Source organism: Cervus elaphus, chromosome 19 (genome assembly GCF_910594005.1).
Source record: "Cervus elaphus chromosome 19, mCerEla1.1, whole genome shotgun sequence".
Taxonomy (NCBI): Eukaryota; Metazoa; Chordata; class Mammalia; order Artiodactyla; family Cervidae; genus Cervus; species Cervus elaphus.
The window spans coordinates 12,473,865-12,762,222 of NC_057833.1; the positions used below are offsets into that span (position 1 = coordinate 12,473,865).

General features: G+C 41.6%; 6 protein-coding genes and 3 non-coding genes across 16 annotated transcripts in view; 7 read left to right on the forward strand and 2 right to left on the reverse strand.

Moving 5' to 3' along the window:
- RSRC1 (arginine and serine rich coiled-coil 1) overlaps positions 1–2,890 on the forward strand; it is a 403,298-nt gene extending 400,408 nt beyond the window's left edge. For 2 of the 4 annotated variants that reach the window (XM_043875500.1, XM_043875502.1), the window contains 2 exons: positions 1,420–1,587; positions 2,229–2,890. In XM_043875500.1, coding sequence (XP_043731435.1) covers positions 1,420–1,587; positions 2,229–2,321 — 261 coding nt within the window. In that variant the 3' untranslated portion in view covers positions 2,322–2,890. The remainder of the gene's footprint in view (positions 1–1,419; positions 1,588–2,228) is intronic. The other 2 variants (XM_043875501.1, XM_043875503.1) reach the window with 1 other exon arrangement.
- A 26,097-nt stretch (positions 2,891–28,987) lies between these two features.
- Positions 28,988–58,347, forward strand: MLF1 (myeloid leukemia factor 1). Of its 4 annotated transcripts, XR_006335319.1 has the most exons (9): positions 28,990–29,160; positions 37,935–38,082; positions 46,151–46,192; positions 51,263–51,346; positions 52,433–52,561; positions 54,627–54,786; positions 56,383–56,521; positions 57,274–57,334; positions 58,046–58,347. XR_006335319.1 is itself a non-coding variant. In XM_043874699.1 (8 exons), exons 1-8 carry the CDS (start codon positions 29,114–29,116, stop codon positions 58,149–58,151), a joined length of 855 nt encoding a protein of 284 aa, XP_043730634.1. In that variant the 5' UTR covers positions 28,990–29,113; the 3' UTR covers positions 58,152–58,347. The 4 variants fall into 4 exon arrangements, 3 of the variants coding, with proteins under 3 accessions (XP_043730636.1, XP_043730634.1, XP_043730635.1); XM_043874699.1 differs by lacking the exon at positions 57,274–57,334; XM_043874701.1 differs by lacking the exons at positions 46,151–46,192; positions 57,274–57,334 and having other exon boundaries at positions 28,988–29,160; positions 58,050–58,134.
- Positions 30,256–30,362, forward strand: LOC122676194. Its single transcript, XR_006335478.1, has one exon. It is a non-coding gene; the product is annotated as a U6 spliceosomal RNA (small nuclear RNA).
- LOC122676202 lies at positions 40,309–40,412 on the forward strand. Its single transcript, XR_006335486.1, has one exon. It is a non-coding gene; the product is annotated as a U6 spliceosomal RNA (small nuclear RNA).
- Positions 58,348–63,296: 4,949 nt separating the features above from the next.
- On the forward strand, positions 63,297–113,381 carry GFM1 (G elongation factor mitochondrial 1). The gene is made up of 18 exons (XM_043873936.1): positions 63,297–63,506; positions 65,739–65,891; positions 67,362–67,494; positions 67,950–68,154; positions 70,333–70,449; positions 73,223–73,373; positions 82,821–82,975; positions 83,518–83,602; positions 88,418–88,555; positions 89,979–90,080; positions 91,554–91,610; positions 94,172–94,309; positions 95,395–95,477; positions 105,099–105,261; positions 106,777–106,921; positions 111,900–112,060; positions 112,825–112,878; positions 113,039–113,381. Exons 1-18 carry the CDS (start codon positions 63,417–63,419, stop codon positions 113,168–113,170), a joined length of 2,262 nt encoding a protein of 753 aa, XP_043729871.1. The 5' UTR covers positions 63,297–63,416; the 3' UTR covers positions 113,171–113,381.
- Positions 78,923–79,029, forward strand: LOC122676185. The gene has a single exon (XR_006335470.1). It is a non-coding gene; the product is annotated as a U6 spliceosomal RNA (small nuclear RNA).
- LXN (latexin) lies at positions 95,507–101,262 on the reverse strand. The gene is made up of 6 exons (XM_043873939.1): positions 100,849–101,262; positions 99,530–99,592; positions 98,054–98,231; positions 97,620–97,756; positions 96,113–96,175; positions 95,507–95,849 (listed from the first exon to the last, which is right to left on the reverse strand). Exons 1-6 carry the CDS (start codon positions 100,975–100,977, stop codon positions 95,751–95,753), a joined length of 669 nt encoding a protein of 222 aa, XP_043729874.1. The 5' UTR covers positions 100,978–101,262; the 3' UTR covers positions 95,507–95,750.
- Positions 113,382–116,448: 3,067 nt separating the features above from the next.
- Positions 116,449–158,669, reverse strand: RARRES1 (retinoic acid receptor responder 1). Its single transcript, XM_043873937.1, has 6 exons — positions 158,097–158,669; positions 132,213–132,275; positions 129,681–129,864; positions 126,402–126,538; positions 116,838–116,900; positions 116,449–116,758 (listed from the first exon to the last, which is right to left on the reverse strand). The coding sequence occupies exons 1-6, from the start codon at positions 158,652–158,654 to the stop codon at positions 116,609–116,611; spliced, it is 1,155 nt and encodes a 384-aa protein (XP_043729872.1). The 5' UTR covers positions 158,655–158,669; the 3' UTR covers positions 116,449–116,608.
- A 56,819-nt stretch (positions 158,670–215,488) lies between these two features.
- On the forward strand, positions 215,489–241,059 carry MFSD1 (major facilitator superfamily domain containing 1). Of its 2 annotated transcripts, XM_043874894.1 has the most exons (16): positions 215,489–215,766; positions 218,110–218,162; positions 219,059–219,171; positions 220,752–220,794; positions 221,099–221,166; positions 223,406–223,514; positions 227,791–227,893; positions 229,943–230,041; positions 230,565–230,676; positions 232,012–232,068; positions 232,403–232,559; positions 233,752–233,849; positions 234,453–234,565; positions 236,944–236,991; positions 237,954–238,011; positions 240,460–241,059. In XM_043874894.1, the coding sequence occupies exons 1-16, from the start codon at positions 215,595–215,597 to the stop codon at positions 240,461–240,463; spliced, it is 1,407 nt and encodes a 468-aa protein (XP_043730829.1). In that variant the 5' UTR covers positions 215,489–215,594; the 3' UTR covers positions 240,464–241,059. The 2 variants fall into 2 exon arrangements, with proteins under 2 accessions (XP_043730829.1, XP_043730830.1); XM_043874895.1 differs by lacking the exon at positions 240,460–241,059 and having other exon boundaries at positions 237,954–238,015.
- Positions 241,060–288,358: the final 47,299 nt, after the last annotated feature.

Sequence of the window (288,358 nt, forward strand, 5' to 3'; positions counted from 1 at the left end):
GGAAAAATATATTGGCTGCAAAATAACAGAAAAAAACTTCCAAATCAAATTTACCGAATATTTCTTTAAACATCTCTATTGTAACTTGTTACAATTTGTGTTTATATATATATATTTTGGTATTTTTTTGTTAGAGATCTGTCACCCCATCAGCAAAATGTCATCTTCAGTTTGGACAGGGAACATGTCTTCCTATTCTTCTAGCACTCCCCTATCATCCTAGTGCTGGGTACACCCTAGCACTGGTGTGCCCAGTGCTAAGCAATTAGTTGTGCTTAGTAAGTACTAGTTAAATAGACGAATCTCCAACTCTGAGATAAATCATTCTAATAAAGGATTAACTAATTCATGCATATTTCATTTTCTAGATGTTTTCCCCAGTGACATCTGTTTTACACTTCATTCAGAAAAGTAGATGTTCAGAAGTAGGAAAGTCAACAAAACATGGAAATTGAAAAGCTATAGATTTAGAATGATGGGTGTAGAAAAAAAAGGCTAGTCAATCATCTAGAGTTTTTTAATTTTAACTTTTAATTCCAACTTCTTATCTAGTTTATCTCATCATTCGTTTCATATTATCCCTGCAGCCTTGCTGTTAATTAGGCACTTCCCTGACCTTCTCTTCCCTCAGGGAAGGAGATGTTGAAATTAACCTGAGTAGCACTACACTCTTGGTTCTTTCCAAGCAGGCACAATGATTTATTAGTCTTTTGTCCCTGGTACTGAGCACAGTATACCTGGCCTATAATATTTTATACAGTGGAATAGGATTCAACCACAAACAGGAATGAAATACTGATATTCATGTTGAATGAAAGAAGCCAGTCACACACACAAAAAAAAAAAACACATATTGTATGATTCTTTTTATATAAAATGTGCAGAATAGACAAATCCATAATGACAGAAAGTAAATGAGTGGTTGCCTAGGGATGTCAGAGTTGGGGAGAAATGGGGAGCAGTGACTGCTAATGGGTATGTGTTTTTTTAGGAGGATTATACAAATGTTCTTAAGTTGTTCGGAGTGATAGTTTCAGAATTCTGCTGATGTAATAAAAGCAACATGAATTGTGATATGGAATTGTATTTCAGTAAGGCAGTTATTTAAGGAATAGTAATAAAAATCTTTAGAATTGCTTTTTGTACCTAAAGAGACCAGCTCAATGGAGATTTGTTGCCCACTTGTTTCGATTAATAGAATTTACGTATGTGTAATGTATATATTTTTTCAATAGTATAGACTCATAAGTACAAATTTCTTAAGAAAAGATATTGATTGTAAGAATAACATTTTCACAATTTTTTTGTATTTGTTTGCTTGTTTGAGGAATAGTCTGTTATTCAGTATCCTAGGGCCATGTTGCAGTTAGTATCATCTCAAAGGACGCCAGTTGAGCAATTATTACTCAAAATCTCAAGTGTTTTATGTTTCAGTCAGTGGAAGCTAGTGAAGTGAAGCATGCAGCAGCCACGTCAGGGCCAGCATCAGTGGTGGCTGATCCGCCGAGTAATGAGAAGGAAATAGACCCAAGCAGCATCCCTACTGCCATCAAGTACCAAGATGACAATTCTCTGGCTCATCCAAATGTAAGACCCTTAAGCCTTAAGAACGTCAGCTTAAGTCTAGTTCACTGAAGTTAATTCAGACTGCTGTTCTTTTGGGCTGGTGACAAGAAGACCATTGGAGGAAATGGATTCACGTGTTCATATTTGCCAAAAATAAGACAGCTCACCCCCAGCCCTTAGAGCTGTTACCAGTATTTGAATCTGGTTTGGGCCACCCTATGTTACTTGATTTCGAAGATTCTTTATGTGGTTAAGAAAAATTGACAAAAAAGAAGAGTTTTGTTTCGTTTTTTCATCTGGCACTGAAAGATCTAATTCTGGCTCTGCTCCAGCTGGTATTGACTGTGGGCATGTCATTAATGTCATATTGTGCTGTCTTCTGTGAATTAGGGTCACACCAGTCTGTCTCTCAGAAAGTTTGTAGGAAATAAACTTTACAAAAAGAAATGTAAAATTGCTAATGATTTTTATATTGGTCCTTTTACTCACTTTCCAAGGGTTATTCCAAATAGATGATCTTCAGTTAAGAAGTCATCAAGAGTTAAGTAGTATCTAAATCTTGTGTTGAAGGATGTATTGTATAAAGATGATTTGTAAGATCAAATCCAAGTTATTTGGCAAACAATGATATTTTTCTTCTGTCTTTTTTTTTTTCATTTCAGTTATTTATTGAGAAAGCTGATGCTGAGGAAAAATGGTTCAAGAGATTAATCGCTCTCCGACAAGAAAGGCTAATGGGCAGTCCTGTGGCCTAAAGTAATATTCATGTGGTTGAATTAACAGTAACATTGGAAATTTAGGTTTTTAAGTCCTAGTATTAACTTTTTACTCTTAAAAATAATTTAGCTGATTATATAAAAAGGGTAATCTCATTTCATTCTTTTCTCATGTAGGCTCTACTAGTTGTTGATTTGAACTTAATCAAACATTGTGAATATTGAAACTAGTATGAAGTTTAAGAATGCATGAAAATGTCATACTGTTAATAAAGCTAATCCTAGAAGTATTAGTATTAAAATAAATGGTACACAATTGTGTTTCTGAGTACAATTTGAAAAATATCAGGTTGCTGTTTAAAGACACAATTTTGATTAGTCATGAATAAAAAGAATCAAACTATATGCTGTAAGTATGAGATTTCATCTTCCATGTATTTAAAAACCATTTGGAATGTTTTATTTCACCTTACTGCAAAATTTTAAGCACAATAACAAGCACTGTAAAACAATCTAAGCAGAATGAGCCATGCTAATCTTAGAGGAATAATACGTTTGGTGAAAAATCTACTTGAAAATTAAATAAATTGATGGTTTATTTGCTTTGAGATCAGTTTTTAATAGGTGCTTTTTTGGAACATGTTAGCAGTTCTCAGCTCCTTCTTTTGAAAATTACCCATTCACGCTAGACCTAACCAGTTGGCCAAATATTCATCATGGAGAATCATTTCTGACAAAACTGGTAAGAGCTCTCACTCAGCCTTACTTAACCAACTGCTGTATACTTCAGAAGAAGCCAGCTAATTGTAATTTTGATAAGGCTATCTGTCATTGTAGAATGCCTTTCTCTGGTGGCTGAATGAAAATCAGCTATGCATTCCATACTGAACATGCCAGAGATAAAGGCTTTTAGGCCTGTCTTACAAACTAGCTTTCAACAGCTAACATGAATATTTCCCTTTTCTATTCTGCTCAATTTTATATCTGTGAAGACTGTAGCTCAGAACACAAACTCTAAGCATGAAAAGTTCTTGGGCTCAGATTACCAATATATAGGACATTTTGATGCCATCTTTTTGTATTTCTGAAACTGCTAAAATTGTAATCCCTGTTAAAAATGAAACTCTAAATAACTTAAAATCAATTGCAAAAGGGTTGGAAACAGACTGCTTTCCATACAAACATGTTTCCATATTCTCAATATATACTAGTGGATATTTTTCCTTAGTTATAAGTAAAGTGCCCAGTATGAACTCAGGTTTGTGTGATTTTTTAACATACACAAATGTTTAGTGACTTTAAAAAGGGACCACAGTTACTGAATAATTTTATATTTCATTATTCAGTTCAGTTCAGTTCAGTCGCTCAGTCGTGTCCAACTCTTTGCGACCCCATGAATCGCAGCACGCCAGGCCTCCCTGTCCATCACAAACTCCCAGAGATTACTCAGACTCATGCCCATCGAGTCTGTGATGCCATCCAGCCATCTCATCCTCTGTCGTCCCCTTCTCCTCCTGCCCCCAATCCCTCCCAGCATCAGGGTCTTTTCCAACGAGTCAACTCTTCGCATGAGGTGGCCAAAGTATTGGAGTTTCAGCTTCAGCATCAGTCCGTCCAATGAACACCCAGGACTTGTCTCCTTCAGGATGGACTGGTTGGATCTCATTGCAGTCCAAGGGACTCTCAAGAGTCTTCAACACCACAGTTCAAAAGCATCAATTTTTCGGCACTCAGCTTTCTTCACAGTCCATCTCTCATATCCATACATGACCACTGGAAAAACCATAGCCTTGACCAGACAGGCCTTTGTTGGCAAAGTAATGTCTCTGCTTTTTAATATGCCTCCCTAGTTAGGAGGAAGCAAATATCCAAGGATATGAGAAGAGAGCACCTACTTCTCTTCAGCATCCCAGCGGGTGAAATGAGGATACTAATAGCAGGCCTGCCTACTTTGATTTTTCAGTAAAGTAACACAAAAGAAAGCTCTTGATAGAAAAAGTGTACTATTTATGCCAAGGGAGTGTTTTGGCATGGTGGCCCATCTTAATGAAATATGGAACAAATGGTTGCATGTGTAATTATTTGAGAAGCTACACCCCAGCTTCAGTGTACTCCTTGTGTCTGTGCTTGAACTGCCTTGGCCAGTAGACCCCAACTTTATCCCTGGATTTCCCTGACCTCCCTCTCTGCCAAGACCACAATAAGCACCAAATGCTCTGCAGTTAGTAACCTACTATCTGCTTACTCGAGGAATCTCAGGTCTTCTTCAGTCAGATTTACCCACTTACTCATTAACATTTTTCTAACAACTACCTAGTTTTTGCTGGACAGAGTAAGGGTGATTGGGTATACATGGCGACTCCAATGGGGATCCCGCCTTCAGGAGGTTTAGTTATGAAGCCTAGACATATGTATGACATAAAAGATACAGTATTTAGTGACAGGGTGAGGACATAGTTGCAAAGAAGAAAGTTAGAAAATGAAGGAAATTAATGTAAGTTAGTAAATTAAGGAAGACTTCATGGGTGAGATCACAGCTAAATGGAGACGTGAAGTGTGAAAAGACCCTGGAGCCACAGGATCTCTCAGCCATCCACTTCCATCTTCCTGATAGCTACTCAAGGAGGCTGGAAACTGTTGCACTTCCAACCCTGGGAAGAGTCCCTCATGTAAAAGACCCAAATGGCCTTTCCCTCTCCATCTTATTAAAAATGGAGGCAAAATCTTAGGTTCCTGGTTACCCTCTGGCTTTCTCTGATCGTTGCTTCCTTTTGGTGGAGAATCAGAGGAGTAAACCAATTTGGCCACTGTCTTATATCACCACCATGCTTGAATGAAACGTGCAATGGTAGCTGACAGAGACTTTCGATACTTCTGAGAATGAATTACATCTGCCAATAAGGCTTGCACAGCCATGGGGACCGCTGTGCGTTCCCTAATCCTGTTTGGTTTTCCAGCGTGTATTGTTATAGAGGACACTGTTTTGGAATGAAATGATACAATTCATTTGCATATGGTTAAACCCCTTGCCAAACTTCCCTTTGGTTTAGATATCAAGTGAAAGTCTTTAAGTGAGCAGCTAAGATAGTAACAAAAGCTAGAAATGAAGTGAGACACTGGACATTTTTGGTCACTAAACTATGGATGAATTGATCTGGAATTCTTATACCCATGTTACTCCTTCCTTCCCCCCACCCCACCCCACCACCCCAAAATTCTTTGGGAGTGTGACAAAAGAGGTTTTGAACCATCTCTTGGCCATTACTCAATAGATTCGGCACTTGTATTATTTAGAAAACTTTTAAATGCCATTCTTTAAATGTAACCCTACTTATTACTCTTTGGAACTTCCTTATGGAATAATGGAAAAGCAAGTCATCTTAATAAGAAGACATCTGAATCTTTACAGAAGAACAGAAATAAAAATCTTCACTTTTATCATAGAGATGAATGATCATCACACATGGATGATCAGTATTCTATTTGGTGGAGTTTTTTTTCCAAATCAAAGAAAATGCTCTGTCATCATGTATTTCCAAGTTATTTTTGCTATCATTGATCCTATGATCAAGAATCTAGCCCTTCCCTGACACAAAGAAAGCTCTCAATAAATATTTTTTCAATGAAGGAAAAATGAATTTGCCCATCTGAAATGAGCAGTCTGTTTAACAGTATGGCTATTTATGTTACTCAGCCTATTTGGAGCTGAAAATAAATTGGTGTCCAGGTATATACCCAAAAGAATTGAAAGCAGAGTCTTGAAGAGGTTTTTGTTATACCCATGGTCATAGCAGCATTATTCATAATAGCCAAAATATGGAAGCAACCCAAGTATCCAGGGATGGATGAAGTAAAACGTATATATGTATACATGGATATATATATATATATATATATATGTATATATGTATACATGGATATATATATTAGTAGTATATATGGATGTGTATATATATACAGTGGAATATTCCTCAACCTTAAAGGGGAAGAATAATATCTGTTGGCCTTTGAATGGACTAACTCCCGCTTGGGCCAGATGGAACAGTACACCTGGACAGTGTTACCCTAAGGGTTTGGGGACAGCCCACACTTGTTTGCCCAGGCCCTGGGAAAGGAACTAAGGGAAATATGCCTAAAAGAAAGGGCTACTCTACAGTATTTAGACATGTGAATGTGTAGTCCCTCCATGGAGGTCTCAGATCTTAATTTCCTTGGGACACAGGATTATTGGGTCTCCCAGAAAAAGACACAAAATCTCAAAGCAACAAGTTAAATACATGGGACACATTACAAATCCTGGAAATAGACAACTATGTCCAGATAAAAAATGAACTATATTAGGCCTGGGCACTCCAAAAACAAAAAGATATCTCTGTACCTTGGGCTTCCCAAGTGGCACTAGTGGTAAAGAACCCGCCTGCCAATGCAGGAGACATAAGAGATGCAGGTTCAATCCCTGGTTCGGGAAGATCCCCTGGAGGAGGACACGGCAACCCACTCCAGTATTCTTGCCTGGAGAATCCCATGGACAGAGGAGCCTGGCAGACTGCAGTACATAGGGTCGCAGAGTCAGATATGACTGAAATGACTTAGCACTTAGCATAAGAGGAAGAAAATTGTGCAATCTGCTACAACATTGATGAACCTTGAACACATTATGCTAAGAGAAATAATCCAGTCACAAAAAGACAAATACTATATGATTCTATTTATATGAGTAATTAAAGTCATAAGAGCAGAAAGCATAATGGTGGTTACCAGGGCCTAGCGGGGAGGGGAGATGGGGCTGTTCTTTAATGGGAATAGTTTCAGGTTTATACCATGAGAAGGGTTACAGGCATAGATGGATGCAGAGCAATGTGAATATGTTTAATAACATTGAACTGTACACTTAAAAATGGGTAAGAGAGTAATTGTGTGTACTTTTACAACACCAAAACTATTTAAAAAATTAAATTTAAAAAGACACAAATTTTGTTGCCAAATGAGTCTGGGTTTCTGTGATTTGTATCTCCGCATGTCTCTGAACTGACCCAGGCCTTTGGATATCATGAGAAAATACAGAGTACACAGGCCCTTCTCCGTTGCGTTAGAGATGAGCAGCAGTGGGGCCAGAGTTTAAGCCAAGGTCTCACTAGTCTTCACTTGCCCAGACTTTCTCTCTGGCCCAATTTTTAAATTTATAGAAATAATATTTTAAGTGATACACATGTGGTCATTCAGGGTCCACACATGGATGCTGTGAGTGCTCTCCTCGCAAACGATAGGTCCGTTTCAAGAAGTAGACTCTACCAGCATAGTAAGACAACACTTTAAACTCAACAATGTACCATTTTATTTTTAGGTCTTGAACAGCAAAATGATCCTGCAGCAGTGCTGAGAGAGAATGATGAACTGAGTTGACCCTTTCTTCTTCACATCTTGTAACATGGTACTCAGGCTTAAATCCCAGTGTAAAAAACCTAGTATAGTATATGCTCCCTTCATGATCTTTTAAATAATTAACTGCCAAAATCCCACGTCTTGGATAAAATCCATAGCTATAGATTATCTACCTATGCCTGTTCTATGAAAATATCATAAGCTTAAAATGGAACTGAAAACAAATAATTGAGAAGTAAATAAATATTTTCCACATACCAGTACAATGGATTGAATGACTATATTAAAGAACAGGTAGATTTTTTAACTGGATTATTTATTTAGCCCCATTGTCGCTTTTTTCTTTCCTCTTTCTGCTTCAGTAAATCTAGATAACCCACTTATTAATAGTTTTAAAAAATACTTTTTTGATAATGTTGTATATTTGAATCGGCTGCAGTTACCACATGCAGTGGAAACAAGAAGTCATCCAAAGTTATAATCTTCAATAAATATACTTTCTCCATGTTCAAAGTAGATCATTAAAAAGAAATTTTTTAAGTACCATAAAACATAATTAGCAGCCCAGTCCCTGTGTTATATAATAGCTGTTCCATCTAAAACACTTGAACCTTCAGGAAGTAAACCGTTTTCACATTAACATTTGTTCTCCAACAAGCACTCTTGTGTTTCCAAGGTCATGTGGGCCATTTTCAGCAAAGGTGCTCAGAGACTTTTAACTCACCTTCTTTACGGTTAACTTAATAAGAGAAGGTGACAAACGATTGGTAAATAGGTTAGTATTTGACACAGTCTAGAAAGTCCCAGAGACTCAGTTTGTGTTTGGGGTTCTTGAAGTTCCACTTTCTAAGCATGTTTATCTTGCCATAATAGTGCGATATAATTCCCAAAAGACAATGTTCAGTTAATTTCTAAATCCCTTTGAAAGGCATTTACACAGACTTTCAGAGAACTTTGAAAGGGTTACAAAACTCTTTCAAAGAATTATCTTATTTTTTGAGAAACCTATTTTAGAATTTATCACAATCCATGATAAAGATCTCTGTTCTTTTACTGACAAACACAGCATAGATTTGAAATGTATTTTTACTTTGGGAATTTAAAATATACTGTTTAAATGTCAATGGGAGATTTGAATATTGGATTCTTTTTTTTTAAGATTTTTTAGATGTGGATCATTTTCAAAGTCTATTGAATTTGATACAATGTTACTTTTAAGTTTTGGGTGGTGTTTTTTGTTTTTGTTTTCATTTTGACCAGGAGCATGTGGGATCTCATCTCCCCAACCTCTCCCTGGCCAGGGATCAAACCCACACCTCCTGCATTGGAAGTCAAAGTCTTAACCACTTGACTATCAGGGAAGTTCCTGAATGCTGGATTCTAGTTCAGATGTGGAATTTGTAAATTAAATATAAACGGCCACCATTTTACTAAACTAATTCTCTTTCTGCTAAGTACTTCAAAATTTTCTCAATATCATTTGTATCTTTTTCTACAAATTATATAATTTATGCCAGCTAGCAAATGATCACATATAATTTATTAAATTTGATCATTTACTAGAAAAAGAATACATAAAATGGAGATTTATATCAAGAATTAAGCTTTTTGTTAAGTGATATCTTCCACACTTTTGTGATTTGGATTTTTTTTTTTCATTGAAAAATACCAACAAAACACAAAAGGAAAGTCATCCATATAGAACCAGTTTTTGAATGTAAACATATCTGTCCCTCTTGGTCAGCTACATTGTCTCTCCCTACTTAGTGACCATTATTTTTTTTCTTTTTTTTTTTAATTTTTAAATTTATTTTTAATTAGAGGATAATTTCTTTACAATATTGTGCTGGTTTCTGCCATGTATCAACATGAATCAGCCATAGGTATACGTATGTCCCCACCCTCTTGAATGTCGCTCCCACCTCCCACGCAGTCCCTCCGCTCTAGGCTGTCACTGACCACCTGATGACCATTACAGCGGGAGAAAAAGTCCTCCCAGCCTAGCCCTGTGCTTGAACAAATGCATTTCTATTGAGATATTGACAAATGGGCTCTCTTTTTGGACCAGGAAAACGGATTTGTCTGTAATTTTTTTTCCATGATCATATGCCCTAGATAACTTTCCAGAGCAGTCCACCTACACCTCATTCCTTTTAACAGTTGTGTAGATTCCTAAAAGTGGAATTGCTGAGCCATAAACCAGTAAATAACAACAACAGTAAGTAAACTTTCAAAGTGGACAACTTTATGCAAATCATTATCTCAATCTGTTCTTCGAATCACTTAAGAATTAACAAGTCAGTTTATAATGAGGAGACATTGTATATAGCTCGTTCTCTCCATCGCTCATTCCGATTCATTCTTCACTTTTTTTTTTTTTTTTTCTCTGCAGTGTCCCAGCAGACTGAATCACCCGGTTTTCCTTGCCCTCTGGCTTCCGATCAGGTTCAGGCAATAGCAGGCTCTAACAGGAAGTCACAGGAAGGGGGAGAGAATTGGGTCTCCATGCCCTGCTGTTTCTGCCGTGGCTGCTTTCCTAAGGCCACAACTCCTGCAGGCTCGCCCCTCTCTCAAGGGTCCAGCTGTCACCTTGTTACAAGCTCAGCTTCCTCCCTGCCCCCTGTGACCTGGAGACTGCTGTCAGTCCCTGAATGACCCCTTTAACCCTATTCACATCTCTGTATATCATGCCTTCATTAAACTCTTTTCAGTATGTCCTTTGTTTGCTGCTGGGACCAAAGCTGATAAAATTATTTGAAAAGGCAGTGCATCAATTAGGATTAATTAAGTACACCAATTAGTTTTGCCTTCATACACAATGACAACAGTTAACAACAAACAGTGGCTTAAATAAAAAAAAAAAAAAACATTTATTTCCCTCTCAAGGGAGAGACATTGAAAGGCAGGTATGGTGGCTTCAAATGGGAAGAACCCTGGCTCTTGTTCTAACATCCTCCTCTCTGTCGGTGGCTTCCACAGTGTGGTTCAGGATAGCTCTAGCCATCATATTCACATCCCACGGCCCACATTCCAGGCAGTGTGAAGGATATACTTACTCCCTTTCTTTTAAGAAGACTCAGAAGTTGAAAATAAAGGAAACTTGGAAGCCTATACCTCATCCACTAGAACTTAATCAGCCGACAACTCCCCTGTCACAAGAGAGATTAAGAAATTTCCTTTAACAATATAGAAAATCCTAGAGAAATCCAGCTACACAGCACATCTACACACTCAAATTTCTGCTTATTCAGAAAATAGTTCCATCAGATGCTGCTGACTGGCATATACTCTTTTAATTGAAGGATAATTGCTTTATAATACTGTGCTGATATCTGCCATACAAGAACATGAATCCACCAGAAGTACACATATGTCCCCTCCCTCTTGAACCTTCCTCCCCGCTTCCATCCTACCCCACCCCTCTGGGTTGTCACAGAGCACAGGATTGAGCTCCCTGCATCAGGCAGCAAATTCCCACTGGTTATCTGTTTTATATAGGGTAATGTATATATTACAGGAGTACGTCAAGGCTGTATATTGTCACCCTGCTTATTTAACTTATATGCAGAGTACATCATGAGAAACGCTGGGCTGGAAGAAGCACAAGCTGAAATCAAGATTGCTGGGAGAAATATCAGTAACCTCAGTAACCTCAGATGACACCACCCTTATGGCAGAAAGTGAAGAGGAACTAAAAAGCCTCTTGATGAAAGTGAAAGAGGAGAGTGAAAAAGTTGGCTTAAAGCTCAATATTCAGAAAACTAAGATCATGGCATCTGGTCCCATCAGCTCATGGGAAATAGATGGGGAGCCAGTGGAAGCAGTGTCAGACTTTATTTTGGGGGGCTCCAAAATCACTGCAGATGGTGATTGCAGCCATGAAATTAAAAGACGCTTACTCCTCGGAAGAAACGTTATGACCAACCTAGATAGCATATTAAAAAGCAGAGACATTACTTTACCAACAAAGGTCCACCCGGTCAAGGCTATGGCTTTTCCAGTGGTCATGTATGGAGGTGAGAGTTGGACTGTGAAGAAAGCTGAGCGCCGAAAAATTGATGCTTTTGAACTGTGGTGTTGGAGAAGACTCTTGAGAGTCCCTTGGACTGCAATGAGATCCAACCAGTCCATCCTGAAGGAGATAAGTCCTGGGTGTTCATTGGAAGGACTGATGCTGAAGCTGAGACTCCAATATTTTGGCCACCTCATGCGAAGAGTTGACTCATTGGAAAAGACCCTGAAGCTGGGAGGGATTGGGGGCAGGAGGAGAAGGGGACGACAGAGGATGAGATGGCTGGATGGCATCACCGACTCGATGGGCATGAGTTTGAGTAATCTCTGGGAGTTGGTGATGGACAGGGAGGCCTGGCGTGCTGCGATTCATGGGGTTGCAAAGAGTAGGACATGACTGAGCGACTGAACTGAACTGAATATATATTTCAATGCTTCTTTCTCACTTCATCCCACCCTCCCTTCCCCCTACCGTGTCCACGAGTCTGTTCTCTATGTCTGCGTCTCTACTGCTGTCCTGCAAAAGATTCATCAGTACCATTTTTCTAGGTTCCATCTATATGTGCTAATATGTGATATTTGTTTTTCTCTTTCTGACTTAACTTCACTCTGTATAACATGCTCTAGGTGGATGAACCTAGGGCATACTCCTTTGTCCAGCTCTCCAAACGCTACTCAACAAGCAATCTTTTCATGAAGATACATTAAGCTGTGACAGTGGTAGCTTTATGTGCAAACACTTCAAACACGAAGTGAGTGGCATCTCAACTCTGAGATTCCTAATCACCATTGCTCCTCAGCTCTCTATGCCAGACCAACACTAGTCAGTGAAGAGTGGTTCTCTGAGCCCAAATGTATCTGATTTAGAGAGGTCTGGCATGAACGTTTCAGCTTGACCATGTCAAAATGGTATGATTATCTTGAGGTGAGGCCTCAGGGAAAAAGAGGCACCAAATTATCAATTTAACCCATGGTCATAATCACCTCCTTTCCCACTTAGGTAGTTTCCATGTCTATTCAACTTTTTCTCCTTTAAACGAAAAAAAAAGAACCTTTAGTTCATCTTTGGTTGTAAAGCACATGGAAAATGCTCAATTCAATTTCAGTTCTGCAGTTATCAGCCAACGTTTTGTTAATGATTTCTGTCTACCCCAGCAGGGTCTTCCTGTCAACAGATAATTTAATTTACTAAAAATTGAATTAACAAGGTACATGATCTCAGGTGAGTGAAACAATAAATTTGGATTTTTTTCAGCTCTAGCTCCTGAAAAGCCAAGCAAAACCATCTAAGATAAACTGGAGGCATAGTCTGGCTCACTCAGTCTTAGAAGAAAAGGTGGAGAAGGGGACTTCCAGTGCTTCAGCTCTTAATAGGTCAATGTATTAAGGCTGTAGATCAGCTAGAAATTAGGATCAGAAATCCCAACTAGGAATAGAGGTACATTTACCTGGAGCATGCCCTTGCTTATATGTCTGGGAGCCGAGTTAGCCAACAGGAAGGGGCAGAGAGATAGATAAGAATCTTAACTCCAACACATCAGCAACAGGTAACAATATGTAATAGAATATTTGTTACCTACTGTGATGGCTTTAAAGCATGTCTTCAAATTCTTTGACACTTCTCATTGAGGGGTGGGGGTCTATATCCCCTTTCTTGAATCTGGGTCAATCTTAGTGACTTGCTTTTAACCAACAGAATGTATCAGAAGTGACACGGCATAACTTGCAAGACTAATTCATGAAAGGCTTATGCCTAATTCACTTGGGGTACTCACCCCAGAGCCCTGAGATGCCATACAAGATGACCAATGACTCAGGGGTGGCCATGTCCCAAGAAAACCCAGGCCATAGGGAGGGTCTACATTGTTGGTGTTCTGGTGTTCAGTTCCAGCTGAAGTTCCAGCCAACAACCAGCATGTGAGTGTAGACTCCTCCAGCCACAGGCCCCCCTAGCTCAGGCTCTACAGACAAGCCATCTTCATTTCCCAGTCTATACTCCTTACCCATGGCATCTGTGAGCATAATAAAATGTCACCCCATACCACAAGGTTTGGGGGTGGTTTGTTACACACCTAGAGTAATCAGAACACCAACCCTATAGAGTCACTGAAAACTTGGTTAAACCATACACTGGACAAACACTAATGTTTATGTGGAGGTCTGCTGAAAGCTGGGTGATTGCCTCTGTTAGCAGAGAAGCTGTGTGGTGTATGAACATGAGCTATAGAGTTAAACCTCTTGTCTCCTAAGCATTTATTCCACATCTAATAAACAAATAATAATTCCTATTTTGCAGAGTCTATATGTGGTTTAGAGTTGATGTGTCTACAACACGCGGCACAGTGCCTAGCAAAGAACTAGAATCAATTAAATAGTTAAAAAATAGCAATGCCCTATTTTCTGATTTTATATTCCTTATCATTTCACTTAGATTGAATCTTTATGCTCTTGTGAGTGATCTGATTTTATAAAGTTGACTCATCATATACAGCTCAGTTGGACAGACAAATCTGTAAGAACATTTCGGTTAAATGGTAAATATAGTTAGAAAATGAGAGTGCCACATAAAAACAAATACTGGGTTATTTGTTCTAGCTAAATACTAGCACCTTTAGCTAGAAATAGCATGTCCTACAAGCTGACTGCCATAAGACTGAATAAGCGATAATCATCAAAATGACTGAGAATTAAGAAAGAAAATTAATTCCCAAAGGTAATCACTATAGATCTCATTAGTTCAAGAATAACCTACCTTAGGACTTTAATTAAAAGTAATATTTATCCCAGATAAATGAGTGCTGGCAGGTTTCTGCAGGATCCATAATCTTGGTTATGCTGAATCTTCTTATATTAAGGCAGACATCATTAATCTCATTTGCGATGCCCTCCAGTCTGACAGCTCTTATAGCACTGGGGCTATTTCTTACAGCAGCCTTTTTATCTTCACAAAAGAGTTATAACTCATGCAGATACCAAGTGTAAAAAGGTCTAGGCAATTAGAGACATCACTCTGAGATCTACACTGGCATTTTATCATGTCAGAAGGCTTCTCATAATGAGTTTGTTCTTAAATGGAGGCCAATATCTCAACACTACCATCAAATTAATGGTGGTTATGTTATTATTTTATTTATTTATCCCTATCATTCTTTGTTCCAGAGAAGCATCAAGTATTTTATAATTCAAAGGATATGACCAGATAAAAGAGAAATTATAACAAGTCAGTGAAGAAACTAGGGCCAAGGAGAGAATGAAAGTAGAGACAGCAGGAAGTTCGAAGGAATGAGGTTAATATCGTAAATGCATGCTGTAAAGTTCTGCAGAATTACACACCTGCAAACTTGTCAGCTGATTGTTGGCATATATTCCCAATCTTGGGCTCCTCCTGTGGCTCAGCGGTAAAGAATCTACCTGCAATGCAAGAGCCGCAGAAGACAGGTTTAACCCCTGGGTTGGGAAGATCCCCTGGAGGAGGAAATGGCAACCCACTCCAGAATTCTTGTCTAGAGAATCCCATAGACAAAAGAGCCTGGTGGGCTATAGTCCATGGGGTCACAAACCATCGGACACGACTAAAGCAACTTGGCATTTCCAGTCTTATGTCGTGATTAATCCTGAGAATTTTTCTATCTATTCTGATTATTTTTGTACAAGTTACTAATAATGCATGCACTGGGTTGAAGAGCATCCCCCCAAAATTCATGTCCGCCTGGAACCTGTGAGCATGACCTAATTTGGAATTAGGGTCCTTGCAGTTGTAATCAAGTCACACCGGATCAGGATGGGCCCCAAATCCAGTGCCTGGCATCCTTATAAGAAAAGGGGAATTTGGATTCAGAAACACACGGAGAGCAGGCGATGTGATGACTGAGGCAGAGACGAGAGAGATGGGGACAAGCCAAGGAGTGGCAAGAATTCTTGCCCAGAGCCTTCCAAGCCAGCATGGCCCTACCGACAGCTTGCCTGCCATCCTCCAGAACTGCGAGAACTAAACGCCTGTTGTTTCAGCACCTAGTTTGCAGCATAAGCTCTAAGAAACTAATACAACCCTTAAACGCTTTTTTTCCTAAGAACCTAGAGTACATGCCCAGTAGGAATATAAGGATTTGAAGGGGAGAAAATGAAGAAAACAAATTAAATTCCAAATATGTTGTCTGTTAAGCTTTTTTGTTTAAAACCTATGGCTCTCCTATACATGCTGGGCAGTGACAAGTAACAAATATGTGAACAATGTCAAGAGGGAAAAAACTCATGGAGGCATCCAGTCGCATTTAGCTTAACAGATTGTTTTCCTATGGGTAAATAGGCTTTTGATATTTTATTGCATACATTATGAGAGTCTGATTTTTCCACAGTCTTGAGCAAGACTGCTGTCCCACTCTGCACAGAGGAGACTGGCTCTTTCCTTACCTCCCATTGAGCGAGGGGCTTGCCGAGAGCTGGAGTCAAAACCCACAAGTTCTTCAGTTTGAAAAACTGGAATGTGAACTTTTTAGAGAACAGGCAAGATGATTTCAGATCTACTTTAAGACACAGAACTAGAAAGGTAATGTAATACCCCAAACTGATAATCAACTTGTGCTAAGCTTTTGCAAACCAGATGAAAACATTAGTTTATAATCTAAATACCTTGCAGAAATGAAACTACTGCTTCATGGTATCAATATTTTAAGATTTGGACAGCCAGTAATGTGGTGACTGGCGTCCACTCACAAAGGCCTTTGTCTGGGAGTCGGGGCGCTTCTCAGTTCTCACAGGACGGGCCTCGCTCTCAGTGTGGTCTTGAGCTACATTCAGAGGCCAGTGTACGCAGATGCTGCCAGGCTCAAGTACCCTTTCCTGCCATGACAGCTCACTTTCACAGTAACTAGATCACAGGCTTGGGCCAGATTCAGCCCACAGGCTTGTTTTGTTTGCCTTCTAAGGTATCTTGTTTTTAATGAGTTGCTCACTTTAAAAAAATTGGAAGATTCATATGAAATCCCATACTGCCAGTGGACGTGAATTTCTGCAGGGCAATCCGGTCTGCTAGGGACAAATCCATTCAGTGCCCCTCATGCAGGCCCCTCGAGGAGCCCATGGCCATTCAGCACAGATGCCCAGCAAGACTTGCCGGGTCCCACTTTGCACTATGTGACCTTGAGTACGTGATTTCTCTTCACTGACCCTTTGCTTCCTCTTATGTAAAATGGGTGTAATAATAGCACCTATCTCATTAGACTGTTTGAAAAATTAAGAGAGGTAAAACCTGTAAAGCACTTAAAGTGCCTGGTACACAGTGGAAGCTCCATACATGTTGTTATTCTTTTCACTGTCTTACCTATTTCACTTTTCCCACTTTGATTACTCACCTGGCCCTATTGGTCTTGTGTTTCCGACGTGGGCTCTAGGTAAAGCCCCATCCTCAGTTGGATGTAGAGACAGCTAGTCTCTTGTGTGCTAGACAGTGGGAGTTACAGCCAGTGCATGGAATAATAGCCCAGGTTCTAAAGCCAGACAGCCTGATGTCCAGTCCCATCTCTACTGCTTCTTAGCAATATGCTCTTGCACAAATTATAATATTTAATTTTCTAAAGCCTATGTCTACTTAATTCTATAAAACAGTAAAAGAACTGCTGCGAATTAATGTGCCTAGCACATAGTAGGTTTTAGCTTTTATTATTAAGAACATTCAGCAGATCACAGCATTCTGCCCACCAGCAAACCCAGGCCTGGCCCACCTCAGTTTCTCTCATCAGGGTCCAGGGGCTTCCAGGTCTGAGGGAGACATGAATTAGGAAGAAACCAGGTATAGCTTGGAGCTACTTATTATTAACTCCTTGTCACCCTTTTATCATGTTATCCCCAAATATTTATCCCAGGTAACATTAAAACTTGCATGGCTTTGAGATTAAAAACACTTCCTCTAAGATGGAAGCAAATTTTTTCCTACCATTTCAAATAGTAAAAGCATCTAAGCATATGACAAAGATGAAGGCATTCAAGTTTTTAAAGTTTTCCAAAATAATTCCCTCAAGCCCTGACAGTCTTCTCATATGATTGCCTTCACAGTGGGACATCCACCCACAGCTTGAATTCTCTCCAAATCTTATCAGAAGTTTAAAAATAACTTTTGAAATAATGCTTTAGACAGTCACATTAAAAAGTTCCTGAGAACAGATGACCTCAACAGTATTTCTTAAAGAATGCTACCTACTATTCAACTTGTTTTAGGCTTCATGATTCTAAAATTTTTCTTTTTTTTAAAAAAGCAGCAAAGTGTTTCTTCTATTCTAGACACAAAAGAAATAGACAGTTGCAAACATCAAAGAGTTGACTCAATAGAAAAGCCCTCCTTATGAAATTATCATCTGTAGAAAGTTTTCCAAATTTTAATGAAAATAAAGATTTAAAAAGAACTGACTGTTAAATTGATTTTAAAAATTAATCAAGTTCTGGGAATTCCCTGTAAGTCCAACAGTTAGGACTTGGCACTTTCACTGCTAGGGCCCAAGGTTCAATCCCTGGTTGAGGAACTAAGATCCCATTAGCTGTTCAGAAACCAGAAAATTTAAAAAATTAATCAAGTCATGTATAAGAAGGTCATGGCAGCGTTAGTCTTAAACATCAAAAAAAAAAAAAACTTTTTCAGCAGTAAATGGGTAAATTACTTATGGTAAATTCCTACAATAAAATACTACACAGCAATGAAAAAGAATAAACCACTGTTATATGCAACAATACAAGTGAATTTTTCAAACATGTTAAGCAAAAGAAGCAAATCTCAGAATGCTAGTTACGTTTGAGAGAGATGATCTGGTAGGGAACATGATATTTTTAAAACGCTTTGTATCTTCAGCTGGGTGGTGTTTACATAAGAGTTATTCATATGTAAAATCTTATTGAACTGTACATTTAAGCTTATTGGACTTTACCATATTTATACCTCAATTAAAAAGTAAATTAAAAGAAACTGTTAGTCTTTGGTTGTGGATTTTTGAAACTACATGAGGCTCCATTATAGACTCTGTGAAAGTTTGTCACAGAAAAAAAAGTTATTGTAACATATTTATATTTTACATTGTCACTCAGATTCTTTGGAGTAATAACCTTTGTTTTATTCATTAAATAGCACTTTTGTTATTGTTTGTTTTTCAGGAAAATTCAAAAATCTTTTGATATACTTAAACCAAACAACCTATATCAGTGTTCAGACAGCCCTAGGAGCTTCACATGTATGCCATTTCACAACACCAAGTTCTTTTTTCATTATGTGAACTGCCTAGGGGTGTAGTGAGTAGAAAATGACCTTGAAGTGGTCTGATCTGGATCAAAATCCCTATTCTACCAGTCACCAGCAAGAGGACCTGGCAAATCACTCCATCTCCCTGAATCCATCTCTTCTACAAAATGGAGGTGGTGCCTCCCTTGCACCATTAGTGAGAGTATTGGTTGGGATAAATTTTGTGAAACTTCTGGTAGACAATTTTTAGATGGAAACTGTCACTAAATGGAAGTGAGCCCTTATCTAAGTTTATATTTTAAAAATATAGATGTGCTTAAAAATGTAGACATGCTATATTTTAAAAATGGCACATGCTTCAAAATATCCAAGCCTCAAACATTTACATCTAAGAAATGTGGGAAAGGCCACAACTTGCCTGTATTTAGCAATAGTATAACCTTTGGTTCCGCCCTGACCCTACAGGGAGCCCTCATACCTCCCCAGTGTTTTCTAGCACCTCCATCCTCTGTCCTTCTAGAGCAGAACATTCCCCCACTCCTCTCCTACAGACTTCCTTCCTGCCACCTGAATGTTAGGACCCCACCCAGGGACTAATGGGCTTCCCCGGTGATGCTATTGGTAAAGAACCTGCTTGCCAATACAGAAGTAAAAGACCTGGGTTCGATCCCTGGGTCAGGAAGACCCCCTGGAGAAGGAAATGGCAACCCACTCCAGTGTTCTTGCCTGGGGAATCCTATGGACAGAAGAGCCTGGCGGGCTACAGTCCACGGGGTCGCAAAGAGTCGGACACGGCTGAAGGGACTTAGGATGGCACAGCAGGGACTAAAGCCTCTGTTTCTGCTCTCAAGAGCCAACTAAGACAACCTTGGCAAAGGCGTATCTCTTGTAACCAGTACCCCGAAGGTGATATTTTCTCAATATTTTTCCAAATAAAATACGACTCAGTTACAATCTGTGCACAATAAATAGCCAGCCCTGAATGTACGTCTCCACAGAGAAAGTGAGATACAAAGGTAAACACAACTCGGAAAGTGTGCTGCTTGTTCATGGTTTGGTGTGAACAAAACTCCTGGCTGTCACCTCAGTAGCAAGCATGGGAAAGGAGGATTTGACCTGGAAAGGTTTTCTCCGTGAAGTCACATTTGCTCTGTTACTTCACTGGAAGAAGAGCATGTTTCTCAAAGGGAGAAGAGTCCTGTTGGCATTGAGGACAAGACAGTTCTTCACTGTGCAGACTGAGAGGCTTAGTGTCCTGGCTCCATCCAGCGAGGGTATAAAGATGCCTTCAGGGATGCAGCATGGCTGGCAACCAACTCCACCTTGGCACTGCCTTCCTGGGAGAGGGAAGGGTCACCCCTGGTAGATGGGAGCACAGAACATAGACTAAGGTCAGCTACAGAAAAATAAAACTACATTTCTTACTCATGAGTTTGTGAATGAGCCGGGTACATTGACTTCCTATGAGTAGAAATCGGGCTTGGGACAGGGGCTTCCATTACTAAGTGTGTGACTCCTCAGGATGGGACTAGTCATATTGTACACATTGTAGACTTGTAAATTTACTAAGTGATTGTCTCCTTAATGGAAGTATCTTGAGAGAGAGCGATGCCTCTTCGTAATTTGAACAATGATGCCATATGGACCAGAGGTGGCCCCGCCAGGGATTTTGAAGACCTTGGACCTATGCTTTTATTTTATAGGTCATGTAGCACTATGTATGATTTCCCCATTTCTCATAAAGGCATAATGCAAACCTGTATGAGGGCTGGTAAGACAGCTGGTTGAAAAGAGGATGTACACTAAAAGGAAAATGAATCACACCTTTTAGTAAAATTGGATTTGTGATACAAAATTTGAAAGAAAAAAAAAACAACAACAAAGATCATGGGGTTAAGACAGATGTCCCCAGTTCACTTCAGTCACTCAGTTGTGTCTGACTCTTTGCGATACCATGAGCTGCAGCACACCAGGCTTCCCTGTCCATCACCAACTCCAGAGCTTGCTCAAACTCATGTCCATCTTACCCCAAATGATCTCAGTTCATGATCCCTTCCTGCCTCAATAATATTTACACTTTCCCCTAGATCTGAAAAAATACTGAGTAGTTGGTTCTGTTTATTACCAACAATTTAAGTATGTATGTCCTGAAAACTCAGTAGCCTTTTAAAAAATAAACTGAAAAAAAAATTATTTTTGTGTCATTCTTAAATAATCATACTGGCAGATGTGTACCTGTTTAGCAAGCTAAACATTTCAAACATTGGGAACAGACTGAGATTTGCCAACATCGCTTGTTTCATTTTTCAGAAGGTATTTCCTTATCATCATGGAAACATCTAAAAACCTAGCTTTCCAACGCTATGACATCCCCTAAAGGAATGTAGCACAATATTGAAAAAAGTATGTGAAATATCTCAAAATAGTAGTTTCACAGTGTCCACAGACATCATTTCAATTTCTGTCAACATTATAAAGTCCCAGAATCTCTGTGCACAATTTAAAGCAAATGAAACCCTAGACACGTTGAAATTAGCTATAGTACAGATGTTTATTATGGCCTAACAGCCATGGTTCTGGAGAACTAGAATTAAGTCTGAAATTACAGCAGTCAAGAGCCTGTTCACTTCTTGGGCACTTGAGATAAAGTCTTCAAAAACATCTTGAAAATTCTGAAGTGCTGTAACAATAGTAACTGCAGAATCAGCTGGTGAAAGAAACATCTGCTGGAGAGTAAGCTTTAAGAAGGCCAGGAGTTTTGATACTCATTGCCTAGAATAGTGCCAAGAATATAGTTGGTTTTTTATAGGTAGTTGATGCATGAACTCTTTATTGCCAAATTCAGACTTAACCTGAAGAAAGTAGGGAAAACCACTGGACCATTCCGGTATGACCTAAATCAAATCCCTTACGATTATACAGCAGAAATGAGAAATAGATTTAAGGGACTAGATCTGATAGACACAGTGCCTGATGAACTATGGACGGAGGTTTGTGATATTGTACAGGAGACAGGGATCAAGACCATCGCCAAGAAAAAGAAATGCAAAAAAGCAAAATGGCTGTCTGAGGAGGCCTTACAAATAGCTCTGAAAAGAAGAAAAGCAAAAAGCAAAGGAGAAAAGGAAAGATATACCCATTTGAATGCAGAGTTCCAAAGAATAGCAAGGAGAGATAAGAAAGCCTTCCTCAATGATCAGTGCAAAGAAACAGAGGAAAACAATAGAATGGGAAAGACTAGAGATCTCTTCAAGAAAATTAGAGATACCAAGGGAACATTTCATGCAAAAATGGGCTCAATAAAGGACAGAAATGGTACGGACCTAACAGAAGCAGAAGATATTAAAAGAGGTGGCAAGAATACACAGAGGAACTGCAAAAAAAAAAATCTTCACAACCCAGATAATCATGATGATGTGATCACTCACCTAGAGCCAGATATCCTGGAATGTGAAGTCAAGTGGGCCTTAGAAAGCATCACTACGAACAAAGCTAGTGGAGGTGATGGAATTCCAGTTGAGCTATTTCAAATCCTGAAAGATGATGCTGTGAAAGTGCTGCACTCAATATTCCAGCAAATTTGGAAAACTCAGCAGTGGCCACAGGACTGGAAAAGGTCAGTTTTCACTCCAATCCCAAAGAAAGGCAATGCCAAAGAATGCTCAAACTACCACACAATTGCACTCATCTCACATGCTAGTAAAGTAATGCTCAAAATTCTCCAAGCCAGGCTTCAACATGAACCGTGAACTACCAGATGTTCAAGCTAGTTTTAGAAAGGGCAGAGGAACCAAAGATCAAATTGCCAACATCCAATGGATCATCAAAAAAGCAAGAGAGTTCCAGAAAAACATCTATTTCTGCTTTATTGACTATGCCAAAGCCTTTGACTGTGTGGATCACAATAAACTGTGGAAAATTCTGAAAGAGATGGGAATAACAGACCACCTGACCTGCCTCTTGAGAAACCTGTATGCAGGTCAGGAAGCAACAGTTAGAACTGGACATGGAACAACAGACTGGTTCCAAATAGGAAAAGGAGTACGTCAAGGCTGTATATTGTCACCCTGCTTATTTAACTTCTATGCAGAGTACATCATGAGAAACACTGGGCTGGATTAAGCACAAACTGGAATCAAGATTGCCAGGAGAAATATCAATAACCTCAGATATGCAGATGACACCATCTTTATGGCAGAAAGTGAAGAAGAACTAAAGAACCTCTTGATGAAAGTAAAAGAGGAGAGTGAAAAAGTTGGCTTAAAGCTCAACATTCAGAAAACTAAGATTATGGCATCCAGTCCCATCACTTTATGGCAAATAGATGGGGAAACAGTGAAAACAGTGACAGACTCTATTTTTCTGGGCTCCAAAATCACTGCAGATGGTGACTGCAGCCATGAAATTAAAAGACACTTACTTCTTGGAAGGAAAGTTATGGCCAACCTAGACAGCATATTAAAAAGCACAGACATTAATTTGCCAACAAAAGTCCGTCTGGTCTAATGGTTTTTCCAGTGGTCATGTATGGATGTGAGAGTTGTACTATAAAGAAAGCTGAGCACCAAAGAATTGATGCTTCTGAACTGTGGTGTTGGAGAAGACTCTTGAGAGTCCCTTGAACTGCAAGGAGATCCAACCAGTCCATCCTAAAGGAAATCAGTCCTGAATATTCATTAGAAGGACTCATGCTAAAGCTGAAACTCCAATACTTTGGCCACTTGATGTGAAGAGCTGACTCATTTGAAAAGACCCTGATGCTGGGAAAGATTGAAGGTGGGAGGAGAAGGGGACGACAGAGGATGAGATGGTTGGATGGCATCACTGACTCAATGGATATGAGTTTGAGTAAACTCCGGGAATTGGTGATGGACAGGGAGGTCTGGCGTGCTGCAGTCCATGGGGTCGCAAAGAGTTAGACATGACTTACTGACTGAAAAACAACAATAACAAAGAGTTTTAAATTCACTGTGTCCTTTTTTCTTTTTATCCCTTAATTCATCAGTTCAGTGCAGTTGCTCAGTCATGTCCAACTCTTTGAGACCCCACGGACTGCAAGCACGCAAGTCCTCCCTGTCCATCACCAATTCCCGGAGTTTACTCAAACTCATATCCATTGAGTCAGTGATGCCATCCAACCATCTCATCCTCTGTCGTCCCCTTCTCCTCCCACCTTCAATCTTTCCCAGCATCAGGTTCTTTTCAAATGAGTCAGCTCTTCACATCAGGTGGCCAAAGTATTGGAATTTCAGCTTCAGCATGAGTCCTTCCAATGAATATTCAGGACTGATTTCCTTTCAGATGGACTGGTTGGATCTCCTTGCAGTTCAAGGGACTCTCAAGAGTCTTCTCCAACACCACAGTTCAAAAGCATCAATTCTTCGGCACTCAGCTTCCTTTACAGTGCAACTCTCACATCCATACATGACTACTGGAAAAACCATAGCTTTGACTAGATGGACCTTTGTTGGCAAATTAATGTCTCTGCTTTTTAATATGTTGTCTAGGTTGGTCATAGCTTTTCTTCCAAGGAGCATGTGTCTTTTAATTTCATGGCTGTAGTCACTGTCTCCAGTGATTTTAGAGCCCAAGAAAATAAAATCTGTCACTGCTTCCATTTTTTCTCCTTCTATTTGCCATAAAGTGATGGGACCAGATGCCATGATCTTAGATTTTTTAATGTTGAGTTTCAAGCCAACTTTTCACTATACTCTTTCACCCTCATCAAGAGGCTACTTAGTTCCTCTTCACTTTCTGCCCTTAGAGTGGTATCATCTCCATATCCAAGGTTGTTGATATTTCTCCCAGCAATCTTGATTCCAGCTTGTGTTTCATCCAGCTCATCATTTGTCATGATTTACTCTGCATAGTGACAATATACAGCTTGTTGTATTCCTCTCCCAATTTTGAACCAGTTATGTGTTTAATTTCTGGTTCTCACTGTTGCTTCTTGACCTGCGTACAGGTTTCTCGGGAGGCAGATAAGTTGGTCTGGTATTCTGATATCTTTAAGAATTTGCCACAGTTTGTTGTGATCCACACAGATACTTTAGTGTTGTACAGGAGGCAGTGATCAAAACCATCCTCAAGAAAAAGAAATGAAAGAAAGCAAAGTGGTTGTTTGAGGAGACTAAAAATAGCTGAGAAAAGAAGAGAAATGAATGGCAAAGGAGAAAGGGAAAATTTATCCAACTGAATATAGGGTTCCGGAGAACAGAAGGGAGAGATAAGAAAGCCTTCTTAAGTGAACAATGCAAAGAAATAGAGGAAAACAATAGAATGCAAAGGCTAGAAAGAAAACTGGAGATATAAAGGGAACATTTCATGCAAGAATGGGCATGAAAAAGGAAATAGTAACGACCTAACAGAAGCAGAAGACATTAAGAAGAGGTGGCAAGAATACACAAAAGAACTATACAAAATAGGTCTTAATGACCCTCATAACCAGATGGTGTGGCCACTCACTTAAAGCCAGACATCCTGGAGTGTGAAGTCAAGTGGGCCTTAGGAAGCATCACTACGAACAAAGTTAGTGAAGGTAATGGAATCCTGGCTTAGCTATTTCAAATCCTAAAAGATGATGCTATTATAGTGCTGTACACTCCATATGTCAGCAAATTTGGAAAACTCAGCTGTGGCCACAGGACTGGAAAAGGTCAGTTTTCATTCCAATCCCAAAGAAGTGCAATGCCAAAGAATGTTCAAACTTCCATACAATTGCACTCATTCTAAACTCTCAGTGTTCTTGAGAGTTATAGGGTTGGCTTGGGTCTCATGTCCTTCACTGTGTTCTTTGAACTTGGTCAGTGACCTTCCAAATGTTAAGTTGTAGTGAGGTTAGAGGTTATATACGTAAAAATGCCTAGTACATGCATGCATGCCAAATCTCTTCAGTCTTACCTTTTTGCTACCCTGTAGAGTCTTGCCTGCCAGGCTCCTCTGTCCATGGGATTCTCCAGGCATGAATACTGGAGCGGGTTCCCATGTCTTCTTCCAGGGGATCTCACCAACCTGGGGATCAAACCCATGTCTCCTCTGTTTCCTGCATTGGCATGCGGTTCTTTACCACTAGTGCCATGCCTACTACATAGAGGGGCTCAATAAATAATTAATTTTTATAGGTAGATATATTAGGGTGATGGCAAGAATATACACTTTGGAGTAGGACTAATTTGGATTTGAGTTGACTAGGCAATCACCAAATCTCTCTGGGTTTTCCATATGTAATATGGAGATAAACATCTCAGTATACGGAGTTGTTATAAGGATTAAGTAAGAAAATGTATGTGAAGCACTGAAGGCAATGCCTGGAACATAAGTACAGACAGGAGCTATTATCCTAATAGGTTATTTTCACTTTACTTGGCCCATCTTATTCCTCTGACCTATGAATGGATTGAGCATTATATACACCAGACACATGCTACCTCGCGGCCTTTGCATCGGCCTGGAATGCTCTTCTCATAGATGTCCACTTCCTTCCAGTGGGTCTGCTCAAACTCACCATCTCAGTGAGATCCACACAGATCTCCTTGTTTAAAACTGCATTCCTCCATTCCCCTTACCCTGCTCAGGCTTTGCTCCTAACACCTGTTACCTTTCAATGTACATACAACCTTCTGTGGTGGTGTTTGTCATTCTGCCCATTCACAAGATATAAACTCCAAGACAACAATTGTTGTCTGTTTTGTTCACCAACACCTCAGTGTCTAGATAAGTGTCTGACTAGGGTAGGCACTCAATAGATATTTGTAAAGTTATATCGATTTTTAATGTATCTCCACTGAATTTTACAATTTTTAGTATGAGTGCATTATTTAGTTTGTTCACATGATTTTGAGCTATAATAACTTGCTTTCATCTGCATCTCTGTGTGGCCCATCACCCACATTCCATGCAAATAGCTCCTACTAGCAAAAAACTCCAGGCACTCTGCCCAGTTCAATTTCTGGCTGTGTGAATTTTGGCAACTTTCTTAGCTTCTCTGTATCTTGGTTGCATTACCTATAAATGTAGTTAAAAACAATCACTACTCCGTAAAAATCATGAGGATTTAATGAGTTAATGTACATGAAGTGCCTACCATAGTACCTGGCACACGTTCAGTACATATGATCTATTGTGATTCTATTTACAAGATAGCCCAGGGCCCTCTCCCCACAGCCCTGCTTTGCAATTCTATTTTCCCCTGCTCCGGCTCCTGCCTGTTACCCACCTGATCTGAAACTGTGAGGTCACTATAGCATCCGCTATCCCCTTTCCTCTACTAACATTTTTTTAAGTGTTTGCATGAGGCCCAAACTGCTTTTAGAAGCTCCAGGTAACACCCTAAACTAACCGATGCTTGAAATAAACCTTAAATGTTTCAACCGTGCAATGCTAAGAAAAATTTCCCCATGGGTACAAAAGGGGAAAACTTCCCACAAACTGCTTTATTTGACCTTAATTCAAAACTATTTTAATACTATCATTTATCACCAATAACTTACCCCCTTTCATTTAAGTTTTTTTTTTTTAGCCTCATTAACATCCTGGGTTGTATTATTTTAAACAGAAAATAATTCCAGTTCTTCTAAAACAATTGTTTTGCCTTGAAACTAATTAAGAATATCCCTAATACGTATATGCTCTCTGAACTTTATTCTGAGGCTGGAGAAAAAAAATATCCTCTTCCTCGGAAGGGCCATGAGGTCTTAACCTGGGCTGTAAAGGTTGCCCAACCTCACGTCATCAGTCTCAGGATGGGGATAGGGGGTGGGAATCAAAGAACTTGGCTAAAGGTGGGGAGGTAAAAGGTCCAAAGGATTAAATTTCCTGCTCCCAAAATAACCCTGAGTATTCCTGCCACCTCCAAATCAGGCCCTGCACACTTCTTCATGCTGGCCGAGTGCCACTCTGCTGGCCCAGTCCCAGGAGGCCCTGTGCGGCTATGGATAACACTCTATCTCCATGTGACAGCCCTCTGCAGAGGCTGGGTAGCCCACTTAGTTAAGGATCCTTAGTTAAGGATGGACATGCAACATGCATTTCCTCTCTTCTTAGACCCCTAATCATTCTTCTCTTTCTCTAATATTCTTCCTTCTCCTCCACATTTTTATAGGCTCCTGCAACGCCTCAGGACCGTGTTTTCCAGGCTCAACAATGTGAGAACCACTGTCACGATACCACCCCCCTCCCACCACCCCCCAACATATCCACATCTCACCTGCGCTATTTCCTTAAATTAGCATATGGTTTCACTTACCTGTTGAAACTTTTAAACTTTCACTTAAAGTTACTGCTTTAAATTTAAGACCACTTTCCTTTCCATAAACAGAAGGCTCATATATAAATATAATTAAAACAAAAATATACACTAATGGAATTTTAGTTGGCTATGGCTGCTTGCTGCAGTCCTACTCTTAGGTTAAGGAATGCTGGAGAAGTGTTGAAGACACACCAGCACCAAAGTGAGACTTGCTCCTTGAAACAGACTGGAAAGAGGATGGAAGAGAGCAACATTCTCATTTTTAAATACCATGTATACGTAAAGCTTAAGCACTTCCCACTTGGGAAACACTGCTTTCAGGTTAGGCTCACAAAAGACAAATTTGTTGAAATCTAACAGGCCTCATCCCATTTCCCTAAAGTACTGAGTCACACTATTTACTAAATGTACTCAAAACCTTTTTGCACATCTTTCCTTATTGTTCACAGCGTTAGGTCAACCTCCACAGTGTGTTTCGGACAGGACTCTGCTGTGGATCACAAAATGAGGCCGGTAAAGGGGTCTTCGGTGTAGCCCAAATCTTGACCCATCTCCATTTTCCCGAAAAGAGCATTTTCGAGGCCAAGGGCGATTTACCCAAGGTCACACAGAGGGTAGACTAATTTCTGTGTTCCTGCAGCCCAGAGAACGAGCTATCTTGTCCCACGGGAGGCTTCATGTTGGGTTGCCCGGCTGGCTCTTGGACAAGCCTCTAGCCTGCACCGTGTTGCTCGTGGTTGCCATGGCAGCGGCACGCTGTTTCCCCGCCTCGTCTTGGTGACGTTATGGGATCTGCGCCCAATAGGAAAGCAGCTCCGCGTCAAGCACCGCCCTTCGCGACGGCCACGGCCTTTGCGGCACGGAGACAAGCGTTGACAGTGCTGGGCAGGCTGGCTCGGGTCGCGGCCGCGGCGAGTTACATCGTTTGCCAATCTGTCCGCGAACGCCGCTGCCCGAGACAGAGCCAGGATGTTCGGGATGCTGAGCAGCAGCTTTGAGGATGATCCCTTCTTCTCGTGAGTGTCGGGGGCGGGAGGCCGCGGTCGCGCAGGAACTCGGAGGTCTTGAGAGGAGCTATTTTAAGGGGAAAGTCAGTTAAAACGCCAAAGAAGGAGAGAGAGAATTCGAGTGACTCCAGGAGACAGTTTGAGGAAGAGTCGGGGGGCGTGAAAGGGAAGGGAGAAGAGGATATAGGGGCGTGTGAGGGAAAGGAGAGGAGGATTTGGAAAGGAAGAGAAATTTGGGGGCTGAGGTGAGGAGAGGTCTAGGCAGGCTTCCCCGCCCAACCGACCCCCGTGCGAGCTGCTCTCAACTCGGCCCGATTTCGGGTACCTGGCGCCCCCTAACCTCTGCCGCTGGCGCTCGGAGTCCCGCCTTCGCCGCTGCAGAGGCTTTGCAGGGGACGGTAACTGCCTCTCGGTGGAACTTCTGGAGAGAATTGTACTCACAGGGCCCTTTCTGCTTCTACTCCAAAAGAGAGGCAGGGAATATTTAATAAGATGGAAAGTCTTCGACAAGGGAAACGTTTTCTAAAAGAGTATTTTCCATAATATGTGTTTCTAAGAGCATTGCAGAGTTTTGCTGTCTCTCCCTGGAAGCGGTTGGAAGTTGCCAGGTGCAGTTTGTTTCCTTTCTTGCTTTGTTACAAAGGTAGCCGTGTTTGGAAAGGGACTCCTCTTCCTATTAAAAGTGCAAGTAGGACAGAAAAAACAGAGGGTGCATTTAACACCTCAGGTAAACAGGTGCCAAGCCCCGTGAACGGTTTCAAGTGAGATCCTGTGATGTCTAAAGAGGAAGCCATCCAGAAAACAGTTATTTAATTATGACCTAGCTTTCTAGGGTGTCCTGGGGTTTGTATTTTCTATAGTTCTTCCTTAGGTGATTATATAAACGTGTAACACAATCTAGTTGTCTCCGTAAAACAGGAAGGTTTGTGTTATTTTTTTACCCAAGTGTTTTGCCAGTTTGAATTTTGACTTGCTGTCCTAATTTGTTTTGATGACTCAAATTCTCTGTGCAACCTGGACACCATCTGTTTAAAAGGTTGAAATATTACCAGTTTGCTACATCGATTTGTTTTTAAAAGAAAATATTATTTTGGCTTAAATGTAGTGCTCGCTTCGGCAGCACATATACTAAAATTGGAGCGATACAGAGAAGATTAGCATGGCCCCTGCGCAAGGATGACACGCAAATTCGTGAAGCGTTCCATATTTAAAAAAAAAAAAAATGTAATAGTACTATATTAAAACCAAATAACATAAAGGTAACAACTGAGAGAAAATTAACAGTAGAAAAGATGAAATTATTAATATTTTAAAAACAGAATTATTTATATTTTATTCTAAAGGTTATTCATTATAATTAAGGGGTGTATAATGTTAGTCACTCAGTCATGTCCAACTCTTTGTGACCTCACAGACTATAGTCCACCAAGCTCCTCTGTCCATGGAATTCTCCAGGCAAGAATACTGGAGTGGGTTGCCATTCCCTTCTCTAGGGGATCTTCCCCACCCAGGGATCAAACCCAGGTCTCCTGCATTGCAGGCATGTTCTTTACCATCTAAGCCACCAGGGAAGCCAAGGAGTGTGTGGGCTCAGGTAAATTTATCACGTTGTTTTAGTTAATGTGTTTAGGAGCAGTTGTGACATTTATGAACAATGTCATTTTAACAAATTTCAAAGTTTGTATTATAATTTGCTCTTTTAAAAGCCTGTGAGAGTAGGGACTAAATATATCCATAGTTTAGTTGAGCTGTTGAAGTGGTTCTTATGTAATTGTGACCTCAGTACAATGGGCAGCAGTTAAGAAGATTATGACAACTTTTGAGTTGTATTGTCTTGATGATATCAAAAGAGCAATGGCCCTAACTAAACTAATGTATGATTAGTACTTTCTTTAAAACATCTAGCAAAAGTGTAATTTAAACTCTTGGATGCCTCTTTCTGAGCAAAGGCAGTGAACCCAAGAGGCAGGGTCAGAAATAGTAACAGAACACAAATAGTAGGCATACAGCAAAGAACACTCTTCCCCTGCACTTAGGATGGACAGGACCATCAGTTACATGGCTGCAGGTTTTTCAGTCGTCATTCTCTGTAGCCGTCTTCAAATCCAGGCAGCCATATCATAGAGATTTGGGATAAAATTAACTTTATAAAACTGACTTATTTCTTTGCTCCACAACTGGGAATATAGAGAGTAAAAATAATTAGGGGAGATAAGAAAGAGAATGTAAGTTTATATTTATTTCAAATAAAAAAGTAAATTTTATTTATTTTCAAGTAAATTTTCAAGTAAATTTCAAATATTTATTTCATTTGACTCACCCCTTTTACCCGAACCCCAAACAAAATGAGTATCCATTACTTAATATGTCAAGCATAAGGAATTGATAAAGGTGACAGAGTCATTATTAAATCATCCACTGACCTTAAGGAACACAGAGGGGGTTCCATGCCCTGTATCTTTTATATAATTATTATCCCTATTGCTCACATTATGCGTCTGGTCATTGGGTTGCCCGGTGGCTATTTTAATGTCTGACAGGTAGAAAATGTTCAAGAGATATTATTTAATGACAATCTAGTGTCTTTTACTCTCTGTCTTATAGTTAATATGGTATAGTTGATTGTTGGATCGCTGAAAGTGATTACGTCTGGTCCACAGTTTACAGTAGTTCCACTTAACATTTTTCAACTTGACGACAGTGTGAAAACAATACACATTAAATACAAACCATACTTTCAATTTTGAGTGTTAATCTTTTCCCTGGCTCGCGACATGTGATACAATACTTTCAAAAGGTACGCAGGAGCAGGGGTAGCAAGCCTCAGGTTCGTCAGCCACAAGATCATGACAGTGGACAACCCATACACTTACAGGCATTTGGTTTTTCACTTTTAGTACAGTATTCAATAAATTACATGAGGAATTCAATACTTTATTACAAAATAGGCTTTGTGTTGGATAGTTTTGCCCAACTGCAGGCGAATATAAGTGTTCTGAGCACATTTAAGGTTTAAGGTACACTAGACTAAGCTATGATGTTTCATAGCTCAGGTGTATTAAATGCATTTCGATAGGGTTGTTTTCAACTTCTGATGGATTTATGAGGATGTAGGCTTCCCAGGTGGCTCAGAGGTTAAAGCATCTACCTGCAATGTGGGAGACCTGGGTTCGATCCCTGGGTTGGGAAGATCCCCTGGAGAAGGAAATGGCAACCCACTCCAGTATTCTTGCCTGGAGAATCCCATGGACGGAGGAGCCTGGTGGGGTGGCCTCGTGGACGGGGACACAAAGAGTCGGACACGACTGAGCGACTTAACTAACTAACTAACTAACTAACCCCATTACAGCTTCCCAGGTGGCGCTAGTGGTGAGAAACTACCTACCAACACAGGAGACATCAGAGAGGAGGGTTGGATCCCTGGGTTGGAAATACACCCTGGAGAAGGAAATGGCAACCCACTCCAGTATTCTTGCCTGGAGAATCCCATGGACAGAGGAGCCTGGCAGGCTACAGTCCACGGGGTTACAAACAGTCTGACACGACTGATGCGACTTCCTACACACACAAGCCCATCATAAGTGGAGGATGATCTGTATTTGCATTCAGTAGGTGCCATTGTTGATGTTGGCACTTTCTAATTTAAACACTGTCCACGGGATATTCAGGCAAGAATCCTGGAGTGGGTTGCCATTTTCTTCTCCAGAGGACCTTCCTGACCCAGGAATCCAACCCACATTTCCTGCATTGTGGCAGATTCTTTTACCACTGAGCCACTGGGAAACCCAGTTTAAACACTACCATTTTCTAAATAATTCACTAATTCAGAATCAAGGCTATCAATCATAAGCACACTCTGCAAATTTACTTAATTAATCAAAAGTGGGCAGACAAAAAGTATATACTTCTTGAATATAAAATTAGAATTATTAAGTAAATTGAGGCTAGTAAAATATGGTATCAAATTGTCAAACACTTTAGAGCTTTGAGTAAAAAACAAAATCTAGTTTTGAATCCAAGTATATTCGTTTTTAATGTTTACCTTTCTATAACAGCATGTTAAATTCATGAGAAAATTAAAGAGAAATTTTAAAAGTGATAAAGTTTAGTGTTTTATTGTATGCTTGGGACTTTGGGGGGTTTCCTTATATGTTTCAGAGCTGAAGTTGTTTCAGTGAAAATTGCCTCACAGTATATATTCACATACACCTTTCCAAATAAATAATACTTGTAATTTGGTTAAAAACACAAAGGTTAAAAGCTAGCACTTCCTGGCATGCAGAGTTGGGTTTATTTGTTTGTTTTTAATCATCTTATCTTTACCTTTTTTTAAATGTAGACACACATATTTATTTATGGATTTTACAAGGGAACATGGAGCACAATTTATTTTCTAGCTCTCTACTGTGGTTTTCTTTGTGGACATGTTTGGTGCCAAATTTCATTCTGTTTGATTGTGGTTTGTGTCAGCAATCCTGAAAGAGGCCAGATAGTCATCATAGTAGTATAAGTAAATTTTTCCTTACTTAAATGAAAATTCATTCTCATGGAAAATCTGAATACTGAAAATTTCATTAAGGGACTTACGCAACCCAAAATTTTGGTTCAGTCAGTCAGTTCAGTCGCTCAGACATGTCCGACTGTTTGTGACCCCGTGGACTGCAGCACACCAGGCTTTCCTGTCCATCACCAACTCCCGGAGTTTACTCAAACTCATCTCCATTGAGTTGGTGATGCCATCCAACCATCTTATCCTCTGTCGTCCCCTTCTCCTCCCACCTTCAATCTTTCCCAGCATCAGGGTCTTTTCAAATGAGTCAGTTCTTTGCATCAGGTGGCCAAAGTATTGGAGTTTCAGCTTCAGCATCAGTCCTTCCAATGAATATTCAGGACTGATTTCCTTTAGGATGGACTAGTTTGATCTCCTTGCAGTCCAAGGGACCTCAAATGTCTTCTCCAACACCACAGTTCAAAAGCATCAATTCTTTAGCGCTCAGCTTTCTTTATAGTCCAGCTCTCACCTCCATACATGACTACTGGAAAAACCATACCCTTGACTAAACAGACCTTTGTTGGCAAAGTAATGTCTCTGCTTTTTAATATGCTGTCTAGGTTGGTCATAACTTTTCTTCCAAGGAGCAAGCGTTGTTTAAGTGTCTTTTAGATTTTGGTTACTATCATTATTTTGTTTCTATTTCCCATATATGGATTTTTTTTCTTCAAAATTAGAACCAAATTTTATGGTTATAAATAAATTATTTTCCTTAATATATACCATAAGCATTTTCCTAGTCTTTAGATATTCTTTCAAGCTTGAATTTAGTGTCTGCAAAATATTGCATCCTGTAAATATGCAAGGGCTTCCCTGGTGGCTCAGCTTATAAAGAATCTGCCTGCAATGCGGGAGACCTAGGTTTGATTCCTGGGTTGGGAAGATCCCCGAGAGAAGGGAATGGCTACCCACTCCAGTATTCTGGTCTGGAGAATTCCATGGACTGTACAGTCCATGGGGTTGCAAAGAATCAGACACAACTGAGCAACTTTCACACTTCACTAACTTAACAGGTATGCAAAGAATATTTTTCATATAAATATTTAATCATATTTCAAATTATTAATTTAGTTTGTATACATGATATGACCTGTTCCTATTAATAGCTTTGCAAAGTGTCATCATATTTCCAGTATATTTTCCTAGAAGAATGAAACTAATTTTCAAGAGAACAATATGAATAAGTAGAAAGAAGTAAAAACTCTTCTTACCTGAGAAAGAAAACTATACAAAGTTAATTTTTAAACTTTTAAAACAACTCCTTGCTTCCATTAGAGATTTACCCTTTGTTAAAAAAATTCAAGCTTGAGCAGGAGAAATCTTGAAAGTCTTATTTTTAAGCACCTGCTGTTTTGGGTGAACATAAGTTGAACTCACTTCAGGATCCAGCTAGATTTCTTCCCAAATGGTCCAGACAGGTGCAAAAACCAGACTGTGAACCCATTTTCTTAAGCAGCCTTTTTTTGTGTGTCAACAAAAAGAAAAAGATGTTTTTTGACATTTGTTCTATGTACAAATATACCTACTCCTACTCAAATAAAGAGAAACCTGGACACCATTTTTGTTTGTTTGTTTGTTTGAACACCATTTTTAATGAGTATATTTAGTGCTGAATTTTTAGCCCAATTAGAAAAATAAATCTTATTAAATGTTATGTTTCTATAGAAAAGTAATAGTTGTTTAATTCTCATCTATTTACTGACCAAAACTAGTATTCCCTGAAATATCTTTCCTTGTTGAACTTGAATCTCATCCACGTATCTAAAGGGAGCGCTGAGTGTTTTTCTAAGTATCTGCATTTTAATAAGAATGAATAGTTTAATACCTTGTACCCATAACCTAAACTCTGAATGTCCAGAGTATAGAGATCTCAGCAAAAGGAGACTCTTTTGAATCATCCATTTTGAAACATCAAGTGGTATAAAATTGTTTAATTCCACATAGTTCTATTTCTTTCTTATTCTTCAAAGATTTTTATCATGACACACTTTGAATGTATATTACAAAAGTGTAAGGGTATAGTACTGGGTGTACCCCTTAATCAGAATTTCAAAATATACACCTGCTTTACCCATCTCTATTGCTGCTGCTGTCTTTAAAGTGTTTTAAAACAAATACAAAGTTCTTGTATTTCACTCATATGTTTTTCCAAATACGTCTCTGAAAAATACTTTCATCACCACAATGCCATATTTACATCTAACAAGATTAACAATAATTCCAGTTTCTTGCTATCACTTGGCATTGAGTATCATCTGGATATGAAACACTTCGAAATAATCTGGTTTTGAGATTAAAAACTAGGAATTATTTCTTAGACAACTCACTTATTGGTCTCAGAACTACTTGAAGCTCTGTACCTTTAAGTAAAAACTGGGAAGGTAACATACACCAATTTCTGATTCCTTAATTGTAAACTAACTTTTGGACTTCAGGTCTTTATTTGGGAAAGCATAAAGCAATTCTCTTTCTGCCCACTAGTCTCACTGGGTGCCATTAATCTATTAAATTTTTAAATTGTCACAACTTCCTCATAATGCTAGTTGTCTATAATTCTGCTGAAATAGTGATTATCAAACTTTTTAACAGGTGGCAAATCTAAGAACAGTAATCTGTTACATTTCCCATGCCCATCACTCCCATCAGTAAAACAGATCCAAAACTTTATCCTATAAGAATTCATGGGAGGATAATCTTATGGCATTTTTCTGCATTGTATGTGTAATATTTTTCCTTGATCATTCCTAAATATATTAGAGTCTGCTTTTAGCTAGAAAGAATGAAATATGAGTAATCTCTAAATAAACCTAAATGCTCTAGTGTCTTCATTTTATTAGTTTTCCTAAGTGAATTTAGGGCAAGCGTATTTCTGTAGTTAAATACCGAACGTTACTAATTTGGTTGAGAGCAGCTTAATTTTTGGACTCCTGCTGAAATTTGTGTCTTCTGCTGCACTAAGAGCATGCTCAGCCTGCACACACTGGGGAGCCCTTTCCTTTGATGACTTTGTGTAAAATTTGTCAGCAGGAGGGAGGCTGAAAAGTAGGGGAATGTCCCCAAGTGGATGAGTATATAAAGGACAAGAGAAGGACAGCAAGAGAGCAAATGAAGAAATAAGATTACTGACCTGTTACAGATTTTTAGTACATGGTTCTATCATCCAGACTAGCACTGGTCCTACTGCAGAGGTGGTTAAAAGTTATTGTGTTGGTCGGGTATGCAGAGAAGCTGCTGTTTATCATTTGTAAATATATTTCTTTTTCTACTTAACCAGCTTCCTTTAGAACAATTGATACTGCACAGGAATAAACAGATTTGAAGAAACAAAATGGTCAGGAAATACTCTCATAAACAGCCCTCCTATTAGATTTATTTGTTGAGAATAGATTATAATTGCTGGAAATCCTTTAGACGAGTTAAAAACACTCACCTTTACACCATTTATAGTAAAATCGATATAATCATTTGAAACATTCTACATAACAGATTTCTACATTCAATTTTCAGAAATTATGTTCAAGTTGAATTAAGGCAGTAAGACTTCAGAACTACATATTTTTGGAGCAAAGTTCTGTCTTAGCATATAATTAAAACTGATACTTTACTGAAAACAGTTAGGAAATGTATTTATTGAAACAAAACTTAGTAACATCTTACCATGAATACCAAAATCTGACAAGCTTTAGGGTTTTCACAAAGATAAATTAGTACTCAGTCGTGTCCGACTCTTTGCAACACCATGGACTGGAGCCTACCAGGCTCCTCTGTCCATGGGATTTTCCAGCAAGAATACTGGAGTGCATTGCCATTTCCTTCTCCACACAGAAATATATTGGTGTACTTTATTTTACATTTGAGTGAGAGTTGCCAAAAAATAAGCTTTATTACTATTATGGAGAAAAAACACATTTATACAGTCTGAACTGAACATTTACATTGGATTTAATTGTAGAAGTTTTCCCCCATTTCAATTTTCCATATTTACACATGCACTATAAGACTTTGAAAAGTGAGAAAACTCTCATTTTAAGATGTAATAACATCCAATATCCAGCAATTATGACCTTACTTTATAAAGTATCAAAGTGCTTTGCATTTTCAAAAATGCTTTTTTAACTCCTTTTGTCTCTTTAACAAGCATATTAGCCCCAGATCATTCTTTGCAGTGTTAAGCTGCCTACCTATTAAATTCCAACATTTACACTTACATGATTGCATGTATTTTCAATAGTGATTCTTTCATCGCACACCGAGAAAGTATGCGACAGATGATGAGAAGTTTTTCTGAACCTTTTGGAAGAGACATGCTCAGCATCTCTGATAGGAGAGGAAGAGCTCGTAACCGTATGGGACGTGAGGATGAAGAAAATTCCTTGACTGTAAGTTCTTTATTTTAAAGATAGTGAAGAAAAGTACTACAGAAGAGTTTATCTCTGATAATAGGATAGGATTAATGTTATAGAAATAACCGTTATACACAGGGAAGGACCTGTTGAAAAGCAGAATTCTTTGACAATGAAGTGTTAACTGTATAGAATTGCACTGTGATACCAAAACTTTTAGCACCATAGGGTTATATGTTATAAGCCAAACTGAAGACATTGTTTTCCATGTGAACCATGGAAGGAAGAAAAACCATGATAAGGTTTTTCTCACCTTATCATTTACACCCATGTCTTAAATTAGGACAGGCATGGAAATATCCTTGCATGCAACACTTTTTCTTCTTGCTTTAAAATAGCATCCAAAACTGTAGTATAATGCTTTTTATCTACTGGACCAGGAAAACCCAATCTACTCCTTGGCTACCTTGGACCTTCAAAACTTAGATTAACTTTTAAAAGTTAATTTAAAAGTTATTCAAAAGACTTGTAGAACTACAGTAAATATTCAGAAGTCTTGTCTGAGAGCAAAATTAAAAGGTTACAAACAAACAAACAACAAAAAACTCAGGATATTTATGTACCTTAGCTGTTTTCTTTTCTGCTTATTTGTGTTACTTTTTCAGCCTCAAAAATGGCAGTTCTAGAACAACAAATCCACAGGAGTTTCTAAAAAATAAATCTCTGCAGTTCAAATGTAGAGCTTTGGACCTCAGTAAACATTTTTTAACGTATTTCTTTTTAATTGGAGGATAATTGCTTTATAATATTGTGTTGGTTTCTGCCATACATCAACATGAGTCAGCCATAGGTATACCTATGTCATCCCCTCCCTCGTGGCGCTGTCTCCCTCTCCCCACCCCATCCCACCCCATCCCACCCCTCTAGGTTGTCAGAGCCCCAGATTGAGTTCCCTGAGTCATAAGCAAATCCCCACTGGCTGTCTGTTTCACATATGGTAATGGATATGTTCGCATGCTACTCTCAATAAACATTTTGAAGTGGTCAATTGGGAAACTTCCAGGACTTCTATATTTTCTATTTGCAATAATCTTGTTGTTAAATAGAGCAAAATGTTTCAAATACTCCTAAGAAGTTTGATGGATAAAATTACATTTGCCATTTAAATGAAAGTAATCTTCATATTCTTTTTCACATACACATTATTCCAATATATATATTAGTTTCATTCCAATTATTTTTAAATTTGTTAATGTGGTCATTATGTTTATTTTTTAGTTTTAGGGCTATAAATTTCCATAAAAGTCTAAAATTAAGCCCAAAGGAAAGAACTGTCAAAGAGAGCAGAAAAATCAAATATGACATTCTGAAATTTTATCTTTCACATGAGCACTGAAGTATTTTATATATCTGTTATAACCATAGCAAAGAAGGAGTAGGGCTGTACATAGTGCTTTGTGTTAATATTTGCATGCATAAATGAGCTGCTTGTAGCCTTTGTGCAAAAAGTGGGAGGTGACGATTTTATTCCCTTGTTGGCACAGAAAGGACATCTGTTTATAATTCATCTGTAAAGTTCTTAGTGAGGAGGCCTAAGCTGTAACTCTGCTGGTTATCCATTAGAAGAAGAAATGTTTTTTCCCTGAGTATCTGTGCTTAAAAAATCTGAATGTTTAATGAGCTGGAACAAGAAATATATAACCAACAGAAAGATAAATTTATTTGAAACTGTAGTTTATCTGATTCATAATTTAGAACAATTTGTATTTTAGCTTGCCTCATATTTGTATTGCCAGTGCGGCTTGAAATCAAGTTTTGAGAAACCAAAAAGCCCACATAGCTGAATTAATATGGTTGCATAAATGTGATGATTAAATAAGGAAAGTTAAGTAAGAAGACAATTCTGAATACAAAGAAGGCCAAGACCAATATTTGAATGAAAAACTAAAATAGTTGCTACTGAGTCCAGTTTCTAGTGGCATAAATTAACTTTTGTCTAAGATGATGAAATCATCTCCCTTATTATTAATCAAATCCCTTACAATTATACAGTGCAAGTGACAAATAGATTCAAAGGATTAGATCTAATAGAGTGCCTAAAGAACTATGGACAGAGATTCGTGACATTGTACAGGAGGCAGTGATCAAGACCATCCCCAAGAAAAAGAAAGGCAAAATGGCTGTCTGAGGAGGTCTTACAAATAGCCGAGAAAAGAAAAGAAGCGAAAAGCAAAGGAGAAAAGAAAAGATATACCCATTGGAGTGCTCGCTTCGGCAGCACATATACTAAAATTGGAACGATACAGAGATTAGCATGGCCCCTGCGCAAGGATGACACGCAAATTCGTGAAGCGTTCCATATTTTTAAGCCACAGTCATCAAGACAGTATGGTACTGGCACAAAGACAGAAATATAGATCAATGGAACAGAATAGAAAGCCCAGAGATAAATCGACGAACCTATGGATACCTCATCTTCGACAAAGGAGGCAAGAATATACAATGGAAAAAAGACAACCTTTTTAACAAGTGGTGCTGGGAAGACTGGTCAACCACTTGTAAGAGAATGAAACTAGAATGCTTTCTAACACCATACACAAAAATAAACTCAAAATGGATTAAAGATCTAAATGTAAGACCAGAAACTATAAAACTCCTAGAGGAGAACATAGGCAAAACACTCTCCGACATAAGTCACAGCAGGATCCTCTATGACCCACCTCCCAGAATATTGGAAATAAAAGCAAAAATAAACAAATGGGACCTAATTAAACTTAAAAGCTTTTGCACAACAAAGGAAACTATAAGCAGGGTGAAAAGACAGCCCTCAGATTGGGAGAAAATAATAGCAAACAAAGCAACAGACAAAGGATTCATCTCAAAAATATACAAGCAACTCCTGCAGCTCAATTCCAGAAAAATAAATGACCCAATCAAAAAATGGACCAAAGAACTAAGCAGACATTTCTCCAAAGAAGACATACAGATGGCCAACAAAGACATGAAAAGATGCTCAACATCAGTCATCATCAGAGAAATGGAAATCAAAACCACAATGAGGTACCATTACACGCCAGTCAGGATGGCTGCTATCCAAAAGTCTACAAGCAATAAATGCTGGAGAGGGTGTGGAGAAAACGGAACCCTCTTACACTGTTGGTGGGAATGCAAGCTAGTACAGCCGCTATGGAGAACAGTGTGGAGATTTCTTAAAAAACTGGAAATAGAACTGATACATGACCCAGCAATCCCACTGCTGGGCATACACACCAAGGAAACCAGATTTGAAAGAGACACGTGTACCCCAATGTTCATCGCAACACTGTTTATAATAGCCAGGACATGGAAGCAACCTAGATGCCCATCAGCAGACGAATGGATAAGGAAGCTGTGGTACATATACACCATGGAATATTACTCAGCCATTAAAAAGAATTCATTTGAATCAGTTCTAATGAGATGGATGAAACTGGAGCCCATTATACAGAGTGAAGTAAGCCAGAAAGATAAAGACCAATACAGTATACTAAGACATATATATGGAATTTAGAAAGATGGTAATGATAACCCTATAGGCAAAACAGAAAAAGAGACACAGATGTACAGAACAGACTTTGGGACTCTGTGGGAGAAGGTGAGGGTGGGATGTTTCGAGAGAACAGCATCGAAACATGTATGTTATCTAGGGTGAAACAGATCACCAGCCCAGGTTGGATGCATGAGACAAGTGCTCGGGCCTGGTGCACTGGGAAGACCCAGAGGAATCGGGTGGAGAGGGAGGTGGGAGGGGGGATCGGGATGGGGAATACATGTAAATCCGTGGCTGATTCATGTCAATGTATGACAGAAACCACTACAGTATTGTAATTAGCCTCCAACTAGTAAAAATAAATGGAAAAAAAAAAACGATATACCCATTGGAATGCAGAGTTCCAAAGAAGAACACGGAGAGATAAGAAAGCCTTCCTCAATGATCAGTGCAAAGAAATAGAGGAAAACAATAGAATGAGAGACTAGAGATCTCTTCAAGAAAATCAGAGATACCAAGGGAACATTTCATGCAAAGATGGGCACAATAAAGGACAGAAATGGTATGTACCTAACAAGCTGAAGATATTAAGAAGAGGTGGCAAGAATACACAGAAGAACTATACAAAAAAGATCTTCATGACCCAGATAATCCCGATGGTGTGAGCACTCACCCAGAGCCAAACATCCTGGAGTGTGAAGTCAAGTGGGCCTTAGGAAGCATCACTAAGAACAAAGCTAGTGGAGGTGATGGAATTCCAGTTGAGCTATTTCAAATCCTAACAGATGATGCTGTGAAAGTGCTGCACTTAATAGTCCAGCAAATTTGGAAAACTCAGCAGTGGCCACAGGACTGGAAAAAATCAGTTTTCACTCCAGTCCCAAAGAAAGGCAATGCCAAAGAATGTTCAAAATACCGCACAGTTGCACTCATCTCACCCGCTAGCAAGTAATGCTCAAAATTCTCCAAGCCAGGCTTCAACAGTATGTGAACTGAGAACTTCCAGATGTTCAAGCTGGATTTAGAAAAGGCAGAGGAACCAGAGATCAAATTGCCAACATCCCTTGGATCATTGAAAAAGCAAGAGAGTTCCAGAAAAACATCTATTTCTGCTTTATGGACTACACCAAAACCTTTGTGTGGATCACAACAAACTGTGGAAAATTCTTAAAGAGATGGGAATACCAGATCACCTTACCTGCCTCCTGCGAAACCTGTATGCAAGTCAGGAAGCAACAGTTAGAACTGGACATGGAACAACAGACTGGTTCCATATAGGAAAAGGAGTAAGTCAAGGTTGTATATTGTCACCCTGCTTATTTAACTTAAATGCAGAGTATATCAAGCAAATGCCAAGCTGGATGAAGCATAAGCTGGAATCAAGAAATATCAATAACCTCCAATACTCAGATGTCACCACCCTTATGGCAGAAAGTGAAGAAGAACTAAAGAGCCTCTTGATGAAAGTGGAAGAGAAGAGTGAAAAAGTTGGCTTAAAACTCAACATTTAGAAAACTAAGATCATGGCATCTGGTCCCATCACTTCATGGCAAATAGATGGGGAAACAATGGAAACAGTGAGAGGCTTTGTTTTTTGGGGCTCCAAAGTCACTGAAGTCATGAAATTAAAAGACGCTTGCTCCTTGGAAGAAAAGCTGTGACCAACCCAGACAGCATATTAAAAAGCGGAGACATTACTTTGCCAGCAAAAGTCTGTTTAGTCAAAGCTGTGGTTTTTCCAGTAGTCATGTATGGATGTGAGAATTGGACTATAAAGAAAGCTGAGCATCAAAGAATTGATGCTTTTGAACTGTGGCGTTGGTGAAGACTTTTGAGGTCCCTTGGACTGCAAGGAGATCAAACCAGTCAATCCTAAAGGAAATCAACCCTGAATATTCATTGGAAGGACTGATGCTGAAACTGAAACTCCAATACTTTGGCCACTTGATGTGAAGGACTGACTTCATTGGAAAAGACCCTGATCCTGGTAAAGACTGAAGGCGGGAGGAGAAGAGGACGACAAAGGATGAGATGGTTGGATGGCTTCACCGACTCGATGGACATGAGTTTGAGCAAGCTCCAGGAGTTGGTGATGGACAGGGAAGCCTGGCATGCTGCAGTCCATGGGATTCCAGAGTTGAACATGACTGAGGGAATGAACTGAAGATGATGAACCATAGGTGTAGGCTAAAATCTGTGTGTAGCATTATCCAATAGAATGCTCTGGACGATTTAAATGTTCTGAATCCACCCTGTCCAGTATGGTTAGCTACATATGACTATCAAGACTTTGAAATGTGCCTAGTGCCACTGAGGAACTGAATTTTTAATTCTAATTATTTAAAATTAATTTTAAATAGCCACATGTAGCTTTTGGCTACCTTAGTGAAGGGTATGATAATATTCAAAGAGAGTGTAAAGCTTTTAGCTTTTTTAAAAAAATCAACACTGAGTAAAGGTCACTAATCACTTACAGGTGAACCTATCATCTTATTTTTTTTTAATTTAATAGTAATCTCTTTCAGCATTTTCCCAAGAGAAATGGCGGTCCTCACCTACCTATTAAATAGAAAGTAAATGGTGATTTTACTATATCAGATTTAGACCAAACCATTTCATAAAATGAGTTTCATGGTATTTTATATAGTAAATACTGCTAGGTAGTATTTACTTGCCTCTCCCATCTAAAATCAAGTGGTATATATAATATATTCAATTGCATTATATTGTATCACCTATCTTAGAAAGCTAACACCAGTGAGTTTTTTTTTTTCTTGTTCAAGCTATGAAAACTCTTTGCTAACCAAGAGTCCCGAGCACTGCCCTAGGGCAGTTGAAGGGCAGAAGTAATTTTTAAATATAGGAATTTCATCTGGTTACAGTAGGTTTTCCAAGGAACATTCAGCTTCTTTTTAACCAAAACTCTTCTTTTCCTCTGAATGAGTTATACTGCTGAGATATGACTCTCCTTTTTTCCCCTAGGGTGTGATACATTTGACATGTTTATGTCTCAGTATGAAAGACTTATGTCAAAGCAAAACTAAACACATTAATTAAAAGAAAACAAAAACAGACAAACAACAGTAACAACAAAAGACCTCTATCCCAACTTGACATTTCTAAGTCATATAAAAGTAGGAATAAAAATTAGAAGTTGACTATAGCAGATGGACAAATCAGCTGCCTAGTTTGAAAACAGCACAGCTAAGTAAAGAGCAGATGCTAGCTGTTCTGTTTGAACTTTTTAATACTAGTTTACACAAAGCTTTTTTTTCTCTTTGTGAAGTTATAAATTTTAAAATGAGTATTTTGATGAAGTAGTGAGCCATATGCTAACGCTTTTAAGCATAGTGGATGAAAATTTATATTTCAAATATACACTTGATAACCTTTTTCTTTATTTTTCACCCATTTCTTGGCATTTGTCATCGTTATCAGCCCTATTATGAGGGAAAATAGAGATTCCTACAAGAGTAGGAAAAGCATCAGCTATGCCATTTCTTTGTACTATTAGCTTTTTCTTCAGTTCATGATTTCTTTATTGGGATGTTTTCAAGCCAGTTGTCCATTTGGGGTCAGTTTTGTTTAAAACTAGATCATTTAATCTGTAAATTTATTTCATTAGGCAGTTTACAATTCAAGATATAACATATGACCATCTGACAGATTGAGAGATGGTGCCAGAGTCGATGTAAAATCTGTTTTTCCTTTCAGTTAAAAGAAACAGAATGAGGAATTTTCTTGATGTACAAATACACTTTGGAGATTACTGTTTTAATTTATTATAAAATTTAAACACAGTTTTCTCTAGTTTTTTGACATTACTTACACAGGGAGAAAATTATCACTGAATGATGGTATAATTTTGTATATACCTTTTACCAAGAAACTCAAAATTTATTTTCAGCATTTGAAATTTCCAAGTAATGAAAGGTTTTAATTTATACATGTATTTAAAAATTTATTTTTATTATTCCATCTATTATGCTTAACATTCTTTTTCCTATCAAAGACTAAATATTTTTAAACCTATATGCATGATCCTTTCTGAAGTCTGTATTTCTTATTCTATATTAGTTCTTAGGAAGTATCCATTAAATTTTTTGACTAATATCTCTTTGAAGCTTTTGAAGTGTTATAAATATAGATACTTTTGATTTTTAATTGGTTTCAGGCAAGATTAAATGATTTTTTAAAAATATGGAATCGTTGAACAAAAGTAAGATGATATAATCTTAATCATTATACCTTGTGTGTTAATTTTGGTGTGAATTTGCATTTTCTTTGAAAAATGTTTGTCTTAGTCCATAGCAATTACTTTCTCTTTAATAAATACTAGAGTAGTCTTATTTAAAAGAGATATGTGGTCTCCTTGTTTGTCTTCTAGGCTCATGTCAGGCTCTACAATGAATAATAAGCAGATAACTTTAAATATATATATTGAGCTCTTTTTGATTAAACGGTTTTGTAATTTGGTTAGCTCTGAACTATGTAATTATGTAGTGCATTACTTTCTTTTTCAGAGATTGTTGTATAATAAATATCATACCAAAATTAACCGGATTTTTTTTCTAGGCAATGAGTTCTCTCGTGCCTTTTGGCAGTTTTGGTGGTATGGTTCGTATCATAAGACAAAAGCCATTTTAGCAATATTTTCTGACAATATTTTATTTTTCATTAACTTAAGCATATTGAATCAGCATGCCATCTCACTTTCATAACAGCTTTTAGCATTTGTTACTGAAAACTTGTTTCGTGTGTTAAATTTGTCTTAGAATGTTTAGGCCTGTGTTTTGTGGCATACATCACGTCAACATAAAAAAATCAGTTTTCCAAAAGAAAAAGTACATTTTGGTTGATGACGATTCACTTTATTTACAAAAGGGATCCTCATAGTTGTGTTTAAAAGTTGGAGACTTCCACGTGCTTATACTGACTTTTCAAAAAGTGAAAAAACACCAAACTGAGGATAGACAAGCACATCCGGAACAGCTCAGACTGACGGCTTTCTCTAGGGCTCTGTTGTCAGCTCAGCCATGCTTTCCTTTCCCATGGCCAAGTACTCTGCAGCCGGCTTTTTTCTCCCACCCCTGTTTTTGCCTGAGTCTTTGGTCCTCTGGTTCTCTGCTGCTAATTTCTAATAGACTTAAATGCAGTCTGGGGAGTAGCAGAGAATAGCATCATCATCTTGGAGCACTTTCTATGCATGTATCTATACGCTCATGAAAAAGTTTTTTGAATTCTCTTGTGCTAGACTTTAGCCGTTTCTTACCTTAAAATTTGCATTATAACATTTGTTCTTCCTGATCAGTGTTTTTAGTGGGGCAAGCGATGAAGGGAAAAAAACAGCTGTAGCACAGAGTTACCAGTCGAGTAATCCAGGAAGTTCAGTGTGCTTTGGGCACACAGATAGAAAAAAGCCTGTACATCTAAAACAGAAAGGAAGAAACAAAATTGTCTTTGCTTGCTGATAATATGATCTTATACTGCTGCTACTGCTAAGTCACTTCAGTCGTGTTCGACTCTGTGCGACCCCATCCCTGGGATTCTCCAGGCAGGAGCGCTGGAGTGGGTTGCCATTTCCTTCTCCAATGCATAGAAGTGAAAAGTGAAAGTGAAGTCGTTCAGTCATGTCTGACTCTTCACGACCCCGTGGACTGCGGCCTACCGGGCTCCTCCGTCCATGGGATTCTCCAGGCAGGAGTGCTGGAGTGGGGTGCCATTGCCAATCCCAAAGAATCAGTATTAAAAAAAAGACAACAACTTTATTTTTACTCATGAACACACAAACTGTGTATCTCCTAACTGTAAACTGAATAACTCTATTCTTTATTAAAAAAAAGAAAAGAAAAAAGCCTGTAGCCCAGACCTTTGGGTTGGTGGAGTGGAGATCAGTTAGAGACTTCTTGAGCCTGAAGGATTAATAGGAATTAGCCAGGAAAAGCTGGCAAGGGAGAAGAGAGAGCAACACAGAGGAAACAGCATGTGTAAAGGAGGCTAGGGAGCCCAAAGATATTTGGGTATTTGGCCCTAGGGTGTGAGTTGGAGAACAGGTATAGAGAAGGATGATGAGGGTACCAGGGGGGACTTCTTTTGGCCCTGATAAGGACTGTGGACTTTAACAAAAGAGCAGGAGAAGCAACTGATGAATTTTTGTCAAAATAGTAGGAGAATCAGATTCTTATTTTTGAAAAAGCATTGTCTCTGCAGGGAAGAGAGATATTAGAAGGGGCCAGAGTGGAGGCAGAGAGGCTAGGAGGCTGACAAAGTGTTCTGAGAAGTATGAGTGATAGATAGCTTCTACTCAAGTAATAGCTATGGTGATAAAGAGAAATAACCTCTTTTGAGAGAGTTAAATAAGCAAGTGGATAGCACTTGGCGATTCATTGGGTTGTTGGATCAGTAGAGAAGGGGAAGAAAAGTTTTATGCTTATTTTTCTGGCCTGAGGAATTAGGTAGATGAAAATGCCACTGAGCTTAGGAACAGAGCATTGAGGCAGTGCCAGGACGAGGGCAGGCGTGTTCAGACGATCATTTCAGTTCTGGGTGTTTTGCAGTTGAGGCATCTGTGGGCTATTCAGGTTGATTTATCTAGTAAGCAGTTGGATATATGAGCTTGAACTGAGCTACAGATAGTTAGTTCATTCATTCAGCAAATATTTATTGAGCCCTCCTATGCACCAGGGGGCTTCCCTGGTGGCTCAGACAGTAAGGCATCTGCCTACAATGCGGGAGACCCAGGTTCAATCCCTGGGTCGGGAAGATCCTCTGGAGAAGGAAATGGCAGCCCCCTCCAGTACTCTTGCCTGGAAAATCCCATGGACAGAGGAGCGTGGTAGGCTACAGTCCATGGGGTCGCAAAGAGTCGGACACGACTGAGCGACTTTACTATTCATATGCACCAGGAGTTGTTTCTAAAGTACTGGGAATGTGGTGATGAGTAAGACAGAGACGATAGCCCTGCCTTCACAGAGGTTATCTGCACAGATTAGGAGGACAGACCATAAAGAACAAAATAATTCGGATAGTCTAAGTGCTTTGAAGGAGACGAAATGGGCAAATGATCCAGGGACAGGTTCAGGTGGAGCAGAGATTAGACAGGAACCCTTCTAAGGACGTGATGCTTGAATGATGAGAAGAAACTAACTATACTGAGTCAGGAGAGAACATTCCAGGCAGAGAGAAGAGCCACTGTACACAGTTCCTGAAGGCTTCCGAAGCCCACTGGAATCTCAGCTCTAATTTGTAACCCCCTTTTGTCAAGGTGTTGGGCCACCCCCATAGCAAGTACAGACACATCTTTTAATGGCTGACAGTGAATTGAGAAGAGACAAAATATACCCAAAACAAGTGATTTTTTTCCCCTCACTTTTCTTAGGCTAGCTTTTTAGTCTCTCTTGAATTATCTCTTAAACAGCGTTGATTCTCAATGTAACGCTGAAACAAACAGTTCACAATATTTCCGGAATTGTGTTGAATCTCTGAAATGCAGATTAATTCTGTTGCTGTCCTTTGCATCCTGAGTGTGAAAGTTGCTCAGTCGTGTCCGACTCCTTGTGACCCCATGGACTATACAGCTCATGGAATTCTCCAGGCCAGGACAGTGGAGTGGGTAGCCTTTCCCTTCTCCAGGGGATCTTCCCAACCCAGGGATCAAACCAGGGTCTCCTGCATTGCAGGTGGATTCTTTGCAAACTGAGCCACCAGGGAAGCCCAAGAATATGGGAGTGGGTAGCCTATCTCTTCTCCAGCGGGTCTTCCCAACCCAGGATGGGACCGGGGTCTCCTGCATTGCAGGCGGATTCTTTGTCAGCTGAGTTATCAGGGAAAGATGTATCATGTTTCCTAAATGTGTCTTTGTTGTTCTGTACTGTGGTTAGACGTGAAGTGACGTGACAGTCACTCGTGTGCGTCCAGCTCTTTGCAGTACCGCGGACTGTAGCCCACCAGGCTCCTCTGTCCACGGGACCCTCCAGGAGAGCCCTGGAGTGGGTTGCATTCCCTTCTCCAGGGCGTCTTCCTGAGCCAGGGGTTGAACCTGGGTCTCTGGCATTGCAGACAGAGTCTTTGTCCCTGAGCCATGGGGGAGGCCCACAATGGTCAGTGCAGACTCTGGAGAGGAACTTGGTTTTTCTATTTCCTGTTGTGTGTGAGTGTGTTAGTCACTCAGTTGTGTCCAGCTCTTTGCACCCCCATGGACTGTAGCCTCAGTCCATGGAATTCTCCAGGCAAGACTACTAGAGTGGGTTGCCATTAGCATTAAAAACCCAATAGAAGGCAGAGACGTAAACGGACCTTTGATAGTTCTTTACTGAGTCCCGGAAGGGCACAAGGCAAAAGAGCCTCCAGAAGGGCAGAAATACCCGCACTGCTTAACAACGCCTTACATGTAGGAGTCAAAGACTCTTCCTGCTTGAGCGGGGAGTCCTGGAACCAGAAGCTCCTTCTAACAGCAGACGATGCTTTGGCTCACACACGAGAATGTGTGCTTAACTTTTTGATTCCTGGTGATCGTTCCAGTGATAAAACCTAAAACCAATAGGAGATTTTTCTAGAGCAGTGTTTCTCTGCCTCGATGGTGCTACTTTCATGATGGGCCGGATAACTTGTTGTGGGGAGCTGTCCTACATTCTTGTGCTTTGTAGGATGTCTAACAGAATCCCTGCCCCTGTCACTGGATGCCAGGCATACACCCTCCTCAGCTGTGAGAAACAAAAATGAGTGTAATTATTGAAAAATGTCCCCCTGGGGTACAAACCACTCTTGGCTAAGAAACCACTGTTCCAGAGGAATTTTAACTGTTCTTGGAGAGGAGCACACCTCACGCTTCAAGGGTATGCCCTATCGAGCAATCAGTGATAGGCAGCAATTCCGAGATCTGCTAGTGGAATGAAATCAACCTCCATCACTTGGCGCCAACTCTGACGGAAAGGCTTCCCTGGTGGCTCAGACTATAAAGAGTCTGCCTGCAATGCGGAAGACCCGGGTGTGATCCCCGGGATGGGAGGATCCCCTGGAAAAGGAAAGGGCAACCCACTCCAGTACTTTTGCCTGGGAAATCCCATGGATGGAGGAGCCTGGCGGGCTACAGTCCATGGGGTTGCAGAGTTGGACACGACTGAGCAACTGACGCTAACGCTGATGGAAAGGAGGGCTGGCTTCTCCAGAGTCAGCTTCTGTCAGCCACGTGGTCCTGCTGGAGATGACACTGTTATCTTACACTCAGGTTTTATTTATTTGCCTGGTGGGATATACAGAGGTAAGAAGGAAAAATTTGAAGAGTAGTCTTTGCTAAAGCTGTGCCAGCCCAGAATATACCACTCAGTATTTAAATAACAACCAAATTATGTTTTGAGCAAGTTGAATGATGTGTATGTGTATATTTATCTGTTCTTGCATGGATATTCATGTGGGTATATACACATGTATGTCTGCATGTGTTTATAGTGTTACAGCTTCCTAACCATTCATATGCTGGCTGCCTAGGATTGTGTGTATGCTTCTAATATTTCTTTAACAAATCACTTCCATTGTGTAGTCCTTACGTTATCTTTGCTTGGTTGATCACTGCATGAGATCCCACAGCAAAAGTCAAGGAAAAAAAGAAATTCAGCTGTTTTGGGAAGGTGGATTTGCTTCTTTCATGTTGTATTTATAGTTAATAACATACTTCCTAATGTCCTGTAGCATACAGATGTCAACCCTTTTCAGGCAATGGACCGAATGATGTTAAATATGCGAAACAGTATGCAGGAATTACAAAGAAACTTTGTAAGTACTAAAAGATGGATGAGAATGTTGTTTTCCATTATTGGCACCCTGTGTTATAGTGGCTTTCAACCATTTTCTAACCATGGTCCCCAGAAACTAAAAAATATATCTTACATCATGACCCTACTTGTGTACTATATTATACTGTACACCTGAAATGAAAGTTTCATGAGAAAAGGATCATGCTGTTTACAGAGTCTATTGATATTTTCTATTTTATTTCATATTTTAAAAATCCTGATCACAACTTATCAAAATGATCTCATAATCTACAAGTTTGATAAATAGCATTATTTAAATTTCCAAAATAAAAAATTCAACCTCAAAAATATTTATTCTGGTGAAGGTCACTATTGTAAATGAACATTTTATATGAATTTAGATTTTTTTTATTATGTATAACTTGTCTACTTAAAAAATTATAGCATCTAAGTTATTAAGTTTTAGTGTTTAAAAATAATTCAAAATAGAAATTTTAAGAATGATATTTAGAAACTGGATTAGAGTCATATAGTCTGAATACTTATAAACTAGTACTAATCTTACTTTTCCACTCATGACATTAATCATAATCAAAATAATAACTTGATTCAATATGAAGACCAACCGTATTAATTTGGTCATCCAGTTTGAAATCTATGGATCATCTCATAATGTCCAAATCTTGGACATTAGAAGTGTAGCATTGGTACCCACAGAAGGTATAAAACTTCTTGGCATATGGTTAAATGGCTCAACATTGGCAAAATTGCTCACAAAAGTTAACCACTGACTATAAAAGTATCACATGCTTGAGGACATAACGTCTATAAACGTAAGCCTTGAAGTCTTTGACCTCAAAGATTTGAGGAATTCTAAGTGAATCACTTGTTATTCATTATTCCTTACGAGAGGAGTGTGAATTGGTACCTAAAATGGAAGGAGGTTAGGGCCTTCGTGAGGGTACCATTTGGATACATCATACTGATCATATACACTATCTTTACTAGAACTTACAGCTAGTGTTGTTGCTTATTTGAATCTTCTGACATTAGTTCTTCATATTTGACTGAACTCACTGGATATACAATCTATATTTATCTCCAGGGTCACCTTTCAATGGATCCAAATGGACATTCATTTAGTTCTTCCTCCGTGATGACTTATTCCAAAGTAGGAGATGAACCGCCAAAGGTTTTCCAGGCCTCAACACAAACCCGTCGGGCTCCAGGGGGAGTAAGTACTTTCTTGGAACTTTATAAAGTTACGGACAATAGATCACCTGTATCAAACTTTAACTATTAGAATTTGACTTGGTGCTGGTGCAGAAAAGAGAGGAGGAAGAAAACGCAAAGTGTGAAAAAGCAATAAAGTTGACTGTAGTTGTTTATTATTTATTTTGTTTGTAGTAGTTTATTTTAAGGCACTCTTTGTCTCCTCCACTGGTAGTGGGATCCATTCTGGACCTCTGCAGTGAAGGAACAGTGCAATAAAATGGGTCACATGAATTTCTGGTTTTCCAGTGCATATAAAAGTAACGTTTATTCTGTTCTGTTGTTAAGTTTGCAATAGCATTATGTCTGAAAAAGCAGTGTACTCACCATAATATAAAGGCTACCCACTCCAGTATTCTGGCCTGGAGAATTCTATGGACTATATAGTCCAGGGGGTCGCAAAGAGTCGGACACGACTGAGCGACTTTCACTTTCACTTTCCCTCACTTGCTCCCCCACCTACCTCCATATGTGCCCCCAGGTGCCTTTCTTATATTCAGTGTCTATTGATGTTTATTACCTTTACATGTTGACAAGGGAAGTAGACACTAAAGTCTTTATTTCATGAAATAAATGTCTACAGTTAGTTTATATTCAAAGTAAATGAATTTTTTAACTCATAAAATATTTCAAGTGTACAGACAGGACATAGAGAATAATATAAATACCCCATATTTCTTTAATCCAGTTTAGTGAACTCATAATGCTTTTCTCTATTTAAGTTGTCTTCTGTTTTCTTTTTAAGCAAAAATGCAGTTAAAATTTCCAATATGCTCCTCCCTCTTTGGTCCTTTTTCCCTTTCTCCCTCCCCAAAGAGAACCGTTTTCTTATACAGGCATACCTCATTTTACTGGTCTTCACTTTACTGCACTTCACAGATAAGTTGCATTTTTTGCAAACTGAAGGTTTGTGGTAATCCTGTGCTGTCAGGTGATAATTAGCGATTTTTAGCAATAAAGTGCTTTTATATTATGGTGTGTACATTGCCTTCTTAGACATAATGCCACTGCAAACTTAGTAACAACAGAATAGGATAAACATTACTTTTATATGCCCTGGAAAACCAGAAATTCGTGTGACATGTTTTATTGCACTATTTCCATCATTGCAGAGGTCCAGAATGGATCCTGCACTATCTCTGAGGTATGTCTGTGCCTGGAACTTACCATTTTTATGCATGCTTTTATGATTTCATTACTTATGTATGCTCCATATACAATATAGTGAATCATTTTACAGGTTTCTAAACTTTGTATAAATGGTTTCCTAGCATATGTGACTTTGCTCTGCAACTAGACTTTGCTCAGTAATTGCTTCTGAGATTTGTTCAAGTTAATATGTGTAGCTCTGGTTTCTTGATTTTATCTTCTATATAATGTCCAAAATATGAATATACCACAGTTTTAAAATCTCCTTTTCTAATGATAGATAGGTAGGTGTTTTTTTTTCCAGAAACGTTTTAATAAAACGTAGGTGTTTATAATTTTTCACTTATTGATCTTCATAGCTGTCTCCTTGTGCAAAAAGGGCTAGGAATACTATTATTGGATTGGAGGAGGTGTGTGTCTTCATCCTTACCTAGAAATTACCAACTTACTATCATGTAGGGATTGAAATAGTTGACTCCTACAGATTTTGGTTTGAGAGTTGCCACTTCTCCATTTATTCGTTAGTACTTATAGTAAAGAAAATTAGGGGTTGCCTGTCTAATGGATGACTTAAATGAAAACAATATTTAAGTCATTTCATGACTGCTGAATAATTAATTGCCCTTACATGTATTCTTTTTTTTTTTTAATAATTATACTGGTTCTGTGTGTCCTAGACATTTTAATTTTAAGCAGGTCAGGAAACATCAGAGAATTATTACCATAATTTTACTACCAGTTGGTAGTGGAACTAAGTATCCGTTATTTTTAGAGAAGTAGATTTATGTTCTTACCTGCATAGGTAAGTAGGTTCTGAGGAGTTTATATTCTATGTTTATATAAATAAAAACTAATTTTTATTTTCTTCATTTTTACAGGTAAAGGAAACCAGGAAAGCATTAAGAGACTCTGAGAGTGGACTAGAAAAAATGGCTGTTGGTCATCACCTCCATGACCGAGCTCATGTCATTAAAAAGTCAAAGAACAACAAGACTGGAGATGAAGAGGTCAATCAAGAGTTCATCAATATGAATGAATGTAAGTTATCAGAAAAAGTGGCATTCTTCCTCTCAAAGTTAAAATAGCAGCTGTGCCAGTAGGACTTGGTGAGAATTTTTTTAATAGAAACATTTTATATGATGTTCTTTAAGGCAGTTTATGAATTGTATATGTAGGCAATACGTTATCCACATAGTAATAAAATTGTAGTTTCATTGTAGATCTGTTTTTTCATAGTGATTTTTTAATGTTGAGTACCATTTATTTTTTGTTTTATACTTGGAAAATGGAATCTTTTGTTTTTTAGTAAAGCTGTCATTAGTAAAAATTAGTTTTTATATACTTGTGGTTATCAAAGAAGTATATTTGAAAAGCATGAAAAAGTACAAAGAAAGAAAATAAAATCACCCATAATTCCAACCCAAAACACTAGTATTAATGTTTTAGTATATATATTCCTAATAGTTTAATGTATATATAAACATATAAACACATACTTTTCTTTTTAAAAATTAGTAGTTTACCATCTATATAGTTTATATTGTGCTTATTTTAATTCCCAACTATAATTTTGAACAGCCACCTATGATGTTACTTTTTCAAAAACATTCTAAATGGTTACCTAAGACTTTTACCATAAATTGGCCATAATTTACTTAAACTATTCTGTATTGTTGGGCACTCAGGCCTTTGTATAGCTAAGATTTAGATATCTGATATTGTTAGATAATATATATGGATCAAGCTCATCTTTTCTATTTCCTATCTTTTCTACTCATTCTTTAATGCATTCAATTCTTTCTAGTGTCCTGACTCTTCTCATTATAGTTTTTAAGTTATATTCATTTCCTGTTTTTAGAAAATATTTTGAATAAAAATGTTTTATCATAGTAAAGAGTTTTAATTATTGTTTCATTTTAGAAAAAGAAATTCTCTTAAGGTTGGAATTGGAAAAAATTATTCTTATGCAATGAGATGAAAGCCACAACGTCTTCACCTTTCTTTAATTTTAACCTTTGCAATTTGGTCATATTTAAATATATACAGAATACTTCACAATAATTAACATATTGAAGAAAATTTTGGCAAAGTAACATTGTGGTACAGGCAGTCTGAAAGAACAAGTATTGTCATTTACTTATCGTTATTATAGAATTTAGATTACCTACTTCATAGCAACATAAATTGGCAGATGACTAACCTATCTTGGGAAACTGAAACAGAAACTTGTGAGGCCAGATTACCTAGTGAAATTGTGAGAGTAATAGAAAGTGCTAGCCCCAGGCGGAGTGTCCTCCAAGTACAGCGGAAAATGGGACCTCTGTGAGATGACCCAGGAAGAAAGAAAGACTGTAAGTCCGTGTCTCTGGGTCATGGGGTCCAGGGATAGAATAACGTGATATCCAGGCAGCTGTGTGAAAAAACAGCTCATCAGTAACCAAATTACCAGCAGAAATAGGAGAGGAACAAATACAAAAGGAAATATCTCTCTTGAGTCAAAGACCTTTATATTTGAAGCAGTTTCCTATCTCTAAGGTTAGGCCATTGGAAACACCAGGGAACGTGTAAGGAGCAAAGCAGTTACTGACAGTTGATACCTTAGTACTTACCCTTTTATTTTGATATTTAACGTAGGTGATGCTCATGCTTTTGATGATGAGTGGCAAAATGAGATTCTGAAGTACCAGCCAAGGGGACAATGGCGCAATCTAGATAACTCTAGGATGCGAAGTGTTGGTCATGAGAATTCAGGATCCCGAGAACTTGAAAGAAGGTAAAAGTTATTTCTAATTAAATTGCGTTTTTTAAAGACAAATTAGAAGGAAAGTTACGTAATTTTACCTCTGTTATCAGGAAGTTTTGATTGATGTCCAGGTGGTTTGTATCAATGTTTTGTGAAAGATGTAATAACTTTAAATTACATCTGAGTATTCCAACACAAATTAAAATTTGTACCTGAAACCCAATAATATTTTAGGATTGTATGACTAGTAACTCACTAGCAAATTATGCTTTAGACAGTGGGACTAAAATCCTCCTGAGGAAAAGTGATATACTATAATGCAGTTATTCTTACGCAACAGAGTCTCATCTGGAGAGAGTAGAAGCTGTACATTTTGTACTAGGTAAAGATACTGGCATTTAGGGATATGGTAAGGGGAGAGCTAAAAGGCTGAACAAAACTTCCCTAACAAGTCAAAATTGAGCATTTAATGGCAAACATGTTTTTAGATACTTATGTATTAAATAGTATGTTACAATAACTGTATTAGATATTTTGGAAGAATTTTGCAAAAACTTTAGCCTCATTTGGAATTACCTTTTGGAATAGATGTGAAGTACAAATTGCTAAAACCAACTTTAAAGATGAGACTTGGACACATTTAGTGTGTATTCTAGAGTTACAATTTAATTTGGTTCTCTGGGGGAAAATTGAAAACACTACCTAATTCCTGTTGACATTAGACTTGAGAGAGAGAGAGAGAGAGAGGCCTCCCCAGGCCTCAAAACAGAAATCTGTTCTAGGCTATAAGAGTGGAGGATCGCTGCAGAAGGTGGAAGGCTGCCCAGAACCAGCGAGCAACAAGTGGGTACCGAGGAAACGGAAGCCTTGTGCAGAACGTTGTGTACTAGCATCTTTTATTTTAAAATACTTGTCTAGGAATTTTGAGCCCTAATGTTCTCCATAGAAAACTTGCTCCCCTATTAATTGTAAACCATAATTGTCTCACTTTGAAAAGTTCATTGATAAAAACCTAACAGTGCTATAATCAAACCTAAGTTTGACTGTGAGATTCAGCTCCCAGCTAGAGAAAAGCATGCTCCTTAGAGATGGTTTAGAAATCTATAACTCTGTCAGTGGCATTTTCTGTAAACCAGCAGTGTCCAGCTGAACTTTCTGAAATGAGTTTTTGCAGTGATGAAAGTGTTATACATCTGTCTGGTAGCCACTATCTGCATGTGGCTGTTGAATCACACTTGAAATGTCACTGATACTGCCAAGGAACTGAATTTTGAAATTCCAGGTTATTTTAATTGATTTAAATGTAAATGATGTGGCTAGTGGCTACAATGTTGGATAGCATGGTTCAAAGGTAAACAGTTAAATCTGTCTCAGAGAAGCAGCTGTTGCTCTCTTAAATGTTGAGTGAAATTGTCTGCCATTATGTTTTTCAAAGCTATTATGGAACTCTTGAGATAAAACTCACCTTAAATTACAGTGGCCTTTATCAAGTTTGTGTTGATGTTTTAATGACCACTTAAAAATGATATTAATGTTCATATGTATATTTCCTAGGGAGAAACATCATCAAAGTCCAGCCATTGAACATGGAAGAAGATCAAATGTTTTTGTGGACAAACTCAACATCAAAGGATCACCTGTGAAAATCAACAAAAAATAAATAGCATTGCATTTGATTTCTTTAGTTTTGGTTGTTTTAACAGAGAAAGTAATGGTGCTGGGTGATATATGTAAGACCAATCTTTTGTTATTAAATCAGTACTGTTCTTAGCAACTTTCTTCTGAATGTTCTTGAAAGTGCTCGCTTTATATTGTCCCTACTTTAGGAATAAAACTTGAATCTTCAACAGTGCAAGCTGTTAAACATTCTATAACACTCTTTAAAACATAACACGTATTGATTTTGCTTTCATAATTATTTTTATATTGGTTATGTTTTCCCCTGTATACTCAAGATTGAACGTACAACTGTTCTAGCATATAAAATTAGTAAACTGCTCAAAAATAGTCCAAGTTTTTTTAGCAACACTATAATAGAGTGATGTTAATAAAGGCTAAAATTATTTAGGTCAAATTTTATAATGTGTTTATGTAGCCAGCCAGCTTAAAGAATTTTTTAAAATAAAGCAAAAACTATACTAGTACTCCTTTATAGAAAATTAGTTATTATTTTGATAAAGGACATAAAGAATAAGCAAATAGTTCATTTTTGAAGAGATTTTAAATTGCTAATATACCTGAATTTTCTCCTTATCATTTCTTTATTTTTCTTTTTTTTCCATTTATTTTTATTAGTTGGAGACTAATTACTTTACAATATTGTAGTGGTTTTTGCCATACTTTGACATGAATCAGCCATGGATTTACATGTGTTCCCCAACCCGATCCCCCCTCCCGCCTCCCTCCCCATCCCATCCCTCTGGGGCTTCCCAGTGCACCAGGCCCGAGCACTTGTCTCATGCTTATCATTTCTTTATACAGTGTATTATTTTTTGTTCTGTATTACATTTTTAACACTCATCAGACTTTCCATTGACCTTTCTCTTTACATCTTAAGGTAGCATATTTCTGTTCTCCTTTCTCACAGACAGCTTAATTTATCTCCATAGTTAAGATTCTAAAGTTGGATTGTCCTTGGAGAAACTCTGCTCAGTCTCTTTGTGACATTTAGAAAAATGCATTTGGTATTCTGCAAACCTTAATGATTGATTGTCTCAAAATTTCTTAGACAGGTGATGTGTGTGTTTGAGCAAGGTACTTAATAATTCAACTGTTCCCTTTTTAATTATACTATTTAAAAATTCAGCTCTTTAATTTTTTGTTCTAGAATTAGAGCATTGATCTGTTTATATAAATTTAAGCATAAAGCTTATGAGAATATAAAATCTTAACTTTTTAAGTTTTTGTTGTTTCAAAGGGAGAAAAAAGAACAAAGTCAACTAACTATAATCCTAATATCTTCCTTTTTAAACTTTGGAATTAGAATTGTGTAATTGGGCTTATACTCCTAATTTTCTATATCATATCCTGTTAATATTACTAGTTGTGTTTCATGCCTTTAGTCGCTAAAATAAAATGCATATGTGTCATCTCATTTTTAGAATGGAAAGTAATTGAGCATGTATCAGTTAAAGATGTTAAAATTTTCCTCTTATGAATAATGAGTATACTAATAACATACTATTACACATTGGGAACTTATCATAAAGCATAGGTTTTAAATAATATGTTTGTGTAAATTCACTGGATAAACCAAAGTCCAGTAGACACTGTAGTTATTCTTCTAAATTATTACACTGATTGCTAACTCAAATCATTGTATTCAAATATGAAACACACTTGAATAAATATTGTACTTACAAGAGTATAACTTCCATGCATCATATAACAGAATTCATAAATGCTTTTTTCACCCCAATTTGTTCACTGTGACAATCATGTTAAAATTGAATTAAATATGTATTTCCTCTTCTGCTACAGTGCTTCCTAGGGGGCTATTTATAAAATATGTGACATCCAGAGATTAAATGTCAATTCTTTACATTCACACACTACTGAAATTGACTTTTTCTGGAATTTATTTTTATCCTAATTCTGAAGTCAGTGAAAATCACTCAGTCGTGTCCAACTCTTTGCAACATCATGGACTATACAGTCCATGGAATTCTCCAGGCCAGTGGGTAGCCTTTCCCTTCTCCAGGGGATCTTCCCAACCCAGGGACTGAGCCCAGGTCTCCCGCATTGCAGGTGGATTCTTTACCAGTTGAACCGTAAGGTAAGCCCATTCTGAAGTCAACTAGTATAAAAAAGAAGGCTCGCCATAAATTGTAGTTCACATATTTTTTTTTATGGACAACCACTGATCTTCCTGGAAGTCTGTGTCTTTGGGGAATATAAGGATATTAACTATTTGGTGAATGTGGCCTTGACAGTAAGGCCAAGTTGAGTAGTTAGGTTCCTTGCTACTTTAGCGATTTTCCTGGTAACTCAGTCCCAGGGATACGTTTCCATTACTTACTTTTATGATTTCATTATCTATTACTATCACAGGGCAGAGGCAGAAGCACATTGGTGTCAAATGATGACTTGCTCATGGCCACGTGATGGTATTTGGATGTGGGCCCTTTGTAAGGTTATGAGGGTGGAGCCCTCAAGAACACAATTAAAGCCTTTGTAAAAGAGACCGACTCAGTGGGCTTGAATTTGATCAAACTCTGGGAGATAGTGGAGGACCGACTGGCATGCTGCAGTCCATGGGATCGCAAAGAGTGGGACACAACTTAGCAACTGAACAACAACAAAAAAGAGACCCTGGGTCTCCCTGGTGGTTTGGCGGTGAAGAATCTGCCTACCAACGCATGAGATACGGGTTTGATCCTTGGGTTGAGAAGATCCCCTGGAGGAGGAAATGTATTTTCCTGGAGTATTTCCCACTCCTGTATTTTTACTTGGGAAAATCCAGTGGACAGAGGAGACTGGTGGGCTACAGTCCATGGGGTTGCGAAGGGTCAGACACGACTGAGCAACTAAACAACAAAAGAGACCCTAGACGGCTCGCCTGATCTTCATACCTCGTGTGCACACAGTGAGGAGTTGGCTGCCTATGAACCAGGACATCCCAGACACTGCCACTGAATCTCCCGGAGCCTCAATCTCAGGCTGCCCACCCTGCAGAACTGTGTGAAATAAATTTCAGTTGTTTACAAGTCACCCAGTCTCGTACTTTTGCTATAGCAGACTAAATGGACTAAGACTGTGGTATTCGGCCAGTCAGGCTAGGATATTTTAGAGATTCTACTGAGGTTTGACTAGACCTTCCCTTCACTGCAGTGAATCAGGACCTTCATTGATCTTTATTCTTATATATTATAAAATGAGTATGAATTAGCAGAATGTGCATCTACTTTAATATAATGTATGTTTTGCCATTTTAAAACTTAACAGAAATAATTTATAAAGTGTACTCAGAAACCTAGTTGGACGGTTTTTGGTTTTTTGTCTTCCAGTTCTTTCTGTGGAGCAAACAAAAGTTTATTACTTTGGTTAAAAGTGGTGATTAACAAAAAAAATTAAGAACATACTTGGTGTAATAATTACAGAAAAATATGAATATAAATATACACACAGGAAGAGTATGAATTTTTACTCTAGGAAATTTAGTTTGTTAAAATGGTAATTTCAAAAAGCAATTTCAAAAGTAACACACTTTTTTACTTAAATTATATCTTAAAATTAAAACCTTAATTTTATTGCCATTTACATAACTATTATTTAATTTGTATATTTTAAACAAATACAAAGGTTTATGAAGACTCAATTTTTGAAAGCCCACAAATAAAGTTTGCTTAAAAGTATATTCAACATTAATGGATTTATTCATCAAAGTCAGTCCTTTACTACAAATTAACACATGGTTGATATATAAAAAATAAGTCCAAAATTCATCATCGAATCTATGGTTTTTCTTGCCTCTTGTAATTTACTCTGATTTCTATATATTTGCTCTTACTCATTTAACAAGTATTTATTGAGCACAGCAAGGAGTACAGCAATTAACAAAACCAAATCACTGTCCTTTTGGAGCAGTTCTCATTGGGAGAGTCAGACAATAGACTGTGTAAGGTGTGTCTGGATGTATCTAAGAAGAGCTCTGAAGGAAAATGAAGCAGTGCACAAACGTAGGGAAGAGCTTGCTGTTTTAGAAGAGCTGGTCAGGGAACACCTGATTGAGAGAGGATATGTGAACAGAGGAGAAAGGGAAAGAGCTTTGCCTGTATCAGGAGCAGAGCACCGGCTCTGGTTATGTGAGGGTCAGCCAGGAGGCGGGGAGGAGAAAGAGCAAGTGAAGCAGGGCTACGCTGGCCTGGCTGCTCAAGCAAGGCTTTGGAGGTGCTTATTCTGAAGGTTAATTTTAAAAAAATTTTAGTTATTTAAATTTTTAAGGTAATGAAAAGCTTTCAGATTAAAATTTTAGTTATAAAAAATTTCAAGCCGACGCTAAAGTAGAGACGACAGTAACAGTGCTCACTGGCTGGGTGTTTTCAGCAGAAAAGGAGACCCTCGGGCTTTAAGGATCCCTTTTAGTGGCTCTGAAGGGGCTAAGGCCGAGCAGCTGCGGGGCAGAAGCTCTAAGGTCAGATGGGCTGACAGTAATTCCGTCCAGACAGCGGTGCTTTGAGAGGTGGGGAGAAGGTGCAGATTCGGGATCCATTTTTTAACGCAGGGCCCATAGCACATGCCGACTGACTAGAGCAGGAAAGTCAAAGAGGGGTTCAAAGTCACATTTTTGGTCCCGGCAACTCGAGGAAAGGAGTTTCCGTTGAGACGAAGACTGCAGAAGAAGGTTTTGAGGGGAAGATCATTAGCTCCAATGTCTCCAAGAAATCGAAGTGGAATCTCAAAGATGCTATCTTCTATATAGACTAGACATATCATGTTTAACATCGAACAACGATAGAACGTCTTGAAACGAGAAAAACCACTTGTAGATTTTTTTTTTTATTTTCCCAAGTTTTTTACAGATCATATCCTGTAGACTATTTTTTCATATTTTTGTAGTCGCATTAATAACGATTTTGCATTTTTAAGTTAAATATAAACATTTCTCCACTTTGCTGTTACAGGCAAAGCAAATAAAGGCTGTATCTTTCTGGCAGCGTGCATTAAAAGCCTGATTAGCTACGCAAAGCGGCTGCACTTTCTCTTCCCAGTCGGTAGAGGGCAGCCGGGCAGCGGAGGATGCCGCTCTGCCCTGAGATCCGGAAGCTTCTCCCTCTCTCTTTTTTTCTCTCCTCTCTCGTACCCTTCGCCCCGGAAGTGCTCTTCGGCGCTGATTGCCGGCGTGACTTTGACCGTTTCCAATAGCAGTGCTGGTTGCTGGACAGAGCCGGAGTCGCCGGACCTTCTCGCCTGTGCTACGTTCGCCATGAGGTTGCTAGGAGCTGCCGCCGCCGCGGCTGTGGGCCGCGGGCCGCTCCCGCGGGTCCCCGCAGCCTTGGGCTGGCAGGGGAAGCAGGTAGTGGAGTCCGGCGGGGCGAGACCGCACCACGGTCTGTCCCCGGGACCTTGGGGTGCGTCCGGAGCAGGGGGGAAGCGACACCTCTCCCTCCCTGGCATCTCCTTAACTGACAACTCCAAATGGACCTCAGTGTGAAAAGCCCCCTGGGTGTCTGCACAGCTGCTGGTTATTCATGAGCAGCGTCTCGGTGCCCTGGGAGGTTGGGCGGCCTCCGGTTAAGCCTCGTATTTTTAGTATACCTTAAAAAGAGGTAACTGGAGTGAAGATCAAGACAACTGAAAAATTAGTGTGTTCAGGGCTCGAACCCAGGGCTTCTGGCACATTATCCAGTGCTCTTTTCAGTACAGAGTGTCGTTGGGCCGAGTGCTATCTCTTTTAACTGACCCGTGTTATTTGATTTGTAGCCTGACCTTCCCAGTACCTTTCTTTGGTTCTGTCTGCCTTTTGCGGGACGCGGGGAGAGGTCGCAGAGCATTCAGTTCAGTTCAGTCGCTCAGTCGTGTCCGACTCTTTGCGACTCCGTGGACTGCAGCACGCCAGGCTTTCCTGTCCATCACCAACTCCCGGAGCCTACTCAAACTCATGTCCATTGAGTCGGTGATGCCATCCAACCATCTCATTCTCTGTCGTCCCCTTCTTCTGCCCTCAATCTTTCCCATCATCAGGGTCTTTTCAAATGAGTCAGCTCTTCGCATGAGGTGGCTTAAGTATTGGAGTTTCAGCTTCAACATCAGTCCTTCCAATGAACACCCAGGACTGATCTCCTTTAGGATGGGCTGGTTGGATCTCCTTGGAGTCCAAGGGACTCTCAAGGGTCTTTCTCCAACACCACAGTTCAAAAGCATCAGTTTTTCACTGCTCAGCTTTCTTTGTAGTCCAACTCTCACATCCATACATTACTGGAAAAACCATAGCCTTGACTAGACGGGCCTTTGTTGGCAAAGTAATGTCTCTGCTTTTTAATATGCTGTCTAGGTTGGTCATAACTTTAGTTCCAAGGAGTAAGCGTCTTTTAATTTCATGGCTGCAGTCACCATCTGCAGTGATTTTGGAGCCCCCAAAAATAAAGTCAGCCACTGTTTCAACTGTTTCCCCATCTATTTGCCATGAAGTAATGGGACTGGATGCCATGATCTTAGTTTTCTGAATGTTGAGCTTTAAGCCAACTTTTCCACTTTATTCTTTCACTTTCATCAAGAGGCTCTTTAGTTCTTCTGCATAAGGGTGGTGTCATCTGCATATCTGAGGTTATTGATATTTCTCCCAGCAATCTTGATTCCAGCTTGTGCTTCCTCCAGCCCAGCGTTTCTCATGATGTACTCTGCATATAAGTTAAATAAGCAGGGTGACAATATACAGCCTTGACGTACCCCTTTTCCTATTTGGAACCAGTCTGTTGTTCCATGTCCAGTTCTAACTGTTGCTTCCTCACCCATGATAGGTAGGAGTTGATCCTTTCCTGTCATGCAGACCTTTGCTCTGCTCGCTGATATCCCTGGATTTTAATCAACTAAGTGCTGATCACCCAGACTCCGTTTTACATTTTCTACTTCCCCTTGTCTAAAAGTGGCTGCAGTGCATTTTGGATGTGCAGTCCTATAGGGAGAGATTTATATTGTGTCTTGATTGAATAAAATGCAGAATTCCCTGTCACCACTGGAGTAAAATAAAGTTAGAGTAAAATAAAGTTGTTGTTGTTGTTTAAAAGTTATTGTTTTGGGGTAGAAGGAATTGGCAACCTTTTGTACACTACCTTGAACATATTGGCACCTCTGCATACAGCTTAAAAATCCTCAAAAATCCTTGCTAGCTGTGAAGCTGTAAGAAGGAACGGGGGAAAATCAAAGTAAAATTTAGAGTGAAAACTATTTCCTATTAAAGCAGCTGTTGGGAACTTACCCTTCTGATTTTATCAGCCCGAGTGTATGTTTTCAAACCTGTACCATTTAGTAAAAATATCTGTCCATTTATATTTATTTAATTAATTTGAATGTATTTTTTCTGTTTTTTTTTTAAGAGTATGCCTGTCTTGTTCTCCCTTGCAGTCTTTTCTTTGGTTACAGGAGTTGATGGTTGAGACATTCACTGTTTTGCATTTTTAACCTATCTCCTACTCCGTTTTGTGTTCATTGAGATTTCTTAGAGGAGAGATGTCCACTCAGCCCTTTCTAATTGTCCACTGTTATTTCATAAAAAGTGCCCTGAATTGAGCTCTCTTTATTTTTTCAGGCTAGTTGGAAGATCTGCCGATGGTGTTCCTCAGGGATAATTCCTAATGAAAAGATACGAAATATCGGGATCTCAGCTCACATTGATTCTGGGAAAACTACATTAACAGAACGAGTGCTTTACTACACTGGCAGAATCGCAAAAATGCATGAGGTATGGGGTTCATGGTTGACTTCAGATTAGTTTGACCTTGGTTTTGGTTGTTTGGTAAGGATTTAATAAACTTCACAATCCTGAAAGATTAGAAGGATGGTAACCCTGGAAATTTAATCAGAGTCACAAAGTGGGTAGCCCAGGTTGGCTTGAAATGTTGCTCTGAGGAGTTTCTCTAGAAATCATCACTGTGGGTATCCTGGGCAGACTGTTTTTTTAAGAATGTTAAGTCAGTCCGAGAAAACCATAATTGAAAAAGACACATGTACCCTAGAGTTCATCACAGCGCTATTTACAACAGCTAGGACTTGGAAGCAGCCTTGATGTCCATCAACAGGTGAGTAGAGAGAGAGACACACATACATGAATATTACTCAGGCGTAAAAAAGGATGTTTTAGTGAGATGGAGTCTGTTATATACAGTGAAGTAAGTCAGAAAGAGAAAAGCAAATATTGTATATTAACATATATATGTGGAATCTAGAAAAATGGTTTTGGTGAACCTATTTGCAGGGAAGGAATGGAAACGCAGACGTAGAGAAAGGATTTGTGGACACAGTCGGGGAGAAGAGAATGGGGTGAATGGAGAAAGTAACACAGACGTATATGCTCTGCCGTGTGCAAAATACACAACTGGTGAGAAGTAGCTGTGTCACACACGGATCCCAGCCTCGTGATCTGTGACCTAAAGGGGTGTGATGAGAAAGTGGAGGGAGGCTTAAGAGGGAGTGGGTATATGTACAGTTATGACTGAGTGATGTTGATCTGTGACAAACCAATGCAACATTGTAGAGCAGTTTTCCTCCAATTAAAAAAACAAGAATGTTAGGTCAATATGATACACCCCTAAGCAGCCATTAAAATACTGTTTGCATACTTTGAAATGTTTTGGAGAGATGTTTATAATGTTAAGTGGGGAAAGGGTTTAAAATGATGATGTGTAGTATCAGCCTACTAGTTAAAAATTACAGTTATCAGGAAAAAATTATTTTGGAAAATCTTGGAACTCTCCTGAAGGCATTACATATCCACTAACTCAACTTTCCACTTAAAAGTGTTACTTTGGATGAAGGCGATCTTGTTAAATCACAGACTTTAGAAGCCGAATCCTTCCCACCCAGCCCTCAAGGTCCACGAGTAGCAGGGAAGGGAAATACCTGCTCCCTGCACGCCTGCTCCCAGCCCGACCCAGGGCGGGTAGGAAGAATCACGGCAGAGGGGGCAAGGATGGCTTTTAAGACCAGGTAGCGCTCAGTGGCAGCAGCTGCTGACAACAGCAGTGAAAAAAGGGTTGCTGTTCATAGAGGCCGAATACTGTAATCAGTTTTCAATTGATATTCCCTGAGATGTGGCTTGAGAATTAGGTTTCTCTAAAATTAGGTTTCTCTGTGTTCTGGTTCCTTCTGTAAAGGTGTCGTCCTTCTTGGAATGCAGGGACAGAGAAATCTGAATTGCTGTGCTTGTGTTTAGGTGAAAGGTAAAGATGGAGTTGGTGCTGTCATGGATTCCATGGAACTAGAGAGACAAAGAGGAATCACTATTCAGTCAGCGGCCACCTACACCATGTGGAAAGATGTCAATATCAACATCATAGATACTCCTGGTGAGTTGAGTTCTTGGTTTTATTGCAGCCTTTTGGGCAGCAGCACACTTACTTCTTTCCTCCCCTGTGACCTAGTTCATTTTTGAGTATCAAGTAAAACTCCAAAAGTGTGACTGTGAATTCCCTATTAGAGAAATCTGAATGGGACCTAGAATACTTCATCCTTAAGTGGTTTCTTTGAAAAAGAGTGCAAATAAATAGTGACTAGGAAGATTCTTGCCTTTTACATGTTGCTGCTAATTCCAGAGGTGCCCATGTCCTAGTATCTTTTTGAAGTTTGGTTTTGCTGGGCCCCTGGACCTTATGGTTGGTGAATGGTATTGGTGGTTTAAAAAGTCCACATTCTACCTGGAAGACTGCCATGATGACCAGAGAGAGAAAGCCTTTTACTTGTGCGTGTTGTAAAGATTCAGACTGCTTTTTAAGACGCTCACACGCTTCTCTGTCTCGTGCAGGGCACGTGGACTTCACAATAGAAGTTGAGAGAGCCCTGAGAGTGCTGGACGGCGCGGTCCTGGTTCTCTGTGCGGTCGGAGGGGTGCAGTGCCAGACCATGACCGTTAACCGGCAGATGAAGCGCTACAGTGTCCCCTTCCTAACTTTCATTAACAAGCTCGACCGGGTGGGCTCCAACCCAGCCAGGGCCCTGCAGCAAATGAGGTACTGCGCCTTAGAACAGTTACGATCGAGCTAACAGACCTTACATCTAGCTGCTGCTGCTGCTAAGTCGCTTCAGTCGTGTCCGACTCTGTGCGACCCCGTAGACGGCAGCCCACCAGGCTCCCCCGTCCCTGGGATTCTCCAGGCAAGAACACTGGAGTGGGTTGCCATTTCCTTCTCCGTTGGATGAAAGTGAAAAGTGAAAGGGAAGTCGCTCAGTCCTGTCCGACTCTTCGGGACCCCATGGACTATAGCCTATCAGGCTCCTCTGTCCATGGGATTTTCCAGGCAAGAGTACTGAGTGGGGTGCCATTGCCTTCTCCACCTTACATCTAGAAATACAGTTAATTCAGTGTCGTTAAGCTTTATCCTTAATTTTTTTTCCTTTTTAAAATTCACATATGTGAATTACTTATTTTAGTAAATGGAACCCTCATGTCCATAGTTTAGTTTGTGATATGATTTTATCAAGTACTTTCTCTGTATAATCAGAGAAATATGACTTAAATTTTTAGATAAGTTGAAGGTGAATTCAGAACTCATCTGGTAATTTGTAGTGTTATGATTAGAGAAGTTATAATCTAGGATAGATTCTAAAAGTACTTCATGTTTATTTAGACGAGTGTAAAGGATTGTCTTCCATTTTAACCTTTATTTGAGGAATTTCAATGTAATGCCTTAAATTGTCAATAGTATGCTATATTCTTGTTTTCATCAGTTAATGTATTTGTTGGGAAAGCAGCAGTCCTTCCTTTCTAGACATAACCCAGTGGTCTTCACATGATTTTACATTTTTCACAGTATGATGTATTTCACACAGCCTTTGAGAAGAGTCGATTGCACTCTTTACCTTTTGTAGATCTGTAGACAGAGCCAGAGTTCCTACTCAAGCCTCCTGTGACAGAGCTCTTGGATGTAGGCAGTAAAGTCTGGCAGCGGAGAGACTAATGTGTCTCCTGACAAGAGACGCAGCGTCAGGGAACTTTAAGTGAAGGCATTGCTGTGTGCTCTGATGGAGGTGACGTGTGTGAGAATATGCGAGTGAAACCTTTCTTTATTGGGTGTTTGTAACACTTTCTTGGTAAAATGAAATGTTTTCACTTTTTGTTTTAATTATATTTTACTTGTGGTTGGCAATAGATGGGCTCTTTCCACCAAGTCTTTTTCTGAATTCCGGGCAGATTCTCTTTCAGCATTTATTTGACTATTTTGGTAGTCAGATACTACTTTGCTCCACTCCCCTTTATCTGTTACCTCATCCTATAATTCCCACTAAATAGATTTTGAAACTTCTCAATCTGACCTCTCTGTCTTACTTTTTCTACCATACTTTCTCATATTTTCTGTTTCCTTCTGATTTTTCACTGGGTTATGAGAAAATTTTTGAGGTTAGTCTTCCAACTCACTTCTTTGGTATTCATCTGCTTCCCTTCTGTTATTTAGCCTGGTTTTTGTTCTTTTTAATCCCAGCAATTATGTAGTTCAGTTTCATATTAATAGAGGTAATTACTTCTTAGATCTTTACATTTTGTTTTCTCTGGTAACTCTTTCCTTGGAAGTTGGTACTGTTTCTTGAACTCCCATCTCTTTCAAGCTGTTCGTTTCCTTGTGAAATATTTGGTAGTTCTTAGTTATCTGGTCAAAGTTACAGACTAAACAGTGGTGGCTAGAGCATATTTCTACTTGAATGTGAATTCCTGCCAATGAGTACAATTTCCGTTCTGTGGTTGTGCCTGATTGGGTGTACAGGCTGACGATGAGTGTCTAATAACCACCGTATGGATTTTCCCTGTAAGGAACTTCCTTTTCAGATAGCTGTACTTGGCTTCACTTGTATTAGCTGATCCAAGGAGACGTGGGCACAATTATCCCACCATCCTTTAATTTCCTGGCCAACCACCCAGTGACCTGTCTTCTCCCTTCTGTGTCTGATTCAGGGTATTCTGGGGATCTAATGAAAAAAGCACTTATCTTACAGTTATTTTTGTTGCCTAAATGGGGTTGTGCTTCCTGAGCACAATGAATTTGTCCATCTGTTCCCAGCTGCTTTGTACCTTTGGCTCTGACCTGCTAATCAGTTCCAAAGATCTGCCATTGATTTCTTTTTTTATTTACTTTGTCAGTTCAAAGAAATTTGGTGAAGAGAAGAAGGGGTAAACATGTGTTTTTATTTTTCAGGTCTAAACTAAGTCATAATGCAGCATTTGTGCAATTGCCCATTGGTTTAGAGAGTGATTTTAAAGGTATTATAGACCTTATTGAGGAACGAGCCATCTATTTTGATGGAGACTTTGGGTAAGTGTTAAAAATATACTATTCAAATCTTACATTTTAAAAAAGTATCAAAGAGAAGGAAATGGATGAGTGCTTTAAAATAAACTTTTTTGAAATGAGACTGAAAAAATGTCATCTAAGATGATTTTCTTTTAATGCATTTAATTCTAGTTATGATATATGTATATCATATATACATATGGATGATATATACATATATACATTTGGATGATATACGTATATTACATTATGATATACGTGGTATGGTGAAGGGAGGCCTTCAGCTTAAACTAATGATGTAATATCTCTTTTTCTGCTTTTATTCATTGATCTGTTCATTTGTTCTGTAGATTTTGTTGGAACAACTACTGTGTCATGAGTATTGTTATAAAAGCTGGGAAGAAAGAGGGGATTATAAATACTTCCTCTACTTACTTCATAGGATTACAGAGATAAACAGATTAATGTGTAAAAGAAGTTACATATTCTTTTATGTAAATAAAAGAATGTAGTTTGGGCAATACAAAAAGCAAATTGGTAACTTTTGACATGCTATTTGGTCCATCAACCAACTTTTGAGAGACCTTTGCATACAGAGCCCAGTGGTTATCAAACTGTGGCATTCAGAAAAATCACCTGGAAAAATGCACATATCTGGATCCACTTGCAGGGATTCCAATGCAGTCGCTACAGAGTGGGGCCTGGTTGCATTTCTGGAATGCTCCCAAGTGGCGCTGATGTTTCAGGTCTGAATGCCACAGTTTGAGTGGCACTAATCTAGACAGTGCCGGAATTGTAAGTGATCCTTTGTTCTGAAGAGTCACTCTGAAGCCTGGCAGTTTCTCCAAAGGTCGTTTTTAACGGAGTCCCTTCCTCTGTTTTGGAACTGAGATTACTAGTATATCAGGTGGATGAAGGCCTTTGTGATCAGATAACTATAGAGTTTATCTTTATTGACCATCTTTTACATAAGGAGAAGATCAAGCCTATTCAGTGGACAAGGCGCTTCTCTCACTTTTTGTTCCACAACTAAGTAATGACAACCAAGTTTACCTCTCCTTAGAATGTAAGGGACAAGAATTTTTATCAGGTTTATCCGCTACTATGTCCCCAGCCTTAGAACTGTCTGGTACAAAATAGGGACTCAAAAAATATTTTTAAGTAAATGATTATATCGCTTGCCCAGAATTACCAGTGCACACATTTCTGTCTTCTAAAGTAGAGGTTTTTAAACTTTGTTGTGCATCAGAACCACAGGTGGAACTTCTTAATAGACCTGTGCCTTTTCCCAGCCCTAGACCACTGGGTATGTATATTTTCAAAGGAAGTTTCCAAAATGAAAGACTTAAGCAGGGACCTTGCCAGGAAGGAAGAAATTAGATTCTGAAGGCTGTGAAGAGGCATTCTTTAGGATAATCAGAATTATTTTCTGACTATTTGTGATTTGCTTCTCCCTCCCCTACCCCCTTTTTTTTCAGGAATTTTTTTCTGAAAAGCTTGTTAGTGTTTGATATTAGATTGCATTTTTAAAGAAATACTTTTAAAATGTTCAGACTGATGTTTGTAAATATCAAGTGTGTCCATTTCTCTCTTGTGTGTATTTATTTGTGACTTTTAGCTATCTGGCCCCTAAAGGAATGGAGAACGGAGGTCAAGTTTGAACAGTCTGTCATAATTAGTAAACTTTTTTTTTTTTTAACTACAAAATGGAGTATTCTGTATTAAAAAAAAATGTGTAATTGGATTTGTTATTCATGACCCAGAATAGTCAAGTCTAATCTTGCTTGTCAAAGACTGTGATATTCTGATTAATTTGGTTAATAGAATTTTCCAGTACAGTTGACCCTTGAACAGTGTGGAGATTAGAGGTGTTGATTCCTCATCCAGTCAAAAGTTCAAGTATAACTGTTGACTCCCCCCAAAACTTACCTACTAATAACCTACTGTTGACTGGACGCTATCAAAAATAAAAAGATAACATGAAAAGACATTCATATTTATTTACAGGTACAACAGTTCATGCATTGATAAGAAAGAAGCAGCAATGTATTGCTTTATGGTAGCCTAGGGTAATTGGTGGAAAGCAGTAGCCTAGCCTAGTCATTATGAAATTGTTTATGGCATATGACATTATAATCATTTCCTAATACAGTACTGGAAATGTTGTGACTTAAAAAAATTATGTGTGATGGTATGCGGTTTCTGTAATTTTGTGAGAGAGGCATACTGTATGGATGTAATTCTTTGAAAGCAAAGTTATAAAACAGTAATAAAACTAACACATTTTAAATTTCATATTAAATACCACTTACTTATTCCTACATAATGATAGGCTGTCCACTTCAATACAAGTGCACACAATGTAATACATGTATTTTTGCATGTTTATTGAAAAACATCTTTGTATAAGTGGACCTGCACAGTTCAAACTTGAATTGTTCATGGATCAGCTGTACTCACGGGCTTTGGGGTCAGTTTGGCTTTGAATTGTGTGTGGCTTGTACATTTACTGGTAGTATAGCCTTGAGCGATTTGCTTTGCCTGTTTGAAAGTATTTTGTCCACTATTCTGTCTGAATTTTATAGATACATATTTTTCTTATCTGTGATTTTAATGCAAAAATATCAGAGCTCTTATCTCAAAAAACGTTTTGACCATTAGTTTATCTTCTTCATTGATAACTTATATGTTTAATTGAATATTCTTTTTTCAAATTAATTTTTATTGAAGTAAAGTTAATTACAATTTAATTGAATATTCTTAAAGTACCAAAGTAAAACATTTCTTCTCTTAGTCAGATTGTTCGATACGGGGAAATTCCAGCAGAATTCAGGGCGGCAGCAGCAGACCACCGGCAGGAGCTGATTGAATGTGTTGCTAATTCAGATGAGCAACTTGGAGAGATGTTTCTGGAAGAAAAAACTCCCTCAATCTCAGATTTAAAGGCAGGTGCTCTCAAAATATGTCTTATATTAACAAGAAAAAGAAGGTTTTTTTGTTTAGTTTTGTTTTTTGTAGGGAAGGGACATGATGCTTTTATGTAGGGGCTTTATTAATGAAATCCAAGCAAGTTGTTTAACTTAATTGATTCCTTCAAAAAAAAGTGTGATATGGCATATTACTCTTTTTTTAAGGTAGTGAGTTATATAAAATGGGAAACGAATCAGTTTGTTCTAGGAAAAAAGATGTTTAAACAGCCAGCCTCTTGGACCTGTCTTTATTAAAAAGAAAAAAGATAAACTCTAAATGTATGCTGTTGACTATTTGGAAGGCCATAGATTCCTTTGCTTAATTGTCCACCTCTCTAAAATGAAGTGATCACCTGCCTAGGACTGGTATTCAGTTTTTAAACAGGCAGTTCTCCAGTGGTGTTGCTCAGTCACCCAGTCAGGTCCGACTCTTTGCAACCCCGTGGACTGCAGCACACCAGGCCTCCCTGTCCCTCACCATCTCCCAGAGTTTGCCCAAGTTCATATTCAGTGCATCTGTGATGCATCCAGCCCTCTCATCCTCTGACGCCCTCTTCTCCTGCCCTCAATCTTTCCCAGTATCAGGGACTTTTCCAATGGGTTGTCTGTTTGCATCAGGTGACCAAAATACTAGAGCTTCAGCTTCAGCATCAGTCATTCCAGTGAATTTTCAGGGTCGATCTCCCTTCACGTTGACTGATGTGATCTCCTTGCTGTCCAGGGGACTTTCATAAGTCTTCTCTAGCCCCACAGTTTGAAGGCATCAATTTTTTGGCATTCTGTGTTCTTTACCATCCAGCTCTCAGAACCATGTGTGACCACTGGGAAGACCATAGACTTAACTATACAGACCTTTGTCGGCAGAGTAATGTCTCTGCTTTCAACACGCGGTCTAGGTTTGTCATCGCTTTCCTGCCAAGAAGCGATTGTCTTATGATTTCATGGCTGCAATCACTGTGTGTGGTGATTTTGGAGCCCAAGAAGAGAAAACTACTTCTACCTTTTCCCCCTCTGTTTGCCCTGCGTATGGGGCCAGATGCCATTATCTTAGTTTTTTTTTTTTTAATTTAGTCTTAGGCCAGCTCTTTCACTCTCCTCCTTCACCCTCATCAAGAGGTTCTTTATTTCCTCTTCACTTTCTGCGATTGGAATGGTATCATCCCCATATTTGAGGTTGCTGATGTTTCTCCCACCTATCTTGATTCCGGCTTGTAAGTCATCCAGCCCAGCACTTCTCATGATATGCCCAGTGTGTTGGTTAAACAAATGCTGACGGCCCTGTCATACTCCTTTCTCCATCTTGAACCCATCAGTTGCTCCATACAGGGTTCTAACTGTTACTTCTTGACCCACATGCAGGTTTCCTGGGAGACAGATAAGATGGTCTGGTATTCCCATCTCTTTAAGAGCTTTCCACAGTTTGTCGTGATCACACAGTCAAAGGTTTTAACATAGTCGATGAAACAGAGATAGATGTTTTTCTGAAATTTCCTTGCTTTCTCTGTAATCTAGTGAATCTTGGCAATTTGATCTCTAGTTCCTCTTCCTTTTCTGAACCCAGCTTGGACATCTGGAACTTCTTCGTTCGCATAATGCTGAAGCCTAGCATGCAAGATTTTAAGCATGATCTTACTAGCATGGGAGATGAGTGCAATTGTCCAATGGTCAGCACATTCTTTGGTACTACCCTTCTTGGGAATTGGGATGAGGGTTGACCTTTTCCAGTTCTGTGGCTACTACAGGGTCTTCTGGATTTGCTGCCATAAAAACCTTGATGGTGTCATCCTTTCAGTTCAGTTCAGTCGCTCAGTCATGTCTGACTGTTTGCAACCCCATGAATCGCAGCACGCCAGGCCTCCCTGCCCATCACCAACTCCCGGAGTTTACTCAAACTCATGCCCATTGAGTCAGTGATGCCATCCAGTCATCTCATCCTTTGCCGTCCCCTTCTCCTCCTGTGCCCAATCCCTCCCAGCATCAGGGTGTTTTCAGATGAGTCAACTCTTCGCATCAGGTTGCCAAAGTATTGGAGTTTCAGCTTCAGCATCAGTCCTTCCAATGAACACCCAGGACTGATCTCCTTTAGGATGGACTGGTTGGATCTCCTTGCAGTCCAAGGGACTCTCAAGAGTCTTCTCCAACACCACAGTTCAAAAGCATCAATTTTTCGGCACTCAGCTTTCTTCACAGTCCAATTCTCACATCCATACATGACCACTGGAAAAACCATAGCCTTGATCAGACGGACCTTTGTTGGCAAGGTAATGTCTCTGCTTTTTAATATGCCATCTAGGTTGGTCATAACTTTCCTTCCAAGGAGTAAGCGTCTTTTAATTTCATGGCTGCAGTCACCATCCGCAGTGATTTTGGAGCCCAAAAAATAAAGTCTGACACTGTTTCTACTGTCTCCCCATCTATTTCCCATGAGGTGATGGGACCAGATGCCATGATTTTAATTTTCTGAATGTTGAGCTTTAAGCCAACTTTTTCACTCTCCTCTTTTACTTTCATCAAGAGGCTTTTCAGTTCCTCTTCACTCTCTGCCATAAGGGTGGTGTCATCTGCATATCTGAGGTTATTGATATTTCTCCCAGCAATCTTGATTCCAGCTTGTGCTTCTTCCAGCCCAGCGTTTCTCATGATGTACTCTGCATATAAGTTAAATAAGCAGGGTGACAATATGCAGCCCTGATACACTCCTTTTCCTATTTGGAACCAGTCTGTTGTTCCATGTCCAGTTCTAACTTTTGCTTCCTGACCTGCATACAGGTTTCTCAAGAGGCAGGTCAGGTGGTCTGTTACTCCCATCTCTTTCAGAATTTTCCACAGTTTATTGTGATCCACACAGTCGAAGGCTTTGGCGTAGTCAATAAAGCAGAAATAGATGTTTTTCTGGAACTCTCTGGCTTTTTCAATGATCCAGCGGATACTGGCAATTTGATCTCTGGTTCCTCTGCCTTTTCTAAAACCAGCTTGGTGTCATCCTTTAGGGATTTGAATAGTTCTGCTGGAATTTCATCGCATTCACTAGCTTTATTAACAGCAGGGCTTCTTAAAGCCCACTTGACTTCACACTCCAGAATATCTGGTTCTGGGTGACTAACTGTACCATTGTAATGATCTGGTTCATTAAGATCTTCTTTATATAGTTCTTCTGTGTATTCTTTTCGTCTCTTCTTGATCTTCAGCATCTACTAGGTCTCTACCATTTTTATCCTTTATTGTGCCCATCTTTGGGCAGAATGCTCCCTGGATGTTTCCACTTTTTCTGAAGAGATCTCTAGCCTTTCCCCATTTGTTGTTTCCTCTATTATTAATCATGGTTCATTGAAGAAGGCCTTTTTGCCTCTTCTAGCTATTTTTTGGAACTCTGTGTTTAATTGGATGTACCTGTCCCACATTCCCTTGCTTTTCACTTTTCTTTGTTCTTCCACTATTTGTAAGGCCTCCTCAGACAACCACTTTGCTTTCTTGCTTTTCTTTTTCTTTGGGATTGTTCTGTTTGCCACTTCCTGTACAGTATCGTGGACCTCTGTCAGTAGTTCTTTAGGCATGCTGTTAATTAGGTCTAGTCGCGTGAACCTATTTGTTACCTCTATTGCGAATTCGTACAGCATTTGATTTAAGTCATACCTGGCTGGCCTGTTGTTTTTCCTGGTTTTCTTTAGTTTAAGCCTGAATTTTGCTATGAGACACTGATGATCTGAGCCACAGTTAGCTCCAGGTCTTGTTTGCTGACTGTATACAGCTTCTCCATCTTCAGTTATAAAGAATGTAATCAGTCTGATTTTGGTATTGACTAATTGGTGATGTCCATGTGTAAAGTCATCTCTTGTGTTGTTGAAAAAGGGTATTTGCTATGACTAGTGCATTCTCTTGGCAGAATTCAGTTAACCTTTGCCCTGCTTCATTTTGTTCTCCAAGGCCAAACTTGCGTGTTACTCCAGGTATATTTTGACTTCCTGCTTTTGCATTCCAATCCCCGATGGTGAATAGAACATCTCTTTTAGTTCTAGAAGGTCTTCTAGGTCTTTGTAGAATTGATCAGCTTTAGCTTCTTCTGTGTTGGTAATAGGGGCATAGACTTGGATTACTGTGATGTTGAATGGCTTGCCTTGGAAACGAATTGAGATCATTCTGTCTTTTTGGGGGCTGTAGCCAAGTACTGTATTTCTACTCTTTTTTTGTTGCTTATGAAGACTACTCCGCTTCTTCTATGGGATTCTTGCCCACAGTAGATACAATGGTCATCTGAATTAAATTTGCCCATTCCCGTCCGTGTTAGTTCTCTGATTCCTAAGATGTCAGTGTTTGTTCTTACTATCTTCTGCTTGGCCATGTCCAGTTTTCCTTGCTTCATGGACCTGACACTCCACATTCCTTTGCAGCGTGGGGTTTTACTTTCATCACCAGACATATCCGCAGCTGAGAGTCATCTTTGCTTTGGCCCAGCCGCTGCACTCATTCTGAGGCTATTGGTAATTCTCCTCTACTCTTCCCCAGTAGTATCTTGGACACCTTCAGACCTGGGGTACTCATCTTCGGTGTCATATCTTTTTGGCCTTTTATACAGTTCATGCAGTTCTCACAGCAAGTATACTGGGGTGGTTCACCACTCCCTCCTCCAGGGGATCACATTTTGTCAGAACTCTCTGCTATGACCTGTTCATCTTGGGTGGCCCTACACGGCATGTCTCATAGCTTCCTTGAGTTATACAAGCCCCTTTGCCACCAAGGTAGTGAGCCATGAAGGGGATACTTAAACATTCAACCTCTTGGACATATCCTTATTAAAAAGAAAAAAGATAAACTAGAAATGGACGCTGTTGACTATTTGGAAGGCCATATAGATTTCTTTACTTGATTGTTCAGCTTTAAAATGAAGAGAAAATCACCTGCCTAAGACTGGTATTCAGTTTTTAAATAGACAATTCTCCATAAAAGAGAACAAATGGGTCAATAAGCACATGAAAAGATGCTCAACATCACTAGTCATTAGGGAAAGCAAATCAAAACCACAGTGAGATACCACTTTATTAATCAGGACGACTGTTACCTAAAAAGCAAAATAACAAGTGTTGGTGAGGATGTAGAGAAATTGAAATCCTTGTGCATTGCTGGTGGGAATGTAAAATGATGCTTCTTCTGTGGAAAACAGTACAGTGATTTCTCAAAAAAAAAACTAAACCCAGAACTACCACGTTGTTGTTGTTCTGTTGCTAAGTTGTGACTGGTTCTTTGCGACCCAATGGACGGCAGCACGCCTGGCTCCTATGTCCCCCACTGTCTCCCAGAGTTTGCTCAGATTCACATCCAAGAACTAACATACGGTCCAGCAATTCCATTTCTATATATGCAAGAGAATTGAAAGCAGGGATCAGATATTTGCACACCAGTGTTGACAGCAGCATAATTCACAGTAGCTCAAAGTTGGAAACAACTCAGTGCCAATCAGTGGATGAATAGACAGGTAAAATTGGCGTGTTCATACAATGGGATATTATTCAACTTTAAAAAAGGAATCAGTGCTCGCTTCGGCAGCACATATACTAAAATTGGAACGATACAGAGAAGATTAGCATGGCCCCTGCACAAGGATGACACGCAAATTTGTGAAGCGTTCCATATTTAAAAAAAAAAAAAGGAATCAGATTCTAATACATGCTACAATATGGGTAAGTCTTAAGGATATGTTAAGTGGAATAAGCCAGACATAAAAGGACAAATATTGTATGATCACACTTTTGTGGGATAGCCAGAAGAGTCAAGTTCCTAGTAGGACAGTGGTTACCAGGGGCTGGGGGAGGAAAGAATGGGAAGTTTAATGGATCCAGAGTTTCAGTTTGGGGTGATGAAAAGTTTTGGAGATAGTGGTGACAGCAATATGAATGTACTTAATGCTACTGAACTGTACAGTTAACAATGCTTAAAATAGTCAATTTTGTGATGTTTACGTTATCATAATAAAAAAAGACTGACACTTATTTTGCTAAACCACTTGGTACACTTAGCAGAGATCAGATAAATAAACACTGTGTGTAATACAGTGTACTCAAGGAGTTTATAGATCAAGTGCACAAGGAAAGAACCCTATTGAAGCTGAGATGCTTACTAACGTATCTGAGCTTGAGTTCTGTACCATTCACAGAGGCCTTACCACCCCAGCTCTCTAATGACTAAGGAACTCTGTATAGGAAAGTATAGGTCTGGGCCTTCAATAAAGTCAAGCAGTGTATCCTAAGAACCACCAGAGAGAGGTCTTGATCTATTAGAAGGAGTGTGTCAGGAGCCCCCGAGAGCACTCCAGATTCTGATTCACTGGGAGTCAGGACTCAGCAGGTAATCACACTCATGGCTATGATGCGTTACAGTGAGAGTACAAAGCAGAATCAGCAAAGGGAAAAGGCGTGTGAGGTCACGTCCAGAAGAAACCAGGTGGAAGCTTCCAGGCGCTCTCTCAAACGGAGTCTTGCCCTGCGTGTCCTTGAGCAGCAAGTTGTGACTGTACCTGTGAAATGTCTACCGGGGAAGGTCATTGGCGACTCAGTGCCCTGGGTTTCACTGGAGGCTGGTCACATAAGGCTCCCCTGGTCGGTTAGATGGTAAAGAACTAAACTGCAATGCAGGAGAGCTGGGATCAGTCCCTGGGTTGGGAAGATCCCCCTGGAGAAGGGAATGGCTACCCACTCCAGCAGTTTTATCTGGAGAATTCCATGGACAGAGGAGCCTGGCCAGCCACGATCCATGGGGTCACAGAGTCGGGATGACCGTGCGACATACTCACTCACATAAGCACACCCTGCCTAGCATGTACCGATTTCCAGACTCCCTGAAGGAAAGCAGGTATTTAGCATACATCCCATTGTTTTTGCAGCAGTATAGGCACAGTGGACCAGTCTCACCAGTTCTGGAATTCTGGGAATCACCTGATATCCAGATTCCCAGAAGCCAGCCGGGGGCCAGCCTTGCAAGGGGGCTTTCAGGGAGAGCACTTTCAGTCCTGCTGCGTTTGCTGTTTTCTTCCAGGATGCAGTGTGCTTTATTTCTCTGTTGTCATTGGGTGTATTAGGGACAGTGGAAAGGCAACAGTTTTCAAATGTGAATGTGATTCTTACAAAAGTAAGGGAAATTTAGGGTAAGAACATAGCTTTTGTTAGGCTGGTATAGGTTTAGCTTTAATTTCACCTTTTTTCTATTTATCAACCACATTCATGTGTTTCTCTATTCAATGGAAGTAAAGAAAGCGTGGTAAGATTCATATGTTCCTACTTTTGCATATAAGGAAGGGTTGGAAAATCAAAAATATGACCTTGTGGCCTAAGGTAGCTCAGTGGTTAGTGACCAAGCCGTTTCTGGTTCCTAGAAAAAGCAAGTTTTTAAGAGAGTTTCAAATAGTGATTGTTTTCTTCACACGTTTGTTTTCTTCTTTTTATACTCGTTTTTTTGTGCTCAGTTGTTATCCTAGTTTTCATTGTGATGTTTAGAAATTGTGGTTATAAATGTTTTGCTTTAAGGTTTGTGGAATATCTAGGTTTCTGTTTTTCCTGAGGACTGAGAAATAACTATGCTGCTCCGCATTTCTGCTGCACCAACAGCTGTGGTGGGTTGTGGCCACAGCACAGACTGCTGTTGGCCTCTTCTGGCCGCCAGAGCTAAAGCTCCGCTGCCCCCTCTGAGGCCTGTAGCCAGTAGCCCCTGAGGAGCAAGGCTGGGACGCATGGATGGTGCTTGCATGAGAGGTTGGTGCAAGACCAAGAGGTTGTTATTTACAGCCGGTTACTGTCAGGACCCTTAATTTATGAGCACCTTGCACTGGTTTGGCTTCCCGTGTATATGTCCTTTAAAAAAAGAAAGCGAGCTGGTTAATTGTTATTTTAATAGATGATACTTTCATATGGTTTAAACATTCAGAAACTATGTAAAGGCACACAGTAAGAAGTCTCTCACCCGGCTCTCATCTGCCCGGCGCTCTGCGCTGTGCTTAGTTGCATAGTCGTGTCCGACTCTTTGTGACCCCATGGACCCTACCAAGCTCCCCTGTCCATGGGGTTCTCCAGGCAAGAGTACTGGAGTGGGTTGCCATGCCCTCCTCCAGGGAGTCTTCCCAATCTACCCAGTTCTCCCGCATTGCAGGCAGATTCTTTTCTGTCTGAGTCACTCTGGGCCCCATTCCTAAACCAGGCTGCCAGTTAATAGTTTCTCGTGTTTCTTTACATAGATTTTTGTTTTGTTTTGTTTGCATATGTATTGCTTTTTCCTCTAGTTTGCACAATTGTTAACATACCATTTACACTGTCCTATGTGTAAACGCTGGGCTGGAAGAAGCACAAGCTGGAATCAAGATTGCCGGGAGAAATGTCAATAACTTAGATATGCAGATGACACCACCCTTATGGCAGCAAGTGAAGAGGAACTAAAGAGCCTTTTGATGAAAGTGAAAGAGGAGAGTGAAAAAGTTTTCTTAAAGCTCAACATTCAGAAAACTAAGATCATGGCATCCGGTCCCATCACTTCATGAGAAATAGATGGGGAAACAGTAGAAGCAGTGTCAGACTTTATTTTTTTGGGCTCCAAAATCACTGCAGATGGTGATTGCAGCCATAAAATTAAAAGACGCTTACTCCTTGGAAGGAAAGTTATGACCAACCTAGATAGCATATTAAAAAGCAGAGACATTACTTTGCCAACAAAGGTCCGGCTAGTCAAGCTGTGGTTTTTCCAGTGGTCATGTATGGATGTGAGAATTGGACTGTGAAGAAAGCTGAGCATTGAGGAATTGATGCTTTTGAACTGTGGTGTTGGAGAAGACTCTTGAGTGTTCCTTGGACTGCAAGGAGATCCAGCCAGTCCATCTTGAAGGAGATCAGTCCTGGGTGTTCATTGGAAGGACTGATGCTGAAGCTGAAACTCCAGTACTTTGGCCACCTGATGCGAAGAGTTGTCTCATTGGAAAAGACCCTGATGCTGGGAGGAATTGGGGGCAGGAGGAGAAGGGGACGGCAGAGGATGAGATGGCTGGATGGCATCACTGACTTCGTGGACATGAGTTTGAGTAAACTCTGGGAGTTGGTGATGGACAGAGAGGCCTGGCATGCTGCGATTCATGGGGTTGCAAAGAGTCAGACACGACTGAGCAACTGAACTGAACTGATGTTTATTTATAGTTTTTTCTCCAAATTGAAAGTTAGTGACATTCTGAGGGTTGAAAGCAGTTACAGTGTTGGAAAAGTTAAATAGCCTTTTTCTTTCAATTTTTTTTGGGGGAGGGGCGGTATTTTGACCTTAAGTTGTAGAGAACCCCATTCCAGTCTCTACTAAAGCCAGTACTCCAAAGAGTATCAATTTATTTCATTCATTTGTTGCCTTGTAGTTGATCTGAAACACAAAATGTAACTTTAAGATGAACTAATTTTTTTTTTGTAGCTTGCCATTCGCAGAGCCACGATAAACAGGTCATTTACTCCCGTCTTTCTGGGAAGCGCCTTGAAAAACAAAGGAGTTCAGCCTCTTTTAGACGCTGTTTTAGAATACCTCCCGAATCCATCTGAAGTCCAGAATTTCGCCATTCTCAATCAGGAGTAAGTCTCAGAAATTGATTCTTAGTCTGTGCACAAGAATTGAACATCTGTGCACTGGAAAAGAATTTAAGAATGGTTTTTGAAGTTATGTTGCATTTGTGGGTTTTTTCCAATAATTTATAAAAATCAATCTTTATTTCTGTTTGGGTAACAATTTTGGCATAAAGAATATTATGCATATCACATTCTGTTTGTAAGTTAGAATATGGTTTGTTTCATTATGAAGATTTACATCATTAGAAAATTTTCTCATGTGGAACCAATTTTTTTTTTAATAATTTTTGAGAAACAGTTTTTTAAGCTTTATTTTTTTTCTGCGAGACTCGTTTTGTGATTTTTATTCTATTCTGGTCCTGTCATAGTGCAGTATTGGCCAGAAGTTATTCTTGTTGATCCCATTCAGTGAAATTTCGCTTAATAATAAGCTCAGAAATGTTTAGTGCAAGTATGCTTTTTCTCAGGTAATATTCTGATGAAACAAATTGATAGAAAAGAAATATCAAATATTGCATCTCACAAATGTGTATGTCTTTTATTTTAAGTGACTCCCAAGAGAAAACCAAAATCTTAATGAACCCCCAAAGAGACAGTTCCCATCCGTTTGTTGGCCTGGCTTTTAAACTGGAGGTAAGTTGCTTTCTAATGTATTTAACTGATGTATATAGAATTTTTCTTTTAGGCTTTTATTCCTATTACAAAGTGACTCTTAGGAAAGATTTAGTTACAGATTTCTCCACTGTAAAGTTACTTTGTCCCCCACCCTGTTCCATACTGACTCTAGAAGGAGGTTTCTATGCACAGCCCACACTTAAGGGGTGAATTACGATCTTCCTCCATGAGGGGGCAGTGTCTCTGTGAGTTACATGGGATTCTTCTGTAAGGGAGAGTTGTCCTTTCTCCCCCATATTTGTTTGTTCAGTCGTTTGTTTTTATCATCTGGACTTATATCTCTTTCATACTTTGAGCTAAAACCCAGTAGTATGTTACTTATTTTATTGCCAGACTGACCAGTGTTTGCTGTTGGTGCCCTTTCAGGTGGCTTTTGTGTCCCTTAGACATGCCCCAGTATTTTGCTGCTTTGAGCACTTCCTTACCTTCCAGGCTTATGTTGTATATTCCCTGCCCCGGCCTGAGAATCAGCTGTCTGAGAGCCCTGGTTCCTTTTAATTGTGAGTGGTGTTAGGAACCGAGATTTGGGGACTGGGTGTGCTTTTTGTTGTGGTGGTGTTGCTTCTGTGTATAATATTTTAAGGAGGAAAAAGGTAGATAGGTCGGAAGTGTTCAAGGGTGATTATTTCTGGGATGGAATTATATTGGGGGTGGTGCTTTTTCCTAGTTTTTATTTTTAAGTTTTTACAGTATGATTTTTATTCTAGATCCAGAAAAACTAATTGTAAGTTAAGAAGTAGAAATAACACTGCAGTGACAGTGTTCGTTTATTAGTTATTTTTGGCTGTGCTGGGTCTCTGTTGGCTGGGTGCGAGCTTTCTCTAGATATGGTGGGCAGGGACTACTCTCTGTTGCAGGGCCTGGGCTTCTCATTGCAGTGGCTTCTCTTGTTGGAGAGCATCGGCTCTAGGCACACCGTCAGTAGTCGCAGCGCACGGGCTTAGTTGCTCCATGGCATGTGGAATCTTCCTGGACTAGGGATGAAACCCATGTCCCTGCATTGGCAGGCCGATTCCCATCCGCTGTGCCACCAGGGAAGTCCTAGGAATATTTTTCTTAGGATCCCCAGAATGTGATTCTTGAGTAAAATACATAAAATATTTTAAATATTTAACGGTATATATTGCCAGATTGCTTTCATATTTTTAGTTTCAGGTCAACAGGGAAGAGACTCAGCTATACATAGTCAGATATCCATTCTCCCCGAAACTCCCCTCCCATCCAGGCTGCCACATAACATAGAGCAGAGTTCCCTGTGTTATGCAGTAGGTCTTTATTGGTTATCCATTTTAGACGGTCACTTATTACTTAAAGTTCCATGTAGTTAGGAGTTTTCTGGTGTTCTCCGGTTTTGGGCTTAAGTCTCCTGCCTCTGGATTTTAGTTTTATTCTTCCTGTAGACTCAGGACTTCTCCAACTATACAGCACTGATAATAAAACTTCTAGGTTAATGGCAAAAAGATTCTCCCCCGTTAGGGACACCCAGAGAGGTTCACAGAGTTACATGAAGAAGAGGAGAGGGAGGAGGGAGATAGAGATGAGCAGGAGGAGAAAAAGGGGGACTCAAGAGGAGAGAGACAGATCTACGCAGTTGTCTGTTCCCAGAGTGTTCTCCGTAGCCCAGACACCCACCAAGATTCACAGAATTGGATTGGGAAGAGAAGGGGAAAGGAGGAAATAGAGGTGTTCTGAGGTAGAAAACAGAGAGTCAAGATTGGGAGAGAAAAATCAACACACTCCTGAATAAAAATGGGAACTGAATATTGGATTCTTAAATGTTCACAATTTATATCATATACTGAAAAACAAAAATTAAAAATCTAGAGTAGAGATTAGACTCTTAAAAATACTATATTAAAAACAAAAACCAAAACACACACAGAAAAAATTTTTAAAATATATATGAAGTTCAGTTTAAAAATAGGGCTTCTCTTCTTTTTTTTTTTTTGGTAAGGTTATAGTGTATTGAAAATGAAAATTAAGGAGTAGTAGAGGAGTACTAGAGGACTTTAAAAGAAAAATAGAAAATAGAAGAGAAAAAGGAGAAAAAAAAAAGAATTTTCCCTAATTAAAAAGTCGTAAAAATCTATGAAAATGAAAGTTAAGGAGTAATGGAGTAATAGGGAATTTTAAAGGAAAATAAAAGAGAAAAAATTAAAAAAAAATTTTTTTTTTCCTTATTAAAAAAAAAAAAAAGTAAAAATATATCTAGGAATTTCTCTGGAGCTGTTGCGGTCAGTGTGGGTTCGGCTCAGTTTCAGATAGCTCCTCGTTCCAGCTTACACTTCTCGATATCTACAGGCCCCTTCCGGTGTAGGCGGTGTTTTCTACAGGGATTTTAATCTGTTGCACCAGTCCCTTCTGAAGCGGTTCCCTTTGTTTATTTGGCTTCTGTTTGCCGGTTTCTTCAGAGCCTCATTTCCGCCCTGACACAGGCGGGCGGAGGTGGACTCTTATTCAGGTAGCTAGTTCCGTCGTGTTGCGGAGAGGGGCTGGCGCTGCGGGGAGGGGCTGGCGCTGCTTTCTCCGTCTGCGCTGCTCAGGATCCCGGCTGCTCTATATGGAGCGCGCCCCGCGCTGCGCGCAGCTCCAGCCCTCAGGTGTTCCACAAAAGCGCGGAACAAAAGGCTGCGTCCGCTCTTGTGCCTTCCCCGTCAGAGCGGTCCAGGCAGCCAAGAGCTTGACAGGCGCACTCTCCCCGGGTGCGGCGCGCCGACTCCCTTCCGCGGTCCCAATCTCGGTTTCCGCTGGCGCCAGTCGGGTGCGCGCGCCTTCCGTCCTCTGCGTCCCCAGCCCCAGTCCCCGCCCGCGCCGGTCGGGTGCCTGCGCCCTGTGTCTCACCGCGACCTGCTTCCGCCTCCGGCGGGTCTGGGCCAGTCCGCAGTCTGCGAGCTCTTCTCTGGACTTTCTCGGTCCCTTTGTTCTGCGAACGGCCGGCAGCGTGTTCGGGCCGGTTAATTTTCTCTCTCTCTTTTGCTCTCCCACAGTTCAAATTGGCACCTCACAAAAGCTCCCTCCGATTGTCCTCAGGGCACTCAGGCCCGGACCCTGCCCCAAGCAATGCCGCCCGCTCCTCTCCGTGCCGCCCCCACTTGCTGGTGGCGGATGCGGGTATCTGGGGTACTTTTCTGCTGAGAGTTGCTTTTAGGCACGTAATCTGTGGGTTTTATTTATTGTTTCCCTCCCAGTCAGGTTACCCTCCGAGATTCAAACACTTCCCCCAGGCCCGCCAGTGCGAGGGTTTCCCGGTGTCTGGAAACGTCCTCTAAAGACTCCCTTCCCGGGATGGATCTCCGTCCTTAGCTCTTTTGTCTCACTTTTTATCTTTTATATTTTGTCCTACCTCCTTTCGAAGACAATGGGCTGCTTTTCTGGGTGCCTGATGACCTCAGCTAGCGATCAGAAGTTGTTTTGTGAAGTTTGCTCTGCGTTCAGATATTCTTTTGATGAATTTGTAGGAGAGAAAGTGGTCTCCCCGTCCTACTCCTCCGCCATCTTGGCTCCTCTTGGTTATCCATTTTAAATGTAGCAGTGTGTACATGTCCATCCCAAACTCCTTAACCATCCCTCCCCCCAATCCTTTTCCCCGTATCTTGCCTTAATTCTTAATAATAGAAAACATTTTTCCATATATTCATTATGCAATTCTATGTCCTCTTTTGTAATTCCCTCTTTATGTTTTTGTCTTTCCTTTTTTAAAATTAGAATCAAAGTGTTTTACTTATTTGTATGAACCTTTCTCTGATAAAATTTTTAGAAAAACAATTATTTTAAAATTTACATAGTCAAATACATCAATCTTTGTCTTTTGTTATTTTCTCAGTCTTCCTCTTTGATTATATTCTATAAATACTTCCTTTTGTCTCTTCTGCTTTCTTGTGGGTTCTTTTGTTTTTTTCATTGTTAACCCAGTTGGACTTTGTTTTGCTGAATGCTGTTAGGATCTCAGAAGGCTGTTTGGATTCCTCTGCCTCCAAATGCAAGACCAATTGTACAGTTACCAGTTTTTGAACAGTGTTAAATTTTTTCATTGATTGTGATGTCTCCTTTTTCATCTATTGACTAATGAATTAAACATTTTAGATATTTATTTTATAAAGGCTGTTACTTCAGTATTTTGAAGTATTTAATATGTTCTTATATCAGTTATTTTCTATTTTTAGCTTTTCTTCTAAATATTAAAAATCACTAATAATATATTTTAAAAGTCCTCTTTGGAATTTTATTACTATTGTGTTAAACCTAAATATTAATATGGGAAGAACTGGCAACTTTTACATATTTACCTAACATTTAGTGTTAATATTCAGGAGGAAATGATACTGATTATTCATTTTATATTCAGTTACTTTACAGAATTCATATTTGTATAGTTTTCCAGGTGATTATCAGTTTTTCTAACATGTATAGTCTTTCATTTCTAATGATATTTTTGTTGTCTCTCTAATATCATTTTACCTTATTTTTATATCTTACTGTATTAAACTGAACTTATGAAATAACTGCCTTATAATTTAAAAACTTTTTCTAGTAACTTTTTTCAGAGGAAACAGAAGTAGTATCTTGGGTTTTGATATCAGAAAGAACAAGAAGCATTTAACCTGATTCAAAACTAGCATCAAAGTAGTCTATGACAATAAGCTGAAACATATATAAGTTGTACTACTAAAACTGAGAGCAAGTATTTGAAGGTGATTATGAAATTTTCCTCTTATTTTTGATTCCTGTGTTTCTTTTTCACTCTTTCTGTCCTTACCCCATCTTGACTTCTAGGCAGGTCGATTTGGACAGTTAACTTACGTCCGCAATTATCAAGGAGAGCTGAAGAAAGGTGATAACATCTACAATACAAGGACGAGAAAGAAAGTGCGGGTGCAGCGGCTGGTTCGCATGCATGCCGACATGATGGAGGTGAGTACCCGGGCTTCGTTGTACAACCAGAAGTTTCTCTCATGTGGTTGAAACAGGTCTGCTTTTTTGTTATCCTGAGCACCACAAGAAAATCACTTCTAGTTGAATGTATTTTCCTAGCTTCTTCCTTTTTAGTTAGGTGGGCTACATTTCTCATGTAGCACTTTGGTGTGGGCTAAATTAGCACATATTACGAACACGTTTTATACCACCATTTGTGAGTTAGCTGTCTGTCCTCAGTGGCCAGGGTTAGGAAGAAGGGACAGCACTTTCCTCAAGAGCTAGCCTTGGAAAGAGTATAATAGGTTTTTAGTTCAGTGGAACTGTGGTTCTCAAAAGTAAATGAGAATAATAAATTTACACATAACTTCCCATATTGCCCAGTGGATTTACTTCCTGAAATATGGAAATAGAATCAACCCCTAGAAGGGCTTTATTGGTGCTAGAATTCATCTAAAGATTTAAAACCTCTGAAGGCCTAGTCTGGGAGATAAACTTTGGCTTATGATTTGACTTCTTGAATTGGCTCTGAACCTGTTCTGGCCTTCTGTGGTCCGCAGGGTGAAGCGTTGGCAGGAAGACCAAGTACAGGAGGTTGTCCCCTCCTTGCGCCCTTTCCCAGTTCAGCTCAGTTATTCCTAGAGAAATTTATTAGTCTAAGCAAAATCTTAGGGCAGACATTTTTGGTGTCCATAACTATTGTATCTCCTGGAAAATGGATAGACAGTCTTTCAAAATTAGACATCATTGTTTTTTGACATAGGCAGCAGGGGGCAGGCTAGAGGGATTAGTGATTGTCAGAGCTGTTTCATGGGCCAGAAGGATCCCTATAGCTGTATAACTATTAAAGCAAGACACGCACACTTGCTCATTCACAGCCACAGCTGTTATGAATGAACTGTTAATATAAAAGGACAAAGAGTAGGAAGTTTAGAGGCCCCAGTGCTTTATTCTTAGATTTCCTGTGTTTTCTTAACTGCTTAGATCTCCTGCCTTTGTTTTCAAAACTTCCTTTGCAAGCTTTCCTTGTATGCCTTGGTCATAGACATTTCCTTGTTAGACAATGGCAGCACATATAGCACTACATACTTTTTAATTCTATAGGAATTACTTTAGAACCATGAGGCTCTGTGTTCTGTTGGTACTGCAGATCCCCCAAGTAAAGATGCCATGTTCTGAGTTTCCATTTACAGTAGAATCTTGCCAGTTGACATGTGGTTTAAATAAGAGCCTGTTGAAGGTGTACCTTGCCATGGTTGATTGTTGGTATTGCGTTGATTCTATCTAATTCTTTCTTTGTGGAATTCATGGTGAGACTCTGGCATGTTTGTTTGTGTACAGTGTGTTTATTGTGCAGTTATTTTTTAGTGAGTATGTGCAGATTTGAATTACTTGCAAGTATCATTTTGTATTCTTTCTTTAGGATGTTGAGGAAGTGTTTGCTGGAGACATCTGTGCATTGTTCGGCGTTGACTGTGCCAGTGGAGACACATTCACAGACAAAGATAATAGCGGCCTTTCTATGGTAAGTCATTTAACTTCAAAGCTGTTTATCACTTACATTTCAAAAATGTATGTTCTAGTACTTCAGAAAAACAATCACAGAAGTTTTCATTGAGTGCCACAGGCATCAAGTGTAGATTGGTTGTGGCTCTTTTAATGTCAACTGAGCAAGTGTCCTGTGTTAGCTGACTTACCTGGTTTTTCTTAGTAAAATCATTCCACCATCCTCCAAGGTTTAGCATGGAGGGAAAATCTCCACTAGGTAACCTGGCCTGTATGGCTGTGACTCCTCCACCCTGAGACCTGCCTCCCTATTGTGGGTACGTCCCTGATTGCGGTCACCATCATCAGGCTGGTCCCAGCCAAGTGCTTCTTCCTTAGTAACTCGGCAGCTGGAGAGAGGATGCCTCCCTCAGTCTCCTAGAGAACCGTAAGAGCAGTCCCCTAGAGAACCATAAGAGCAGTCTCCTAGAGAACCGTTAAGAGCAGTCTCCTAGAGAACCGTGAGAGCAGTCTCCTAGAGAACCGTTAAGAGCAGTCTCCTAGAGAACCGTGAGAGCAGACTCCTAGAGAACCATGAGAGCAGACTGTGACATTTAGGCTGGACTCCGGGGAGTTGCACGACAGACCAGAACCGTGCTCTGCAGGCAGGATGCAGCTAGCAGAGTATGCTCAGGGCACTTCCTGCCTTTCTGTCCCCTTCACTCCCGCCCCCTTCTTGCCCCCACAGGAGGGCGGCTCTTCTACAGTATGACCATGTGTTCCTGAGGGTGCTTCCTCTCCTGAATTCAGTAAAGGAGGAATAATGAGTACAGAGGGGATAGGCGCTTACAGTAGATTGTTTATATATAAGAACTCGTCCAGCCCTAACAGGTGATCTCTGTAGTAGCTCCTATATCATATGATGAATTCTTAATCTTATCATTTAGCTTTTTTGTTTAAAGTATTCTCTGATGTCTGTGGTTTTACATGTGGAGTTAGGACACTAAAATCAGTTTCAATAAGTGGACTTTTTAATAACTATTATTGACGAGACTGTCTGTAAACTTGTCATGAGCAGTATGAAGGGACTGGAGGTTGTGGGAAGTGCTCGAGCGTTGAAGCAAATAGACCTTGGTCAGAGCCCTGTGCTACTGCTGGCCCTTGACCAAGTTATTCATTATTCTTGCCAACCCTTTAATTATTTTATTTGTAAAATGGGGATAATAAAACCCACATGCCTCTCATTTAACCTGACTGGTTAAATGAGATATCGTATGTATGAAGAATCTAGTTCCTTTCTCTGCTTCTCTTATCAATGATTGCAGTATAACCTTTATTTATATATTAATATATTCATCATTTAATGAAAAGTAGAGCAAGATATATTTTGTCTGCCTTAAAGATGTTGACTATAGTGTTTTCTTCTGCTTGTAAAGAACATTAAAATTAATCCATCTCTGACATATACAGTACTGTGTTTGAATTCTTGTCTGTTCTTTTAAAACTATTTTAGGAGTCAATTCATGTCCCCGATCCTGTCATTTCAATAGCAATGAAGCCGTCTAACAAGGTAGGAGTTTGATTAGCACTTAGTCAATCACAGTAGAATCTTGAGCTCCTTCTCACCTGTCTCCACAACGCATATGGTATCTTGTGATGACCATAAGCGCTCTTACGGACTGTTTCCTTTTCTGGTATTCAAATCATCGTTTAAAATTTACCAGTCTGTTACTAGTAAGTACTCCTCAGAATATTTGAAGAGGTTGATGGTTTTAACGTATTCATCAGACTGTGCTTTATAACTCTTACTGTAGTAAAGGTATATCACTGGCTCCAGAATGGTAAGTGTAAGTAACTTCCTAGATGGAGATCATAAGAGATAGAAAAGAGGAAACTGGGGCATTTGTCCTCAACTGCAGAAAAACCTCACTGTAAAGAACATTAGAATGTTGCATCAATTAAATTGCCTCATGGATTATAGTACATCTCCACATCTGTGGTAGTTATGCAGTAAATGTCTGATTATAACATGGAAGGCCTGCAAATAAGACTGTTTCAACTCACTTTCAGATATAACAGTTTTATGATTGTATTTCATGTCATTTAGCTTTTTAGCCAAAATTGCTTGAATAGGTTCTGTATTTGCATAACTTGTCACTGAAATTAGTCCTGATCTTGAACCATAATTGTTTAGTTCTTAAGTTAGTTATATTCATAACTGTCACATTAATGCGCTATATTGAAATTAATTCTTTTATGCATTGAGTGAACATTGTATGATCTCTTGTCATCTAGGTACTATCATTATAGAACATGTTCTGATTTATTGTCTTATGGATATATTAACGGCTACTGCTTCATCTGTTTTGAGGAACTTGAGATTTTTCTTCTCAAATTACAGAAAAGAGAATGTTGAGGTGGCAAGAAACATTCAGTCACTCCATCTCAGAAATTTGAAGCAAGTCGAACCTTACATCTTACCACAGTGATAACGCCAGTTTGTTCAAGGTTCTTTGCCAAATAGGTTGCTTTTCCCTTCGGAAGACAAAGGACTAGAAGTTAAAAATATTATTCTTTATTCCTAAATTCAGAGTTTATGTAGACATTTTACTGTTGATAGTTCACAATAATGGATGGAAATCAAATGGATCAATATTCATAAAGCTTTTTGGTGTCTCAGGGTTGTCTGCTTGCTGGAGTTAGTACAAATCAAATAATGAAACCCTGCATAAAACCCTGAATCTCAGTAGTGGGGCAGCTTGTAAGTTGAGTCCCTGGCCAATGCGGGGAAAAGGGGAAAGACTTTGGAGACAGACTAATTTAAGATTCATTCCTAGTTAGCTGTGTGGCCTTGAGCAATCTTGACTTCTCTGTACCTAGCTTCCACACTTGTAAAATGGGAATAATTCTACCTTGCAGCCTTGTGGTTAGAATTTCAGATAACATAAACAAAACACATTAACACCTCTTTAACCACGTATTTGGCTGTTAACACTGGTGATTCAGGGCATGTTAATTTTCTATTGCTGCCATAAGAAATTAGCAAAAACTTAGTGGCTTAAAAACAGTACAAATGTATTATTTTACAGTTACATGGGTCACAATTCACAGTTGTTAATGGGATAAAATCAAGTATTGTATTGGCAAGATTGTGTTCCTTTCTTGGAGGCTCTGGGGGACAGTTTGGTTCCTTGCTTGCTTAGATTGTTGGCAGAATTCAGCTCCTTGTTGTGGGACTTGAGATTTCCGTGCTGTTATCTGAGGGCCATTCCTAGCTTCTAGAGGCGCTCACAGCCCCCTTTCTCCTGTCTTCAGTGCCAGCAACAGTGAAGCGAGTCCCTCTCATGCTTCAGATATCTCCTGTCTGTTATTTCCCGCTTGTCATCTCTCAACTGCCCTTCTTCATTCCTTTCCATTTTTAAAGTCTCATGCAATTACACTGGACCTGTCCAGATTATTCATGATAATCTCCCCATATGAAGTCTGTAACCTTAATCACATCCACAGAGTCCCTTTTATCAGGTAAGGTAACAGTCACAGATTTGGGGGGAATGGGGCATGTCCTTAAAGAAGAACATCATTCTGCTTACCACATAAGGAATTAACATCTAAGGAGGATAGAGGTACATCGAACTACATCCAGGTAGATTATTTGGAAATGGAGACATCTCAATGTGCATTCGCTGGTCTTAACTGATCTCTCGAACCTACAGTAGAGTCTTGGTGACCATGCTGATTTCTTTGATTTAGGATTTCTAAACTGTAACACAGTTACAGTTGATTACAGCCTCAACCAGTCCTTCGGTTTAGGATTTCTAAACTGTAACACAGATTCTACTTTCTGTTTTGTGGGGAGTTTTCCACAAGTGGAGAGATTTTGTCAGTAGGAAAGGGCAAAGAGTTAAGTATTAGACTCTTGAATCTTGGTGTGAAAAGAAAATTCTGTAAGTTAGCTGTTCCTTGCTCTCTTGTGTGGTATGCAAGCTCATATATTAAAATAGCATTTATAAATGGTAGATCATTTTTATTTAACTGCACATGTATTTGATTTCATCCAATCAAATTGTTTTAACAGTTTCATTGCTTATCATGCTTATTACAATGTGTAATGTTTTTTGTTTTCTTTTTAAGAATGATCTGGAAAAATTTTCAAAAGGTATTGGCAGGTTTACAAGAGAAGATCCCACATTTAAAGTCCACTTTGACCCTGAGAGCAAGGAGACAATCGTGTCTGGAATGGGAGAGTTACACCTGGAGATCTATGCTCAGGTAGTGAACAGCAAGGATGTTAAAGTCACTTCCTTTATGTCTGTGTTTTAAGAGCGTAAAAGTCAAGAATTCTCAGTCTAATGGTCATAAACTAATAGTGGTTCTTTCTTCATTTCACTCTGGTTTTTTATCCAGATGTGGTACACTGCATCTTCTACTATCTGTTACTAATTAATTACTTTTGATCTCTAAACCTTCTTATTTGTAAAACATTGCAGTCAGACCATCCATCCATAGGTAGGTCGTGGTTCTTTGGGTCAGGTGTATCCCTAAGGTCTAAGCCTTAGGGGGACAACCTCAGGGAGAAACCTGCTGAGAAAGTCAGTCCACCAGTACTCACTCTCCAAGCCATTTCTTACCTGTTTTCTTCTCAAGTCAGTACTTGACGATCAATATAATGTAGTTACACAAATGGGTAGATGGAGACCCTACTTTCCTAGGAAAGGTCTTATGTGTATATAAATGAAATCGAAATATATATGACTTATTTTTTTAATACATCTGACCTATGATTAAAAATTCTGGCTCTGACTGTATCTCTGAAGTTGAGATAGTAGAAAATTATGACAATAGATCCATATACCTTTCCAATGAACATGTAATAAAATGGAGCAAAGGTAAAAGTTTTAGTAGATCAACTGGAGGTAAGCGTAAGTTAATCAGTCTAAATTAGAATTTGTTTATATAAAATCTGTAAAAGTTTGTAATGTATTTATCCTCATAAGGTACTTCAGTGATTTTAGGTTTGTTATTTGCTCATCATAACCGTCCCTGGTGGCTCAGATGGTAAAGCATCTGCCTGCAATGCAGGAAACCCCCGGGTTTGATCCTTGGGTTGGGAAAATTCCCTGAAGAAGGGAATGGCAACCCACTCCAGTTTTCTTGCCTGGAGAATCCCATGGACAGAGAAGCCTGGTGGGCTATAGTCTGTGGGGTCACAAAGAGTCGGACATGACTGAGTGACTAACACTTTCACTTTTAAATGAATGCTTCTAAGGTAATTAAGACTCTTAGGATTTTTCTTGTTTTAGTTTATTATTTTTTAATTTAAATATATCAAAAAAGATCTCTCTCGTTCTTTTTAGCGAATGGAAAGAGAATATGGCTGTCCTTGTATCACAGGAAAGCCAAAAGTTGCTTTCAGAGAGACCATTACGGCCCCTGTTCCGTAAGTATCCAACATGATGAAACAAGCTATGAGGCTGGAATTAAAAGCTTTTATTAGGGGTACACATGGCACTGTTACTGTTGATAAGACACTTTGACACTGTGACGCACTTTATTATGGAAGCTATATAGTTCTGTACTGTAATCAGGCCATTTATACATAATGACACTTTTGGGATTTGTCTAACCCCTTAAGCTAGATATCAGTGAAGACTAGTATACAGGTCATCATTAACAAGCGTGTTTACACTTTATCCAGTGTTATGGTCCTTGTTTATTCCAATTGTGCTTCCTTTGGCAGACGGCTATTATGTTTTACTTTAGTACCATATTGTGGATGCCAGAGAACTTGCATTTGCCAAGGAATAATCTCCTGCAAGTAAAAGAAACTAATGCTGTGATAAAATTAATAAAAACATTTAGGATTTATATTGGATTTATATTCTGTTGGAGATAAAACAGTCCTCATAAAGATAGCACAAGACAAGTTAAATTGCTACAACTGGTAATATACTTCAACCTGGTGCCTATTTGAATTTACATGAATTCTGATTTAGAGTCAAAATTAACAAGGCATACACTGAGGCTAGAAAGTGAGTCTCAATTTCCAAAGTGACATTATAAATGATACTATACCTGAGATGCAATGTCATGAAGGAGAATAGTGTAGTCTAACTCGATGAAGTCATCATTTCTTTGCTATAATAAAAAATAAAAACCTGGCATTTAAAATTTAGTATCATTGGCAAAAAGTATATTTTAATTTTAAAAATCAGTTTTCACTTAGTAGATGATGATAATACTTAAATAAAATTAAAAACTGAATGTTATGGAATTCCCTGGCAGTCCAGTAGTTAGGACTCCACATATACACTGCAGGGGGCATGGGTTCAATCCCTGGTCGGGGAACTAAGATTCTATGTGGCCCACAGCACAGCCAAAAAATTTACAAATTGAGAGTTGTGGAACTTATAACATTATAGTCTATAATTGGAACATTTAGAACATTACAGTCTATAATTTGTCATTTAAGATTCTTTAATGTTTCCATTGCTCAAAAAAGCATTGTTTAGGGGATAAACAGCTGAGATGAGTGTTTATACTAAAGAAAACCAATTTTATAATAGAAATTCTCTTTTAAAAAACTGAAAATAATAAAATGTAATGTTTGATTTTGTAACTAAAGCTTTGATCTATGCTGCTTACTGCTTTGGGCATGTAAAGTATAACATCAACTACACAGAAATACCATATCTACATAGTTTCAAACCTTGATCATCAGAAATTTGCTGTACTTAAACAAGGCTCTTAAACACTTATAATGAGGCACTGAAAAATCCTGTGGCTCCTTTGTTTAACAGTAATAAAGTGGCCCCAGGATTGAATAAAACTATTCTCTCTTTATAGTCTCTTGAAACAATCCTTTCTTTGACTATATCAACAAAGAAGCTCCTTTAAGGATAAGGTAAAGATCAGGAAGGTTACTTATCTGTGATCTAGCCCAAAGGTATCTAATAAGTAGTTGCAAAAGTTAGTGGAGTAAAGGTGCTCCAGCTTTCTTGCAGTTTGTTATCAACAAACTGAGAAAAGCCAATGGAAAGTGCTTTTCTCTTAGAGAATCTTTTTCTTGCATTCTATTAAATACTACTAGTTGACTAGTATTTTTCTTTTAAACCTCTTAATAAAGCTAAACTCAAAGAATTTGTTTTAATCTCTTCAAGGTCTAGAAAGAGGCAATTTGGAGTAGTTCTATCAGACTTAGTATTTTATTTTGGCGAATCCAGGTGGGGAAAATGTCAACCCTATATCTAGCTCTGGCACTAACATTTGAGGAGAGGAAAAAAGCAGAGGTAGTTTCAGTATCATATGATTATAGTAATCAGAGCACAAAACTTAGGTTGCCAAAGGAAATGATCTGTATTACGCTGCACACAAAAACCATTGCCAAATTATAACTGAAGACTTCACTCTTGAAACTGCAGCTTCACCTTGTCCAGCCTTGATAACTGACCTCCCCTTCAAATACTGAGTTCACTACTGTAAATACAAAATGACCGAAGGGGCACTGTTTATCCGTCATGAATTATGACACCTTTTGTAAATACTGAACCTATTTAGAGTGTATTTTATAGAAATTACTTACCACTTGCTTGACAGTTTGAATTTTTGCCATTTTATACCATGTATTTTCAGTAGAGTTTTGCCATATTATATAACCACTGGCAACCCAGGCTAAATGTCGAACTGGCTTCATTTCTGGAGGTACATTTCCAAAACTGTCTGGTGAAGGAAATATTTATATGATAAATGGAATTATTTTACATAGAGAGTATTAACCTTTTAAATGTAAATTCTAAGTCATTTCTTAGTTTTCTTCAAATGTGTGCAGAAAGTAATTTAATTAAGCTATGTCTATCAAGTCCTAAGACCTTTATTGTTGTTAGATTAGTAATGAATATTTTGTGAAATTCAGTTTATTTCCAGCATAATGTAAACATCTTAACATTTTTGAGCATAGGTAAATTGATACTGTTTTTAAAATTGAAAAATATTTTCCTCTGCTATATATTTATATACCTGGAATATTTTGTGCTTCTAGTGGTTCCTTCATGGACTTGAGTCTTTGATAAAATGTGTTATCTTCTTCATCTGGGTTTTTTCCAATTTCTCCTTCAAATGTGAAGTTGACTTCTGGTGCCGTCTCTTGTCCCATTGGAGGGTACAGCACTTCAGCTGTGCAGTCCACTGTAACTTCCTGTTTGAAACATTTTGCAAAAGATCTTTACATGTAAATGGACATCCATTACTAATTATTATTCTTTGAGATAGAACCTTTAAAGCATTGTCCCCTTATGGTATTACTTCAGACTGGACTTCAATGTGCCTATTTCAGAGGTATCTAATTCATGGTGGCCCAGTAATTTTCTTGAAGTGAAGTTGCTCAGTCATGTCCGACTCTTTGCGACCCTGTAGACTGTAGCCTACCAGGCTCCTCCGTCTATGGGATTTTCCAAGCAAGAGTATTGGAGTGGGTTGCCATTTCCTTCTGCAGGGGATCTTCCCGACCCAGGGATCGAACCCAGGTCTTGCGCAGTGTAGGCAGATGCTTAACCGTCTGAGCCACTAGGGAAGTCGATTTTCTTAGAGGTAGCTAAAAATAAGTAACTTAGTTTATAACATATAAAGTCTCATAATCTTGTAAATTCGTTGAAAATTTTGAATGTATTTCACTAGTAATGGGAAGTCCATCTCTAAAGCAGATTTTAGTCTGACTTTATTAAGTCTTTCTATTCTTCTCTCCTCCTGAAATAACAGAAATTTTCTCAAACTCAGATTCATTTCAATCTGTATCCAGATGTAAAATGAGAAGATTGTAGCATTGGTTCTGCTTTAGATGAATATTCGTCTAGCAGCTCAGATGCCTTTTAGTGAATCTCTCTCTATTAGCCTGTATCTCTTAGTTATGCTTAACAAATGGGCAAGTTTTTTAAAATTTCAAGATGGTTACAGTACAACTGGCAGTTCCTTCCTTTTAAGTTTATCTCGTTAATAATTTGAGAGGTGTATAATTTTTAAAACTGGCCCTGCCCCATTACTGAAGGGTTCTAATCGGAACACAGTGGTATCAGTTGGCCACTCTGTTGCTCGTAAATAACTAAAAGCACTTGCTTTCTTTAAATAAAAGAAACAGAATGAGACAGAAATAAAAAACACCTAATGATGATTAGAGTTAATTATTTCACTTCTTCATATTAGGCATAAATTCACACTGACCCATGCATATATAACATTTTTAAAGGAAATTTATTTATATTGAAGTATCTAGAGCCTCTTTTCTAAATAGCACAATAGAAATACTAAGTGTATCTCAGAATACACAAAAAGTGAAAACTAACCCTTGTATGATGATCATTTTTTTTGAGGCAGGAATTTCACAACAACTTTTTCTCAAAAAAAAAAAAAAAACAAATCAATCCTATGATTTAATCAGCAGAGGTGACCTGGAATGTTAGGAATCAAATTTTATTTCATAATAAAGGATATCTCACTTACTTTTTGGATAATTTCTTCCACAGAAAATTTAAGACGATACTTATGTCCTCTTCCTGGAATATCCTAAAATTAAGAAAATGTGTTATTATAACAACAAATAAAGTCTTTATATGGTTAGGGGAATCCATGCTCTTTTGATGGGGCCGGGGGAAGCTGACTGTTGGAGGTAAACGACTAAAGCCTTAGACCTTGAGCAAAGCATGTCACTGTGTGTGTGAGGGCTGATTTAGTAGGTCCTCTAAGCAGGGTTATTTTGGATGAGAACAAAAGAGTGGGATAAAACCATGTATATTCGGTTATAATTCACTTTAAATCATCAGAGAACTTTGACATCTGGATCTGTGACCCTAAGTTCCACATAAGAAAATTTAACATTTTTAATTCTAAAGATGACAAATAGGATACCCACTGAAAAGATTTTTCATAAAGCCTCCAAACAGAATTCCATTTTGAGATTACTGCAAAGTGGTTAGAGATGTTAAGTACTGCTTTTACCTGTGTATTAGTGGACCTGCAGAATGAGACTTTAATAAATTTTATAACAGTAAGACAAACATTTAGGTACTTCACTTTTGAATCAAGATATAATTGAAAGTTTATACCTAATTATGTTACCTAGTGTGGTTTTGAAATATGTACTCCCTGTCAGCTCTTACAGACTGTTAGCAGTTAAACTTCTGTCAGATCCATTAGATGTCAGTAAAATGGAAACAGGCTTAGTGATTGCTAAGGTCTTAAGCATAGCACTTAATTTACCCTGTTAGCCAGACAGCGCCCGTCACTCAGCAGTCAGCGGCAGTAGTGTTTGGGTCAGCCCACAATTCCTTCACTCTAACTTCAGTTTTGTCAGTTTCTGGTTTGGTTTGTTCGTCTGTTTACCCTTCGTTTTGGTCAAATGAACGACTGGTCTTAAGATACAGGCAGTGAAGAATGTTACGCAAGACCAGAGCTTTTGCTGGTCCAGATTGGAGCAGCAGATGAGAAACATGGTACCCGTTTTAAGAAACTTTCGAAAATGGTTCCTTTAGGTTTCACTTGGGGGAAGGGGGAGAAGCCGCCCCAAACAGAGAACATTTATCCATTTCCTTGTAATAGTGCCCATAAAAACTGTATCAGTGTGTGTGTCCCTGTGAAAACAACCAACAGCCCCGGGGCTGCCCCCAGAGACTAGAGAAAAGCCAGAAATACCAGCTTCTCTAGAGAGGCAGCAGTGAGACCCGAAGCAGGCATGGTGCCCGGGGGAGCTGGGAGCGGACGAGCCGGGAGCGGAGGGGATGGAGGGACGCTGGCCGTGCCCCGCCGCCCCCTGCCCGACTCACCTCCAGGCTGGCTTGTGTGACCGTCTGCACCAGAAACACCTTGTGCGGGGTCCCCTGCTGGTAGTTGATGCAGCTCTCGACCACCGAGGCCGCCCTGGCGGCCGGGTAGTGGGTCGGAGGGATTTCCATTCTTGCGGAGTGTTGGCTGGGCTGGTGAGCGTCCGCGTCCCGGTCCTGCCTGCTGCCGGGCAGCCCAGCCGGAAAAGTCCTCCCGCCGCCTGGGGGCTGGGCGTGGGCTGGGGCGGGGTCAGCGGCTCCTTCCCGCTCGCTCTCCTTCCCTCCTTCCGATTCCGAAAGCGGCTGCCTGGGAGCTGGCTCCTGCCGGGGCCCCTTGTGGAGCCCCGCCCTGCTGCCGCCTGCAAGTCCTCTCCGGTTCCTGCACCGAGCGCCCCCTCCTCCTCTAAGTGGGGGTGGGGAGGGGTGGGGGTGCCCGGGACCACAGCCTTCCTGGTATCAACCCGAACCGAGGCGCGGGACGGGCGTTCTGGCGTTTGCCTCACTGCAGCATCTCCTCCGGGGCTTCGAGTTTCCCCTCCGTGAAAAGTCTGGTTGCTTCACTTGCAGAACGGAGCAACTTCCTCATCCACCACCCGCGGTGTCAGGCTCGGGCAAAGTCCAGAGGAGCTCCCGGTAGGGAGTCACTGCGTTTCCTCCTTTTCCCTCTACTTTCCAGGAGCAAGCTTGCTCATCCCCAGGTTTCTGTGATGTTGGATCGGTTCTGCCCAAATCAGGGTTTGAAAGACTGCAAATAATAGCATTAATTTGGAGGATTTAGGGCAGGGGAATTTTACAACGTACTTGGACCCCTCTCTTCCTCTGCTAATCTTAGAAAAGATTTTGATGACACCATGCTTCCAACTTTCTGGATCACTTTGAAAGAGGATTAAAATGTAGTTTAAAACTGTGTTTATACAAGGCACTACATTTAAGTAGCTTCTGACAAAAAGTTTTTAAAAGCTCCTTAAGCAAGCACAAACTTTGAGTAGCCAGTGCGTTTTTACTCTCCAGATCTCTTAATTACCTCTTTCTGTCACCTTTAAAGGCACTAGTCTAGGCTGTTCTTAAGAAATGCTGTCGAATTGGCAGCTAAGATTCGTTTTCTTCAGATATGTAACCAAACTGACACTGTAGTTTGTTGTCTTAGAAATAAAGATTCTTAGGTATTTTTCCCAAAGTGGATTTTGAAGGTTCTTTGGGTAGATATATAGGTTGTGTTGCTTTAAAAAAAAAAAAAAAAAAGTTAAAAATGTATTTGTAATGTTTTGTCTTCTTCAAATATCCTTTAAAATCTGTTTATTAATAAAGTCGGAGTAAATAGGCATTCCCATCCTTTCTAGTTATATTAGCCGGCAGCTGTCAAGTAACTAGAGAAAGAAAGGGTTTCGTTTCTCCTCTTAAGGCTTTTTCTGAAAAATTGAAGGCTGTTTTTTTTCTTTTGATGGAGGGGCCAGTGAATCATTGATCTAACAGTCAACCTGTTAGATTGTTGTCTGTGTGTGTTCTTAATAGTTGTGTGAATTATGTGCTCCTTTGGTAGTACCCAAGAACGAGTGGTCAAATACATTCTAATTACATAGATCTTTTTGCTGAAAATGAAATTTTAAAGTTTCACATGCAGCTAGTTAACATCTTCTGTGTTATTACCGGTTAGAGTTGTGAGAAGTACAGTATTTGAGACCCCCAAAGTCACCAGTTTGAAGCTTTAAAGCTTCAAAAATAATTACCATCTCTGTAGAACAAGGCTAGTAATAGAGGTGCTGGGTGACAGACAATATCAGGTGTTTATTTGCTAAAAACACACATACCAATTTAGGTTCTTTTAAAAATAAAATTATTATATTATTGCTCAGTCATGTCTGACTCTTTGCAACCCCATGGACTGTAAACTGCCAGGCTTCTCTGTCTATGGAATTCTCCAGGCAAGAATACTGGAGTGGGTAGCTGTTTCTTTCTTCAGGGGATCTTCCCTACTCAGGGATCAAACCCAGGTCTCCCACACTGCAGACTGAGCCACCTGGGAAGCACATATTAAAAACTTTAAGCTGCCTGTGTAGATGTTAAATAAACTGTTTTAAGAGAATCTTATCCCTGTAGAGTCCTTGAGATAGATCTTAGTTTCTCGATAAAATTTCATTAATGGTTAATCAAGAGATCATTATCCTCAAAGTTGAATAATGTATGAGTTACCTTGAAAGTAGCAAAATTATTATAAAGTCTCTGGGATTGTGCAAATTAAATTATTGTTTTAAATAACTATGAAAATAAGTAAAAACACCTATGGCTTGCAACTTTGGTAAGACTATAAAGTCAAAATAAATCTACAAAATAAGATATACAGTAAAACCAACACAATTCTAATTAACATTAACTTTTTATGTGAGAGATGATGTTTTGCCAAAATGAAACTATTTCACAGAATGCCAGTGGTCTGACCACAAGAGCATGGATTCTTTTACCTTTAGCATGTCTATTCACTGCTTACCAAGTGGTGTCTAAGTTCTTCCGCTTCTCTAAGCTCCAGGAAAATCTCTTTGTGCAGCGTCCTTATAAGGCTTTCGAGTTGAATGCATCATGTGCAGGTTAAATATTTACATTCTTACTATCTTTCTAGAAACATGTTTGATTGTTGGTCTTGGTGCAAATTCTGGCCACTTAAGAGTTGCATCACATTTGGCAAGTTACTTAGCTTCTCTGACCCTCAGGTTTCTCACCTGTAAAGTAATGATAAAAAAAAATAGTGCCTACTTCATGGGTCTGTAGTGAAGAATAAGTACTACAGTCCATAAAAAGTGCTTAGCACAAACCTGGCACTTGGATCCTCTTATTTGGCATCCACTAGGTTATAAACTCAGCCAGGATCCCTGAAACTGTATGGATAACTCGTTTGTAAGCTGGTCCTCCAGGGCTGTGCTGTCCGGGACAGTAGCCACTCTCCACATTGCCTGTTGATCATTTGCAGTGTGACTGGTGCAACTAAGGAACTGAATTTTACATTTTATTTAATTTTAATTAACTTCAATTAAATATCCATGGTTAGTGATTACCATATAAACAGCACAGATCTAGAGTATGTTGTATGGATATTATTGTTAAATTGAAAACAAAATTTATGTTGTCTTGGAGAAGTTGAGCATACCTGAGAACATGTGAGTGGGCCCGTTTTGGAATCCCTTAGTAATTCTGTGGTGATTTGGCAGTTATTTCTCTTCTGCTGTCCTTTTAGTTCTGATATCTGTTTACCTTTCAGCATTGTCTTCGCCAGCCCATCCTGAAACTTGGCGACTGCAACATTGTTTAAAGGCAGTTCATCAGGCACATTCACACTTAGGTTGTCTATGGAAACTCATTCCAAGCTGACATCTCCTACTAAAATTGCTATTTACTTCTGCCAAACCATTCACAGATCTCTGTGCAGGAACAGATGTTCATTAATGTCCACTTACCTGCAGTTATCTGCAGACAACTTTGAAAGTAGCCAGCTTCTTCGATCTTATGGTCTTGGGGAAGGTTGAAGTTTAAAGGAAAAATGCCTTGCAAACAGTAGAAACTCATGAAATGTTTTTTAAGTGATATAGTAGCCTATATTTACATATATTTAATATGCATACAAGATGCTTATGCCATCTTATTAATGTTGTCTTTAATAATTTGAAGTAAACACTGATCTGTGTCTATATATGTGTCTATTTGGAGGACTTATGTTAATTGTGATGATTTTGCCATTGATCATTTTCAGGTGTTAGTTATCCTTCCGGAAGCTCCCCTTTTTGTATTTTCTTAGTCCATAGTGTCCAAGTTGTAAAATCAAATAACTATCTGAATGAATTACTTGCATAACTCCTATTTTCAGATAACTGTCCTCAGAGAGATTCAGGACAGAACCCTGTGTCCCAGGGAAACAGAACCCTGTTTCCAAAAGAAAATGGGTAAGCTTCTTGGAATGTAGGTTAGAATAAGAACCTTCCACTGACTTTTTGTTTTAACACTTTTACTTTCTACTTGTGAAATTCAGATAAATTAGCAGAATTAAAACCATGGATTACTTGATGGTGTACCCCACCTCTAAGTAAGAACAGAAAGGAGCGAATTCCTTTTTAAATAAATTCTATAATAAAATTTTATATCAAGGCCATCCCATTTGAAGGAAGAAGTAAAATTGATGAGAGGTGGTTTTTCATTTCAGTTAGTAGGAGTTTATTTCATTTTGGTAATTATACTATGTTGATTTTTTTTTCTCATATTACTTTCAGGTTTGAGTTTACACATAAAAAACAATCAGGTGGGGCGGGCCAGTATGGAAAAGTGATAGGTGTACTGGAGCCTCTGGACCCAGAGAACTACACGAAGTTGGAGTTTTCAGATGAAACATTTGGGTCAAATGTACCAAAGCAGTTTGTGCCTGCTGTGGAAAAGGTAAAAGACGAACAAACAAAAAAAGCCTTTATTACATTAAAAAAAATAAAAAACGGTGTAGTAGATATCAAATCATATTGCTATCATGTCTTCTGTGGTTCAGTTTTGTTCCAGTCCTGCTGCTTTATCTGATTAAGCTCTCCATCTGGTTTAGAATCATTAAGTTCAAGAGCTATAAATATAAGCTATGACAATGAGAGGAAATCATTCTGTTTCTGAATCATAGTTATTACATTTCTCGATAAATTGAAACTACTTGATTGATTATAATTAGTAACTGAAATTTGTAGTAGTCGTTAGGAGTTTGTGAAAGTTTTCCATGCAGTACCCTTGTAGTAGAATGGTCATGCATTAAGATTTCCAACACCTGCGTGTGTTGTCATCTCCGCTAATGATTAATACGTCCTTGGGTAAATCAGTGTTCAGAGCCACTTTCTTTTGTAAACTGAGCATACAGTACTTAATCCTGAACCCCTCACAAAATCAAAGATTGGGTAAGACTCTGACATTTCTTTGGGAATTGTGAGGTGCTTTGCACATAGAAGGGGTTATTTGTGTTTTGGTAGCTTTCTACGTCATTGGTTTTAAGACTGTTGTAAACCTTTAGCAACTGTCTATTCATAAAGATTGAGGTTATTTTTAAAAATCTTTTAACTTTTAACTTAGAAGTCTTTATTAACAGATCATGATTTTGGTTTTAGCATTAATTTTGGTAGCATTTTTTGTGATTAGTGTATTTCATCCATTATGCTTAATTTCAAAACAGTATTTTGTCATTCACACAAATGAATGTGTCATTCACACAAATTTAAATTATCTTTTATTCTCCAAGATTAACATAGGTGAAGGAAAGCTTAGATATTTTACAGCATTCAGAGTTAACAGTTTTGAAATGTCAGAAATACATTGTACTACACGTGCAACTGTGTAGACTAACTTGAATCGTAGCAACTCTACAAGTATTTAATGAATGAAAACGAACTGCACACATATCAGATTGCATTCTTTAAATATGTGTAGCTTATTGTTTATCAATTATATCTCAATAAAGCTGTGTCTTAAAAGAATTGCTTTGGAAAAATGTTTTAATTTTAGTTCTTACATTGTGTAGCACAAAAATTATTATGTAGTGGTCTGCCAGTGAGTCAGAGCGGTGATGGGTGTAGAGTAGGAGCTTAAGACACAGTTGTTGATGTCAGTTTTGATTAAAGTTTTACTTTAGGGAATTTCTTAGATTTGCCTTTCCTCTGTTTATGCCTTGTAAAATTAAGATCATACTGACTCTATAATGTATCACAAGAGTTTAGTAATTGTTGAATATTAGGTTATGAGAAAGTGATTGCTTATCTACATTCCACAATAATAAAGCTTAAATAGGCTGTTCAATTTTAAAGAAATTTTTAAAAAAATGAAATATACATGAAAATGTTAAACTTCTGAATACTAAAATGTTTGAGGGTTTTTCTTAATGCACCTGCAAGTGGAGAGACACTCAAGAAGCTTATTCATTAACAGGGGTTTTTGGATGCCTGCGAGAAGGGCCCTTTGTCTGGTCACAAGCTCTCTGGGCTCCGGTTTGTTCTGCAAGATGGAGCACATCACATGGTGGATTCCAATGAAATCTCTTTCATCCGAGCAGGAGAAGGTGCTCTTAAACAAGGTATGCTGCGTCTGGCACCTGCCACATGGATGAGTCTGCTTCCCTAGTGGACCACCAGAGCCCCAAAAGGCGGCACTGTGCTGCTTAGGTCTTCCTCCCGACACCCTCCACTGCTTCTACCCCCTTCCCCTGGGGCAGTAGGCAGCACACCAGGGAACAACGAAGGTTCTGGACAGGTTTTCATAGAATCAGTGTGAGGACAGATTACTATGTTTTCTTTTTTACAAAACTAAGATCCTACTTTGTTCTCTTCAATTATCTGGTATTTTTCATATGTTTAAATTCATAGATAATCTGTAAGCTGTATTTTTAATAAAGAAGACAAATGCTTAGAATTTTAAGAAATATTTTAAAGAAACATTAACTATAGTCATGCTATTTTTAGTAATTTATTCAGATGTCAGAAAATCTATAAATTTGTAAACAGTGTTTTCACATATGACATTGTAGGCTTTTAGGCATTTGAAAGAATTCAGTAAACTTTATTCTCAGTGCAGATTTCTTACTAAACTGTTAAAACTGTCAACCTTTCTCACAAGGATAATAATGTGTATTAAAACCCTGATGATACCAGAACCATAAGCAATTGCAGGTGCATTTGATTGATTGCTTGTAAGAGAGAAAAGCAAATGACACAGCAGTTTGACATCAGGGTTATTCAACAAAAGAATTTTAAGTTATAACTGAAAGTCAAGAAATTCATTGTGTTTGTCATCTCTTCCACATCCATTATATGATAATTCATTAGTTATGTCCAGAAGTGTGTTTTCACAGAAATTACATTATAATTCATAAGACATTCATAAATATTTTTATCAAAGAAGGTCAAAATGGACAGCAGAAAATTCTAACACTTCATTTCCAGGCATTCAGAGAAGCAGGATTTTACTGATTGTGTTTGCATTTTGGACTTGGTTATTTTTAGTCTGTTTGCATCTGTGGTTAGGTGTGGGGCAGTGGCTGGAGAAGGTTGCTTATTTCTTGACCAGGCCACTAATTCCTTATTTTACTTAATGGGAGCCATTAGTTATTTATTTCATTTCCTAGTTGCAAAAGAGTAAAAGAATCCTTCATTTTCTTTATGCCAGCTAGCTGTCTATTAAAAATGCAGTTGAAATCTATGATCTAGAAACTTTGTCACAACCTGACAATTGTGTTAATAGGAAAAGGGAAACAAAGTCACAAAGTAAGATTTTATTAGGCATGACGGAGAAGGAAATGGCAACCCACTCCAGTATTTTTGCTTAGAGAATCCTGTGGACAGAGGAGCCTGGTGGGCTGCCGTCTATGGGGTCACACAGAGTCGGACACGACTGAAGTGACTTAGCAGCAGCAGCAGCAGATTATAACACCTGCCTTTTGCCTTCAAAGGTGTTTACCACTTTAATAAGTCTTAAATTGACAATTTAGTTGTAATCACTTTATACTTTTCTCAGCTTTATTGAGGTGCAGTTGACAAAACTGTGATATAATAAGTGATGATTTCATAAATGTATGCATTGTGATACTTTTTTTAATATAGTTAAGACAAATTAGAAATCACCAACTATTCTATTCTGGAAATAGGCAGCTTTCCTGGATAGAGGTTGCATAAAGCAAGATAATTGGTAAAATCAATAAAGAGCGTCATGCTTTTCAGTTGTACCTATATGAAATATAGGTAAATGTAGATTAGATGTCCATAATACACACATATGTATATCCATGAAAAAAATCTGTGTGTCTATGAGTATTAATTAAACAGGTATATACCATTTAGTTTTTAAATACTTAAGTGTGCAGATATTCTTATGTGTGATTAATTGCCTGATGGGGATGCAGAGGAAAAGCACTAGATGATAATAGAACTGAGGAGTATTGTGGGGGTTTTTTGCCAGAAAAATATGTGCAAATAAACAGGGTGCTAGCATGAAAAAAGAGTTACTTTGCTGTTTCATCATCCGATTCTTTTTTCTCCATGATTGAAAGATAAAAGTGTAAAAGAGTAAAAAAAATTTTACTGGGCTGGGCTCTTAAGAAAATCATCTTTTCATACACATACCTCCACTGATTATCATATGAGAGTTTTAAGGTGGTAGATGTTGATAATTGAGCTTAATATCAGATTAACCTATACTTTTGAACTATTCTGTTATCAAAATTGGGAGAAAAATAGTTCATGTTCTCATATGTTTTTAATTTTAAAAAGTGAACACTGGAACTATATTCAGTCACAATTTAAACTTTATCCCTGAAATTAATCAGTGATGTAACTAAAATGGAAACATGAAATTAAATGTTCTTTCAGGGATTGGTTCACCCCATGGATGTTAACCGTTACCATCATTTTCTTAATTTTTCATTTTCTGCCCTAGTCTTAGTTGCAGCATGCAGGATCTTTGATCTTCGTTGTAGCTGCAGGATATTTTTAGTTGTGGCATGTGGGATCTTTAGTTGTGACATTCAAACTCTTAATTGCAGCATTCAAATTCTTAGTTGCAGGATGTGGGATCTAGTTCCCTGACCAGGGATTGAAGCCAGACCCCCTGCATTGGGAGCGCAGAGTCTTAGCCACTGGATCACCAGGGAAGTCCCACCATCATTTTCTTCAGCCAATATTTAGACCACTGTGCTTGGTCTCCCCACAAACATTTAATTTGTAGTTACTCTATAGGAGAAATAAAGGCCTACCCAGGATTACATTAGCTCATTTTATTCATCATTGTCCCTTTTTTGATCTCCTGGGCTGAGTTTGAATCCTGGCTCTTCTTCATACTTAACTCTGTGGAAATGGGCATGTCCAGCTGCTTGCAGATAGTAATTCCACACTATTAAATCAGAATGTACTTAAACATTGCATAGGCTTCCCAGGTGGTGCTAGTGGTAAAGAACCTGACTGTCAGTGCAGGAGACATAAGAGACACAGGTTCAGTCCCTGGATCAGGAAGATCCCCTGGGGGATGGCACAACAACCCAGTCCAGTGTTCTTGCCTGGAGAATTCCATGGACAGAGGAGCCTGTCGGGCTATAGTTCATGGGGTCACAAAGAGTCAGACACGACTGAAGTGACTTAGCACACAACACACTTGCACATATGTGTTTGGGCATAGTGAAAGCTTATCCCTCTTCCCTTCATATTACCTTTGACCTGTTCATGCCACCTATCCCCAGCTTTTTGTCTCAGAGAAGTCACAGTAACATTTATTGATGACTTTTGTGCTGTGTACTAATATTATGCTAAGTACATGAATTATCTTATCTTCCACAGTGACCTGATGGTTCAGAAAACTGAGACTCAAGAGTAATTAGTTAAATGGCCCAAGGCTCCATGTTAGCTAGTGGTGGAACCGAGACTCAAACCCTCGCCAGGGTCCTGGCCCTTGACCGCCTCCTCTCAAAACTCTTTGGCACCCAGCATGGTGTTTTCAGCTTTATCCCTAGTGGACTGAAATAGAAACATCACCACCTCTGCCCACCACTTTAGACTTAAAGGTCTTGTGATGGATGGTGTGGATATTTTCACTTCCTGCTATTCTACTTCAGGAAAAAATTGCTTTTAGGACTTGGCTGCCATGTGACTATTGAAAAATGGCAGGATGAATTAGCTCTGGAGTCTTGTCATTACAGAATGGGATAGAGAAAAGCATGGAGAAGGGCAAGTGAATCAGAAGGTGGATTTAGGAAGAAAGAAAGAATTAAAAGGAGAGTGGGGGAATATGAAACAGAATTGGACAGGTTACCCTCAACTGTTAAGGGATGGACACTGTATACTTGGCCCCTTTCTTTCCCTTTAGGATATGATGACTTTCACACTTGAGCTCTTTTATTATTACTGACCTTTTGAAAACACTAGATAATATGTAACTAAATATGCCTGTTAACATCCGTCTCTCTGGGTACCTCTGTGCATGTGTGCTCAGTCGTGTCTGAGTCTTTGCAACCCCTTGGACTGTAGCCCACCAGGCTCCTCTGTCTATAGGATTCTCCAGGCTAGAATACTGGAGTGATTTGCCATGCCCTCCAGGGGATCTCTCAACCCAGGGGTTGAACCTGCATCTCTTATGTCTCCTGCATTGACCGGTGGGTTCTTTAGCACTGTAAAGAAGGGCTTCCCTCGTAAAGACGGTAAAGCGTCTGTCTGCAATGCGGGAGACCCAGGTTCGATCCTTGGGTCGGGAAGATCCCCTGGAGAAGGAAATGACAACCCACTCCAGTACTCTTGCCTGGAAAATTCCATGTACTGAGGAGCCTGGTAGGCTACAGTCCATGGGGTCACAGAGTCGGACACGACTGAGTGACTTCACTTTCACTTTCTTTACCATTAGCACCACCTGGGTTCTGCATTAATTACATTTATTTAGAGCCAAGGAAGCCCAGCCATTGTGGTAACCCAAGAAGTTACAAGAAATAGAGCTGCTTCTACAGTCTAGAATTTTTAGTCTCCTGCTTTAGATGTCTACATAGAATTCTGCAGGGCCTCGTTAATGACACTGGAATCTGCAGAGCTCACTTATATCCCTCTTTTGAAATCAAAACTCACTAATTAGGACTAATGAGTCAGAGGTAGGTCTGAGCCAGGGACCAACAAGAAAGGGTTGATTTACCTAGGTCAGAGACTCAACAGCTAGTGAGGGATCTCAGAAAAAATTAAGTGACCCTTAACTGCATAATTTAAGTGGGAAAGGACTTTATTGAATGTTGTTCTAAGACCCCTTTTATATTATTCTCTGCAACCTCATGATTTTTAAGGATAAAAATATGGTAATGGACATAGTAATATTAGAATTAAGTGTTGTCTTTCTGGAAGTTCCATTTAAAAGAGTGACTGCTACTGCTGCTAGAAAAATGAGTCCAGATCAAATATTTTAATCTTACCATTTGTGTGTGTACCTTTGGGAGAGCACTTTCTATCTCCTTTTTGTACATCTGGATAAAGAAAGAGTTCCAGTTTGTTTAAAGATTAATAAACTTACGTATTATTTATTTTTTTAAACCCCAGCCCTGGCAAATACAGCATTATGTATTCTTGAGCCTATTATGTCGGTGGAAGTTATAGCCCCAAATGAATTTCAAGGACCAGTGATTGCAGGAATTAACCGACGCCATGGGGTAATCACAGGACAAGATGGAATTGAGGACTATTTTACACTGTATGCAGATGTAAGTACTGTTAGTCACTGACAACCTTGCTTTTATTATCCACAGGAGAAAATCAGGATTAGCTTTTGTGTTTGGAAATTGTAGAGCAAATTGGCACATTTCCCTGCCTATTCGAGTGTTGAATTTGTGCTTATATATGTGTGTGTCAATTTCTATAATTTGCTGTTAGAGCATCTCTTTAAGTGTAAAAGGTAAAAATGAGATTCATTTCATGTAGGCCTTTTGTATGTCATTTTCTTAGATGTGTAATTACCTTCCTTTCTCATGATAGCTTTATTTACATAGCTGTTTTTTTTATGTTCTCATTTATTAGGATAATATTTATCTCCTTTGCCTTACTTAAAGTTCATGGGAGAAAGGGTTTAGTCATATTACCTAAGGTCTCCTAGAAGACATTACTGTGGGCATATCACTGAGGAGTCCAGAGGAAGGTTGTATGAATAGTCACCTTTTCACAGAAGAAACACTCTTGAGTACTTGAGCTGCAGCCGTGGGAGTGGGGATGAGGGGGAGGGCCGTCAGTGGGGTCCACGCCGCGAAACTGAAAGATCGATTTGCTAGTTGTGACTGTCAAATGAAATTATCTTCAAATGGGGTTTCTACTCTCAATAAAACAAAAATAAGCTTTTCTTTGGCTTCTAATTCTTTTAAACCAAGAGTTACTAGTAGAAACCTGAGTCTACAGGAGTTAAGTGGCTAAGGCTTCTGTGTTTTTCTCATTTTCCAGTAGGCAATGCTGAAGTATTTACTGTGTTTGTTTTCAGGTCCCTCTGAATAATATGTTTGGTTATTCTACTGAACTTAGGTCATGCACAGAGGTAAGCAGGTGTTTAAATTTTACTTCAGTGCTCTTCAAGGGACCATCCTACAAAATGATCATTTTTGTGAAATCTTGGCTTTGCATGACTTTCTTTAATTGATAGTTTTTGGAGGCCTGGTTTCTAAAAATCTTTTTGATTTTTGTTTTGAACCCCCCAGGGGAAGGGAGAATATACAATGGAGTATTGCAGATACCAGCCATGTTCACCAGCTACACAAGAAGAACTCATTAACAAGTATTTGGAAGCTACAGGTCAACTTCCTGTCAAAAAAGGAAAAGCCAAGAACTAATTTTTCTCACTTTGTTGACGAACTTTAACTGTATCTGCAACTTTGGATACTTTAATGGATTCCAGTGGAATAAATCCAGGCTGAAAACAAGTAACTTTAGAAGCCCTTCCTATATATTCAGGAGTTTCTATTATGTAAAGGTTGATTCTGTGTATATCTCAACTCTGTTGATTGGTTTTATACCTCAAATAAAATATGGTTATTATTGAAATATATTTAATATTTATTTGAGAGAGGAGACTTATTTCTGTTCTACTTATAAGCTTAGAACATGTATAAACGTGCAGATTTTTCAGCATGAGAATTTTCAGGATACAGAAAAGCTGAAAACAGTAGAAAGAACAGCCACATACCACCCGTCTAGACTGAATAGTGAAGTTTGTTAAGAGTGTTTATCAGATAATTTGTCATATCTGCTTTCTGTTTGTTGTCCATCTGTGTCACATACTTCCATTCTTTTAAAAAATATTGTTTTGCTGAATACTTGGAAGTGAATTGGATATATCATAATACTTCTTGGAGTGTCACTTTTTTTTTTTTAAGAGTGTGATTCCTTTGTGACAACCGGGATGGCCCTAGAGGTTATTATGCTAAGTGAAATAAGTTAAAGACAGATACGATATGATTTTACTTATATGTAGATCTACAAATCAAAACAAATGAACAAACATGACAAAACTAAGTCTCACAGACACAGAGAACAGAAAAGTAGATGGTTTTTTTTAAACAAAAAAGGATTCCTTATAATCTTAATGAAGAACATTTTTCAGATTCTTCATTGGGTTATTAAAATGCTAGCTAAATTTCTAGCTCTTTTATATAGAGCTGATGGCTTCAGCTTGTGGCTTATACACATTTGTAACTGCTTGTTTTCAGAGGCATAAATGTTACTTTTTTGCAGACCTGTGAGGTAAAAACAGACCCTTTCATATGCTTGTCTGTGTTCATTTTAATGTTTCTGCACTTTGGAAATAAAATACAACTTACAGGGTTGTTGGGTAGTCTGTTTCATCCACGCAGTAAATGCTAGTTGAATTTGAGTCTGTTGGAATGTATCACATACTGTGTTGAGATTATGAAAGACAAACGCTAAGCTTTTGTTTCTAGGGTATATATTGGACTTTGCCAGTAAGTTCTACCATATTGTTCAGAATTGGCTCATCCAAAAAACAAGAATATCTCACAGGAACCCATCCAAGACCAGAACCAACATCTTTTGTTGACTCAGTTTGGTTGTAGTTGGTAAAGACCATGTTACCAGCCAAAGTTTGCAGAAGGAAAAAATTAATGATGGTATTTATAAATAAGGGTTTCTTTTATACTGCTCTTAGGATAATTGTTGGATAATTTAAAGAAAGACAGTGTTATTTGTGTTGGAGAGTGGTAGCAGCGCTAGACAGGAGTATCACCCTGATTCCCAATTTAGAAATTACTTGCGGAGCTTTAAAAAAATATCCAGGCCAACCCTTAGGTACTACTGCTTCTTTGGATCAAAATCAAAAGTTTTCCAGTGTAGTCTAACGTACAGGCACGGTTAAAGACCCCTGCAGTGTCACCTGTACCTCCAAACATGAAACGTTCACATGTGTCATATGTTAATATTCTTTTGTGTGATGTTAGATTGTGGGCTGTTAGTTCTTAGTATATGTTCTGTAAACACATACAGTTGATTTTCTTTCTTCCCTCCTTGCTCACTCTTAGATTTAGGTTGTGATGTCACTACATTGTGGCCATGACAGCTGGGTCTTAGTTACGGCCCTCAGGATCTTTGATCTTTATTGTGGCTTGCAAACTTTTAGTTGCAGCACATGGGATTTGTTCTCTGGCCAGGGATCAAACCCAAGCCCCTCGCATTGGGAGCACAGAGTCTTAGCCACTGGACCACCAGGTAAGTCCCACTAAAATTTAATACTGAAGTTTTAGAGTTTTTCATATTTTAATACTTTTGAAATATGGACGGATCTTAAAATTGATGCCAGGTAACCAAGGCAGCCACCAGGTTTAGTAAATTGTGACATATAGGAATAAATCCCTTTTTAGAAAACATCTACATGCATTGCCGAGAAAGTATAAATTTTTGAATTTGAGCTTTAATTGCTGCTTAAAATGTCTTCAAATAAGACTAATGCATCGTTGAAATAGTTAATGTTTTCACAGGCAGTTTATTGTGAGCACTCATTCATTTATCCATAAGTGCCAGGCAGCATGTTATGTGGTTGTAGCACTTTGAAAGTTAGGAAAGGTCACAGAACAAGTCATAGAATTTCCTAAGTTGAGACATTAGTGTAATAAACTCATTATGTCATGAAGGACTCTCATTCAAGAGCCAACATAGAAACTTCCAACTGACTTTCAGAAGAACTTATGAACTTCTAACTATTCATAGCTCAAAACAAAACTATGAGTAGAATCAAATGGAATGCAGGCAAAATCCTGGTGTTATCTTGTATGTCTTAAAATTTTTTGAAAATTGGAAAGAGGTTAGAAAAAGGAATGTGATGCTGCCTATAAGCTGTTCATAAATGAAAATTATTAATTTTTATATACTTTGAGTTACATCACTGTTCCATATGTTTGTAGACACAGCTTTATCTTTGAGCCTCTGTAGTTTTATTTGTAAAATCTGAACTAATATTTAAATACCCTTTAATCCCAGCTTGATGCTGGGAAAGATTGAAGGCAGGAGGAGCAGGGGACAATAGAGGATGAAATGGATGGATGGCATCACCGACTCAATGGACATGAGTTTGAGTAAACTCTGGGAGTTGGTGATGGACAGGGAGGCCTGGCGTGCTGCAGTCAATGGGGTCATGGAGAGTTGGACACGACTGAGTGACTGAACGGACTGAATCCCAGCTTAGCACAAAGTTTGCTTATATAGACACATTTAGGAACAAACATTTATTTTAAAATTTAAAAAGAATACTTGCTTGAAATCATAAAAAATAGTAATTCTTTTTAAATGGGTAATATTTTCCTTATGATTTGCTTCCATTGAAATATATTATCTTTTTCACATACTAGATAGAAGCAATTTAACAATACAAATTAGTTACCTACAATATGTTAAAACTACTGAGAAATGCAGATTTAGAGATGCGACCATCAGTTTTGTTATAAATACTTATCAGTCCAACTGTGGTATATACTAATTAACTAGATTTTATACTTTGGGGCTGAAACCCTGAGGAACCCGTGGGGTCACTGGGCAGAGTTCAGTATGCACCTGTTCCCAGAGCTAAAACTAAACCATGCCCATCAAGAAACGAAAATCCCAATATCTTTTAATGTTTGAATATTTATTTGTAATCACAGGCTTTCCTAAATTATTATATTGCCTTATACTTCGCTGTTTTACTAGAATAATGATTTAGGCTATTTAATGCAGAGTACAGTCATTTTGTTTAGAATGTGGTGTAGACAGATTTTTCTTGCTTTTCAGAAATTACTAAGCTCCGTCAGTGCCATAGCTGATCCGTCTTCAGTTCCAGAGGCTTCTTCTGGTGTCTGTCGCTCTTGACAGTGGTACTTCACTTTCAGTGGTTTGCTGGGGTACCAGACCAAGTGAATACGGCAGGGAATAATTTCCTGGGGAACAAGAGTTCTAAAAGATTATGATCTGCCAAAACTTCTGGTTTAAGCAATTCTATGTACCATTATGTTTTACCTGTGTTGAGAATTCATGGAGTAGAACAGTATAATCAAAATCAATTGCATCATCATTTGTTTTCTAGAAGAAGAAAAAAGAATTAGTGCAATAGATAGGATAGGTTTATATTAGCTCAGAATTTGGAAGGCTCATCTTATGTAACTTCTTCAGTGGGTCCCTTGAATCACCTGCCGCCTCTTAGAGTCTAGCCTCATCCCCTTTGGTGCTATCCTACATCAAGATGTATAAGTCATGGATTCGTACTGTTTTGCCACCAAGTCAGGAAAATCTAGTAAGATCTTTCTATCACTTTTTCTCTTTAATACTTACAGGTTTTGATGGAGACTAAGGTCTATGAGATAGGGAGAATCTATTGATACTCATATATGCACCTCAAGCTGATATGTAGACCTGCTATGCCAGGCAGTTAAGACAAGGGCCGGGCAACCAGGATTTCTAGAAGGCCACTGTGGCCAAGTCCTGTGCTAGGCATTTCATACATTTTCTCATGGAATTCTCCTGTCTTGCAAGAATATGTATTATGGTAATGGTAGTCACTCAGTTGTGTCCGACTCTTTGCAATCCCATGGACTGTAGCCCACCAGGCTGCTCTGTCCATGGGGTTTTCCAGGTAAGAGTGCTGGAGTGGGTTGCCATTCCTTTCTCCAGAGGATCTTCCCAACCCAGGGATCAAACCTGGATCTCCTGCATTGCAGGCAGATTCTTTACCACCTGAGCAACCAGGTAAGCCCTTGTTTTATAGGGAAGGTAACTTGAGGTTACAGCTGCTGCTGCTGCTGCTAAGTTACTTCAGTCGTATCCGACTGTGCGACTCCATAGACAGCAGCCCACCAGGCTCCCCCGTCCCTGGGATTCTCCAGGCAAAAACACTGGAGTGGGTTGCCATTTCCTTTTCCAATGCGTGAAAGTGAAAAGTGAGAGAAGTTGCTCAGTCGTGTCCGACTCTTTGCCACCCTATGGACCACAGCCTACCAGCCTCCTCCACTCATGGGATTTTCCAGGCAAGAGTACTGGAGTGGGGTGCCATTGCCTTCTCTGGAGGTTACAGCTAGTAGGTGATAAATGGGGATTCAAACCCAGATAAATCTATGGACTCCACCACCCACATTCTTCATGTTGTACCACACTGCTTCTAAAACCAGCACATTTTCCAGGTAAAGCAGGCAGTCTCCCACATCTCTTTTATTCATTTGATTTTTATAAATGTTATGAGTGACTAAATCAATTTCCTGTTTTTTTGACAGTAACTGCTTGGGCTGCAAAAGAGCTTATCCCTTTAGTTAAAAAAAAAAAATGGAAGAAATATTTAATTTGGATTGTGATTTTAATCCACCAGGTTTTCGTTGAGACTATTTAAGAATATGAAAAAGCAAAAACAAACAAAAAGGACTTGATACTGCATTCTGTCTTCCCTTTGCTTACACTGATGAAGATTTTTTACAAGCCATGAAATGTCCATCAGGTGGAGAAAGGGAGGGAGGGATAAGGTGAAAAGAGTGGACCTGGATCGATCACAAATTGACTGCTTTTCTGTGGTGCTTTTCATCACTGGGTAGGTTTGCCTTCTGCCGAGCAGCGTACCCATGAATGGTGAACGCACGTATCCAAAGACAGACTGCAGAGTCAGAGAATCCCTAAGAGAACATGTAGTGTCTTTTCTATAAAGAACAGCTTCTGGAGGCTCCAGCTGTCAGCTGGGCGTTGCTGGCTCTGGGGGTGGATTTAGCCTGTTTGACTCGTTTGGTGGCGATCTTGACCTTGGGCTCTGTTGACACAGCCGGCTGCTCTGCTGTGTAATTCTTGTCTCAGACTTCTGCTCTGCCTGCATGATTTCTCAAGATCTGCTTACCATTTATTTCTACAGTTAAAAAAATTGGTCTAGGGGGTTCAGGATGGGGAACACATGTACACCCATGGCTGATTCATGTCAGCGAATGGCAAAAACCACTACAATATTGTAAAGTAATTAGCCTCCAATTTAAATAATTAAAAAAAGAAAAAAATTGGTCTTATATGTATGTTTTCAGGGCAGTGCCTCTTTGTTTTTGAAAATAGCATTTCTGAAGGAAACCGTGGCACTCTCCAGATTTAAGGCAAAACAGGAAAAGGCCTGAAGTAAATGATGGCATTCCAATTAATCCAAACAAAAATTTGGGTTATTGTAATGCTTGGACACTCTCTACATTTAATTAAGACTTTCCTTAATTAAGTTATTGAAACACATGTTTTTATAGATGCTTCCTCCTTCAGGAGGAAGCAACCTTAGCCCAAACTGAAAACTAGGCTCATTAAAGAACCGCAGCCCAGACATGGCACGTCCATGAACCTGGCCAAGTATCCAGGGTGCACTGCCCACACCAAGTAAGGCTCTGCCTGCCAGAAAGCCATTATTCTTAATATTATTGAGAAATAATCCCTTAGTTTTGTTCAAATCATGACATATGTCAAAACCTTAGTCCAAACTGATGATCTGCTGTCACATTCTTCAGATAACTCGGCACTGTAATCTTCCTAGAGACAGACCTGAAGTGTTTGGTTTCCTTACTCATGACCCACGCTACCAGCTATTGCTCCACTCCCCTCTAAAAAAGGAATGATCCCTAGCAGAACCAGTGTGGTTTTGAGAATAAGTAGGCTTAGGTTATTAGTATATGCTATCATAAGTTGTTTTTTTTAATTGAAGTGTAGTTGATTTACAGTGTTGCTAGTTTCTGTGTACAGTGGTGACTCAGTTATACACACACATATTCTTTTTCCTAGGTTACAGTAGGTCTTTGGTTATTTTACATATAGCAGTTTGTATCTGCTAATTTATCCCTCCCCTACCCCTTTTCCCCTAACTGTAAGTTTGTTTTCTATGTTTGTGAGTCTGTTTCTGTTTCATAAATAAGTTCATTTGTATATTTTAGATTCGGCATATAAGTGATATTGCATGGTATTTGCGTGACTTCACTTAGTATGATAATCTCTAGGTCCATCCATGAAGCTACCAATGGCACAACTTCTTTTTTATGGCTGAGTAATACTGTGTATCTATACTACATCCTCTTATCTATTCATCTGTTAATGGACATTTTAGGTTGCTTCCATGTCTTGGCTATATTGTAAATAATGCTGCTGTGAACATGAGTATCTTTTCGGATGATGGTTTTCTCAGGATATATGTCCAGGAGTGGAACTGCTGGACCATATGGTAATTCTATTTTTAGTTTTCTATTCCTTAGTTTTCTAAGGAACCTCCATACTATTTTCCACGGTGGCTGAATCAACTTACCTTCCCACCAGCAGTTTTAGGAGGTTTCCTTTATCTCCAAGTCTCCAGAATTTCTATTTGTAGACATTTAAAATATGATGGCCATTCTGACCAGGTTGTGAGGTGGTACCTCACTGTAGTTTTAATTTGCATTTCTATAATCAGTTAGCAGTATTGAGCATCTTTTCAGGTGCCTGTTGGCCATCTGTGTGTCCTCCTTGGAGAAATGTCTATTTAGCTCCTTTGCTTATTTTTTGCTTGGGATTTTTTTTATATTGAGTAATATGAACTATTTGTACATTTTAGAAATGAAGCCCTTGCCAGTTGCATTATTTGCAAATATTTTCTCCCATTCCATAGGTTGTCATTTTATTTATGGTTTCCTTTGCTATGCAAAAGCTTTTCAGGTTGATTAGGTCCCAGTTATTTACTTTTGCTTTTATTTCTGTTGCCTTGGGAGACTGACCGAAGAAATTTCTGCTACAACTTTTATCAGAGGATGTTTTGCCTGCTTTCTTTTCAAGGAGTTTTATGGTGTCTTTAAGTCAATGGTGGTTTTCTTAGCGGAATAAATAAGGCAGGTAAGATGGTTTCTGTAATATACTGTTGTTGGCCAACGGGGGCCTCTGGTTAGGGTGAAGACCTGGACTGACAGACTGACGGCTACTGGTTAGGTAGTTTGAGGTGCTGACGGCAGCTAGTATTAATAGCATTTGGAACAATGCTAGAAAAGTAACAGCTTTCCTTTTCTCAGTTCACATCAAAGGCTAAGGATGTCAGTAAGGTCTGTATCTTTTTTTCTCCCTAGTCAACAGGTATTTCCCATGCCCTTGGTTTAGCCCTCACGGTCTGAGAATGACGTCTATTCTCCAATTGTAAGGTAGCAGCTGCCAGTAAGATGGGTCTTAGATTTGTAGTTCAGCTTTCTTAGCCCACTCTTCTCTCAGGCTGTGTTTGTTTGAGGCTGTGAGTTTCTAAAGCTGCACTTCCTTACACAACTGGATTAAAAGGTGAGCTTATCCCTGCGTGTACAGATAGTAGTTCCCACCCAGAGAGCTTTCAGAAAAACTATAACCCTTATCGTTTCCTGAGCTACCTTGGGCCACGGAGCCCCTCCGTCACTCCTTGCTTCTCTGTCTTGGCTTTGTCAGCCCTGCCTTCCTGGCTCTAGTCTCCTAGGGACAGTCCCGAGACTTTCTGATCTTGGTGACCTTTTTAAAAAAATTGTTGCTTGTTTTGCTTCTTGCTGGGTTTTTGTTTTTGTTTTTTTCTTTTTCTGAAAGATCAAAAAAATCTTTACTGGCTACCAAATAGCAGAATTTGAAAATCTATGAGGGTTTGTGCATACTTCTTTTAAGAGAACTCTAATCTTGGAAGGCAAGCTAACGAGGGTCAGGCCCAGTTAGTGCTTGGATGGGAGATGCCTGTAGAAATAAGATAACTCTGATCTGAAATGTGGGCTTCCCGGGGGGCTCAGTGGTAAACAATCCACCTGCCAATGCAAGAGACAAGGGTTCGACCCCTGGGTTAGGAAGATTCCCCTAGAGAAATTAATGGCAACCCACTCCAGTATTCTTCCCTGGAGAATTCCATGGACAGAGGCACAAAAGAGTCAGATATAACTCAGCGAAGCAACAACAATCTGAAATGCTATCAACCTTAAACCAAATTTCCCAGTTGCTTCAGCATTTAGATTTATGTTAGCTTCAGTAAGATTACTGATCTTCATTTCATACTCCTAAGGGAAGTGATTTGCCTTAGGTGACCCAGCAAGCAGTTGCACATTCAATTATTATTATCTAAAACCCAAATACCACAGAGTAAAAATCTAAAACTACTCAGTGACCATTCTCCCCCTGCATTTGATTTTCCTAACCCTACAGTTACATTTGTCCCCACTTTCCCACTTTGCAGGCTAGTTGAGGGATACTGATGGACAGATGATAGACATCAAGACTGGCTAGAATGAGCCAGAAATGGAGCTGCTGTTTTTGAACCACAGCAAAAACTGGTGATGACTTCGGTGATGTGAGATGTACAAATGCAAAAAATGGAAAACACTGCCATTAAAAGATACTGTTTTTTTCTATTTTGTCTCTGTTATTCTATTCCTGTTGTGTTTTCCGCTGACACTCATTAAAATTATTTCTATTACTTTGACACCATTTTCTACACTAAACAAAAAATTTCCCCTGATGTCTCTCAGTTAAAGTCTTGTGTTGAGGATATGACTGACTTGGTAGATGAGAGAAAGTGACCTGACAAAAGATTTAGTGCTGTATACAGACCCCTAATGTAACAACTCTCAATTAAACGGTCATCTCTATTAAAAGTGCTCTATAGGGGAAAGAAATGTGTTCATTTCAATAAGTAAAATACATTTCAAACAGTTGTCCGCTTTACAAGTGACCTTTGATAGGCACACCAAGCTCTTACTGGCAATAATGCTGACTGGATGCTGGGCAAATCCTTGTCCTCAGAAGATACTCACTAACAGCAGTCCACAGTGATCTGTATCTCTGCAAAGACACTAACTCCATCAAGTCTTCCTTCTCTTCCCTACAAGTCCTACTTCACCCCTCTCTACTGGATTTTTCTCATCAACATACAGATATGTTGCTAAATCTCCCGGCCTGAAAATACAACAGAAAACCCCCGTGACCTGCCCTACAGTGCTACTCTCTCTTTTTTTAAAATTCCCCTTTACAGCTAAATCCCTTGAGACAGGGAGTATCCATTCCATTCCCATTCTTTCCTTACCCTGCTCCAGTCAGCATTTCACCCACCCTGTGCCAGTGAGACAACTCTTGATAAGCTTGCCAACTGACTATATCAAATGGCCAATTCTTGGTCCTCATCTTCCTTGACTTCCCAGGAACATTTGAAACAATCAGCCCTCATCCTTGAAAGGCTTTCTTTTCTACTATCTCCAACTTTTAAACTTAGAAGTGTTCCAGGACTCAATCCTTTCATGACCTTTCTCTGTCTACATTCATTTTCTGATCTCATCCACTCTTGTGGCTTTAAAAGCCATCTATTTTGTGTTTGGCCTTGGAGTATAAAATGAAGCAGGGCAAAAGTTAACAGTATTGCCAAGAGAATGCACCGGTCATAGCAAACACCCTCTTCCAACAACACGAGAGAACTCTACACATGGACATCACCAGATGGTCAACACCGAAATCAGACTGATTATATTCTTTGCAGCCAAAGATGAAGAAGCTCTATACAGTCAGCAGAAACAAGACCGGGAGCTGACTGTGGCTCAGATCATGAACTTCTTATTGCAAAATTCAGACTTCAATTGAACAAAGTAGGGAAAACTACTAGGCCATTCAGATATGACCTACATCAAATCCTTATGATTACACAGTGCAAGTGACAAACAGATTAAAGGGATTAGATCTGCTAGACAGAGTGCCTGATGAACTATGGACAGAGGTTCATAACACTACAGGAGGCAGTGATCAATACCATCCCCAAAAAAAGAAATGCAAAACGGCAAAAGGGTTGTCTGAGGAAGCCTTACAAATAGCTGAGAAAAGAAGAGAAGCAAAAGACAAAGAAGAAAAGGGAAGATACATCCATCTGAATGCAGAGTTCCAAATAATAGCAAGGAGAGATAAGAAAGGCTTCTTAAGTGATCAATGCAAAGAAATAGAGGAAAACAATCGAATAGGAAACTAGAGATCTCTTTAAGAAAACAAGAGATACCAAGGGAACATTTCATGCAAAGATGGGCACAATAAAGGAATGAAATGGTATGGTCCTAACAGAAACAGATATTAAGAAGAGGTGGCAAGAATACACAAGTATACCAAAAAAAGATCTTCATGACCCAGATAATAACGATGGTGTTATCACTCACCTAGAGCCAGACATCCTGGGATGTGAAGTCAAGTGGGCCTTAGGAAGTATCACTACGAACAAAGCTAGCGGAGGTGATGGAATTCCAGTTGAGCTACTTCATATCCTGAAAGATGATGCTATGAAAGTGCTGCACTCAATGTGCCAGCAAATTTGGAAAACTCGGCAGTGGCCACAGGACTGGAAAAGGTCAGTTTTCATTCCAATCCCAAAGAAGGACAATGCAAAAGAATGTTCAGACTACCACACAATTGCACTCACTTCACAGGCTAGCAAAGTAATGCTCAAAATTCTCCAAGCCAGGCTTCAATAGTACATGAACTGAGAACTTCCAGATGTTCAAGCTGGATTTAGAAAAGGCAGAAGAACAAAAAATCAAATCGCCAACATTCATTGCATCATAGAAAAAGCAAGAGGATTTCAAAAAAACATCTACTACTGCTTCAATGACTACACTGAAGCCTTTATGTGGATCACAACAACAAACTGGAAAATTCTTAACAAGATGGAAATACCAGGCCACCTCACCTGCCTCCTCAGAAATCTGTATGCAGGCCAAGAAGCAACAGTTAGAACCAGACATGGAACAATGGACTGGTTCCAAATTGGGAAAGGAGTACGTCAAGGCTGTATCTTGTCACCCTGCTTATGTAACTTATACGCAGAGTACATCATGAGAAGTGCTGGGCTGGAGGAAGCACAAACTGGAATCAAGATTGCCAGGAGAAATATCAACAACCTCAGATACACAAATGACACCACTCTTACGGCAGAAAGTGAAGAGGAACTAAAGAGCCTCTTGATGAAGGTGAAAGAGGAGAGTGGAAAAATTGACTTAAAACTCAACATTCAAAAAACGAAAATCATGGCGTTTGGTCCCATCACTTATTGGCAAATAGATGGAGAAACAATGGAACCAATGACAGACTTTTATTTTCTAGGGCTCGAAAATCACTGCAGATGGTGACTGCGGCCACGAAACTAAAAGACACTGGCTCCTTGGAAGAAAAGCTATGACCAACCTAGACAGCATATTAAAAGGCGGAGACATTACTTTGCCAACATTGTTCCATCTAGTCAAAGCTATGGTTTTTCCAGGAGCCATGTATGGATGTGAGAGTTGGACTATAAAGAGAGCTGAGCACCAAAGAATTGATGCTTTTGAACTGTGGTGTTGTAGAAGAGTCTTGAGAATCCTTTGGACTGCAGGGAGATCAAACCAGTCAGTCCTAAAGGAGATCAGTCCTGAATATTCATTGGAAGGACTGATGCAAAGAGATGACTCAGTAGAAAAGACCCTGATGCTGCAAAAGACTGAAGGCAGGAGGAGAAGGGGACGACAGAGGACAAGATAGTAGGATGGCATCACTGACTCAATGGACTTGAGTTTGAGCAAGCTCCAGGAGACGATGAAAGACAGGGAAACCTGGTGTGCTGCAGTCCGTGGGGTTGCAGAATCAGACACAACTGAGCGACTAAGCAGCAACGTATTGTTGACACCAACCCAGACCTCGCCCCTGAACTTCAGACTCTTACGTTCAGAGGACTATCCAAATGCTCTACTTGGAATTTAGAATGCCCCAAATCAAGCTAATTTCTACCTAAATCTGTTCTTCTGTAAATGAAAAGTAGCTTTCTGGTTATTCATGCCAAATCCTAAGACTCATCCTCAAGTTTTCTCATTGTCGGACATTCCACATTCAGCCCATCAACAAATACTGTTAGTCTGTCTTCAGAATCCAAATGCTTCTCACCACCTCCACAGCTGACACCCTGGTCCAAGTCACCAGCAGACTTTGCCGAGGTCACTGCAATACTCTCTTGTTCTGCCTGCTTCCACCCTTGTCTGTCTAGCCTGTTCTCAACACAGCAGCCAAAACGATCCAATCTGGAAGTCAGATTGTCACTCTTCTGCTAAAAAAAATCCTGTGCTAAGTAAATGACAAGGTCCTTCTGGTGGCCTCCCAGGCCTCGTGTGGACTCATCCAGCCCGTCAGCCACACTGCGGCCTCGGGTCCCTCTGCCTGAAACCCCTTCTCTTCTGGAGGCATGGCTGGCTCTCACTTCTCCTGGACCTCTGCTCAAATTAGAGGGGCCTGACTTTAGACTAAAGTATAATTCTCCCAACACCCCACATTCCCTTCTCCCTACTTTATTTTTCTCCAGAGCCCTTATCACCATCTGAGGCACATTTTCTTGTTTATCGGTTCACCGTCCTCTCTCACTAGAATGAGTCCCAATACAGACAGCTACATGTGAGTCTTTTGTTCACTGCTATTATCCTCAGTCCCCAAGAGAGTATCTGACATTGACATATTTATCGAGTGAATGAAATGCAGTTAAAACTCTTGCCACAAATCTAGAAACTCATATTAATTCTGTCTAAGAACATTGCACTGGTTGCATCCCTCGGGTAGCCAGTTAGTTTTTGTCTTTCTTACCCACTGCTTGACACCGCTAATCTGGGACATGTAGTAGTGGAGAAACGGTGTTGTCTTTTGCCACATCACATAGGAGCTGCCCAGAAAAGCTAGGTCCCAGATGGGCCTCAGAGACGGAGCAATGTATCCATGACTGTCTGAAGGGGCAAGAAAGCACATGCATGTCAAGACATTTATAGGACAAAATGTTAGAATTTTCAGTAGTCAAACAGGACTCATCTGTGTCTTCATTGTCTAGAGGTTTACATGCTTCAACTTGCCTGGTAGGTAAAAAGCTACTATAAAACCGTTTAAGGGCTATTTGCTGTATTACATAAATGCAAACTAAGAGTGGTAATGATTAACCTAAAAATCTTCCATCTTTTAATTAGATGGAAATATCTATCAGTTATATTCTCCACATCCCTTTCTACTTTCGTTCTACAGTGAACGTGCTGGTCTTCACCAATCTAGCAAATGTCTTTGTCCTTCTCTGATCCTAGGCGTTAAAGCCAATCAGTGGCAGCATCTGTCACCTTTTTTTTTTTTTTTTTTTTGACCAAATGAAAAAAATCAAGTGGGTTTTGTCTTTGGAACTGTAATCTTTTTAATTCAGCATTTATTTAAAAAAAATTACTTAATGTCAGATACTGGGATGGGTAGGGAAACAATGACTAATTATCTTTTGTGACTTTTTGGAACTCTAATTTTAGCAAGTTATTTATGAGCTGTCCATGAACCATCATTTATGTAGTTTGAAAGAGATATTCCTGGTCTGTATTGCAGCCCAATAATAGTTTAATATGTGAGGAATACTAACAGCTTACTTAGGAAATGAACCCTTCTTGGTAAAATAATCCTTTCGCATAAATTCTGCTCTGTGTTGGTAGAACTTGACTGGGTTGATTTATAACGGTATCAGTTCAGAAGGCATTCATTGATTGCTTGGGTGCTGTGGGCAACACAAAGAGAGGCCCTACCCTCCTCTTCTTTACAGTGTAGAAAGGCAGCTGACATACCTTTCTTAGGAGAGGGAAGATTAGAGAGGAGAGGAGGGCACAGGGAACGGGGAGGTTTCTCTGGGCTGAAGAAGTTGGGGGAAATGTCACAGAGATGAGACTTGAGCTGAGCCTTGAATTCCTGTCATGTGTGTGTGTGCGCACACGCATGTGAGAAAGAGTGACAGACTTCCTTCATCTTACAGTGCCACTCTGAGTTTACATCTTGAGATCAAAACAAATTAACCACAGAAGAAAAATCAGTTACACAAAATACTGCGAATAGTGAGGACAGCTGAATTTGTGTCCATCATGCATTCAGTAGCACTGACGCAGTCACTCTGGACTTTGGCTGGTTATTCCCCAGTCTTTTATATGTAACATATTGGGCTCATCTATAGGAAGTTTATGAACTTATTAGAAAAGGTGAAATTTTTTACTCATAATGAAAACTAGACAGTTACTTTTTAGGGGAAAAACAGTGCAGAGCAAAGATATCATAAAATGGATTAGCTCTTCTCACTCACCAATTGTAGAGAAAACTGCTCAACAGTCAAAAACCCTGGGTTGATTAAATAATGGGATCGGCTGAGAGTTGCATTGCCTACTCCAAAATGGATTTTCAGATTATGAGACTGATGCGCTGCCCACTGCGCTAAGAAGGCGCTTCCAAAATGGATTTTAATTCACTTTATCCAAAACCAAACCTTTTCAGTTGTAAGTAGATAATTTTATATATACAGGCTATAAATACACCATTAAATGTCTCTGCTGAATTTAAAGTGACAAGAGAACGTGTAGGTTTCATTGATAAAAACATACACTCCATTAAATTATTTGAATCTTCATAGCAACATGTTGTTGTATTATTATAGAATGATCCTTATGGGCATATAGGACTTTTAATCTGTACTATTAAAAAGTGTCCAAAATCTAGAAATCCTGTGGTAAATAAATATTTAAAAGAGAAGGTCCAAAATGATTTCTAAAAATTTGTGTTTTAAGAGGAATATATAAAACCACATTTCCCCAGCTAATGCTAAGGAGGGGTGTGTGCTAAGTCACTAAGCCGTGTACGACTCTCTACGACCCTAGGGACTGCAGCCCACCAGGCTCCTCTGTCCATGGGATTCTCCAGGCAAGAAGACTGGAGTGGGTTGCCATTTCCTTCTCCAGGGGATCTTCCTGACCCAGGGGTCGAACCTGCGTCTCTTATGTCTCCTGCACTGGCAGGTGGGTTCTTTACCACTAGCGCCACTTGGGAAGCCCCCCTTTCTTCCCACTTGCATTTAGCTAAGGAGAGGATCAATCCCTAAGTAACTAGATTGTAAGTATTGGTCAGTGGCCCCCTTATTTCAGGCAGTTAAATATAAGCAAATTCTACTACAGTATGAGATTCTGATTCTTTGGAACAGGATTTAATCCAAGTTGTCAGAGACCTATAATGAGACCGATCCAAACTCTGCATTTGAGAAGCGCAAAGAGCAGGATCTGACCTCCAGGTCTGTCAGAACACTCGACCCCGTAATGGAGGGACACAGATGCAGTAATGAATGGAGACCGCAGGGCCTCCATGCTGAAACGGGGCCTCTCACAGCCTCCCGGCAAGTGAGCAAGCTGAGAGAGAGACAGGGAGCACCGTGGTCAGATGTCAAGTCTAATGCCTAAGTGCAGGTGCAGGGATGACTTTGTGGTTTTGGAAATTGGATTTGCCGGTAAGTGCTGGGTCTCTTAGTGCCAGAGCAAATGGGCTCTGCTTCACTTCAGCTGAGTCACTTGAGAAGCAAGGTTCATTTCTTAGAAGAGACGGCACCACTGCCCATTAGCTCTGGACCTAAAATGAGATCAGCTCGACTCCACTACAGCCTCCCAGCAAGGCCCCAAGACAGTCGGCTCGCCCAGCCCTGGTGCAGAACACGATGCTGGGCACAGCCAAGGCCCTGGATGGGGTCTCATCACTTTAAGTTCCCAAAGCCACCACCAGAAACCTCTAGGAATATCTCCTCGGCTCCTGGACTCAACCCTGAAAACTGCACCTCTGTGTGTGGGTCCTGTTACAAAGACCTCCACCTCTTTTGGAGTCGAGCTCTTGCCCTGCCCGCGTCTGGGATGGAGTCACTATCTCGTACTGGAGGAGGAGAACCGGAAAAGGATACTTCTGAATTTTGTTTAAATAATGAGGCAAACCACCTTCTGTCATTCAAGTGCCATTTGGGAAATAAATTTTTACATGAGCATTCTTCTTGAGACTTAGTAATGACACACACTCCTGAATATAGAAATTCCAGAGACGGGTACATACCAGGAATGCTGACTGTGTTCAAGGGGCTTTTAAGTTGCTTCATGAGCTTGTAGAGATGGTAATCCTCTTCCTGTCTCCTCTCCTTCTTAATGAGCTGAGTACACGTCACATTAACGGCCGGTCTGGGCTTCTCATTCCTGAAAAATACTTGAGCAGAACATTTTCCCAGACGTTTCTCATCTTCCTGAAATAAAAATTTTGAAATTACAAGAGATGGTTCCTCATCACTTCCCACCCAACCCAACATACAAACACAAGACTGGGGAGCGTCCCGTACCCGGCAGGCACGCCCTGGCATGCACATGCAGTGGTCTGCTTTGTAGAGTGTGGTTTTGGGGCTCACACTGAACACAGCAATCTTCAGCCTTTGCTGTCTTTTAAATTCCTGCTTTCTGATGGTGCCCTTAGGAAAGCAGGCTGGGCCTTTTCCCAAAGAAATACTCACTGACAACTGTGAGTGCTGCTCACCTCAAAACTCTAGGACGGGTACTCTCCTCTCTGGGACCAATGTAATGCCCAACTGGAACTCACGCTTGCAAACTCTGACCAAGAGGAAGCCGATCTCCATGACACAAGTGACAATACCATCATGCTGCCTGATGAATTTGGTCCTCCTACTCCAATTTTACAGATTAAGAGTGACGTTTAAAGAGGAACCTCCTCCATGTGTCACAGCTAATAAGTGGTCAGCCAGGACCTGAGCTGTGTCTGTGATGCCGGGGCCCTAGCTCTGTGAGAGCCCCGAGATCTAATCTGCAAGAAGCAGAGGCACAAACCACCCCAGTGGGGCTGCTCCAAGTATCCACGTGACCGAGGGCTGTCGGCTTATACTCACATGGAAACCGAGACACGCTGAGTGTTCTGGGATCTCCCTCACTTACTTTCCAACCCAGAGACACATGGAGCTGGGTGGCTGGATGCTTTAAGTAGACATCAAGTGCACGACTCATTTCTGGGACAGTTCTTTACCCTTTTAGGTCACTGATTCCTTAATCTAACAATAAAAGCCAAGGAACCACTTCCCAGAAAAATGCATGTTCGCTCAAACCATCCACTGGGCCTATGATTTGAGGAAGTTCATGGCCCGAATTAACTCCTGTAACAACTTGGTCGCTTGACCAACTAAATTCTTTTCCCTTTTACAGTCATTTGAACTGTGTGGAGTCCCAGTTAAAACAACCAAAAATAAATAAATAAATAAAAGCCCACAAACAAACTGTAATCAAGACTGGATCTACCTAAGAAGCCTCCTCCTGGAACTAAAGCCAAAAACCCCACAAAAACTGCAATAGGCTTTCCTAATCATCAGGGCCACACAGGGAAACGGTGAAGGCAGCATTCTGGAAGAGGCTTATCAAGGGCAAAAGACAGGGCTGGCACGTGGCTCTTTTGATGTCAAAGCTATTTCCAAGGCAGAGGAAAGGAAATGGGTGTTGTCCCCTTTTGTTTTTTCCTCCCCCCACCCCCCGCCAACCCAGTTGGCCCCACAGAATCAAAGCAGTTGCCTGAAGATGAAAGAACTCTCCTTACCCTGTCAATTAGCTCACCATGCCCTTCAGAGAAGCACAGTAGGTCAAAATAATCTAGTGGTCACTTTCCCTTTTGCTTTAAAGAACACCTCCACTGGCAACGCAGAAACCAAAAGCACCTTCCTATGCTCTAAGAAAACGTTATTTCTTAGGTTAATAAGCCACGTTGGCTTGTCCGGTCAACTTTCCTCCAGAAGCATCCACTGGAGGGGTCCTGCCTTCTCTGAAGCTCTGCCTCCCTGAGACACCTTGATGCTGCCTGTCCACCCCTGCGGCCCTGACCCAGGGCCTCATAGCGGGGTTTGGGCTGGTCCCTCCACCCAGGTTCTACTGATGCCTCCAGCCCGGCCCAGCACTGCAAAGTTCACCCGGCTCTGATTTCTGTCTGAATCTCCTTTTTACTCTCTTCTTGAGAGCAGGGGAAAGGACATTTGGAGAATCACGGCCTGCTGGGTCACAACTGGAGAGGCTGAAGGTGCCTGCGGCGTGACAGGCTGCTCTGGGTTACAGAATCCCTCTGTTCAAGGAAGCTCCTGGAGGTGGTCTCCTGCTACGCCAGCCCACTAACGAGAAATGTCACCAGCGGACAGGAAAGAGCAGGCTGGCATTTAGAAGTGAGTCACTCCAGGGATTCTGAGACGGGAGGGAGGGGCAGCAGCTGCTAGAGTGTGAAACACCCTCCTAGCGACAAAGATGGCCGTGTGGACTGTTTTTAAAAGCAAGCCTGTTTAAGGTCATGAAGTTGTCCTGTCAAGCTCTAGTCTTCGATTCTTGAGAGCGAATAGAAAGCAAAGCAGGAGGGGAAAACACACACACACAAAAGTAAACCTACAGGTCACAATGTACAGGTTTGATCAAGAAGTTTGTTCGGGTTTTCCTGTATTATATTATGGGAAACTCCAGATGAACTTCTTGGCCAACCCAATACTGAGATTCTCACTTAAAAAAAAAAAAAATCCATGAAAATTGTTAATGGGACACTTCCCGAACCATGGCAGCTTACCTCTGTGCTGTAGAATTCTGTGGTAAACACCAGGTCAAATTTATATTCCTTCTTCTGATTAACCTGAAACACAGAAATGGAACTTTAGCCAAGTGGAAGTTCTGTTAACGGAAATCAAACCTGAATATTCATTGGAAGGACTGATTTTGAAGTTGAAGCTCCAATACTTTGGTCACATGATGCAAAGAGTCAACTCATCGAAAAAGCCCCTGAGGCTGGGAAAGACTGAAGGCAGGAGGAGAAGGGGACGACAGAGGATGAGATGGTTGGATAGCATCACCAACGCAATGGACATGAGTTTGAGCAAGCTCCGGGAGATGGTGAAGGACAGGGAGGCCTGGCGTGCTGCAGTCCCTGGGATCACCAAGGGTCAGACAAGACTTAGCAACTGAACCACAGCAACCGCTTACTCTCCTGGGATGACATGACATGCAAATGGCAGCTCTAACACTTATACCTGAATAAAATCGATTTTTTTTTTTATAAGCAGGAGAAAAGATCTCAAACTGTGGTCAGATCAGGCCACTCTGCTCACAAAGGGGGAGGCGGTGCCCCTCCATGCCCTGTGCTGGGCACCGGGCCTCAGCAGCTGCCCCCACTGCCGCTCACAGCTGAAAACAGGATCCGGCCACGAAGATGCACCCCGTCACAAATGATGGGTTTTCAGATGGTGGGACGTGAAGAAAGAGTGGTGGGACAACACGGCTACGTACGCTACAGTGGTCAAGGAAGGCGTCTGGGGGAGGAGCCCTCGGCTGAGGTCAGAGGGAGGTGCGGAAGCAGCGCACCAAGGTGCAAGGTGGGCAGAAGGGAGGCCTGAGGCGGGGGCCGCTCTGTGAGGGGCCGAGCCGGGGGCAGGGTGAGTTACCACAGAGACCAGTAGGCATGCTTCTAAACTTTGCAAATGCATGCTTAGCCTTTTTAAACCTTTGAACTGATTCCAATGCAGAGCTTTAGGGAATACACATCCATATCACTGAAGCCCATTAGACTGTTCAGAAGAACTTTGTTACTGGCCATCATTTTTTTTTAAAGAGCACAATGATCATTCAGTAAAAGGAATGTTTTCTAGAGAAGAAAGGGAGCTTCTGCCACCCGGAGCTGAAGTTATTCCACACAGTGTTAAATTATTCTGGAAAGAGCCATTTCCCTTTTGTGGGAGGCAGGGGTGAGGTGGAAACACAGCCGCACGGGATCTTAGTTCCTCAACCAGGGATCGAACTCACGTCCCCCTGCAGTGGAAACACAGACCACCAGGGAATTCCCTCCGTTTCCCCTGAAGTTTAGCCCAGGAACACAGCCAAGCATGGTTATTTTAAGTAGACCAGATATCATCCATTCCTATCACAGACTTTAAAAAAATAAATGCTGGGAAACTGGAGAACGGCGAGTGAGGATTCTATGGCGATTGCTTATATAAGGAATATTTAAATGTGTAGATGTACAGATATTGCTGGGGGTCAAGGGGCACCCAGAGCCCATGAGTGAGAACTGTTTGCTTAGGGCTCATTTTCAATCTCGAAACAAGTGCTGGTGTACGCTGAAACACTGATTTCAATTACATATTCATACGAATTACACAATTCAGACACACGTGTCTGTCTTCTCAGCCATTCACTGTTTGCCACCTAGTATACCCGGCACCAGGGAGATACACGGAAATGAAACACCCTGTCCAGCCTGACCGCAGACCCGCACCCTGCGTGGAAAGGGTGAATCACGGCTCTCCTGCGCGGCCAGAGCGGCAGGTGTGCTGGGCACCTACTCCAGGGAGGCTTTATAGAGCAAAGGGGAGCCAGGCAGAGACATGGGAATGGAGGCAGGGGCTGGCATTTCAGGGAAGGCTGTGAAGTGAGGGAAAAGGCTGTCTGGGGAAGCTGGTGCAAGGTCATGAAAGCATTTTTTGCAACAAGGACTTGGAACATGATCCCAAAGTCTGTGGGAACCCCAGTAAAGTAAACATATTGCAGCACTCAGGCTGTTGTGCAGAGTAAAGCGCGGCACAAAAAGAGTTTAGATGGAGCCTTGGTTGGGGTAGAAGTGCAGTGCTCACTTTTGCATTGTTATTAAAACCCATTCAAACCCACAGCTAACATCATCCTCAATAGTGAAAAGCTAAAAGCATTTCCTCTAAGATCAGGAACAAGACAAAGCTATCCACTCTCGCCACTTTTATTCAACATAGTTTTGGAAGTCCTAGCCACAGCAATCTGAGAAGAGAAAAATTAGAGGAATCCAAATTGGAAAAGAAGTAAGACTGTCACTGTTTGTGGAGGACATGATACTATACACAGAAAATCCCCAAAAATGCTACCAGAAAATGACGAGAGCTCATCAACGAATTTGGTAAAGATGCAGGATACATGGAAATTCTCTGACGGCCCAGGGGTGAGGACTTGGTGCTTTCGCTGCAGAGGGCCCAGGTTCAGTCCCCGGCTGGGGAACTAAGATCCCACAAGTCACACGGTGGCACACCACCCCTCCCCGCAAAGTTGCCGCATACAATACACAGAAATCTGTTGCATTTCTACACATTCACAATGAAAGGTCAGAACAAATAAGGAAACTAGCCTACTCACCACTGCATCAATGCAATCCCTATCAATTACCAATGGCGTTTTTCATAGAACAAAAATTTTTTGTAATTTGTATGGAAACACAAATGACCTTGAATAGCAAAGCAATCCTGAGGAAGAAAAGTGGAGCTGGAGGAATCAGGCTCCCTGACCTGAAACTACACCACAGGTACCTTCCCTGGTGGGCCAGGGGTTAGGGATCCACCTTCCAGGGCAGGGGACAAGGGTTCCAGTGCTGGTCGGGCAACTGGGATCCCACAGGCTGTGGAGCACCTAAGCCTACGCGCTGCAACTACCAAGCCCACATGCCACCACTAGAAAAGCCCACAAAGGATTCAAAGAATTAATCTTCAAAATATACAAGCAGCTCATATAGCTCAACATCAAAAACACAAACAACTCAATCAAAGACTGGGCAGAAGACCTAAATGGACATTTCTCCAAAGAAGACATACAGACGGCCAAAAAGCACATGAAAAGATGCTCAATGTTGCTCATTAGTAGAGACATGCAAGTGAGTTTTCACCCCACACTGGTCAAAATGGCCATCATCAAAAAGTCTACAAACAATAAATGCTGGAGAGGGTACAGAGAAAAGGAAACCCTCCTATAAATGTTGGTGGGAATATAAACGGGTGCAGCCACTATGGAGAGCAGTACAGGGATTCCTTTAAAAACCAAAAACAGAACTACCATGTGACCCAGCAATCCCACTCCTGGGCATATATACCCAGAGGAAACCATAATTAGAAAAGATACCTGCATCCCAGTGTTCCCTGCAGCAGTATTTACAATAGCCAAGACATGGAAGGAACCTGGAAGTCCATCAACAGAGGAATGAAGACGATGTGGTACATACATACAACAGAATACTACTCAGCCATAAAAAGAATGCAAGAATGTCATTTACAGCAACATGCATGGACCTAGAAATTGCCATAAGTAAGGCAGAGAAAAACAAACATCATATGATACTGCTTATATGTGGAATCTTAAAAAAATGATAAAAAATGAACCTATTTACAAAACAGAAAGAGAGTCACAGATGTAGAAAACAAGCTTATGGTCACCAAAGGGGAAATGAGGGGAGAGGGATAAACTGGGAGCCTGAGATGGACATATTCATACTACTATATATAACTAATAAGAACCTGCCATGCAGCACACGGAACTTTCCTCAAAACTCTACAATGACCTCCATGAGAAAGGAATTTTAAAGAGTGGATATGTGCATATGTATAACTGATTTACTGTGCTATATGGCAGAAGCTAACACAACATTGTAGATCAACTATACTCCAATAAAAATTAACTGAAAAATATCACTTCAGGGAGAGAAAGAACTGTGTTGGGAAGCAGGGTCTGGCCCAAAGATGAGACTATGGAAGGCTGAGATCCAGACTCCATCTAGCTCCTGCTGCACTCAATATGCCAGCAAATTTGGAAAACTCAGCATTGGCCACAGGACTGGGAAAGGTCAGTTTTCATTCCAATCCCAAAGAATGTTCAAACCACTTCACAGCTTCACTCATTTCACATGCTAATGTGAATGCTGAAGGTAATCAGCATCACAAGGTAATGCTGAAAATCCTTCAAGCTAGTCTTCAACAATATGTGAACCGAGAACATCCAGATGTACAAGCTGGGTTTAGACGAGGCAGAGGAACCAGAGATCAAATTGCCAACATCCACTGGATCATAGAAAAGGCAAGGGAATTCCAGAAAAACATCTACTTCTGCTTTATTCACTATGATGACATCACCCTTATGGCAGAAAGCGAAGAACTAAAGAGCCTCTTGATGAAAGTGAAAGAGGAGAGTGAAAAAGTTGGCTTAAAGCTCAACATTCAGAAAACTAAGATCATGGCATCCAGTCCCATCACTTCATGGCAAATAGATGGGGAAACAGTGGAAACGGTGTCAGACTTTATTTTGGGGGGCTCCAAAATCACTGCAGATGGTGACTGCAGCTATGAAATTAAAAGACGCTTACTCCTTGGAAGGAAAGTTATGACCAACCTAGACAGCATATTGAAAAGCAGAGACATTACTTTGTCAACAAAGGTCCATCTAGCCAAGGCTATGGTTTTTCCAGTGGTCATGTACGGATGTGAGAGGTGGACTATAAAAAAGCTGAGCACCGAAGAATTGATGCTTTGAACTGTGGTGTTGGAGAATGCTCTTGAGAGTCCCTTGGACTGCAAGGAGATCCAACCAGTCCATCCTAAAGAAGATCAGTCCTGGGTGTTCATTGGAAGGACTGATGCTGAAGCTGAAACTCCAATACTTTGGCCACCTGATGCAAAGAGCTGACTCATTTGAAAAGACCCTGATGCTGGGAAAGATTGAGGGCAGGAGGAGAAGGGGACGACAGAGGATGAGGTGGTCAGATGGCATCACTGACTCAATGGACATGCATTTGGGTGAACTCCAGGAGTTGGTGATGGACAGGGAGGCCTGGCGTGCTGCGGTTCATGGGGTCGCAAAGAGTCAGACATGACTGAGCTACTGAAAAACAACAGCTTGTTTTTACTTTGGTTTTCTCCTGTCTGGAGCTTGCAAAGAACCAGCAGGGCTGTATATTGTCACCCTGCTTATTTAACTTATATGCAGAATGAAAGTGAATGTGAAGTCGCTCAGTTGTGTCCGACTCTTTGTGACCCCATGGACTGTAGCCTATCAGGCTTCTCCATCCATGGGATTTTCCAGGCAAGATTACTGGAGTGGGTTGCCATTTCCTTCTCCAGGAGATCTTCCTGACCCAGGGATTGAACCCAGGTCTCCCGCATTGTAGGCAGATGCTTTATCGTCTGAGCCACCAGGGAAGTCTTATATGCAGAGTACATCATGTGAAATGCTGGGCTGGATGAAGCACAAGCTGGAATCAAGATTGCCAGGGGAAATATCAATAACCTGAGATATGCAGATGACACCACACTTATGGCAGAAAGCAGAGAGGATCTAAAGAGCTTCTTGATGAAAGTGAAAGAGGAGAGTGAAAAAGATGGCTTAAAACTCAACATTCAAAAAACTAAGATTCTAGCATCCAGTCCCATCACTTTGTGACAAATAGGGGGGAAAAAATGGAAACAGTGACAAGACTTTATTTTCTTGGACTCCAAAATCACTGCAGATAGTGACTGCAGCCATGAAACTAAGACACTGGCTCCTTGGAAGAAAAGCTATGACAAACCTAGACAGTGTATTAAAAAGCATAGACATTACTTTGCCGACAAAGGTCTATATAGTCAAAGCTATGGTTTTTCCAGAAGTCATGAATGGAAAAGTTGGCCCATAAAGAAGGCTGAGTGGTAAAGAATTGATCCTTTTGCACTGTGGTGTTGGAGAAGACTCTTGAGAGTCCCTTGGACTGCAAGGAGATCCAACCAGTCCATCCTAAAGGAAAGCAGTCCTGAATATTCATTGGCAGGACTGATGCTGAAGCTGATGCTACAATACTTTGGCCACCTGATGCGAAGAGCTGACTCACTGGAAAATATCTTGATGCCGGGAAAGATTATGGGCAGGAAGAAAACGGGACTACAGAGGATGAGATGGTTGGATGGCATCATCAACTCAATGGACAGTAGTTTGAGCAAACTCTGGGAGATAGTGAAGGACAGGGAAGCCTGGAGTGCTGCAGTTCACGGGGTCACAGAGTCAGACACAACTGAGCGACTGAAAATCACAGCTCATTTTTACTTTGGTTTTCTCCTGCCTGGAGCTCGCAGAGAACCGTTAAAGGGTGTAAGTGAGACCTGCATGAAAGTAGCTGAACAAGGTGCCCCATACATCTGTCTCCAAGTCTCCTCGACACCCCACCCGAGTTAGAAGAACACACAGCACACTCCCCTGAGCCACGCGGACACCAACAGCTGAGACTCAGAGAGGCTGGTTCTGTGTGCTGGCAGGCCTAAGGCTTGAACTGCTTGCTGCACCAGCCCTGTGGCCCTCCCACCTGCTCCACGCATGACCTAGGAGTCTGCCCTTCACCTCCACTTAGGGGCCTGGGGTCAGCCTCCTTCACAGGAGTCAGGACGCCCCTCAGGCTGCTATCTGGGGGTGAGCACCACCGGTGCTAAGAAGAGGAGAGGTCAGCAGAGTTGGTGGTACCACCTTCATGCTCCAGGACAAGGGAGAAGGCCAGGAAGCAGCTGGATGTCATAAAAAGAGATTCAGTGGAGGTGGTGGTTGAAGCTATGGCATTTCCTGTCATGCCCCCGGGAAGGCAATACTGAGAATAATCTTAAGGACTACCCACCTTTCCATAACTAATAAACTGGGCACACTTATTTGCTATCCACAGAAATTCACAAAAGCTTGCTTTAATCTTGATATAATTGTGCATATTTCAAATAAAGTGCTTAAGATATTATTTGACTCTGTATTTTTTTGAAAACACATGGAGGCTAAATGAGGAGCTGTTACCAAGTCCAAGCTCGCTCTGCTCGCCATAAGATGAGTCAATGAATCCAAGACGAAGTGTTGGGATCAGGAAGGGACTTTATTCCAGAGCCAGCTGACTGAGAAGATGGCAGGCTAGCATCTCAAAATAACCATCTTGTTGGGGCCTGGTTGCCAGGTTCTTTAATGGATCAGAGATGGGAGGGGAGGTGAGGAAACAAAGTAAAAAGCTATTCAATCCTTGTAATGTCCCCTAGAATGGCAAGCCTCAGGCAGGGCCATGTTTTTGTTTCACTTCAATCAGGTTATCTCCCTGGGGCAGACCACCATGTAAGCTTATAACAATCAAAGCTGCAAAATAAAGGTTAAAGTTGCACAAGCAGATCCAGAGTAAATTCAAAATTAACCCTTCCCGGTTACAGCACCAGTACCTCCTCTTTGCAGGGAACGAAACACCCGGAGTAACCAAGGCTGTGAGCCGAGTCAGGATGGAGCTGTCGTTATGAAGAGTAATTTTCCTTCCCGATTTGCTCTGCTTCTTTTGTATTAATCAGGCACTCTTAAAAACATCTACATTTTGTCCCAAATAGGATTTTTATATTTGTGGTTGTAATTTATCATGATTATCAAGACTCAGTCTCTATATCTCCCCTAAAGGCCTCTCCCGGCTCCCTTCCTCTGAGTCACGAGTTCCTCTGAGGCCACGTTGCTGGGTCTCCAGATATAAGGTGGCAGCCTTGGAAGACCAGTCAGGGCCATCTGGGATGAGTGTCTCACGCTCCTCAGGCCGCTTTAGGGCTGTGTGTTCCCTTGGCTCTAATTAAACTATCCTGTGGTGAAGAGGTCTCTGTAGTTCAACATGCAGCCCAGGAGTTCTGAACGTGAATCAGGGCTGGCAGCAGAAGGACAGAGAAGAGACTGTCACGGCCACCCTCAGGGCAGTCAGGAGAAGGACTTCAAACAGTTCATGGTACAGCTGACTGTTTGATCATGGATGACTCAGGAGCTATGAAAGGATAACTGGAGACGTGATCTAGTCTGGGGACCAGAAAAGTGACATTTGAGCTGACCTCTGAAGTTAAGAAGGAATTAACTCTGGGCATGTCAGGATGATGCTATGTGTGCACATGTTCACTCGTGTCTGACTCTTTCAGACCCCATGGGTTGTAGCTCACCAGGCTCCTCTGTCCATGAGATTTCCCAGGCAAGAATACTGGATAGCCATTCCCTTCCCCAGGGGATCTTCCTGACCCAGGGATCAAACCTGCCACATTGTAAAGCAGATTCTTTACCATCTGTGCCATCTGGGAAGCAGGATGACTGTGAGTGGCTGGCAAATATTCCACATGGAAGGATGTGGGATGAACCAATGTGGGCATGGCAGAAACGGAGGGAAGTGTATGGTGGACAGATGTGGATGTGATCTAGCAGGTCAACATGGTCAGCTAAATATTATGGTCAGCTTCTATTATTCAAGATCAGAAATAATCACTAGAATTCACATTTTGTGTTAGGACATTATTAAATCTACCATCATTTAAGGATGCTTACATTTATAGAACAATAACATATACCCTCTGTGCTGGGTGTGGTTCTAAACATATCACATGTCTTACCTGGGTTAACAAGAGCTCTGAAGGCCTGTACACAAGTGAGTAATTATGAGATGCAGCTAAAGAATCGGGGAGGGACCACTGCACAACTGTTACATTGGCAAAAAATGAGAAAGTGCATAAGGCCAACCTGTTGGCCAGGGCTGGGGGTTCATGGCTGGTGGGAAGTAGCCCGGTGCAGTCTGGCTGGGGGGCAGTCTGGGTGATTCAGTCAAATCAAGATTACACATACTTTTATGATCCAATAACTACTTCCAGGCGTGTATCCCAGAGAAACGGTGATACTGTAACATGGGACTGATGGGAGGATGTTCCTCGAGGCATCTGTGTGTGGTGGGAAGTTGGAGACAATCTGCTGTGCCTCCCTGGGGGGTAGGCAGGTAGAATGGGAGTGCTACACAGAAGGGCAGGAGGAGAAGGGGGAGACAGAGGATGAGCTGGTTGGATGGCATCACCGACTCAATGGACATGAGTTTGCGCAAACTCCAGGAGACAGTGAAGGATGGGGAAGCCTGGCATGCTGCAGTCCATGGGGTCACAAAAAATTGGGACATAACTTAGCAACTGAACAACAACCACAGATCACAGCGGGGACAGGCAGCCAACTAGCCATACTTAGAGCAACTAAGAGAGACCCTCAAGGCAGGAAGTGAAAACAGCAGACACAAGAAGATGCACAGCATACCACTTACAACGATGTTTTAAACAAAAATTGACACACACAGCAGCCATATCTCTCATAAGAAAACTTAGAGGGACTTCCCTGGTGGTCCAGTGACTAAGACTCAGTGTTCCCAATGCAGGGGGCATGGGGTTTGATCCCTGGTCAGGGAACTAGATCCCACAGGCTGCAACCAAGACCCGGCGCAGTCAAATTAAAAAGAAGAAAACACAGACAGAAGAAGCTACATCAGCCCTTCTCAGTGGTCCCCCAAGGGAGGTGGGATGCATGGTGTAGACAAAGAATGTCGCCTGCCATATCAGTAAACAAAAAATACTGCAGCCATAAAGCCCCTACAGTGTGCCCTGAGCGGGATTCAGGAAGGAGAAAAGCAGGACACTGGCCCTAAATAGTTGAGGTGTCAATCAAAGGAATGATTTCCATGAGCCCAGACTCCTGCATCTTCCCATACATACACAAGCTCTAAACTCTAACTTGAAACGTCTGTATTTGTGAACAACAGTAATCTTGTAATCTTTGGATATTTGACATTTTTTCCCCCCAGAAAAAACCCCTACATCTCCTGGCTTCTCCCTCACCTCTTTGAAACAGCCCCTCAGCACAATCTGAGGGGCTGTATCTGGGCTATAGTCCTCCGTGAGTCCACCAAAGAAAACAAACTTCTCAACTCTTAGGTTATACATTTCTTCAGCTGACAGATCTGGTGGCCAGTGAAGGGACCCAGGGCAGGCTTCTCTGCTTCACCGGGATCCGAAGCCGCGGTACCAGCAGTGGCCTCTTAGCCCAGCCTGTCTCCTCAGAGAGTGTTGCGGTGAAAATGATAAAAAGAGGAGTGAGTTTTTTTTCTTTCCCTTTCCTGACAACAAAGAAGATTAAACACAACAGTGAGCAGGCCTGAACATTCCCTAATTGTTTTTTGTTTTTTTTTACTTTAACTGCTCCTAACTCCGCAGGTCTGTAAATAAGTTTGCTTTTCTGACTTCTAACTCTGCAGCTGTGTTGGGCTGTGTCAACTCTGCTTAAGTCACTCAGTCATGTCCAACCCTCTGTGACCCCACGGGCTGCAGACCTCCAGGCTCCTCTGTCCATGGGGATTTTGAACAAGGCAAGAATACTGGAGTGGGTTGCCATACCTCCTCCAAGGGATCTTCCCGACCCAGGGATCAAACTCGGGTCTTCTGCACTGCTGGCAAATTCTTTACCATCTGAACCACCAGGGAAGCCCAAGAATACTGGAGTGGGTAGCCTATCCCTTCTCCAGCAGGTCTTTCTGACCCAGGAATCGAACCAAGGTCTCCCTCATTGCAGGTGGATTCTTTACAAGCTGAGCTACCAGGGAAGCCCCTGCAGAAGCCATATACTTCATACCTATTTTCCTTTGGCTCTATGCTAAATGCATCCTGAACCTGGTGGTTACCCTTACAACACGCCTTATAGTTCTTCTTTTTACAGATCAGTAAGAAGGCCACAGAGCCAGCCAACTGCCAGACTCAGTGACTGGGTTACTGACGCAGCCTCTGACTGTCTTTGAAAAGATGCAAGAGGGAAAAATCAAGATGCTAACCCTTTTGTTCCTCATTCCCAACTCCTGACTGTGAGCCCTCATCTTATATAAGCCCCGAGACTCCTCACAGCGCAGGGTGGGGGACAGGGGCCCACAGATCTTGAGGCATAAGCCTACTGCGTTCCCCTCTCCACCAGCTGAGAATTAAAGCCACCTTTCTATTTCCTTGAAGCTCTGTCTCCGTATCTTTTGTTTGGCTTCAGTGGGCAGAGAAAACCAAGATTTGGCCAGCAACAAGAGTACAGACAAATGTGGGTGAGTCTCCTGGCTTGTAGCTCTCCCATCAGGGGCTGAGGGTCCTAAGTTTTACTCGGTGATGTTAACCTCCTCTTGCCTCCAAGATTATCCCGAAAACTTAGTTTCAAGAAGAGGTACCTGGGTTATCCTCAGCTGAAAGACACTGAATAGGGTTGGACTGTGTAATTAGGTGGGAAGCTGGCCTTTTGTTGTAACTTGGATTGGCTATTTTAATAGAGTTTTTCAGAATAAAACTGAAGCTATCTCATGAGAGCTTTCAGCTCCAAGGAAGGAGATCTCCCAGTGGGCTTTCTCAGGCAATTGAGAAACTCGTGGGAGTGCTAGAAGCACGTCCTCATACCACGCAGCTGTCCCTATCAGGAAACCCACACATTTTAACTAAAAACTTGCTCTGCAGGGATGCGCCTCCCAGCTGGCCACTCTGACCGGAGCACTCAGGGTGGTCTTAGACCACCAGGAGGAGAAACTGAGACACAGGAGAAAGGTGGATCAACTCTAGGGTGACCTCTAGCGGAGTCCAGTTTACAAACAGCACACAGATCCACGACAGGATTGTCACTAGCATTTTTATCTCGACACACCGACTTTACAATGGGGAACAAAGCTTTCAAAACAAAACAGCAATAGATTGCCGGCCTCCAACCAACACCCCAGCCAGGTTCATGTGGAAATTTATACTTGCAAATACTCACTTGACTGGAAGAACTATACTAGGAGCTCTCAACCTAAAATGGTCAAATTGGGGCTCTTCTAACATTCTGAAACTCATTTTTAAGTGTGTATGCAGCTAGAAAGAGCCTACTCCATAAAATATCTTTTCAGAATTCAGAAACAAAAGCCCTTCTAGGGGGAACTTGCATTTCTCTCCCTGTTTCTTTAAGATGTAAATGATCTACCTGATTTTCTTACGCGCAAGTGTGTGTGTGTGCGCGCGTTTTAACAGTTTGGTCTCTACCATCTGGTGCACAACTGGCAGCCCATGGAATAGACTGGGATTCTGAGAAGACTTTGTAAAGGCTGAGGCAACTCTCAGGGGCATTTGTCACCTTAACCTTTGTTGCATCTAACTGTACAACAAGGATCTTTACTATCTTAGACTATTTTGGGGAGTGTGTTAATCATTCGGTTGTGTCTGACTCTTGGCCATCCATGGACTTAGCCCACCAGGCTCCTCTGTCTGGGGAATTCTCCAGACAATACTGGAGTGGGTTGCCATTCCCTTCTCCAGGGGGAGCTTCCTGACCCAGGTAGTCTATAGGGACAAACTAAAATGGATATAGAAAGTTGTAGAAGATTTGTAGAAAGGCTGCTCTGACAAAGTTGTTCTGCACATGGTTCCGTTTGGATTGAATTTAATTAGGTAAGTAAATTTTGTTGTTGAGGATGGGCTGGTGCAAGACTGGAGTTTGGTTTTCTCTCTCTTTTATGAGAACAGAGTTTTCTTATGAACTATTTTTGGTAACAGATTGTGAGTTGCTCTGCCTTCTACATGATCTGTCATTTGCCTTAAATATCTCTTATTGTCTCTTTGGTTGAGTGAATAAGCATTGCTTCAGTGATCTATGATCCTATTTGACCAAGTATTTCAAGAACTTGACTTTTTTTTAAAAAAGAACAAACTTCCCAAATATCAAATTCTATTTAAGATTCTTTTGACCCCCAGCTAACTTTGGGATGCCTCAAAGGACCCCTGAAATGTCCCGAAGAGACATTAGATTAAACTAATTAGGTTTATCTGGCACATTAAATTACATGGGTAGCACTATCAACTAAGTGTAACAAAAGCTTCTTATTTTATGGGCAAATGTCAATAATGTAGTCATTCCAAAAGTTATACAGAATTCCTAAAAATCTGATATGTCCTAATACACTGTTATCAGTTATCATTCTAGTCATTATCTTTAAAAGGTTGTAAGCCACAAAAATAACCAAGCTTCTTGTCAATTATATTGTAAACAGATCTTTAACCATGCCATTTTAAGTCTTTTGTCGTTTATAGACAATCATTGTTTTACTCTCATGCTTTTACAAAATGAGGATTTTCGAGAGGATTCATAAAAAGAGCTTTTTGACAAATTTGTTTCTGATAACTTTGAGATCATACCACTGAACTCAGTAAGAAATTACAAAACTCTAATAGAAAACCTGATGCCTTCATACAGACCAACTGGAATTACACAGAACTGAACGAATTGATAAATATGATTTACAATTTTATGACTTCTGAACTATTCTGATTTGTAATGTTTGTTTTCCAGAAAATCTTTCCTCTTATATATATATATATAGATAGATCAAATGTTGATCTATAACAAGCTGACAAAATATACCTTTGTAAACAAAGATGAAACATTTATTTTTTTCTCTCTACATGATCCTTCCAAAATTTGGCTTATCCATCTGGCTCTCCTGTGAACTTGATGGCTTATTGCGACCAGATTACAACTAGTTACACTAACCATTGTTTTAATCGTTTCTCTTGTTGTTTTCAAATTATTTATGCCTTGTGCCTTTCTCTGCTGTATTTTATTAATGTTACTAGCTGTATTATCTATATTCTATTTCATAAGACTATTGTCTCTTTCATTACCCAGTGCATAACCAGACCACTGAAAAAAGTAATGATGGCTAAATGTTTTGAGGCAATCGATCACATATATAACTCTATATAAAATAACTGTAACAGTAAAATTCTAGATGTGGGAAGAAGCAACAAGGGAAAACATTTCCTGGATGATAACTGACTAGTAAAACAGGCAATTCAGAGGATTTTAGATAATCAACAGGGCCTCATCCAAAAAATGTAGCACATTGAGTAGCCTATCAACAGAATCCTCACCTGATCTAGGAATGAGCTTTCCTAGAGCCGTGGGACAAAACTGGTTATGAAATGCCTCCCAACTTTTGGTCAAATTTATGACCAAGAAGAAGCACCGTGGACAAAGAATGCTGCCTACCATTTCAGTAAACAAAGGATACTGCAGCCTTAAAACCCCAACAGTGGACCCTGAGAGGAAACCAGGAGGGAGAAAACAGGATATTGCTCCTAGATAGTTAAGATGTTTATCAAAGGAATGATTTCAAGGAGCCCAGATTCCTGCATCTTCCCATACACAGAGAAGCACTAAAATCATTACCTTGAGGTGTCTGTTTCAGTGATCAGCAGTAATCTTTGGATCTTCAGCTACACGGGCTTTTTCCCCAGCAAAAACTCCTGCATCCCCTAGCTCTTCCCTCACCTTTTTGGAACAGTCCCTCAGAGCAATCTGAGAAGCTGTACCTGGGCTACAGTCCTCAGTTAGGTCCACCGAATAAAACAAACTTCTCAACTTCCAGGTTCTGCTTTTGTTTGTTTTTTCAGTTGACAATGGGAAAGGGGATAAAAGAGAATAACCAATCATCAGAGAGGGGTCTCCAGGGAACAAAGGTGATGAGGGTATTACTCCCTCAGCTTTGTACCCGGGACCAACAAGTGCAAGAAGTCAAGTCCAAAGTAACTTGGTATGGATGTCTCCACCCTGGATCTTAAACTTCTGTTTTTGACCTGCATATTGGTGTGATCAGACCTGTGAGTGCAATAAACTGCTTACTGTAGTGATTTTGAATCTAGAAGCTCTGCACCTGGATGAAGCCAAGGTCTCAAGTTCAGGTGGTCCCCCCCTGCACTTAGAACATGTGTTGCTACATATGGTACATGATACAAAGCATGTGGTACAAAGCTAATCCATTCATTAAAAGATGTTTTTTTTTAAAGCTGAACCTTTTTAAAGAGCCAGGTCTGTCGGGAAGGGGACAGGCAGGTCTGGCTTCCCTGATGTGAGGCGTGTTCCCACAGAGAGGATCACAGGGCTCTGTCCCTCCCATCCTCATGCTTCCAAAACTGCCCATCTGCAAACAGATTAGGAAGCTCCACATCCCTCTCTTAAAGCACGGCCCGGGGCACAGCACCTCATTCTAATCTTTTCCAGAATGAGGCTTTTAATATAAACAAGTCAGCAAACAGAGCAATTGACCGCATGACTGTATAACCTGAAGGTACGTACTACAGCCTAGAAGTAAATGCATTACAGTCATGGACCACCAATGATGTGGTTCATGTTCTAACCTGTTTTTTGTGCGTTCTGTCGATTTTATAGGTTTCTTGGTGTTTGTCCCCAAAGGCCATGAACAAGGGTAGCCCCCTGCAGCCGCCCTCTCTGAGGACAGGCTCTTTGGAAAAGTGACCAGCACTTTGGGGCTTCCCTGGTGGCTCAGATGGTAAAGTATCTGCCTGCAATGCGGGAGATGCGGATTTGATCCCTGGGTTGGGAAGATCCCCTGAAGAAGGGCATGGCAACCCACTGCAGGATTCTGGCCTGGAGAATTCCATGGACGGAGGAGCCTGGGGGCCTGCCGTCCGTGGGGTGGCAAAGAGTCGGACACGAGACAGGACTGAGAGCCCAACACTTCTCTTCACTTGCAGTCACTTGGGAAAAACAGGCCGCTCTAAAAGTCCTGTTTAATAGTGTACCAGAGAACACCTTCACAGTGCCCCTCAGCTCACTAGATATTTTTTTATAAACAAAAAAATGCTCCTCAAATCCCTATCAAATCAAGGTCGAGCATTTATTCAGGGCTTGTGTATAAAGCATCCTGCTAGCCACTGGGCAGCATCATGATAAAAGCTACAATATTCATGTCAAATATATTGAACTCTCACTACATGCTTCACGTGGCTTGACACAGTGCCCGGGAAGTACTTATCCCAGCACAAGAGTCCTTTCCGGGGAATGCTGACCTTATCCACATTTAAGGATGAAGAAACTGAGGCACTTGCCCAAAGGTAAGGAATTACACCAAGTCCCAGAGGGACGGAGCAGTGAAGCCTGGCTCCAGACCCCTGTTCTTCGCTTGCAGAGCACAGAGGTCACACAGACAGACCCAGTCACGCCCTCCAAGAGAGGGCAGAAGGAACGCTGCCTGGGGCGTGTGTGGGAAGTGTGTGCGTGTGAGGTGTGAGAAAGGGAGGGAGGGACAGGGAGACTGACAGCTGGACTGTGCTCATAACCGAGCTTCCTGGAGACAAGGCGCTGAAGACCTTCTGGAAGGCAGGCGGCCAGGCAGGGTGTGTTGTTTCCTAAGGCTGCTGTGTGCAGTACCACACACTGTGTGCCTTCCCAGGACAGACATGAATTCTTCCACAGCTCTGAAGGCTAGAAGTCCAAAATCAAGGTGTTGTCGAGTCCCTCTGAGGCTCTGGAAAGAATCCCTTCTTGCCTCTCTGAGTTTCTGGTGGTGGCAGGCAAACCGTGGTGCTCTTGGCTTGCAGCTGTATCACTCCAGCCTCTGCCTCTGTCTTTAAATGGTATTGTTCTCTCTGTATCTTCACATGACCTTCTGATAAGGTCATCAGTCACTGGATTTAGGGCCCATGCTAACCCAATATAGCCTTATCTTAACCTGATTACATCTGCAAAGACTGTTATTTCCAAGTAAGGTTGTAATCACAGGTGCAGGGGTTAGGACTTCAACACAGCTTTTTTGTGGGCACAATAACCCACGGAAGTATCGAAGTGAGGATCATCCAAGACTCTGGAAGGAGGCCCTGGATGCACCCCATCAGGCAAGGCTGAAGTGGGAGCTTGAGCCAGAGCAGCACATGAACAGGAATCTCCAGGAGGACGAGGGAATGGAGACAACCTGGGGGAGAGAGGGTGAGGGCACTCGGGACAAGGAAGAGAGGTGAGCAGCCAGGCTGGGGCGACTAGCAAGTTAGTGACGGGGATACTTGGAGTGCAGGTTACCATGATGGATGGGGCCAGATTAGAGAAGGTGTCTTCAGGGACTTTATTCTAGAGCAATGGGTCTCAAACTTGAGCTGGAACAGAATCTCCTGGAGGGCGTGCTAATGAAGACACTGGCCCCACTCCAGCTCTGATTCAGTAAACTGGGGGCGGGGCCTAAGCCCCTGCATTTTCACCAGTTCCAGGGGATGCTGTGGCTGCTGGTCCAGGGACCACACTTTGAGAACTCCTCTCTGGCACTGAAGTTCAGAGGGAGGGACAGGAAGTAAACACTAGAGGTGGTCACCAGAAGACAGATGAGCAGGGGATGAAGGACATGACCATTAATTCTCTCCAAAGGCCTGAGGAGTCTCCTATCATTAGACTGAATGAAATGGAGGAGTATTATCGTAAATTCTGGTCCACCTGGGGTCTCTGGCAAATCAGGTCACGATGCCTTATGAAGTTCAGGGGACAGGTATACCCTCTCTTTCAGGGGATGTGCTGTTTTTCAAGCAGGGATATTTGGAGTAGGTAGTCTGGATTAAAAAGAAATTAATGGATTGTGGTTATCTTAAGGGTTAAAGGAGCTACGTTTATTTTATTATTTATATATTTATTTATTTAGGCTGCACTGGGTTTTAGTCGCAGCATGTAGGATCTTCAATCTTTATTGTTGTATGTAGAGTCTAGTTCCCTGACCAAGGATTGAATCTGGGTCCCCTGCACTGGGAACTCAGAGTCTTTCCATTGGACCACCAGGGCATGCATGTGTGCTAAGTCACTTCAGTCGTGTCTGACTCTTTACCACCCTAAGGACGGTAGCCCGCCAGGCTCCTCTGTCTATGGGATTCTCCTCTATGGGATTCTCCAGGCAAGAATACTGGAGTGGGTTGCCATTTCCTTCTCCAGGGGATCTTTCTAACACAGGATCAAACCCAAGTCTCTTACATCTCCTGCATTGGCAGGTGGGTTCCTTATCACTAGCACCACCTGGGGAGTCCCTAGACCACCAGGCAAGTCCCTAAAATTGTTTTTGAAGAAAATTCACTCCTTTGCATCCTGCTTCATGGGTAGCAACTTGGCCATGTAATACAATTTATATCCAGAAGTTAAAAATCACGTTCCAATAGTGACTCCACTAAGTTGTGTCTCATTTTTCAGTAAAAAACTGTTTTCTGTAAAATACAAAGCTTTTGTTTTCATGTCAGTGGGATCAAAGATGTTTCCTCCAGCACATGTCCAGACTATCATTATATTAGATACTATACAATGCCTGCTTGCTTGTTTAAAAGTCACTGAAATGTGGAGTGTGAGTATTGAATGTGTAACTGAGGACCCTAATAAGGGATGGAAAATAGGTATTTATTATTCTAAGAGCACATTTTAAAAACCTAACATCCCCTTTAAACTCAATCAAATCCAACAAAAATGTGGGTAAATGGAGGAGTAGGGCAGGTACCCAGAGAATGCTGCCAGCTGCTGTAGGGAATGCGAAAATGCCGTGACTCTGGGAGTCTCCAAAGACACGATTCTGCCCAAGACTCATAGCTACAAAGAAAACCCTTGGAAATTCCCTGGCGGTCCAATGGTTAGGAATCCCCACTTCCACTGAAGGGGGTGTGGGTTCGACCCCTGGTTGGGGAACTAAGATCCTACATGCCATGCAGTGTGGCCAAAAAAAAAAAAGAAAGAAAAAGAAAACTCTACGTTTTAGGGAAAGACTGTCTCATGTTTTTCCTCTCTGCCGTTGGTTTCTAGGCACAGTCCCCTCATGTGGCCTTAGAGCCGGCGGTGATAGCCTTGAACTTCATGTTCCCACACCGAGGGGGTGGGTGGTGGGGACAGGCCAGTTGTCAAGAGCTCAAAGCTGATGCTGATCTCCCCTCGGAAGCACAGTGAGCTTCACTGACCTAACAGACTCGGCTTCTAAATGTCCCCTCCAGCCTTCACGTTTGGTAAGAAAACATAAATGTCATGCCATTCCAGGAAAAGCAAACTTCTCCATTTTATAAAGTTAGTTTTATGAGTCAGGCTTAGTTGGAGACAAACAACTCATCTGTGGATAAAAACTGCTGAGCTGCACTTCTGTTCCGGACAGGGAGAACATTAGTATATTACATTACACCCTGGAGTTATTTCATTGCATTTTCCTTCTCTCGGGCAATGCCAGATAAGGCAAATGCAATGTATGGCGAAAAGTCAGTGACCTTCAGATCAGGCCCTATCCCGTGGGGATGAAGGAGATCTCTGCCTTGGACACTATCAGGCTAAGGAGTAGTGGACAGAGACAGGCAGACTACTGTGTGTTAATCTGTTTGGCCAACTCTGGGGATGGGTTCTTGACCCTCCCCAAAGAGCTGGAGTGGGAGGGGTCAGAGGCAGTGTTCCCCTCTGCTTCCCCTCTGGCCCAGGATGGGCCTCAGGAAAGGCTGGTTGTGAGAGGGATTCGAGGTGTTGTAGGCAGGTTGGGAATGGGGACCTGGCCCAGCCTCCTGTTCTAGGTACCCAGTGGCCCAACACCCTTCTAGCTGCCTTTGTTTTCATCTAATTTTAATATCTTAATCACTATGCTTTACATATTAAAATAGCTTTCTTTTGGGGTTTGTAGTCAGAAAAGTTCAAGGGTATAGAATCATAGAATATCAGACTTGGAGACTTTCAACTTCTTGCCAACATAGAACTGAGCGACACTTGATTATTCAGCATTTGGTTGAAGATGGGGAAATCAGCACCCCCTAAGGCGCTTCTTCCTCCTGTCTTCAGCAGGTCCCTTCACCAGTGCAGCGGAGGAAAGAGAGAGGGGATGCCCCCCACCCTGTACAAGCTGACACGTGCAGGGCCAGAGCACTAAGCGGCCTGCCGTCAAGTGCCAGTCAAGACAGAGCATGACGGGCAGGTGTGCTGGGGGTGAGGAGGTTCCTGGGGCTTCAGGTCGGCCAGAGCTGCCCTTTCTTCAGCAGGGTCACGTGTCTGGCAGGGTGGCAAGGACTTGCATCAGCTCACAGTCACCCAGAAGCTGGGTGTGCTGGGCTGAGGAGTGGCCCCCAAAGAGGTCCACATCCTAATCTCTTGAACCTCTGAACATGTTACAAGGCAGAGGGGACGTGGCCAGTACGAGCAGGTTAAGGACCCTGAGCTGGACAGGGTGTCCTGGCTCAACCAGGCGGGGCAGTGTGCTCACATGGGTCCTTACAAGGAGACGGCAGCGTCACCATCAGATGCTGCCTGCTGGCTACGAAAATGGAGGATGGAGCGCGAGCCAAGGAGAGAAGGCAGCCTTTAGAAGCTGGAAAAGGCAAGGAAATGGATTCTCCCCTAAAATTCCCAGAGCAAACACAGCCCTTTCAACACCTAGATCTGAGCCTAGTGAGACTGATTTCAGTCTTCTGACCTCCAGAATGGTCAGAGAATGAATTTGTGGGAGTTGTTTTTTCCTACAAAGATTGTGACCATTTGTCACAGCAGTGAAATCCATACAGATACAAAATTACTTGTGATCCTTCCTAGTGTTCTGCGTGGGCACCTCCCTTGGGGCAGTCTGGATTCAGACACATCATCTCCTACACAACAAGACTCTTTCCTAACTCGACTTTACTGGCCAGAGACATAACCCAGGGTGGAGAAGTGCTCCTGCTACTATGGGACTAACTCTGGGCAAACCTCTTAAACTGGGGACCATCACAAAGGCGAATAAACACCAAGCCTGCAGAAGTGTGAATGAATCTCTAGGTGATTCATGCTGATGCTCTGAGATCAAGGGTTGGGTGGGATTTGGGAGATGTGTGTGTGTGTGTGTGTGTGTGTGTGTGTATTTAACATTCTGCTTCTCTTTAAGATCAGTCATTTTAGGGCTATTTACATTCTGTCTCCAGCAGAACCACCTAGGTTATTCAAGAAAGATCATGCCACCAAGCCAGACTCCTCATGGTTAAATTCATGACCCGCCAGCAGTGGTCTTTATTTGGGGCCAAGACTAACCCTCTGTGATCACACACATCCTTGGCTCTGACACCCCGTGTGGCAAGACGAGTGAAAATGCTCTGGGCTGGTAAAAAAAAAAAAAAAAATGTGTGTGATTCAAAAGCAACTTCTTACAAGCTGCTTAAAAGCATTCCTACTTGCCAGCTCACTTGTAGCTGGCTCGGGTGACTCAAGGACGAGGCCGGGAAGGCCAAGCCTAGGTTCAACCTCAGGGCCTTTTCCACTTCGGTGCTGGACCCAAACTCTGCAGTCAGAGGCTGCAGGCCAGGTGGGCACTGGTGGGGGGGGCGGGAAGGTGGGCAGAGACATGGGGGGCACCCGTGCCATTTCAGCAGGCGCAGTGCCCTGGAAGATCACTGTTCTGCTCTGTTTCTGGATTGTTATGTTTCATCAGTACAGCAGAGGGCGCTGAGGAGCACCACCGTCATCCTGCCAATAGCTATCCCCCTGTGGTTCTTTCTTGAGGGCTATGAAAGCGCTGAGAAGCCCTCCTTGTGTGAAAGTGGAGATTCTTTCACTTTAGGGTTTTATTACATATCCTTTCCCTCCATATTCACCGCAGCCTTCTTCTTCATTCTCCAGTTTTTCTTTTCTATGGTCTGCTTGATGCATTGCTTTTCTATTCTTGTGAACCATCACCTCTGAATTATTGACATTAATGGAGAGAAGATTTCAAGGACAGCAGTAATTAGATGAATTATGTTGTATTAAAGTGCTTTATAGATCGAAAAGGGATAGAGGAAGAAGCTTTTTCTTGGTATACCAGGCGCTCTTCCAGCTGCCTGTGGGCTCCGTGGACAGGCTTTGTTCTGCCCACAGACCCTGCGGCGGGCGGGGGGCACAGCGGCCAGCCCACCTGTGGGGAGGGGGAGGGATGCTCAACAGAAGTCAGCTGTTTTGCTCTGAAACTTGCCTGTCTCAGGTGTCCCCATTACCTAGCTGCAAAATTAAGTAAACTGGTGAAGACTAGGCAGAAAAAAACATAAGTCCACAAAATCCAAGTTAAATACTGTAAAAAGAACTGATGAAGTCTCCAAAAACTCTTGCTGGTTAACTGGGTATGAGTGAGTCAGGGTTAGGCAAGAAAAGTCAGAAGTAAAAGGAGAGGATTGTGAACTGTATTCTTTGCAAGTGCTTCTGCCATTGTAAGTAAACAAAAGCGAAAATCACAGATGCCCACTATGGGTGGATCTTCTTGCTGGAAAGATAGCAAGGAGTGCCAATTAATGTCCTTCACGCTACACCAAAAGACAGATGACAGTTTTATATTTGCTGATTTTCGTTTAAATTGAAGCAGTTAAGGTTTGGGCATAAACCCCCCCTACCTTACCTTTGGTCAACTGTTTTGATTAATGTTTCCAACCAGGTTGTGACTTGGTCCTCCGAGCAATCCCCAAACACGGGCTGATTTCAAATGGGTTGCCTTTGTTTTTAAGTCTGTGCACACAAAGATCTCACCAGTCTTTCTAAATGCAAGGAAAGGCTGGCTTCTCACCAGCTGCTTGGGGCAGGGATAGTGGTCATAGGTCTTACAAGTGTCCTGAGCGTAGTTGCCTCACTGTAAGGACAGCCCCAGGTGGTCGGGAGCAGGCTTATCCAGGCTTATGTACCCTGGAGCTCTCAACACCACAACCTTCCATGCTCTGGGGCCTGCGGCATCAGAGAAACAGTAGCCTTCTGGTCATGGAAGGGTGGTGGATGGTTGGGAAAAAGAGGTCATCAGACAGGAGCAGTGAGGGAAGCCTGTGTCCCTCACTATGACTCTCCCCTTACGATCTCTCCTTGTGCAGTAAACAAAACAGAATACTCACAAGTGGTTTCACCAGCTAGTTCTGACTTGAGAATCTCAATACTTCCTTGCATTTACTACCATAGTGGGTGGCCAGACGGTAAAGAATCTGCCTGCAATGCAGGAGACCCAGGTTTGATCCCTGGGTCAGGAATATCCCCTGGAGAAGGGAATGGCAACCCACTCCAGTAGTCTTACCTGGAGAATTCCACAGACAGCCATGTGGAGGCAAAGAGTGGGACAGGACTGGGTGACTTAACACTTTCACTACCATAGCTGTTACTGCATTTTACCACTAGAGGGCAAGAGTGTTCCTAAAATAAGGCATTCATCCAGAACCAAAAAATCAGAATTGAGTGAAGTAAGCCAGAAAGATAAAGACCACTACAGTATACTAACACATATATATGGAATTTAGAAAGATGGTAATGATAACCCTATATGCAAAACAGAAAAAGAGACACAGATGTACAGAACAGACTCTGGGACTCTGTGGGAGAAGGCGAGGGTGGGATGTTTCGAGAGAACAGCATCGAAACATGTATATTATCTAGGGTGAAACAGATCACCAGCCCAGGTTGGATGCATGAGACAAGTGCTCGGGCCTGGTGCACTGGGAAGACCCAGAGGGATCGGATAGAGAGGGAGGTGGGAGGGGGGATCGGGACAGGGAATACATGTAAATCCATGGCTGATTCATGTCAATGTATGACAAAAACCACTACAATATTGTAAAGTAATTAGCCTCCAACTAATAAAAATAAATGAAAAAAAAAAAGAAATTTCAGAGCTGGAAGAGGTCTTAAAAATCATCTGGCTCACAGGCTTTCAAATTTTTTTCAACTGAAATGCACAAGAACTGCATGCTTCGTAATGAACCATTTCCTACATGTTCGCAAATATTTTGAGGCACTACTTACCTTTACTCTGTAATGCATGCTAAACAATTTGTATTCCAAACTGTTTCATTACAAACAAACAAAAAGCAACTGCAACCACTAAATAGATGTCATAACTCACCAGTGTGCCATTAGCTTGAAAAACCCTGAGTTGGTCCCAGTCTCTCATCTACTAAGGGACACAATAACCCAGAGGATGGAGAAGGATGCTACCAGCTACCCTTCTCTTACTCACCCAGCCACCTGCTAAACCCAGAGTCAGTCCTGAAGGAATGAAAGACATCGTGCAGCAACTCAGCACTTACTCTACTAATGCACTGATTGGATAAAGTAGTTGACAGTCTATCATTTTCCACCTCTTGTCAATGATACAACTGCTCATGTAATCGAAGCAGAAATTCCTTGCATTACAGGTCTCTTCTCATTCAAGTAGTTTCAATCAATCAAGTGATTTCAATCAAGCAATTTCATTGAATTTCCATAGAAACTGAAACCACTTTAGTCTCTTGAGAGTCGTGGCCCTGAAAGTCACCAAGTTCTCTTCCTTGGCTCCCTGGTGTTGACACATTTATAATCATTTTGGGAGGAAATGTAAAGGTAAACCAGAAGATCACAGGAATGTATCCTTTCTTAGGGTCAATGCTCTGGGTTCTTCTATTTAACTCCCTTTCATGCATATCTGTCTCTAATTTATTGATTATCCCCACACCCCTGGGATTTTTTAGGCCAAAAAGGAGCATCCCTTTAAAATTCAGGATTATATTATGACAGATGAAAAGAGTAACTGAGCTCTATGGATAAGAAAGGAAAAATTTCCTTCACTCGGATTTTGAGAGCTAGTTTATTTTGTGAAAGATGACACAAATTTTTTTTTAAAGGGAGTATCCAGCAAGGTCCTACTGTATAGCACAGGGACCTCTGCTCAATGTTATATGGCATCCTGGATGGGAGGAGAGTTTGGGGAGAACAGATAAATGTACACGTGTGGTTGAGTCCCTCTGCTGTTCATCTGAAACTATCATAGCTCTATTAAGCAGCACTCCAATATAAAATAAAAAGGTTTTAAAAATTAAAATTATATAAATAAAAATAAGGGGATAGCTAAATGCATGAAAATGCAAATTATTTTATTATTTAATTCTTTAATGGTTAGAAGGAAGAAAAACATTTCTGGGACTGAAAAATTCCTGGTGCACTTTAGAAATCTGAGGTTGGCTTTCTGTAGAGAATCCTTCCCACTGATAAGCAGGGAGCAAATCTCCGGGTGGGGGGTGTGCTGTTTCGGCTCTGGGGCGTGGCTACTCTCTAGTTTGATAGAAAGTTCTCAAGCTCTGTTCCCTCACTTCTCTGTGGGGAAGTAGGGGGGGTACTTAAACTGAACCTCCTTGAGACAGCAAGGTCTGCTACAAGTGACAAGCGCAGGTTGCCTTTTTCTGGGGGGGGGGGGGGGAATGCTTTCACCAGTCAATAAATCTAGCCAAACTAGGTACAGGGTTAAGTCTTTGAAGAACCAAGGCGTTCTCTTCCAAATGGCGTTCTCACACCCCCAACACCACATCTAGAACTATCTTAAAACTTCTACTGCCACTCCTTAAAATTCTCTCTTTATCCTCTTCATTAAACTCTAGATTCTTCGATGCTGAGTCTACAGGCTTTCTGGAATATTGGGGGGGGGGGGGTTGCTGGAAAGAGCATCGTTACTTTGGGGACAAACAGGGTAGTTCTGTAACTTTCGTCGTCATCTTCTACAGGAAAAAGCCACGTAGCTCCACGGACACAGAACGGTACCTACAGCCTTGAAATCAGCAACGGAACAACGAGCTGCCAAATTCTCATTCATTCGGTTTACAAACACAACAGCCCTGGGTCATTCACTCTTATTAGGTTAAAGCAGACGCCAGGGTTACGAAGGTTCCTGGCCAGGCCAACGCGTAAACTGCAATATTATCTTAAACCCTTGCAAGACGGCCTGCATTTGACAAGGGAACGTCCACGGTTCGGGGTGGGAACTGGCTTGGATTTTGAAAAACCCTGTCCAGAACTGACGCTCAAGCCACTGGTGGGTCGTGCATTCGGTGACCGCGTCATAGCAACCAACTCTGGAAAGATCAAGCCTGGCCTTTGGGGCCTGCTCCTCAGTTTCCCCTTGTACGTGTTTCCAGGCATGGGAGCTACCCTGTGAACATTCTTTATGGCCTTGTGAATGCCAGAAGGAACAAGTCAGCTTTCCGCGGACTCTGCGCCCCGACGGGCCCTGCGGCGCGCGGGAACCGTCCCGGGCCGTCTCGGCACCTGGCGCCTCGCGCTCCCGCCCGCAGAGCCCCAGCACAGGCGCGCGCGCCCGCGTACTCACCCACGCGCGGCCGTCCAGCACGTTCGCCAGCACCTGAAGGGCGCTGGGCGAGGCGGCGCGGAAGTTGAAGAAGTGCAGCGCCGCGCGCGCCGCCTGCGAGAGGAGCCGGCTCGAGGGCTCCGCGTCCTGGAGCCAGCCGGCGTCCTCGGGCCCCCCAGACGCCGCCGCCCCCTGGAGGGCGAGCAGCAAGAGCAGCGGTCCGGCGAGCCGCTGGGCCGCGGGGCGCGTGTCCCCCGGCCGGGGAGCGGAAAGCGGTTGCCTGCGGAGCTGCATGGACGCGGGTTGGCGCGCCGCTCGACCGGTCCGAGCTTCGGGTGGGCGGCGCCGGCGCTTGAGGAAATAAGGCCGGGCGGGCCCCTCCCCTCCGCCCCCAGGGCGGCCCGCGGGAGGGCGTCCGGGTCCCTCTCGGCGTTTCCCGCAACCCTTGGGCCCCTCCGCCCCGCCCCGCTCCGCCCGAGCCCCAGCTGCCCCGGCTCGGTACCCGGACGCGGCGGCGCCTCCGCGGCGCGGGGCGGGGATGTCTGGCCGGGGCCGCGCGGGCAGGGGGACAAGGAGCATCTCTCCAGGGAGCGCGGCCAGGTCGGCGCCACTCCGCGCCCACAACCTAGCTCGGGGACCTGGTTCCTGGCTGCGGTTGCTGTGATTTCGAAGCCCTCAGGGTTTCAGAGCAAACCTGCTTCAGTTGTTCAAGGCTTGGAGCTTATTTCCCAGAAGAAGAAACTGGAAACGGGTGGAGAACAGGCCGTGACGCTGGCATTGATGGGGGTCCTTACAGCCCAATGCCTTTGACGTGAGCCAGATACCCAGAGAATTGGGGCCAGAGAGGGGGCTGCGGTGGTAAGCTGATAAGAACCTAGAGGCCCCACTGGACTTGGAAACGTTGATAACCGTGGTGGAGTGCAGGTGGGCGTGGAAACCAGAGTCCGGGAAGTGAGGCATGGATTGGGCTGTAGCCCTGTGGCGGCAGCAAGGGTTGACGACTCTTTTTAGACACGTGGCAGTGAAGGAACGAGATGGCCCTTGTTCTTAAGCCCAGACAGAAAGCCCAGGAGACGAACTCGGAATTAGAGGCACTCCCAGCATCCTTTTTCCCACCTGTTCAGGGGTCTACTCCTCCCCAACACTCGCTGACCCCATCCCCACCGAGGAGCCAAAGAAAGCCCCTTCTCCTTGCTGGTTACTGGTTGACGCCCCACATAAAACGAATCTGGATAAGATATGCGTGGGGGAAGCCTGGTGGGGTTAGGGGTAGAAACATCTTCCCTCCCCCACTCCTTTGTTTGGATATTGTCCATCTCGTGCCCGTCTTTTCTCCAAGGTATTCATCGAACACTCACCCTGCTAGGCCCTGCGGGAAGTGAGGAGGGGGCAATCTGATAAGTCTCCATGCTCCTGCAGCACATCTTCTAGGCAGGGGGACCGAGAGGCGAGGGAATGAACCCTTTGTTGGAGGCAGTTACATGCTGTGGAGGAAGAGTAGACCTGAAAGGTAGTTGGTTATCATTTTAAATAGCGCAGTCAAAGCAGACCTCGCTGAGAAAGTGATATTCAAGGACCCGAAGGAGAGATGAGGGAGCCAGGTGGACATGTCCAGAGCACTGCAGGAAGAGGGGACCGCAGGAGCGAGGCCCCGAGGCAGGGGTCCTCCGGCATGTGTGAAGAAGAGCGAGCAGGTGCGGCTGGAGGGAGAGGACAAGGAGAAGACAGCGATGCCGAGTCTGCAGGACAGTGGGGAGCCGGGCAGAGCATGTGTATTGTGTCTGGGTGTGCCCGGTGTAAGGGCGCCCCCATCTTGCCAGGTCTCGCGATGAAGCCCATCTGAAGAATGGCTGAGCAGAGGAGACAGGAGGAGCCCAGCTTCCTGATGACCTTGAGCACCCAAATCAGCTGATCCTGGAGCTCGTTTCTAATGTTCATTGAAGCTGGAGGTTCTGTTTCTTGCCTTCAGAGGCAGCCTAACACAAATAATTATCTTCCTAGAACCCAGGCATCTTCTTCTCCAAGGGGTTATCATGGTAGGTTTCTTGAGAAGTTATCACTTCTAGGTTTTATAAAGACTAAATTCTCCTTATTTTATTTCAGTGCTTCACCCCCAGTGGGTGCTGGGCGGCTTTCAACCACAGTAACAGGAAAACTCATCAACGTTGTGACTCTGCAGTGGTGTGGAGTGGGAGGTCTCCCAGATGGTTTGAAGGATTCAGCCTTTCTCCAGCCTTCTGCACAGCTCTCCTCAGCTGTTTGGCTTTTTGTCCATAGACTCACCTGTAGCTCCATGATTACAGAATGGCTGTCACAGCTCCAGACACAGCTCCAGGCTTGATCCCTGCACTGGGAAGATCCCCTGGAGAAGGGAACGGCAACCCACTCTAGTATTCTTGCCTGAGAAGAAATAGTCACACAAGGGAACAGGCGTAGCTGCCTGAGTATGGAGAACTCTTCCCAGGTCAGCTGTTTATAACAGTGGTAGTAACTACACCTGGGCCAGATTGTTGGTCAGGAATACACGTTTCAAAAGTTAATTACAGCATTCACTTTATTAACAGATTTTCTGGAACAGGAGAGGATTCCTTTGATTGAGAACTGTGTGTTTGTCCTTTGTCCATTTATCTGTGAGATTGATGAATTTCTAATTGATTTATAGAAGTTCTTTAAATACTACGGAATGGGGCTTCTGGTGGCTCAGATGGTAAAGAATCTGCTTGAAATGCAGGAGACTCAGGTTTGACCCCTGGGTTGGGAATATCTCCTGGAGAAGGGAATGGCTACCCACTCCAGTAGTCTTGTCTAGAAAATTCCATGGACAGAGGAGCCTGGTGGGCTACGGTCCACAGGATCGCAAAGAGTCAGACACGATTGAGCAGTTTTCACTTGCAGGCCGAGATCTGTCACAAGAATCACTAATATTTTTTCCGCTAAGTTCCTACACTGTGTGTGTGGTGTTCCTTCTTGCCAGATGCCGTGTGCGTGGGTGATGTTGTTAACTGCACACTGTGTGCGCCAAAGGGCCTGAACTTGTGACACAGGGCTGATCCCGCCCTGGTCTCCCTGGCGTTGTGGGAGGGTTCCCTGCAGGCAGGGAGGAAAGTCTCAGCCAGCGGGACTGTGCCCCCCCCCCACCCCGCCCCAGCCAAGAGTGTCCCGCATGTCATGTTTGTGTGTGTGTGTTAGCTCATTCGTGGCCAACTCTTTGCAACCCCAAGGATGGTAGCCCTCCAGGCTTCTCTGTCCATGGAATTCTCCAGGCAAGAATATTGGAGTGGGTTGCTATTCCCTTCTTCTAGTTCCTTAATCATTGCTCGGGTGATTGTGAGCATTTTTATAAATGGAGAATTTGGTTTGTGTTTAAGAAATATAATGGTATAAATCATTATATATGTACTTTGATATATTTGAGTGAAAACATTCAGAAGAAAAATTGATATAATATTTTTCCAGGCTATCTGTAATGTCTATCAAAATTATCAATTCATGTACCCACTGACCCAGCAATTCTACTTCTATAGCTTATAGAAATGATACATCCACACTTGTACACAGAGATGTATGAGAATGTTTCTCTCTTATGTAGGTTGTAAATTCATTTTACAAGTGTCTCATTTTCTGCTCTCCACCCCAGAACAGTGTCTGGCATACCATAGGCATCAGTACAAATTTCAGGAAACAATGAAGAGTAAAAGCTGGAAAAATCTTAAGTCCCATGGCTGGATAATTATGGTACCTCATCTAGTGGGATACTCTACCACCATTAAGGAATGAGATCCAAGCGTGTAGATACTGAGCCATCTCCAAAGTATAAGGTTAACAGACAGCAAGGTGTAGGGTAGGGCAAATTGTATGCTACTGTTTGTTTAAAAAAAACTATATAAACATAACCATGCGTTATCAAATGAAACGGAGGAAAGCGCCTTTTCTATCGAAGAAAAGCAAAAGGACAAAAAAGGCTGGGGTCTCCCAGCAGGGACGGCTCTTCCTCTGGGTGATGCTTCTCTGATCTTCATCATTTTCTGCCCCTCCCCAGTGCTGCTGAACACACTTCACTCCACTCTCACACCCCTGGGCATTGTGGGGGCTTCGGCATAGACCCGGGGACCTATTTGGGCATGTGCTGGGCTGCACCCTACAGACCTGCAAGCCTTGGAGCTGCCCAGCCATCAGATGGAAGGAAGAGCCTAAATACAGAGAGCAAGACGTCAGGGTTTATCAAATAGCAGAGCTTAGAAGTCTGAAGCCAAAGGCCCTGGAGAGACAACCCCTACCCCGTAAGGCAGACAGGACACGGCTGCAGTCTTTGCTATGGGGAAGAGGGAAAAAAAGAGGTTGACGTTTACATGGGGAGTGAACATCAAGTTGGCTCATCAGTTACCAGGGACACCAGCAGCTGGGACAGGGGGCAAGCACGCAGGCAGTTCTTGGTTGGGCCTTATGATTAAGGGGACCAGATAGTGATGTGAGAGAAGCAGGTACTGGTCAAGCAGGGGATGGACGGAGAGCAGGAGAGCAGCCATCTTGAACGAACTGACTGCACAGAGAGTGAATCAATCGTGAGGAGCTGCTGAGGGGGTCTTGGAGAGGAGCTCCTAAGCTCTTCTAAGACACCATGTTCTTCCCTCTCTTGCTGTGACTTTGGGAGGAAGCCATGACCCTGGAAGCTGTTGGCACCATCTTGCCGTCCACAGGAAAGTGGGTGTCGGGATGAAGGCAGAGAGGAGACAGAGAAAGAAGCCAGGTCCTTGAGACATTACTGACCTGCTGGCTCATGATCTTCCTGAGGCCTGCCCTATCCAGACCTTTCAGTTACAGGAACCAGTGAGTCAACTTTATTGTTTAAGCCAACTGAAGCATGATTTTGCTGTCCCAGCTGAAAAATTCCTAACGGACTGCTGAGGCAGGTACTACTGGCAGGAACCAAGGAGCTCTAAGGCTGCCCCGTGGGGTTCTGCTCATGCCGGGCCAGGGAACACCCCAGCTCCCTCCAACCTGAGAAGACAGTATTGGCAGATTCCACCAACACTGGGCTAAACCAGGTGGTGAAGGGAGACCACCCCCCCCCCCCGCCCCCAACAGCTCCCTACCTCTCCAGCCATGGGGGCCAGCAGGAGAAGTTTCTGTTCCCAGGCTGGATGGCAGTCAGCTGCACCGCCTCAGGCGCTTCTGTAAGAAGAGCAGGCTCAGGAGGAATGGGAGGGAGGAAAGACCCTGGGGAAGAGAAGGAACCCCTAAGATAGAGACTGGAATCCAGGCTGTGGCTCAGAGTAGCATCCACGGGAGCACTGCTGGGGCGGGTGGAGTATCTCGAGTATCCTTAATGACAATGTTTTCTTCCCCGTGGAGGCTTGGGGAGCAAAGTTGACGTCAGGGATTAGTAAAGATGAAAACCCCCAGTTTATACACGAGTGACCCGCCTGCCAATGCAGGAGATGTAAATACACAGGTTGGATCCCTGAGTTGGGAAGATCCCCTGGAGTAGGAAATGGCAACCCACTCCAGTATTCTCGCCTAGGAAATCCCATGGACTGAGGAGCCTGGCAGGTTATGGGGAGCTATGGGGCCACAAAGAGTTGCACACGACTGAAGCGACTTAGCACACACACGCACGTGAGGTAAAACCCCAACTGCTCCTTTCTGGATCCTGACATTCGCCCAGACCGTCTCTAGAAGGACAGTCAGGAGCTGCTAACAGTGGAAGGGAGCTGGGGGAAGAGGGGCTTATTCAAACTGTACGTCCTTGGTTGTTTCTATTCCATTTGCAGACAGCACAGAGGCTCCGAGCTCCGACTTGGTGCCAGGCTGCCCGCTGTGAGGAGCAGCTGCACCAGCGTGAGCTGAGGCCGGTGGTTTCAGCCCCGCCCCGGGCCTTGGGGGTGCCATCTCCCTCACAGGGTTGTCAGTGAGGCTCCTGGGCACTGATATCTACACACACGTGAGGCACTTCACAGTAACGGCCAGGATTGTGATTATTATTTACTTTAAAAATTGAGGTGTAATCTTGAAACTAATGCAATCAGCTGAGAAATTTTCACAAATGATGTAGAGAGATAGCAGGGTCTAAAAACTGCTGGGTCATTAAATAAAATCTTAGCTATTACTTTTAGCCTTCTTATTCTTATCTTTTATTGGAGCTACTGGCAAGTCAGGAATTGAGTCTATATTCTTTTTTTCTTCTTCTCCCTGGTGTCAGTGAATGCTGGTGGAATTGGAAGAAGAATATGGATAATCAATCCTTGACTACGAAAAGCTGCTTCATCATAGTTCAATTCAGGTGTGACCGAGATGCTCCTTATCTGCAGCCCTGAAACTAGGAATGCTTAAAATTCAGTTTACCTGGTTCTTTGGGTTCGCATCTTGTATGCTCCAGGTGACCTCTTCACTTCTGTTTGGGTTCACCCTGCAAACCTTCACGTTTTCCATGCTGTGTCGGTGGTCCACAGTGTCTCTCCTGAGACCCCTGGAGGGAGATGCTTTGCTGGTGGTGGAAAGAAAAGAGGCCTGGGTCACTCCATCTGCTGTCCTAGACTTGTGGCTTCCTCATTTCTCCCTTGAGGGTGCCAGGGACTCGTGGGGGACTCACCATGTCCTACACAGGCGCTCATAAGCTACCTGAGGTTCATACTGGCTGCAGTGAGTCCCCAGAGAGGGCACTTTGCTTTGGGAACAAGAGCAGGGTTGGAGCTTTCCAGGTTGTGCCCACACCCCACCAGACTCTCAAGGACAAGGCAGAGGCTACAGTGCCCATGACCCTAGACACAGGTCTAGGCTACGGTGGGACAGCTAATAATTGTTTTCTGAATTTCTGAGGATAAGGAGAGGGCATTTCCAGCCTGAATCCAGTGAGGCTGAGTTCTTTGAGATACACAACTGGAGACTAGTTTTCTTCTAAAAGAGATGTGATAGGAAACAAAGGGTTTGCATTTATTCCTGTTACCAAAGGAAAGATTTCCCATGACATAGTTTAGGTAAAGACTGATGTGGATGTTTGGAAGCCTTGAAATCCAAATGAATAAGGTAACCGACACTATCCAATAGAATTTTCTGATGAAAACGTTCTATGTTTACACAGTCCAGTATGGTAGCCACAAGCTACAGGTGACTATTTAATGCTTGAAATGGGATTAGTGTAGTTGAAGAACTGAATTTTAAAGCATATTTAATTTTGATTCATTTAAATATGCATAGCCACTGGTGGCTGGTGATGATCACTTTAGACGCATAGTTATAGACAACTGACTTTCACTACAGTAATGATTTGGGGAAAGAAAGTAGCATTTTTGAGAGTTGTATTTCAAACATAATGGTGGATGGTTTCTGTAACAGAATTATCTCATTTAATCCCTACTATTTAGAGGGATAAACTGGGGGCCAGAAAGAGGTGACTGGCCCAAGGTGGCATCCTTAGAGGGGTCAAGGGAAGCATTCAACCCTGGCCCATTCTTTCTCCAAGCACCATCCTGTAGGCTCTGTAACCAGAGAGACTCAAGATGGACTGGAGGGGGTTATCTTACAGCACCAAAGCTAATTTAAGGCCAGAAAACACAACTTTGTGGTTAGGGAAGTTGGGATTATCTTAAGAGAAGAATACTGAAAGAAGCAATCAGTCTTTAGTATTAAAAGATTAAGTTTTTGGAGGAGAATGACAGGCTGCCTCTCTCACCACTACTGAAAGTGGCAGTTAATTCTGGCTACAGGGAGCACATAGGAGAAGGTTTTAAAGCCTTACCTCTGTAACAGGGGCACTTCTTTCCACATCTCAGTGAGCCTGAGTGGACTTCAGGTCCCCATGGGCCAACTCTGGTCCAGGAGGAACTCAAGCCTTGGGACACTGTGAGTAGCATTTAGACTAACCAGAAACTGGTGGCTTCTGAAGCAAAAGCCTGTATTCAGGTTATCTGTAGATCTCAAAAGTGATGTTAGCAAAAGCACACAGCGTGGACAGCGTCTTTGCTGGACCACTCTTGATATGGAGTTATTGCCAAGCTTCAGCAGATGAATAGAACTGTGAGGAAACTCTCTGCCCCACTCACCTGTGGGCAGGAAACAATTCCTTAAAAATCCCACCATGAAACTAAAAGTAATTTAGATTGTATAGCTTTGAGAAAAAAACTTCTCTTGCAAAGATTTGACAAGAGAGTTTGACATGTAACTGACAAAAGATGGATTTTTTTTTTAATGAAATGAACATGGTCAGTACTGCATGTATTGGATGTTGCAGTTTTCCAAAGTAAGCCGTCATTTTTGGCATGTCACTCAAGTTAAGAAAACAGCATCATCGTAGACCAATTATATGTATTCTGGTGAACTTGGCATGGCATTTTGTTTTTCCATCACTCACTTAAAACAGGATGTCTGCCGTTCTGAGAATGAATTAAAATTCTATTTTGGTGATCTGTAAACTGTGATGTGAAATAAATTATGAATTGTGACTGCTTTGATGTTCCAAGCAAAAAATATATAAAGCTTCAAACTGTAAAGTTTACATGATGCTGTATTCATTACAGAGTGAAATAAAGGATTTAGAAGTTGTTTTTTTTTTTTTTTTCCCCCCTGGTAGCAATACTTGGAATTTTATGTTTTTCCAAGAAAAATCCCCAGCTGTTGTTAATATTTGTATACCATAACTTCCTGGAGCAAGTGACCTATGAAACTCTGTTTATGGCACCACTGTTCACCAATCAAACTTGCACAGAATATGTTATCAGGGAAATCAACTCTGCATACCATGGAGGAAGGCCTCTGCCCACCCACGGCAGTCTAGATAACAGGACAGTGTGTTAGAAGTCCCACGTTCTGCTTTTCTTTCCCTCCTTACCATTCTTTCCATGGGTTCATTACAGGGCATGAGTCTAACAGAACAAAGCGCCGAGAAGTAAATCACCTTGTAATAGTGTAATAGAGTAATACATAGAGGACAGTCTCCTAGACCGTCTGTCTACATACAGGGGTTGGTGTTCTTTGGAATGTGATGAAGCAGTTTGTGGATCTTCAAGGCAGGAAACCATTCAAGACAGGCTGGATCTATGGTGGGTTTAGAAGAGTCGGCAGGTTGGGAGAACATCAAGGGGCAGGCTGTCCAGGCAGAAGAGGAGGCCTGAGCCAGCAAACGAGGGGCAGCAGTAGGGCCACCTGGGGTAAAGCAAACAGCTGGAAGACCTGGTGACTGGAAATGGATTTGTTCTTGGAGGTTCCTCAGATCTTCTGTACACCGAGGCTGAAAAAAGCATACAAGTTGGATCGTATGGATATTTGTTTTGGAAACAGATGTTCTTCAGAAATGGTTTTCATTGGTAACAGAACTATGACCAGGTTTTAGGATTAGGAGGTCCTGTTGCTGGCTAGCATGAGATTCTTATTTTTTCATTCTTACAGAACTAGTAAGTACGGTCTAGTGCACAGGGCTCTGGTCTGAGAGGGAGGGGGGAGGAGGTCTAGTCGCAGCTCCACCACCGACTGACTTCAATCTCTTCTATGTAAAACGCCTGGTGTGGGACGAGGGAGATGACAGTCAGAGGGGACTGCCGGTTTGGAACACAGGAGGCTGTATTCTGGCTGTGCCCCCTCAGTGTGGGAGACTTGCCAACTGTCTCTTCCCAGGGGTAACCTCAGAGACATCTCCCCACCTTCTACAAGAAGCTCCGTGCCCTCTTACTAGCATGCATATTTTAGATATTAAAAAAATCCAAATGTCCCCCAAATCAATGATTTGATGGCTACTGCTATCATCTGAAGTAAACAAAACAATTGCATGTTTGGAATTTGGTGAGATGACTCAGATTTGAAATGGTCAGTAAGCTGATGTAGCAGTCGGGAGAGGCTAGGATACACTGCAATAATGAGTATGCTGTAATCTCAGGGCTTAAAATAGCAAAGGTTTATTTATTGTTCCCACTATATAAGTCCATTACTGGTTAGCTGGGAGCCCGGCCCATGTTACTGGTTTCAGGAGTGGGCTGCCATATCTGCTTCCTCAGGCGCCGGCTCCTTGATGGGGCTGAGGGGGAAAGAGAGCAAGGACAACTGTCCTCAGGCTCCTGAAGTTCCTACTGGAAGTGACATTCACTTCTGCTCACCTTGTATGGGCCAAAGCACATTCCATGGCTGTGCCTAACTTCTTCAGAGGGTGGGAAGTACAATACCATTATGTTCCCCAGGAGGTAGGGAGCTCGAAGTATTTGCATGCCTGCTTTGTCGCTCAGTCGTGTCCGACTCTTTGCAACCCCATGGATTGTAGCCCTCCAGGCTCCTCTGTCCATGGGGATTCTCTAGGCAAGAATACTGGAGAGGGTCGCCATGCCCACCTCCTCCAGGGGATCTTCCCAACCCAGGGATCAAACCCAGGTATCCTGCATTGCAGGTGGATTCTTTACCATCTGAGCCACCAGGGAAGCCTGAAGTATTTGGAACAGCACAAACGCCTGCCACAACAGAAGGGCCAGGTGTGGCCCAATTTGATCACAAGTCTTTTGGTAACGTTATTAGTCTGCTATGCTGCCCTAACAAAGTGCCACAGGCTGGGTGGATGAAACAGCAACAAATTTTTTTCTCCCACTTCTGAAGGCTAGAAGTCTGAGGTCAAGGTTTGGCAGCACTGGTTTCTTCTGATGCCTCTCTTCTTGGTTTGTGGATGACTGTCCTCACGTGGTCTTCCGTCTGTGCACGTCTGTGTCCTAATCTCCTCTTCTTATAAGGACACCAGTCATATAGTCTCAATGACTTCATTTTACCTTACTACCTCTTTAAAGTCTGGGAGTTAGGACTTAAACATATGAATTTATTGGGGGGAGCACAGTTCACCCCATAACAGATACGTAAAAACTGGGGCCTATCTCATGCATTGGGACTATGACAATACTTGGAGCATGCAAAACTTTTCTTTATTTTTGGCTGTGCTGGGTCGTCACTGCTGTGAGTGGAGGCTGCTCTCTGTTGCAGCGCAGGGGCTTCTCACTGCAGGGGCTTCTCTCGTTGCAGAGCGTGGGTTCTAGAGCACACGGACTTCAGTAGTTGTGGCATGGGGGCTCAGTATTTTGGGTTCTCGGGCTTTAGAGCACAGACTCAGCAGCCCTGGGGCACAGGCTTAGTGGCTGGGCGGCATGTGGGATCTTCCCGGAACAGGGATCGAACCCCTGTCTCCTGCATTGGCAGGCGGATTCTTTACCACTGAGCCACCAGGGAAGCAAGACTTTTGGGTACATCTTATTCCTACACTTGGTGCTGAAACTCTAATGAAATAAATTTCTGCAAACAAGTCATTACTTGCTATGACCTTTAAGACAGATGCTGTGATTAGGATTTAAAAGTTTAAAGAAATGTAAATTCAGTGACAGGCCTATAGAGAAAGCTTTCCTAATTCATCTCATAGCCTATATTTTTTCTGAACTTAGATTGTGCAGAGTCCAGAAGACTGATTTAATTTTTTAAAGTGTTCTATACCTTTTTTTTTAAATGTACCTTTATTATTTTTTGGACTGTGCTGGATCTTTGTTGCTGCCCATGGGTTACTCTCTAGTTGCGGTGCGCAGGCTGCTTCTTGCGGTGGCTTCTCTTGTTGCAGAGCAGGGGCTCTAGGCACGCAGGCTTCAGCAGTCATGGTGCTCGGGCTTAGCTGCTTCACAGCATGTGGGATCTTCCTGGACCAGGGATTGAACCTGTGTCCTCTGCATTGGCAGGCGGATTCTTTACCACGGGACTACCAGGGAAGTCCTGATTTAATTTTTTACTGTAATTCTCTCATGATAGCTATACAGTAGAAAATCACAGACCAGTTAACTGTTTTTGAATATTTCCCTGCTATTAGCCATTGATCCAGGCTAGTGATTCTCAAACTTGCCCATAGAGCAGAATCCCAGGAGGTCTGGGATGGGCCTGAGGGTTTGCATTTCTAACAAGTGCCCAGGTGGTGCTGTTCCAGGTCCGGGGACTAGACTTCAAGGAAGGCTGGTGTAGAAATCTGCAGCTGGGATGGTGAACACCATCTTCACATGCTTCCTCATCTGGGTGCCTGTGTGGCTCGTTCAGGTACCCAAGCTGGCACCTTCCAGGCACGAGCAGGCAAGCGAGTCAGAATTGCGAATCATCTGACCAGGACAAGCTCTTTTGTATTCTTAGTCTCTGTATAAACCATGTACTATTATTACTCACTCTGCACCAGGCCTGCCTCCTCTTGGCTCACTTTTCAGTCACTTTATTTTTGTTTTTAGAACAGAGGGTTCTAGTAGAACATTCTTTGTAACAGTTATGCCAATTCCACCAGTTTTGAGGGGAAAAAAAAAAAAAAAAGACTTACCCAAACCTTTTTCCATTTCCAACGGGTGCTATTTTCGTAAACAAGATTCCCTGGGCCCAGGGTTAACTGTGACCAGTTCTGCTTTGGGGGATCATGGAACTTCCTGCTAAGACACGACACTCACTCTCTTCTTGACATCCTTGCCCTCCGGTTGGGCTGCAGACTCCGGCCCTGCCATTAGGAAGGGTGATGCTTTAGTTCCCCAAGGAGTGGTGACGGCCAGGGAGGTCACAAGTGCACATGCCCAGAGCAGGTGGCTGGGCAGGCCTGCTCTCTGCCTACCCAATACCCGTTGTCCTTTTCTTCCTTACTAACTGGACCCCAGGATTGTTCGGGGTGGCAACGTGTCCCCTAAATACAGCAATGCCCTTGCAGCCAACAGTAGCTGTGTGATCCAGTACTGACCAATGACATCCAAGCAGCTTCTGTGTGGGACTTCCAGGGAATGGCTTTTTAAGTGGGTCTGGCTCAGTTGGGGTGCTCTTATCCTTTTCCTCTTCCTTTTTTTCCTTCCTAGAATGCAGATGCAAGGCTTGGAGTTGTAGCAGCCACTTTGCTCCAAGAGCTGCACCCTGAGGAAGCTGGAGCAGGAAGAGAGAAGGAACCTGCCTCTTTGATGACTTCCCTGCAGCTGCTGATCTCCAGACTTCCTCTTCTGAGAGAAAACAAACCGCTCGCTCAGCAGGGCCTTCTCTGAGCAAGCCCCCTGGGAACCTCAAGGCCTTCCTTACCCTGAGCTCAGCTCTGACTCTGGGTAGCTCATACCAGTGATCTGGTCCACTCGAGGGGCAGCTGAGAATAAACCCTTCCGAATATTTGGAAGTCGGTAGTCACATGTCCTCGTACCTCTTCCCTCATTGTTACCTTGATCTAGACTGACAGTTTGTCCTGGTTTGCCTGGGATTATCCCAGTTTTAAAGCTGAAAGCTCTGTCTGGAAATCTCAGACCTGGGCAAATCAGCATGTTTAATCCCTTAACCTGTAACTGTCTACACTTCTTCAGGCTAAGCAACGTGTTTCCTAAAATGTTTGCAATAGAATGAGGTGTTTACATCTCCCTGCATCCTGACTCTCCTCTCTGGCACACTCTCCAGCTTGTCAATGTTGCTTGTAAAATCAGCACCTGGAACCAAAGACAGCAGCCAGTGTTGAGTTTGGCGGGCTTGTCTGTCAAAGCCGTCAGTTTGTAACCAACCGTACCACCGTGGGCTCCTAACTGCGAGTGTGATTAAGGAAAACCATAGGGCTTATGTCTCTCAAGTCCAGTTTCCCCAGTCACAGCCTGCATTTGGCAGTTGGCTTTTTCAACCTGACGGCAGTTTGTTTTTTCATTTATTCTAGTTTAACATTTTGGCTTGGGCCCAGGCATCATTCTTGTGCAGGTGATGTGAATTGCGAGCCTACAGCCTGTCTTACTGGTGGTCTCAGCCCCGTGTGTGCCTTCTAAACATCTGGTAAGCAGTTCTTCAACACTCTCATCCAGGGCTCCGGACAAAGCACACCGTCGAGACACCCATTTGGGTGGATATGCTGTCAGCCAATAATCCGCAATTTTCTTGTTGAGCCACCTAGGAATCCATCTTTGGCCTGTGGGGGTAATCACAGCGATTTGGAGCACAAACTCCTGAAAAATAAAGATCCGTGAGGGGCGGAAGCCTTTCCCAGAAAGTATAGGGTGTTACCGGTCAACGCCATTCTAACAAGCACAGAGAACTGAAGCGCTGACCCTGTAATTTTGTGGGTGGTTTACTCCCCACAAATCCCCAATGGTTGACTGACTCCCTTTGGCCACTCAAAGGTCTCTGTGTCAACTCCTCTCACCAACAATTATTTAGCAAACTCCTGAGGAGTTCAGGTTGATTTGCTAACTATTCCAAGGTTTTATTCTGTCACATGAAGACATTGGTACAGTAGGATACACTTTCACAGGTATCCTTTTAGAACTTGTGTTTTAACTTTTCTGTTCGTCTACCTGTTCCTATGACCTTAATTACAACTGAGTTAAGGCCTACAGATAAATGCCCAGGTCTTCAAGGTGCAGTTCCATGAGTTTTGACAAATGTATGGATCCGCACTACCAGCATCCCAGTCAAGATACAGAGCTTGTCCATCACCACGGGCAGGTCCCCTCCCTCACCCTTCACACATTCTAAGGCCCTACCACTGCAACAGATCTTAGGCACCATTCTAACAGAATTAGGGTAGAATAAATACCCTACAGAAAACATGATCTGAATGTCCCTCCTACATTCAACTACATTCAACTGTCCCTACAGTTTAGAATGCCCCTCCCTCTACCGGCGGCAAGGTACCAAGTGTTTACTACATCTTGTCCCCATAATTCCCACTGCATAAAACAAGTAGTTCCGTATGTCGTAACAATTAAAGCCTTTATTCTGTGTTGTAACGTGTGGTATGTAACAAACACCTGTATAAAACTGAAGCTAAATGGGGACAATCTGCCTGGACATGAGTGTCATTGGGTATGGAAGGACTGATGTCATGGTCACTGGTTGGCTGAATTAACCCTTGAGGCCTGCAGCCGGTGTGTGTTGGCTGATGTTTAAGGAGACTCACATTTGAAGTGCATTGCTGACTGCTGCAACCGACACGCCTGCATGTGTCGGGGCAACGTGAGTGAGTGGTGGGGCCTGACTTTGCAAATCATGAAGCTTTTGTTTGTTGCCAGAGGTGAACTGGCCCATTCACCCTAAGTGGACAGAAGAAAACTCTCTGAAATTCTGCCTTGTAAGGAGTGTTCACATTTATTATGATGGTGACCTCAGGAAAACTCTGGAACATTCTTTAAGTCTGATGCAAATTATGTTTTAGGAATCCTACCTCAGGTTCCGCTTTGGTGTTTTTGCCCTCCTATGGTTAAGTGCTTTTCAGATCACTGGGCAGCAACAAAGAAACATTGGCAGTGGTGTCAGTAATAACCACCGCTCTCACGGCAACAGTAGCGACCGTTTACTGTTTGCTTGTGTGCGGGAAGCTGTGCTGAGGGGCTTACGTAAATCATATTGATCAGTTCCCATGGCTGCGCCATTTATAGATGAAGTAGCTGGAGTCAGACAGGTTAGGTAACTTACCTAACAGGGCTACACCACGTTAACGGCAGCATTTACACCGGTTCTCCCAGCAGAGAGCAGATGGTAAACTTACCCTGGGCGACTGGAAGTGAGTGTAAATAAGGTGTGGACAGGGCTTAGGGAAACCATGGGGGCTACCAACAGCGGGGCACTTGTGCCCCCATCAGTAGCGAGGAGGAAGCTGGGGACGGGGAGGCTTTGTGCAGAGGGCTCTTTCAGGAGCTATGGTCTTTGGCCGGGGGTCACTGTCAGTCACAGGGCATCTGCAGATACAGGGAGGATGCGTGCCCTGACCTCGCAGCACTCGTCTGTCTCCACTGATAAACCCAATGGAAGCAGGAGGTGGAGGCCCGTTGGTGTGGTCAAGTATTTATACTGAAATTTTCTTCACTCAGCCTATGGCATGTTGTTTTCACTTCATGTATGTTGACTTTTGTTCTACATATATTTTACACTTCCGTATAGTCAGATTTAGCTTTTCTTTCAAGGTTTGTGCTTTTATATCTTATTTAAGAAATTCCTTTCCTACTCCAATGTCAAAAAAAATGTCACTCCAATGGCTCTTACTTTCTTCCACAGGTGTTAAAATGTTGTTTTCCACATCGGGTCTTTAGCATCCATAATTTTGTATGTGTGTGCGTAAAAAAGTGATTTTTTTCCCCCAAAGCAATTGACAGTTGTCCCAGCAACATTCACTGGTCTAAACTATAATACCACCTCTGCCGTGAATGGAGTTTTCACTTAAGGACATGCACGTGGATATGTTCCTTAGTTGATTTGTCTACCTGGGCTTGTTATTTTATAAATACCTGGCACTCATTATGTTAGTGTCTCCAGCCTTCTTGCTGCTGCGGCTGCTGCTAAGTCACTTCAGTCATGTCCAACTCTGTGCAACCCCATAGACGGCAGTCCACCAGGGATTCTGGTTCCGCCGTCCCTGGGATTCTCCAGGCAAGAATACTGGAGTGGGTTGCCATTTCCTTCTCCAAGGCATGAAAGTGAAAAGTGAAAGTGAATCTGCGATCCCATGGACTGCAGCCTACCAATCTCCTCTGTCCATGGGATTTTCCAGGCAAGAGTACTGGAGTGGGGTGCCATTGCCTTCTCTGCTCCAGCCTTCTTAGTAAGTCACATTATCCAGAAGTGTGAGTCCCTATCTCCTGCTCTTCCTCCTCCTTCTTCAATTTTTTTAGCTGTACTATTCCTTTTGTTACTTGCTAATATTTTGAGAATGAACTTGACAAGTTCCAGGGGAAAAAGTTGTTGGGGTTTTGTCTGAAACTGTTTGTCTGAAACATTTGGAGAGAACTGACTTATTCAAAATATTGAGTTTTGAGGAATTCCCTGGTGGTTCAGTGGTTGAGACTTGGTGCTTTTACTGCCGAGGGCCTGGGTTCCATCCCTGGTCAGAGAACTAAGATCCCACAAGCCATGCAGCCCAGACAAAAAACCCCAGCAAAACAAAACAAAAATATTAAGTTTTGCCATTTGTGACTGTGGTAGATATAGCTACTTGTTTTGGTATCCTTTCTTTTTAAAAAAAATTATTTATTTTTAATTGGAGGATAATTGCTTTATAATACTGTGTTGGTTTCTGCCATACGTCAACATGGATCAGCCATAGGTGTGCATATGTCTCCTCCCTCTTGAAGTTCCCTCTCACCTCGCATCCCATCACCCCTCTGGGTTGTCACAGAGTGCTGGTGTGAGCTCCCTGAATCATGTCAGCAAATTTTGCCTGGCTATCTATTTCACATATGATAACGCGCATGTTTCCATGCTACTCTCTCAACTTGTCCCACCTTCTCCATACCCAACTGTGTCCACAAGTCTGAGCTCTATGTCTGTCTGTGTCTCCACTGCTGCCTTGCTACAAGTTCATCAGTACCATCTTTTAGATTCCATATATATGAATTAATATATGACATTTGTTTTTCTCTTTTTGACTTACTTCACTCTGTATAATAGGCTCTAGATTCATCCATCACCTTAGAAATGACTGAAGTGTGTTCCTTTTTATGGCTGAGTAATATTCCATTGTGTGTATGTACCGCAGCTTCTTTACCCATTCATCTGTTGATGGACATCCAGCTTGCTTCCATATTTTAGCTGTTGGAAATAGTGACAAAATGAACATTGGGGATATGTGCATCTTTTTCAGTTATGGTTTTCTCAGAGTATATGCCCAGTAGTGGAATTGTTGGGAGTTTTATTCCTAGATTTTTAAGGAATCTCCATAGTGGCTCTATTAATTTACATTACCGCCAACAGTGCAAGAGGGTTCCCTTTTCTCCACACTCTCTTCAACATTTATTGTTTGTAGATTTTTTGATGATGGTCATGCTGATCAGTTTGAGGTGATACTTGTTGTACTTTTATTTGCATTTCTCTAATAATGAGCAATGTTGAACATCTTTTCATGTGTTTTATTACCCATCTGTATGTCTTTTTTTGCTAGATAGACTGTAGCCCGCCAGGTTCCTCTGTCCATGGAATTCTCTAGGCAAGAACACTGTAGTGGGTTGCCATTCTCTTCTCCAGGGGATCTTCTTGACCCAGGGATCAAACCCACGTCTCCTGCATTGCAGGCAGATTCTTTACCATCTGAGCTGCCAGGGAAAAATTGGGAAAGGAGTACATCAAGGCTGTATATTGTCATCCTGCTTAATTAACTTATATCCAGAGTACATCATGCAAAATGCTGGGCTGGATGAAGCACAAGCTGGAATCAAGGTTGCAGGGAGAAATATCAATAACCTCAGATATGCAGACGACACCACCCTAAGGGCAGAAAACAAAGATGAACTAAAGAGCCTCTTGATGAAAAAAAGGAGAGTGAAAAACCTGGCTTAAAACTCCACTTACAAAAAAACTAAGATCATGGCATCCGGTCTCATCACTTCATGGCAAATAGATGGGGAAACAGTGGAAACAGTGGCTGACTTCATTTTTTTGGGCTCGAAAATCACTGCAGATGGTGACTGCAGCCATGAAATTAAAAGACACTTACTCCTTGGAAGGAAAGTTATGACCAACCTAGACAGCATATTAAAAAGCAGAGACATTACTTTGCCAACAAAGGTCCGTCTAGTCAAGGCTATGGTTTTTCCAGTGGTCATGTATGGATGTGAGAGTTGGAGTATAAAGAAAGCTGAGCGCTCTAAACATCTCCTGTGACCTAATTCATCCCTTCTACCTCCAAGCCCTGGGAACCACTCATCTTTTTACTGTCTGCATAGTTTTGCCTTTTCCAGAATGCTGCATAGTTGGAATCACACAGTATGCAGCCCTTTCAAACTGGCTTTGTTCACTTAGTAATTCGTATTTAAGTTTCTTCCGTGTCTTCTCATGACTTGATAGCTATTTCTTTTTAATACTGAGTAATATTCCATTGTCTGCATGTACCAAAGTTTATCCATTCACCTTCTGAAGAACATCTTGCTTGTTTCTAGGTTTTCATAATTATGAATAAAGCAGCTATAAACATCTGTGTGCAGGGATTTGTGTGGATATAAGTTTTCAAGTCCTTTGCGTATATACTAAGGGCTATGATTACTGGATTGTAGTCTGTTTAGTTTTGTAAGAAATTGCCAAATTGTCTTCCCGAGTTGCTATACCATTTTGAAGGATCATTGCTTCCTTTTAGGGGTTCAATTTTTTAAGAATTACTTATTCAACTCATTTTTAAAAGTTTATAGATCTTTATAGGCTTCTAAAATTCATTTGATTTTTCTGTATTTTTCTAGAAAATTATCTACTGCCTCTAATTATTGTCCTATTGTGCATAGCATTCTTACATGAAATTTTTAAAAATTCCTATACTTATATTTAATTTTCATTTTTGGTATTATTGACCTGTGCCTTTTCTTGTTTATTATTGACCAATTTTGGAGAGTTTTATCCATTTTAAAGGTCTATAGAGTCAGCCTTTGATTTTATTAAACCTAGTGAGTTAGATTTCTTATTTATTTCATTCACTTTTGTTTTTACATTTATTACTTCTACTTTATTGTTTTTATGACTTCCTGAACCAAATGCTGTAGATCATTAGTTAAATTTTTCTTCTTTTCTACTATATTTGATTTTTTTTCACTAAGCATTGTTGCATTCCACATATAGAATGGCATCCATTTCTAAATATTTTATAATTTTTAAAATGATTTATTCTTTAACTCATGAAATAATTAGAAAACTATTTCTTATTGCCCAAATACATTGATTTATTTTTAAAATTTGCTTTTGATTGAATTTTCGTCATGGTACTGAGTTTTTTTATTCACTGAGATTCCTTTTGCTGTTGTTCAATGGTCAATTTTTGTAATTATTCAACTTTTACAAATGTTTCAAGTGTGACAGGACAAAAATATGTTCCTAATGTTGGGCACATGGTTGGATTATCCCAAACTTTTGAAATCTTAATTCTTTCCTGGTATCCTTACAGGGCAGTCTGCCTATTCTTAAACCCAAAGACTTTTTAGGTCCTAGACTAGCTTTCAGTTTAACTTTTTGGATCAGGATTCTTGTGTTCTGGAAATAATGTAAATGTGACTCCCATGCCTATGAATGGAGTAAGCCTGGGGATTTAATTTCACATGAAAGACTTACTCTTCTTTACACACAGCAGCAGGCAGATGACAAACTCTCTGGATGCCCATAGTCCTCGGGGAAACATTTGCTTTTACAGGTATAGTTTTTCTAGCCCCTTTTTTTTTTTTTTTTTTTAATTTTTTTATTAGTTGGAGGCTAATTACTTCACAACATTTCAGTGGGTTTTGTCAAGCCCTTTTTTTTATGGAAGGGTTCACAGAGAGTTACAAAACTTATGCTGCACTTATTAGAGATTTGAGAGGTGAATCTCTCAGTGAACACTCGGTCAGATGATACAGAAGTGTCAATTACAAAGGGGAGAAAAAAAAAAAATATATATATATATATAAGACAGTAGGCACTTAGGTTTTCATTGTAGTGTCTATTCTAGTACTTATCTCCAACACTACTCTTGAGCTTGATAGAAAGACTTCAATTATTATAATATTTAAAAATTATCTTTTAAAAAATTCTATTGAATTGGCTGCAGCTACTAACTGTGTTGCTCAGCTCTCTCAGCTAACTAATTCTGGTACTTGGGAAATTAGGAACTAAAAGGATTTATTTATTGTCTGTTTGTGCTGCTGTCCACAGAAACTGAGATCAGCTCTGACCAAGATTTGCTGTTTACACAGTGGTTTCAGGATTTTCCTTCTGCTTTTACACAAAATAGATCTCATAGTATGTGGGACAAGGAGTTTCCAATTTTCTCAGCTACTCGTTACCTACTGAGCTGATTATGGTATTCTTGAATCAGCATCGCTCTAGACAGAAGGCCACTGAAGACTTTAGTAGACTCCAGTTTGGGAGTATAATCACTGTGAATGAAGAAACCTAAGTAACTACAGTGGAGGAAGTATGGTTGGGATGAAATAAAAGGGGTAGTAACCAGAAAACAAGTGAGGCCAGGAAGCCAGGAGAAGCCAGGCACTCTTAAGTTGAGACTGTGATCCTTAAAGGGGGTGCTTTGGTGGAGAGGCAGCCTCAAGTGCATCAAGCGGACAACCCCTTCCAGGAGCCATGAAGGATCACAGCCCTGGTCAGCAATGTCCAGGGTTTCTATTCCTTTAGTTACTCTGGTGCCCAAAGGACATGGCTACTGAAACAGAAGTCCTGGCACTAGTCTCATCAGTTATCATAGCCTTTTAACGTATTTAATATTTGGCAGAGCTGATTTGTCCTTATGATTCTTTCCAAAGTTGCCTTTTCCATGGCACCTCTGCAGAAGTTGAGAAGAAAAACCACTTCAAATAAGGGAATTAAGCTAGACGTGAGGATGGCTTATTTCAGGGAACAGAGGGCATAGCATCCATCAGTTACACAGAGAGCTTGTGAAGAATGAGCAAGATGCTGCATTTGGATGATCTTTACTTCCCAGAACATCAGTCAGAGGGAGAGTACATGAAAACAAAGAGAGATTCTCCTGGTCTATTAGGGAGCAGAAAGATTTAAGTGGCATTTGACTAGACTTCTGGGGCAGGGAAAAAATCTTGAACTATAGAAAAATTTAGGAAGCTTAGTTATCTTGACTAGCCTGTTTAACACATTTGCCTAATACTTAATACAAGTGGGGACTTTTGCACAGCAAAGGAAGCCATAAAAAAATGAAAAGACAACCTACAGAATAGGCTGAAAATATTTGTAAATGATGTGACAGACAAAAGCTTAATCTCCAAAATATACAAACAGTTCATACAACTCAACAAAAACAAACAACCCAATTGAAAAATGGGCAGAAGACCTTAATAGACCTTTCTTTAAAGAAGACATACAGATAGCCAATAGGCACATGAAAAGATGCTTAGCATCACTAATTACTAGAGAAATGCAAATCAAAACTAGAATGAGTCACCATCTCACACCAGAGAGAATGGCCATGATTAAACAGTCTAAAAATAACAAATGTGGGAGAGGATGTGGAGAAAAGGGAACCCTCCTACACTGTTGGTGGGAATGTAAGTTCATGTGGCCACTATGGAAAACAGTATGGAGGTTCCTCAGAAAACTAAAAACAGAAATACCGTATGATCCTGAAATCCCACTCCTGGGACTATACCCAGACAAAGCTATAATTCAAAAAGACACATGCATTTTTATGTTCACAGCAGCACTGTTCACAATGGTCAAAACATGGGAACAACTAAATGCCCATCAACAAATGAATGGATTAAGGAGATATGGTACATAGATACAACGAAATACTACTCAGCCGTAAGAAAGACGCAAACAATGCCATTTGCAGCAACATGCATGCAACTGGAGATTATCATACTAAGTGAAGTAAGCCAGAAAAAGACAAATATCATATGATATCACTTCTATGTGGAATCTAAAATATGGCACAAATGAACTGATCTACAAAACAGAAACAGACTCACAGATACAGAGAATAGACTTACGGTTGCCAGGGGGGAGCAGTAAAGGGAGAGAGAGGGACTGGTAGTTTGGGGTTAGTAGGTGCAAAATATTACATTTAAAATGGATTAAAAAACGAGGTTCTAATGTATAGCACTGGGAGCTATACTGAATATCTTGTGACAAACCAAAATGGAAAAGAATATAGGAATGTCTATATGTGTATAACTGAAGTCACATTACTGTACATTAGAGATCAGCACAACATTGTAAATCAACTATACTTAAAAAAAAACAAACCCCAAAACCCAAGTCCTTTTTAGCACCAAGAATCTGTGATGATTTTCTTTCACTTTGAAGGATGGAGATACATGAATTGAAGTAATGGAAATACAATTAAATCCTAGAGGGTAAGATGAGGAATTTGCATGTTGGTTATACCCTCTGCTGGAGTGGTGGACAGTGAGTCCAAATCTTACATTTATAAAAGATGGGACACCATTTATTCACAGCGTGAAGCATTTATTGAGTGCCTGTGAGGTACCTGTGCCAAGCATTAGGAAACACTACCATGAACAAAACAGACATGGGCCTTGTCCCTGTGGGGATCACAACTTCAATGGAGGAGGAAGATGTCATGCACGTGCCAACATAATTGCACACTGTTATAAATTCTTGAGGGGAAAGATGCTTGGTGCTGGGAGAGGCAAATTTGTCTGGGGTAGGAAATTCATGGAGGAGCAGACTTTCAGGCTGAGATCTGAAGCAGGAGTGTGAGACAAGGCAAGAGGGAGGGGAGCGGAGGGAAGTCCTGGAAGAGGGAACAGAGCCTGCACAGAGCTTGACGTAGCCAAGTGCCCGCATGGAATGCCTGAGGAGCCTATAGAAGGCCGGTGCACAGGAGCTGGAAGTGGACCAAGGTGGTGGAGAATGGGGCCTGAAGACCCTGTGAGGACGACGTGGTCTTTGTTCTAAGACTGACACGAGGCCTGAATGTTTCAGCAGAGACCTGATGGGATCAGAAGTGTCTGGAAAGCGTCACCCTGGCTGCCCTGCAGTGCACTTACGGGAACAGGCAGAGGCAGAAGGCAGAGGCAGAACACCCTCGGTGGGGAGCGTGTTCCTGTAACCCCCACTCAGCGCTGGTGCCTCCCGCCCCCCGGTCTGTCCCCCAGGACCTCAGGTTACAGGATGTCTGTAGTCGCGACCTCTCTTAGCAACGTGGTGTCCTGGGCCTACGGTGGGGCTTTGAGGAGCTTCTCAGGTTTCAAAAGCACCCTAGGAAGACTAAATATTGTTGTTACCAACCCAAGCGGCCTGAGGCCTCCTAATCACAACCCCACCACATCCTGCTGTACCCGGCTGCTCTCTGGCAGGGCCCTGCTGAGTTCTCTTCGACCCCAACTCCAATCTGCCTGAGAACCCAAGCCTACAGAACTAGAGGGGGAATGGCTTTGGGCCACAGTTTGAGCAGTCTTAACCCTTAATGAGATTCATCTCTATTTTCTTCCTTACTGACCTGCATAACTTTCGCTTACATCATTTGGGAATTAATTGTGAATTCTGAGTCAATGTCCATGTAAACTGATAGGCTGTCTTTCAAATCTTAATAGAAGTGAAGGGATTTTTCTCTGGTGGAACTATCTAGTGGAACTATTATTTTTTGTAGTGTTAATTTTTCACCACAAAAAGTAAATGGTACCAACAAAATAACATGGTATCAACCTTTTAGAAACTAAAGGTAGTTTTAAGGAATCCGAGTAAGATTTAGGTCTGCATGTATTGATACATCTTGGATTCTGCAATCAAAATAGTTTATACAATGTGTATTCAGTAGTATATAGTATAGTGTATACAATAGTATACAATGTGGGGACACATTGTATTTAAAAAGTACTTTGTTCTTCTCTAATTAGAAGAGAGGGATTCTTATCCTATGAAAAGAGATCAAATCTGCTCTGTTCACCATCTTGGAGCCTGTGGAAGCCTGCCAGTAACAGGACTTCTAAAGAAGTAGCTGTGGGGGAGGTTGTGGTCTGGGGTCATTTTTGCCAGCTACAAGCGTGGTCTCTGCAACCAGAGGGAGCACACAGCTCTTCTTAAAATTGAAGGCATTTATGTCCCAAATGAACCTGAACTCTATTTGGGCAAGAGATCAAGGCATGAAGCACAACAGAGTGACTTCTGGTGGCAAACCAAACAGAGGAATCTGGAGAACGGTAACTTGTGGTGCCCATGGAAACAGTAGCAGGTCCTGCTAAGAACAGACTTCCTGCTAACAGACCTCACTGCACATAGAATTATATGATACTGTACCCCTCAGGGGTTTAAACTAAACTGGTTCTCTTGAAAAACAAAAGATACCATATTCTGACGTGCTGGAAGGGCCAGGTGATGGGACGCAGAATTTTGAAGTGGGGGCAACACCTAGAGTCCTCCCTCCTGACTGGCCCTTGCGACGTGCAGACAGCCATCTGCTCCTCTCCCCTGGCGTGTCACTGGGGGCTGCCCTGCCCTCCCCAGGTGGCCCTTCGTGGTCCCTCTGGGGTGTCCCATCTAATCATCATGGGAAAAGTCAAATTCATTCTTGGAGAGAAAACTAATTAGATAAAAACATTAAACAGCTTAAGGTGAAGACAGTGAGAGACCATCCTGGATTTTTTGAAGACTTGTTAAAAGACGCTCCATCTACAAGCTGGAGATCCAGGGGAGCTGGTCATGTGTCTCCAGTTCAAGCGCTGGAGAAGACGGAATGTTCTAGCTGAAGACAGGCAGAGGGAGCGGAGTCTCCCTCACCCCACCCCTTCATTCTACACAGGAGTCCGATGGACTGGGTGAGGTCCACCCACTCCGGGGAGGGCAATCTGCTTGACTCAGTCTGCAGACTCGGAATGCTAATCTCATCCAGAAACACCCTCACAGACAGATCCAGGAATAATGTTTAACCAAAAGCCTGGGCCCACCATGGCCCAGTTAAGTTGACACATAAAATTATTCCATCACACTGTGATATCTTTTTAAGGTTAAAAAAAAAAAAAAGTAAGTTATAGAAAGTATACAAGGTAAGCTTTCATTTGGGTAAAATATACACACAGGTTCACACAGATACACCCTACAGGTGGGTGCACTAGCTCTTGTTAGCTGTGAGCCCATACCACGGGGCGGAGGTGAGGGGCTGTCATGACGTAGGAGTAAATTGTGTGCATTCACATGCACATTTTTTCTGTTTTTTGGCTGCACCATGTAGCATGCAGGATATTCCCCAACCAAGGTCCAAACCCATGTCCCCTGCATTGGGAGCGTGGAGTCTTAACCACCAGACCACCAGGTAAATCCCATACATGTATTTTTAAAATACAAAATTTACGAGATGGATAGTGTCATCTTGATCATCCAGGTAGGGTGGTATAAAATGGGGTTTGTGTGGAAGTGAATGGGAAATTTCCATGAGGATACACAGGAAGTGGTCAACCGTGCCTTTCTCCTGATGGCAGAAAGCGGAGACTGGGAAGCAGTGTGAAGAGATTTTACTTTTTATTTTATATACTTCTGTTTTGTTTAAACATTTCAGCCCATGAACGCATTCCCTTTTAAATGACAACTTCTTTAAAATGTGTGTGTGTCTGTGTGTCTGTGTAGTTTTGCTGGCCACTAGTGCAATAGGCTCCTCTTGTGTGATGGCTGGAGGCACACCTGCTGACAACTTGAACTCAGGCTACCCTGAACTGGCCGGCTTTGTGGTCAGCTTTGGGTGGACCTATTTAAACTAGAGTACTCCAGAAAAGTGCCAGCAGAAACACTTCACACCCATTAGGATGCATACATGCTAAATCGATTCAGCTGTCTACAACTCTGAGCAGCCCTTTGGACTGTAGCCCACCAGACTCCTTTGTCCATGGGGTTCTCCAGGCACAGATACTGGAATGGGTTGTGATGCCCTCTTCCAGGGGATCTTCCCAACCCACCCGTTAGGATGGCTACTATCAAAAAGATAGAAAATAGATGCTGGTGAGGATGTGGAGAAACTAGAACACTTGTTCACTGTTGGTAGGACTGTAAAATGGTGCAGCCGCTGTGGAAAACAGTATGGAGGTTCCTCAAAAAATTAAAAATAAAATTACTGTATGATCCAGCAATGCCACTTCTGAGTACACACCCAAAAGAATTGAAATCAGGGTCTTGAAGAGACATTTACACATGTGTTCACAGCAGCATTATTTATCATAGCTAAAAAGTGGAAGCAACCCAAGTCTCCATCAATGGATCTATTTCCAAATATAGTCACATTCTGAAATACTGGGAGTTAGACTTCAGCATATGAATTTGGGGACACGATTCAACTCAAAAACACCTGCTTTACTGCTAAATCCAACATACACTTTCCCACCCTTATTTTGCTTAATCCTTCAGCATCACTGGACAAAGATATCTACCGCCATCTACAACTCTCTCCTCCCTTGCTTCCCTGACCCCACACCCATGGTTTTTCTCCCATCTCTCTGGCTGCCTCCTTTCAATCTGTGCCATAGACTCTTCTTCCTTTGTCTTGCCTTTAAATGCTGGGGCTCCTCAAGGTTTTGATTTTGTTTTCTCCTCTCTGACACACTCTTCACCACTTCCACAGCTTTCACTGCTTTTCTGAGCTGATGCCATCCAAACCCCTGTCTTCAGCCCAGCTCCTCTGCAGAGCTCTAGACCCGAATACAGTGTCCATCCGAGGGACATTTACCTGTGCTGGATTTCCTACAGGTAACTTGAATTCATCAGGTTAAAACGGAGCCATCATCTTCCCACCAAACCTGATCTTTCTGTGAGCCCCAGGTCAGGGAAGGGCACCTTCATTCACCCCCTTGCTCATTCTAGAAGCCTGCAGCTTCATCTTGACGTCTCCTCGGTCACCCACCGTATCTTTTTCCCTCCCACATATAAATTCCATCTCCTAAAAGGCTCAAATTCTGCTGCTTCTCTTCATCACCACTGCCATTCTGCTGGCTCAAATCACCATCCATAGGGTAGAGAGGGAGGTGGGAGGGGGGATCGGGATGGGGAATACATGTAAATCCATGGCTGATTCGTGTCAATGTATGACAAAAACCACTACAATATTGTAAAGTAATTAGCCTCCAACTAATAAAAATAAATGGAAAAAAAAATCTCCATCCATCTGATGTTTCTAAAATGCAAATATGACTATGCCTCCCCACACCCGACTAAAAGATATTTCAGTAACTTCCCGTTTCTCTCAGAATAAAGCCCGAACCGCCTAACTTGATGTCTCTGTGATCTTACCCCTGCTTGCTGCACTCTCCTTCATCTGCAGCTTCTTTGTATTTTTCTAATTTTTAAAAAACTTCTACTTGGCTGAGCTGGCATGCAGGCTCTTAGTTGCAGCATGTGGGATCTAGTTCCCTGACCAGAGAATGAACCCAGGCCTGCTGCACTGGGAGCGTGCAGTCTTAACCGCTGGCCCACTAGGGAAGTCCCCAACTGCAGCTTCTTGTGCCCCGTCATATTCTCTGTTCCAGGTTTACCCAAATACATCCCAGCATCTCTCATCTATGGGCTGTTTTCCTGCTGGGAACTCTCCTTGCCCTCCTTGGCCTGGTTTTAGCTCTGAGTGATCATTCTCTGGCTGTCTGGGCCATATGTCCCTTTATGTAGCTCTGTGAGACTCTACAACTTCCAGCTCCTCCATGAGACTTCAAGTCCCTTGAAAGCAGAAATGTGTCTGTCTCGTTTACCACTGACACATAGTAGGTGCTCTCAGTCTGCACAACAGTATCCTCATACGGAGCATGACTGGAACAGGGCTTCTGAGGACTTTCTTCCCACGACTTCTAAGGTGACTTCCCACGCTTTCTGCCGACACAGATTTTCCTCCACCACAAGCCACGCCAGAGATCCTGTGCGGTTCATGGACCATGGCAGCTGGAACCCTGCCCTCCTAGAGCTGGCCTCACAAAGGAGATTATTTGAAAAGAGCCAGAAGAGAGGACTTTTTCCCTGCACTTGAGACATGGAACCACTAGATTAATCAGCATACATGAGCTCCCAGGTCATCCTGAAACAAAATAGAGTCTATGCAAGCTCATGGGATGGATAAGTGGATTTGAACAGAATACCAAATAGAACTCTCTGACACTCTCTCTTGTGGCAGGATACACTTACGGCCATCAGATACTAGGTTTTTAAATTTTTCATTCATTTAAAAATCTTCATGGAGGGACTTCGCTATGCCAGGCTCTCTTCTGGACATACACGGTTAGAACTGAGCACTCCAACACATGCGTACATGGAACCAGATTCCTAGAAGTGACCACACCAGAGAGTTCAAGAGCCTTTTTAAGATTATACTGCCTGTTGTAGTTGTCTTATTTCCCAAAGTCAGGGATTTTAAATGTCAACAGCATGCCTTTTGCTAAAAAGAAATATTTACAAAACTTAAGAGTAATGCTCCTCCAGATATTTTTCCAGGAGTAAATAAAGGCAAAGTAACTGGAATTAAAGAAATAATGACACTATACCTGGAAGTCTCAACAAGTGGAATGTGAGACCAAGAATTCTCCTTCACTGGGATATTCCTCCTAGAATGAGGAAGCGGCTGTTCTGATGTGAACTGGTGTGTCTGGCATTGGACCTGGTTTATTCCTGAGACACGAGTGGAGATACAGAATTCCAGAATTAGAAAACATCAAAAGAAGGGGCCTAGACTAGTGAAAGTTCTCTTCGCTACTCCTGGATGATGATTTGATCCTTGTTCCAGTGGGAAGAAATGTGGGGAAATCCAGATGGGGGGGAAATCAATGGACCTCTTAAGACAAGGAGTGAGCAGAACAGGCAGTCAGCTTGTAGTCTCCCCACTGCTGTCCTGGCAGGAAGGAAAGACTGGAGAGATTTCAGCACCAGAGAAACTGTTATTTCTCTGCCCGAGTGAAAACCTTAAGGTAAACACGAGGATGCTTGTGGGAAGCCAACCAAATTTGCACTGTGTTGACTTTTGTCTTCCTTTCTTTCCATCCTCAGTGTGAACAAATACCTGGGAAAGACTAGGGATCCTGCAGCCGGTGTCGGGAAAGTCCCGCCTCCCTGTGCCACGCCCTCCCTCAGTTTACGGGTTCAAGTCCCATTGCGACTTCTTCCTTTGCACCCACTGCTCAACTGTCTGAGGCCATAAGTTTCAATGTTCCTCTGTTCACATGCTGCCTCTCCAAACGGCTAGTATTATATTTGAAGGCAGGAGTGTCCCTTGCATGTTAGAGATGCCCACTCCATATATTGTCAGAACACACAATAGGCCATCAAACTGCTGAGTGAGTCAAAGAAGCCCTAGAGGCAACAGTGTTGTTCCTAACATTTGTTAAGTGTTTATGATGTATGAAAAATAGTGGGGTTTTCTTTCATTGTTTGTTCATTCACTCTTCCATTCATTCAAACGTGTGCTGAGTGCCTGTATGCCGGGTGACTAGTGAAGACACTCCCGGGTCTCCATGTGAACCAGAGACACAGATGCCAGAGCCTCGGGGAACAGAACCTCTGAGCAGACCCGCCGACCTGCGAGCGGCCCTGGCACCTTCCCTCTTTGTTATGATGCTGTTGGCTTAGAAAAAAAGAGATAAAACCAAGTTCAAATGAAGTTCATTGTGTGTGTGTGTTTGCTTACTTAAGAGTTTACACTTGGCAATCCTCAAGGGAGGACTTTGGCTGAACCCAGGGAATCAGTGGGGAAAGAATCACAAAGTTTGGGACTTGTTGACCAGAAAATTTCCTGTGGTCTGACAGACCACCGTTTCCCACACAGCCCTCTTCATCAGAGAGATGACGGTATCACTTTCAATGGGCTTTGCTGCTTCTTCTGGATTTTTCTTCCATTGTGCTTAAATCAGAGGCTTCTGTATTTATTTACTGATTTTTCAGATTCAGCTATAACCTCTTGACTTCCTGCTGTGAAAGATAAGACTGTGGCACTCTTGTTCTGCCCATTCTGCCGATGGAACTGTATTGTAATTTTTTATTAATTCAATAGTCAAGGTAAACACTGTGGTGATTATGGGAAATATTTTTCCCAGCTCAGGCAAACTGATAATGTTTCCTTTGTAATGCAACTTTTCTCCCTGGAGTTCAAAATTATCTTAAGATTTATAACTATTCCTAATGTTCTTTCAACTCTTTGCCAGAATTGTTAATCTCCACTTAATAGTCAAATGTGTCAGGTAATCCTTTGATTTTTTTTACTGGTTTATTTATTTATTTATTTTGGCTGTGTAGCACGTGAGATCTTAGTTCCCTGACCAGATATTGAACCCGTGCCCCTTGCGTTGGAAGCAGGGAGTCTTAGCCACTGGACCATCAAGAAAGTGCCTTGATTTTTTTCTTTTAACACAGCCCATCTGGAGCCTTCTGGCCTCCTGCTCTGATGTGTCATCCAACTCTCCTGGGTTGAATCCATTTCTTGAATCCTATGTCTTCTCTTTCCCTGGTTTATTCCCTCATTTTGGTGAAGTACATCCTCTAGTAGCTTCCCAATAAGGTCTGCTTAAATTTTAATAAATTTTTGAATATTTTCCCGTTTTTATAGGAACTGATAACTCATTTTATTCTGTAAGTAGCATTTTTTCATTGATGCAAATCCCTCTGAAGATATTAGTTAAGATTTTCCTGAAAGTTTATGCTGTTCTTTGTGCTGCCTTAATTTCCTCTAAATTTCTATGTCTGATAGGATTCCCACCAATCATTGTGGACACGTCTTTTCTTTGAGTTCAGTGACCCTAAAGAGGAACATTCTAGCCTGCTGCCTCAGATGTACAAGCTGGGCCACCAGGACTCGCAGAGGCAGTGGAGAAAGAGTCGCTGGTGGTTCTCCCCATTCATTCAGCATCCTGAGCTGCCCTTAATCTCCTCCAGGGTGTTTTCTGTCGAAGTCGATGCCTGGCGGGTGGGGCAGAGAAGTGATCTAGGGGTCCCCCTGCTTTTAGTAAAGCCTCTTAACTCATCCCACCTCCTGAGAGGTCCCTGGTGCCCCCAGTCCTGTGCCTTTCAGGGGGCTGCCCTATGGGGCCAATCTGTTCGCTTCCTGCCTCCTCTCTGCAGCTCACGCCTGGCCTCTAAGTCACTCCTTACTCACTACCTGCTTTCCAGTTTCCAAAATTTTGTTCACATCTCTCCATCCTTGTTGCCTCTTTCTTTTTAGCTCTGTCCTTGAGGAGTCTGTTGCCTTGAACAAAATCTTTATATTGTAATGAGGTTTTGAGATGGGACGAAGGCAAAAGAGGGTGTTTAATACACCACGTTGACTTGGATGGTTGCTCCATCTTTCAATGGGGAAAAAGTGCTTAAAATATTCTTTGAAAATCCCACCAAGTTTGAGAACGTTGTTAAATCATCACATCTGTAGGTCCAATGCACAACCCTTATTGAGCTGTCTGCCATGTAGAAGGTGAGGAGTTCCTGCCGGTTGACTATGTGAATGAATAAATGAATCAGGTGTCCACTGGTAGTACTATGGACTCCTTTGGAAGTTAAAGGACTCTGGAAACCCAGAAGGGAGGAGAGCACAGTAGGTTCAAGTGACTTCAGGAATACTGGTTCCACCTGGGAAGCTTCTAGAGTGACAGGTCTCTGAAGACTGTTCCACAACTAACTGAATCCTGTTCTTAGAAACTTTGTCCTGGGGAACCTGCCTTTCAGTGAAGCAACTGCCCACCTCCAGCCTTCTTGTTACAAGAGAAAAAGAAACCTCTGCTGTCTAAGGCACTGCAAAGCATATTCTTTTTCGCTGTTTGCAACTGAAAGCATTCCTAACAGATACATGGGGATTGTGAGTCCTGAAACGTGAAAGTGGAAAGGGTGTCCGATCAGGTGAGTGTGGAAAGAGTTCAGCAAACATCTCCAGGGATATGTAGCTCCAGAAGCCTCGCAGGAGGAAGGGTGATGATGGGGAGTCCTCTCAGGTGTTCCCCAGGTTCCCAGTGCTGACCTGCTCCTCCTTGCTTCTCCCCTCACCCCACCCAGCAGACCTACTCTGGTCTCCCTGGGAGGCACTGGGCTGCGGTTGTCTGGCCAGTCCTCGAGTCTCTCTTCTTGTTTTATGTTTCTGCATGTGCTTCATGCCCTAAGCCTAAAGCTGTTTTGGAGTCACCAATATCAACACTGACTATTTTTGGCTCTTTTCAGTCACTTTCTATCAACTTTATTCTTCCACGAGATCACTTGGTCACTGTACAAGGAAGCAGGGAAAGAAAAATCCACAGAGTAATATCTCAAGGTAACATCCTGCCATGTTTGTTGATAACAACCTACCCATTGTTGCATTCACCTCTCCAGCCCTACCCTCAGCAAGAGAGGCTGGAGTTGCTTCCTGAACCGCTGGAGGCAGATTCTGTGGGAGCCTGCAGAGATGGCAGGGATACAGGGAGTTCTGGGAAGAGGTCAGTGGCTGGAAACCCAGGGAATTCTCCCAGAACTAAAGAAGAATGAAGGGGGTCCTTTTTCCTGGAGGAAGAGGAAGTGGGTGAACTCCAGGGTCAAAGCCCTATGTCAGGGAGGCAATGAGACAGGTGACACTTCAAAAGAATGATACACATTCTTTGATGATTAAATGTAGCAGAGGAATATTCCATTCCTAGAGGAAGGAATTCTACTGCAGAGATTACTACCTCTGACCTGAGATTCTGCCCTAAGTAGACACTGTATGTTATGGTGGCAGGCACCAGGTGACTTTGCAGATCTAGCAGAGAGTTAAATGATCTTCATGAAACAAACGGTCTCAGGGCAGAAATTAGTGATGACGTGGGGAACTAAATGATGAGCTCCTTGCTGGGGAGGAAACCAGCATTTTAAAATTCTCTCCATGTTTACAATCCTTTGGACCATATTCCTGGAGCACTTCACTGCTCTAAGTGTCTGAGAAGGACTCCTGAGGGACCAGGTACCAAGATGCAGCTGCAGATTATGTTTAGCCTTTGACAAGATTAGGAGCTAGAGGATCCCAAGGCAGGCCAGAGTCCTGGTGATCTGCTGACACTGGTTAGAATTCATTTAGAAAAGCACAGATGGAATGCAACAGTCTCACTTGATGATGTAATAAACACATAGTGTTTTACTTGAAGTGCCTGGAGATGTTTTCGAGAGGGCTCACTAAGCAAGTGGCAAGGATGGGGCTCACTCTCCAGAGGTTGCCCCTTCCTGACTGTCCCTACGGCAACTTCAAGGCCAGTTGGTGCTCAGGAGAAGTCGGGTGCTTTGCAATAATGAGTTCACAATTAGAAGTGACATGTTTTTCAGATCAGTTTTCAAATTGATTAGTGACTTTTCTCAATGGATTTCAGAGCTGTAAATTTTTTACCTTTTATACTTTGAAGCTAAGGCTAAGTTACTGTGTGTGTAAGCATTTGAGACTGTGCTGTTTTTCTGTTGGACTGACCCTCTGGTCATTATAAAGTGTCCTGTTTTCTGTTGGGTGGTGCTTCCTGCCTCACAATTTACTGTCTGGTATTAGGACAGCTCCCCCAGCTCCGTGTGGTGGACATCTGCATGATGACTCATCCTCTCAATTTCAACCTTTCTGTGTTCCTATATTTAAAGTCTGTTTTTCAAAATCCACTATTATGGTTGTAGCTTTTTACTTGGATTAGTCAGCCTGATTGATACAGTTTATATTTATATTAGTTCTTGATATAGTTGGGTTTTCAGTGACTATCTTGCTGTTTTCTAATTAATCCACCTGCTTTATGTTCCATCTAAAATTTTTCCCTTCCTTCTTTTGAATGACTAACACATTTTTTGTCATTTCATTTTACCTCTTTATTGCCTTGTCACAGATTTCTTTCTTTAGTGTTTTTATGTCTTGAGTATGGGCTTCTCGTGTGGCTCAGATGGTAAAGAATCTGCCTGCAATGCAGGAGACCCAAGTTCAATCCCTGGATTGCGAAGATCCCCTGGAGAAGGGAATGGCAGCCCACTCCAGTATTCTTGCCTGGGAAATCCATGGACAGAGGAGCCTGGCGGGCTACAGTCCGTGGGGTCGCAGAGAGTCGGACACGACTGAGCGACCAGCACTACCGCTACTACTGTGTCCTCAGTGCTGATCTCTGGCTACAATGTAAGGCATTACCTTCCATTCCAGGCTCCAGAGGGGGAAGAGGAAAAGTAGCAAACTTTCTGAATGCTAAGAGGTGGGCAATATGTGGTTTAAGCTTAGAAATTAATGGCTGGATGGATAAATAAAAATGGAAGGCTGAACTAGGTCATTCTTTGAAGGAATTCATGGGATACATGGTTTTACAACAGAAGAGACCACATTTGCAACGTAGAAAAACACCTTCAGTCAACTCTTTTATATTTGCTTTCTGGTTTTGATCCAATGAAAGTGAAGGTTGCTCAGTCATGTCCAACTTTTGCGATCCCATGGACTATAGAGTTCACGGACATCTCCAGGCCAGAATACTAGAGTGGGTGGCCGTTCCCTTCTCCAGGGGATCTTCCCAACCCAGGGACTGAACCCAGGTCTCCCACAGTGCAGGTGGATTCTTTACTAGCTGAGCCACCAGAGAAGCCCAAGAATACTGGAGTGGGTAGCCTATCCCTTCTCCAGAGGACCTTTCCAATCCAGGAATCGAACCAGGGTTTCCTGCATTTCAGGTGGATTCTTTACCAGCTAAGCTACCAGGGAAGTCAATATCCAACTGCTATTGGAAATTCATACTTGATGACCCATGAGTATCTTAAATTCAGTGTATTCTCCTTCACTGCCCTGGCTCCCTTCTCTGTACTCTATCTCAGCAATAGTGCCACCTCCTACCAGGCTGCCAAGCCTAGAACCTGGGCATCCAGTAAACCATCCAGAAACCCCTTGACTTCCCTCTCTTTCTCATCTCTTTTTATCACCAACTCTGACTGCCTCTACATCCTAAAGGTCCCTCACATCCATTCACATCTCTCCACACTTTTTACCTGGGCTTTTCTATCGCTCAGCCACAGAACACCGCCTAATGACTCAATCTGCTACATGAATGCTCACAGAGGCAAACAGTTTAGGACAAACAACAACTACCCTTTTGCCATATCAATCAGCCTCTTTTCAGACAGTAAAGAGCCCACAAAGGGTTGAGGGGGAGGGGGAGACCTGATAGAGCAAGAAGTACTCCTAACAAACAGCATTACAAAGGATCTAAAGATTTCACTCCCAGTGAGTCCCGTACTAGTACTAGCCGGTAAGTGCTTCTGGCCTCACATTAGGAAATAGAAACGCTCTCCTTGGAGGTCACAGCAACCTAGGTGAGTAAAACTCTGAAAGCCAGTTTTCAATTCCCAAGTGTACTGACGGAATTTTCAGGGGACTTGATGGATCAGAGTAATGCAAAAAAGCAAGACCTCCAGCCCCAGGGTTTTATGGCATCTATAAAACATGTTTTACAGTTTCTGCTCAATTTTATGCTGTTAAGCTAAACATTTGATATCATATGGCACTTTAAGCACATTGATTTATGGTAAGTCAGCAATTGCATCTGTAATAGAAAACCCAAAGTATGGGTTTTAAAAGTAATCTACTGTATTTATTATTGACATAAACGGTTACCTGCAGTCCATTTGAACATCATCTTAGATTTAACTCGTGTATTAAAGATATTATGTTTCCCACTCAGCAAGGTCATTGCCAAGGTGAAAACTATATATGGTTGGAAATGAAAAAGATCAAATGCGTAATGATAAATATTTTTCAAATAAATGATATATAGGATTTCATCTTTCTACATTCCTGATTAATAATCACATTCTGTTTATTTTTTACACTCACCTCTTTCCCCCAGCCCCCAAGTCCAGCAGCCACTAATCTTTTCTTCATCTCTATAGTTTTTTTATTTCAAGAATGCTGTGTAAATGAAATCAGGCAGTTTTAAACTTTTGAGACTGGCTTTTTTCCCCAGTCAATATAATTCTCTTGAGGTCTGTTTAGTTATGTGGGTTGTCTTGTGCTTATTTTGGCAGCATGGATACAACTAGGGTGGCATAATTCAATTAATTTGAAAACTACTTCAATACAAACCAAAGTAAGAGTGTCTAAGTTCAAAGTAATTTCATAACAGGGAAATAATTTAGTCCATTTTTTAAAAAAATTTAGTCCATTTTAATGAAGGAAAAATGTTAATTTCTAGACAGTGTTAGAGCAAGTTTGGATAAAAATGCATTTAGTTCATTTAAGAGTTGGCTGGCAGCATATTAAAAAAAAACAAACAAAACAAAACAAAAAAAAACAAACCTGATATCCCTAAGGCTAATTTAAGAGATGTTTTAAACATCACATTGTATACCTGAAATAAATACAATTTCAATTTGTCAGTCATATCACAATGAAGCTGGGGAGAAAAATAAGGAAATTGGAGCACAAGGAGGTGAAGCGGACTTTTCCAAGGGGACAGAGAAGTCTGCGGCAGTGTTAGCTGCTCAGTCGTGTCCGACTCTGCGACCCCGTGGACTGTAGCCCGTCAGGCTCCTCTGTCCTGGGGATCCTCCAGGCAAGTACACTGGAGTGGGTAGCCATTCCCTCCTCCAGGGGATCTTTCCAACCCGGGTCTCCTTCATTGCAGGCAGATTCTTTTACCATCTGGGCCACCAGGAAAACCCACATCAATGGTGGGATTAGGCTAGAAACAGCTTCATCTGTGAGCCAAGCAGGAGTGTCTGACAAGATCCAGTAGGCCCGGGAGTCACAGTTCTTTTGGAGGAAACGATGAATGAGCTGGCTTTCTCCTTGTCTCTGTTTATCCTGTGTCATCTTGCCCTGGTAGCCTCTTGTGTACGTTCTTCTTTCTCAAGAGAACTGGGCTGCCATAGCTTGCTTCATCTGGAGAGGGATTGGGGACTGTGCCCGGCCCCTTCTCTGGGAGGTGACTTGACTTTACACGGGACATTGCTGGTTAGATATCGGCCAGGATTACAACTGCTCGAAACCACTAGTGCACTATTCGGCATTATTTTACTCCTTTCCAGGTTAGTTGACTGGAATTGAGAAGAACTAAAATTAGCCAGGAGCATCAGTAGTAGTAATCCCTTATGTTTTCACAAGGCTTCCCCAGCTATTAAGGTATATTCCTCCGCATAGTATCAACTGGTTATTGCTTAAAACCACTAAATTTGGGGTAATTTATATAACCAGAAAAAAAATCGATAAAACTGTTAATTCTGTCCAATAATAAAAAGACAATCCGATTAAAAATGAGCAAAGGATCTGAACAGATATTTCTCTAGAGAAGATTTACAAAGTCTAATCAGCACATGGGAAGATTTCCAATATCATCAGCCATCGGAAAACACAAAGCAAAGAAATGTGACTTCACACACACCCACTAGGATGGCTATCATAAAAAAGACAAGACAATAACAAGTATTGGCAAGGATGTGGAGAATGAAATCCCTAGTGAGAACTGAAAACATACGTCCACAAGAACTTGTTTAAGAATATTCATAGCAGCTTCATTCATAATCACCAAGAAGTGGAAACAACTCCAGTGTCCATCAAGTGATGAAGAGATAAAAAAAAAAAGTATATTCACACAATGGACTATTGTTTGACATTTACAAGGAATGAAATACTGATATATGCTACAACATAGATGAAACTTGCAAACATTTTATAAAACGAAAGGAGCTAATAATAATATACCACATGTGCAATTCCTTTTAAATGAAATGTTCCAAATAGGCAAATCTACAGAGAAAAATCTTGGGAAAGATTGAAGGCAAAAGGAGAAGGGGGTGACAGAGGATAAGATTGTCAGATAGCATCACTGACTCAATGGACATGAATCTCAGCAAACTCTGGGAGATAATGAAGGACAGGGAAGCCTGGCATGCAACAGTCCATGGGGTCTCAAAGAGTCGGACATGACTAAGTGACTGAACAATAACAAGAGGCTGAAAACCTATTAGTGGTTTCTAAGGCTGGGTGGATGGGGGACACGAAGGGGAAATGAAGAGTGAAGGGTGATGGGTATAGGGTTTCCTTCTGGAGTGTGGAAACGTGCTAAAATTAGATGGTGGTGATAGTCGCACAACTCTATGAATATACTGGGGTGGCCAAAAAGTCTGGGCTTTTCTGAAAAGCCCTGATGTTACAGAAAAATCTGAACTTTTTGGCCAACCCAATACTGAAATGCATTGAATTTTACATATTAAATGGTTGAATTGATGGTATATGAGTGGTATCTCAATAAAGAAATTACAAATGAAAGCCACAGACTGGGGAACATTATTTACAAAATATAATTTGATTAAAAAATAACAACTCAAATATATATTACAACTAAATACTGGGAACACAAACACCTCTATTAAAAAAAAATAGGGCAAAGATCTGAACAGACAGTTCACCAAAGAAGATACATGAATGCTAAATAAACATAAAAAGTTGTTCAATGAACATCATTAGTCATCAGGGAAATGTAAAGTGAAACTAGCCAGAGCTATTTCTACATATCCATTAGAATGGCTAAAATCAAAGAAAGAAAATCTGACAATATATAGTGTCCATGAGCATGTGGTAATACTGGATTTTTCATATATTTCTGTGGGGATGCAAAAAGGCACAGCCAGTTTGCATAGTAGTTTGGCAGTTTCTTAAAAACTTAAGTATATACTTACCATTCCACTGACCAAGCCTACACATAGGTGTTCACTCGAGAGAAATAAACAATTTATGCTTTTACGAAGATGTATGCATGATTGTCCTTAGCAATTTTATTCACAGTAGCTCAAACTGGAAGGAACTCAACAAAGGTTTCATCAACAAGCAACTGCACAGACAAACCATTCTAAATCCCTTCAATGCAAGAAAAGGAATAAACTACCAGTGCGTACAACATGGATGCAGTGCAGATGGTTTATGTTATGTGAAAGAAGAGAGACCACGATGACTATACATTCTCTGATTCCACTTATATAAAAATCTAGAGAAGGCAAACTCTAATGGAAGGAATCAGATCAGGGGATGTCTGGGGATAAGTGTAGAGGAAAGGATGAACTGTAATGGACCAAGAAGGAATTTTTTGGGGTGATGTCTATTTTATGTTTTGATTTGGGTGGTGGTTACATAATATATACATTTCTCATGAGTTCCTGACTTGTACAATGACAAAGTACACATTTTACTGAATATAAATCATACCTCTATAAAAGTGATTAAATTTTTTAGACAAAAATCAAAGAAACGTGTGGTTTATGCAATTAGGGAATTACTACAGGCTGAAAAGCTTGTTTTCCCCCTCAAATTCAAGGTTAAAACCTAATCCCTGATGTGAAGGTGGCACCTCTGGGAGGTAGAATTAGTGCTCTTAGAAGTCAGAGAGCTCCCTCACCCCATCTGCCACATATGATGCAGGAAGGAAAAAAAACAGAAAGTAGGCTGTCACCAGATACAACCCCAGCTGGCGCCAGATCCTGGACTGGTCAGCCTCCAGAACTGCGAGAAATACATTTCTGTCATTTATAAGCTACTCGGGCTATGGCGCTCTGTTTTAGCAGTCTGAATGGACTAAACAGGAATAACAAGGGATTATTGTTGATAACAAACTGAAATCCACCATGTGAGTCAGTCCTCACATGAGGCGTGTACAGATAAAGAAGTTGGGGTTCCTAGTTCCCAGAACAGGGATCGAGCCACTCCACCATGTGCTCAGTTCTTTTTAGCTTGTATAATATCACCGACATGAATCCAAAGCACTGTGAAAATGAGAGAAACATGAAGGAGTTTTAAAACCAAATATGTTGACTTTGTGACACAGTTCCTGGGTGGCGCCCTCAGAGGAGGGGCATGTTCCAGGATTAGATCGGGTTAAGTGTACCCTGAGGCAGGGATCCTGGGGGTGGAGAAAAGCATTAACATGAGGGCCTGAGACTGCTATCCTGGGGCCCTTGGCTGGCATCTGAGAACCTGGATTTGGAGAAGGATCCTAAAACTCTTATGAGAATGGCTCACTGTGCCTAAATTACAAATAATATGGGTTGTGCTTTCCTTCTGCAATTAGGCCACAGGCCAGGGAGAGAGTATCTCTGTGACCACCTCTCAGGAAAGACACTGGTGAGACTTTCCTGGTGGTTCAGAGGCTAAGACTCTGCACTCCCAACACAGGGAGCCCAGGTTTGATCCCTGGCTAAGAAACTAGATCCCACATGCCACAACTAAGAATTAGAATGCCACAACGAAGATCAAAGATCCTGTGTGCTGCAATTAAGACCCAGTGCAGCCAAAAAAAAAAAAGGGAGAGAGAGACAGAGAGAGTCACTGAGCACTGAGTTTCTCAAGAGCTCCCCTGGAAAATGGCATTTTTTACACTCGTTAACCACTTGTTGCTGGGGGAAGGAACAATATCCCGTTTGACTCACTGGGAAAGAATTCTTAGGAGTGTGTTCCTGGTCCTCTGGACTTCATCCGACACGCCTCTTCCCTTTGCTGAGTTGGCTGTGTCCTCTAGCTATCATCAGCCATGACCAAAAGTACGACTATATGCTGAGTTGTGTGAGTCCTTCTACAGAATCATTGAACCTGGGGGTGATCCTGGAGGCCTCAACACAAGAGGTGATCCCAGGAGACACAAAGAAGGGCAGAGATGATGGCCTTAAAGGCATATACTGTCAAATAAGTTACCTAAGTGCACAAATAGGGCAAAATTCTTCTGGGGAACTTGGAACAAGTGTAGAACAAGCACGTATGTGGCAAGGGGGATGTGACATTTATCCACCAACTCCTGAGTTGGTATTAATTGTCTGCAACTTCCAGCCTACCCTGTGCATGGGCCCAGTGGGCACTGTGGGCGGGGGGGGTGGGGGCTGTGCACAGCCAGCCCTGAAGGCAAGAGCTGCAGCTGGAAGCCGGGCTTGCACGTGCAGAAACGCCATGTGCCTGCAGAGGGTAAGGTGGGCCGCTTCTGCCACAGCCCCTGAAAGGCATTGAATGGAACATGAAATAGGACTATTGCCCAGCCTTTCCCAAGCTGCTCATCCCCTTCCCTAGGAACACAGGGAAGATGGATCACTTGTGGCTCATTCCCACCAGGGAGCCCCTGCCTCCCGGGAGAGGCCGCCCCCGGGGCACCATGTGCAGAGGTGTCTTATCTGTTGAAGACAGAGGTGTGGGCCTTCTTCCCTCTCTGCCCTCATGTCCTGGGCACAGGAAGCCGTGCTCTGGTTTACTGTTTCGTATTTCACCTCTTTACTCAGTCTGATGAATAGGTCAGCAAGAGGCCTCCCCACCCACAGAAGGGGCAGCTCCTCCATCAGGCCACACTGACTGCTTCTCTCTCTGTCTGGGTATTGTGTGCATCCACTGGGGCTGATCCACCCTGCTTGCTCTTGGTGGAGTTGCCACACTCCCCAGAACTCTCTGGCTTACTTAACAGTCTTCTCACTCTGTCTTTTTCTACTCAGGTGGCTAGAAATTCATCATCCATAACATGGGGATATTAAGGGTACCTACCTCAGAGAGCTGCTATGAGTTTTATGTCAGATATCACAAGTAAAGTGCTTCAAACAGTGCCTGGTACACGGCAAGCACGCAAGAGTTCACTATTATTATTAGGTATTTATAACCAGGGGCTTCCAGGTGGTAAAGAACCCGCCTGCCAATGCAGGAGACCTAAGAGATGCTGGTTCGATCCCTGGGTCAGGAAGATCCTCTGGAGGAGGGCATGGCAACCCACTCCAGTATTCTCGCCTGGAGAATCCCACAGACAGAGGAGCCTGGCAGGCTCTAATCCAGAGGGTTGCAAACAGTCAGAAACGATGGAAGCGACTAAGCATACACGTCTATTATAACTAATTGGCAGATGCGTATTTATTGGAAGAAATAAATTTATATTTATTTATAAATAAATCAATCCAGATTGCTTCAGCCTGCTGATTGCAATGCATCAGCAGACTAGCATGATGATGGATTCTTCAGGAACTCTCAGCCAATTTTCAATTTCAGCTTTCGCAAAACTGTCAGAAGTTCTAGGTAAAACACCATTCCTCTCAAACAGCAGTGAGTGATTTACATGCTCAGCTCCTAAAATCAAGGTTGCTAGGCAGACTGAGTGAAACTCCTGCTCAAGGAATGGAAGGTAATACAGTGGAAACTCTCCTAAGTTCACCGTCACCCTCTACTATCCACACAGTCTAATCTTTCCTTAAAAAAAAAAAAGCCCAGTATTTACAGAACTGATTTGAAAACTCTTTCCATAACCATTTATGGGAAGAACAGAGAGGCCACGGCCAGAAAAGTTAGAATGCTCCAATGAGAAACAGAAGCCACAGGATCTCATGAGCAGAATGAGACAGACAGCCCCGTGGTCACATGTGATGAACAACGAATGCTTAGCAAGCACAGTGGAAGGAAGAGGGCGATTCTGAGAACTCCCTCATGAAGACTGCACTTCTGGTGACCTTGGAACAAGAGTCTAAGCAAGAACCCCAGATGGCCCGGCAACTGGAACAAAGGCCCAAACAGGACGAAGCCAGCAGGTGACAACGTGTGGCAGGACGTCCCCCGTGCGGAGGGAGAGATTCAGAATGGGGGCGACCTGTTGGCCACAGCTGGCTAAGGTCTGTCATCCTGAGGGATCTAACTACGGATGCCGGAACTCAGGGTGCATCATCTGCTGTCGTTTTATTAATCGTGATTATGTTTGCTGAATACTGAACTTACACCAGAATGAAGAGTTGGGCTAACCCAATGAGCATTTGTGGTCTTTAAGACTCTCAGAACCTTTTGTGAGGTATCCTAATTTGTGTATGCTACCATTTTTCTGCTGGGATTCTCCTGATAAAATATCTATTTAAAAATAACAAGTACAGTTAATTAATTTTGATAACAAATATGCCTGATTGATGATGATTAACACAGCTCTAATCTCTAAAGTTAACTTTTTCTTTCTCTTGGATTTGAAAATTACCTGATTTTCTGAAGTAAACAATGATGAATATTAATGATAATGAAGATGATAATGAATATTAAAGAGCGACAATAATTAATATTAAAATGCCACAGGCTAAATAAGACTTTTCTTTTCCTTTAATGCAAAAAGTAAACACTTCAAGGATTTCCCAGTTCTTAAGATAAATCTTAAGTTCAGTTAGTCAGTTCAGTCTCTCAGTCATGTTGGACTCTTTTCGACCCCATGGACTGCAGCATGCCAGGCTTCCCTGTCCATCACCAGCTCCCAAAGTTTGTTTAAACTTGTCCATCGAGTTGGTAATGCCATCCAACCATCTTATCATCTGTTGTTCCCTTCTCCTCCTGCCTTCAATCTTTCCCAGCATCAGGGTCTTTTCCAATGAGTCAGTTCTTCACATCAGGTGGCCAAAGTATTGGAGCTTCAGCATCAGCATCAGTCCTTTCAATGAATATTCAGGACTGATTTCCTTTGGGATGGACTCGCTGGATCTCCTTGCAGTCCAAGGGACTCTCAACAGTCTTCTCTAACACCACAGTTCAAAAGCATCAATTCTTCAGTGCTCAACTTTCTTTATGGTCTAACACTCACAACCATACATGAACACTGGAAAAACCATAGCTTTGACTAGACGGACCTTTGTTGGCAAAGTAATGCCTCTGCTTTTTAATATGCTGTCTAGGTTGGTCATAGCTTTTCTTCCAAGGAGCAAGTGTCTTTTATTTTCATGGCTGCAGTCACCATCTGCAGTGATTTTGGAGCCCAAGAAAATAAAATCTGTCACTGTTTCCATTGTTTCCCCATCTATTTGCCACGAAGTGGTGGGACTGGATGCCATGATCTTAGTTTTTTGAATGTTGAGTTTTAAGCCAGCTTTTTCACTCTCCTCTTTCACCTTTATCAAGAGGCTCTTCAGTTCCTCTTCGCTTTCTGCCATAAAGGTGGTGTCATCTGTGTATCTGAGGTTATTGATACTTCCCCTGGAAATCTTGATTCCAGCTTGTGCTTTATCCAGTCTGGCATTTCGTATGATGTACTCTGCATAGAAGTTAAATAAGCAGGGTGACAATATACTGCCTTGACATACTCCTTTCCCAAATTGGAACCAGTCTGTTGTTCCATGTCCAATTCTAAGTGGTGATTCTTGACCTGCATACAGGTTTCTCAGGAGGCAGGTAAGGTGGTCTGGTATTCCCATCTCTTGAAGAATTTTCCACAGTTTGTTGCGATCCACACAGACAAAGGCTTTAGCATAATCAATGAAGCAGAAGTAGATGTTTTTCTGGAATTCTCTTGCTTTTTATATGATCCAGTGGATGTTGGCAATTTGATCTCTGGTTCCTCTGCCTTTTCTAAATACAGCTTGAACATCTGGAATTTCTCGGTTCACGAACTGTTAAAGCCTAGGTTGGAGAATTTTGAGCATTACTTTGCTAGAATGTGATATGAGTGCAACTGTACGGTAGTTTGAACATTCTTTGGCATTGCCTTTCTTTGAGATTGGAATGAAAACTGATCTTGCCGATTAAAAAATGCATAAATGCTTTAGGAATTAATTTAGAGATGGATTTTATCAAGGTAGTGTTAGGAGAGAGACTGTAAGAGTTAAGAGATTTTCATTTGATGTGTGGAGACTGTCCATGGCCCTGGGCTGGAGAGGGGTCTGTAAAAGTCCAGGTAAACACCCTCCTTCTAGTTATCTGATCCCACACAGGACATTTCACCAAGGACAAAAATGCCAAACTGTTAATGTTTACATACACCAAAAAGCCATATGATCAAGGTTTAGTTCTCACTGCTCATTAATTTTATTCTTAATTTGGCTGATTTTAGGTATCAGCTCACACCTATCATACAGTTTAAATCAGAACATACTGATTTTAGCCCTTCAAAAACTTCCCTCCCAATAAGCACATTAGTCTTAGGCTTTTCAAAAATGACTTGTACCTTGGAAACTCTTGCATAGTTTATCTAATGAACACATGGGGTGGATTTTTAAAGAGAGCTACTGTCCTAAAATACATGAACTGAGAGGATTGTACCGGAATCTATTCCTTAAAGTAGTACAAGGGTGACATCCACTGGCCAAATAGCTTTAGTGACAAGTGACAAAGAGAACACGCCAAAACAGATGCTCTACATAGTTGAAAGTTGTTCAGTTGCTAAGTCACGTCGACTCTTCTGCGAGACCATGGACTGTAGCCTGTGAGGCTGTCACGGCTAACGCCATGGCAGGCAGCCTAGATTAGGAGTAGGCCTGGTTTCCCGGGGTAACATAATTATCAGGCCTCCTGGAGCCAGTCAATCAACATATGCCTAGCCAGAAAAAAGGGAACCTATCAGGGGAAAGCTGAAAGCCCCACGTTGGGCCAACAAAAATTACCTTGCAACTGTGTAACCAATCAGCTTGCGCCAACTACCCACTGTGTAACCAATCCGATTGCGCCAACTACCTGCTGCTTATTTTGACCTAATAAATACCGGAGAGAACTGGGTCTCAGGGCCTTTCGTCCTCACACACCTGGTGAGGGCGGGAGGCCCTGGCTCTAGTCAGTAATAAATTCCCCTATTGCGAGTTGCATTGTTTCGAGGAGTCTTCTTTCCCGACCGGGGACTCAGACCACGGGCAGAACATAGCCCTCCAGTCTCCTCTGTACTTGGGATTTTCCAGGCTAGAATACTGGAGTGCGTTGCCATTGCCTTCTCCAGAAGATCTTCCCCACCCAGGGATTGAACCCACATCTCCTGCATTGGCAGGCAGTTTCTTTACTACTGTATAGGTGAATACATCTATCCAAAAGCAAATGTATTCAAATTTAAAAAATTATATCCACTATTGTATACACTTCTTAACATTATTTTTACAAATCTATGCTGCATATGCCAATCCACACTGGCAAAAATTCAAAAGTTTAACAATATACTCTCTTGGTCAGGCTGTGGGAAAACAGGTATTTTCATGACACAAAATGTCACAAACCCTTTAAAGGGAAATTGGGCAACATCCAACAGAACCACGCACGCATTTATCTGTTGACCCAGCAATCCCACTTTAGACTGAGACACTTCTGACAATATAAAATACATATGCATGAAATTATTTATTGTGACATGATTTATAATTGCAAAATATTGAATACTTAATAAATGCCCCAGTATAGAAGAGAGGCTGAATAAATGATGGTACATACATAGGACACAGTGCTATGCAGGTAAGAGAAAGAAAAGAAAGAGTAAGATCTATATGAACTGATGTGGAGAGTTTTTCAGGATAGATCATTAGGCAGAGAGAAACCACTCAATGACTGACACAGGTAACAATGCCGTTGCTTTTTTTTAAACCTAAGCCAGGAGATAATAAAAAATTCTATTGTACCATAAAGGTATGGTGAATCAGGCATGGTAGAGATGGATGAGAAAGGCATTTCAAGTCAGATATGATACCTGTGATACTCGTCTTTGTCTTTCATGGGACAGCCTCCTGATATACACACTGATACAATCAATCAGGGGCAGTCATTTCTACAGATAGTTACAGATGTACATATATCTACATGTATAGGTAGAGATATATACACACATACATATGTAGGTAGATAGATATTAGAAACATAATTAAAACATGTGGGTTTACATGTGTCAACTGAATCATACATTGATTCTGCAGTATTTACAGAAAAATCACGCTTGAACAGATGACAACAGGTGAACCGGAATCTAGTAAGATTGTTTACTTCAAGATTTTACACTGGTCTGTTTGCATGGGTGTGTGCTGACTTAAATTTCAAGACTAGAGTAGGGAAGAATTACTGCTTCCCAGGTTGTAAAAGCTGTCATTGCTTCTGTAGAGATATGCTCATACTTCTCTTTCTATCCATTGCTCTTCCAGCAAGCTGGTCACTGAAATTTAATTTAATTTGATCTAATCTAATTTTGTCTCATCCTTTTCTCTTTCCTCGTCTCACTTTGAATTTCAGAGGCAGTTTTATTGTATGGCTTTGCAATAGTACTCATTTTATAGTATTCTATTTCTTTCTTCTATTAAAATTGTAGCTTTCTTAACATTTTTCCTTAAAAATAGAAAAACAACAACCAACCACGTGTACTGCAGGAACTGGGAGCTGGAGTGCCTGGGCACTCACAGGAGACTCTGGATGGAGCAGAGGAGGGCTGGAGGGGGAAACCCTTTCTGTCTGAGATGTCTCTCCTTTGCCATCTACTGACAAAACTTAACCGGGGCCACTTGGCAAAGGAAACATATTTAAATGATCACAGAAGAGGGCAAAAGGATGAGCTGGAGGTCAGACAGTAAATCTATAACGGGCATAAGGAGTGTCCACACAGACATCCTATGGCTGTGCCTCTAACAGCTTAATTCTTTCTTAATATATTTACCCATCCTTTGTCTTTCTCTTTCACAACATGTAATTCATAAGTGTGTGAACATATTGCATTGTTTATATTCATATATACATACATAAATGTATATGTGCATATATATATATATATATTTAACCAAGAGAGGGAGAGTTCCTTTATATTTTTCCAATTAGAAGATGTAATATTACTTATTCTTTCACCCATTATTAAGGAGAAAAAATACGATGGATTTATTTTTGCAATTAGACAGTAAAACAGACTTCCACAACTATAGTAGACAAACAGGCAGATAAGTATATAGGCATATGGATGGATGAATATAGGCACATAAAGAGAAAACCAGAAATGAGTTGAAAGAAGAACTCATACACAGGTAACACACAGTGAGAGGGAGACGCGTGTGCTTAGTTGCTCAGCTGTGTCCAACTCTTTGCAACCTTTTGAACTACAGTCCACTAGGTTACTCTGTCCATGGGATTTTTCAGGCAAGAATACTGGAGTGGGTTGCCATTTCCTTCTCCAGGGGATCTTCCCAACCCAGGGGTTGAATCTGCATCTCCTGTGTGTCCTGCATTGCAGGCAGATTCTAACTTTATTAAAAATTGAAGTCTGCAGGGCATAAATTCAATCACTGGTGTTAGAAATTTCGGGCAACTGTGGATGGCATCTCATAAGGCATTGTACGTATCTTTGTTCCCCATAAGCCAGCCTTTTCTCTTCTTCATCCTGACAAATTCACCAGTTGAGTATCTTTGGGGCAGGTCCCATCGCTTCAACTGATTTTCAAAACAGATAGTAACGTGTCAGTCTGGGGGTCTGTGTATGAATGGAAACACAAGTATTTACTCTTACATTTTACACTCATGTACTTACAACCCTAACAGTCATGCTGGGATCTAAGAGCCAGAGGCTCTGAGCTCTAAGGTGTAAGAACTTCCCCCTTCCCATTTTTCACTCTTCCCACTGGGGAGTGCTTCTGTACTGGGGCACTCAGATTTACTCTCTAAGGCAGCTTGTCCAAGGGGCTTGTTTTGGTGTTGTCTTGTTTGTTTTTATCTTTTCTTCCTCATTTCTAAAGTCTGTATTATGTATCTTTTTAGTTTTGTTTGGTCATATTGCCTTATATATTTTTATACTTTCATAGATTTTTGCATATTAAAAACAATTTTTAAAAAATTTTGGGGTTGTGCCAAAAGGCATGTGGGATCTTGATTTCCCAACCAAGGATTGATCCTGTGCCCCCTGCAGTGGAAGTTCAGAGTTTTAACCACCGGACTGTCACGGAAGTCCCAATTTTTGCATTTTTAATGAATTTTTTCATTCAGGGGAATAGTCATATATATAAATAATGTAATATCTTTCACAATCCCTTCAGACCCAGGTTCAATCCCTGGGTTGGGAAGATCTCCTAGAGAAAGGAAATGGCAACCCACTCCATTATTCTAGCCTGGAAAATCCCATGGATGGAGGAGCCTGGTAGGCTACAGTCCGTGGGGTCACAAAGAGTCGAACACAACAGAGCAACTTCACTTTCACTTTCTTTTCCTTCTTTAAGCCAGAGGTTTGAAGTAAGTTATACAATACTTTACTGTTTAATCTTTGTTCACTCATTAATTTGTATTACAACAAACTCTGCTCCTTCAAGACTCAAGTTTGTCATAAACAAATGAGGAAAACAATAAAATTATTCCATTGGAATTGTGTATAATAGATCTAAATAGTTCTCGTGTATTTTGCTATACAATTAAAAGCATTATTTATTGAGCATGCAAACATTCATTCAGACCTTTAAAAAAAAGTTTGGCTGCAGAGGGTCTGACCCATAAAGACTGCTCTTTGGCTTTAATTATTTTAGATTCAAGGCTTTGTTCCCAAAAGATATTAAGACTACTATTTTTTGTTCATATTTTTTTTCTATATGAGGACATGGACATGCTTAAAAATTCCACTGTTACTTTGATATCCCAATAAAGTATGCAAGTCACAAACATGATTTTTACTGAAGGAAAGTTCAGTTCAGTTGCTCAGTCATGTCCAACTCTTTGCAACCCCATGAACCATAGCACACCAGGCCTCCCTGTCCATCACCAGCTCCTGGAGTTTATCCAAATTCATGTCCATTGAGTTGGAGATGCCATCCAAACATCGCATCCTCTGTCATCCCCTTCTCCTCCCGCCTTCAATCTTTCCCAGAATCAGGGTCTTTTCAAGTGAGTCAGCTTTTCGCATCAGGTGGCCAAGTATTAGAGTTTCAGCTTCAACATCAGTCCTTCCAATGAAAACCCAGGACTGATTTCCTTTAGGATGGACTGGTTGGATCTCCTTGCAGTCTAAAGGACTCTAAAGAGTCTTCTCCAACACCACAGTTCAAAAGCATCAATTCTGCAGCACTCAGCTTTCTTTATAGTCCAACTCTCACATCCATACATGACTACTGGAAAAACCACAGCCTTGACTAGACAGACCTTTGTTGGCAAAGTAATGTCTCTGCTTTTTAATATGCTGTCTATGTTGGTCATAACTTTCCTTCCAAGGAGTAAGTGTCTTTTAATTAACTAATGGGAAAATTATGGTGCTAAATCTGAAATAAGACTAAATCATATAGGCTTATTACTATAGTCATATAGTATGACTATAGTCATACAGTATCTTTTCTTATTGCAAAAGCACTTATGTTTCAAGAGACTTTTAAAATTATGCTTTATGAGGACATCATTTCAAGCTTATTCCATTCTATTGTTCCTTATAAATGAGTGAATTTTATATTTTGGGCAGAGGATGTAGATATTCAGAGTGGACTTCCTTGCAAATATATTGCTGAGAGAAATGCTAACAAATGAACAGGAACATTACCTGAGTCCCAGAGCTGAGAGATGAAGAGCTTAGTCCACACCAGTGACAGTCAAAGGCAAGGTACCAGGCAAAATGTGTGAAAGACACAGATTCTCAGGTCATGGATGCTAATGCCAAAAGAAAAGGTAAAGGAAAAGAAAGCAGTTAAAGAATGATTAGTAGATGAACTGGCCAAGGCTACCCAGACCTTCTAGAGGATGCCTTTTCATGATCTGGCCTATGAGCTTTGTCAATTAAATACCAAAATGTAAGGGCAGTCTTATCTTATACTACTATACTACTTCCTAGGAGATGCAGGTTCCATCCTTGGTTCAGTAAGATCCCCTTGAGTAGGAATAACAACCTACTCCAGTATTCTTGCCTGGGAAATCCCATGGACAGAGGAGTCTGGCGGGCTATAGTCCATGGGGCTACAAAGAGTTGGACACTACTGAGCATGCACACACTCACACACACACACACACACACACACACACACAACTAAAGCACATATTTTTTCTCTTAAAATTGGTACCTCGTTCAAGTAAGAATCTACAGAATTTTCATTCTGATTATATAAACCTGACCAGAGACTATAAAATATCCATTGTGAGCTGATAAATGGGAAAATCAGACTTAAATTCTAGCTCCAGGATTTAAATCAATTTAAAAATTATTTTTGCCAGACAACCAACACTTTCCTTCTTGCATGTTCAATTTTGAATCTCTGTCTTTGCATACGATGTTGTTCCTGCCTGAAAAACCTTCACTCTCCTCCTCCTCAACCTTCTCCATTCTCTGAGATCAAGCTCACTTATCACTGCTTCTGGACTCCCAAGTAGAACCCAACACTCCTCTCTCTTGCCCCACGTTAGAAGCTCACCCTGCTGGTGGAGAGGTGGTGCTGGGGCAGATCCCAGTGGGAAGACACTAAAGACGACCAAGTGGTTTACAGCTTGGCTTCTGAGTAGGAGGGAGACAGTGAAAACTTCTGACCCACACAGCCCTCAGGATGAGTGGTAGGAAGTAAAAGTAGGTGAAGGCTGAATCTAGAACTTTGATTTTTGAGAGAACCCTACCCTCTTCTCTGCCTACAGGGCTAATGTTGCTCCAGAGGCTGTAGCCATCGCCACACCAATGAAACCAGCTAGTCAACCCAATGGCCTCTGATCCCAGCCAGATGACAAAATCTATAGCTATATCCTCATTCCTATTTTTCTGTAACTTGGTAATTATAAGTGATTTGCTTCACTTATAAGAGGTCAAGGAAGATAGAATGAGCATGTTTATTGTGTAGGCAGGAATGGGTTTTTCCAAGTCCACACGCTTTCCTTGTTACACCTTGAGCTGGAGCAACACTCCTTGGGTTTAATGATGTCATCCCTCCACTTCAGTGTTTTTTCAAGCTGGGTCCTGTACAAGGTGTTTTACATACCAGAACACACAAGGCACTTAGGGCAGGTCAATGACTGGTAGACATCATTTCAGACTTCCGTGAAAGTAACACTAGTTCACGGAATTCCCACATATCCTATTCCCAGATCCCCCAAATGTTAATATTTTTAACATTTGATTTCTTTTCCACTCTCTGCATGCATGCATACATACATACATATATACACATGTGTAAGCATGCACACATACACATGTTTTGGAACTATTTGAAAGTAAGTTGCAGGTTAAGTTGGTACTAAATATTTCAATGTGTTTTCTAAAATGAAGTATTTTTTCCCAATTCTTTCATAACCACAGTGTGATAGTCAAGATAAAGCAAGTGACACTGATAGGGTATAAATTACCCAATCATAGGCCTTATGTGGATTTTGCCAACTGATCCAATAACGCTCCTTACAACTGAAGAAATTCTGGATCACATGTTGTAGTCAATGATCATGTCCCTTTAGTCTGCTTTAATCAGGAACAGATCCTTAGTCTTTCATGACATTGATTTTTTGAAGGTGTACAGGGTAGTCATTTTGTAAAATTTCTCTTGATTTGAGTTTGTCTGGAATTTCCTCATGATTAGATCTAAGCATGAGCTTTGGTAGGGCTACTACAGAGGGCTGTGTCCATTTCAGTGCATAATATCAGCAGGCACATGATGTCAGTTTATCTCAGTACTGGTAATATTAACTTTGATCACTTGGTTAAGGTGGTGTGCGCCTACCTATATACCTACCCACACAGCTTTCCCTTACAAAGAGTACACAACAACTCCAGCTTTGTCTTTTTTAGTTCACATATTGGATGGTTGTCTCATTATCTTTTGACAGACCAAAGCCCAGAACTAACCAAAAAGATCATTCTGACTTGCTGTGTGGTCAACATATCATAGAAATTTAACAGTGGAAGTAGGAAGCCCAGTTAAGGCTGTCAAAATCTTGTGAGAAGCAAATCCCCAGAGTCGTGAAAAAAATTTTTTTACACTAAAAAACTATACGAAAAAATACACCATAAACATAGTCAAAGGATATTATCTCACAAACAGCCAATTTCATCAGTGATAGAAAGCAAAGGACTCATCTGAAAATATTAACAAAGGATATGAAGAGCATTCCTAGAAAATGTAAGTGACTATATTGGACTTCCCTGGTGGCTCAGATGGTAAAGCGTCTGCCTCCAACACAGGAGACCTGGGTTTGATCCCTGGGTGGGGAAGATCCTCTGGAGAAGGAAATGGCAACCCACTCCAGTACTCTTGCCTGGAAAATCCCATTGGAGGAGCCTGGTAGGCTACAGTCCATGGGGTCGCAAAAGAGTTGGACACGACTGAGTGACTTCACTTTCATTAATCATATAAAGAGATTGAACCTGCAATTTGAACAGAAATGCAATTTGAGACAACACTACGAGAACTGTTTTTCACTTATGATTTGCAAACACCAAAATTCTGATCACAAGTTTGATTAGGGATAGTGCTGCTGCTGCTGCTGCTGAGTCACTTCAATCGTGTCCGACTCTGTGTGACCCCATAGACGGCAGCCCACCACGCTCCCGTCCCTGGGATTCTCCAGGCAAGAACACTGGAGTGGGTTGCCATTTCCTTCTCCAGTGCATGAAAGTGAAAAGTGAAAGTGAAGTCACTCAGTCGTGTCCGACTCTTCGCGACCCCATGGACTGTAGCCTACCAGGCTCCTCCGTCCATGGGACTTTCCAGGCAAGAGTACTGGAGTGGGGTGCCATTGCCTTCTCTGATGGAGTGCAAACTGGTATGACTTTAATCAGAACAATCGAACACTATGTAGCAGAAGAAGAACTAAAGAGCCTCTTAATGAAAGTGAAAGAGGAAAGTGAAAAAGTTGGCTTAAAGCTCGACATTCAGAAAATTAAGATCATGGCATCTGGTCCCATCACTTCATGGCAAATAGATGGGGAAACAGTGGAAACAGTGGCTGACTTTATGTTTTTGAGCTCCAAAATCACTGCAGATGGTGACTGCAGCCATGAAATTAAAAGATGCTTATTCCTTGGAAGGAAAGTTATGACCAACCTAGATAGCGTATTAAAAAGCAGAGACATTACTTTGCCAACAAAGGTCTGTCTAGTCAAGGCTATGGTTTTTCCAGTGGTCATGTATGGATGTGAGAGTTGGACTGTGAAGAAAGCTGAGAGCCAAAAAATGGATGCTTTTGAACTGTGGTGTTGGATAAGACTCTTGAGAGCCCCTTGGACTGCAAGCAGATCCAACCAGTCCATCCTAAAGGAGATCAGTCCTGGGTGTTCATTGGTAGGACTGATGTTGAAGCTGAAACTCCAATACTTTGGCCACCTGATGCGGAGAGCTGACTCATTTGAAAAGACCCTGATGTTGGTAAAGATTGAGGGCAGGAGGAGAAGGGGACGACAGAGGATGAGATGGTTGGATGGCATCACCGACTTGATGGACATGGGTTTGGGTAAACTCTGGGAGCTGGTGATGGACAGGGAGGCCTGGCATGCTGCAGTTCATGGGGTTGCAGAGTTGGACACGACTCAGTGACTGAACTGAACTGAGCAGTATTTTTAAAGTATACCCCTTTGATCCAGCAATCTATTTTCAAGAATTTATCCTACAGGTAAATGTGAAATGAGCATCGTCCAGGCGATTCACAGCAGGACTGGGTACAGTAGTTTGGAAACAACTTAAGTGTCCATCAACAGAGGACTTGCTAAGTATAACATATTTATAGGACAGAATCCTCTGCATCTGTTACACAAAATGAAGCCATTCTCTTTGTTATATTGGTCTGTCGAAAGAAAAAAAAAAAAAAACAACTGTGGAATATCTCTGGAAAGACAAAGGAATCTAGAAAAGGTGATTGCTTACCAGGAGACTGGGGAGAGGGAGGCAGAAAAGTCTTGCCTTGAGCTCAATTCTTTTCAGTACTGTTTGAATGTCATACTAGGTATGTTTATCATGAAAAATAAGCAAAATTTTAAAAAGAATTTAAATGTCTGTTGCAGTACACCATTGCAAGCATCAGTATTTTAAAAACAGCAGTGGTGGAGCTCATGCACGGATTCAGGGTATGTTTTGGAGGAAAGCTGACAATGCCAAAGGTGGGGAGTAGATATTGGCGCTGAGGTAAGTAAGCCGTTAGGATGAATGTTAGGCCCATGGCTGGCAACAGGTGGAGAGATGTGCCATTTACTTTGCTGGGGAGCAGCTAGGGAGGAACAGGTAGAACATGTGAGAGAACTCAAGGATTCTGCTTTGGATAGGTAAGATTTGAAATGCCTATTAGTCATCCAGAGATGTTATACAGGCAGTTGAAATAGGAATCATTGTTTAAGAAAGAAGTCTGGAATGGAGGTTATTTAGAAGGCATCAGTGTATAAATCAGCACCAATAAATAGAAATACGTAAGCCACACACATAATTTAAAATTTTCTAGCTGTCAGATTAAAAAGTCAAAGCAGGTGAAATTAACTTTAACATTCTATTTGACCCAATATGCATAAATATTATTAATTCAATGTGTAATCAGTATAAAATTAATGAGATTTTCTTTTTGGTTGCATCTTGAGGCATGTTGGATCTTAGTTCCCCAACCAAGGATCGAACCTATGTTCCCTGCAGTGGAAGTGTGGAGTCCTAACCACTGGACTGCCAGGGAATTTCCAGAGATACATATCTTTTTTTTTCATACTGTTTTGAAATCTGGTGTGTATTTTATACTTATAGCACACCTCAAATAGGACTAGCCACATTTCAAGTGTCAACTTGTCACATGTGGTGATGACTACCTATTGGACAGTACAGAACAGTGATGATATTTAAAGCTATGTAACTGGAGGGGTGGAGGAGAGTCCAGGACTGGATTCGGGAGCACTTGAACATTTAGAGTTCAGGTAGCAGAGGAGGAGCTGACAAATGAGATAGCAAAGGAGAGCCCACTAAACCAGCAGGAAAACAAGGCAAGAGTATGTCAAGGGAGCCATGAAGAAGGGGCTGTCAACTGCATCAACTGATGTTGAGAAGTGGAGTAAGATAGGGAGAGAAGCAACCACTGAGATTGGGAAGACAGCTTTATTAGACTGGAGGCTCCTCCTTCGGAGCTGGAGAATGGGAGGTGGACGGTGAAGTTGTCTTCTGCAGACATCTCAAAGGCAACATGTTCCAAACTGATCTTTCTTCTCTGGCATCCTCCCCCACTCTCCTCTCCCTGTATTCTGATCTCTACTGGGGAGCCCACGCTAGAAACCTGGGAGAGGTTCTCAAGTCCAGCCTTTCTCTCAGACCTCATAAGCTATTATTCACAAAGTCATCCATTTCACCTGTGAAACACTTCATCTGTTTTCCTTGCCTGCGGACAAATTGCTTCAGTCCTGTCTGATGCTTTTCGACTCTATGGACTGCAGCCCACCTGCCGCCTCTATCCACGGAATTCTCCAGGGAAGAATAGCGTCACCTGGGAAGCCCGTTTCCCTTGCTCCATCCATATTTCCCCAGGATAGGCCCTCATCACCTCTAATCTTCCAAATATCTAGTAATCCTCATTGTTATTCAACCTCTAGCTTTGTCACCCTCAAGAGTTCTGGCGTCCTTGCTGCTCTGCTAGAAATTTCTACCTTGCATGGCTCCTCATGAAACAAGCTTCATTGTTCCTACTCTGGAGTTCCCTCTCTCGTTCCCAGATCAATACACACACACACACACACAGAGTTGTTTCATGCTTGCGTCTTTATTACACACACACACACACAGTTGTTTCATGCTTGCGTCTTTATTATCCGTAACGCTCCCCTCACCTCTATTACCCACCCCTTCATAAAGAACCAAGACTGACTCATTCTTAATTCTAGTTTAGGTATGAACTTCAAGGATCTTTAGCACTCCTCCTCTCCTCCGCCGTCACTTTCCCCTACAGCTGGTTAAACGGTACACTTAACTCTCCGTTTCCCAAACGCCTTTCCCAGACATTGCGCTAGAATTCAGGGCTCATTTCATCCGCAGTTCTCACTACACTCATTCATTCACCACACTGTTCTCTAAGGTATCGGTTTCAGTCGCTGTCTCCAACTAAACTGTGAACTCTATGAGGTCCGAGAGCTTGTCACATTCCACTTAGTTTTCCCAGCACCTGAGACGTAACTTGACACATCATAAGGTGCTCAATCAACCGTGTGTTATTAAGAGCAGCCAAAAAGGCTGCGGAACAACGCTGCGAGGAGCGCTGCGCGCGTTCTCGCCTCCTCCGCGCAGGTGGCATCGCGCAGGACGAGCCTGGAGTAGGGCCTGAGGGGAGGCCCGCACTTTCTCCGGAGGAGCGGCGCGGAGTCGGCAGCCGGAGCAAGGCAGGAAACGAGAGGACAGGGCGATCTGCGGAGGAAGGGTAGAGGCGCCCCGCCTAGAAACTTCCGGGTGAAAATCTCACGCTGCCGTTACCCCTCGAGCCCCGCCGGCCCGGCCCACCGAGTGGCCACGCCCACTCACATGAGCGTATCCCTGCGTGACCTGCCGCGGCGTCACGTGAGCGGCTGCGGTCACGTGAGCACGGTTTGCTCTGGGCTCTGGCAGCGGCTTCCTCCTGGAGTTGCACTCGTTGTCATCTCTCGGTCTCCCGCGGGCTCGATGGAGGAAGAGGAGGAGGAAGCGAGGGCGCTGCTGCCAGGCGGCTCGGACGAGGCGGGCAGAGACACCCGGGCCACCCCTGCTGCCTCCGGGGCGCTGCAGGCCCTCTGCGACCCCAGTCGCCTAGCGCACCGGCTTGTGGTTCTGTTGCTGATGTGCTTCCTTGGCTTCGGTGAGCCGGCCGGCCTGGTGGGGTGGGACTGGAAATCAAGGAATTCCAGACTGTCTCGGAGTTGCGTTGAGCTCCAGGGTCCTCCCGCCCCCTTTGCCCCCCACCTTCGCGACCCCCATTCAACCCTGTTGCAGGCTATTCAGTGTCCCGAAGGTGGGGGGTCAGGGGACTGAGCTGAATGACTTTTGTCCTACTCATTTGCTCTCGCAAGAAGTTCCAAAAGCTAGCAATTTGCCTTCTGGGGCTTTAGATATGAGAGAATCCCTGGATGTCAAGGTTCCTCTCATGACACTTTGTTTAGAGGGAATTGCGAAATATGTAATCCCCTGCCCCAAAGAAGCCTCCAAAAATACTTTGTAGTATTTAAAGAATACTTTAAACTTTTTGATTGAGGTATTCGTTGGCAGTTGTTTATGTTTCTCTTCCTCTTTGGTAAAATGTATGAGTGTGTCTTGTTGATTGCTTCAGTGGGTAGATGTATTCTCCTACTCCTCCGCTCTGCTAATGTGAAGCAATCATACTGGACTGGACTTGTGCTGTTTGGTTTCAGTTACGAAATTTGGTGACTGAAAGCAGTTTCTGGAGATAATTTTTTAAAATATCTTCTTATTATGTCCCAGCAACTAATTTTTTCCAGTAACATTGTATGTCAGTATCAGCTTGGTGTGAAAGTAGTAATGTATTTTTTGTGGACTCGCTGGATTTGGTGTAATCAACAGGTTTATGGTGGATACCTTTATCTACTGCTGGAATATATAAGTAGGCATGGAGGCTGCTTTGGGCTTTAGTTTCTTTGCATCTCTTTTTGTTCCCCCTCTTCTCACTTTGTGGAAAGATGGTGCCCATTCATTAACTTTGAAGCCTGACATTGATATTCCTTACAGCCATTAAAGCAGGATTCATAAAGTTCTGAGTTTAGGAACAAAAAATCAAGAACAACACAAGACACTTAAAATTGCCCCTACTTTAACAATTTATTTTTAGTGATTTTTATGTTTACCTTTAGTGGGTTTCAGAAGCCAGAGTCATAACTTTTCTAATGACAATTTTATTTCTTTTGAACTGGTGGCTTCTCATGTATACTTCTAGACAGAGTTAGTGGAGAAACAGAGGCAACATTATCTCGTGGCCTATCAAAACTCTGTCGATTTTATTATCTTAAAAAGTCTGACCTCTCTCCACTTCTTTCTTTCTGACCCTCCAGAAGATGTTACTATGTTTTAATTTAACCTTTTAGAACTCTATTTTATTTTTCTTCATTCCTGGCTGTGTATTTCCTGAGTTATTTGATCTTGGATATACTGTTTGTGGAATTAGAATTCTTATTTTGAAAACAGATCTAGTCAGAGTAGTTAAACTCCATTCCTGTGCACTCAAGTGGTGGCTTTAGGTAACATTACTAGGAAACTGCTGAGGATGTTTTTGACATTTTTCATGTGTGTGTGTGTTGGTAGCTTTAAGGAAAATATAGCTGTTTCATGAAGATGCTAATAAAACAATAGACATAGGAAACAGGATGTAAGTAAGGTGGAAAAAAAAAGAAAGAAAGGTGGAAAACAACTTCCCTAGGGCTCATCTGGTAAAGAATCTTCCTGCAATGTGGGAGACCTGGGTTTGACCCCTGGGTTGGGAAGATCCCCTGTAGAAGGGAATGGCAACCCACTCCCAACATTCTGGCCTGGAGAACTCCATGGGCTGTGTAGTCCATGGGGTGGCAAAGAGTCAGACACAGCTGAGCGACTTTCACTTTCAAGGTGGAAAAACAGTTGTTGATTAACTTCTTAATCCAGGTTCCCAGTATTTGCTGTGTATGCAGGCTGCTGCTGAGGCTGCTAAGTCACTTCAGTCGTGTCTGACTGTGTGCGACCCCATAGACGGCAGCCCGTCGGGCTCCCCCGTCCCTGGGATTCTCCAGGCAAGAACACTGGAGTGGGTTGCCATTTCCTTCTCCAATGCATGAAAGTGAAAAGTGAAAGTGAAGTTGCTCAGTCGTGTCCAACTCTTAGTGACCCCGTGGACCGCAGCCCACCAGGCTCCTCCATCCATGGGATTTTCCAGGCAAGAGTACTGGAGTGGGGTGCCATTGCCTTCTCCGGTATGCAGGCTAATAATTTGTAAATAACTTGGTATGTTTTCTCTGGGTTGTTTGGCTGCAACTTAGAAAGTCTTAATGGACAAGAAAGCAGTCCAAAAGAGTTTCTAGTTTCTTTTTTTTTTTTGAGTTTCCAGTTTCCTTGAGTCCCTAGTATAAACATTGCAAATCACCATTGGAGTAGTAATTGCAACTTGAAACTTTTATATGGAAAGTATTACTAAAAAGAAATTTGCTTTTCCGTTTTCTAGGCAGCTACTTTTGCTATGATAATCCTGCTGCCCTTCAGATTCAAGTTAAACGGGTAAGTTGACTTTTCATCTGTGTTTCTTTTGTTGGCTCTGGAGCAGATACATTGCTGAAGTATCAACTCTCAGATTGCATGGTCCGAAACATTGTCTAATGAATCCATTTGAACATCTGTTGTCACCAAATCTGTGAGGGCAAGGAGTATTCTTGACTTGGAATGAGTGGCCACAGAGAATTCATTTATGGCACTTATGACTTGATATTGTTTCATACCTTAGATAAATAACTACTATTTCCACAGTGCAACCCAAAAAGTATTGTGAATTTTTGTTGGCATTTCTCTCTCCCACTGTGTAATCATCAGAAGGACAAATGATTTGGTAGGAGAGCATTTTGCTTTCTTAAATATGTTAATTGTTATTTCATTTTTAAAATGTGGATACTGATTCCAGAGGATTGTCCATATCAGTATTTTTGATATTTACAGTTTCCTATGTATTTAGATTTTTTTTTTCCCTTTGTAAGTTTTTTTTTACCTTTGGATAGGAAGAAATACACAGATTGGCCCTTCACATTCTAGAATGAATGAAAAAGACCAAGAATTAGTGAGGTAGGAGGAAAGGATATGCTAAAGATTGTCCTTTTTCATATGGGTGAAGCCCCACAGCAGGTAACACACAGGGAATAGAAATGTAGATGATACAGGCAGATGTAGGCAGAAGTGATCCCCGTAGTGCAAGAGCTGACAGATGCTGAACTCCATGAAGCCTCTGAAATGACTGCAGACTGAAGAAGTTCCCAGGTGTGACCATTTTTCTGGAGGTAGAGGCCAAAGCTGATAGTAACAGTAAATGATTAAGAAATGCTGCCACTACCAGAAAGAATGTTTTGATTGTTAGTTGCTACACTTACCTGCTTTGAAAAAAACTGTTTTGCTTTCTTTCCATGTAGGATATGCAGGTGAATACCACGAAGTTCATGCTGTTGTATGCCTGGTATTCTTGGCCCAATGTCGTTTTGTGTTTCTTTGGTGGCTTTTTGATAGACCGAGTATTTGGAATACGGTAAGCTTGGGAAAAATCTCACTTACGGGTAAATAGGATTATTAAGAAAACACAAGACTAGATTAAGTATTTCTAGAAAGAACTGAATAAACTTGTGTATTGAGTGTGTTAATCTACATTTGTGTGTGTGTGTGTGATTTTGGTTTTTGAAACTTGGTTGGTATTTCAGTTAAATGCTGCTAATGGCGTATGGAAACTCAGTTATCTAAAGGTAAATTATGCCCTGACTTGGAATCAGCAAGCCCGGTTCTGGTTTCTGTTGCTGCCACTTGCTCAGCTTCTTAGTTCTTCTGATCTGTTCCTAGCTTCCTGAGCCTCAGTTTCCTCATTGGTAAAATATGGATAGTATTTCCTGCCTTGCAAGGTGGTTATAAGGATTGAGGGAGGTGGATGCACAGTATTTGGCATGTATTTATTGTTTACCTCTCCCAGCCCCAGTGAGATTTTCTCTTCTGCCTTTCTTTAGGCATTAAACTTTCTGTGACCACTCCAGTTAGATGCTGAGGAAGGCATCACATTATTAGCTCTGTCAGTTTTCATCCTGATGATTATATGCTGTTTGTGGAGACTTTAGGAGGGATGTGGTCTGGAACATTTTCAGAAGGCAGAGGGCGAAATGACCATGTGCTTTCCAGCCATGTGTGGTGAAAAGAATTGAAGAAACCATATGTGTTTAAGCGCAGGGACTAACTTTTAAACACCTCGATGAGTGTATAAAGGAGGACTTTAACTGGCTTGGTCTAAAGGGGTAGAATTCGCTTGAACTTGAAGGAAGCAGATGCCATTTATGTGTGATGAAGATTTTGCTTGATCATGAGTTGTTTTGGGAAAACTTTCAGTAGACTGTGGTATGACCATTGCACAAGGATTTTTGGAGGGACTTGGATTTCAGAAGGATGGTTTACTCATATAATCTTTAATGACTCTCCTAATACTGGTATTTTATTACTCTGGGGAAACATTAATGAGCTATTCAGAGTATGGAATGTTAGAGTAAGCAGATTTATATCATTTCTCATGGTCCCTGTTTTTCCTTTTAAAAATAGCTTTTGGTTATACAGAATTAGCAGAGAAGGCAATGGCAACCCACTTCAGTACTCTTGCCTGGAAAATCCCGTGGACGATGGAGCCTGGTGGGCTGCCGTCTACGGGGTCGCACAGAGTCGGACACAACTGAAGCGACTTAGCAGCAGCAGCATACAGAATTAAAACCACTTAAAATTATTTAATAGAATTCCTTGGAATCAACCCTGAACTCAATAAAAAAATTTGTGAAGAATGTCCATTTTTAAATGGGAACCCTGGGAACTTCTTGAAGATTATTTAACAAGTTTTGTTTAAGAGATGATAATGGCTTAAACAGACATGCCCTTATCAAAGCCTCTGGAATCCCTTTGGGATTAGAGACCTCTATGGATTAACATTCAGCCTTGGAAAGCTGCTGATTTCAGAGGCCAACCAGAACCTCAGTTTTCTTCCTTTGGAGGGAATGCAGAGGAGTCCAAGAAATCCAAAGTGAATTATTACTGAAGGATTTGGTGATAAACTCTTAATTCACTTTCTTTCTCTTTTTCTAACAGATGGGGCACCATTATTTTTAGTTGCTTTGTTTGCATTGGGCAGGTAAGACAAATTCTTCACTGATTCACTGTGGACGCTGTCTCTTGAATACTTGTCTACTTCCATCAGCATGGATGTGTTTGGTGAAAGCCTAACTTAATTAAGCAGAGTTCACAAATACCCATGTGACATAGTGCACAATCCATTTTAAGCTTCGAGACAGATGAACATTGATACTTAAATTTCACAGATTTACTAAGAAGAAACACTAAAATCATTGTAGAAGTTGTGTTTCATCATGTGTTACTTATTTTGGATTCCTTCAATTTTCTTTTTCATTGATCCTACATTATATTCCATGTTATAGGTTGTTTTTGCCCTGGGTGGAATATTTAATGCTTTTTGGCTGATGGAATTGGGAAGGTTTGTGTTTGGGTAAGTTATGCATAATTTCATTTGTCTTAACATATTACTGTTTGGGGGGCTTCCCAGGGGGCTCAGTGGTAAAGAAATCTGCCTGCAGTGTAGGAGAATTGCAGGAGACATGGGTTCGGTCCCTGGATGGGGATGATCCTCTGGAGGAGGAAATGGCAACCCACTCCAGTATTCTTGCCTGGAAAATTGCATGGGCAGAGGAGCCTGGTGGGCTGTAGTCCATGGAGCAAAGCGTTGGACACAACTGAGCGACTGAACACATGCACACATTGCTGTTTAGTGTTCATTTATCAATTTATTAAAGATTTGCCAAAATATATTATTGTATCTTCTGGAGAATTACTTCAAATTCTTGAAATCTACCTCTCTCTTTCTCTCTCTCTCTCTATATATATATGTGTGTGTGTGTCTGTGTGTGTCTGTATATACACACACAGACACACACAACTGCTCAATTGTTGTCTTAATTTTCCTTTACAGTAAGCAAGAATTTTGAGTGGTGACAGTTAACTCTGTATAGGCTTTGAATATTAAATAGTTTTCCAGAGATGATGTTTTTCTTAGGTGTTTTGCTTTTCTGTTGTGTTGAAGACTGTGATTTAAACCTCATGTAGAAAAATGTAGACCATCAATTTCTAGCTTGGTGATTAATGTACATTTTGCTGTTTCTTAGTGGATAATGTGTAGGTCCTTTTGAATCATGTTGAAAAGACTTTAATGAGCAGATTACTAAAAGACCAATAGCTCTCAGTGAATTTCAGTGTCTGTTCTGTAAGCTCATTCTCAATTCAGCCTTGGGCTTCCTGCCTGGAGGGATGCAGACAACCTAACTTACCCTTTTTACAGGTACCAGGGACCTGTAGCCATAGGTGACATCCCCAAAAGTGCTCTAAGTGAGGGAGAAGGGAAAAATGGTTTATTAAAATGTGAAAGGGACTCAGAGGTAGATGTGTGATCAGAAATGGCCATCCATATAGGATTTGGATTCATAGAAGAGGGGAAATATTTTTAGATGAGGACAGTGGTGAGGAGGACTCAGTGTTTGAATGCAGAGAAGAGGAATCTCTTACCTGAAGGTCAATATTTAGAACCTGCAGAAGGAAAATTAAAATCTGGAAAGTAGGAGAATGTCAAATATGGAAGATACTGGCCTAAAAAGTGTGAATCTGTGTGTTTTCACAAAGTATGGACCACTCTTCCCGGATGAGCATTTTATACAGCGTAGATGACGATGTGGTAGCTCAAACTCCTTTTATTGCCAGGCAGGGTTGTCATCGCAGCATATTAAATTACCTGTACGTAGCAGTATAAAACTATGAACACAGGTTTGTGTGCCTGCTGCACAGTGAGGTACAGTGAAATGTAGGCGTTTGGAGCAGAGAAAGGTATATTTCAGGGCTATGCAAGGAGACGAGGTGGCTCATGCCCTAAAAAGCTTCATGCTCCTGGAAGGGTTTTGGCAAAGCATTTTGAAAGACGGACGAAGCGGGGATGTCTCAGGGTACCTGATCAGCTCGTGTGCAATTCTGTTATTGGCTGATGATGGGTGGCGATAACGGGAGGCAGTAGGGTGGTGTCACGGGTTAGCTGTGTCAGTCCTTCGGCTCCCGGACTTAGGCTCCTGGGCTGTGTGCTCATGGTCACCGAGTACTTCCTTTTAGTGGGAGCAGTTTTCACATCTGCAACACAGCTCAGGAAATTCGTACCAAATACTATTATCTGTGTCCTTCAGAGACGAGCTGCAGCAGAGGATACGGGCACAGGCCTGTCCCAGGAAGGCCCCATAGATCTGCTCGGTTACAAAACAACCCTTACATGGTGGACTTCGTGGGTAGAAATCTGGACTGCGTACAGTGTGGACGGTGTGTCTGCACCTGATGTCTGGAGCCTGGCCTGGGGTCACTCGAGGACTGGCTCTGCCGACTGGAGCACCTGCATGTGGCCCTCTGTGTGGCTTGGCTTTCTCGTAGTGTGGGGGACTCAGGGTAGCTGGACGCCTTACACAGTGGCTCAGGGTTCTAAGTGTGAGCGTTTCAGTGAAAAGGCAGATACCCCCTCTTATGTCCCAGCCCCACCTCCACCACCTTCTACTCTTTGAAGCAATCGCAAGCCCATCTAGATTCAGAGGAGGGGCGTAGACACTACCTCTTGACAGGAGGAGTGTCAAAATTTTACACCTGCTGCCTTGCTAACTATGGTATTTCTTTTAAAAGCTGTGACTTTTCTTTCCTTATTTTAGGATTGGTGGGGAGTCCTTAGCAGTTGCCCAGAATACATATGCTGTGAGCTGGTTTAAAGGCAAAGAGTTAAACTTGGTGTTTGGACTCCAACTTAGCATGGCAAGAATTGTAAGTATGACAGATAACAAAGCCAAATAGGAGGCAAAAGATTGACTCTTATAACCGTGTCTTAAAGATTACAGGATGAAATATATTTGTGTACAAGTTGTGTTGGTTTTTTATATATTTTTCTAGACCATAATGTACCATTTACCTTTAAGTGAAGGCATTTATAATCTTATTTCACCTAAGAGGAAGCAGTTTCAAATGCTAATTGAGCATTCGTTAGTTCAGAGATTCTGAGCATTGGGACAGACGGATCACAGAGGTTTTATTCTCTAACTTCTTTACCCATTTTCGGCATTACTGCAGTGAAAGTCTTTATGTATGGTCATCCAGGCTCTGCTTGCACATTTCTAGTGATAAGAAGGTCTCATTCATCTACTACAGTTAATTTTTTGTTTTTTAAACAAATTCTCAAAGTCATGTCACTTTATAAAAAGCATCCAAATACATTATTTTTATTATTATTTGTTTATTTGGCTGCCCTGGGTCTTAGTTGTGGCACATGGGTTCTTTACTTGCAGCACGTGAACTCTAAGTTGCAGCACGTGGATCTTAGTTCCCCAGCCAGAGATTGAACCCGGGTCCCCTGCATTGGGAGCATGGAATCTTAGCCACTGGACTACCAGGGAAGTCCCAACTACAATTAACTTAGTGAAGCTCAGCCTCCCGTAGAGACCAGATCTGCCTGCACAAGTAGCTTTTACTGATTGTTGGACTTTTGCCTTCTAGTGAGTGTTTATTTTCTCTGTCAGGCACTAGCATTTTGCCTACAAAGACAGATCTGAAGGTCTTGGTCAGACATACTCATTTCCTGTGCGTGTCTAAACCATGTGGCCTGGGTTTCAGTTCCCTGACTGGTGCTCCCGCCTCTCTGGACTTCACTGTGGGTGGTCATGCTCCTTCCAGCATTTGGAACCTGGAAATGATCACGGTGTTTCATGATAGGCGGTCTGGTAGAAGGGTACCCAGGAGAGCTACATTATGTTGTTATAAACTCAACCTGGAAGGTGTTTTGGCCATCCCAAATCCTGTTAGGTTTTTTTTCTCATGAACTCTTTATGAATGGAGGTTTTTAAAAAGATTCTTGCCATTAAAAGTCAAGATTTAAGAAAAAAAAAAAAAGATTTTAAAGACTGTAAAATGGCATGAAAATCCTTGGAACATAGTCTTAGGGAAGAAATCCAGTACAAAAAAATGCAGTACAAATGAAATATTTTTAATGTAATGCTTCATCTTATGAAATATATTACACATATGTGTGTTGTATATATATATAAAACATTTCTAATTTTTATACACGTGGGCTTTTTCTAGTTTTCCAGTATTATAAATATAGCTGTTGTGCAGTGACACTCCAAAACTTGTCTGTATCTCTGATTGTTTCCTGAGGCTAGATTGCTCGGAATGGAATTATTACTGAGTCAGAGCGTTTGTTTGGGTTTCTTAGAACTGTTGAGACATATTTCCACCTTATCTTTTCAGAGATGTTTCTATCTCTGTCTTTGGGATATGGGAGGATCCTTCTTACTGTAGCTTTGATAGTGCAGGCTATTATTTTTTAAAAGTCATTTTGTCAATTGGATAGGAAATAGCCAAGTATTACTTTAATTTTTTACCTTTGATAACTAGTGTGGTTTTCTATGTTTTCTAAATTTTATCCACAGAGACATTCTGGCTGCTTCATAATGTATCTTGTGCAAATCAAGACATGTCTATAGCAGTTGGTGGATCTCATCATCCAGTAACTCCTAGAGGAAGGGAATAGGAGCAGTTGAGCAAGGCTCATTCTCAGTGATGCCACTGTGGTTACTAGTGATCTTCAGGTTCTTTTCTTTGTGGTCACAAACTAGGTAATAATCCATTCACCTTCGTCTTGAGGAGCCCTGAGTTTCTCAAAAGGTGTCTCAGGGGCCTCTGTGATGCAGGGCTTATCGGATGGTAAGGGGCCTGAGCTGGACGTGGAGTGAAGCAGAGGTCAGGCAGCTACCTCTGCAACAGCCAGGGTGGCTCGGCTCTAGTCTGGATGGTGTATTTAGGGTCCTTGTGAGACACATGAGACCAGAGGAGCCCATCAGAGCTGCTGGGGTAGATGGAGGTTCAGTCTTTTTTTGTGTTTCTTATGTCTCTGCACTTACTCAGAAGGATCGTGGAGGTTCCGGCTTTACCTCATCATGATTTTTCTGTTGGCTGAGTTGGGAGTTTGCCTGATTTTAGACACTTGGGCTGTTACCATTACCCTTCAGGCAGTGGACTTCTCACTTCTGTTATTTTTCATGCCTTGCCTGGGGGTTGGAAGTCCAGCAGCCTTTTGGTTCTTCTTTGTTACTTTTAAAATTTCCTTATTTCGAGAAATATTTATTGAGTACTTGCTAAGCCAGGTCACATTAGGCATTTTTAGATTTAAAGGGTTATTAGGACAACATGTCTTTGAGAGGCTTGTGTTTTCGATGATATTGAGGAAAGTTTCTGGTAGGTCTTCATTTATACCTTAATGCTCGTCTGAGTAGTGCCACTGGCTACCGTTTTGTGAGAAATAGCCACTTGTGCACTTTGCTGTGAGAATCTGGTTGAGGACCCATTCGTTTCTCAGTAATGTTTCTTAGCAGTGGTGTTTAAAACACTTCCTTGATTTCTTCTCTTGGCTTCAAGGACCCTACAGGCTCATCGTTTTCTTCTTGCTTCCTCTTCTGCTGCGTCCATCTCAGTCTTCTCAACCTGTAATGTGGGCTGGGTCATTGGACACCTTCTCCTTTCTTTTGACACTCACTTCCTTGGTAATCTTACCTGGTTTTGAAGTTTTAAATAGCATGCCTTTGCTCCTGAAGTTGTATTGTCCAGGCCTCTCGTTTGAATTCCATCCCTCACGTGTAGCTTTCTTGCTGACATTTCCATGTGGATGTCTCGTAGGCATATCAAACTCAACACAGCCAGAGCCCAGCTCTTGCTGTTCCACCTCCCATCACCCAAACCAGCTCATGCTAAAGGTTTCTCCTTTTCAGTTGTGAGGAGCTCTTTTCTTCCAGTTTCTCAGGCAAAAACTGATGTCACTGGGAACCACTCCCTACCACTCGCTCAACTCTCCACATATTTTCCAGTAGCAAATCCTGTCAGTTTTTCCATCAGAGTGTATCTGCAATCTGATCGCTTCTCATTGTGTCCTCTACCAGTCTCCCCAGTCCAAGACCGTCATCTCTCTTCTTCATTATGGCAGCAACCCCCAGCCAACGTCCTGGCTTCTGTGTCATCCTCACTTGTAGGGTGTTTTGAATATAGCTGGCAGAGTGAGTCTGTTAAAATGTAAGGGATTGTACCAGTTCTCTACTTAGAATCCCAGTGGCTTCCCGTCTCATACAGTAAAATCCAGAAGTTCTTTGATTACCAGTAGCCTGCCTTCCCCCCAGTTCCTCCCTGAGGACCTCATCTCTTCCTGTCTCTCCTTCGCCTACACTGCTCTAGACTCTGTGCTCCTTGCCTTGAGCACGCCAGGTGGCCTCCCTCTCGGGGCCAGGGCACTGCTGTCTCCGATCTGGAGTGCTGCGCTTTTCCCCGGGGCGGCCCCACAGCTTCCTTCAAGTTCTCAATCCACAGTCACATTCTCAGCAAGGTGTCCGCCCCTTTCTACTCTCCTTCCATGCTTTATTTTTTCCTTATTTTTTAAGGAAACATGTATTGCTATTTGATAATGGGCTTCCCAGGTAGCTCGGTGGTAAAGAATCAGTCGGCGATGCAAGAGACTTGTAGGAGACTTGGGTTCAATCCCTGGGTCGGGAAGATCCCCTGGAAAAGGAAATGGCAGCCCACTGCAGTAACCTTGCCTGGGCAATCCCATGGACAGAGGAGCCTGGCAGGCTACAGTCCATGGGGCCACAGAGACTCAGACACGACAGCTCGCCACGCCAAGGACAATCAGAGGATGAATTTTTTCCCCAGATGTCACTATCAGGAAAAGCTGTGCTTTTTCTGAGCCACAGTTTATTATTGTCTTGGGTACCCTGTAAATTCTGTAACTTGTGTTTTGTTTTTGTTTGGGCTACTAGGAAGTTCTAGACGTACTGTGCTGTTCTGAATACTAGCATTTTCTATAAATTGCCAGTTTTGTGTAGTAATCTTAGCTGTGGCTTTATCTTAGGTTGTTCTTTTTCCTTGTAGTGTTTTTTTTTTTTTTAATTATCTGTTGTTTAATGATCCCTATTATACCTATTTCTCTAAGCTACTCACATCTTTTTTTTTCAAGCAGGACAGATACAAATGAAAATGATGATGGTTTTTTTTCTTCCAGGGAAGCACAGTCAACATGAACCTCATGGGATGGCTGTATTCTAAGGTTGCAGCTTCACTGGGTTCTGCTGGTCACACAACCCTTGGGGTCACACTTATGATCGGTTAGTGAATCCTGAAGTCCCATTTTTGGTCTCTTCTGAAAGCTTCTTACGCAAAGTGGTGTGACAGAGAGGGGAACCCAGGTTAGACCACTTGGTTATAGCTGTGCCTGCACAATTCACGAGTTCTTGGACCTAATTAGACACAGTGAACACAGTAGCATCGTTCATCCCACTTGTGTTTTTATTTCCACTTTCTTAAAATGAGGATCTTGTCCCATGGGTGCTTCAGTGTTGTTGCGATGAGCAAATGAGAGTATACGTGAGATCTAAAAACAGTCAAGGGGTTTATACCTCCCTGTAAGGTGTTCATTAATAGTCTGTGGCAAAAGGGAGAATTGTTCCCTTCGATCAAATTCAGTTTGCTTATGAAACTTTGATTTTGTAGATGTCAGAGGTGATAGGATGTGATTAGAAACCTACCAGGTTGGGAGCCCAGAGTTTGGATTCTGGTCCTGACTCATCTTGGACAAGGAAGTTATCTCCACGTCTTAGTTTTCTGTAAAAGTGTGGCTGTTTGACTCAGCCACATAGATCACTTCTGGCCCCAAGTGCTGGTGGCTAAGCCTCGGTCGTGCTGGTTGCCAGCTGGTCAGTGAGAAGCGGATGAGACTCTCTTGACTCACCAGCTGTGCTTCTCTGTGCGGTAAATTTGTCTAACTGAGCCCCGTGGGGTGTGGAGGACTGCTTGCAGAGCCCTGGGGAGACTTGTGGGTGGCGAGCTACAGGCTCTGTGCCATCTTTTATTCCTTACAGTTCCTTGGTACAGGCTGGTGAAGGGACTGCTGTGTCCGGCTCTTTGCAACCCACGGACTGTAGCCCCTGCCAGGCTCCTCTGTCCATGGGGATTCTCCAGGCAAGAATGCTGGAATGGGTTGCTATATCCTCCTCCAGGGGATCTTCCTGACCCAGGGATCGAACCCAGGTCTCCCTCATTGCAGGCAGATTCTTTACGACCTGAGCCTCCAGGGAAGCCCAAGAATACTGGAGTGGTCAGCCTATCCCTTCTCCAGGGGATCTTCCCAACCCAGGAATCGAACTGGGGTGTAGTGAGAGGTAATGCTAGACAGGCAGCTTGTTCCTAGAGATCCCTCCTCCCTTCCCCTCCCTCTCAAATCCTTTGCCTCTCAAAAGCTTTTTCTTACTTCCAAATGCTCTTCAGTATTCTTTCTAGTTCCCTCCATGATGGAGAATTCGAGAATAAATTTTAAAGAATTTTAGAGCCAGGAAAGATCTGTGCCATCAAGTCAAAGCTGCTTATTTTACAGATGGGAAAATTGAAGCCCAGAGAGGTTAAATTCCTTGCCCAAGATCAATCAGCTTGTTAGTGCCAGAAGCAGAACCCACGTCTCCTGACCCTGCAGTCTTTCATATTACGTTGTATTGCATCAGCCAATTAAAGATTCATTAGCTTTACTAAACTTCTTTTTATTAAAATCTTGAGAAGCGTAAACTTTCTTCACTCTCTATTCTGATTCACTTTAATGATATGAGTCAGCCTCGGTGAGTAATGCTGACTGCATGGAGGAGAGAGTGAGTGGGCTGTGCTCTGGGAGGGCTGGTGCCCTTGGGCCTGCCAAGGGGCGGGGGTTAGACTTGGGAAGGAGTCAGAAGGAACATGAGCTGCTCACAGGTCAGACTGTGCTTTTGCAAGTCTATCCTATTCCCCTGCCCCGGTATCCATCAATAATGGGTGCTTAGACTGAATTAAGAAATTCAGACTAATTTGCTAGCTGGTCGTCGGCTTTCTTTAATCTGTATTCTGATTATAAGACTAGACTAGTGCGTTCTAGCCTTTTCCTTCTAGTCTCCAGCCTTCTACTGGGAAATAATTAATATACAGTAATAGCAACTGTTATGTGTTGAGTGCTTCCCATTTGCACTTCCTTTCCTTCTGTCCTGGTTTAGTAATTGTAGTTTTTTTCATATATGCATCCAGATGCCATCCCTTTCTGTGGCTAAGTTTTCTGCTGTTAATATAAAGTGCTGCCTTTTAGGAACCTTCATCTTGGTTCTCTAAAAAAATCTCTCTCTCTCTCTCTTATATTATAGGGGGTATAACATGTATTCTTTCACTTGTCTGTGCCTTGGCTCTTGCTTACTTGGATCAGAGAGCAGAACGAATCCTTCACAAAGAACAAGGAAAAACAGGTTAGTCTGAATGCAAGAAAACTTAGGCTTTTGGGAATTATGGCCTTTTTGAGATAATTTACAGTGAGGTAAGTTCTTAATAGTAATGTTGTAAACCCAGTGAGGCTTAATAATACATGTTTATTAAATCTTTTTCTTCCACTTACACTTTTTAAAAATTTATATCAATGTATAGTCGATTTAAATCTTTTATTTCCAAATCTATTTCCACTTGTCTAAAGTTTTGGATACAGTTTTTTTCCCCTGTAAGTGGTTTTGGCAGAATTTACCTTCTTGATTGTACTTTGTATATTTGCAAAATGATAAGTGTTCCTGGAGGAGAGGAAGAAGATAGATACTAATCTTAGATTTTACATTTTTCTGTTGTCTTTTAAAATTATCCCCAAAGCTGTATTCTACTAATTTACTGAGAAAAGTTTTTTTTTTAACTGGATTGCAAAAGTTAATCAGGTGATAAAAGAGAAAGAATCCTGACTTAGAAATGCAGAATTGCACTGACAACATCGCTCCTTTCTCCTTTCAGGTGAAGTGATCAAGTTAACTGACGTGAAGGACTTCTCCTTACCCCTGTGGCTTATATTTATCATCTGCGTCTGCTATTATGTCGCTATCTTCCCTTTCATTGGACTTGGAAAGTGAGTAATTTCTAGCCTTCCATTTTTGTTGGCTAAATTATAATGAAAATTTAATCATACAAGTGTAAATTTTTAAGCTGTAAATTTTGCTTCTCTGGTTGTTAGTATGTTCATAGAAATTGTTTTACATCCTGGGATACAACTGTTTTTCTTAGCTTGAGGTTTGTTTGCTCAATCACTCACTTGTGTCTGACTCTTTTGTGATCCCATGGACTGTAGTCCGCCACGCTCTTCTGACAGTGGGATTCTCCAGGCAAGAATACTGGAGTGTGTTGCCATGCCCTCCTCCAGGGGATCTTCCCAACCCAGGGACTGAACCTGCGTCTCTTATGTCTCTTGCACTGGCAGGTGGATTCTTTACTACTGAGCCACCCAGGAAGCCATAGCTTAAGATTTAGTATTGGTTTAATACTTGGATCAGGTTTTTGAGGAAATACCTAATTACAGTTTTTGATTCACAATACTAATTTATTTCAATGCTTGATTTTGGATTTGAATTCTTTGTTTCCTGTTTATTGTTTTGTTAGGAAGTCTCTTACTGAGAAAGGAGACAGTGTATTAGCTCATAGTGACAAGGCACATCTCCATTTGTTAGGTCTGTAGTTCTAGCAGACTCAAGTTCAGGGTTTAAATCAAATTCTTTGCTTTATCTCCTACCTCCTTTGTATTTTTGTAGGCACCTACTGAAACAGAGTGGGCTTCCCTTGTGGCTCAGTTGGTAAAGAATCTGCCTGCATTGCAGGAGACCTGGGTTCAATCCCTGGGTTGGGAAGATCCCCTGGAGAAGGGAAAGGCTACCCACTCCAGTATTCTGGCCTGGAGAATTCCATGGACTGTATAGTCCATGGGGTTGCAAAGAGTCAGACAGGACTGAGCGACTTTCATTGTCACTTAAACAGAGCAGTGTATGTGTTTGTGGAGAAGCATCTTTGTAATCATAACCCTTAAATTCAGTCTTTCATTTTACAGTTTGAGAGAGGAGCCTTTTACATTATTTAGCAAAGGACGCATCAAGTATTGCTTTTAAGGAAAAGAAGCCATCTTGATTTCATATAGTAATACATTTGGGTTTCTGAAAATTTGTGTGTATTGTTTTCTGTATACGTAAAAGAGGAAAAATTAGGCATCAGTGTATTTTATTTAGTTGCTGAAGTACTTACATAAATACTAAAGCTTTAGCCAGTTGCTCGAAGATGAATATCAAATAAGATGGGAAAACAGTTTAGAAAGAAGGAGAAGTTGACTATTTTATTCAGTATTATTTTGCTTTTATTTTTACAAAAACAGAATAGTTCTAAATGGTTTATTTTTTTCCCCTCTCTCTCTTTATTTTAGAGTTTTCTTTACAGAGAAATTTGGATTTTCCTCCCAGGCAGCCAGTGCTATTAACAGGTATTCCATTAATTCTGTAAATGCTTACTGTATGCTCAGTGTGGGTCTTTCATTATAACCCTGTGTTAGAGCCAGAAAAGACTTAGTGAGCTAATGTCTACAGTGTGAAACCAAGTCTGTCTTGGGTCTTGATCCTGAAAATGGCCATCTTTGCATTAATTGAAAACCAGCGAAATCTTGGATCACTTTTATCTCTTTATATTTCTATTTACTGATGACCATTTTAGAAGAATGTTAAATGAGCTAGGAATTTTAGAATTAAGGACTTTGGGTTTTTTTTTTTTTTTTTTGCTGTGATGTCTTTTATTAAGTATCTTTTGTATTTTCTGGGCAGTATCGTATATGTAATATCAGCTCCCATGTCCCCAATATTTGGGCTTCTGGTGGATAAAACAGGAAAGAACATCATCTGGGTTTTGTGTGCAGTGGTGACCACACTTGCTTCGCACGTCATGCTGGCCTTCACGCTGTGGAACCCCTGGATTGCTATGGTAACGTGGCTGCTGACGCTGAGGGGCCCAGGGAGGGCCGAGCAGCCTGTGGCGGGAGCCGCGCTCAGCTCTTCTGACCGCAGTGCTGCTGGTAGTGGGGAAACAGGGACTTGACTTCAGTTTCCACAGGATAACTATTTTTAAAGTATATAAATAACAGTCATTAATACATAAAGTCTTTTTGATTTCATTTGGCTGCATAATACTCTCAATGCTAATAGAGAATTTGAAATAAAATAGTCGTATAAAAGCCAAAATGCCTGTTAGTTCCATGCATTTTTCATTAAGAGAAGTCATTCCATCATTTAGCCCAGTATCCATGATTTTACACTTTTTTTTTGTCTCTGACTCTTAATAGGTCAAAGAGTCATGATGAATTCATCAAGTTTTTGTTATTGTTCATCAAAAATGTCATTTTTTAAGGCTGAAGTGCTGTATTTCTTACCCATTAATAAAAGAATATTGTGAATATATATATTTGTGCCCTTGGTGAGAAGTCTGTGGGATGGATTCTTAGAAGTAGAAATGCTAGAGCAGAGGTTTTGCACACTGGACATCTTGATGGATGCTGTGAAACCTCTCCTGTAATGACTTTCTACCCATTTAGAGCTTTACCAATAATATATGAATGTGTTTGTTTTTTTATTAATAGCGTCCTTGCTATGTTGGACACTGGCATTGTTTTAATTATTGCCAATTTGATAGGGATTAATGATGAGTGATCTTATTTTAGCTTAAATCATAAAGTTTCTTCTTTAATTGGAGAAAAAGTTAGCAGTAGGTGATGTTTAACGAGCAGTGGTGGTTACTGGTTCTGTGCCCGGCTCTCTAGATGGGTGGTGATGACCCAGAGGTAAGATAATAGGCTACTGGCATGATGTTACCATGATTGCTTAATTTGTAATTCCTAATGAATACTGGAACATTAGCTTGCCTAAGACATTGGTAATGACTGTTTGCAAATTAGCTTTATTTTCTTACTTGGTGTATTTTGTCACTGGAGGAATACTGTTAGTGAGGGGCCAGGACCCTTCTGTATTGAATGTGAATTTTTAGCCTAGTTATTTTGTAATGCAATTTGTGTGGATATGTATGTGTTTGTTATTATGTCACTCTTGCTAATCTGCATCAAAGGAAAATCACCTTTTGGTAAATGTGAGTTTTCTGCTTTTTTCTGCGTTGCTTCCTGTAGTGTCTCCTGGGACTCTCCTACTCACTGCTTGCCTGTGCCTTGTGGCCAATGGTGGCGTTTGTGGTTCCTGAACATCAGCTGGGAACTGCATATGGCTTGTAAGTGCACATGGGTCATATAATGTCTCTCCCTGCTGTGTCAATTTAATTATCTTATAAAAGTCCAAATCTCTTGAATCTAGTCATCTTCAGGCTTTTGGGACAGCTCCGAACCTGGAAATAACCAGAAAAGTCTGTTAATCTATTTGTGTTATTATTGTGGCAAAACAATGCACCAAGCCCCTAATAGAACTAGCGATAAGACACCCTGTAAGAGGGCATTGCTTGCTGACCATCCTACTGCCTGTTTATCTGTAGACTTCTCGGTGAGACGCTGGGTTCCTGTCGTCTCTGGCGCAAAAGGCCAAAGCGGGGAACCACATCTGTGGTTGGCATTCACTTAGGCCTTTGTCTCATTCAGCAGAAAGGTGTCACATTCATCCTGCCCTTGCTGAGGCAGATTCCCTTACCTGTGAGCCTAAAGTTAAGTAGTAGAAACAGTCATGGGGAAAAAAAAATCTAATCAGATCATTCCTGATTGAAAACATCTCTTAGCATTGATAATATGTGGTTTATTCATATGATTATTTATAGTGACTTGCTATTTTGTGTATGCTGACTTTAGAATTGATATGTATATTTTTTTAATTTCTTAAATTGTAGCATGCAGTCCATTCAGAATCTTGGGTTGGCGGTCATTTCCATCATTGCTGGAATGATCTTGGATACTCGGGGATACTTGTTTTTAGAAGTTTTCTTCATTGCCTGTGTTTCCTGTAAGTATGCCACCTGGCAACATTTAGTTTCTTCTAATATGTGGCAGAATGTCCTTGTTTATTAGAGAAGGAGATGGCAACCTGCTCCAGTATTCTTGCCTGGAGAATCCCATGGACAGAAGAACCTGAAGGGGCCTGGCGGACTACAGTCCATGCAGTTGCAGAATCAGACATGACTGAAGTGACTTAGCATGCACACGTCATCACTTATACTTCTAGGTTTTTGTTTTGTTATTCTTTTCCCCACTTTTAAAAACCAAATGCCTAAAGTGTTGCACTCACATTTGCCTAATTCTTAGCCTGTGCATCTGTTTCCCAGCTAGTGATTTTTTTTTGTTGTTGTTATTATTATTTTTTTGATCTCTCAGTTTTTAAAATTATTTTTAACTGGAGATAACTGTTTTACAGTGTTCTGTTGGTTTCTGCGGTGCAGCTGGTGAATCAGTCATAAGTATATGTAGGTCCGCTCCCTCTTGAACCTCCTTCCCCCAAACCCACGGAGCACGGGGCTGAGCTCCCGTGTTATACGGTAACTTCCTGCTCCAGCTAGTGACTTTTCAGCTCTGTGAAGATTCATTGGCACTTTTCAGAAGATTCCTACCCATAAAGGTAGCAATAGAATCTACTTTCTATTCTGTTCTAAATATTTGTTTTTTTAGTGGTAAATGTTATGTTACATATTTTTAATTACAGTGCAAAGAAGAATGTAGTACAGATAGATACATGTTACAGCGTGAATGAACATTAAAAACATTCTCAGTGAAAAAAGCGACACAGAATAAGTCACCCAGATCTCATACTCATCTTGTCTGTTTCATAAATACTTAATGTTTTGTTTTTAAAAAGCAAGACACTTTCCGCTTTAGAGTGAAACCATTTGAAGGGTCCTGAGTATGTCACCTGGTGTGAAGGTGTGGACATTAGTGTGGCTTAGGGCTGAGCACTCACGGTTTATTCATTAGTCTGTTTTGAATTGTTTTTATTGTTAGTCCTGTTATTTAATTTTACCAATAAATCATTTATTTAATGATACATTGGTTAAAAATAGGAAGCATTAGGAAACTGCTGAAAACTGCAAACATAAATCAGTATTTTTCCACTAATGTGTTCACCTTACACATAAATTGTGTTCATCTGAAGAAAATGTCACATAACATACCAAGATGTCTTTTATACTTCAGTAAGTTGTATTTAAAATGGTATACTATTGCAGCACTGTTTATAATAGCCAGGACATGGAAGCAACCTAGATGTCCATCAGCAGACAAATGGATAAGGAAGCTGTGGTACATATACACCATAGAATATTACTCAGCCATTAAAAAGAATTCATTTGAATCAGTTCTAATGAGATGGATGAAACTGGAGCCCATTATACAGAGTGAAGTAAGCCAGAAAGACAAAGAACATTACAGCATACTAACACATATATATGGAATTTAGAAAGATGGTAATGATAACCCTATATGCAAAACAGAAAAAGAGACACAGAAGTACAGAACAGACTTTTGGACTCTGTGGGAGAAGGAGAGGGTGGGATGTTTCGAGAGAACAGCATCAAAACATGTATATTATCTAGGGTGAAACAGATCACCAGCCCAGGTGGGATGCATGAGACAAGTGCTCGGGGCTGGTGCACTGGGAAGACCCAGAGGAATCGGGTGGAGAGGTAGGTGGGAGGGGAGATCGGGATGGGGAATACATGTAAATCCATGGCTGATTCATGTCAATGTATGGCAAAAACCACTACAATATTGGAAAGTAATTAGCCTCCAACTAATAAAAATAAATGGAAAAGTAAATAAATAAAATGGTATACTCCACTGATAATTTTACCTGACTTCATTTATAGGAATAAAGACTGTACTTAAAGTGTGGCATTTGCAGATGATTGCTGTGACTAGCCTGAATGCATTTTATCTCAAAATTAGCACATCACATTTTAAAAATATATAAAATTATTTCTTAAATAGTGGGCTGTATATGAATTAATGGACTTCCCTGGTCTGGTGGCTCAGATGGTAAAGAATCCACCCATCTTCCAGATCCCTGGGTCGGGAAGATCTTATGGAGGAGAAAGTGGCAACCCACTCCAGCATTCTTGCCTGGGAAATCCCATGGACAGATGAGCCAGGCGGGCTACATACAGTCCGCTGCTGCTGCTGCTAAGTCGCTTCAGTTGTGTCCGACTCCATGTGACCCCATAGACGGCAGCCCACCAGGCTCCCCCGTCCCTGGGATTCTCCAGGCAAGAACACTGGAGTGGGTTGCCATTGCCTTCTCCGACATACAGTCCATGGGGTTGCAATTATGATTACCTAGGAACCATTGGGGAAAAGTACATGTTTTTAAGGACCCTATGTTTTTTTCACTTCCAGTGTCACTTTTAGCTGTCGTCTTACTCTACGTGGTGAATCGTGCCCAAGGTAAGAGAAGTTGAGGTATTTTAAAAAATTAATTTATTTTTTAATTGAGGATAATTGCTTTACAGAATTTTATTGTTTTCTGCCAAATATCAACCACAGTGGACAATTGTTTGGGGCCCTTGGATTGTCTCCATGCCCCTGTAGAGGCCAGTGCTTTAGTTCATGTAGTAACATTCTGTTTATAGTGTTGAAACACATTTTCCTTCATAGCATATAATTATGTATTCTGGACCTTCACATTTATTTATTAAAATCGTTGTTCTGTCTTGCTGGTCATTTCAGTTTAAGTTTCGTGTTAGATGTTATTTTTATATTATCATAAAGAAGTATGACTTTTAAAAAAAGTAACCTGAAGTCTTTCCTATATACTTTAAAGTATAACTCTGAGGACTGTTTTAGCCTGTGTCTTATATTTTTAAAAAATGAGAAGTAAACACATTTATGGCTGAAGTTTGCATTTTAAGGTTGAAAGTGTTTGATAACAGAATGAGAAATTCAGATTTTTTTTCATTTGCTTATATTTGTTTTTTTATTTTTTGTCCTTAATAAAATTTTTATATTATCTTTATTAATTTTTCTAAACTGGCTTGCCCCTAAGGGTTGTCATGTATTTAGAAGGATGACTATATATGATGTTTAAATAATTTTAGGTCATTTCTTTTAATGTCTCTTAATTTTTACTGCTTATTAATAGTACAGTGTCCCAAAACCTTGAGCAATACATAAGTCCAAATTTCTTAAAAAATGCTAACATTAAGGAGTGATTATTTGTATCATACAAGGGTTCTTAAAAAACATTTTTCCCCCCTTGGGAAGTTTTCAGGAGATAAACTATTTCTCACCTTCCATAGCTTTTTTGTTACTTTAAGATGTATATGTGCACGTGCACATTGGCACATGCATGTTTGAATTTTACTGCTGATAGTTATATTGAAAAAATTCCACACTTGTATGTATTTTAGGTGGGAACCTAAATTATTCTGCAAAAAAAAGGGAAGAAACGAAACTTTCTCATGAAGAGTAAGTATTGAAAGAGAAAAGTCTTTATTTTGAAAATCTTGAAGCATTAGCAGTTTATTTCAAGATTGGGTTTAGACTTTTAAGAAATTAGTCTCTTGAGTTTTGAGAGCTAACAATTATCTTTGGGACTACTGTAACATTATTCTTGTTTGTATTAGAAAATTTTTAAAGGGTGGATATCAAAGGTTAAAATAAAATGAAGGGAATAAAAAGCAAATTGGGCTTTAACTTTCCTTCTGAGAGAAGAGAGAGAGAGGCCTGCAGTATTTGTAATTTATTGGAGGAGAGGGCTTTGTCCTCACTTCCTGTGCTAGGCTTACCCTTTCATTCTTTCTCATATTTTCTTTTTCTTAACTAATTGTTGTTGTTCAGTTGTGCAGTCCTGTCCAACTCTTTGTGACGGTTGAGATAATCTTTTATTATCTAGTTGAGATAAACTAGTTAAGATAATCTTTTATTTCCTCCTGGTACTAACATGCTATTCTGTATTCTCTTACTTGGAACAGATTAAAGTATATAGTGTGGAATTTAATTTAGGTTCAATCAGTTTTTTCCATAAGTGTGTGCTGAACCATAGTAGTGATTCTATTTTTTTTTTCCGAACTTTTTATTTTATACTGGGATGTAGCCAATTAACGATGTCGTGATAGTTTCGGGTGAACAGTGAGGGACCCAGCCATAAATACACAAGCGTCCGTTCTCTATTAAACCCCCCTCATCCAGGCTGCCACATAACATAGAGCAGAGTTTGAGGTGCTATACGGTAGTTCCTTGTTGGTTATCCATCCTAAACACAGCAGTGTGAACCTGTCCATCCCAAACCCCCTAACTGTCCCCACCCACCCCAGCAGCCATGTTTGTTTTCTAAGTCTGTGAGTTTCTCTGTGTCCTGTACGTTCATTTGCATCATTTTTTTTTAGATTCCACATATAAGGGATGTCATACAGTGCTTCTCTTTCTCTGTCTGACCTGCTTCACTCAGCATGACACACTCTAGTTCCATCCTTGTTGCTGCAAATGGCATTATTTCATTCCTTTAAATGACTGAGTCATATTCCATGATATGTATGTACCACATCTTCTTTATCCATTCCTCTGTCAATGGACATTTAGGTGGCTTCCATGTCTTGGCTATTGTAAACAGTGCTGCAGTGATCATTGGGGTGCATGTATCCTTTGGGATCATGTTTTTCTCTGGATATATGCCCAGGAGTGGGATTGCAGGGTCATATGGTAGCTCTGTTTTTAGTTTTTTTAAAGGTGTCTCCATATTGATCTCCATAGTGGCTATACCAATTTACGTTCTCACCAATAGTATAGGAGGGTTCCCTTCTCTCCACACCCTCCCCAGTATTTATTGTTTGTGGGTTTTTTGATGATAGCCATTCTGGCCGGTGTGAAGTGATATCTCATTGTACTTTTGATTTGCATTTCTCTCATAATTATCGATATTGATAATTATCGCTGTTGAATATCTTTTCATGTACCTAATAGCCGTCTGTATGTCTTCTTTGGAGAAATGTCTGTTTAGGTCTTCTGCCCATTTTTTGATTGGGTTGTTTGTTTTGATGCTGTTAAGCATTATGAGCTGTTTGTAAATTTTGCAGACTAATCCCTTATCAGTCATACTATTTGCAGATAGTTTCTCCTGATGATTGTTTTTCTTGTTATTTCTAGTTTTTTAGATACTGAATTTTTTATGATTTAAAAAATTTGCTTGTAAATATATACCATGTAAGTTTTATGAATTTTGAGTAGGCTGAAATAGGCTGTGAAATAGGCTGAACAAGGCTGTGTTTTCTGGAGATTGATTCTTGGTTGTCTCAAATTCCTTTTTTTTCTGGCCACACCTTGAGGCTTATGGGATCTTAGTTCCCCAACCAGGGATTGAACCTAGGGCCTCAACAGTGAAAGTGTGAAGTCTTAACCAGTGGACTGCCAGGGAACTCCCTCAAATTCCCTTTTAACATAGTAATTCTACTTCTGTAAATAGTTGTTGTTGTTAAAATCATGTTTTAGAAGGATTTTTAAAGTCAAAGATACTCTACATTGCCATATGTTAAGTAAACAAAAGGTAAAAATGCAAATATATCTAATTTTATTCAAGAAAAAGTATGCAGGCATATGTATTTCTTAAATCCATTACTTGTATATAATGGGAAAAAGGCTGAAAGAAAAATCCCCAGATATTACTAATTCCATTTGAATGGTAGGATTAGAAGAGTTTTTTTTTTTTTCTTCTCTTTTCTATATTTTCTGAATTTTCTACATTGATCCTGTGTTGCTTTTATGGTCAAGAGGAGTGAAAAGATTATCCAGCAAAATGTGTAACTTAATACTTGACACTGCTTGTTTTTTATAGTGGTTATGGTTTTGATTTTGTAATGATGGGGTTTTGTGGGGTTTTCCCCTCCCTTTTTTGATAATATATTATATTGTGTTTTACAGATGAGAAGAATGGCTGTGTCATGAGAATGGGCTGCATACATCATTGGTTTGAAAACCTCCATTTTTTTTTTTTAAATTTAGAGTTTAGTCATTAGGAAAAATAATAGTCTGGAGAGATTTTATATTTATATTTTGAATATAACTATTTTAAAGCATAACTGTGGGGACTGTGTCTTCTGTATTGCTGAAAAATTCTGCTTTGGAATAGGCTTATCAGTGGTGAAGTTGACAAAATTGCACCTGGTACATGCAGGTGATTTTGAGTAAGGACAGTAGATAATGGAAACCTTTGGATATTGTATTGACATAATTTTCACAAAATGTATCTTAAAGATATGGCCTTTTTTTTTTTTTTAATCTTAAAGCAAAAAAAAAAAAGCTTTTGAAGTAATAGAAAGGATGTTTTATATAGGATAAATAATGGCATTTTAGTAGGCATTCCCTTTTGTAATAGGGGATATTTGAAAGATACTTTTATGAAGTCTCATTTCCACATATAGCAGATTTTGTTCTCCTCTCTTTAGTTATGAGAGGTTGCTGACCTTTTTGAGCCTCTCTATTTCTCTGTTACTGAGAACCCTAATCCCTTACGGACATGATTTTGTGGTGCAAACTTTCTGTATGATTCTTCCTATAGTCCAGTTAATTACTAAAAGTTATGTAACTGTAAATTATGGTAAAGTATGATTCTTCCTATAGTCCAGTTAATTACTAAAAGTTATGTAACTGTAACTTTAACTGTGTAAATCTACACAGATAAATAAAAGCGCTGCAAAAGAAATTCTTGATGTCTTTAAATTTTGACTTAAAAAGCATTAAAACACTGATTGTAACTCTTATTTATGGGGAAAATTATTTCTATAAAAAGAAAATCTAAGTTGGAATATGGAAAATTTGCCTAGTTACCGTCAAAAGATTATGGGAGTAGTTTTTCCTCCAGAGTAGGACCTTACATAACATTTATGTCTTTTGCATTAAATAAAATATGGATATGAAATTTTTCTGGTAAACTGAAACACTCTTTAGCTTCCCTGGGGGTCAGACAGTTAAGAATCTGCCTGCGATGCAGGAGACACAGGTTCGATCCTGGGGTCAGGAAGAATCCCTGGAGAAGGAGATGGCAGTCTCTTCCAGTATACTTACCTGGGCAGTCCCAGGGACAGAGGAGTCTGGTGGGATACACAGTCCGGAGGAGTTGCAAAGAGTCAGACACAACTGAGCGATTAACACTGGTCTTGTCATATTATATATAAAAGTCAAGGAATTTTTGTGTATTGCATTCTCTGGACATGCAGATATTTTAGACACCATTTAACATATTTAGCTGGTTATATTGTTTGACGTACATGGCATAACATCATAAGTTTAAAAGTCCTAGAACAGCTTGAAAGTGTATTACTCAGGGAAAGTTTATTTTTTCAGTACATCCGTTTTTCTGGTTTATTGTATCATTACTCAGTTGCTATTTCTTTAGGCTTTGACTGCCACGTGACTATTCTAGTCCATGGCCTCACCAGTTGGGAAAAGCTGCATTGGGGCTCAAGTTTCTGTTGTAAATTCTATGAAACCAGGTTGTAGAGAATCTTGGATAAAATAGTCTTAAGAAAAGGGAGCAGCATGGATGGAGCCCCTGAGAAGGGATGGAACGTGACCAATTAAAAAAAAAAACAAAAAACGTAAGCCGCTCACTGCAGCTGAGGCACAGAGGAAGTGTAAGGTGGGTGCCGGACCACACGTGCCCTGGACCGCAGCAGACTTGCCTTCTTTGCAGAGTCTGGTTCAGTTTCCCAAGGAAAATCCGATTATTTCCAGGTTCTGTGTCTTACCATGTCCAGGCAGTTTTTAACCATTCAGAGCAGACCCTATCTGCTCTGAGTAAATATTAATATTTAAATAGTAAGTAAATAATCAGGATGAAAGGAGAATTCCTCTCCCCCTTCTGCACCCCAGTAGAGCCCAGACTTTGTGGGGTACGGTGGACAAGAGTTGAGGGAGTGAAGTGGGAGGAGGGTGAGAGAGAAAAGATACCCAAGGTACCAGTTCAAGGTCACTGGACTGGCAGCAACAGGGCTGGGAGAGCAGGGGTGAGGGAATCGGCTGCAAGGGGAGCAGGGCTTATGTGAATGGCAGGAAGCCTGGCCTGAGATGTGGAGGTGTGGGGAGGTGGGCCCGGACACGGGCCATCTCCAAGTTCAGAGTCATCACTCAGGGGATGGAGTGAGAGTGTCAGAGAAGTAAGTGTCCTCTTTGGGTTCTGATGGGGTTGTGGAGGTGCAATCCAGGCTTGGGGGAGAAGAGAGGCAAGGAATGGGCCATGTTTAATGGAGATTTTAAAATGTTTCCCATGACTTTAATTTTATTTTCTATGAATTTTAATGGATTACATGAATTTAATGGTTCTATGAATTTTAATGGATGCAGATTTGTGTTTGGCTACCACAATCAGACTTGCCAACGAAGGCCCGTCTAGTCAAGGCTATGGTTTTTCCAGTGGTCAAATATGGATGTGAGAGTTGGACTGTGAAGAAAGCTGAGCACTGAAAAACTGATGCTTTTGAACTGCAGTGTTAGGAGAAGACTCCTGAGAGTCCCTTGGACTGCAAGGAGATCCAACCAATCCATCCTAAAGGAGATCAGTCCTGAGTGTTCATTGGAAGGACTGATGTTGAAGCTGAAATTCCAGTACTTTGGCCACCTCATGCGAAGAGTTGACTCATTGGAAAAGACCCTGATGCTGGGAGGGATTGGGGGCAGGAGGAGAAGGGGACGACAGAGGATGAGATGGCTGGATGGCATCACTGACTCAATGGACATGAGTTTGAGTAAACTCCGGGAGTTGGTGATGGACAGGGAGGCCTGGTGTGCTGGGATTCATGGGGCTGCAAAGAGTCGGACACGACTGAGCGACTGAACTGAGCTGAACTGAACTGAACCACAATCAGAATACAGAACAAACAGTTATTTAATGAACATTTCAAAGGAAAAATGTTGTAACATTTTAAGATAACATACGTGTGTTCTCTTCACTTAAAGAATTATTTTTGAAAGTTTTGGGTTATTTTCCAGCACTTGGATTTTTTTTTAATGTCTTTTTAGTCTGATGACTAAAAAGTTTTTATAATCATGTTACTTAAATTAATATGCTGTATCCTGTAGACTGTAGTATTTCACCTCTTAACATCTCTGAAGTTGGGATGTGTCTTTGACAGCATCTTATGATGCAAAGAAATATAGTAGTGAGGAAAACCAAGCATAATACTGTAACAATAGATGATGCTTGATGATATGCACAGACTTCTGTATCATCATTCATTTCTGGGAGCACTGAACCTAAGGCTCTTTACTAGAGGTGGTGATTCAGAAATGTGAAAATCGTGGACCATCTTCCACACACTGATAAGTGAGGGAAACAGACAAAAGATCAGTGATTCTGAGATAGTGATATGGTGCAAAGGGCACTGTCATAGAGCAGTGACTAGTGGGGGTTAGGGACGCTAGAATACTGAGATTCCCAGAGAAAGATGCTCTTTGAGCTGCATGACAAAGGATGAATCAGATGACTTGCCGAGGCAGTGGAGGAGTGAGGTATGAATGGGGAGGACAAGAGTTTCTAGAGGTAATCTTGGAACCTGCTGGTTGATGAAGATGAAGTGAAGGAGGCTAGTGTAGGGTTCAGGTTGGAACTTTTTTTTTAGATTTTTTTTTTTTAATGTGGACCACTTTTAAAGTCTTTATTGAATTTGTTACAACATTGCATCTGTTTTACCTATTTTGGCTTTTTGGCCCAAAGGCATGTGAGATCTTACCTCCCCAAGCAGGGATTGAATTCACACCCCCTGCATTGGAAGGTGAAGTCCCAACCCCTGAATCACCAGGGAAGTCCAGGTTGGAAGCTTTGATAGGAGACAAGATTGCTGAAGGACTGTTGTTGCATGTTCAGCATTTTGATCTTAAGCCTGAAGGCAGATGGGCGCTTTTGGAAGATACATATGTTGGGAATTAAGATTTACATCTTACAAAGATGACTGTAGAAGCAGAAGGAAGGGAATGAATTAGAGGTTGAGGAGAACAAATCTGGGGTCAGAGAATGACAGATCGGTCAGAGCAGTGAAGCCCACGAGAAGTGATGGAATTTGAACTAAGGCAGTGGCGGAGCAGATGAACAGGAGAAAACACGTTCCTGTGATGCTGTGATCCAGGGAGGCCGATCTGACCACGTGATCATGACAGTTTGAAGTGTGGGAAGAGGCTGGAGTTAAGCATGACTCCCAGATCTCTGGCTTGGATGGATGGTGGTGCCATTGAGCTGAAAGCAGGTTTGGGAGGAAAACGATTTCAGTTTTGACTTTATGGAACTTGCCATGCCCGAGGAACTGTTGTATGGACAAGAGCATGGGTTTGGAATGCAAGAGGCTTTCCCTGGAGAGGGGTTTGTGGGTCATCACTGGGGCCTTCAGGGAGTCAGTGAGGTTGCTCAGGAGGAAAGTGGGGTAGAGCAGAAGAGTGCAGGGGCAGAACCCTGGGGCTACCCACTCACACTTACAGGGTGGGAGCAGGAGAGGGTGCAGTGTGTGGAATCGGTTTAATGAGGAGGTGGGTGACAGTGACAAATGCCGTGGAAGCCCAAGCAGGATAGGGCATGACCATTTGGTTTGTAACTGGAAACCACTGGTGTGTTGTAAAGAGCAGTTACAATGCAGTGGGCTGGTGAGATGGGCAGTAGCCAACTTGTGATGATTTGGCACTATGAATTCAAGGTAGAAATGGCAATAAAAAGCATAGCCTACTCTTGCAAGAAATGAGGCTATAAAAGGAGAGACCATAAGGAGTGTTCAGCGACTGTGTCTTTGATTGTTGGGTTAATGCTTTCTAAAGGTCTCATGGCTAATGTGTTTTTATACTTGTGGAGTGGAACTTTCTCAGACTCGACTATTCTTTAATTTGCTTGAAGTGGCACTTTTTGCTTTTTGTTCATGATTTAACACTATAAAAACACCCAGCTAGAGCTCGCTGCAGGAATATGAGTTCCATCTTGAGGCCATTACCTTTGAAGTTGTTTGGTACATTAACAAATAAACAGAAAACAACAAGACAAAAAGTTGAGCAATTGAAATACTAAGGAGATTGAGCTTGTTTACAAAAAAGTAAAAGACAATGAGAATACGCAACTTTATAAGCTTAGGTTATGCTTAATTGCAAACAACTTGATGAAAAATTTCCTTTCTTTATTGTCCTTGAAATATGGGCTAAAAAGTGAGAATGCTTGTAGGTATTGTGTGTCCTGGAATTGCTTTGAATTGCAGTTGGTGAGTGTGAGAACAAATAAATCCCAAACGATTTGTGATTTAGTTTTATAGGCACACACTCATAAACTGGATTCAGGCAGTAATTCCGGAAAGCATATACAGGAGAATTATTTGCTGTATGTTCATTTACTCCACAAAGATTTAGCGAGTACCCATATGTTGAAATCTCTGCTAGATCCTGTAGGAGAGGAAATAAGGGGACTTAAATAATGCTGCTTATACTTCGTTGAAGGGAGATGTAGATGAGGGTCTAGAGAAGAGAGAAAGCCTTCTTTTTTTTTAAGTATTTATTTTTAGTATTTATTTATTTGACTGCACCAGGTCTTAGTTGCAGCATGTAGATCTAGTTTCCTAACCAGGGATCGAACCAGGGCCCCCTGCCTTGGGAGTGCAGAGTCTTAGCCACTGGACCACTGGGGAAGTCCCGAGAAAGGGCCTTTTGATGGGTGATCAGGGGAGGCTTCTTGGAAGAGGTGGCATTTGAACTGTATGCTGAGAGACAACGGTTCATTCATTCTCTTTGGCGTGTCTGTTTCACATGATACCCTTGACTACTCTCTCTCTTGAAACTGCCCTGGTTTGATTTTCCCACACTATTATCCAGCACCACCTCCTGCCTCTGTGTTCCCTGTCAACCCTTTTTATGGTTCCTGTATCTCCTAGGTTCTCTGTCCTTTTTCTTCCCTTCTTCCTCAGAGATGTAATTTCCATCTGCAGCTTGGAAGAGTTGCCTGAATAGATAACTCTAAACCCAGAGCTTGAGCCTAAACTTTCTCTGACCCTCCATCCTACATTTCCACCTTGAGGCCTCACCGGCAACTCACACTTCAGTTGTCTGAACTCTCCCTCACAATACACAGCCTTCTGCCTTCCCTTCTTCCCTTCTTTCCTTCCGCTTTCCTATTGAGCCACTATGGAGTGTCCATAAGTGCTCAGTGCTAGTTGATCATTCTTTTGACTCCTCAGGCTTGGAGTCTCAGAGTCAGTTTTTTTCTGTCCCCCTTACCACCTATGTCTCAATAATTTATTTCACTCTTCTTCATTCTTTCCAGTATGTTTTGAAATCTTTTTGGTTCTACTAAAAGATTGAGTCCTTCATGCCCGTTATCTGCCTGCTGGGATCGCGGCAGTGGCCTCGGAAATGGTGACCTTCCTCTACCTCCTGTTCATTGTCAGCATCACCATTGCTTACTAAGTGTCCATCATGTTTGGAATGTTGCTCAGTTCAGTTCTGTTGCTCAGTCGTGTCTGACTCTTTGCCACCCCATGGACTGCAGCACGCCAGGCTTCCCTGTCCATCACCAACTCCTGGAGCTTGCTCATACTCGTGTCCATTGAGTCAGTGATGCCATCCAACCATCTCATCCTCTGTCATGCCCTTCTCCTCCTAGGAATGTTACTAGGGTACCATAGTCTATATGTTGAAAAATGGAGCAGAAGGAGAGACAAAACAGACCTGACTGATAAAGAAGTCCATCACCAACTCCAAGGCCATAGGCCCAGAGGCTTAGTCAGCAGTGCAGTGAGATCGGAGGAAGTGGACCCCAAGATCTGGGGAGATGCGTATCTAGGCATGTGGAGAAGGTTTGGGCAGGGTGTTGAGTGGTGGATGGTGGCCCTCTGGTGAACATGTGAGAGTGGTGTGGTATAAGACCTGTGAGTTGAAAAGTTCAGCTAGGCCTGGACTGTGATGGATCTAGTAGACCAGAATGAGATATCTGGTTTAGAAGTAAGTTTATAGGGAGGGAATGGACAGAAATGGGGAGAGTGTGATCTATGAAAAGTGTTCTTTAAGAAGTACCTGGAGGCAGTGTCTTAGGCTGACTTGGAAGCCAGTTAGGAGATTTCACAGAAGTCTTCTGTAACATTTTGTTTCTTATCTCTAAACACAAGACTGCCAGATTAAGTTTCTCAATTGCAGTTTTGATCCTGTGACCCTCCTGCTCAGATGCCCTTGGTGGGTCCCATGCCTTAAGGAGCAGTTCTTTTGCTGACTTTGGGGTAACCTTTGTAATCACACTTCAGCATACCCTTCCAGCATCATCTCTGCCTCCTACCCATCAGTAACCAACCATTGGCCCCCACACAAATTTTGTATTCTCTCCAATGCTTGAGAAATTCTGACTGCAGTTTCACCCAGCTTGCAGCATACACATGACACCCTTCATGGCCCCTGCAGCCCCTGCCCCCTGACAAAGCTTCCCTCATACTTACACTGTGTTGTTTGCTTTTAATTAATCACCAACTCACACGACTTTTTTCTGTAGCTGCCGAAGTTGTTAATTAGTACCCATATTGTTTGTCTGGGTTTGTTTTTCCAACCGTCTGTAACTTACTCAAGAGCTGGCACCGCGCTTGCCCTTGTAGGTAACTACAGCCATTATATTTGCATCCAGTACTGTCCCAGTGCTGGTACTTCAAACATGATGACATTTGCTGACCTTCGATTTTGTTTTAACCTGTCCGAGCAGCCAGGCGGATTACACAAGATGCTCAGAGCCCAGGGTGATAACGCATTTGAGGACCCACGCTTTCACCAGGGTGGTGGGCACTGAATGGGGAGACTGAGGAAGAACTTCCGTTCCTTTTAGTCTCCTCGTCCCCTTGTGCTGATGGGTGTTTGCTAACCAAAGGGGAGTCAGGAATACCCCCTTGACTTTTGTTGGGCAGTGGGTTCCCAGCTCCCCTTTCAGTGGGGCCCTTTCTCTAAAGGGGAATAGCCTACTTTGATTCTCATATCTTGAGAAAACTACCCTTGAAAACTACGATATGATGACCACTAGGTGAAACTTTCTTGATCCCAGTGATAGAGAAGTAAGTTAAAAGTGGATGCTTATTCTTTGCTGTTGGATAGGTCAAAAGATTCTGCAGAAGCAAAATTAGCATTATATGGATCAGAGAAATAATTGAAACCACATAAGTTAGCAAGGACTTAAGGCTGGAAAACTTTGGGCAGGGTTATAAAGCACTCGGGCTGCCCTGGTGGCTCAGATGGTGAAGAATCTGCCTGCAATGCAGGAGACCCAGGTTCAATCCTTGGATTGGGAAGATCCCCTGGAGAAGGGAATGGCTACTCCAGTATTCTTGCCTTGAGAATTTCATGGACAAAGGAGCCTGGCTAGCTACAATCCATGGAATTGCAGAGTCGACGCGATTGAGTGACTAACACTTATTATTTACAAACTACTTGCTTTTTAGATAAAAGTGATGCATCCTGAAAATTCTAGATTAGTTTTCTTTCCATTTCCAGGGTTGGCAGGCTGGTGGGTGTTAGAAATAATGTCTAAGTGGGATGTAGGATGGCTTTAAGCATTTACTGGGAAGCCAAGTCTCCAGAAATGTTCAACCTTGCTCATCTGTAAGAGGTGATAGTTGAGACTGTAGGTCAGCTGAGTGTTTCCTTTGTGTTTGTGAGAAGAAAGGTACAAAAAGTAATAATATAAGCAAGACAACTGAGAGAATATTCAAAAGAGCAGACAGTTTTAAGCTCTCTCAGCTATTACAGAAGCACTTATTTATATAGAAACAGCTGACCTGCTAATTAGAAAACATCCTTGCCTATTCATTAAACTAATTATCTGAAGGAATTCTGCTAGGCAACACTTAGTCTAGTTCTAATTATTGTGTGCCCTTGAAAGCAATAAACGGCACTTTTAGAATAAAATTTTATAATTTAGACATGTACATGGTTTACTCAGACATTCCCTGTAAATAGAGTCGGGGTAGTAATGAGGGGTTACACTTTAGCTTTTATGAAAAAGGATTATCTATCTTTTCATAGAGAGATTATAATGAATTATTAAATCATACATGTTTAGACCTGAGAGCTCCTTGGAGATCATTATTGTTTAAATATAAGAGGTTTTTTTTTTAAAGGTCTTTTCTGTTTTTGTATTACTTTTTTTTTTTTTTAAGAAGATGAGCATCAACTTGTGATTTGTGACAGTGGTAGAACTTTTCTGTCATAAACTGAGACATTATGTCCACATATGAATAAGGTGGATCATCATTTCTGCAGCCACTTTACCCTGCAGAGCCTTTCCTGACCTTAACCAGAACACTGGTTAAGAAGCGCAGTAAAAGAGCACATACTGTGTTCCGGGGGTCCCCAACCTCTAGGATCTAATGCCTGATGGTCTGAGGTAGAGCTGATGTAATAATCATAGAAATAAAGTGCACAATAAATGCACTTGAATCACCCTGAAACCATCCCTGCCTACCCCTGCTCCATGGAAAGACTGTCTTCCATGAAACCAGTCCCTGGTGCCAAAGAGGCTGGGACGGCTACAGTTGTCTTCAGGTCACAGCAGTTATGTAAACCGGTGAGCTGGTACTGTCAACGAAAGCTCAGCCAGCTCTTGAGGAGTATTTGGACTGGGCCATCTGCTTCAATCTTAGGGCTGTGTTCCTCAGAGCCAGTGCCTGGGTTCAAAGCTCCCGTCCAGCACTGTGATTTGGGCGTTCTCCAGCTGGGTGACCTTGGATAAGCTACTTTAAGCTCTGTGCTTCAGTTTCCTGATCTGTCAGAGGGGCTAGCAATAGCTCCTGCCTCCAGGGACTGTTGGGAGGATTAAATGAGTTATTTCTTATAAAGTGCTCTTATGTAGTAAGGGCTCCATCTATCCAGCCGGCCACCCACTTCTTCACTCAGTGCCTATGATCTCACTGTGTGCTGGATCCTCTTGTGGAGGCTGTTAGGGGACAGCACTCAGGTGAGGTCCCTGTCCTATTGGAGCCTCCATCCTAGGGGGACGAGACCATGAATAAGTAAACGAACAAGTCCAGGTCCTCATAAGTGTTACAATAATGACAATAAATCGGGAAATATAATAGAGATGGATTGGTTTACGGGGAGAGAGGTCAACATTGGCTAGGGTGGCAGGAGTGGCTTTGGAGAAGGTGACGTGTGAGCTGAAATCTGAATGACGAGAGATAAATGTCAGCTTCACTAAGAAAGTTTTCCTTTGTGTTGGTAGCTCTTTCCATATTCTTATTTTAAAACCACTTAGGATCAAAATTAAAGTCCTTTCAGGACCCCACTAGGAGACCTAGTGGGAGTCTCTCTCCCAAGAGCTCGTGACTCTGTTCAGACAAGTCATTGTGGACATCTTGGAGCTCCCCCCCCTGAACTTCATCTCGGCAGGACCCAGACCTGCCCACCCCCGGGTCTCTGTCCCTCGGCTCCGGCCGGGGGCTCACCCACCTTGTGGCCCAGTCCCTGGAAGAGCCTGACTCTGTTCCCACCCGCCAGGAAGTAGAGGACCGGGTTGAGGCAGCTGCTCAGGCTCACCAGAGGCCTCCATACCTTGTAGGCCAGGCTGACCGCTGTCAGGAGCGGGCAGTCGTCCGAGGACAGGAGGCGGAGCGTGAGATAGAGGCAGCGCGAGACGTGGAAGGGCACGAAGCAGAGGGCAAAGAGGCCACCCACCAGCAGGATGGTCCGGATGGACTTGGCCCGCGCTGCGCCCCCCGCCCTCCTGAGGGTCTCCGTGGGCGCGGCCAGGCTCCTGACCATCAGGGAGTAGCACACCAAGATGACGGAGGAGGGCAGGACGAAGCCGGACAGCGTCAGCACCATGCCGTAGACGAAAAACTGGTCAAAGCGGTCCGCGCTGGTCGTGTCGTAGCAGATCACCTGGCCGTCGATGTCGTCGGTGTGGGAGAAGACCAGGGTGGGCAGCAGCTGGATGCCCACCAGTGCCCACGCGGCGGCGGCGCCCAGCAGGGCGTGCCGGCGGGTCCGGTAGGGCAGCGAGCGCAGCGGGTGGCACACAGCCAGGAAGCGGTGCATGGAGATGCAGGCCAGCAGCAGCACGCTGCAGTAGAGGTTGGCGTAGAACAGGAAACGCACCAGCTTGCAGAGCAGCCCCCCGAAGGGCCAGGTGCCCCCCAGGGAGTAGGTGACGATGAGGAAGGGCAGCGTCGATAGGTACAGCAGATCCGCCACCATCAGGTTCACCAGGTAGATGGTGGCGCAGCTCCAGCGCTGGGTTTGGCGCCAGGAGAGCCACAGGACGGCGCCGTTCAGGGGCAGCCCCAGCACAAAGATGATGCTGTAGGTCAGGGAGAGGTAGATCTGCTTGTATTCCTCCGAGCGATGGCAGGATCTTCCTTCCGCTGAGATGTTCGTGTCCGGCTTCTCCATCTCCCCGGGGGAGCACCGCTCTTCCTGCTTCTCCTTCCCCTGGGAGGAAACAGAGTGGATAGCAGAGCATCACGGCCTCAGCTGAGGGTTAGTTTCTGCCTGGACTTGGCATTAACTCATGAAGGCTGGTCAGAGCCCTTGTTTGAGAAAGACGAGTGCTAGTTAAAAAAAAAAAAAAATAGAGCTAAGGCCAAAGGCAAAGCAGATTTTAAAGGAGGGCTTTTCAACTTACCAGGTCCACAGGGCCTCCCTGACCCCGAGTTGTGTGCTCTTGGTTCCAGGCTGGGCTGATAGGAAGCTCGGATACCCATGGTGGCAGGAAAAGGTGCTTGCTGCCACATTTAAGCAGGGCACACCACCTCCAGCGCTGTGACTTGTTCTTTGGTTAGACTACTTTGCATAGACTTAGGAAACCTCCAAGGGGACCTCTTCCAGCTGAAGATGCTGGTGCATCCGTAGAGGGCAGTATTTCCTGCAACCTGGCCCTAACCCCACATACATGCCTTGGTGGCAGTGGAAAGTGATCCATGGGGGTTAGGGAGGATTAGGGAAAGCATGGGTTTTGCCTACAGGCTCTGCAAGAGGATTTCGATTTGTATCTCTTTCAGGATTTATTAACTGCGTATTTGAATCCCGAGGCTGATTTGCTTGTTAAACACCTCAGCATCCCGGACATCCAAGAAAACGCATCTGAGCTGTGAAGCCAGGTGCAGCTTCTTTCTTACCCTCGTCCCCGCTGACAAAGCAGATCCAACAAGCAGAGCCACGGAGCTGAGACAGCTGTGTGTGCCTGATGCATCGGGAAATCAGCCAGCACCAGACCTTCAGGGGTGCCTGAGATGAAGCCTGAACTTTCCAAGAAGTTGGTTTCTAGGGGCTCATCTTCAGAAAGATGAGTTAATACAGGCAAAGAGGGAAAAGTGTACGTTGGGTAATATGGGGGTAAACTGTAACATACAGATCTTTACTCACAGCAGAAAGAACAGAGACCTCATGCATTCTATCAGTCAACAAGCACTTATGGAGCACCTGTTGGTCAGGCACTATGGAGAAAAGATGGGCACAGCACTTGCTCTCCAGGCTCTCAGAATCTGGTGGGGAAGACAAGCAGATACAGCTGATTGCATTGCAGCATGGGAAATGGTCCCCAAGTGCTGCAAAAACCAGCAGGATGCTGAGGGAGTCGAGGGGAGACTTGGGTTTGGTGCCACGGGAGCTGCTTGGGAAAGAAGGGTGAAGGGCATTTGAGGGATGGGCCTGGAGGCATAGCACATGCAAGGAGACAGAGCTGAAGAGTCCTGGGATGGCAGGATGACCTGTGTGGGGGCTGAACTGCAAGGATGCGGTAAGGAGGATGGATGTGCTTAAGCAGGACCGTGACAGGTAAGGCAGTGTGGGAGGAAGGCCCAGAAGCGAGCCTGGAGCAGTCAGACTGTAAGGGGGCCCGGGCAGTGCCTGCGGGTGGGAGATGCTCGGGACCCCAGCGAGCCCATGTGGGTTGATGAGGAGAGAGGCCCTGATCCCAGAGGCACTTCTGAGGCAGGAACAATGGGACCCATTGAACATGGGTCGTGAGCCAGAGGAGGAGTTGAGGGTATACCTGAGGCTGGCGGTGGGGGGCGGGTGAGGCCAGTGCTGATCTGAAGCCTGAAGCTTGAAGGCCGAGACCGATGTTCTGAGGCAAGGGGCTTGTTGACTGACTTTAAGACCCGCCTGACTGGGAGATCAAAGCTTTTTGGCTGGGTGAGTATTCATAGGAAGAATGACATTTTCATTCATTTTGTCCCCTATTGTCTTCCACATGGAGGGCTGGCCAATGCGTAGTTATTTTCAGCAAAGCTGCCTTCCCAGCTCGCTGTGGGCTCTCAGGGGGATGCTGAGGAGTGGCACCGGCCTGGTTCCGTGCTGGCTCGGGCCCGCCAGCTGACACTGTGATTTCGTATAGTCCTCTGAGCAACCTTGGGAATGAAGCCCGAGCTCTGTTTTAATGTGAGGAAGCCTTGAGTCAGAGGAAACACCCCTGCAGGGCTGGCTAGGCCCTCCAGTGTGGAGGGCTTGCTCCTGAGGTGGGCTGTGGGCTTCTGCCCCCTCACGACTGTGGTAAGAAGCCCCCCAATCCCAGCTCGGCAGGGACTGTGAGTATGGTGTGAAGGAGCAAGTCATCTTCTCTCTCCGAGCCACGGCCTCCTGGTGAGGTTGTTGGGAGAATCAGCTGGAAGAGAGGCGCTCAGGGTATCATAAGGGGGTGACCCAACAGGTTCTGGTTCTGTTCCCACCTTTCCTTTTCCTCCTCCTAGAGACTACGGTGCTCTGACTAAGCTCTTTGGCTTATGTGGGAGGGTGAGCGGGTGAGTCACATTTCCACTTCGTAACAGACAAGGTCACTTTTCTTCCTGCTGTGGTCTGAAATGTGTCACCTACAAAGTCATGTGTGTGTGCTCACTCGCTTCTGTCTTTTTGACTCTTTGTGACCCTGTGGACTGTAGCCCACCAGGCTCCTCTGTCCATGGGGATTCTCCAGGCAAGAATACTGGAGTGGGTTGCCATGTCCTCCTCCAGGGGATCTTCCCAACTCAGGGACTGAACACAAATCTCTATGTCTACCTGCATTGGCAGGTGGGGTCTTCACCACCAGCACCACCTGGGAAGCCCTTACTCAGTCTGGAGGGACAGCTGTCTAAGGCAGAGGTTGACCATCCTTAGTCAAGGCATCACGTAAGGCATACACCACGTTTGGACCAGTGCATCATTGAGGCTGCTATCATGGAGAAAGGAAGGAGCAAAACGCAGACTATAATGGGTTAATTCACTCACCAAAATCTGGGACGATGTGGAGCACCTCCTTGAAGCCGCTTTTCTAGCCTCTGCAATCCCCTGACTTTTCTCCTGTCTCTCTAGAACTAGCTTCCTCCATTCATTGGGAAGAAGCATTGAAGGGCTATGTAGCTGTTCACAGCAAAAGTGGAAAGACCTAGAAGGGAAGAGAAGCAGGCTGGGGTTTTATAGGAGAAGAGAATTTGGGGGGCAGTTTTCATGATGAATGAAATTCTCGGGAGAAGAGACATCCTCACTCCTAAAACGTGACTGTGTCATGCGTTTTCTCCTCTTCGTCGCCATTTCTTCAAGACCTTTCAAAAAGACTGATATGATTAGGGTTGGAATTTGTTTCACTGTTGGACTCAGTGGGGATAAGGCCCTTGAGGAAATAATGAAGTGATAATCCTGAATGGGTTAGATGGGTCCCAGGGCTTCAGCCCAGAGTTCTTCCCATTGTGAGTCTCCAAGAGTCTGGGCCTGTTTCTGGCTCCCTGCTAAACAGGAGCCTTGGGTAATCATCCATGGAGCAATGACCTCTGAGTACCATGATGGATATCTTTCCATGGGAATCAGTCAGTCATTTCAGTTGCTCAGTGGTGTCCAACTCTTTGTGACCCCATGAATCGCAGCACGCCAGGCCTCCCTGTCCATCACCAACTCCCGGAGTTTACTCAAACTCATGTCCATCGAGTAGGTGATGCCATCCAGCCATCTCATCCTCTGTCATCCCCTTCTCCTCCTGCCCCCAATCCCTCCCAGCATCAGGGTCTTTCCAATGAGTCAACTCTTCACATGAGGTGGCCAAAGTACTGGAGTTTCAGCTTCAGCATCAGTCCTTCCAATGAACACCCAGGACTGATCTCCTTCAGGATGGACTGGTTGGATCTCCTTGCAGTCCAGGGGACTCTCAAGAGTCTTCTCCAACACCACAGTTCAAAAGCATCAATTTTTCGGCACTCAGCTTTCTTCACAGTCCAACTCTCACATCCATACATGACTACTGGAAAAACCATAGCCTTGACTAGACGGACCTTTGTTGGCAAAATAATGTCTTTGCTTTTTAGTATGCTGTCTATGTTGGTCATAGCTTTTCTTCCAAGGAGTAAGTGTCTTTTAATTTCATGGCTGCAGTCACCATCTGCAGTGATTTTGGAGCCAAAAAATAAAGTCAGTCATTGTTTCCATTGTTTTCCCATCTATTTGCCAGGAAGTGATGGGACCCTATGCCATGATCTTAGTTTTCTGAATGTTGAATTTTAAGCCAACTTTTCCACTCTCCTGTTTCACTTTCATCAAGAGGCTCTTTAGTTGTTCTTCTTCCATGGGAACAGGGAAGTCTTTATCATTTTCATGGTTTGAAATAGTTACCACTACCCAGAGAAATGACTCAGCCACGATGAAGAAAGGGCTCTTCTTTCTCCTTTAACAAGTATCTGTAAGATACGTACTTCAAGAGTTCAGAAAAGGGAAAAGTTATGAATAAATTTGAGTAACAGTGAAATATTACTGCTTTCAGTTGTGGAGGAGTGATTGTTGAAGTGGGAAAATAAGATCTCCCTTAAAAAAGATTTTGGGCCAAAGAAGTGGACATTTCTTATTTCCATTTTTGAATGCCACTCTTGTATTCGACATGTGTTTAATCTATAAATTGATTTTAATATTTTACCTATATCTAGAGACCTTTCTTAGAGAAATGGAGCTACTTAATGGAGCCTTTTAATGCTTTCAGACAGTAAATTTGTTTTTACAAGTTACTCTGAAAAAAACTGTTGATAAATAGATGCATTTCTTTAGGATTTTTATTTTTAATACAATTTTAAAAAGTTACACTCCATTAAGAGTTATTACAAAATACTGGCTGTGCTCCCCGTGTTGCAGAGTAAATCCTTGAGCCTGTCTTACACCCAGGAGTTTGTCCCTCCCAGTCTCCACCCCTATGATACCCCTCCCACAATGGTGTGCAAAACAGTATGGAGGTTTCTCAAAAAGCTGCTGTAGGGAACTTCCCTGGTGGTCCAGTGGTTAAGACTCTGTGCTTCCACTGAAGGGGGCGCTGGTTTGATCCCCGGTTGGGGAACTAAGATGCCACATTCTGCATGGTGCAACCAACAAAAGCTAATGTAATATATGCATTACTTAACTTTATAAGGGTGAATTATAAGTTTATTTTTCATATTCACAACATAATTTGTCTTTCAATAAGTTTTTTAAATGGGGCCCCAAGGTACATTTAATTAGGTGGTGGATTACAGGAGTTAGTAGTTTGAATTACTTTTCCTGTGTTTCAAATCCACTAGATAGTTTGGTGTTATTTGGTCAATGAACCACTAGGTGGTGATGAAGACTGACAGTTTATAATTTTTTCCCCTCCAAATGAAAGCAGGAATTGGGATTGGTTTTAGGTCCAGGCCTAGTAGTTGTGAATGGATATAATTCATTGAGGACATACAGAAAAATCCCACCAGCTAAACCACCTCCTACTGGTCTTTTATCTAAAGTTACTATGCTAGGTTCCCACAATAAAATGGTGTTGCAATCAGCTGAAAGCAGCCTTGCTGAGACTGAGTTATAAAAAGATCTTGTGAGATAGGCACGGCCAGAATTATTTCCCCCATTTTCAGTTTGGTTCAGTTTAGTCGCTCAGTCATGTCCGACTCTTTGCAACCCCATGGACTGCAACACACCAGGCTTCCCTGTCCATCACCAACTCCCGGAGCTTGCTCAAACTCATGTCCATCAAGTCGGTAATGCCATCCAACCATCTCATCCTCTGTTGTCCCCTTCTCCTCCTCCTCTTCAGTCTTTCCCAGCATCAGGGTCTTTTCCAATGAGTCAGTTCTTCACCATCTGCAGTGATTTTGGAGCCCAAGAAAATAAAGTCTGTCACTGTTTCCATTGTTTCCCCATCTATTTGCCATGAAGTGATGGGACCGGATGCCATGATCTCAGTGTTTTGAATGTTGAGTTTTCACCATTTTACAGCTGAGCAAACTGAGGTGCAGTGGAAGTCCTATCTGTGATGTTTTGGAGGAACCTGGGCTTCCTTCACAAAGCAGAGACAGCAAATTCCCAGGTTTCCAGAGGATTTCTATTTTTTTTTTTTTTTAAGCTACCTTCCCCCATCTCACCCACCTAATCACATAACAAAGAAAGAAGGGAAATAGAAAAGCAGGTCATCCCTGAAGTCACTAGAGGTAGTGCCTTTTATAGAATGCAGAGTGTAAGTGTTACTCAGTCATGTCTGACTCTGTGAGACCCCATGGATTGTAGCCCACGAGGCTCCTCTGTCCATGGAATTCTCCAGGCAAGAATACTGGAGTGGGTTGTCATTTCCTTCTCTAGAGGATCTTTCTGACCCAGGGATTGAACCCAGGTCTCCTGCACTGCAGAACCCTAGCTTGAAAAACATGATCTGGAGATAATGGTAAAGAGAGAGAAGACAGATCTGAGTTTTAAAAACTGTCAAGGGACTTTCCTAGTAGTCTACTGGTTAAGACTTCACCTTCCAATGTAGGGGGTTCAGGTTCAATCCCTGGTCGGGGAGCTATGATCCCACATGCCTCATGGCCAAAAAATCAAAACATTAAATGGAAATAATATTGTGACAAATTCAATAAAGACTTAAAAAAATGGTCATCAAAAAAGAAAAAAAATATTGAAAAAAACTCAAGAATGAGACCCACATAGCAACCCAGTTTTAAACTATACATTGAGTCTTAAGATGAAAGGTGATTAGCCTTTTAATAATTTTGTATTCTATTTTTGCAGTGTGGGCTTATGCCTGCTGTGTACCTAGATCTCTTTTCCATGTGTGAATTGTCCCCAAACATAAGAATGCAAGGGCTTTTTTTTTTTTTTCACAAGGAAAAGCAAATTGGATCCTTTAAATAATTTAGAAGAGTATCTAGAGACTGTGAGTACTTAATTTTAATAATTAATTTATATAGCAGCTTGCACATTTTTGTTTTCTGTTGACAAGGATCTGACAAAATTGGCAGCTTCAAATTAGTGTAAACACAGGGAGTGATTGGGAAGCATTGCTCTGACATTGTATTGTCACAACAGAGAAGGTGGCTGCTCTGAAACTGATGTTACTGTCTGGAAAAATAATCACTACTGAAGAAGTAATGTTTTTATTTCACCTATACAGATGTGTAATACCACACCCTCAATGACTTTGAAATCAGATTTTTGTTGTTGTTGTTGTTACATTAATGGTGCAGTAAAAATAGCTATAAAGTCCTATGGCTCTGGAAGTCCATCATTTCCTCTGGAGTCATGACTCTGAAAGGAATTCTTTAGGAAACTTTTTCCTTTTCGTTTCATCTGGCATCAAAGATCTTTAAACACATCACAACTGAGTCTTTGCTTGTGTGCTGTGTGCAGAAATGTAGAAAGCTGCTTTGGTTTGGGGCAAGAGAGGAGATCAGTGGCAGAGCCTGGGGCTCAAGAACTAGCGGTAAAGTTGCCCAAGGCATCGGCAGAGTAGAGGGCCTGTATCTCGGGACCCTGCCTTCACTCACTCTTACCCTCGGGCATCAGCCTCCTCTCACAGCTTCCCTAAAAGGCCGTTTACAGCCCTAGCACGCTGATGGATGTGCAGTCCACTGCCAGAGCCTTTCCTGTTGCTAGGGTGTTGCTAGGGCGGGGTGGGCGGGGAGTGGAGGGAGGAATCCACAGTGGCTCTGGACTCTCAGCACGTGAAGGGAGAAGGAGGATGATGTGGTACCATCGTGTCTGGGAGAGCAGCTCCAGGGAGCAGGGGTGAGGGGCAAGGGAGTGACCTGGTGAAGGAAGGACCCACCTTGGGCCACTCTTACCCTCTGGCCTAAGACTCTCACTGAACCCTATTTTGGGGTTTTGTTTTTTTTTTTTTTTTGGCCCTATGAGGAGTTCTTCTCCCTCCCCACATGCCCTGTGCTGTTTCTGTGTGGGAGAGGGGCTCCTGCTGCATCTGGACCTGCTTCTTTGTGTGAAGTGATTCTTGTAGTTTCTTTTTGTCATTTTTTTTGCGATTGAATTGTCTGCCCTTTTGCTATTGAGTTTTAGGAATTCTTTACATATTTTGGATAAAAATGTTTTCTGTTACTCATGTTACAAGTCTTTGTTTTCCTACTCCAGCTTTCCCAGACTTAAGGGCATATATATATATCATTTTAGGAAACAAAGTTCTTAATTTTAACATAGTTGAAATGATCTATATTCCTTTTATGGTTTGTGCCTTTTGTCTCTGATTTAAGACTCCTTCTCTACCCTGAGGTCATAAAGATATTCTTCTGTATTAGCATATGAAGTGAAGTGAAGTTGCTCAGTGGTGTCTGACTCTGCGACCCCGTGGACTGTAGCCTACCAGGCTCCTCTGTCCATGGGATTTTCCAGGCACGAATACTGGAGTGGGTTGCCATTTCCTTCTCCAATTAGCATATAGAAAGCCTTCCCCATTTAGATCTAATTGATTTTTGCTACTGAAGGGTTTAATGTGTGTGTGTGTGTGTCTGTGTGTCTGTGTGTGTCTGTGTCTAAGAAACACAGAATGGCATGACTTGATGAGAGGCTGTGTAGAGAGTGGAGGGGGGAGCATTGGAGACAGGTGGAGAGTGTTTGCTCTAGTCCAACAGGGACATCATGGTAGTTTTGACCTCAGTGGTGAGGGTGTATACACTCACCCAGAGAGTTCTGGGTGTATTCAGTGGCTGTTTAGGAGGGAAATGAATGTGAGTTAAATATTGGGGAGGAGCTGGTGAATTAAATATGGGGGAGGACCTGAGGACTACCCCTAGTGGCCTCTTTCTGCTGTCCTAACCGACACCTTCACCCTTTTCTTTTTTTCCTCTATTTTGTTGCTTTTCAGTTCAGTTCCTGCTTCCTCCTTGCTCCCCCTGACTCAGCTTTCCCTCTGGGCTTCCTTCGCCTTCCATCACTGCTGCAGATGGCTAACTCTGCCCACGGAAACTTGGGAATTTTCCCCGAGAGACTGACTGGCCCAGGTGGTGCCCGTTATTCCTGTTTGGCCAGGACTGCCACACCAGGCCTCTGGCACGCTGGGGGTCTGCACACCTCCTGGCTGCCTGGGGGGCCCCTTGCTGGTACCCCGGGGGCTGCTGGATGGGATCATGGAGGCAGGAGCAGGCCACACTTGATGGGTGCACACCCATGGCTGCTGTTTCTGGGGAGGCTTTGAGAAAGATGATTCCCCCTCCGAAGAGGGCTCTGGGCAGCTGGCACTTGGCATGTTCTGTGAGTACAGAAGCGTGTTAGAAAGAGAAGATACACTTAAGAGAATGGATTTTCTTTTCCACTAAACCCAATTTTCTTTAATAATGTCTGTATTGTGAACTTGCTTTCTAAAATGCATGTTTATAACAGAAACTTGTCATGACTCTTAAAAGTGATTGTCGATAGCAAACATAATATTTGAAGGTGGTCTCCAACACAGAGTTTCATTTATTAATAGTATACCAGTCAGAGATTTGACTCTGAGATATTTTGTTCACGCATTAACTATTTGAATCAACAGTCCTATTAATGATGGAATGCAGATATGTATGTTTATGGTAAAAGAACTGACTGGATATTTTTTGAACCTCTTTATATGCAAGACGTATGAAAAACAGAGTTGCAGAGAGTAAAATCAGGCCTCAATGTCATGTTCAGTAAAACATGTCAGAGGTGAGGGCTCAGAAAGTGCCATAGTGAAATATGACGGGAAGGTGTGGAGTTGCAAGGGGTTTCATTTAAACACAAGGCTCACGTATTAATATTTTCATTGATTTATTTTCATGCCAATATGTTCTGACATAAATATGGTGATCTATAATGTATCGACCATAAAAGTCAACATTATTTTTAAAGCTGACTCAGGGAAATAAAACCACATTGTTAGTGCTGATATATACGGCATGTTATTCTGTTGAAAAATTAACCTCTCCTATCCTGTTCCTGATTGAGCTAAATAAGAAAAATGCCTTTAAATAGCCACTGACCTTTGTTGCATGTTTTGCTTCCTGGACAATGTTCAGTTTGCAATGGGACAGGCCCATGGAATGAAGTCAAGAGCGGAAAAGTGAAAGTGCAATTCGCTCAGTAGTGTCCGACTCTTTGCAACCTGGTATAGTCCATGGAATTCTCCAGGCCAGAATACTGGAATGGGTAGCCTTTCCCTTCTCCAGGGGATCTTCCCAACCCAGGGATCAAACCCAGGTCTCCCACATTGCAGGCGGATTCTTTACCAGCTGAGCCACAAGGGAGACCCAAGAATACTAGAGTGGGTAGCCTATCCCTTCTCCACCAGATCTTCCTGACCCAGGAATCGAACCAGAGTCTCCTGCATTGCAGGCGGATTCTTTACCAACTGAGCTACTAGGGAAGCCCAAAGAGTGGAAAGACTGTCAATATATTTTCCTTTTAGCGGTTCAAAAGGCCTATGAAACTCCCCTGGCCAGATATTATGGAGCCATAAATTGTGTCTTCTGTATGAGACCAACGGTGAGAATAGCAGAGTGGGCAACCCCAGACAGGACACGTGGGTACAGTGTCAGCCGTGGATGGTCACAGAGAAGAGAGTCTAGCAGGCCAGAGGCAGGGAACACACCCCAGGGCTCTGCCCAAGCCAACCACATCCGTGATGTGACCTTCAGTGAAATGATATTATGAAATGGACAGCAACCAAGGAGAATTTAACTTAGCAACATTGGAGAGAGTGCTCATGGAACCTGGATACATTTGGATGACTTATTCTTCCACTAAGCTTCAGAACAGAACAAGTGTGCTGACTTTTAACAAAATACTGAGAAATTTAGGAATATAAGAGTTTTAGAGCTAGAGGGATCCTGGGTGTAAGGCAGGGGTAATCACTTGATCGATGAGGCAGCTGTTACACCCCAGGAGATTAAGTGAGCAGGTTGCCCAAGGAGACACAGCTGGTTAGTGGCTGCCATACCTGAGGTCCAGATCTCCTGGTTCTCCGTCCAGGGCTCTTTCTGCTCCATTTTATCCACTAGAAGCCGTGACTGATAATACACATTCTTGGAGGATATTCCTCAGAGCCACCCAGATCTGGTTTCCAACCTGCCACTGCACCAAAACTGGTCTTGTCAAGGCTCTCGATAGCCACCAGCTCGCCAGATTCTCTGGACTTGGCAAGTTTTCTGACTTGATTTAAACCTCTCATCGTATTGCAGTTCAATACTCCTTGAAGTGTCTTGTCTCTTGCTTTCTCCATTAGTTAAGACTTCATTGCTGGGGAGAACGGTGACAAAGCTAAGCAATAATTTATTGGCTCATATAATCACTCTCCTGGTGATGCTGGTTTTAGACACGGTCTGATTCAGGAGCTCAGACAGAGTTACTAAGACTGCTCTCTTTATATGTTATTTCTTGGCTCCATTTTCTCCAAATTGGCTCCATTCTGAAACATACTCTCCCCTCATAGTGACAAGATGGCTGCCACAAACTCCGCTGTCTCATTTAATTATGTGCAACTCTGGCAAGAAAAATTATGCCTCAGCCAGGAAGTCCTGGCATTAGCAGTGATTGGTCCTGTTGTCTTATCCTGAGTTCAGTGTCCGTTCCTGAACCTACCTATGGCCAGGGGATGGAAGGCATTGACTGGCTCAGGCTGGGGTTAAATGCTCCACCTGAGAGAGCTGGGCTCACCCCAATCCCGAGTATTAGAGGAAATGGTGGTTCCCCTAAAGCATATTTGAGGTCCTGTTACCACACAAAATGGACTGACTCTGGGACAGCAAAAACAGCAAATGCCCAGAGCAGTTTTTCTGACACCACGCTTTCCTAATATGCCTCCGACCTCACTCTTTTCAGTCTCGCCCACTGCATCACTCACCTCAGCTGGATCTCTAATGCTGAATATCCCCGTGGCCAAGCTCCAGAACTTCCCCCCTTCTATGACTGTACTGTTCTCAAGGCAATTTCATCCAGTCCATTGTGAAAGGAGAAGTTGGGCATAGCCCAAAGCACTTTGAGAAAACCCTGGCTCACACATGGTATTGAAATGGTAGGCCAGGGAATATAATGAGAAATAGTACTTAATGGGAAATTTTGAGAGGAAGGAAGATTGTTGACGCAAGTGTATCTGAGAAGGCAAAGCATCGAGTTACTCCTTATCCTTTGCTCTGAACGTAAGGGATAAGGTATGAGAATATTTAGAAGTAGTTACCATAAAGTCGTGGGGCTTCCCAGGTGGTGCTAGTGGTAAAGAGCCCTCTTGTCAATGCAGGACACATCAGAAAAGCGAGTTTGACCCCTGGGTCTGGAAGATCCCCTGGAGGAGGGCACGGCAACCCACGCCAATATTCTTGCCTGGTGAATCCCATGGATAGAGGAGCCTGGCGGGATGCAGTCCACAGGGTTGCAAAGAAATGGGACTGAAGCGACTTTGCACGCACCATGCACCATAAAGGCACAAAACATCAAGTGTATTAGCCAGGCAGGTTAAAAGTCTGGTTAACGTTAGATCTATAAATACTCGCTTTTCTCCCTGTGAAACTAAATTTCTGGCTGGGTTGCTTGCTGAGAAGGTAAAGAATTCACCTGGGATATTTCCCTTCCTTATTATACAGGTTTATTGTAATACTTTATGGTCTACAATCTTTAACCTTGAGGCTATGGTAACTGCAAAGCTTGTTTTACATATTTGTTGTGGGGAATTCCATTTATTCACTATATAGCTGTTATAAGAAATTGTCTATATTAGAATATGTTTGGGTAGGAGATAGAATTTATGTACCTAAGCAGTCATGTGCCCACCAGCCCTGTTAATGATTTCACTCACTTTGTCCCGTGACTGTTTCTACATAAATTCATAAACCCAGCTTCTAGTCAGGAACCATTAAAGCCCTTTGTCTTGGCTTTCTTGTTGTAGAGTTTATCTGAGGAAAATATACTTGTGATTCTAGAAGAATAATTTCTAAACAATATATGAAGCTTGTTTTCTTCTCACCATCCATGTCTTGATAATTCCTTCTCCATACCCACAGCTCTGTTCCGTGCCCTGAGCTCCACACTTGTATATCCCATAGTCCACTTGGCACTACCTGGATATTTTTGGGTAGATTTTACCAATCTACTGTGGTCAAGAGTGAACGTCTAATTTCCTCATTTTTCTCCTACCAAATCTGCCTCTCTGCTGAGCACTCTATCATTTCAGTAAATGGCACTGTTATAGATCTAGTCGTTCAAGCAAAATCCCAGAAATCATTCTTCATTCTTCTCTTTTCCCTTTTCCCGCATCAGTCCATCGCCAAGTCTTACCAAGTATCTGTCACACCATCCACCACTGGTGTTCGCACTGGGATCTTTTGTCCACTTCAACTGTAGCCATCTCTTCTTGCCTCCTTTTACCTGCTCCATGCAGAGCGGTCAGAATGATCTGTATGAAGCAGAAATCAGACTCTGTGCCCTTCTAAAGGTATTCTATTGCCTTCCTTTTGTCCTTCAGAATAAACGCCAAATGTCTTCCCAGAGACTATAAGGTCCTGTGTGGTCTTGTCCCTTCTCTACACTTTAATCTCATCTCATCCTCTCTAGCCCCTGGTTATGGGGCTGCAGCCACACTTGCAATGTGTCCACTGGGCTATGGGTGTGCAACAGGAGAAAACTCTCTCTCTCTCTCTCTCTCACACACATACACACGCACACAGACACAGACACACACACACACACCACACCACACCCTGATTGGTGTCATCAAAGCCTAGGAACTTTTCAGAAGAGGGGTGGCTACAGAGGCCAGGAGCAGATGCAGTCTATTATGGTAGGACTTTTTCCTCTATGTTAGTCCCCCCATGGCATGTCCACACACAACAGGACAGGGGCCTGCTGTGTCTAAGTAAGCAGCCAGATTTTGGCTGTACCTCGTCTTTTACACATAGGACTCACCTCAAGACTGAGCCTAACCTTCTGTGTACTGTGTCCTTCCGTTTTCCAGGTTTGAACCAAATTCAGCATCAGCAAAGCCACATTATCATGTTGAAGGAGAGTCAATATTCAGTTAAGTCTGAAAAATGTCTGCTGCTTGCTTTAAAGCGTCTGGATAGCCTGTTTACCCATGGTTCATTCCTTGACTCTCCTTCAGTTTGGATTATTCTTATGCTGAATTTGGTTCTAGGACCCAAGGCACAAGCTCACTTCCCTGAAGGCCTGTCTGTCCCCTGCACATATCACGCTTGTCCATGCTTCAGAGTGCTTACAATTCCTGCCCCAACTGCTTGGAGCACACTTTCCCAGTTTTTTCTCCGTATGACCAAATTCTTCTCATTCTTCAGATCTTAGCTAAAATATCATGTTCTAAGAAGGCTTTTTACTATCTAAAACTATTTGGGCTGTAATTCCTTCCTATGGCACCTAATTCACTTTCCATATTTTTTTACAAAATCTTTATTACTTTGCTTGGGTTTTGTCTGTATGCCACTAAAATATAATTTAATTGAGGTCAGGGACCTTGTCTGTCTTGTTATTTTTTTTTCTTTTAAATTATTTACTTATTTTTGGCTGTGCTGGGTCTTTGCTTCTGTGCGGGCTTCTCTAGTTGCAATAAATGGGGGCTACTCTCTAGTTGCATGGGCCTCTCACTACCGTGGCTCCTCTTGTGGCAAAGTACAGGCTCTGGGTGTATGGGCTTCAGTAATTGTAGCTCTGAGACATGGGGAGTGTTTCCAGACCAGACCAGAGATCAAACCCCGTTTCCCTTGCATTGGCAGGCAGATTCCTTTCCATTGTACCACCAGGGAAGTCTTGTTCTCTTTTGTATCCTCAGGCTTAACATCGCTTTGTATATAGTTGGCACTCAACAGATTTTAGCTGAATGATGGAGTGGGCTGTGTACTGTCCCTGAGGGATGGGAGACAAGTGACTTGCTTTGCTGAGGACCATACTGCCTGTCTTGCCCCAGCGGGGTGGATTTCATTGCTGGGTTCATACAGATGATGACAGGCTAGCCTCTGAGACAGTGGTTGTTGGGAAACCACCGTCATGGATGGGCACAGAGAAAAGTGGCTTGAGCCTTCAGCCCCCAAAGTCTTGGCTCTTCCTGTGTTGAATTTCTCAATGGCCCTTACTCCTCCGTCTCCTTTCTAGAAGCCATGGATGATGATATAGAGCATCATGAAAAGTACCTATTATTGATCGCATAGCCAACTTTCCACACTGCTCTTGGAAATTCTGTACAAAGTGAAAGTGAATACATAAAAGAAAAAAAAGAATGGATTATGACTTGTCTTCATCTCCAAAAACAGTTATGAGGTTGGTCTTGCTACTCACAATTTTATATGAGTTGTTTTGTGATGACTGACCATTTTTGTGATTTTCAGTTTGTTGGTAACTGTGTCAGTCAGCTTTCATTAGGTGATGTTGCAGCTTCCCTGGTGGCTCAGAGGGTAAAGCGTCTGCCTGCAATGTGGGAGACCTGGGTTTGATCCCTGGGTTGGGAAGATCCCCTGGAGAAGGAAATAGCAACCCACTGCAGTATTCTTGCCTGGAGAATCCCAGGGACGGAGGAGCCTGGTAGGCTACAGTCCACGGGGTCGCAAAGAGTCGGACACGACTGAGCGACTTCACTTTCATTTTCCTGAACTCCTAATGGCTTAAAACAGCAAAGATTTGCTTCTCATTCTCCATGTGCCAGTGTGAGTAAGGGTCAGATCTTCTCCATGTCTCTTCCTCATCTTGGAATCTAGGCTGAGGGAATGGCCCCTGTCTGGGACATGTTTGTCTCATAGCAGAGGGAAGAAAAGAAAGAGAGGAAATATGCAATGCCCTTTAAAGCTTATGCTTAGAAAGTTACACTTCAATTCTGCTTGCATGTCATTGGCCAAAGCATATCACGTAGTCAAGCCTGGCAACAATGGGCTAGGAGGCAGAGCAAATGATTGAGAATGTTAATATAATCTTCCATAGGAAGTTTCTAATGATCAGAAACTACTGTTCCTGAAAATTTTTGGCAAGCTTCTAGTAATGAAAATGTAATAAAGAATGAATATTTTTAATTGTCATCATGTATTAACAGTATATGAAAAGCCACATAATGCAAGACAAAGCCCAGATATAGAGAATTTGGAATCTGTATACTGATAGTGGCTGAGTAAGCTTCAACAAGGTATTTTGTGTCACTGGACTTCCATTTCTGCAAAACATAGGGTTTAAATGAGAGGATCTCCAATTTCATTGTAAATAAAAAACATCCGTGTTCCACTGACTGCAGGTACATGCCAAGTGGTATATCCGGGTGGCAGTGTTGGTAGTATTGAGGGTGTGATTTTCGGGGTCTCTTTGAACTGTTAGTGTTGCTCTGCATTTTGTAGGCGGGTGGGGAGATGAAAGATTTTCACCCTTAGTCAGCCTTAGAGGGAATGAATTTTGTACTTAATTTCTTCCCACTGAAGCCTTGCCACTCGCCCACATGGGACCTGCTGTTCAGTTTAGAAGGGTTTTTCATTCTCAATTCACTTAGCCAAAGGGCAAGTTCTGACAAGGTGGCTGTTTGAGTTTTCTTGATGAGTGATGATGAAAAAAGCAGCACTAGGAAGTGAATGGAAATCCTGACTCCAGCCTGGCCCAAGATTGTTAGTTTTGGGAAAGAAAAAATTAGGAAAGAAAAATAAGATCTTGAAAAATCTCATCGATCTATAGATAATTCTATATAATTCTTCATGTTGGATGAGCCTCAGAGGTTTGGGAAACTTATTCAGTAAGATGCTAACCTGAACATGTCAGGACTTTTTTTTCTCTTGGTACATCTATTCCCATTTTTCTTTGCTATTTAGGTCCACTTGGCATATATCTTAAATTAGAAATGCTTAGCTCTTTCAACCAGATTTTCAGTTTAGATCAGACCCTGCAGAGCTTCAGCCACTGAATTAAAAACTTGACCAAGTTCTGGTTGACCTCTAAATGCCCATTCTTCATTTCTACAAAATTGATTTCATTTTTTTGAATATGTGTCCTGAAAATTGTGGCTTTGAACTCTTCCCTGTAATGTAAACATGTCACTGTCATTGTCGTCACTACTAACAATTAAAATATTAGTTCAATTTAGTGGACTACTTTCCTGTAATGTGTTAAAACATTTTACATAAACATTGTCTCTCAGAGAAGCTCTCACACATGTGCATCAGGAGATAGAAAAATGCAAGGATGCTCACTGCAGTTATTGTTTGAGTTCAGGAAAAAAGAAGAATGCCTAAATGTTCACCAATAGGAGAACTGATCAATGTATAGTACTATAATCATACAGTATTCATGCAGCAGTTAAAGTGAATGAACTAGAACAACATGTATCAATATGAAAATATCTCAAAAACAGATTTCTTAAAAAACTGGAAATAGAACTGCCATATGACCCAGCAATCCCACTTCTGGGCATACACACTGAGGAAACCAGATCTGAAAGAGACACATGCACCCCAATGTTCATCACAGCACTGTTTATAATAGCCAGGACATGGAAGCAACCTAGATGCCCATCAGCAGATGAATGGATAAGGAAGCTGTGGTACATATACACCATGGAATATTACTCAGCTGTTAAAAAGAATTCATTTGAACCAGTCCTAATGAGATGGATGAAACTGGAGCCCATTATACAGAGTGAAGTAAGCCAGAAAGATAAAGAACATTACAGCGTACTAACACATATATATGGAATTTAGAAAGATGGTAACGATAACCCTATATGCAAAACAGAAAAAGAGACACAGAAATACAGAACAGACTTTTGAACTCTGTGGGAGAAGGTGAGGGTGGGATATTTCAAAAGAACAGCATGTATACTATCTATGGTGAAACAGATCACCAGCCCAGGTGGGATGCATGAGACAAGTGCTCGGGCCTGGTGCACTGGGAAGACCCAGAGGAATCGGGTGGAGAGGGAGGTGGGAGGGGGGATCGGGATGGGGAATACGTGTAAATCTATGGCTGATTCATATCAATGTATGACAAAACCCACTGAAATGTTGTGAAGTAATTAGCCTCCAACTAATAAAAAAATAAAAAATAAATAAAAAAAAATATAAATAAAATTACCTAACTTTCTAGTGAATCATAAAAAAAATAAATAAATAAATGTATCTATGGCAACAGAAAAAAAAAAGAAAATATTTCAAAAACATGTTGGGTCAAAAAAAGCAAGTTGCACAATTATACATACAGTATGAAATGATTTCAAGTTTAAAAACATAAAAGACTCCAAATTATATATAGGCATACATATTTATAGTAAAGGTAAAATGTAAAAGAAGGATACACAATAATTTCAAAATAATTGTCCCCTTTGGGGAAATTAGTTTTTGTCTATAACTCATTTTATTTATCAAAAATAAGATCTCATAAAAACAAAAAAAACAAATCAAATATTATTAGATATTAACCTTGGCTAAATCTTGCTGGTGGGCATGGGGGTATCTGTTATTGTTTTTTTTTAATGCTTTTTGGTATATGGGAAATAATATTAAAACAGTCATTCCCTTTCTCTGTTTCCCCCTTTTTTCTCATATCAACTTCAGAGAGGTAGCATAGAATTGTATATGGAAAACAACCTCTAGAAGATGGGTAATCTTCATGGGGTTTTGAGAAGGTGATTTCTTCTTTATTTTTAATTTAAAAACATCGCCGCAAACTTAGATTCAAGATAGGTTTTGAAAAAGATCTGGACTCTCAGGACCTTTTCATTCGTAATGATTTTTTTTTTTCCAGGTGTCCTTGAGCATCTTCCCTTGCTTCTGGCAGCCCCATGCTCCAAATCCTCCTGCAGCCACCTGCTGTCCTCAGAATGGAGCCCAGGTGGCCTGTAGCATCTGGCCCCAGGCATCCCCCCTGCCTCTTGGACCTCTGTCTCCTGCCATATTCCCTCTTCTCTCCCACCAGGTCTTCACAGGGCAGTGGCTTCTGCCTGTCTTCCTGTTGTCCCTCATCCCCCCAGGCTCCAGGTGCTTCTTCAAGGATCTCTTCCCTGAGACCCTCACGAGGGTCGGTGTTGTTCTCATTTTCTACTGGTTCCCCAGTGCTGGGCCTATGCTCCATATGTATTTTTTGTTTGTTTGTTTGTTTAGAAAAATTTCTAACAGCTACGTATTTATTAACTCTCACTAACTAACTTGAAATTAGAGTTGGAGAGAGTAAATGAATCATGTCACACTCTTAACACCCGTTATCCGTCTTTACGAAAGGAGATGTCTATTTATTCTTGCCTCATTTTTTGCTATGCATAAGACATTAACAGGCATACAGTTATTTTACCAGACTTAATAGAAATTCCTATCATGTTCTTTGCACATATTTAAATTTAATATTACTTAGTCACAGCAATAGAAAGCTGTTGCTTCATGAATTAAGTTTCAGTAGTTATTTTTAAGTCAGTTACCTGTAAAGTAGACAATCTGTCCTCTGAATCAAGAGCATCTATTGGTAATAAAGATTCCTAGGATTTTCTGTTGAGTTTAATATCAGTATTAGCATGCACTATGCATGGGAAGAAAGTTACTGAAACACATTCCATGTAAAGCATGCTTCTTTTAAACTAAAGACTTTAATTATGGAAGTACGGATAATTTTTTTGATAGTTTCATTATATCAGGCAATCTCTTAGAAAGAATTCATTGGGTGGTGTTAGAGTCAGAATCCTCTGAGTTTAATAATGCAAGTGAAAATTTAAGTAGTGTCTTTGAGTAAGGGGCTGGAAGTCTGCAGATCTTAAAAGGGTATATCTAATAACATGTTGATAACTCACAAATTGTTGGTTTTGGACTACAGACCCAGAGTGAAAGGGCCTTCATAAATTATGCACGTCTGACAAATAGATGATACATTTTTCAAATCACAAAAGTTCTTCAGAATCAAGTCTGCTCTGTGGAGATAATTAAAGAAAATCAATGTGTGTTTATTGATAGATATTTGACTTGAAAACACATTTTCCACACTTGCTCAGACAGTGGGGCGCCCAGGCTTCAAGTCCACTGTTCTCTGGGGTGGGAGGCTTGAGTGTGCTGGGTGTGTTCCTCTTGACTCCACATGCTGGTTCTTGCCTTGGTCCTTGCCCTGACCCTAACCCTTACAGAGCTGAGGACAATTGACTTGACTTCCTATCTCTGTCTCTTTTCCTGAGTGAAAGAGTATAACTGTGTTTTAGTTTCATTGGGACCACGAGAAGCTTAATTCATCAATGTTGGTAAAGTGCTAGGAAGATGAGAAGTGCTGTGTCCATTCTGAGCAGCATTATTGATTCCATTTTTTCTTTGTGGTTAATATAAAATTCTCCACATATCAGATAATGGCTAAGCATTGCATAAACAGCCAAGAATTGCTGGCAGGAGAGATGTGGCCTGTGTTTTCCCCTAGGAAAATTGATGTCTGTAAAATGCCTTTGCTTTCTCTCAAAAGACATTATTATTTGATTTAAACTGATTATATTGGTACTGTATTTTTATTTGCCTATCAGTGTATTTTCTTTTTATTTGCTTGTTTTGCTTTGCTTTTTCAGTAACTATTGGTGATAATGTTGAACCTAATAAATGCTTTGTACTGTGGAAGGCCTGGATTGGTAAATATTTTGTTTATCCATTTTAGATAATCCTGTTTGTCAAATAATGAGGATACATACATACGTGTGTGCATACATGTATAAGTGTATCTATATATGTAGCATATGTTTGTGTATATATACAAAGAAATATAAAATTGTAATTTACATTATCCATAATGTATAATCCTGTTTGTTAAATAATAGGCTATAGGTATGTATGTATACGTAATACACACATGGATACATATAAATATATCAATTTTATGCTAATATGCTTAACATGTCTGTGTTATTATTCCACTAAAATAATGTAACATAAGTAACTGCTGCTGCTGCTGCTAAGTCACTTCAGTCGCGTCCAACTCTGTGTGATCCCATAGACGGCAGCCCACCAGGCTCCCCCGTCCCTGGGATTCTCCAGGCAAAAACACTGGAGTGGGTTGCCATTTCCTTCCCCAATGTGTGAAAGTGAAAAGTGAAAGTGAAGTCGCTCAGTTGTGTCCGACTCTTAGCTACCCCATGGACCGCAGCCTACCAGGCTCCTCCATCCATGGGATTTTCCAGGAAAGAGTACTGGAGTGGGGTGCCATTGCCTTCTCTGAAGTAACTACTAATTATGACATTTAGCTAATTCAGCATGCTTTAAAAAATTTTAGGAATTGCACTCCTGAAATTACTTTTCACAGGCATTTTAAAAGCATATGAAGAATTTAGGCGTTACTTTATCATTATAATTTTAAAAAATGGCGTGATATAGTTGAATTATCTAGCTTATTATTCATCAGAGTTGGTTCTGGATCACTTTTCCAAATTCCAAACACACCCTCACAAGTAAGAGTATTCAGCACCATTGGTTACTGTAAAAGAGACCATGCAGTGGGCTCTGAAGAGTGCTCTGAATGTGAAGACTCTTCTTTGTTACATGGGTTCTGGTTTGTTTGTTTTAACAAAATTCTGTTTCTAATGGTACTATGATCATGGCTTTTAGAAAGTATCTTTCCATGATACATACTGGAGAAAGAAATCAGTTTCATTATCTTATGGTCACACTATTTGTGTGGAGCTCAGCCGTGAAAATCATCTCCATAAACACCCCAAAGATTTATAAGAATTTGCTTGTTTCATTTGTCACTCATTGGTTCTTTTCCTACATCATTTATTGGATGCTTGCTATGTATTAGATGCCTTGAAACACATTAAAGAGTAGAAGACAGCCCTTATTCTTAAGGAAGTTGTGATCTGGTTGAGTCAAAGAAAATGCCCTAGAAACAAAAGATTAAATAAACGTTTATGGACAGAGGCTAGTAGGTGTCCCCCAACATCCCCTCCTTCCTCAGTAACGGAATTCCAGTTTTTAGTTGGCCACCCAGGGTAAAGATGCATCTCTCAGCTTCCCTTGCCAGTGCCAAGGGCCAGTGCCAAGTCTGGACCATCCTGGGTAAGAGGAAGTTTCTAGACCCTCCCTTATATGTTGGTTATGTCTCCTTCGGTCTTTCTTTTTCATGTTTTCTTCTTGTTCACTGGATATGAATGTAATTGCTGGGGCTTCCGTGACCATGCTGAACCACACAGATAAGGGCCGAACCTAGGGATGCTGGAGCAGAGTCTTGAGGGCGACTGGGGGGCCCTGCATTTACAGGGACTGCCACAAGGCCCTGGGCAGCTACCCTTGGGCTTCTCCATGAAAGATCAATAAACTGCCACCTGTCTATTATGTTAGGTGTCTGATACTTCCAGCTACTTGTTATCCCGACAGGCACTTTCAACAAAGTGCGCATTTTAAGTGTGGAGGGGATAATATACAGTGAGTAATCAGAACGGGGAAGTGCCAAGAGAGGCTTCTGAGAAGAATATGCTATCCCAGCACGATTCTTCTCACACCTGCTCCTTATTTTTGCTACCTCACCATTTCCTGAACATGACACTTTCTCTCGTCCTTACCTTTCCCTTCTGCAATGCTTTCTCTACGTACCTTCCTTCCCATCTAGTTAATTTTATAATTATATTAAATTATATAATCCACATAAGCAGTTAACACAGTTAATTAAGCTATGTAAACACACAGTACATTTAGCTGTTATTCTCATTGTTATCACTGACCTGGTCAAATCTGGCTTCTATTCTGAAACCTCTCTCAAGATTCTTTTTTTTTTTAATTTTTATTTATTTTTTCATTTATTTTTATTAGTTGGAGGCTAATTACTTTACAGTATTGTAGTGGTTTTTGCCATACATTGACATGAATCAGCCATGGATTTACATGTGTTCCCCATCCCAATCCCCCCTCCCTCTCTCAAGATTCTTTCCGCCTCCCCATTTGATCAGAAACGACTATCCTCTTAGTGTCCTAATACCAGGCACTGAGCACTGCTCCAGGAACCCCAGTGTTGAGGAAAGTGGCTGGCTAATTACTTGTGTAGCTACTGCTCAAGAGGAATGGGGGAGGGCAGGAGGAATGTGGCTCTTCTACATTCCTTCCCCTTTGCCTTCTGGCGGCTTCTTTGTCATTGTGTCCCCTCCCCATCCCTATGTCTCTTTTCTAGGCTAGTTCTTCGTGTTCAATAGCTTCAACTCTGCTTTAGCTCTGCCAACATTATAACCTCTGCTGTTTGGAGCATCAGGGATGTGGTGGCAAGCAGATCAGAGCGTGGGGCTGAGAGCAGGCAAGCTGTGCTGGCAAGATTACCCCACCTCCTTTTGTGATAACTGTGGGACCGGCATTGTAGGACCAACAATGTTGCTCTGCTCTTTGATTTCCAGGTGTTTCTGCTCAGATGGGATTGTTCTGCCGACATGATGGATGTGAGGGGCTGCGTCTCAGAGACAACCACCCTCAGCTGTACTCAGGCATCTTTCTGGTACTTTCCCACCTCCAGCCTGTGGGGGCTGGGGGCACAGTCATGCAGGTGTCTGTGCGTCTGACCATGGATGGCACAAGCCAGCATCATTCTGGTGTCTGGGTTGGACTTGTACATGGACTTCTTGCATCGTCTTCGGGAGTTCAGACACATTGAAAAAAAAAAAATGCCCTGTCGAGAATAATGAGGGCCCTGATGCTGATGGGATGAGGCAATTTCACTCCAGATGGTGGTCTTTAGCAAAAGAAACTGGTGCTGTCAGACTTGAGGTTTTCAGTCACTGAAGAAGAATGACTGATTGAGGATCATTTACACAGTCCCTCACTTTTTCTTGGCTTTGTCTCTGTTTAGAGAACCAAGTGGTCTGTCCAGCTTCCTCCTGTTGGCTCTGCCATACCTATGTTGCCTGGCTTTTGAACTACATTCCACAGTGGTATGTCCCTGAGGCCAGCATACGTTGGGGCCATATTTCATAGTAATTGCCTATTTCATTGAGACCCTTTTAATCTTAGCTAATTTCCTGAACAGGGCAAATTCTTACCTACTTATTCAAAAACTTTCTTCTGATAATAGGCCCTTCATCTAAGCCCACCCACCCATGATATCCAATGAGCAAAATTCCCCAGGTGAATACTTTCTATCTTTTTATTAATTTTTTTTTTAAATGAAGAGGTTGGGGGAATTGAGCTCTAATATTTCTTTCAGTGTTAAGGTATTTTAAGTTTTGTTTTATTGAGTTAATGCATATTTTTAAATACAGTTAGCCCAGGCCTCCAATATGAAAAACAGCATAACTTGTGTTTAGTGAAAAGTACCAGTTGAAAAGGAGAATTGAAAGTATTTCTGGAATTGTTAAACTAGAAAATATCTTTAAAGAAATTTGCAGTATACAGTGGGTAAGGAGCCACCTAATAGCTGATGTATAAACTAAAGGTATCTTATGTTTTCTTCTGGGTTTTTTAAAAAACCTGGATTAAGTAGGATTTATAGATGGAGGCAAACCTGGCCTCCAAATACTGAGGAAAATTCCTCAGTATTTGTTCTTGAGTTTCATTGCTTTGCACAGGAGGAATTTCATGATTTTCCAAACAGCTCTATTGTTTCATCAGGACAGAGTACTCACAAAGAATCCTCCCTCTTTTTTTTTTTTAAATGCTTTTATTTTATTTATATATTTTTGGCTGCGCTGGGTCTTCAGTTGCTGCGTGGGCTTTTCTCTGTGGTGAGCACCGGCTCCTCTCCTCGTGGCGTGCACGCTTCTTACTGGGTGGCTTCTCTTGCAGAGCACGGGCTCTTCGCTCCGGAGCTTCAGTAGTCAGGCTCCCCAGCTCTAGGGCACAGGCTCAATAGCTGTGGCCCAGGGGCTTAATTGCTCCAAGGCATGTGGGATCTTCCCGGACCAGGGATTGAACCCCTGTTTCCTGCATTGGCAGGCGGCTTCTTTACCAATAAGCCACCTGGGAAGCCCTCCTCCCTCTTTTATTTACTGACATTCAGAGATGAAAGGAACTAACCATTCCTTGCAGAGTGAAAGGCCCTCCCCACGAGGTTGGCACCTGGAGGCTTAGCAGCCTCGGGGAAGCCTACGCTACGCAAAGCATTGTGGGAGCGACGGGGGCTGCTTCCGGGAGCTCAGGTTGAGATGTGCCCTCGCCGGCAAATAATGCTCCGAAATCTGGTGCCAGCAGCTGCCTTGGAAGGAGTTAAAGGCCTTAGGACCTCCCGTGTGTCCATTTCTCCGGATGACATACTCCAGGATGAAAGGCAGGTGACTTGAGTTTCTGTTCTGAAATGTGGGGTCCCTCTGAGCTGATGTGGTGTTGCGGTCAGGTGTGGAATGAATGTGGTGTTCCGAGGACTGTTCTCTGTGGGATGCCGAAACTCCCCAAATTGCAGTGCAGTTTGGAAAGCAAGACTCCAAGCCGCCTGGGTTAGCTTTGCCTGTTTAGGTATAACCCCTGGAGATGATTGTGTTTGTGCTGCCTCTGCTCATCTTTAAAGAGACTTGAATCCCAAAGGTTGCGGGGATTGGGAAATGGCAGACAGGCTGGTAGTTCTTTGTTAGGAAGCCCGGTGACTGAGGCCCATGTACGCAGCTGTCAGCAGTTTGTCATCCTGCCTCAAAATCCAGGAACCTGGAGGCAGGCGGTAACGGTACCATGTTGTTGTTGTTGGCCAGTGGCTAAGTCCTGTCTGACTCTTTGTGACCTCATGGGCTGTAGCCCACCCGCCTCCCCTGTGCATGGGATTTCCCAGGTGAGAATGCTGGAGTGGGTTACCTTTTCCTTCTCCAGGGGATCTTCCTGGCCCAGGGATTGAACCTGGATCTCTGCATACTCCAGCATTGGCAGGCAGATTCTTTACCTGAACCACCAGGGAAGCCAGTGGTACCAGGTTGGTCAGAGCCAAAGGCTGGTCAGTTGCTTTCCCAGAGCATGGAACACTGGTGTTCTGGTCAGCCTTCTCAGCACCTCTGCTTGGGAGTTGTTAGGTCTGGTTTACAGGCTGCATGTCTTTTGTGTATGTGGGTGTGTAGGAGAAATGACTAAAAAAATGGCCTTTTCAGCATGGTTAGCTTTTTCTCCACCCACCTCCTGGGCAGGTACAAAGAGAAATGGCAGCTACAGGATGGCGTGTGGCTCACAGACTTATTTTATTTGACTTGTAGAGGATTTAACACTGGGGGAGGGGGATTCGTTCCTACTTAGTAAGAGGGAGAGTTCACCTAAAAACGATTTCCACTTCCTCCTGAAGAGTTGGTTTTTGTCTCAGGACAGTCAGCTAGCACTAGGCATTGGCTGCCTCTGAGCGGAGGCATCTGCTCCCTAGTTCACTGTGGCCCACGTTTGTCCAGGGTTGTTCATTGTCTGCTTGGCCCTAGAAGGCATTTGAGGGTGAGGGCCTCAATGGACACAGCCGTCCTCCCTGCTCCCACCCTCTTTAATGTCCTCTGTGCTACCCCTGCTCTCTCCGGCGCTCCCTCCGTGAGCCTGTCCTCCTGTCCCACCCTGGGCGGCAGCCCTCTGTTCTCCTCTTGGGGAAGAGCTCCAGGCTTGTGTTGCTCTGTAGCCTTCACCACAGGTGAAGGTGAAAGAACTGGGAAGCTGAGTCCTGACTGGGACTCTGTTGGCACATCCCAGCCTGCTGGGTACAGGGCGTGGCTCTGAGTGCCGTGGCATGGGGGTCTGGCCCTGCAGTCCTTCGCTCTGCCCCTGACTCCCTGGAGCTGAGCTTGACTACAGCCTGAAGTCAGGGACAGAGACGTATATATATATATATTTTTTTTTTTTTTTTTTTGCTTTTTAAACTCCTTTTGGAGAACTGTGGGGCTTCTTCATAATAGAAATTATAATAACACAATTACACATATACTCATATTATATATAATGTGTGTATACATACCTTCTTGTAAATCATTTCTTTACACTCAACCATGACCTGCTAAAGTAGGGGTAAATTATTGCCCCTGTTTCGCAGATAAGCCCCAGAGAAGGCTCAGAGCACCTGCCCCAGATCTCAGTCACTCATCCCGGCAGGGACACAGAAGCCCATGTTGGATTTTGTTTTTTTTTATCTGCACAGTGCAAGGCCACACTTTGAAGCTTGAATGTTTTTATATATATGTAAATGTCTATAGTCACAGCTTAGCACAAGAAAACATCAGGGTTACTACTCACATTCACTCTATCATTCAAGAGGCCATGAAGAGAACTCGAGGAGGAAAAATCCCCAATACTCCTTACACCTGTAAATTCCTCCGTTAAGCTTTCAGTATCCTAAACTATTAGATATTAAAAATAAACACATTTTTAGTGACAGAAAAAGGTCTTGGCACTTCTAAATATTCAGAAATTTGCAAGCCCACCAGCACCCTTTTTACTATATCTGTATACTATTCTTTAAATTTTTTTTAATTTTAATTTTATTGGAGTATAATTGATTTATAATGTGTTAGTTTGGGGTCTACAGCAGAGTGATTCAGTTATACATATAATCATTATTTTTTAGATTCTTTTCTCATATAGCTTAGGATCATATTGTTATAGTCTTAAAAATTTACATTTAGGTTGACACATGTTAAAAATATCAACTTAAATTTGAATGAAAAATTTTAAAGAATCCAGTAGTCACATATTAAACAATAGTAAAAATGAGTTTCATATGCTAGTTGTATTTTTAAATGTCCATGAAAATAATATCTGATTAGTAATTTCATTTTAAAGTTTGTCTACAAATTGGTTAAAATTGTGCCACATTTGCCACCTTTTGGGAAACCTACTTCTGATGAAAAAAAAAAATAAATTGCAGCTCTTCATGTCACCAGCAAGCCTCCCGAGCTTAGTGTTGGAAATGTATAATATATAATCCAGCAGACATAGAACAAAACTACTGGGGGATTTTTGCCGCATCTGGGCAGTTGTTACAGTCTGTTGGATCTTCCTAGGATTTCATGTGGTGATGGGCAAAGCTAGTGCATTGGTGGATATGGGATGTGCTGGGCACGTGTAATGACTCATCCTTATGCTGAGCCTGCCCCAAAGACTGGTGAACTGCTTTCTTCATCTGGCTTTATGTTCATGGCTAGCTGATAACCTCCATCTCCAAGAGCTCACAATAGGAATTGTCATGCAAATATTTAATTTCTCTAATCCAAGATGTTAAACTTGATTGGTTTAAGAGATGGTAGGAAAGTATTCTTCATGTCTTGAGTATTGAGTTTAAATGCACTTTAGAGTTATAGCACTGATTCGTTTATTTTGTATATTTAGACTTTGAACATTTGAACTCAAGTAAATTTATGTACATCGTGAACTACTTATTAATTTGAACAAAAGGTCCTGATCATGTTTTAAAAATAGATTTCAAGTACTGAAGAAAAAGTGAGAAAATTTTTATGTATTTATTTAAAAATATCTGAACACTGAAAGCAACACTAAAACCATTAATAATCCTTGTAGTTAATGTGCTTGGGAATTCACAATAGATCTCATGGTCTTCTGAAGTACTGACTTTATTGAATTATCCATGTGGTTCATATTGGTAATGGAAGGTGGGGCCACCTTACAATATTCAGATCCAGGAAAATAAGAGCTTGGGAGATGCCCTCTGGGCTACTTGGAGAGAATAAGATTCAGATAGCTCAAATTGTGGTATATATTAGCTTGACCCTTTGAAGACCAACAAAATAATCATTGCAAACATTTCTTAATACAGTTTTTGAAAAGCTTGCATTGTTATTTAAATATGTTACCCATTATAATAGCCATTGTGGTCTTCTAAAAATAATCTGGAGTTTTTATTTTTTAAAATATGTTTGTTAGAGTGTTATTATATTTTTTAAAGTATATGCATTCAGTTCAGAATAGCTCTCTGAGGATATGCTGTGCATATAAATATCACGCTGCAGACAGGGCTTAGAGTAATGGACCAGGGAGGGTTATTTTATGGAGAGTTTAATAGTGTATTATTGTTATTTCTAAATTGTACTAATAATAATATCCTACACATGTCCAGCATGTGTATGACATTTTACTGACCTTAGAGGGTCACTGCATACATTATCTCATTTGTTTCTCACAACAACCCTGGGAGGGAAGTGGGATGGTATCAAGTGTTGACACTGAAGTCCTTTGGTTGAGATAAAGTCCTGGTAATATTGGGAAGAAAAAGATGCTATAGAAACACAAGCATTCTTTTTATTCTGTGTTTGACCAGTGTGGTAGCAGGTGTTCAGATTGACTTTGGACATGTCAGTTTACAAGGAGAGAGCCTATCTCGTCATTTCTTCCACTGGTAGGAGGGAAGAAAAGAGCAAAATGTGTGAGTACTCTCTTAGAGGAAAAGCTGCAAGATTAAGAGAGTAAACTACCTTCTACTTCATAGAAGTTAGCACTGAACCCTTGGATTCCCCATCGAGTACTTACATAAACTCTTGTTTAAAACACTTTTCTATACCCTTTCTGTGCCATTCATGATGAAATCTGGAGAATCAAGTATGTAGAGGTTGTCAGAGGAAACAAACAATTTTATTGTTATAGTCAATAGTGATCCAGTCTGGACTTATGTGTTGTTTATGAAATATTTTGAGCTTTCCTGTTTTACCAACAGCAGCATGGGAACTCAGAGACAATGGTATACTGAGAGCTGAGCTGGAGTAGTGAACCCAGGACTGTAGAATCCTGGAGCCTGTGCAGAGAAGTATTTAAATAATTTATCATAATGATTATTTCTATCAGATATAACTCCAGGATTAAATGCTAATTTTATTTGACTTACATAAAGGGGAATTATTACTGCAGTTACTTTTAAAGAGCTCCCTGGGTTTGCCAGGAGTATGTGAATTAACAGTAAATTGTGCACCATTACTTATTAATGGGGTCCAGCTGATTTATTGGTGGTCTGTCTGGCAGTTAGCCATTCTGTATAGTGTCTTCCGTTTGGCCATTACTTTTTCACTATTGAGTGCAAGCTCAGGGCTGAGCATCTTGAACCAATGGGAAAGTCTGCCTGTCAACCTAATAGGGCCTTGCATCATCTTAATGGTGAGTTATGATCTGTCTTGAAGGATATTTGGATACACTTAATATCTTTTGGATGACAACCATTGGAGGCATAGATGAAAGTACATGTTGTCATTGAACCACTAAAAATCTTTACTCAGTCACCAGATAGCCATTATATTATATGAATCTCTTTAGAATATTTCTTTTATTTAAAAAAATTACACAGGTGTTTTTAGCTTCTTTGGCACTTGTAGAATGAAATGCTGTGAGCAAACTGTAGCACAGCAAGTTATGGCCGGCAGTATTTATTTGCAAGTGTCACTTTGGGGTGCCTAATTTGTCCTCAGGAGAAATATTTTTTGCTCAGCTTGCAAAATGTTGTAATAAAAATTGGTGATTGATGTTGATTATAAGATTAAATGGCTGGGCCACAGTGGCCAACATCGTAAATCAAAGCAGCTCAAAATTGTGATTGGCCACTAGAGGAGGTTCTAAGTGGGAGTGTGTTTTTTTTTTTTTTTAATGAATCAATATATTTCAGGTCTTTATAATATTGACTCCTGAACTTCATTGAAACTGTATTCAAAACATCATTTTACAGTGCTTTTAATAAGTTTTAATACAACCTGGTTTTGCCTATCTAAGCATGCAGGGAAGCTACGAGGCTTCCCTCATAGCTCAGTTGGGGAAGAATCTGCCTGCAATGCAGGAGACCGGGGTCCGAATCCTGGGTTGGGAAGATCCCCTGGAGAAGGAAATGGCAGCCCATTCCAGTATTCTTGCCTGGAGAATCCCATGGACAGAGGAGCCTGGCAGAGCCTGGGTCATAAGAGTCAGACATGACTGAGTGACTAACACTTTTGCTTTTTTCAAGCATGCGGTAGTGGAAGAAAATACACGAAAATTCTCTTCTTAGTGGGAAGGCAGTTTAAGAATTAGTGAGGGTGTAGGAGCTGCTAAACCCAAGCTCATCGCCTAATTCTTTGATTGAAGAGTTTTATATTTGGTTGCCTAGCATTAATTTCTCCTTCCTAACAAATTCCTTGGAGGGTATGTTGTCTATAGTCTGATGCCATCCTACAGTGTCCTAGGGGCCATCCCCTACTCTGACACAGCTCCTCTCTGGAATTGGACTCTGGAGTAGAGGGAAGAACACTGGGAAAGCTTGGGTTTTTTTATTTCCAATATGATCAGAATGTTCTGGTCACTCCCATTTTCTGGCCATCATAGTGACAACTGAGTGACAATTGTTTTCCAAGTCTGTTTCTCCTGTCTTGGACACTTCTGGGAGCTCCATGATAGCATCCCAATAAATCCCCCTTTGTTTAACTAAACCAGAAGTGGTTTCTTTTGCATGACACTAAAATTTGGCATCTGTAAACATACAGGAAACAGAGGTTTTCTGATTGGGACTGAACATTCATTCATTCATTCATATATTCACCAAATATTTATTGCGTACCTATGATATATGTTAGGTACTCTTCTCAACAACTTGGGAAGCAGTAGTGAATAGAGCAAAAATCTGTGCTTTCATGAAATTTGCTTTGTAATGGAGAGAGATATATAAAAAGGTAAGTTAAATATATGTATCTATCATATATATAAAAATACAATATATAGGCCATGGTGAAAAGTGCTATATATATGTACAATATTTCTCTTCTTAGTTCTTTCCTTGTTAAAGTTCCTTGAATCAGATGTGGCTGATGATCTGGAATGACTTATCCTGAGGTTCTGTCTGTCTCTTGAACTTTGCTCCAACACATTTCTGCATAGCTCTCAAAGGGATATCAGCTGGAGTCTGAGCTGAGTGTCTACAAAACAGAGAGCTGGAGAAAGGGGACTGGGGTGAGATAAGGCAGTGGCAGGGGTTGAGTGAGGGCTTTAGTCTTGAGGCCAAAATTCTTCCTTCTGGGGCTCTGCCTGGGCTCAGGCAGTAGGATTGAGTCAAGAATGCAAGGCTGGGGCTTGGGCAGGTGGCCTGGAGCAAGGATACAAACTGATTTGTGTGTGGAGGGGGAGTCTGGGTCAGAGATGTGAGGAAGTATCACAGGACTGTGTGAGGCAGAGCAGGGTAGCAGCAAGTGGAGGGACCTAAAGAAAGAAAGTCTGTGAGGGTGAGGGCAGGAAGTATTGCTGTGGTGAAGTAGGTGGCCAGCACCTTCTTCACTTAGTAGGCAGATATCAAGTGAGGGGACCAGAGTGGTATCTGGAATAATGACCTAAAAGAGTGGGGAGGGATGTGGTGGTGCAGAATTTCAGAATACAGTACATTTCTTTTCCCATGAGGTCGGGAACCTGGCGAAGCATCCAGCCCAGTGTTAGCAGCAGGTTGGTGGAAAGCCACATATCAGGCCTGTCCCCTCACTAGGTGAGAGGTATCAAGGCCCAAATGCCAGCAATGGAAGTCTGGAGCCCCAGCAGATCTGCAGGATGACAGGATATGAACACAGAGTATCTTGGGAGGCTAGAAGGAAGGTCTGGGTTTAATAGGGATGAGCTGAAGGTCAGTTTTGGAGTGTAGAAAACCAGATGCATGGCACAGAATGAGGGAGAGATGGCCTTCCAGCAGCATGAATCAGGAAACAGGGCGAGTGTGTTTGCCCTCAACTTTGGCCTGCATTTTTAGGAGAATAATACTCAGAAAGAGAAAGGTGATTGTTTTTTCCTACAATGTATTGAAGACGGAACACGTGGAACAAGCATTCTGGTGCCAATACTCTGAAAGAATTAGACAGAGTGGGACTCACTCAGGAGTGAATAACTGAAAGGATGAAAAGACCAGAAACCATTTTATATGTGAAATGATTGGAGGAATTTTGGATATTTAGACTGGAAAATAGGCTCAGGGGCTATATGTGAGCTGTTTTCAAATATTTGTCTCATGGAAATGGTTTTGAGCTTCTGTTTGCTTCAGAAGCATTTGGACTGATTAATGTGGGGGCATAGAGTCAGACACGACTGAGCAACTAACACTTTCACGTTTTCTGATACTAGGAGATCCATAGATTGGATGATAGCCTCACATTGGGCTCAGTCTGTATGGGATAGTCACATGATGCGTTTTAGCCAGGTAAGGGTGGAGGGAGACATCCAAAGGCTTTTCAATCCTTCTATCATTTGGCTCTGTTAATAAACAGCAGACTGGACAAATAGCACAGAACTTAAAGAATCAAACACATACATGCAATATAGAACAGTTAGTAATTTCTTTTCTTCACTTTTGCTTGATGTTTATAGCTCTGTTAAATATAACCCTGGTCTAAAAACCTTAGCCTCAAAGTGACAGCCACTTCTTGAATCTACTTTTGGTGCAGATGTCCTTCGTGGTCATTTTTTTTTTTTTTAATACCAGTGTGGCTCCAAAGTTTCTTTGTTGAGCTTCCGTGTTGTCGCACTTATGACTATCTTAGCGAATTACTTTATTCACTGAATTTTTGTATAGCCTGCTGCTGAAGTCATTGTCTCAGTTCTAATCTAGTTCCCATTAGAGTTTTCTTTCTGCTTCAACAGAAGCCAGAAGAAAGGGCAACATAGCAGTAGTGGCTCCCTGGCCCCCGTCTTTCCCATTCAGTAGTATACTTTTTTAAGTTCCTATTCGTGACTTAAGAGAACATCTCCTCCCTTCCATCTTGCTGGATGCTCCTTGAAATTTGCAGCTAGCTTAAGTACATGGGTTAAACGTACTTATTGACCCCTTCACTGAAGCTCAAACTTGGTTCAGAGCACAAACAACTTTCTTTTGCAGGGGTAGTATCTCTTCCCAGTAACAAATCCTAGTAACCAGGGTTTAGATTTCCAAATTATTTCAGAAGGAATGTAAAAGGTTATTTGGACAAAACCATAAAGATATTTCACCCCAGTATATTATTTCTCCTGGATTATGTTCTTGACTTTTTATCAGGAGCCCCTGGGGTTGAACCCAAAGCAGTAAACAGTGGGGTGATTTTCTAGAATCTGGAAGTGTTATAAGAGAGAAGGTTTCATTAGGGAGGGTTCTATTGTCCTTCAGATAGCACCTTGGGGTTGGTGTTTACCCATGTTTAGGTCTTATTTAGAATCCCAGCTATTAATAAAGTAAAAGCCCTACTCCCCATAGTTCCTGAACCAAATAAGAAAAGCCTCTAGGGAACCTCAGCAGGCCTGTGGCTCTGCAGAAATAGAAGTTGGGTCAGTTGAGAAAACGTTAAGGAGCAAAGCCTTTTCTTAGAACTGAACCGCTAGTCGATTTGGCAACAGCATATTCCAGCTAGAAATAAACACATTTATCTTTTATCGCTGAAAACAAGAAAGAAATCCTGGACTGCTGGAAACAGCTTTTCTCCCTCATCACAGGAGCTTGCCATGTAGGTTAATCTGCCTGGCATTTCTGAGAACCAGTTTTGTATAAGAGCTGCACTGGGCAAGGTGGGGCTGGGAAGGTGAGTCAAGCCAGGTTAGTCCTGAAAGAGTTCTCTTCACCCATGACTTTTGCATTCTGTGGCTCTTCCAGAACCTGGAGATAGTGAGAGGGGAGGTCTTGGTATCAATTCAGTAGACCTCCTTTAAGCTCTGCATAGAGAGTAGGTCAGTGTCACTGGCAGCCTTGGTCTTAAGGGAATGGGGCTGTTGGAGTTGTCACAGCCTTGGCCTGACAAGCTGAAGTAGGCTTTCACTCAGCCTTGCACATCTTTTCTTTCAGTGCACTAATTGTTCTCTGTGACTCTACACTGTTCTGACAAGATGGCAAATGTGCAGAGTAATTAAAGTAAGTGTGTGGTTTCAATTGTTAGAATCTATTGCCCTGAGCTGAATGCCATTTGAGGGGGAACCCAGAGAAGGGCTGCATTCAGGCATGGAGGACAAATAGTTTCTTGGTTGGTTTGTCTTTTATAACAAAAATTCAACTCAGGGAAATGACTGAAGAAAGAGAAACTTCGGGCTTTCCTTGGTAGTTCTTTCTCAGAACTTTAGGGATTCTGTGTTGTTGTTTATGATCAAATTTTCGAAGGTATTATCCGTATATGTAAACTGATTAGGAGGACTACTGATATAAATCGATTTATACATGGTTTGTGTACAAGGTACATTTGCCTCTTGTTGAAATAAAATAGCATTGGAATGTTGGGCTTGTAAACATTCCTTTTAAATAAGACTATATATCTCTGAAATAATTTTCCTCAGACTAAATCTTTGGGAAATCAAATATTTGCCCATTTGGAAAACCTGAAAAATATTTTGTTACAAATAGTTTATACTATTATTATTGTAGTAATAGTGCTCATCGAAAATATTTTAGAAAACAGAGACAACTGTGAAGAAAAGAGAAAATATTTTGCATTTTCATTAGGTTGAACTAATCTCTGAATATTTTCTTTCTTTTTTCTTTTTTAAAATTAATGCATAATGTGTGTCTGTGTGTTTACATAATTAGATTTATCCTCTGCAGTGTTTTATATCATGATTTTTTCTCACTTTCATTTCACTGAAGCTTGTAGGAATGTTTACTTTTAATGACTGCATCCTATTTGATTTTGTATTTGGGCCATTACTTATCCAGCCTACATACAGACATTTGGGTTTTCTCACATCTTTGGTGCACAGGACATTCGACTGCAACTTTATTGATTTTCCTTAGGTGGATTCCTTGAAGTTCTTTTTCAAGGACAACAAGGTATGATGCCATCTTTTAGGTTACTCTGGTACAGACAGACAAATGTGGAACAGTTGAATTGAAGCAGATCTCATTTTTAGAGAAAGGGTATTATTTCTGGATGGTTTTCCTTCTTTCTTTTCTAATTGGGTTCTCATGGTGCTAGAATTCCTTGGATTTTAGAACTAGGTAGACCAAGATTCAAATTCTAGCTCTGTGACTTTTTAGCTACTTGATGTGACAAATAAATTACTTGATGTAACTCCATTGTCTAGTGCCCCCATCCATAAAATAGGGTCAGTAATAGGTTTTCAGTGAGGGTTAAGTGCCTGTCTCTTATGTTTGTTCCCTTTTCAAGGAGTATTCAGAGCTAAGTCAGATGGATGATGAAGGTAACAAATGTTCTTACTGAGTAATATGTAGCTTGAGATACCAGCTTCACACCAGTTAAAATTTATTCTAATACGAAAGTCCACAATAGATAGGGATCAAAATAATATATTATTTAGTTATTTGGAAAAAAGTCAAAGAATTAAATAATTAGAAAAATAAACTTACTAGTAAACACACCAGTTTACTACACAGTGGTTGATTTATTTCCCAGTGGGTGGTTGAGTCTCTGGAAATGATGAGACACAAAATTGTGTAAAGAACAATCAGAATCCTTCCCTTTGGGCTGTTTGGGCCATTGTTATGACAAGGCACACTTTCGTGAACTATATTACAAAATCATAAAACTGATGGTAATATAGTCACAAGAAAGAAAGTAGTATGAATGACCTCATTCATTGAATGAGATCTGAATGATCTCATTTTTTCATAATAAATACTTGATATTTTGGAGGTTAGAAGTCATAAACCTGATAACTGATAACCTGAGGACTAATTGAGAAAATCTTACAAATCTACTGAAAATGCATAAAGAATTATTAAAATGCACAGTATTGCAAATATTCTTTCCTGGTGATTCCAATCTACTCTAGCCTAAGTAATGAAACACTTTTTTTTTTTCTTTTCCTAATTAAGCTTCATAAATTTACTGTACTGACAAGAGACAAAGCCTTTTAAAAGGAAAAAAAAAAAAGGCTTAGTAGTTAGAGATTGT

What these genes read in the sequence shown, in the direction of transcription:
- MLF1 (XM_043874699.1), top strand. Translation starts at nt 29,114, where the DNA reads ATGTTCGGGATGCTGAGCAGCAGCTTTGAGGATGATCCCTTCTTCTC. An exon ending in ATGAAGAAAATTCCTTGACT is followed by an intron (nt 38,083 to 46,150) that starts GTAAGTTCTTTA and finishes TTTTTTTTCTAG; the next exon opens with GCAATGAGTTCTCTCGTGCC. An exon ending in GTTCATCAATATGAATGAAT is followed by an intron (nt 54,787 to 56,382) that starts GTAAGTTATCAG and finishes TATTTAACGTAG; the next exon opens with GTGATGCTCATGCTTTTGAT.
- GFM1 (XM_043873936.1), top strand. Translation starts at nt 63,417, where the DNA reads ATGAGGTTGCTAGGAGCTGCCGCCGCCGCGGCTGTGGGCCGCGGGCCG. An exon ending in GAATCGCAAAAATGCATGAG is followed by an intron (nt 65,892 to 67,361) that starts GTATGGGGTTCA and finishes GCTTGTGTTTAG; the next exon opens with GTGAAAGGTAAAGATGGAGT. An exon ending in TATTTTGATGGAGACTTTGG is followed by an intron (nt 70,450 to 73,222) that starts GTAAGTGTTAAA and finishes TTCTTCTCTTAG; the next exon opens with TCAGATTGTTCGATACGGGG.
- LXN (XM_043873939.1), bottom strand. Translation starts at nt 100,977, where the DNA reads ATGGAAATCCCTCCGACCCACTACCCGGCCGCCAGGGCGGCCTCGGTG. An exon ending in TCACACAAGCCAGCCTGGAG is followed by an intron (nt 99,593 to 100,848) that starts GTGAGTCGGGCA and finishes TCTTAATTTTAG; the next exon opens with GATATTCCAGGAAGAGGACA. An exon ending in TGGAAGAAATTATCCAAAAA is followed by an intron (nt 98,232 to 99,529) that starts GTAAGTGAGATA and finishes TGTTTCAAACAG; the next exon opens with GAAGTTACAGTGGACTGCAC.
- RARRES1 (XM_043873937.1), bottom strand. Translation starts at nt 158,654, where the DNA reads ATGCTCCTTGTCCCCCTGCCCGCGCGGCCCCGGCCAGACATCCCCGCC. An exon ending in GAACACAGTCAGCATTCCTG is followed by an intron (nt 126,539 to 129,680) that starts GTATGTACCCGT and finishes TTGCCCCTTCAG; the next exon opens with ACAGTCATGGATACATTGCT. An exon ending in TTAGCGGTGTCAAGCAGTGG is followed by an intron (nt 116,901 to 126,401) that starts GTAAGAAAGACA and finishes TTCTTCTTCTAG; the next exon opens with AAAACAAATGATGATGCAAT.
- MFSD1 (XM_043874894.1), top strand. Translation starts at nt 215,595, where the DNA reads ATGGAGGAAGAGGAGGAGGAAGCGAGGGCGCTGCTGCCAGGCGGCTCG. An exon ending in AACTTAGCATGGCAAGAATT is followed by an intron (nt 223,515 to 227,790) that starts GTAAGTATGACA and finishes TTTTTCTTCCAG; the next exon opens with GGAAGCACAGTCAACATGAA. An exon ending in CTGGGAACTGCATATGGCTT is followed by an intron (nt 233,850 to 234,452) that starts GTAAGTGCACAT and finishes CTTAAATTGTAG; the next exon opens with CATGCAGTCCATTCAGAATC.